This window comes from Phyllostomus discolor, chromosome 4 (genome assembly GCF_004126475.2).
Source record: "Phyllostomus discolor isolate MPI-MPIP mPhyDis1 chromosome 4, mPhyDis1.pri.v3, whole genome shotgun sequence".
Lineage (NCBI taxonomy): Eukaryota > Metazoa > Chordata > Mammalia > Chiroptera > Phyllostomidae > Phyllostomus > Phyllostomus discolor.
Genome location: NC_040906.2, coordinates 164,779,150 through 165,067,507, shown reverse-complemented (window position 1 = coordinate 165,067,507; position 288,358 = coordinate 164,779,150). Strand labels below are relative to the sequence as shown.

The 288,358-nt window shown below is 41.7% G+C and overlaps 3 protein-coding genes and 1 non-coding gene across 6 annotated transcripts; 2 read left to right on the top strand and 2 right to left on the bottom strand.

Moving 5' to 3' along the window:
• Positions 1 to 84,144: 84,144 nt before the first annotated feature.
• Positions 84,145 to 109,406, bottom strand: QRSL1 (glutaminyl-tRNA amidotransferase subunit QRSL1). Its single transcript, XM_028510770.2, has 11 exons — positions 109,266 to 109,406; positions 101,252 to 101,411; positions 100,835 to 100,933; positions 99,691 to 99,787; positions 96,995 to 97,171; positions 93,183 to 93,358; positions 92,981 to 93,093; positions 90,984 to 91,176; positions 90,357 to 90,474; positions 87,201 to 87,406; positions 84,145 to 84,676 (listed from the first exon to the last, which is right to left on the bottom strand). The coding sequence occupies exons 1-11, from the start codon at positions 109,287 to 109,289 to the stop codon at positions 84,456 to 84,458; spliced, it is 1,584 nt and encodes a 527-aa protein (XP_028366571.1). The 5' UTR covers positions 109,290 to 109,406; the 3' UTR covers positions 84,145 to 84,455.
• On the top strand, positions 105,405 to 105,531 carry LOC114495822. Its single transcript, XR_003684488.1, has one exon. It is a non-coding gene; the product is annotated as a small nucleolar RNA SNORA63 (small nucleolar RNA).
• A 77-nt stretch (positions 109,407 to 109,483) lies between the features above and the next one.
• Positions 109,484 to 152,655, top strand: RTN4IP1 (reticulon 4 interacting protein 1). 2 transcript variants are annotated; one of them, XM_028509254.2, is made up of 9 exons: positions 109,484 to 110,190; positions 116,721 to 116,872; positions 117,656 to 117,724; positions 118,611 to 118,735; positions 128,771 to 128,819; positions 135,889 to 136,025; positions 138,881 to 139,064; positions 142,609 to 142,701; positions 152,528 to 152,655. In XM_028509254.2, the coding sequence occupies exons 1-9, from the start codon at positions 109,896 to 109,898 to the stop codon at positions 152,633 to 152,635; spliced, it is 1,212 nt and encodes a 403-aa protein (XP_028365055.1). In that variant the 5' UTR covers positions 109,484 to 109,895; the 3' UTR covers positions 152,636 to 152,655. The 2 variants fall into 2 exon arrangements, with proteins under 2 accessions (XP_028365055.1, XP_028365054.1); XM_028509253.2 differs by lacking the exon at positions 152,528 to 152,655 and having other exon boundaries at positions 142,609 to 143,143.
• Positions 152,656 to 154,171: 1,516 nt separating this feature from the next.
• On the bottom strand, positions 154,172 to 262,177 carry CRYBG1 (crystallin beta-gamma domain containing 1). Of its 2 annotated transcripts, none has more exons than XM_028509694.2 (21): positions 262,044 to 262,177; positions 202,022 to 203,589; positions 195,138 to 197,493; positions 192,491 to 192,538; positions 192,276 to 192,394; positions 189,553 to 189,718; positions 187,209 to 187,348; positions 178,995 to 179,121; positions 176,201 to 176,236; positions 175,371 to 175,525; positions 174,491 to 174,617; positions 174,257 to 174,402; positions 170,421 to 170,547; positions 170,186 to 170,218; positions 169,160 to 169,272; positions 167,445 to 167,574; positions 163,282 to 163,421; positions 161,877 to 162,000; positions 161,306 to 161,464; positions 159,489 to 159,651; positions 154,172 to 155,761 (listed from the first exon to the last, which is right to left on the bottom strand). In XM_028509694.2, the coding sequence occupies exons 2-21, from the start codon at positions 202,696 to 202,698 to the stop codon at positions 155,673 to 155,675; spliced, it is 5,175 nt and encodes a 1,724-aa protein (XP_028365495.1). In that variant the 5' UTR covers positions 202,699 to 203,589; positions 262,044 to 262,177; the 3' UTR covers positions 154,172 to 155,672. The 2 variants fall into 2 exon arrangements, with proteins under 2 accessions (XP_028365495.1, XP_035880428.1); XM_036024535.1 differs by lacking the exon at positions 262,044 to 262,177 and adding an exon at positions 219,136 to 219,281.
• Positions 262,178 to 288,358: the final 26,181 nt, after the last annotated feature.

Genomic DNA, 288,358 nt, shown 5'->3' with positions numbered 1-288,358 from the left:
GAAAGCTTTGTGGGAATCCTTCGGTTTTGAATATCCATACTTACTTTAATCTTTTGTGGCAAAGGTGAGGCATGCTTATTGTAGAAAAATGTAAGATACTGAAAAGTACAGACATTTTTTGAAAAGTCAGAGGCAGTCCTCTGAATTTCACTGAGCTATCTTAAAAAGATCAAGTTCAAGTTAGAAGGTGCATAGGAACAACCAATGAGGCTGGAGTGAATTGGGAGACTCCCAAGGTATTTTTCAGTGGTCTCCGGGGTCCTCTATATTTTCTTTGATTTTCTGGAGGGGAAGGGGAAAAACATCCCCTCCCCCCCACCCAATGCTGCTAGATAGTTCGGAACCACGCGGGATGCTGGTCAGGCGTTGTCCAAGCCCAGTGAACATGCAGAAGCATTGCTGTGTTTGGCACGGCCTTGTTTTTTCCCTTGGATTGCTTCCTCACTAATGGAACAGATTGAGAGGGCTGGGCAATTTATCTGGAAAAAGAATTCATACTGCTAATGGTATAGAGATTGTGTGCCATTGGAAAGGCTGGGAGAGGAGGGTTTGTTCCCGAGCGTTTACCACAGTGATGAAATGCTATAGCGACAAGAGGTCACTGGGTATTTAACCCATACCAAATTTAGCAAGTGGAACAAGCCTCTAATTGGAGGCCTGGATTCCACATTAAAAACCATTCTCCACCCGATACCTTTTTAAGATACCGCTGTGGTATCTAAATTTCATGGATTTCACTCATTGCAGGTCCCCAAGCACCTAACCGTGAAGCCATGATACAGCACAGTTCCTGCTTCCATAAGCCCTGAGCAGAGGGGCGAAGTGGAGTAAGAGGCAGCGTCTCTCTTTCGGGCTCCCAGCCTCCCTAGTCTGGAACCTTGTAACTCCCTGTGGGTACCTTGGTCTCAGCCTCTTCCAATGACTGTCTTAGTGGGCTTCTGTTGTTACTGTCCCAGTGTGTGTCTGCTCTTCCAGTGAACAAGAACCCAGATATTTATCAGGGGGCCTGCCCCACCCACATTCTCAGTCAGTGAGGAGCTGGTGAAACTGACAGCCCTCTGACGGTGGGGTGAAGTAGATGAGCCACCCTTAAGCCACTTATTTATCCTATTTTGTGGCCACGTGATTGGTACAGAGATGAGCATACCACCCAGGCAGACCTATGAGAAACAGTGAAATTTTCGTGGGAGCTTCTGGAAAATAGGCTCTCATTTTCTCCTTTGTACCGGATACCTGAGAGGGTGCAGGGCTGAAGCTGCTACCATCTCCTTGCAGTCCCAGGAAGCTGGGATTAATTCTATCAATGCAATAGGCAGGTCTGAAAATCGGGGGTCAAAAAGCAAAAAAGTATGTTCTGGTGATACTATGTGAGCCCCAAAGCCAGCTATGCCTAGAGCCAGCCTTACTATGGAATTTTAACCCAGGCCTGTCACTAAATTCTCCTTTTACTTAAGCCAAAATTGTGACAAGTTTTCTTCCACTTACAGTCAGAAGATGGAAACACCCGAGAACCTCTAGTTTGGTCTCATTAACCCAAATCAAAATCTACTTTCAGGAACAGATCATCCATTCCAAAATGTGGATGGCTGATAATGCTTCAAAGTATGACTACTTCAAAAGAATTTTCAGTTAAAATGGTTTGGTTCTGCAGACAAAAACTGGAGAAGATGTGACCCTTGAAAAAAAGGGAATCCCGCTGGGTGAGACTTCCATTGATCAGGCTTTTCCTCTGACAGCACTAACTACTTCCCATGGTGGATGGAGACAGAGCTCAAACAGAAAGCGGAGGTCCTATTGAGCTGAGGAGTCAGAAGCTGGAGTTCAGGGTTTCCATAGCAACTGGAAATTGGGGAGGAGAGCATCCCAGAAAGGAGGGAGCCTCAGAGGGGAAGCTTCCAAATCCGTTTCAAATATCCTTCAAATCCTCAGCTGACTCCTGATCTTTGCATGGGCAAAGGGAGGCGCAGGGAAGACTCAAGGAACAGGGGAAGGCAGCAGCTGGAGGACTGGCGGAGCTGCTGCCTTGTGCTGGGAGATGGAGTTTAGAGTGCAATGTCTACCAAGTTAGAGCAGCATGGTAAACATTTAATACTTTCCACTGAGACCACAAAAGGGCACACCTTAAGAGTAAGGATTACTTCCCAGGACTAACAGCTATGCCCTGGGAATATAGGCAAAACCAACATAGATCTGCTCTATCAAAGCCTAGAACCAAGTCATCACAGCTATACTATTCAATATAGTAACCTCTAGGCACATGTGGCCTTTGAAACTCAATTAAAATTAAATAAAATTTAAAATGTAGTTTTCAAGCCACATTTCAAATGCTTGTAGTGGTAAATGGCTATTGTATTGAACTTAGGTTGTAGAACATGCCTATCACCATAGAAATGCTATTGGATAGGCTGCAAATAATTTAACTTAACTGCTTGCCAGAACACATCTCAACTTTCCTCTGAGGAAGATAGCAGAATCTAAAGCCTCCTTAATTTATTATCCATCAACCTGAGTATACAATAAAAAATTACTAAATGTGCAAAGAAGCAGGAAAATGCCACCCACAGTAAAGAGCAACAATAGTCAATAAATACATACCCAGATGTTAGAATTAACACAAACTTAATAACTATGATAAATATGTTGAGGAATCTATAGTAAAATATGCATATAGTAGGTGAAGGGATGGGAAATTTCAAGAGAGATATGAAAACCTTAAAAAAATGAAAATCCTAGAACTGAAAAATAAAATACCCAAAATTGAAAACTCATTGGTTAGGCATTAACAGCACAATGGACACAACATATGAAATTATCAGTGAACTTGAAGACAATGGGTATTATCCAAACATGGAGGAAAAAAAGATTAAAAAAAAAAAAGAACAGGGCCTCAGTAATCTGTCAGATAGCATCAAACAATCTAATATCCATGTAATTAGAGTTTCAGAAGGAGAGAAGAGAGAGCATGAAAAAGAAAAATTATTTGCAGAAATATTGGCTGGAAAATTTTCAAATTTTGTCAAAACCAGCAATATCAGCAAACCCTAAATAGCATAATTGCAGCCATTTAGATGTCTTTGACCCCAAACCCAGCCTCACCCACTTATGGACAAGATACAGGGAAACTTCTGTAAGTACAATAGGGCCTGAGTTGAGGAAACAAACATTCAGAAGCAGTACTGGTGCTGACAAAATTACAGAGCTTTCTTCTCAGAATTGTGTTTACTCCAGCAAAACTCTAGGGCACACTTTCCTACGTAATGGACATTCTCTCTCAGGCCATTTGCAATAGGTTCTTCATACATTTTGAAAGTACTGGGTGGATTTGACTACAGATGCAACTCAATTTGAGACAAATACTGTATTTAGATGGAGAATAACAAGGGGTTCTGAGAGCTAGAAAAATGGGGTGAAGGGTAATTTTCTCAACAAGGACCTGTGTTCTCTCCTTCCCTGTTCCTCTCTTCTCCACAAAGTTTTCATCGTAGGGTTGGCTCTCCCTTGGGTTTCAAAAGGCTGCTGGGGCACGGGCTATGTGTGTAGTCTTGTTGACATATACAGAGAAATAAAAGGCAAGAAAACTCCTCAAGGAAGGGATAGAAGTCCTTCACTTGGCCCAATTCAGCCAACTCAAGTTGTCTCTATTTTCAAAAATGCATTTATATTTGCTGGTAGCAATAAGATTTTATAACAGATATATGTAGGGTAACTTTAAACTTGAGTTCCTACCCAGGTTCCTTAAAAAGGCCTCTGATATCAGGGAGGTTCTGGAGTTACATATCTCGATAATTTTGGACTAAGTCTTCCACAGCAACAGTAAATTACATTTTTGTTTATTTTATATTACTAATGAGCAAACCAATAAGCCCATGAATTTGCTGTTGCAACTCTGTCTGAGGACCTGCACCAGGGGGCTCTCTCTAGTATAAGATGTTTCTCTAGCCCTTCATGGTGGGTCTGATAGGCAGCAAGGTCAGAGTTTGAGACGGTGTGTGAGCATTTTAGGTGATAGGTGATAATCAAATAGGGGCAATAATGGAGTCAATCACTCACAGCACTACCCAGAAAATATTGAGGGCTCTCACAACAAAATGTAAAACAATAAGAACAAAACAAAATGAAAGAGAACATTGAATTCAAAATTATGGGGAGAGTTTTGATCAAAAATATCCAAATGGCAATAACTTACATGGCTACTCTAAGTCATCCTGGTGCATAGTGAAACCAATTTGCTAAGCGTGTTTTCCAACGCAACTGGATTTGTGTTTCAGGTTGGCCTGTCCACTGTGGTGCATGATATGCTTCTGGGGAGTGAGAAAAACAATGACAAACACTAGTGATCTGCTTGTCAAGATGAGGTCACAGCTTGCATTCTAAGAATTAGTAATCAAGTCACAATGGAATTAAAAAGGCTTTTTCCTTTGGTGAAAGGGAAAATTGGTAAGTGCAGTTTCATCGTTTACATACCGACTTTTGTTTTACTTAACAATGCCTGCAGAATTTGTTTAGCTATCCAAGGTGCAACCAATGAATCCTGAAAGTTAGGTCTCACATCAATTATTTTATTAGTTGTGGGCATTGGTTACACTGGCATCCACGTGGTGATCTTACAGATACACCGTCTACCCTATAACTCCATTTATTGCCCTGCAAATGGTAAAGGCAAAGGGTGGATATCCAAGCAGAAGTGAAGTGGAAATAGAACAACACAGAGAAATTACTGGAAGACAATAGCAAGTACAAGGCTGAAAGATGCTGTGAAAGGCAGGTATGGAAAACCATCCAGAGAACACTGGCCCAAAGCAATCCTTGGTGGGAGAATTCTTTTCAAACTATGATGTTTAGCAGACCAGGAAATAAGGAGACAAAAGTAAAATCATGCCAGACTCAGCCAACAGCAGCTGGAACCCAAGAAACCCAAGAAACCCAAGAAACCCAAGAAACCATGGAGAAAATACTGCTGGTTAGGCATTGTCCTCTAGAGCCAGACCACACACAGAGGGTCACCATTGAAAATGAAGGACAATTGGAGTTGACATATGTGTATGTCTTTGAAAAGCAGGCATAATGCTTTCTGGGCACAGACACTTATTTTGAAATATTTCCAATGGCTACTCTTTTCACAAGCTGTGACCCAAACACACTCAAGCTGATGCCTCTCCTCTTCATCCCTGGCCACTTCTGCTACCTATGCTCACAACAGGGTTCTTGGTCCCTCAGACCTGCGGATGACTTCCCTCTCCTTGCCTGAACTGAAACCTATCTCTGTTGCTTCTTTTGCAGCTCTTTTAACTATTCTTCTAAACCCTACATACGCATGGTGAGCTGACGGAAACAGCCTGCTCCCTGCGCCCTGCTGCAGCACCCAAACTTCCTGGAGAAACGGCTGCTCCTCGGAGGTTCTGGTGGTGTCTCCATCCACTGGCCTCCCAGACATTCCCTCTCACTCCCCAGGGATTTTCCTTCTAGCTCACAATACTCCCGCCTCAATCAACCATCATTCTAGGAGATGTTACTGTACTCATGAATTACTTAGTCAATACTCTGGCCTTCTGAATCCCTTAATCTACTCCAGCACCTCCAGCACCCACTTTCCTGTCAGACCCTGCACCTTGTCATCTCTCAAACCTCCCACTCTGACTATAACTCTCTCTCTCATTCCATCTAGTCTAGTCTGCTTACTCACCTACCCTGTACCTCATCTGACTGAGACTCTTAGCCCCTTGGCACCTCTCCTTTTCCATATCCATCGATCTACTCTGTTTGCTTTGAAGCCATGTTAGATGCATGGTCCATTATATCAATCACTATCTTGCCAGTATTTCATACTTACTGGCCTATTTTGTTCTTTCAACACACTAGCCTGGGGGGAAAAACAATCCTGGAAGAACTCAACAATGTACCCTCTACTCACCTCCTCCTCGGCAGCAAAGGACTACTGGAGAACAAAATCCCTCCACTTAGCCAAGTCTTCCCCATCACCAGTGCCACTGACTCTCAAACCATCAGCTCTCAAACCACCCTCACCCCTGGGGGACCCCTCTGTTCTTGTGTCCACTCATGCTTCAGTCTTGCGAAACAAGCATTTTAAACTTTTTTCTCAGGACCTCAAATCCCCATCTCATCCCGCACTTGTGGCAGATGTCTTTGCTCCTGCTTCACAGAGGAAATAGAGGCCCTTGGGTGGGAATGACCTTACTTCCCGCCACCCGCACCTGTACCCATTCTTTGTTCTTTCCTTCTAACAAAACGGAAGTGATGTCCCTCCTCCCAGAGAGGTCATCTCTCTTCCTCTTGTCATGGATTCCAACCTTCTCAGAAAAAGTATGTTACCAATTATCCCCCCTTTCTGTCTTTGATTTGTTCCCCTCTTTTCATTGTTTTCTAAACATGCTCCGTCACTAGGGAAAGCTCTTGGGGGTGGGAAGAGAGGTGAGGGTTGTTATGTTGTGCTGATCCCTAGACCAGAAATGCCTCCCAGGTTCACTTTCACAATCGGGGCTATGAAGATCAGATGATCGAGTCTTGAATCAAATTTACCTGGCAAATGCCTCCAGTGAGACCACAGACCCACATGATCCACTGTCCCAGAATGTAAGATTCCAGTATACATACTCAGTTGTTGGCAGAATCCTCATGTTGGCTCCCTGAGGGTTATTTTGGCCAGAAGAGCTAAGTGGGATCTCCTGGTACAAGCAAGCCACCACCTCCTTGATAAATACCTCAGCCCAAATGTCAAACCGAAAGCAATGTTTTATTCCTGTCCTCAGTGAGTAACCTCAAAAGCATATATCTCCAGCTTCCCTCTTATTTTCTATTCTCTGCATTTCTTCCCCACACTAGTCTTCCTAGGATACTCTTCCCTCCCTCAGCCCTCCAGCGCCCTGCAGATCACGCCCCTGCCTATATCCTCCTGTTCCTCTCTCAGGCGCTTTCTGCTTTGTTGCCTTTGCAGAAACTTGACTCTGACCAGACACCTCCTTGGTCCCCATTTGCTTGAGGAGACACTGCTCATACTCATTAGTCAATGCTCATTATTAATAGACTTAACCTTGCCCTACAATTTAAAATAATATTTAAATCACAAAAGTCAGACGTGTTGGCTGTAAAGCACTACAATACAGGAGAATACAGACTATAAACTAACGCTCTTTTCCCTTTCCCTTCTCCAGAGGTAACCAGAGTTAAGTTTTCTAGTTATTCTCTCTCTCTTTCACACACACACACACACACACACACACACACACACACAATCTGATGTATGGCTTTGTACATCACATACAGAATAAGACTGTCTTTACTATTTTGTGACTTGCTTTTTTCATTCAATGGTACATCGTAGACCTCACATTACATCATGTAGATCCACCTGAGACATATTTTTAAATCGAACCTTCTATTTTGAGATAATGGTAGATTCACATGCAGTGGTAAGAAGTAATACAGACAGATCCCCTGTACCCTTTGCCCATTTTCCCCCATGGTAACATCTTAGAGAATTATAGTACAACAGCAAATTAGTATATTGGTATTGATACAATCCATTCATTTTATTCAGATGTTCCCAGCTTTATCTGTGCTAATTTGTGTGTGTGTTCTGTGCAGTTTTATCATGTGTGTAGTTCATGTAAATACCATCACAGTGAAGTTAGAGAGCAGTTCAGTAACCACGAGGACTTCTTGTGTTGCCCTTCTGCACTACACCTGCCTCCTTCTGGCTCCTCCCCCAACCCCCGACTCCTGATAACCCCTCATCCGTTCTCCAGTTTTATCCTTTGATCACTTCAGAAATGTTACAGTCACAGAATCATGTAGCTTATAACCTTTCAGAATTGTCTTTGTCATTCATCGTAACTCTTGGAGGATGTCAAGTTATTGCAAATACCAACTTTTTGTTGCTGAGTAGTAAGTAGTCTGTGATATGGATGTACCATTTGTTTAAATACTCAGCCATTGAAGGACATTGGATTGTTTCCAATATTGGGCTGTTATAAATAAAGTTGTTATGAATATTCATGTAAATTTTTTGTTAGAACATAAGCTTATATTTCTCTGGGATAAATGGCCAAGAGTATAATTGCTGGGTTGTATGGTAATTGCATGTTTAGGGAAAATGGGCATATTCAGATTCTTCAGATGCACGTGTAAACTAGTACAATATTTTAGGAGAGCAAATTGGCAGTGTTTATCATGTTTTAACAATGCATATAAATTTTAACACAATTTTGCTTTGGAACCTATCTTATAGAAATGTTTGCATATTTACTAAAAAGTATATGTACCAAGGAAGGCATTTATCTTACTATGGACAGAATGAAGAGCTCACCATCATGCATTGCAGCATTATTTGCACTAGAAAAAAAACATTTAAAACCACCAAAATGGCTATGCAATACTGCATGTTATGGCTATTTTTATTCTTTTTATTTTTTGGCATTGAGTTGCATGCAAATTATTACTTTGTTTAAATTTGAAACACCTTCTGTAAAAATTAGAATTTATTTTTTTCCACAAGATTTTTAATTATATTTCTTATTCTGGACCTAATTACCATGTTCTTTACACAAAACACATATACTAGTGGTTGGTTGTTTACTAATTTTTAGGCATTTTTATACAGCTGATATCATGGGTATTAACCCCCTTACCTGTTGGTCTTGACCTTTCAAAATAGAACTTTTAGATTTCTATGTAATCAAACCTGTCACATTTTCCTTTAAACCTTTTTATCTTATTTGGGGAGAGCTGTCCTACCTTCTATCCTGATTTTCTTCCTATTTTACTGAAATTATGTTGTATATTAGTTTGTAAGTTGCCTCAAATCCTTTTTGAAAGAGATAAGGGATACATAGATCCCATAAATAAAGTACTATATGAGACATGGAAAATAATTTTTATTTATTTATAACTGTCATGTTCCTTGGCAAATATAATACTTGCTGTGCCATATACATTTTAGAGTGGTGTCAGAAGGAGTAATAATTATTCTATAACTTTAAAGAATTATGAACACCTAAGGGAAAGGTCCTGTTTGCAGACATTGCTAATAATGTGTGTGCACGTTTTTCAAACTGCTCAAATTACATCCATGTGGATCAGCAGCATGACTCACACAGGCTCCTCTGAGAAGGACGGAGAATGAGAGGTCAGAATATTATTCTGTAAGAGGCTGTGTAGGCAAGGAAGGCATTTATCTCTCGGTGGACAGAGTGAGGAGCTCACCGTCCAGCCATTGTAATTGATCACAATTATGTTGCCTTATTGTGGGGTGCAAAATGAAGGAAAGTATTATTTGGCCCAAGATTAGCACAGATATTAGATAATTTAGTCAGATCCAAAATTTAAGTTGATTTAGCAACAAAAATGAAATCATTCAGAAGAACCAAAAATGAAACAAAGAAATGAAACTGAAGATTCATTCCACATGTTGTGGGTTGATGTTTCCTTGGAAGGAGTGGTTGAGAATTTTTGATCCTTACAGCAAGCACATATTAAAGTAATTTAACTAATTTAGACATGTTTGCCACTACCACAAAGAAAATAAATTATAGTGGCCTTTAGACGGATAGCTAAAAAGCCAATTCACCGAAAATGGAAGGATGTTGAAGGCACTCACATTATGTAATCGGTACAGTATGTCAGTCCTAGCGGTCTGGTTAACCAAATGAATGCACATTTAGTGAAATTCGATATAATTTTTTCCTAGAACTACCCCGCTCAATTACAGCAAAATAGGTTTTCCTGATCACAGGCTGCATAACTAGGAGACTGAGCATGGTTTCGGGGACAAAGATGCTTTTATTATATCCTCTGGTCTCCCGTGGCATGTGAGGGAAGACGTGTCAGCAAAGCTAACATGGCTCCTTTTTTCACTTCCTATATTGGGGTATCTACTTAAGGTTAAGTGATGGTGGAACTTGAACAAGCTTCTTTGCTCATTTTGTCAATGCTCTTCATTTTACAGAAGAAGAAAGAGAAGAATAAAAGCTATGACTTGTCTCAGGTTATGCATAACTTGTCTGAGTTCATGACAAAGCTTGGAGTAGACACCCAGACCAGCATTCTTTCCACTGTAGGAAACTGCATGCTCCAGAAGTTGAGGCTGGATGGGACCTCCGGCCTATTTCAGGTAACTCAGACACCTTCATAGTCTCTCATAGATATAAAGCTATGTTGAGTTAATTCCATTGAATGACTGGAGGATTAAAAGGGGGATCCAGAAACTAGGTCTCTGAACCTGAGGTTTGGGCTTTAGCATTTTTTTTTTTTCTTTTAAGAGTTGAGTTTGGTTCTTTGCTTCAGATGAATATTGAGACATGGTCATTCATTGTGGAGAAGCCAGGTCACCTGTCCCAGCTCTCCTTGCTTGCTTTCTTTTGCTAGTGCCTTTGTAATTTGAAAAATGCACACTGGGTTGAATGTTGGGGAACCTCTGATCTTTGGGGTAGGAGCATCACTAAGTAAGAGAAAGAGGTGCCTAAATGCTAACTGAACATCGAAATTTTTTAAATTGCAATTTTCTTTATGTATTTTGGAGCCTGTAATTTTCCCTAAGTCTCAGATAGTTTCTTAGGCCTCTGAGAAACTCACAGGGTTAGGCACTGTGCTTCTAGCATCTGTGGGATAAAGGACCTGGAAAGGAGTGATATCCTTGCCCTGTGACTTTCTTCCTCAGTTTCTACCACCCCTACCCCTCATCACACCCCCTCCCCAGGATTCTCTTGTTCAGGTGTGACTACACTGCAAGGGGATCCTGGAGGGACTCAGATTTGCTGCAAATGACAAATTAGGAAACTTGGAGTAAGACAGTCTCTTCTTATTCAAGGCCATTTAAAAATAAGTTAGCAAATCAGCCGGGATTTATTGTCACATCAAATTCCTTTTCCTTGCTCACCAGGTAGGCTCAGGCCAGCTTTCTTTATCCCCCTATTTTTATTAACATCATCCTTTAAGTGGCATGCTGTTGAAGGCAAGGCTTCAGGGAACATGTGGCATTTCTTTGGCTACTCAATATCCATTCCACCTTCCAAATGACACCTGATTTCTCCTTCCATGTATACAGTCTTTGAGGGGTATAAGTCCAGGGGCCTGCTCCTCACCATGGAAGCTCATGAAGAAACTAGATTCTACCTCTCTCACCTTGAGAGGTGACACATGGTATAAACACAACCAATTTGATAAGCTCCTCTAGAACTTCTAACCTTGGTCAAGTGACACAAGGACCTCAGGAACAGTTGTTAGGGATCCACACTGAGGAGACTGAATTGCCTGTTCCTGACCTTCTAGACCCTACTCTGTTCTTGCCCATCTCTACGCCTGGCCCTTTACTCTCCTACTAATTCTGTGAGTACCCAGATACCTTTCAACACATAATCACTTGATTATGTTAGTTTGAGCTGGTCTCTGTGGCTTGCAACCAAGGTCCTGGTATAAGATTTCTTTCTGGCTGGACCATCACAACAGATCCGCAGTGCTGTCTTGCAGTCTACCTCATCGGAAGTTTTCCAGAATTAGCCTAAATTAGTTCTGGGATCCACTGGTGACATAGCCCCAAAGGTCGGCTTTCTTTCAGCTGGTATGGATAGAAAATTTCCCTCTAGCTTTCTAGCCCTTACAGTTTCTTGTTATTAAAACAAACACAAACAAAACCCATCAGAACTCCACTTCCACAGCTGCTAGAAGTGTGAAGCCTTCATTTTCCTGCTTGGGATCCCAGCTCAGGAAGGAACCTCTCAGGCAAACTTATTGCATAGGTTTCTCTACTGCAGTAGCTAAAATGGAAAAGACTGGCAATGCTCAGTGTTTACAAGGATGTTGAACAACTACAAGTCAAACATACTTGTTGGTGGGAATGCAAAATGGTAAATCTCTTTAGAAATCTGTGTGACTGTATCTGGTAAAGCTAAATATATGTGTACCCTTTGACCTAACAGTCCCACCTTTAGGTATGTTTCCAAGAAAAATGAGTGCATGAGTTCAAAAACAAACAAACAAAAAACTTGTACAAGAATGTTCACAGCAGCTTTCTTCATAATAGTTAAAAACTGGAAACAACTCCAGTTCCATGAACAGGAAAGTGGATAAAGAAATCATAGTGTTATACTTCTGGTCAAGATGGCAGCCTAAGCAGACAGGGCTCACCTCTTCTCACAACTACATAAAAATTACAACTAAAATATAGAACAACCATCACTCAGGAATGTCAGAAATTGCACTGAATGGAAGTCTGACAACTACGGAATTAAAGAAAACACATCCATCCAGAATGGTAGAAAGGGCGCAGATGTGGAATGGACTGGGCCAATACCCACATGGATAAAAATATGGGAGGGATATCTTGGGAGTGAGGAGTCTGAGACCCATACCAGGCCCCCCAGTCCAAGATTCCAGTGCCAGGAAGATAAGTGCCTACAACTTCTGGCTGCAAAAACTGCCAAGGATTGAGTCAATGGAAGAAACTTCAGGAGCCCCAAGCAGTTCCTCTTAAAGAACCCACACATGGACTCACCTACTCAGACTGACTCCCTCTGAGCTCCAGCACCAGGACAGCAGCTTGAAAGGCACCAGTGGTATATAGGGAAAAACTGAAATGTCTGGCATCAAGACAAGCAGAGGCCATTTTCTGTTTGCTAAACCCTCCCCCAACAGAGCTGGTAAACTGGTGTATATCTGAGACTCCATCAACCTGGCTAAGAGCAATTTGACCCGACCTGCAGATCCCCAGAGGCACTGCCCCACCCAAATTATGGGCCCACCCAAGCTGCTTTTCCATAGGAATGGCTGGTCTTGGTTCCCAAATTCTATACAACAAACAACAGCTGGCTTCAATGAGACCTAGTGATAGCCAGATTAGATTCACAACCTGGCTTCAGTCTGGGAATCTCTAAACCTAGTACAAGTAGCACCCATCTCAGATTGCTTTACAGCTCAGGCAGGGTGCCCCAGGTAAAATGCAGGTGGAGGCTGACCTTGGCCTGCACCACCCTGAAAACCCCAGGGCCAGCACACCCAGTGGACAGCTACAGATCACATTGGAGCACCACCACCCTGTCCCTGTACAGCTGGTGCTGTGCACAGGAGGTTGGTGGTCAGTGGTCACAGCTAGTCTTTGCAGTGACTGGCCTGGGTAAATCCCTCCCATCCATCTGCCAACAGCAATCAAGGCTCAGTTACAAAAGGAGAATGTATTCAGCTCACACAAGGTGCACACTGAGTACCTAGCTTGGATGATAGGGGAGGCTGTGCCACTGCACCCTACAGGACACCTACTACATTAGGCCACACTACCAAGACACTGAGTCAAAGCAGCTCTACCTAATACATGGAAACAAACACAGGGAGGCTGCCAAAACGAAGAGACAAAGAAACATGGCCCAAATGAAAGAACAGATCAAAATTCCAGAAAAGAAGCTAAACAAAATGGAGATAAGCAATCTATCAGATGCAGAGTTCAAAATAAGGATGCTCAAGAAACTTAGTGAGGAGCTCAGTAGCATTAAAAAAGACCCCGTCAGAAATGAAGGATACACTAATTGAAATAATGAACAATTTACAGGGAAACAAGAATAGAGTGGATGAAGTCAAGAATCAAATCAATGATTTGGAACATAAGGAACCAAAAAACAACCACACAGAACAAGAAGAAGAAAAAAGAATCCAAGAAAATGAGAATAGTATAAGCAGCCTCTGGATAACTTTAAGAGTTCCAACACTCACATTAGAGGGGTGCCAGAAGGAGAAGAGAAAGATCAAGAAATTGAAAATCTATCTGAAAAAAAAAACAGTGAAAGAAAACTTCCCTAATTTGATGAAGGAAATAGACATGCAAGTCTAGGAAGCACAGAGAGTCACAATTATGATGGATACAAAGAGGCCCACTCTAAGATACATCATGATTAAAAGGCCAAGTTTAAAGATAAAGAGAGACTCTTAAAAGCAAGAGAAAACAAGTTAGTTACCAGGTGGTTGCCAGATGGGAGCGGGGACAGGAGAATGGGTGAAGAGGTGAGGGGAGTAAGAAGTACAAATAGGTAGGTACAGAATAGCCATGGGGATGTACAGTATAGGGAACTGAGTAGCCAAAGAACTTACACACATGACCCACGGACATGAACCATGGTGGGGGGATTACCTCAGGGAGTAGAGGGGGCGCTGGGTAGAGGGTGGCAAAGGAGGAAAAATCAGGACAACTGTAATAGCATAATCAATAAGCTATAATTAAAATAAATAAATAGCAGGTGGTAAAAAAAATCAATCATAGTGTCTTCACATAAGGGAATAATAGGCACCAACAGAAGAAAGCCAATGACTCGTACATGGAACAGCATATGTGGGCCTCACAAAATTATATTGAGCCAGAGAAGACAGGGATCCACATGACTCCATTTACATGAAGCTGGAGAACAGGCAGAACTAACCAATAGAAATCAGAACAGTGGCTATCTCTGGGGGAGTATTGACCAGGAAGCGGCACATGGAACCTTCTGGAGTTTGAGAATATGTTCAGTGTAGGTGGTAGTCACATGGGTATAAAAATTAACTAAGCTGCACACTTTAGACATGGATGCTTTATTGTGTGGATGCTATATACTTCAGTGAAAAGGATTTAGACAGATAAAATAAGAAAATGATTATATGGACATTAGCAGTTCTATAACTTAAATTTGCTTTGTTAATTCTGTACCCAGTCAAATTAGATTTATAACCTGATCCTATATATGATGTTGTGGAGGCTTTGGTAATCTTTTGGACTCTTCCCCTCCATTCTTTGTTTATATCAAGGCATTAGAAAACAAATGTGTTTCCCCTTGCAGGAGCATTTTAAAGTACAAAGGAAAACCATGGGGAGAAAGTAATGATTAACACAAAGGAATGATTGGCTTAATGGTGGGCTTTCAGGCATCAGTGGAGGAGGTATTTCAGGTCAAGGGAGGGTCAAGAGAAGCTCCCTTAGTATTCACACTGAATGGATAGAAATGAACAATAAACTTCTAACAGACATTCTGCTGATCTATTGGTTTGGCCAATAGCCTTTGGTGTTCTGCTCCTGTGATGGAAAAATCAGCCTACTTGTTTCCATAGACAAGAGGAAGGGTTTGTCTCCTGGGGCCAGTCTTTTCCTCCAAAGCTGGAGGAAGGGGGCGTTTCCTGGGCAGCTCTCCCTCCACATTGAGAATGAGACAGGAAGCAGGAAAAAGAGAGGCAGTTTCAGGGGACATTGAAGTGGCAGGTGAAGGCGGAAAAGCGCAGGAGGAAGTGAATATGGGGCTGCACCCATGGGGAACAGACAGAAGACACAGCAGAGACAAGGAGAAGGAAGGAGAGCTCAGAAGAAAGTAAAATGAAAACGGGAGAGTCAGAAACAAAGGCCACTGTGCAGTTGGCCCCCGCAGCCTGTGAGTTCCCTCGTCCCTCATGGAACAGTTGGGCAGGCTAAATGACGTCCTGGCTCCCCGCTTTCAGTCTCCAAGCTCTTCACTCTCTCACCCATGCCTGTAATAGCACAGTAGTTTACGTATAGCCTCATCTGATCCCACTATTCCCTACTTAAAATTGTTTAATAGCTCAACATTATCTCCTTAAAAAGTCCAAGCTCCTTAATGGGGCCTGCAGGGCCTTTCATGACTGGTCCCTGCTTGCTCCTCCAGACTCATCGATTTTGTGAAGAAAGATCAAATAATTAATGAATTTTTGTTATAATCCTATCATGGACTTTTACCGTTGAGATCCTCTTTGAGAACCCTAGGAGGGTTATCGGATGCATGTACACAACCCAGCTCCAGGAAAACACTGTGAGAGAATAACTGTCCATGCAACGGGGCCCTAGCAGCACTTGGTTCTTCTGGGCAGAACTACCTGCACCCTCACCTGTTGGGTAGGAGCAGGAAGTTGGGATTACCTAATTAAGATTTGAAGAAAGAGTAGACACCATCCCTCTAGGATCGTATCAAGGCTCTGACCTTGACATAGAAAGTCTCTCTTCTACTGCCCAAGTCCAGATCCATCTCACATACCACCTCCAGTATGAGCCTGCTCCAGCTCAGAATGAGGCTTTCTGGTATTTTGGCTGCGGCCCTGGTTTACAGAGAGGAGAACTAGGGACCACAAGCTGACAGTCATTGTGGTGGTAATATGAGAAGGTGGCCCAAGGAACAGCCTTCAGGGCCCCAGAGCAAACAGACTCAGTGTCTGCAAGCATCCATCAGTCAATCAGTAACATCAAGGGTCCAGCCTCCTGCAAGGATATAGAAGCAGACAGCTCTAGGAGGAGATAATAGACTGAAATTAAGTGAGAAGCCTTGTTTGTGTGGCCACCTGTCTAGGTGACCAGTTTGTTTAAGCAGAACTCTAATTTAGGTGCCTGAGGGACGAGGTAGGCAAGGACAAAGCAGGAAGCCAGGGCCCCAGCCTGGAGTAGGAACGTGAATCAGATCCCAGTCATGCAGACCATGTCAACCCCCAGGGAGAGCTCAGGGAAGGTGGAAATTCTGTGTTCAAGGCCCAGTGCACTCTGCATCAATGAACTATCAACAAATTATTGATTCCAGCCTGACCAGCTGCTCGTCACCCAGCTAGAGCTCAAAACTAGATCTGGCCGAGCTGGAAGGTGAAGAGGACTGTGAGGTGCAGCTGCTCTGGGTTGGGGGAGGCAGGGGCTCGCTCCACTTCCTCTGGGAACCTGCCCTGCCCTCCCCCCACCCCTCACAGTGACATTTGCTGGCATCTCGCCTCCCTTTGTCTATATGCTCCTACTGTAAATAAGCTTTGCAGCGTGTAGCAGAGGGCCTGACACACTCAGTACATGAGAATTAGGTTGGATCGAATTGCCTTTACCTCCTTGGCAGTGCAGGCCTTGGTGTGTGTCTCTAAACCAGCGCTTTTCCGTATTTCTTACATCACTGGTCAGGACCCCTCTTCCTGCATGTCTAGTAAAGGGTGGGAACGGGCACTCTCCATCCTTGCTGGGAAGTGACTGGGACCCGTAGGGAAACCGAAGACAGTACATGTACCCGGCACCATCTTCCTCTGGCATCTCAAGGTTCATCCTCAGCAAAAGTGATCCGTTCTTTCTTCCTTTCTGCCCCCAACATCAGTGGAAAAATTTGCTCTGGTTGCTATGGAGACCAGCCACTGACTTCAGAGTGCCTGTTTATTAAAGATGAAAGTAATGTATGCCTGGCTGATCTGAGCAGCTGTCAGAGAGAGACTCGGCTGTTAGTAAAGGAAGTCACTAATTTCAAGGCATGATCACTCACTTAAGAGAGAGATGGCCCCCCTTCCTCTTGTGCTCGAGTGGAGATGGGCAGTGAGGGTGAGGTCTGCCCCAGCAAGCATTTTTTGTTCAGGTTATTTTTGTGTATTAGCATGGGCACTGTACTTCTTTCCCCCCTCATTTCCTCCCGAAAATATATAGCCTTTCAGTGGTGTGATAGATTAATTCAGCTTTGTGGGCAGGTCCAGGAAACCCAAACCCTTATGACGTGGCTTCCTTTGGAAAATGTATTCTGGATTTCAAGCCACCTACTTACAAATGAGGTTATCTGTTTATTCATTCAACAGTCCCCACCAGGTGTGCGAGAGGGAAAGAGTGGTGTTGAGAGCCCCGGAGAGCGGAATTGATGTATGTTGTATGTGCTTTGACAGGTGGGAGAGAAGCAGGCACCTTCTGGAGGAGGCAGTAAATTACAAGAGGTGGCATCGCCAATCTCTCAGCCCAATGAGCTGTGTGATCTACAGAAAATGAGTCTGTTTGTGTTTTTTCTTTTTGTGCTTTTCATTTATTCAGTCATAAATTCTGGGAGAAAATTTAAATTCTGAGATTCATTATTTCATTTCACCAACTCTTATCCCGTGGGGGACATCTCAGTCCCCATGGCTGTGCCCTGAGATGAACAAGCCAACCGGGGAGGCACGTGGTTCGAGGGCGAGGCTGCCGGGAGCTGGCTCTCGGATCTGGAAAGAGAGATCTCACCCTTGGTCTCTCCTCACAGTCCAGCCAAGTCTCACCCTTTCTGACCTTAGTTTCCTCATCTGAAAATGAAGTTATGAGCAAGTGGGTCCTCCCCAGTTCTAAGTATTCTTTGGTTCTTGGTAGAGAGTATAAATGTGTGTTTCCATAAACAGAAAGGACTCCTAACCTTGGACAGCTAAGCAACTGTTAACCCTGGTCGAGGTCATTATTAACCAAATATGACCTGTGCCTCTGGTCCAAGATGTCTCAGGCCGAGGCAGGCACTCATTTACAGTCCCCCTGCCTCACTGTCCAGGCATTTACAAGGCAGTCTGAGACGGCCCCGCTTATTCTGAGCCTCCTAGTATTTGGAAGCAAAGATGGAGTGTGCAGCTAAGGAACTGAAGAGGACACAGTGGCCTCAGGACACAGTGCGTCAGGAACCTAGATTAGCTGAGACTCCAGAAAAGAGGCTTCTTGGCAGGCAGGCCCTGAGCCATCCCCCTGAAGCCTTTTATTTCTTCCTGTACCCTAGGCGGACAGCACTGCTGTCTCGTGTCATTGTAATGTCCTAGGTTTGTCCTGGAACCAATTGTCTCCAAAGGGCACGCACAGCTGTTACGTCTCATGTTTCACTAGAGGAAATTTGAGTCTAATTCGTGGAATGCTAGGGTAGGTCATAGCAACACTTTTATTTTAAAGCACATCTATTTTCTAAAAAAAATTATATGCCAAATGTACAAAACAGTAGGTAAAAGGGAAATAATAGTTATTTGTCCATCCATCCATTCATTTAACAATGATGGCGTAGGCACATGTGACAGAACTGTTCTAAGAACAAACCTGTCCTCAGAGAGGATACATATGTTTTTCTTTTCTTTTCTTTTTAAATCCTCACCCAAGGATATATTTGTTGATTTGAGAGAGAGGAAGGGGGGGAGAGAGAGAGAGAGAGAGAGAGAGAGAGAGGGAGGGAGAGAGAGAGAGCTCGACAGGCTGCCTCCTGTACTTGCCCCAACTGGCAATCGAACCCGGAACCTTTGGTGTATGGGACAATGCTCCAACCTACTGAGCCATCTGGCCAGGGCCATTTATTTTCTTATAACCAGATTTATTGAGGCATAGTTGCTATATAATAATTTGCTCATTTTAAGTGTACAGTTTGATGTGTTTAGACAAATGCGTAGGTTCATATACACTCCCCACTACAATTGAGATACAGAACATTTCCTTCACCCCAAAGAGTTTGCTTGACTGCTTCATAGTCAATCCCTTCCCCCTGATCCACAACCCCTGACAATCACCAGTCTGCTTTCTGTCACTGTGGTTTTGCCTTCTAGAGCATCTTATAAAGAGCATACCTTATAGTAGAGAATACAGCTAAAAAAATAAATAGGCATTTGCTTTCCCAAGTGAGGCAAGAGCTTTGAAATGGGACACAGAGACTATTTTATTGGAGCACATAGTGATATTAAGACGGGACTTCTGCAATCTGGAAGATTAATAGCAATTAATCAGCTGAAGAGGATTGAGAGTAGGGAGTGTTCCAAGCGGTAGGGATAGAATACAAAGGTCAAAAGGAGAGACCAGGGCTGTCGTGAACACCCCCAGAGATTCCCTAAGTGCCCCCTCAATGGTTCCTTGAGAAGGGGTTGTGTTATAGTATTTTCTGTAAGTCAGCCGGGCAACTGCTCTGTGAGCTGCCTATGGAGCAACCTGGCACCAAGGAATAGACAAGAGTCACACAAGGTAACTGTGTTGCTATTCATTTAGCTTTTATTAAATGCAGGTTCACTCAAGATGGAACATCAACACATATTAATTAGTATTCTACCCACACTCTAACAATCTAGGAGGAAGGTAACACACACAGCAGTCAATGACAGGTAATGAACCTGAGAGCCTCAGTGTCTCAGCCAACAGATCTGAGAGACAGCACGGTAGGAAAGGAAGCCATCACCACCTTGCAAGGAAAATCGCATGGCACAGTGAGCCCAGCAGCAAGACTCTGCCTTGCACAGTGCGAAGAACCAGTCTCATAGGTCAGTCTCCATCTAGTGCAGCAGAGCCTTCAGAGGCAGATGCCAAGAGAGAACATGGTGTGGAGCAGCACTCTGGTGCATGGGGCCCAACTGTCTCGGCAGTGGTCTGAAGTCTGCCTCAGTTATACCCTTGAGGGTGGGGCACTCCACCCTTCTGGGTCTCTAGCTAAGTGTCTTGGCACCCCTGATGGAGACTGGGGAATTTCCCCAGGAACATATCTGTGGGTGGTCCTGCTCTGCAGACATGTCCGTTCTGGTCACGTGTGCAGATGTCTTAGGCGGGCTTCCTTGCTAGATGTGTCTGAGGTTGAACCAAATTGTCATGGCTGATTAGCAGCCATCTTGGTTGACCCGAGTGACTTTATTTTGCTTTATATACTTTATCCTGTCTTGACTGGAGCAATGCCATTTTACCTGTCCTGCTCTCCACAAGTGCCAGGCAGAATCAAGGATGGAGTACGAGGGGGTAGGAGTGGCAAGTCAATAATCTGAGGAGATAAACTTGTTCAAACGCTGAAGGTCTTGATAAGCCTTGTTTGGCCCTTATTTGCAGAGTGGGGAGCCATTGAAAGGTCATATGCAGGAAAGATCTGAGGGGACCAGATCTGCGTTTTGGAAGGATCACTCTCCCTGCATGTGGGAAACACGGAGGGCAAGGCAGGGGGCAGAGCCCTGATTAAGAGGCTGGAGCTGGGTTCCAGCTAAGAAGTGCTAGCAAATTGGGCGAGGGTAGTGGCAGATGGTGGGAAGGAAGAGAAGTAGATAAATGTGAGAGAGATTTAGGAGGCAGAAGTAACAGGACTAAATAACTTTCAAGTGGAGAGAGTGAGAGAGAGAGGCATCAAGGAAGATTCCTTGGTTTCTAGCTTTTACCCCCTCTAGGAAGACGGTGGCATTCACTGAGATAGGTCGTACTGTTGGTGACCAGGAGGAGGAGTGGGCAGAGGAGACAATGGGTCCTGCTCTGGACACGTTGAGCGTGAAGGCATCGAGGAAGATGACGTCTGCAGATGGATGTGTGGATCTAGAGTCAGGTAAGAGATCTCCAGTGAGCTTACTCTTCTCCACTCACCGTAAACTTGCTTCTGGGCTCTTCCACAGAACTGACTGGCAGTAGACCAAAGCATTTATCCTGTCAAGTGGAACATTTTTTCCATATGAATAGAATTTGCTTTTTGTGTAGTTACATCTAGGGAGATTTGTTCCTGTGTTACAAACCTTTGAGAAGCTGGGAAAGTATTACTAACTTTCAGTGATATTTTCTCCCTTCCCCTTTCCTGGTACGACCCATCTATCAACACTTGAGTATCTCTTAGATGAGGAAACAAAAATGGAGTGAAGCAAAGCCAGTCCTGCCTGAGCTTTGGGATCTTAAATTGCCTGGGGGCCTGGATGTTATGTGTTCAATGAAGCTGATAGATTGTATTTGATTGCGTCAAGAAAACGAAGCCCACAGATGAGTTTCAATTAACAGAGACGATAAGTGGATTAAACAGTCCAAGAAAACCCTTTGCATTCCAGCCTCTTTTTCTCTTTCAAATTGAAGGAGGGTAACTAAGGAAACTCATTCCATTTTTGTTGTTTTGCAGAAACCTAATCCTAGGCGCTGCCACTAGGGCAATGAGGGGCTGGGCAGGGAAGAGCTAGTTGGAGGGAAAACTATATTGTCACTGAGGCCAAGAGAAGCCACAATCCTTTAAGAAATGAATAGAAATTCCAACTGAAAGAAAATGAATGTGAAGTATGTGGACAGTTTCATTCTTTTCACAAAATTCACAACCTAAAATGTAAAAGCCCATTCCTCTGTAGTTCCCTTAGAGGTGGGTGTGAGTGGACGGTGGGTTCCTAGTGCACAGGCCAGGCATGTCCTGGGTCCCTTTCCTTGCCACAGAGGAAAGCGAACCACAGATCCTCTGGTCCCAAAGGCAGGTACTGTTTCCTTTCATGTCAACAAGAAATCAGGCAACTGTGATTCCATCAGGTGTATGTTATTAATCATCTTATCAAAGTCTCAAGTGGGACCACTCCCAAGTGATCTGTGTTTTGAGAGTACACCTCCCCTATCCCTCCACAGCTAAGAGGATGCAGGAGGGCCACTCGATCACCTATATATACACCGAGAATTGTGAGCAGCCATCCTGCTTGCCTGAGATCTCCGGCATATTACACATTTGACTCTTTCTCTGCTCTTCTTTAGGCTGACAGTTACAGCCAGTTCGCATGTTGATCAGCTGTTTGGGCTATTTAAAAATATTTTTGCTCTTATAATAACGGAAGTCACATTCTAACTTGCTTTCATTGCTGCATTTTCTGAAGAGGTTATGTCAAAGGAAATTTAACACCCACTTTTCTCATTATTTGCTCATCAGCTTGCTTACTCATCAAAAGACCAACGCTATTTGATACTTCAGAAGATTATTTTCTCCGTTAGGTGATGTGTCAAGGGAAGGGGAGCTGGCCTCAGCGTCAGGTGACTGAGTTTTGTTCCCATTTCTACACTTGCCTCAATAAATGCCCTTGGGCCAGCCACTGAGCCTCTTCACACTGTGGTCTCTGGGGAGAAAACCTGTCAACTGCGTGAAGTGGATTTGAACCTTTCTGCCCTCCGGGATAAAAATAGGAGGGGGCAGGTGTCCAGGTGGCCCCACACTGATAGGAGGAGAATGACCACGAGACCTCAAAAATGTCCTTGAGCTGCAGACTCTGTGGAAGGGTTGAGCCATGCCAGTGCCCTCAGGCATTTGTCCAGCTGCCTGTGGGGTCAACGCTAGCACCCGAATTTTTCCAGAAAAAAAAAGAAGGAACTGCTTAACCTCCCAGTCCTTTATATTCTATCTGCTCCCTGTCCCCACACCTCCTCGGCTCCCCCTCCCATGACACTGACCACTGACTGTAACTACTTGTTCGATCTCTCACCTCCTGGACTGACAGCTGTCTGAGGGAGGGGATTGTGTCTGGCCAGGCCATGCCGGACAGACAGAAGTTATGTGAGAAACATTTGCTGAAGGGACAGATGGGTGAGTGCTGCCTGGCCTCCATGGAACATACTAGCTCTGTCACTGAGGTTGCCTCTTCCTGGCCAAGACGTGGTGGGATCTGACTGATCTCGTCTCCCTGCAGCCCACAGTGATGTGATCATGAAATCAGGTCTCAGACCAAGTGCTGGGACATGTAGTAATGAGTAAGGAGACCCCAAAATGCTCGAGCTGCTGGTTCTCTGTAAGCTCAGCAAAGTCCCAGGCCTCTGACCTTTCAGGGGCTCTGTCCACACTGTGTATGGAAGGTTCTCTTGGAAGTGAGAGGACAATATTCCGAAGACCAGATTTTCGTTATCATCAGGGCCCCAGAATTATTGAAATGTGTGGTTAAATACAGGACAGGTTCTGAGTCATGCCTCTGAAAGGTGACCTGTGAGGGGCTGACTAGAATGTACTCAGCCTACGTAAGAGTAGAGACGGTCCCTAATGTTTTAGTCATCACGCTTGTCTTGAACGCCATTAGGTTCAACAGTAGAAGCCCATTTTAAATGTCTTTTATGTTAATTAACAGATTGCTAATTTTGCCAACAGAAGCCATTTCTGTCATTCTTTGTGCTAATTAACCAAGCTTCTGTTATTGACTCAAAAAAATAATTAAAGCACTTGGGACAATCACCTGAGTAATTTTTTTAATGTGAACTATGGGAAGTCACAGAAGTAGCTCAGGCTTTTAAAGAGCAATTTAAAATGCCCATGAGGCTCTCCTCTCTGGAAATCTACAGAGCTTTCCTCCTCACATGTTCTTAGCAACCCTCAGGGGGATTTGGCCTGTTAGCTTCCTCAGGTGAACCTCAGCCTGGGGGTTGTAACTGGGAGTAACTTACCTTCTGGGTTCCCTTTCAACCTGCTTAGCTGTGTAGGTAATTTTGAGCCCGAGGGAAAGATATCAGATAGGTTCCAGGATGTTTTGATTCTGTTGACCAAGGAAGGTTCTTTATCTCCCTTCCTTTGTTTCTGAGAAATACTTATATCAAAGTCAGCTGAAAAGTCACCTGTGATGGCTTCCCTGGTCCTCACAAACTCCTCTCTGCTCCCACCTCCTCTAGCCTCTCCACTCTGGACATAGATGCCTGCGCTGCTGACCCGCTCCACAGTGGCCAGGAGCCTAAGCCGTGTTACAGGTGGAGGTCTCAAGTTATTCGTGCCACTACTGTTCCTTTGTGTTATTGTGGCTGCTGCATTTTATCAATGTTCTCCCCTACATGGACACGTGTAAGAGTGAGCCTCTCTCCTGGGTGTCTGCTTAGCAATCCAGTTCCCCACTGGAATATAGTGTTTTACTCTGGATTTCAGACAGTGTAGAGATCCTGTCTAGCTCCCATGTAGGACTAGAGCCACCCCAGTACAGTATATCCCATCACCTGGAACCATGCCATCCTGCTAGGCTGGCTTCCGCAAACCCCTTTGGGTACAATGCACAGTGGAAGCTGCCAACAGCTCCGGATATTGCCACCTGGCTACCCCTGGGACAATGAGCCCTGCTGACAAGAGGCTCCCCAGCCCTAATACTACCTGGTTATGGGTTCTTTTCTTTTCCCACCATCTGTGCCACCAAGTTTGCCCAGTGAATTAGGCTCTTAGTCTTACCGCAGCACAGGGTTAATTTTATATGCATCTTACTCTATGATAAACAAGTTATTCACATTATCTGTCATTTCCACTAATCCTGCCAGGGGAAACCCAAAGGAGCAACTTTAAGTGGTTATGCTTTGCCCCATCTAACCCCATCCCTAGGGCTGATTGGTTCAGGGTGGGTACCTAACCAACAGGCAGCCAATCAATGGGCTGTTTGGCAATTCATTTTATAACCTGGCACCGCGCACATAAACACAGAAAAGCTGGGTTAAACCCATTTCTTGGAAATTTAGACAGAGAAATCTTTTAAAAAAAGACTTGGTAGGATGTTTAGAAACAAAAAAGTAAGAGTTGAGGCTCCATGGGTCATAAGGATCCCAAATGACAAATAATGAAACGATGAGCAAGCAGAAGTGATGGAGAAGTGCTCCAAGGGAAAGAAGACGCTCAGAGGGGACTGAGCTAGTTCAGCGGCCATGGCCTGTAACGCCTGCCACAGCCTGGAGTCTCCCCAAAGCAGAGATCTCTCCAGACCCAGTGCTGTGAGCCTGCCGCTCTAATGCCTATTTCTGGCTGCCTATGGAAGATCCATTAACACTCCATGTTTAGTTAAAAAAAAATTCCCCCTCCTGAGCTAGCCTGCCTGAATCTGCTCCTCATGACTAGGAAGACACTCCCATTTGACTGTCTTTGCTCTGTGTGCAGAGGTGGTAGCATGTGTCTCTGCAGCTTTTTGCCCCTAATACAACACATTGTGAATAATGGGTTTTTGGTAAATGAATGAAATGCATTTTTTAAAGCTCAAGTGAACAGACAAGTCCACACATTTATTATCTTATATTGTAATGTCTTCAGTTTGATTCTCTCAAAGCTGAACGGAGTGGCCACATTTTTTAGCATTTCCTAAGCCTTATCCTAAGCCTTTTCTGTTTCATGAAATTAGAGACACATTGCTGATTTTTAAAAATATAAATCCTCAATCAGATTCAAAAATTTCCCTCAAGAAGGTAAATGCTCTTATTCCCATTTTCAATCCAGTTTGTTAAACTGATAAACACACACACACACACACACACACACACACACACAGAGGAGTTCATTACTTGGAGTCTTGGACAGTCCTCCATATCTTTAGTACCTGAGTTTGTGGCTCCAGTTGTCCAGTTCTCTAAAGTGCACTGGCACTGGTCTGGGACCATCTTCCTGCTTGCAAGTTATTTATCAATTCACTCTTTCGAAACTTTGAAAAAAGTTAATTCGATATAAGAAAGCAGTAACCTTTTCCCCCCAAAGATATATAAAAATTAGTTTGGTTATGAAGAGAACTTTTGAACTTGAGCTGTTGAAAATTATTTACCAAAAAACGAATGCATATTGATCCCCAAACACAATGGTCCCCGCTCCGGTGGCTGTGGGTCTGCGTTTCCCCACCATCCTGAGAGTGCCAATCACTTTCACTACACAAGGCCATCAGGAGAGGAAGGAGAGGGAGGGTTTGTTTGCGGTCAGCAAATGCTTATGGTAAAAGGCCAGATGGTAAATATTTCAGGTTTTGTGGGCCTCCCAGCCGCTGGCACAGCTACTGAGATCTGCTGGTATACCACAAAAGCAGCTGTAGGCAACACGTAAATCGGTGAGTACAGCTGTGTTCCAACAAAACTTTATGGTCACTAAAATTTGAATTCTATGTAAATTTCACATATCATAAAATATTCTTCTTTTGATTTATTTTTGGCCATGAGAAAATGGAAGAGCTATCCTTATCTTTCGAGCTGCACCAAAACAGGATGAGGACATGGATGCAGGGTCGAGGTCCCAGCCTCCTGACCCACCTGAGTGCTGGGGATTCAGGGTGTAGAATCGATGCCTTAGATAAATGTGGGAGCCCCAGGGTGGAAAAGACTGGGAACTCCCATCCAGGGTGAGTTCAGGGAAGATGGTGAGCCTCCTGGAAAAGCTTTGGGTCCCCAATGGCACAGGATCAGTGGAGCAGCGGTGGCCAAAGGAGGGGCTGAGCCAGCTCTGTGACAAGCACCCAGAGTGGTGAGAGCCAAGCAGTCAAAGCTCTGGAGCCCCCATTCAAGGGAGTGTGGTGAAGGCTGACCAGCAGCCAGGGTGTTATTGTAAAAGAAGGGTTGGGAAGAGCAACCTGCCCAGACCCATAACCAGAGGCCATGGGAGCACAGGGTCCCCTTGGCAGCGGCAGAGGCTGCTGCCCAAAGATGTGGTGGGATGAGGCTGTCCTCAGAGGAGCAGAAGCCTGCCTCCACTCCTTCAGGCTCCCTAGAGCTGGTCAGGGGACCGAAGAAGGGCTCCTCAACTACTTGTGCTCGAGGAACCGGGGGATTGCACACACAGCACACTCTCAGTTCCTTCAGTGCCAGAAATGAAACATGTAAGATTGAGTGTGTCTTCTTAGCAGCATCTGCCTTTCCTTAGGGAGTATTTTTATCCACACATGGAGGCATATTTAAAAGCCACACCCATCTCTTACCACAGAGCAAGGGAGGCTTCCCAGACCAGCTGCAGGATGGCTGACCACCCAACGGGCTGCGCCTTGTGTCTGTGACATGGCGTCACCTGGCAGTGGCAGGAAACTCAGCCAGCCCTGATATGCTGGGTGCTTCCCTTGGTGCAGTGACATCACCCCAGAGATAGGAGGCCAAACCACAAGCTCCCCATTCTGTAATTCAGCATCATAGACCTACCAGAGCTCTCAAGAGTAGGGCCATAGCCCCAGGGGGTTATCCCAGAATCCCCTCAAGGTACTGTTTAAATTCAGAGCCAGAATGAGCCCTGGAAATGATACAATCACCCACAATTGTCTGCCATTAATTCGCTTTGATGAGAAGCAACACTTTTGGTTTCTTTATGTCTCAATTTCTTTACCAGCTTTATTGGTGTTGTATCATATTTATTTGTTTAATTCTCCCAGTCCTGTCTTACCAGACTTTTTTCTACTGCTGAAATCCAGTCTGCAGAAAGTAAAAAGTTGTAGAGTGGATATGAACTTTATATAACCACCGTAATTTGGTATCTCAGGGGTGAAGAAAGTGCAAGTATTTATTTCCACAAAACTAAACTTATAGGTTCAAGATAACTTTGGTTTAAAACTCAGACTCCTGTGCAAAGTTAACTTCTGGATTGTCCCTTCTCCCTGGGCCACCTTATCCCTGAAAACCATCTAGTTCCTGTGCAGAAGGAGAGAGGCGTGCAGCACCAAAGCATTGGTGGGAGAAGTTTCTGGCTCAACACGATCCTCAGGCCTCCACTGGCATCCCCTCAGCTGGAACTCATCCTGTCTTGTTCTCATAGTCAGGGGGTTGGCACCTCCTCTTTGTGTCCCCAATCTTACCAAGGGCTCCAGTCAGCAGGCTCGCATATTTGCATTCTCCTGGTCCCAGTCTCAGTCTTCAAGCCTGCAGTGCTTGGCTGCCTGGGCACACTTGGCTGCTTTACCCTTGCTGAGGAGTAGAGGTCACTGAGTCATTCCTTCAGCCCCTTGCTCAGTCATTGCTGGTGCCATGCTAGATGGGGGCTGGTGGAGCCTCTGGGCCCACTCCCCAGGAAATGAAGCCTAGTGCCCTCTGTTCCTTGGTCCTTCCTGCCCAACATGGGGTGTTTATTGCTCTGCCTCCCCAGACTCCAGTGACAAGGCCATTGGTGAGGACAGGGTTTGGAGGCCTCTCAAAGACATCCATCAGCATCTGTTTTACTCTCTTCTCACAGGGCTCTCTCCTCAGGCACAGCGGGTCTTGGATTGCATGACTTCAAGTATAAAGATGTCAAATATCCCCCCAATTAATTTATAAATTTATAAAAATTCTAGGTGTATTTTTTTTTACAAATCATATATTTATTCTAAAATGTATAGGGAAAATAAGTTCCACAGATAGCTATTCTTGAAATGGAAGAATGAAAGGAGGGGAAATTACCTACAGACACTGAGACACCTACACAGTTGTTTTTAATGTGGCAGTGGAGTGGAACTGAAGCTCTAGGCAGCCCTGTGTTTAGATGTGCGCTTCATCCACCATAGAATTAGCACCACAGATCAACAGGGGAAGGATGGGTTCTTATGAAGATAATGGGAAAAGAGGCAGAGAAAGGATGGAGGAAAAGTTGGATCCCTATTGAACCCCACACACAAAGGAGATTTCCAACAGACTAGAGACCTAAATACTCAAGGTAAGACTGTAAAGTTAACAGAAGAAAAGCATTGTAACCTGGGACGGGGAAAAATTGCTTAAACCAGACTTCAAAAGTGCAAACCACAGGGTAAGAATGGTAGATCTGATTACATCAAAATGAAGGGTTTCCGTTAACAAGCGACACCACAATTGAGTTGAATCTGAGATAGATGGCAGATTGGGAAACAAGATTTACAGTGTCTAAAATTTACAATGACAAAGGATGGACATCTAAAATATACAAAGGACTTCTGAAATCCAACAAGAAAAGTTAGTACACCAAAAGAAAAATAGGTTAAATATATAAATAGACAACTTAAAAAAGAGGAAACTGAAAAGACTTACAAGGATATGAAAGAAACTGCTTGTTAGTAATCAGAGAAATGCAAATTAAAGCAATGATGAGAGATCACCTTACATTCTAAGGGCATGAGAGGCTGTAAGGCTTACAGCTATTAGCTTGGTAAGGTTAGAAAGCTGGACAATGCCAGCTGGATAGTGCTGGCAGGGATGTGCGGATAAAGATGCCTTTGGCTGCTGTTGAGAGCACAGGTTGAAGAATTAATTATCCAACCCCAGCTATTTAGATGAAGCATGTGAATGTCTTATGGCCCAGCCATTCCATTCACGGCACAGGTCCTTTAAAAATTCTCACACAGCTCCTTTAAAGGGACATGTAGAAGCAAGGGTTGATCGAGGACTTATGGGGCTTGAAATTTATGTAATTTGGAGAACCCTATTTAAGAAAAGGAGTACAAATTATGTACGTTACATTGGGTACAAAGCTTTGGATAGGACTTGTGTACGCAAGAAGCCATAAAGCTTAGGCTTTATCAGCCTCTGTGAATTTGTCTCTGTTCATGAAGTTCACTGCAATGTTGTTTGCATAGTAGAGAGTTGAAAGCTTCTAAGCCAACTTGGTTATCACACCTATTGAGTTCCTTGGAGTAAATAATGGATGATAATATATCAGCATTTTCTTTAATAGTAAAATATCCACCTAAACTTTTTAAAAAGTGTCATCTTCCAATAATGGGCATCTAGACTCCAAACCAGTTCAAACAATCTATTACTAAGGCCTCCAGGTGTAAGTACGCAAATGGATCCACAGAGATATCGTGAGGAAATCCCCAGGCCTCCAGCATGACAGGAACATTTAGTTGTACTAGAAGAGAATATTTTGCAATACTTCCATTTATTGATTTTTAGAAATGCCTTCTACCAAGGAGAGTGCTCGAGGCTCCATGACATTGCCTGCGTGGTACCAGAGTTTATTCTGCTCTGTAAACTGAAGGACTGGGATGTGGCCCTGGACAGCATGCTAGGCTTATCCGCCCCGGCAGCTTTCTTGGAAGGGCAGTGGAGCTGGAAGTACTGAGCTCACCTGTGAGGTAGAGAATAGAAAGAAGCTAGATGATTGTCGGCTTCTCCTAAGTGGAGCTGGATCAAGAGATGCTACTGTGAGGCCTCTGTGTGGTGATCAGGTCACAAGGGTGGAGCCCTTAAAAAAGAGGCCCAAGAAAGCTCCCTCACCACTCCTGCCATGTGAGGACACAATGAGAAGACAACAGTCTGTAGCCCGGAAGAGGGCCCTCCCCAGAACCCGACCATGCTGGCACCCTGACCTTGGAATTCCAGGCTCTGTGAACAATAATAGCATTTTTGCTGTTCATAGGTATACTTTGTTTTACTGTGCTTTGCATTATTGCACTTCACAAATGTGTTTTTTTATACACGGAAGGCAAGACCCACCGCCAGCAAAAAGATTACTACTCAACTTTATTGCAGTACTCACTTTGCCATGGTGGTCTGGAACTGAACATGCACCACTGCTGAGGTGTGCCTGTGTAAGCCACACAGTCTACAGTGTTTTGTTACAGCAGCCCAAATGGACTAAGAAACCACCCTAGAAAGAAGTGTCCATGAAGGCTACCTTTAGTGGACCTGGGTCAGCCATGTCCTGGGGCCAACAGGGGTTGTAATAGAGCATGTAACAGAGCTCCAAGGACGCTGCCCTGGCCATTCTGGATGGGATGCAGGACAGACACCCAGTGACATGAGAAAGGAAGTGCTTGGCTTGTGCTCAGGACAGATTGCCCACCCATGTTAAGGGAAGTTATGATGTACTGTGAATCAATGTTATGTGTGCGCGCGCGTGTGTGTGTTTAGCATCCAGGGTTCACCTCAAGCTCAGCGCACAAGGACAAAGACAACTCAGCAAATTCTAGCTGCTACCTGCTGGTGCAGCTGAGGCTTCTGGTCAGGAGCTCAGCCTGTAACAAAGGAGCAGCTGAGCAGAACTGGACTGAGTTACCACACCCTGGAGAAGGGCTGAATTCTGGCTTAGGCATTGAGGGCATGAACTGGCAACAGTGCACCTGGCATTTACCTATCAGATATGGAGAAGTGGGAAATCCCATGAGCCAGAGGGGAGGAGAGACATTCCGTGACCCCTTTGGGGAACTCCTGGCCATGGCTGTACAGCTCAACATGGTGGAAGAAGAACGTGGAGGAGACATTTGAGGTCAGGTTAGCAAGGGCTTTGAGTGCTTGTGGGCCACAGAGATGGGACAATGGGGAACAATGGAGCACTTTTTAAAGAAAAGAAAGAGGGAATTAAATGTTTTAGAACTGAAACTCAGGAGGTGGGAAGATAGAGACAGTGCAAGGGGAGAGAGGCCTATTGGAAACAGCAAGACCTATAATGAAAGTAGCTGCCAAAGTCCCTGGAAGAGATAATAAGGACCTGAGCTAGTGGTCCAAGGATGAAAGGGCCGGGTTTCCACCAAACCTGGTGTGGAAAAGATGAGAAAACAGGTAAGTATAATGGTCAGACAGAGCCATGGGGGCTGCGACAAGGCATAGTCAAGCACCTCACCAAGCATGGTGGTCGGGAACACTGTAAAGCGATGGCACAGGAGCTGTGCTCTGGAGAAGGGTTGAGTGAGTCAGGCAGGAGGGCTCAGCGGCAGGCATCCCAGGCAGGAGGAACAGCACGTGTCAAGACACTGAGGCCCAAGAGAACATGGGCCCTTTGGGGAACTGCGAGGGGTTTGCTGTGTGCGGCGGGTGCATGGGGTGTGAGGAGGGAATTTCGGTGGGGCTGGCTCACAGAGGGCTTGCACCCCCATGTTGAATGATTTACAGAGGGCACACAAGAGCCACTGAAGGTCGCAGCTGAAATAGGGGCTGGAGCTGACAACACAGGTTGGGGTGAGAGAGAGATCCGAGCATCACTGCAGTGAAGTGTACGGGTGAGGGACAAGATCTCCTCTGCTCTCAAGGTCCTTCCGGCTGGTCTAATGATCAAGTAGACATGAGACGGATTACCAAGAGGAAAAAACCACATTTGCTACAAACTTACGTATGGGAACCTCACACACGTGAGACAGTCAGAGACCCCATGTACAAGAGAAGTTCAGAGCCAGAAAGGGGGATTGAGGTAGACAGGGTCCAGCGGAAGTAAGGCCTGAGTGTGGTTGGTGGGGTGATAATATGGGTGTAATAATTTGTAGTTTTAATTTGAACATTTCACCTAAAATGGCATAAGGTGTGCTTCAGTACGATACTGTTATGCTACAGAATTCCATGCTTATGATTTTGTAATAAAAGATTTTGTAATAAAAAAGGGGCGTTATTTGTGCCGGACCCTGGATAAGACATCCTGAGTCAGAGATGACGTAATGCACCTTGAAGGCTTCAAAGAGTCCTTGTAGGATGAAGGGAAGAACAGAAGTTTAGTAAATAAAATTTCCCCTGCCATATAGGTGGTTCAAAAAGTTTATTGCTGATAATTTCTTATTATGGGCAAGGCCTCTAATTTAAGTTCTTCTAGGTAGTTAAAGGGAAGGGGGGTTTCTCTTTGAACCTGAAGCTAAAATTGCCTTTAGCTCAAAACAATCTGCATACCACAGAGGCAGTCTTGGCATGAATTGTCTGGACCCCCACGTAAGCAAACACTGGTCTAGAACAGCTGGCTGGGGTGGGGAGGGGGGCTGGGGGAGGGGAGGGAACCTACCAGATTTCTTCTCTCTGGGCTCTATTTTTTAAATCTATTTTATGTGGCAATTGATTTACTGGTACTTCCCCCCATCTAAATAATTATTGAATTTATGGATCTTGCTATTCTGAAATTAATCTGCTCTGTGGAGCAAATTGCGTGGGGAGAATAACCTTTAAACTGTTTCTGTCCTGACAGCCCCCACCCTCAGAGGGTCTCAGGATGTGCTGAACTTGACATGAACTAAGTCTCTGGTGGGGTTCTAAGCCAAGGCTGAGGAGGGCGGTGGCTCATGGGAGGAGCTCAGGGCTGTGCTGCTCCAACTAGGGCCGAGGCTCTCTGGGCTCTCAGAGGGCAAAGGTTCCCACAGGGGGCCAATTGTAGGAAAGCTTGAAAGTACAAGAAATGGGATGAATGAGGCTTGTTTCCAGCTGCTTCTACAGTGATGGTTGAAAAACAATTTTTCTAGCTCACAGTTGAAACTCAAACTCGCTGAAAGGGAAATAACCTTGGCATGGCTTTAGCAAATTTCACATAGATGCCGCATTCCACCAGCAGTTAGAATGCATGTGCTGGTTGGTTCCTTTCACACTGTAGGTTGCATTCTCTCTGGCAGCCCAACCTCACTTGGCAATAACACATTTGAAGAGAAATTGCTTCATCTGCAGGTTCTGTGACCCAGCCTTGCCAAAAAGAGAAATAAAATTAAAATAAGATTTGAACTTTTTAAAATGTTAAAATTGCTGGCTTGGTTTGGATTGGCTTTTCTCTAAGTATTGCTCTCACTCACCGTTCCACTGCCGAGGAACCCACGGTGACTGTCTGTCAGTGTTCGGATTCTCTTTGGTCTGCAAGGCTCTCCATAAGCTGTTTCTTCAATTTCGCCTCCCACTTCTGTGAACTTCTGCCATATATTCTAGCCCAGCCCATCACCTCACTGACGCCCCCAGACACTGGGCACGTGCTTGTTTCTATTTTTGCACTCTATTAGGATGCATTTTTTTGCAACCTAAGAGAATGTAAAATAGAATGCATTTCTACCCTTGCATTCAATTTTGCATTCTTGTTCATGCAGCTTTCCCCAGCTGCCTCCCTCCTTCTCCACCTGTCCAAATATGTCAAGATTCAGCTTTGGACCCAGCCCTTCCAAAACTGACCGTACTGGTGGCCCCCACATGTCTATGCCCCCCTTTTCCAGAGCAACGTGGCCTTCAAACCCATTCAAGGGTCTGGCTCTCTTCCACTCAATTTAGTGTTTCCTTCAATTATGAATGTAGGCAGCAAACCTCAGCAATATTAGCAGAACCTGGGACTCGACCCTAATAGCAGTCATGGACAATTTTATATCACATGTTAGTTGTTGCAGTTATTTTCAGTATAACTTCAATCACAGTATTGCAGCACTGTGATTTTCATGGTCTCTAGCACCTGTGCCTTCGTGGGTACCTTGCTTCATTAAGATCAAACTTCGCTACGGCATCAGTATAAAGATAGACACACACACACACACACACACACACACACACAAATAAACATTTTATCCAACATAAAATTCATGTTTTATTTGAATTTTAAAAATTCAAAACATTTTTAGGCTCCTTGCAATTATGTGGGCCCTTAAGCCCTGTGCCTACAGGGACTGTATAGGATAGGTCAGGTCTGACCTCAAATATCATTAATGTTCTCACTACTTCAAAGTGTTGGTAGTTGTCAGACCCACTGCTAGATCTCAGTATTTAATACATTAACTGATTTTTAAAATATGTTGACAGCTTTATTTCAATATAATTGACATATTAATACATAATCATATATATTTAATTTTTCTGCATTTAAAAATATATTCTGAGAGGGGTCCACAGGCTTACCCAGATGGCCAAAGGGTCCATGGCACAACACTGCTAAAAAGAAAGTGATGGCAGTAGCATTCCCTAGGAGTCAAAGTGGTTTTGGCATTTTTCCATCGAGACTCATATTGTAGTGCCAATCATGTTAGAAAATGGTTCTAGTCAACTCGGGATTTTAAATTATTTGTTTTTCCTGTGAATGATGCTTTGTGTTGTACTGTTTATGTAGATTGGATCTCCTCCTCCTAAAGGCTCTTGGAGGGCAGACAGTGTCCATTGGTATCCATTCCTTGTGCCCAGTAGCACTGGCACACCCCAGCCATGCGGTAGATGCCCACCAAAGGCTGGCTGAGTTGACTTTGCCTCTGCATGTGACTCGGAGGGAAGTGGCAAGAAAGGCAGGGTTGTCTCTTTTGTGACATCAGTCAGCAAGGTCCACAGGGGTTCGTTTTCCTTCATCTGATTTGCAAACTCAAAAGGCTTTTGAATTTCCCTAGACCAAAATGAGTTATAATTGAACAAAAGCTCATTGTTTAGGATCATGAATGTGGAAGCTGGACGCTAAGATGTGCAGAAAAAAATTCAAAATCTCACTTCAGGTAGGTAAGGAGAAAGAGGTCTTCCTTAGAACCAAAGCCAACACCCCTTTTTATATAGCTATGGATGGGATTCACAACTCCCCCAGGCCAAGACAAGAGTCCAGACCTACATACTTTGAAATGTCACACTCCAGCTAGAAAAGTGGGGGGGAGGGGGCAGGGTGGTTCTAGAAACTGTGGAAGAGGCTACACTTAAAACTGGCTAAAAAGGAAGCTCTCTCTGCCTGTCCTATATTCACCAACAGCAAGGTCCCAGTGATACACACCATCCACTCACACACTCTATCCCCACATTTAATCCTCACCAAGCCTGTAAAGTAGGAATCATATTCCCTACTTGGCAGATGGGAAAACAGGCCCAGAGAGGTTGAGAGTAAGGTGCAGACACACCCCCACTGTCTTCAGTGTGTATCTCTTAAGAGATTCATACTCCATATATTCCTACATAACAATAATACAATCAGCACACTGTTAACTCAGAAGGGTTAGCATTGTTGAAATGTTAATATTTAATATACAGTTCAAGTTCAAATTTCTGCAATTAATAAAGTCCTTTGTACATTTTTCTCCTGAGCCAGGATCATCAACAGTTGTACATGCCATTTAGTTGTCACCTCTCTCTTCATTCATCTAGAACAATTATTATTTTTCATAACAATGGCATTTTTAAAGAGTTCATGTTACCGAAGAAAAGTGGGGTTTGGCTGCCCACCACCAAACACAAGCATATTCTGAAGACCAAGTTTGGTGGGGAAGGAGAAAGGTCTTTATTAAGATGTTGCATAATTTGGGAGAACAGGAGACTCTGCAGCTACAGGCTCCTTTCTTCCACAAAGCACTCCCCAAGAGACTAAAACCCAAAACCATGCCTGGAAATGCTGCTCCATCCTTGTCTGTTCTTTGGAACACAAGGCTGCTAGGCAGACCGCTCTCTCTGGCTTCCGGCTCCCTGGAGTCTGTGATGGGCCAGCACCACATTCACCCCACTGCAGCTTTCCACGCCACCGGGCTCCTGCCAACCACTGCAGCTGGTTGTGCAAGGCCTCCTCCAGTGGCGTCCCTGCCTGGAGCCAGTGAGATCAGTCCTTGCAGTGTGGCTTTACCCCCACCCTGCTGCCTTGGGCATTTCCTGCCACCCTCCCTCACTCCAGGACCTGGGCAGGCACTGGTATCATTCAGGCTGTTTAATTTGTAGAATATCCTTATTTACTCTCCCCTTTTGGGTGTGCCTTATCATTTCCTCAGAATTAGTTAAAAGTTAAACAATTTTTGGCAGGAATATAGGTAATTCACTCCTGATTCAAAAAGAAGGTAACTCATATATATGTCCTTTAAAGTGTGGGGGGTGACACAGAATCTACGTTCTTGGGGTTATCTTGTTTATGAGTTCCCCAAATACTGCATACCAGCTTTGAGGATCCTGTGGTTTTTGTGTTTCTTGTCCAAATTGGTGAAGCTTCTTGTGTCAAGACAGACCCATATTTCTCCAGACCCTTAACAATCCTACACCATCCATACAGTGCCTGAATCTCACACTCAGGACCTGAGCTGGAGCTGCTGCCAGGGGACTGTCATGGGTGGAGGTGGCCAGGGGGTGGCAAATGCTTATGATATTGCCACATCCTTCCATATAAGCTTTCCAGGGATTTGGCAGAGGCTCAGCATGCGACCTCAAAGGCTCTCTTGACTCTGCCTTCTTTCTGCCTGGTAGCTCCCAGCCCCAGCCCCGAAAAGGCTGAACAAGAAAGGAAGCAAGTCAGGCACCATTACTACAGGTCCTGTAGGTGCAGGACAAATACTCCCAGAGTCAAGGCTCTGAGTGCAGAAACCCCAGCAAACCTGCGGATGGGAAAGAGCTTTAGTGATGACTGATGGGCTGCTTTTCAGATCAATCCTGTAGAATAATGCAAATAATGAGAGTAAATTCAGTTGCTTAAGTTTATTATTTCGTTTACCAACATTCCGGAGCTTTAGGCAAACTGCAAAAGAGCTAGTTTTATTCTTCGATATCTTCAAGTTTCCTGCTCTGGTCTCTGACAATTGTCCTCTGTCAGATTCCAAGGGCTCAAAATTATTCCTCTCAGAACTTAATTTCCATTTCTTTGTTCACAGTATGGTGTAAATAACTAACAACACTTTAAAGTGTTATTCTATGGAGAAGTTGGCATTTACCCAGTCTCCATAGCCAGTGGAAGAGATATAGCTTAAAGTGTTTTATGCCTATGAGATGGGAAAATATCTAAGTTTGTGTGTGAATCCCTCTAAAATTAATTTATTGTTCAATAAATATTACTCTGATGCCTGTTAAAGCAAAGCCTTAGGGAAATATAGAGATGGATGTAAAAGGACACAGGAAAAAAATCACGTAAATGGTAAAAATGTGGCATGGAGACTTAAATACACGTTTTGTCCGAGATTACCAAATATACCTTTGCCAATCAATTTATAAGTTACTCAAGTACTTAATGATTATTTTAAGACATGTCTTTCACTATACAAAGAACCCTGGGGAAATACTGGAGAAATGTAACTCAATCTGTGACTTGAATTTACAATCTAGCTTGGGTTGCAAAAATAATGTATGTGAAGCAATTCACCAGTGAGGCAAAACACATCAGAAATTAGGTATTAAACTGTGTGGTATAAAAAATAAGGGCTTTAGCAAAGAGGAAAGATAGGCCTTGGTAGACATTCTCACTGCTTCTGCTCATATACCACATATTGGCTTGGTTTTGTTTTTTGAGAAGAGTACTTTTTTTTTTCATGGTAGAAAGTACAAAGATTAATGTAACAAGCATTTGTGTTCGTATTTTCCAGAATTAACAAATGTTGGCAATTTTTAATTTTTGTTTCAGACATAGTTTTATATAGTGAGGACAAAAACTTTTTAGATAAAGTTGAGGTTCTTTGTTTCACTCCCTTTCCTCTCCCTCAAAGTCTTCTTTTGCTCTGCTTTGTACTTGTGGACCCTTCAGTGCCTATGGTATTTGTATGTCCATTTTCAGTGCTAAGTAATATTCCATTGTACGAACAGAACAATTTTATCCATTCTGCTATTAATGGACATGTGTTGCTTTCTTCTTCCTCCTCCCCTCCTCCTCCTCCTTCTTCTTCTTGCTATTGAAAATAATCCTGCTAAGATCATACTTGCACATGTCTTGGTGACCAAAAGAATGACCAAATACACTGATCCTCTTAGGTTTATACCTTGCAGTGAGACTGTTGTATCGCAGTGTGTGTATCTTTTCAGCTATAGCAGATATTGCCGGTTTCCTGAGGTGGTTGGACCTATTGTTCCACATCCTAGCTAACAGTCAGTGTTTTACATCTTTTACTATTTTAGTCCTTTGGTGGCTACATAGTGATGTCTTATGTGTACTTACTTGATGACCAATGAGGTTAAAGTGGCTTTTTTTTTTACATATTTTCTTTCTTTTTTTAAATGTAAGATTTCATTCTTTTTTTTTAAAGATTTTATTTATTTATTTTTAGAGAGGGAAGGGAGGGAGAAAGAGAGAGAGAGAGAGAAACATCAATGTGTGGTTGCTGGGGACTGTGGTCTGCAACCCAAGCATGTGCCCTGACTGGGAATCGAACCTGCGACACTTTGGTTCACAGCCCGCGCTCAATCCACTGAGCTACGCCAGCCAGGGCATTTTTTTACATATTTTCAAACATTTGAATTTCTGCTTTGTGAAGTGCCTACTCAAGAGTTTTGCCCATTTTTCTATTGTGTTTTCAGTTTTTACTTACTTATTTGTAGAACTTTATATAGCTTGGATACCAGCTTGTTGTTATATACCTCATAAATAATTTCTGCATCTCTATGGTAGGTTTTCTTAGTGGTGTCTTGATGAAGAGACAGTCCTAATTTTATGTTGTCCAACTAGTCAATATTTTCCTTTATAGTTAGTGCTTTACAATTTGTAATTAAGAAATCTTTGCCAACTCCAAAGATATAAAGTTATTCTCTTATGTTATCATCAAGAATCGTTATTGTTTTAATTTTCAAATTTAGATCTTCAATCCATGTGGAATTGATTTTTGTGTGTGGAGTGAGATGGGGTCAAGTTTCACTTTTGCCTACAAGTAGCTCAACTAACAGCATTTTTTAAAAAAGTGTCCACCCTTTTTGTACTCATCAGTGCCAACTTTGTCACAATCAACTGCCCATTCAAGTGTGCCTCTGCCTGGACACTGTCTCTTCTGTTCCCTTGGTTTATTTGTCCCTAGATCTTTGTCACATACTCTAGATTTGTCCCACCCAGAGCTAAAGAAGCTGGGGTATTTGTCCACCAACTCCAAATCTCACTGGCTGAAGATTGCTTCTGGGGTATTAATTCCATAACACTTCTGCACTGCTTCATACATAAGCCAAAACCAGTCCTATGCCCAGGGAAAGGATTTGTTTCCCCAATCACATGGCTGTTGGCAGCATATAGTTCCTTGTGGTTTCAGAGCTGAGAGCTTCAGTTTTTGGTTGGTTATTGGCCAGAAGCCACTCTTACCTCCTAGAACAGCATTCCCCAACTGCTTTGGCACCACAGACTGGTTTTGTGGAAGCCAAGGAAGGGGAGTGGAACTTGGGCAATCATTGGGAAATTTTTAACTTGAGAACTGCTATGTTTTGACAAATTGAAACAGAATCTCTCTAGCTGCTGACTATAAGGTTTAAAGTCTAGAAACAGGCCAGAGATAAGGATGACTTGGACCAGATTGCCCAAGTTTCCCAGAGTACAGACCAAAGACCTTACATGGCCACAAACTCTTCATGCACCCTAATCCCAACCCCTCTGGCCCACCCCATCCATCTCCCCTGTTCACACAACTCCAGCCACACTGGCTGCCTGGCTGTGCTCTGATCATGCTGAGGACATTCTTACCTCAGGGTCTTTGCACTTGTTTTTCCCTCTGATAGAATAGTCCTTATCTCAATAAACACATGGTTGACTCCCTGAGCTCCTGGTCTCTGCTTAAATGTCCCCTTTACTAGTAAAGCCTTCCTTTACCACTGTGCATACAGTAGCCCCCTTACTCCACTTCATTTCCCTCCAATGCAGTTACCACAGAATGTGACATATGGTGTATTTATTTATTACTTCTTGTCTCCCTAAAATAAGGACTTTGTCTATCTTATTCACTATTACATCCTCAAGACATAGCCTAGAACAGTGCTCTACGTGTAGGAGGTGCTCAATAATAATAATTGTTAAAGGAGTGAATGCTACACCCCAAAGAGGCTTTAGAGGTTATCTGGCCTGGTCTCAATTCACAGAAGGGACCAGTCTTCTGGACATTCGGTGGTAGTAGAGCTGGACAAAAACCCAAGTCTCTTTTCTGTCCCATTAATCTTCCTATTCTACTACTCTTTACTTATTCATGGAAGCTCAGTACTAAAAACTGATGACTAAAATAGTAGGGGATAGTACTGAATGTGTTCCTAAATGTTTTGCCAAATAAAACTATGCTGCTCTTTTAATCTAGTAACTTGTCCAAAGCAAAAGTCAACAGCGAATAAAAGGAGACGACACATGAATTATCATGACTGATGATGTGGCAGGTTGCTGATCAAGTGAGTCATTGTCCTGCCCCAGTGAACAGTGGCCTTAGTTGTCTGTGAAGGTAAATGAGTCTGGTAAAGAACTGGATTTGCCCCTTTGATGAGCAGTGAGGGAAGTGTCTGCTCAATGGCCCTATTCACTCTGTGCTTCACCTGAGTGATGGCTCCGTGAGCTGCTGTTACTAAGCTCAGTGTCTACCTTGCAAAGTGCAGAAAGGGAATCCCTTCTCTATGAAGTGACTTGGGATCCTTTTGCAGAGAGGTTGCATGTGGAGAAGAAGGCCCCTTTCCTCCCATCCTTTCCTCTGTCCCACCTCTTGCTGTCTTTTTTAGCAAACTCTGCATTGCTAAGACCATTTAATTAAGTGAAAACAACTCCCTAGGTCATTTCTTTTCTCACCTTGTTTTCATGTGCTTCTCTTTCTCTGTACTCTATTCAAATGTATTTTCTGTAATGGTTGGACACGGAGCTGAGATGCAAACTAAAGAGAATGGTATTATTTTATTTGCATATTTCCATAATGTCGTCAGCAATATGATGGATGGGGGTGGTAGAGGGATTTCAGATGTCAAATTTGCAGGTAGGATATGTGGGAAAGTTGTCTCTTTGCTAATTTAAAATAACTCATTGTAGCCCTGACTTGTGTCCCTCAAAGTGAAAAGTTACTATCTTGATTCCTGCTCAGGGCACATGCCTGGGTTGCAGGTTCGGTCCCCAGTGGAATGCTTATGAGAGGCAAGCCGTTGATGTTTCTCTCCCTTTTTCCTTCCCTTCCTCTCTCTCTAAAACTAAGTAAATAAAATCTTTAAAAAATAAAATAAAATAATTATTGTAAATACTCTGATGTACATATATGCACGTTAACGCTAATCTTCACTCTAGGGGTCATGGGTAGCATTCGAAGGAAACTAATCAGGAAACCACCATGTAGAAGTGGTTAAGCAAGCATTGTAAATATTATTATAGAAATCTATTCCAGAGGGTACGTCAGTTATCGTAACTGAAGAAAGACAGACTTTTGTTGTTGTTGTTGTTGTTGGCCTAAACAATCTCCAAGCTATGAATTTGGATAGAAGACACACTGGTTCCTGCTATCCTTGCACGGGAAGTGGACTTTTCTCGCAAGCCCATGAACCTTACACATTGGGGCAGTACCCCAGGTATAAGAAACCATCGGGCCCTGCCTCCTTCCACAAGCCCAACTGGCTGCTGTCAGAGTATTGGGGTGATTCCTTCTTCTCAAGTAAGGTGCTTCTTAGCATCTGAACGTGGGGACTTGAACAGGGTTAAACGAAGGGTTCGATCATGGGTTTCGTGTTTGCTTGCTGATAAAGTTTCCTATGTGTGGCAGAAATTGTCCTAACACTAGCTTCATTGTAACTAACTGTCTGGGGGTGAGGTGGTGCAGGACAAGGACACCGAGGCGCCACCTGCTCCTGAACCCAGGTGTTCACCGCAGGAACCGATCTTTGCTGAGTGATCCAATTTGGTTACTGAATGGCTCGGGTCAATCTGTAACCCACGTCTTCAGCCATGTTTTATTACTGTTCTTGCTGAAGATACAAATATATAAATAAAGAAATAAAATGTATAAATAGATTTGAGTAGCTAGTGGAGGATGGCAAGAGGTCAGTCTTCCCCTCAAATTTGTCTTTTGATCTACTGAAGGATTTTGACTTTCCAGACTTCTGTTGCCTTTCATTTCCCTTATCTGGGAACATTATGGGTACAAAATGGTGAGACTTGAATTTTCTAAAGTAATAACTGATTTTGAATAAAGAATTCTCTCAATGGTAAATGAAAGTCAGGCCTGGGGAATCCAGGACAAAGAATCAAAGTATTTTTTTCAATTGTGATTTTTGGCATAGAGACCATTGGTACCTGAGGCCAGGATGGGGCTACAGAGGAAGATGAAACAAATCTTTTTTTAATCCTTGCCCCAAAATATGTTTATTAATTTTAGAGAGAAGGAGGACAGGAGGGAGAGAAACACTGATGTGAGAGAGAGACATCAATTGGTTTCCTCCCATACACGCACCAACTGGGGATCAAACCAACAACCTTTTGGTGTGTGGGACAATGCTCCAACCAACAGAACCATCCAGCCAGGGTAGGACGAACCTTAAACCAGTGCATCATCTCAGAAAATGTTCCTGCTGGCCCACGTGCCTCCTGAGTAGAGTGGCTAAGGCATCCTTCCATACAAATGGTTTGGGCCGATGATGGAAAATTCACAGAAGATAAGTGATGACCTTTTAGGGGAGGTCAGGTTTCTAAGAGCCAGATACAGATAGGACTGAGGAAGGTAATTTCCATGCAGAGTGACTGGAATATTTTTATTGATCCACATGATTCTCAAATGGAGAGCTGTCATCTTTTCCCTTATATTACTGTGGGTGGGCCTCCCCTAAAACATGCACTCAGAGTCCAGTGTGGGGTTACGCCCCAGCAGCAGTCTCTTCTGGCCTGGTAAGTGCATGGAGGGGGAGGCAGTCACAGGCAGGCTTTGTTTTTGACTTTTTCAGTTTGAAACATTCAGGAGCAGAGGAGTGTACACGAAGAAAACATAATTACATGTTAACTTTAAAGATGGAATATACCATGTAATCAAATTCTATAACTTGCCAGGAAGGAAGTTATTCATGTTGACCTAATTTGATTTCTGATCTACCTACCATTGTTAAGAATAAAAATGTTGGTGGTTGACTTTTTAATTCAATGTTATTATTGGAAAACAACTTTTAAATGGCAATATATTACAAAATGGAACATGTTTTGCTCCAATTATATATTTTACAATTAACTGATAATTGTGGATTGCGGGTGGCCACTTAGTAGGTAATTTTAAGTCTCTTTGAAAAGAAAACCTACATGATCAGTATTTTTGTCTTTGTTTAATTTTTTTAGTCCAATATTCTTATCATTATTCATCACTGTTTTTTTACCTTCCTGTTTTCATGCACTGACTCAACCTAATTTGTATCTAAATTTCTGGTTAGATGAAACATTACTTCATAAAACCTTTCTGGTTCATTTTATTTTAGGTTTTAAGATAATAAAAAGAGATCAGAAGAATCTTAGTAATCATTCAATCCAGTTCTCTCACTTCAAAGGAGAAGAAACTGGGGTTGAGAAAAATGAGGTAGCTTATTCCAGGTTGCGTAGCAGGTTAGTGGCAAACATGGATTTAGAGCCCAAATCTCATGACTCCTGGGCCAGGGCCCCTTGGCCTATGCCACACTGCCCCCAATTTCCCTGTCCATTCCGTGTTCCCATGTTTTAAAATTCTGACTTTCCCCCTTTGAATAAATGTTTCTTTCTTTCTTTCTCTCTCTCTTTCTTTCTTTCTTTCTCTCTTTCTCTCTCTCTTTCTTTCTTTCTTTCTTTCTTTCTTTCTTTCTTTCTTTCTTTCTTTCTTTCTTCCTTTCTTTCTTTCTTTCTTTCTTTCTTCCTTTCCTTTCCTTCCTTCCTTCCTTCTTCCTTCCTTCCTTCCTTCCTTCCTTCCTTCCTTCCTTCCTTCCTTCCTTCCAGAGAGGGAGAGAACATTGATGTGAGAGAGAAACATTGACTGGTTGCCTCTCACACATGCTCCTACCAGGGACCAAACCAGCAACCCAGGCATGTGTCCTGTCCACGAATCAAGCCTGCAACCTTTCACTTTGTGGAATGATGCCCAACCGAGCCACACCAATCAGGGAGACATTTTTAACATTTTTCTTTCAAGATAGAATTTTCCTCATCTCTACTCCTTGTCTTTTTTCCTCTCCACATATCTTGTGGGATCTTTGGGAAGAATTTTAAAAAGAATTTTATTTCATTTTAGTTTTTTGGGTATACCTAATAAAAACCAAGGGAGGAAGATAGCCAACACAAGCAGTATCTGTCTGTCTTCTGTGTGCTGTAGTTTGAGGAATCTGAAAGATACAAAGGTTTTAAGATCAGGTACAAGCTCTCAGGTTGGAAGACAGAATACTCAGGATCTTGAGGACAGAGTAGAGAATAAATCAGACTAAGGGTGTGATAGAGGTGATGTCAAGGAAGAGAAACGAGAGAGAGAGAGAAGGGAACTGGCTACATATCCAAGGAGGACTCTCTGTGGACTTATGGAAAACTTGGCAATGTCCTTCAGACTCTATGTGGTTGGTTGCATGATTGGCTAATGGTAGGAATCTCTTTTTTTGGTAATAGGCTCTATATGTACAGTTATGTGCCTAATTAAAGAGTTACATTGAAAACTTGGGCATATTGACAAGTTAGGGTTTTAATACTCTGCTATTTAGAATTCTGCCCCACCCCAGCTAATCTGGGCATTCCTAAAGCAGTTCTTATTATCAATGTGCCAAGCTGACCCACAGGGCATCTGCTTCAGAAGGGTTCAGAACTACATAGAATGCACAACTGGAGCGATGCTAGGGGTATTTCTTCTTCTTTTTTTCAATTCACCCCTACCAGCTGACTTCCAGGCCATTTTACCTTGTATGAACATAATATAGTGTAAAGACTCTAGATTTTGGCATTAGATCCAAATTCTAATCTCAACTCATTACTTCTTAATTGAAGAAAAAGTTTAACTGCCCAAGTCTCATTGTCTCATTTCTAAAACGACAATAACAATATATACTTGGTAGGACTGTTGTTATGATTAAGTAACATAGGCAACACACTTGGAACAGTGCTTGGCATGTGACCTTTATTTTTCTGGCACTACCGAGGAAAGGAGGGAGGGAGATGATTCTGGGGAAAAAAGAACAGAAGTGTCTTTATCTTTGAATGGAGGAGAGCTGGGAATTGGTAGGGATGGCTGGTAGAAATAATGAGTTGGCCAAGAAGAAGAATGGATGGAGAGAAGAAAAGGATGGGAAATAAAGAAGAACAATGTGGAGAAAATAGGCAAGATCCTCGGAAAGAAGAGCAAGACATGGCCATGAGCAGTAATAGAAGAAGTTTCCCAGAGCCCACCTCTACTGACAGTGTGGTCTTGGGCCCAGTAGCATTGGCCTTGCCTGGGAATTTGTTAGACATGCAGAGTCTCATGCCCCTCCCCAGACCTTCTGAATCAGAACTGATACTTTTGTAAGATCCCCAGGTGATTCCTATATCCATTAAATCTGTTGATGTCATTTTTATCTGCTGGGGGTTGAGCAGATTCAAATCCACTGGAAGGCACTGGGGTTTTGTGATATCTCTGAAGTTATCAGGGAGACTTCCCAACTAAATGACAGGGGTTTAGGATGTGTCAGTCTCCTTGGCTCTCTGATTTGGACAGAGGTTCTTCAAGCCAGAGCCAGCCTGGAGGCTCCGAGGGATTCTTAGAATCTCTTGACTGGATCTAATGTAACAGGTGTGGAAGAACTGGGAAGTGGTGTGGGTAACGTTTTTCTGAGGAAAAAGGATTGCCCTGTAGGCACGTCTGGTAACCAGAGAGGCACCCTACCTGAGAGATATCCCGCCATCTGCCCCTTCATTTCCTGTTGACTTCCTTGACTCTGAACAATGAAAGCAACTTTTGTCTGTGCCCGGCATTCAGGGTCTTTACCACCAGTTCATGAGAAAGAACCCTGGACTAATGACCTCGGAATGGCCTTTCACTTTCTTGTACCTTGTTCCCTTATATGTAATAAAGGCTTAACATTATGATGTTAGGTGCCCAGCAGTTTCCAGTGCAGCGGGGACAACAACTGTGGCCTGCTGGTGACTCTTCAGACCAGACTACACTCCTAAGTTAGCGGCCAGGCAGGTGATGAAAATGAGAGAAGTTTCAGGGTATAAATTAAGAAAGTGTTCAGTCTGAGGTCAACGGGAGAACACTTGCCCCATCAAAACAGAGGCAGTCTCCACTCAGTCCCGTATTGTCCAGGCCCAGGGTGATCAGACGTTTATGTTCATTTTTTGACTTTAAAGGCAGTTAGTGAATTCTTTTAAGGAAAAATAAAACCTTGCTTCTCATATGAAACACATCTGAGGGCTAGATGCAACCCACAGGCTGCCAGTGTGTGACCTCCTTCCTAAGTCATTTAAAAGAGAAAAATAAACATTTTAATTCAACTGGAAACAGGCAGATGAGACAAAGACTCTTGGTTTGCTGCTTGCCCCGGTATGGCAGGTCCTAGGAGGGTGGAGATGCTTATTTACCCTTTCGGATGGACATGCTTGGAAATGAAATATGGTTGCCATACTATATAGTTGGCAAACAAATACAAAACTACAAAACAGTCAATAAGTCGTATATTATATGATGAAAAGAGCCTATCATAAGTAGTTCATTAATTATTGTCAGCCTCTTGTCGTGTGCTGATACACGAGTAATGTAGGTTCCCAGTATCGATTGCATTCAAGCCAGGATTCCTTTGAAGCTGTCACCTGAAGGACACTGTGGCCACAGAGGTCCACCTCAAGTTACTGCCTTTTGCAAAGTGATAATGGAGTGTACAGCCAGGTGTAATTTAAGCGTATCTTTCTACAGGCGGTGGGTGGTTATGGCTGCATTGCTGTAGCTGTATTGCTTTCAGCTTTAATGGGAATCTTTATTGAAACAGAAACCTAATTCCATTTAGGTTAATAATATGCCCACTCAATCTTCTATTCCAGAACCAGCCTGATCTTTAAACTTTCTTAGGGGAGACTGGTGGTTATTCGTCATTGCAGGTGGCTATCTCATCAGATAAAGCAGGATTAGGAAAGACTTACATTTTCACTCTGAGATACTTTGATTGCTTTTTTCCATAGTGCAAGTGCAGTAACTCTCTTATCTGTGTATGCAGCGGTGCTAAAATCATGGTGTAGGACCATGGTAGTTGGCATTTGTCTCTGAGATGGACCAACCTGAAGTTCAAGAAAGGCATGAGCTTGTATTCACATGTTGAACCAAGATGATGGTAATTCATCCCAATTCTGGTCTTTTAATCTGGGCTCCCTACCCTGTGTAATTAATGGGTATGGAAATAACTTACGGTGGCTGAAAGGGGGTTTTGGGAATATGACAACCTGGATGCAATTTTCATCTTTCCCACTCCCAAACCCAAACTTCTTCCTCTTCAGCACCAAACAGTGGCTAACTCCTATGAGTGGTTGCGTAGAGGCCGTGGGCTCTGCTGGGTCCCGATCATAGAGGAATTGTGGGCTGGGCAAGCGCCTAGAGAAAAACGTCAAAGGCCAGGAGTAAGAATGAAAGGCAGCAAGTCCTGGGAATCTTCTGAGTTTTAGTTTGGGGGACTAAGATTTCTTCATTGTCCGCTATCTGTGGGACTCCCACTTTTTGGGGACTCATAAGCAACAGCACCCCAAAACTTAAAGAGCCCACACAGAAAAATATACCATTTAAAAGGAGCCCACAACCAGAAAGAGGATAATTGCTTAGAAAAAGCAAAACACATTCCCAGCAAAATGAAGCTCTAACAGGAGTGTCTGAGTGGGGGATGGCAGGGATAGGAGTTTAAATAAAAAATAGCAAATGTTGGTGGTAGAAAGAGAGAGAGAAAGAAACAAGATTCCCAAGGTCCGAAGACGTCAAGACAGAGAGAAAGTAAGATTATTCTAAAGCCTTCATCTTATTGGAGTGAGGAGGAATCAGAAGGCTGCTGAAGCACCTCTGTGAAGAAACAATGCACATTAGTGAGATAACAGTATCTTGTTTACAGGGAAAACATTTACAGATAGAAAGACCTATATAAAACACAGTTAGGTTCTTAGGTCACCTCTCTTACCTTACACAAGATGAGTGGCCGTCTATGGCCTCCTAACATAAGGCTTTTTGAGAGGTTGAACCAGAGGGATTCTTGACTCAAGGACGCCAGGCACACTGAGACAGGTTTACCACATTAATAATGGGGATTAGGAAGAATATTAGCAACAAAGAACTGGGACTCCTGGGCTCTGATCTTCAGTGCTTCACCTCCCAGAATGCTAGCAGCATGCCTGTTCATCCCAGGAAGGGAATTAGAGATTTCCTCTCTGTGGAACTGATCAGCTCAGGGGAGAAGACCTCAAGATATTGACAGGTAGAAATCCCCAATGAAACAGGTGCTATTGGGAAGCCCACCAATCAACAGATTCTACCCACACCCACTGAATTCCACATCCACTAAACTTCCATTTAGTGTGTCACTCTTACATATGAGTAGACAACAAAGGATCAGCAGACACATGAGAAAATCTAAAAATCTAACATGGTTTTGAGGAACAAAAGAGAAAAAGTATAGACAGCAAGAGGAAACTTAAAAATCCATCAGTGTCCCCAGATAGAAAAGTGAAGACATCATATTCAAGAAATGAAAGAAGTAGTTAGAAAAAAAACACTTAGAGAACAATTCAGAGACATCTTCAAGATCAAAAATAGGCTAGCATAAAGGAAAATTACAAGAGAAGAGTTGAAAGAAGTGTTGTCGAATTTAGCAAATAAAAATACAGTACTCCTGGTCCTGTATTTGAATCTGAACTTTTGATAACACATTATTTTTTAGTATGAATATGTTCCATGCAATTCTTGTCTGAAATTAAATTTTACCTGTATTTTATCTAGTAACTACAGTTGTAAGACAAAGTGGATGAAATGTCCAAGAATACAAATTGAGAGAGAGGAAGAAAATCGAGGAAGTGCAATATCTCCTTATCTGAATGAAAAGCAGTTCCAGAAAGGGAGAACAGAGAAAACAGAGGGAATGATTCATCAACGAGATTTCCCAGAACTGATTTAGAGAGTCTGTCCCAGAGATAAGCACAAAGAATAAAAAGTCTCCCACAAAGCACGTCATTAGGAAATGGCACAGCACTGGGGACAACACTGAGAGAGCAAGCCATAATACAGAGAATCAGGAATGAGAATGGTGAAATTTTCTGTAGATCAGTGGAGCAATGTCTTCTAAATTCTCAGAGAAATTTTATTTCTAGTTTAGAATTCTATACCCAGCTAAACAGACCACCAAATCTAAAGGTAGAATAAAAAACTTTTTCCAGACCTTTAAGATCTTAACAGACTTAACTTTCATGTACCTGGCTCACAAAGCTATTGGAGGACGTGCTCCATCAAAATGTGAGCATGAACCAAGAAAAAAGATGAAGACCCCAGGAAGGAGAAGCAGGAAACATCTCAGATGATGGTAGGGGGATCTTAGGACAAGAGCTGTGCAACAGGCCTAGAGAATGATCAGTTCTAATTGGACCAGAACAAAATGCTCCAGATCAAATAAATACTTGCCAAAGAGCAATGTTATAGAATACTTGATGTTTGAAAGTACTGAGATGAAATTTTAATTCTGTCAAAGACTTTGGGTATGCATTAGTAATTGGTACATGGGAAAATTAAGAAAGTGAAAAAAGTATTAACACAAGATAAAACTAAAAGTTGTACAAGAAGAAAATTTAATTGTAGTTCATTTCATAACTTAGTGGGAATATTTTTCACATAAGCATAAAAATATAAACTAAGTATTAATCAACCAATAGTTATGTGCATAGGGAAGAGTGTGTAAGCATGCCTATGTGTGGGCAGACGAAGGGTTGGTGTGTGTGTTACAGAGTTTGTGTGAGTAAAAAGCTAAATTCCATAACACAACAGTTGAACGTCTCCACATGATAATCAAAAACTAAATACCAAGAAATAGATGCATAAGCATTGTATTTAAAATAGAAAAGCAAATACCAGTCATACAGATATAACAGTTGTTAGTGGTTGTCTTCTAGAGAGTGTGAATTGAGGGACATGTAGGGGCAAGGCAAGGGCTACATTTTTCATTATAAGTGTATGGAACTATTTAACCTTTTTAAAGCTACTTTGATAAAAATAAAATTAAAAAATTTTAATTTAGCCCTGGCTGGCGTAGTTCAGGGATGAGTGCAGGCTGTGAACCAAGCATCGCAGATTTGATTCCCAGTCAGGACACATGCCTGGGTGCAGGCCAATGGCCCCCAGCAAACCGCACATTGATGTTTCTCTCTCTCTCTTTCTCCCTCCCTCCCTCTCTAAAAAATAAATAAATAAAATCTTAAAATTATTTTTTAATTTATCAAATTTTATTTTACAAGAAATCTAGCAATATATTCAAAGGACAGCATCCTTGGCTATGCAGGATATATCCTAGGAATTCAAAGGTGAGTCAAAATCAGGAAATCTATCATAATCTATTATATGAACAAACTGAATTTTATTTTATTTTAATTTTTTAAGATTATATTTATTTTTAGAGAGGGGAGGGGAATAAGAAGGAGAGAGAAACATCAATGTGTGGTTGTCTCTCAAGCACCTCCTACTGGGCACTTGGTCTGCAACCCAAGCATGTGCCCTGACTGGGAATTGAAACTGGTTAGCCCTTTGGTTTGCAGTCTGGTGCTCAATCCACTGAGCCACACCAGCCAGGGCAACAAACTGAATTTTTAAATGATCATATCAATAAAAATATTGTTTATAAAATTTAACAGACATTCCTAATAAAATTTCAAAGTAATTACACTCTCAAAAGAGGATGATTTATATAAATTATGAATAGATTAGACTACAAAATAAGAGTAAATGTTATCCTAAATGGCGAAGGAAAAAGTAGGAGATTATATCTTGAGAGGTAGCAGCTTTCATATTGTAAAGAAACTTGTTTCTATGAAGTTAAGAAATTTAAGCTATCTTCCTGTAGTCTCCAAAATGTGAAGGACCACCTGCATTAGAAGCACTTGTTTTAGGGTCCCTGGGAGTCTACATTTTAAACAAAAGCCTCAGGTAATTCTTGGATTAATTTTGAGAATCATTACTTAGGCCAACAGAGGTTCCAAAGGGTTCAAGTTGAGAAGCAAGACAATCAGATTTTCAAAGACCTCCTCCTTCCTGTTCTTTCCCTGACCCTCCCTGGGCCCCACCCATCTCTCTGTCATTACACTGAGGACCACGAGGGTTGTTACCCCAAGTTACCCACGCCATTTCCTATGGACAAGTTGGGCCATGTGGCCATTCAATGCTGGAAACGTTCACTGGAAGTGGCCTTGGTTCCTGGAGCATCGTGCTTTATCTGATTCACAGTGAACAGCAAGGTAACATCTTCCTGGGACAGGAATATGAATGCTGTGTCTTGGTCTGAAAATCTGAAGTGGTTTATCTTGGTTTTGAAAGTTTTTTTTTAATTTCATAATAACAAAGCTTAAAATAGTTCTCAGAGGTAGTCCGTGCCATTTTTACAAATGCTGTAGGAAGTAACCAGGGCAGAGGAATGTACTCAGGGTGGGTCTCAGAGGCCAGGCCAAATTCGGAATTCAGTGACACCAATGTAGGGAGATGGATGGGCTATCCCTAGAGGACCAGGGGAGAAACAGAGCCGCAGAGAGCCCTACGGCATCTCAGGAACGAATGGCAACAACAATCACAAACTGTCTTTTTGATAAGGCCGTCCTCGGACAGCAAAGGAAATGACCCAGGTGACTAGAATCTTTCCCTAGCCCTGGGAGACTTTCTGAACAGAATCCCTGGCTCTGAAACTTTTGCACGCATCAGAACACCTGGAGGGCTTGTTAAAGAGGTTGCTGAGCCCCATCCCAGAGTTTCTGATTCAGCAGACCTGGGTGCAGCTTGAGATTTGGATTTCTAATAAGCTCCAAGTTGCCACTGCAGCTGCTGCTGCTCTGGGGACCACACTTCCAGAACTACTGCCCTGTCATAAGCAAAGAACATCCACTCAGCAACTTTTTTTTTTTTTGCTTGGGCAATGGCCTTATGCCTGCCTGTGCTGAAGGAGAAACCTAGGGGTGCTGATGGGTTGTATGCTGGGGTCATACTTAGAAGTCTGCAGAGCTATATTAAAATTCTCCTCTTGAGGCCAAGGAACAGACTTGGGCCTACTTGGCCAGATAACTATGCACCTGGTTATATCAATTGATCCACAAACATTTGATCAGTGACTATCATAATTATAGCTACCATTTATTGTGTGCTATTATTGCCAGACAGGGGCCTGACCCTGAGTGGGTCTTCCTAGAACCAGCTATAGTGTGTGGGTTCTTGACTTGGTGTAGGGAAGATTTCACAACATGGACCCAGGTGACTATGAGGGTACGTTTCTTCAGGCCGGGGAGAGTGAAACAAGGAATGACTTGGCATAGAGGAAGCACCAGGACAGCTAAGACGGCACCAGGAGGGCTGCCTTAGCTCACTGGGAAGTCAGAGAAAAGGGGACTCTGGGGACAGGTTCAGGGTTTAGCCTGGGGCAAACTGCCAGCTGCCCACTGCCTTAGAGTTTAGGGGATGGTACCTGCGAAAAGAAGTGGAAGAAGAAGGGAATGGCACACACTCCAGGCTACTCCCCAGAGGGAGAATTTGGCTGGGTCCTTTGTCTTAAGGCTTTCATCTACCTTTCTCTCTTGCAATCGCGAATCTTAAGGGAGTTCTTAGGGGAGGATTCCAGCAGAATACTCATCAGGTCTCCAGGCGGGCCCTTTCAGGGTCATGGTCTCTGTAGATTGGTCAGTGACAGGGCAGGGGTCTGTAGTTGTTGCAGTGGGATGAGGCACCACCCACCTGGTTTTGCTGCTTTTCTGGACCTGGAGTTGAAATACAACTGAGGCCTAGAGGTTGTCTCCAGGGAGGAAAGGCAGGGAGGGGGGTGGGGTGGCTGTCGGGTGGGAGAAGAGGTTACTCTGGGAGTGAGGTCCTTGTTTTCCCAGTTTTGCCCCCTGGCTTCTGCACTCCTAACCATCTGCACCTGGCTGTCAGTTGCTTGGCCATTGTGATAGCTATCTGTCTCAGTTTCCCTATTCCACTCGCAGGGGAATTTTCCTGGCTTCTTACTATCCTTCTCATTCTCTGTGTGCCAGGTACCTCATAAATATTTAAACTTCACGGCAGCCCTACAACTTCCTCCACACTGACCTTGCCAGATACATCCTACCCCAGGGCCTTGGTGGAGCCTGGCCCCTCTGCCTGGAATGTGCTGCCCCCATACAGCTCCCTCCTACTCTCACACCATCTTGTCAGACAGGCCTTCCCTGGCTGCCACCTCTAGAATTTCAGCCTCCACTCCTGTCCCAAACCCTCTATTCCCACCTTTGGGGTTTTAGTTTTTCTCCTGAGCACTTATCATTAACGTTCCATATGTTTGCTTGTTTCGTTGATTATCTGTTTCCCTCATTAGCAGCTAAGCACAAAGCAGGGATCAAACCTAGAACTATCTGGGACGTAGTAATAGTCACACTTACCGGTAAAATGAACGCATGGTGCTTTCAGAGATGCAAGCCTTACTTTTCAGGGACCTGCAGAATTTGGTCTGAATTCGAGAATTTGAGATGATTAGAATCCATCAGTGAAAAAGCATTCACATCTGGCATTATGGGATTGGTGCTGTTTAAATGTGAGGGAAGAAAATGAGTGGAAATTAAAACAAATAGAGGGTGGGAGCTGGGATTGGGGGAAGGAACAGACTGGGCTGAGGAGAAGCCCGGGCAGTGACATCCCTGTTCTCGGCCCTGGGGGCGGTCATCCCTCCAGTCTCCTGCCAACGTTGGTTGTGAATGGGAGAGTGTGTCCCCCTGGCTCTACCCGGGGCAGGGGATAACTACTGCTGTTAGCCAGTGTGGAAAACCCTGCCCCACCCAGTGGCTGGACTGCAGAGTTGGTTTCTAGAATGACAAAGAAGGGTTAATTGAAGAGTAGCTTTTAAATAGTCAGATCAGCTGACACTGGAGGAAATTGGAACTAGGTTTTCATCCAGAAGTAGCAGCTGGCACAGCAGCATGGCCACACGGAAGATGCAGAGTTCAAGAGCAGTTGGCACGAGCCAGCAACAAGGTAGACTCTGGGCAGAAGGAGGGCTCGAGTCCTGCAATTTCCTGCAGAAGCAGACTCAGTCAGATTTGGGGCACCATCTGATAGGGTCCATGCCACACAGAAAATATTGATCATTTCCTCTTTCGGCACCTGTTTCTAACGGACAGGATGCAGTGTTGACTATTTTGTGACAATCTACGAGTATAAATTCAGTTCCTTAATCAGCTCCAGGGACAGTCCACTTGCCCTGGCCAGCGTGGCTTGTCTCAGATTTGAACATGGAAAAAAACACGCAAGTGCTTGAACAGTTGAGTTCACAATGCACACAAGCAGGTGCTTGAGTCATGCTTCACAGCATAGCATTCAAGTGAAGAAAGAGGAAAAAATATAAAATAATTTTAAAGCCAATGAACAGACTTCACCCACAGTGATCAATTGACCCACAATTAGATTCAATTCAATGTAGTCCCATAAACAGTTATTGTAGAAATCAACTTCAAGTGAAAAAGCCTTTTTAAAATAAAACCGAAGTGCGATAGTGATGATCGGGCCCCCATTATTTAAAGTCCTCCAACCATAGAGCAGATAATTTGGCCAAGCTGCCTCCATGAGGATGGCGCTGAAAGCCTGCAGTGGGCTGCAGAGTAAAGGCTGGAAGTGACTGCAGTCCCGGTGCAAAGACGCAGTGGGCTGAGTGGAGCCAACGGGAGTAGCTGTCAGGCTATGGACTTGGTCTGGGGTAGTGCAACTGTCATTGGAGGTTGTTTAATGAAGAGCCCAAGGCCACAGATGTGTGGGACATGCAAGAGTTAAACCAGTCTCTTTACTATACCCTTCAATAGGCTTCTGTGCACTGGGAATCTGCGAGAGGACCGCAGCACGGAGTGTTTCTCAAATATTAGACTCTAGGAACCTTTTTTCAAAGAACCCACATTAGAAAAAGACCACTCTAAGCTCATTATCCCTCAGCACCTTTGTTGGGAAAAAGGCTATGAGCTAAGCATGAGAGTTTATAAGCAGGTTCTAGTGGATCAGAAGGGAAAGGTTAGGTTGCCACTGTTTTAGTGAATTCTTGGAACGCGTTGGAAGCTTTCTCAGGACCCCAGACCTGACTCGGACAAAACCAGAGAGTGACTTCCCTCCAGACAGGAGAACTCAGGGTGGGTCTTTCTTGATTTGCTGTCACACTGCACAGCTTCAAACTGCACCGCCCTTTGGAGTCAAGTTGTTTTTTTTAAAAGGCTGTTTGCAACTCACTGAATTGATTTTATTAATCTCTAAAGGGTTGCGATTTGCAGTTTAAAAAATGCAAATTTCTATCTAAACTCTAGCATATTAAAAGTTTTATACCTCTTGCACTAAAGAATTCCATGTTCATCACCTCACGGGGTAAGAAGGAGCTGGAAAGGCCACAGAGCCAGGCTTACCCTTCCGGGAAGGTGGCACCTACTACCTTCATCGTGCAATACAAGATCTTGACAAGGCCCCTGCTTTTGGAAAACAACCAGGAGAATTGTGCTTGAAACTGTTGTTCAGAGGGTGCTTTCAAATATTAAATGCAATTCCATGTTCTACTCTTATTCTGTAAACAATGCAAAGCTATTCTGTAAAAAACACACGGCTAGTTGTTTTAAGTGAGATTGCCAGTGAGTGCCCAGATAACGGATGGGGACGATTGCACCTCGGTCTGCACCGTGCTGGTGGCTCCCAGGCCATCCCAGGGCAGGCGGCCTAACCTACAGACATGCTTTCTTTCCTTCATCTCACCAATGGAGTCTTAATTTGGGTCTCTGACACCCAGCCAGGGCTCAGTATCTGAGGGAGAGCCAACCTAATGAACCAGACTGAACTCAGGACCCCAGTCCCACGGTGCCTTGGGAAAGGTATGAAATAATAGTTTTTGAAAGATCCTCTTGATACTGTTCTGCCATGTCAGAAAGGCCTAAGCCTCCAGGCCAGCCAGAGCTTCCATCCCCGCACTGTGGGAGACCAAGTGCGCCTCTGGCCATTTTTTTTTCCTTCAGCTAACAATTGAATGTGATATTTTGCAAAGCACTGTGGTTTTTCAAGCTTTAATTAGTAGGCGTCTAGAAAATATTTGTGTTTAGTTTCTTTTTTCCACTCTCTTTCTTCTGCTCTTGATTTGCTTGATTTTCTTCTCAGTGATTTGGCGGCGAGTTCACCATTATTGTCCCCTGGAGTAATACCTGAAGTATAAAATACAATCTTGTTGTTTGGAAAAGTAAAAGAAAAATAGGAGTGCTGACAATGGGGTCTGAGGAACAGCAGGAAAGAAGTGAACCGTAGTCCAGACACAATGGCAAATGATTCACTGTAATTACAAGACTGAGAAAAAGTGGATTTTACCATGCTGAATCAATTTAACTGTTCAAATGGTTACTGCTCCCCTGGTGTTTTAAAAAGATATGAAATACAAGAAGATAGAATCACATATACTTAAAAGAGTTTTCAGAAACCATTATATCCAGCTGTGACTGGTGTGGTTCAGTTGGTTGGGCATTGTCCCACAAAGCAAAAGGTCGCTGGTTTGATTCCCAGTCAGGGCACATGCCTGGGCTGCGAGTTCGGTCCCTGGTTGGGGTATGTGTGAGAGGCAACCGATTGATCTATCTCTCTTACGTGGATGTTTCTCTCCCTCTCTCCCTCCCTTCCTCTCTCCCTAAAAATAAATAAATAAAATTTTTTAAAAGCCATTATATCCACAAAGTCTGTTTTGTTTTTGCCCAATGTTATGAATCCCAACTTAACAATTTTATTGCCTGAAGCAGTGAGACCATAGAGATATTCGAAAGGGGACTCTGTCACTGACTCACTGTGTGACCTTGGGCAAGTCACTTCCCCTCGCTGAGTCTCCATTTCCTCCTATTTAAATGCAGATCACTCAAAATTGTACTTAGCATTTCGGGTTGTCATCAAGATTTAATGAAGTGGTGTGTGGAAGACACTTCTAAAAAGTCTGTCATGTGGTGAATGCCTAATGAATTTTGTTATGAAACTCTACATTAATAGAGTTACTGCAAGTAAACCAAGCTTCAGTCATTGGCAGAGTTCCATGAAAGCCATGGAAGAGAAGTCCTGTCGGCCTGTAGCTCCATCTACCAAGAACAGCAGGTTTCAACGAGGAGCAATTTGCCCTTCAGGGACACTTTCAATGTCCGGAGACATTTTTGGCCATCACAGTACTGTGTGTGTGGGGGGGGCGGTGCAGAGCTACTGGCATGTAGTGGGCTGAGACCAGAGACACTGCTTAACGCCCTGCAGCGCACGGGACAACCCACACAACAAAGGGTTATCTGGCCCCAAATGCCAATCATGCCAAGGTTTAAAAAAAAAAAACCTGATCTAGCACAGCTCCTTTAACGTTTTAGGTCCAGGAGCTATACATTCCTTTATGGCTAAAAAAAAAAAAAAAAAAAAAAAAAAGTTGTAAATTGTCTCAAGAGAAAAAAAGAAAGCTCTTAGTTGCCATTGGCTAAGAGTGGGAGCGGAATTGGAAAATGCAGATTTTAGCCTGGTAATTAATGCTGGAGACAGAACCCTGGTATTTAGCTATGACTGCTCTAAGCTTTCAATATCAAGGTGAGTTGGTGGGAGCCCAGAAGCCCATGGGGAGAGTTAGACCAATAAGAGCATGGACTCACTTTGAAGAATTTAGTTTGGTGGCCAGAGAAAATTTTGATGTTCACCTGGGTCCTGAGATTAAAGTGCAGGCATGATGAATCTAAGGGGAGTATCTTAACCAATAATTCCTTAGACCTATATTTTTTAAAGATTTTCTATTTATTTTTAGAGAGAGGGCAAGAGAGTGAGAAAGAAAGGGAGAGAAACATCAATGTGTGGTTGCCTCACATGCCCCCTACTGGGGACCTGGTTTCCAACCCAGGCATGTGTCCTGACTGGGAATCAAACCAGCAGCCCTTTGCTTTTCAGGCCAGTGCTCAATCCACTGAGCCACAGCAGCTGGGGCTCCTTAGACCTACTTTAAAGTAAATATAAATCCAGGTGTGTCCTTGCTCTGATTCAAACAAATACACTAAATGGTGTGTGACTCTGCCAGATTTGCACAAATCGACTCAAAGACTTTCTAGATTATTGTTGACAATAGCCCTCAAAAGGAAAATGTATCTTCATGTTTTGATTATATCCAATGTTCGATTTGTGATCAAACATAATAAGAGGAAGCAGAGACAGGAGCTGAGAAATAAGTGGGCATTTGCCCAATGTTATGGATCCTAACTTATCAATTTTATTGTCCAGAGCAATGAGACACATCACTGTGTGTGGGTCTGACCATCTTCCCTAGTTATCTCCCCAGAAGCAGTGGACAGTGGACAGTGGACTGTTCTGTGTCTATGAGGTGCAAGCCTATGTACTTCAGAGACACTCCTTGCTCTTGTCTAGCAAAGAGGAGACCAGGCAGCAGCAGAACCTCTTGGGTGCAGGTTGGCAGATGCGGCAGGACCAGCAGGATGTCAGGCTACAGTGGCATTTGCATGAGTTGGGATGATCCCAGGGCTAGTGACAGGGAGGGGGGCAGACAGCTTGTCTGACCAGAAAAGCAGAGGCAAAAGCCTCTGTGAAATGGCACATGACCTTCCCATGTTAGACTTGGGAGGTCAGTCACCACAAGAACTGCCGTTGGGGCTTATTCCTTTTTATGAAAACCTCTGGAAATTTTTCTCACATTTAAATTTCTGTTGGAGCTTAACCAAATGTATAACTTCTCTAACAGCAACAAAGTTGAAAACAGTTCAAAAGGGTACAAAAATTGAACAGGCCTCTTGGTTTGGGGAGGGGTGACACTGACCTTGCCACCTGACGGACAGGTGTGGACTTACAAAATGGTGTTCCAGAACAGCTACCGAAAGTGAATAAAGATGACCTTGTCGTCCCATTTGAATGCTAGGCCTTTGTTAGGAGCGCCAAAGAGTTTGATTACACAGTCAACTTTGTAGCAAGAAGGAAGTTTGAGTAATCTTAATAACGTTGCTAGAAGTGCGTGCAATAAAACACTTCCAAGCTAGAATGCTCCTCAGAGCACCGACACTGTTGGCCATAGAAGGAAATGTCTGCAAGCAGATGACTTTACAATGAGCATTACAGTTTGAAGAGCTCCCTAACTGACCTGATGTGATCATGGTCTCTACAAAACACTTACCTTCCGAGAGGTGCTGGTGGAACCTGGAGGTCTGTCCGTCAGAAGGAAGTCTCTCTGACACTCACGTGAGTGAGAAAGGCAGCGCAGAATAATGCATGGTGGCACAAGAGCACGGGACCTGGCTCCCAAAGACCAGGCACCCGAAGACTGGGCCAGCTTCCTGTTTCCTGCCCTGTGACCCCAGCCTTTCTTCAGCCCTTTGGAGTTCAGCCCCGTCGGTGAAATGAAGATGGATGCTGGCATCTGTTGCGTACCCACTGGGCTGTGAACGTTTGAGAAAGCTCCTCGAATTGTTGACTGAACAGCCAGTGTCTTACTGCTCTTGTCAAAAGTTAATGAGAGTTAGAATCAAATTGTATCCTATTAAGGAAATATGTTTATAACCAGATTACTTCCTGAGAACTTCGTGTTCCCTGGCATGGTCTTTCATGTCTCTTCTAATGTAAAATTCGTGAGGAAACCTATGTTTCACAGAGTAGAAAATTGCATAGCCAGTAAATAGATTTTAACATGTCTTATTTTATGGCCATCTCTTTGGTCATCTAGATGTGGTCTTTGGTAGGGGCTCTTAGTCAGATATTTCTTTATTGCAGGGGACAGAGTTAGTTCAAATAACAAAGCACAAACACAAAAGCCAAAACCCAGCAGGCTCTCTATGTGCATCCCAATTGAAGCAGAGCCACTACTCATCCAACGGGTTTGGAAACCCAGAATCAGAGTGGGCTGTTTCTTTTTTTTCAATGGCTTTGTGGCTTAGTCTTCTCTTATACATGCCACAAACCCACCCACCACAAAACTGACACCCCCCAGTCTACACGGCCTTATTGGTTCAACCCAGGGACAACAATTTCTGTGTCTCTTAGTTTAATCTCTCCTTCTTCCTTCTTCTTGCCTGGAGTGTGGATGCAATGCTCTTCTCTCCACATCAGCTTCCTTTTTAGCAAAGCTCAGAGTGCATATTACCAATGCTATAGAATGACAAGAGAATTTGGAAATGTACTTTTTTATAGAACCACCTTTGGGCAAGTTACTTAACCACATTGTGCCTCAGTTTCCTCATCTGAAAAATGGGGATAATAATATTTATTCTCAACCATAGTTCCTGGTCCATGATGCTCAACATCAGCCATTATCATTAATTTTAAGAAGTTAATATATGAAACTGACCAAAACCAGGCTGAGGATTGCACAATCCAAGCACTGTGTCAAGTTCTAAAATAAGGTGTAGCAAACACTGAGTTCGTCAGGTATGTTTTCAGAGAAGATGACTTAAAGGAAGTGATTGTAATGACTTTGATTTTTAATGACTACATAACAAACCATACCAGAACGTAGTGGTTTAAAACAACAATTATTTACTTATTTGCATTCTGTGATTTGGCCCAAGCTTGGCAGAAATGGCCTGTCTCTGCTCCACACGGCCTCCTTGCCTATCTGCCTGGCACATCAGGTGGGCTGAGCAGGTGTCATTTTCTCTCTCCATGGCCTTCCCAGGTGGCCAGCCTGGGCTTCCCATCATGGTGGTGGCCTCAAAGGGTTTACAGTGTGCCCAGTTTCCCCGAAATGCAAAAGCAGAAGCTTCCAGATCTTAGTACCTGAGCTTAGACTTTGCAGAATGTCATTGCCTCCATGTTTTATCAAAGAAGTCACAGGTCAGCTCAGATTCCAGGGGAGGGGGACTGCACAGGGCAATACTGTCAGGAGGTGTGGTTCACTGGGGCTGCAGAGGAAAGAGACTGTGACAGGGAGGAACACAGAAGCTTAGGTGCAGGAGACAGTAAATGCAAAAAACAAAGCAAACAAAAAACCCAGGGTAGGCCGTGATGAGAACGAGAATTACGAAAGAGACTGGCCTGAAGGGTAGGAATAGAATCTGAGGATTGATTTGGGTCTCAGTTCTACTGGATCATCTATGCTGATTCAGAGGTTCAAACTGGGAAATAACAGTCCTCCTCATCCCACCTCCACCTCCAAGTATCCCTGGCAGCTGTCATCTTTGGGGAATTTGAATAATTTCTTCCTCCCAACCCCAAGTCAAATCCACTCAAGCCCAGCGGAAGGTTTTAAGTCCTGCGCACAGGCCAGCAGAGCCCGACAGCGACAAAGGCCCTGGGTGGGGCCTCCAGTGAGACACTCACTCACCATGAGTAGTTTTCCTCTCCATTTTCCCTTTTATTTCTCTCTTTTCTAAGGCAGATTTATTTCTCTGTTTTCTTACTTTTCTGTGGGCTGATTATCTTCTATGAGGGTGGTAATTTCCCCAAAGAACCAACTCTTGAGTTTGGTTGGTCCTGGGTATTTTGGGGGGATCTTCTTTCTGCCTGCATGGCTGGGGGTGTGGTGGGGTTGGTAAGAGAGTCTGAGGGTGGTGTCAGGTGACTTCGATGGCAGTCAGTGTGGTTGTTTAGCTGGGACTTGAAATTTATACACCTGTGTTTCTCTTGCCTGCCCCCGAAACAGAGCTCCCACCCTCCTTCTAAAGTGGCCTCTCTTCCCGAGGGGCCTGGTGCAGCCCGGCAAGGTGTTCCCACCACAGAGAAGGCACCAGCATTTGTACTGGGTGGGGGCCTGCCCTGAGGTTACAGCTGAGAGGTCAAGGCCTCTTCCACTCACCGAGGCTGCCTCTTCCTTAGCCCCTTCTCTCCATCTGCCCTCGTCTCCACCTCCCCACTCTGTTCCCGCCACTTAGCTCTTCGGAGATTAGACCCCATCTCCCCCTTTCTTCATTCTGGTCTCCAGACTTCTTTACGGTGCCTTCAAAATGTGAGATTTTAAGAAAATGCACTCAAGTTTATTTTGAAGTAGCATTAATCTCAGGGTTCATGAATTTTGACATCACACCTAACTAGAATGTTAATTCATTCTTGGCTACGTCCCCAGTGTCTGGCACAGAACCTGACTCAGAGCAGGAACCCAAGTCCCAGGCATTGAATCATGCGTGAATAGCACCCTGCAAAAAGTCACATTCTCCTTAGGATTTTGTATTTTGCTTCCCAAGAAGAGCCCTTTGGACTCTTCTCCTATCACAGACTGTATCCAGGGAAAACAAGAGATGAGCTTCTTAGAAACAGCTTCTGTCAACAGTTGGTCTCCCTCCTGCCCCCTCCTCTGCCTGAGGGGTGAGGCTGTAAACAGCTTTCATCAGAAAACAGGCACTTGGAAAAGAGAAAACCAATTAGGAAGCTGTGAAGTGACTCGGGAGAGCATTATCTGAGGGCCAGGAGGGAGAACACAGGCATATTGGACAGGAACATTTAAGATGTAACCTTTTGGAAAGCAGCGTTGATTGTAAACAGTCAGAGTCTAAGTCAAATCTTTCATTAGTAACTGAACATTTTCCATGTATCTTCTTGTGCTTTGTAGGATTGCGGGACGGAGGGGACTGATCAAGGGGAACATCTAGATAATTCCTCAGGGCAATGTTTGATGTGATATACTTTTGCCTTGTATATGAATAGGCTTGGGCTGCCATTAAAAAATAACCACAGACTGAGTGGCTCATGCAACAGAAATATTTTCTCAGTTCTGGGCTGGAGATCAAGATGCAGGCAGGGTTGGGCTCTTCCATGGCCTCTGTCCTTGGCCTTGCAGTGGAACCTTCTCACTGTGTCCTCACATGGCTGCCCTTCTGTGTGCCCCTGGTATCTTTTTTCAGGACACCAGTCATATTGGATTAGGTCCTGTCCACATTCAACTTTTAATTACCTCTTTAAAGGTCCTGTCATCAAATACAGTCTTATCCTAAGGTACGAGGGGTTGTGACTTCAACATCCAAATTTTGGAGGGACACATTTCAGCCTATAACACCTTGTTTGCTAGTGGAGGTGAAAAGTAACAGAATATGTCACCCCAAAATATACCACTTTGGCATAAGCATTATTTTGAGTTAAAGGCACTGAAAAACAGCATATGTGAGAAAGGCACGCTCCTTATGTGAGAAAAGACCTCTCCTTTTCTTCTTGAAAGCAGGAGATAAAACTCCCATGTCAAAGGCACCTTTTCTATACCAGGAGGAAATAATATTCTTATTACCAAAGATGGGGGGGGAGTTGAGGCTGAGAGAAATTTTGTAAACAGACCTTGTTGAAATAACCCTTATCCTCCTTTACTCTCCTCAAGCATTCCAGCTACTTTTCCATAATTACTACTTTTTGTTCAATCTACTATATAAGCACTTAGGCCCAACTGCTTTTTGTAATTTCATTTTCCTGCGAAGGCTCCTATGTACACGTAGGAATAATAAATAAAATTTTATGCTTTTCTTCTGTTAATCTATCTTATATCAACTTAATACTCATTCCCAGTTGGAGACTATAAGAGCATAGAAGAAAAATTTTGCTTTCCCTACAGAGGCTTGCTAAATACTTTTTGTTAGATGAAAAACAACATCCTTTCTCCATTACCCACACTTTCCGCCTGTTCCTAAGACTGTTGCAACAGAAAAAGGGGGTAAACAGAGAAGAGGGGGCTCCAAGCGGTAATGTGTGAATATTTATGCCAGGCCAGGGGTCCTTGGCCTTGTCTCTGCTTTGCCTCAGTTGACTTTGAGATCCTTGGCCTCTTTCATTGCTCTGTTTGTCAGAGCAAAAGGAATTAGATTTCAGAGTCATTTGTTGGGAGGTGCAAGAAAACAATTACTTAATTATGAACCATCATTACAGAAGTCCTGTAGGTTTACTCCTGTGGAAACCCCATGGGAGGTTACATTACAATATTTTCTTTTGAGTGTAGGACAAGGAATTGACTTGCTAGGTACAGTTTCTCTACAAGTCTTGGGATGCATAACATTTATAGTCTTTTGTCTTGAGGAGTGTCTTGTGTAGCATTGGAAGCCAGAGCTGTGAATAAAGGAGAGGCTAGAGGAAGTTCTCGAGGGATCCTGCCAGCCTGCTGTGTCAGGACAGGCTGGGTTACTCTGCTGTGGCCCCCACTGCCCAGCCGGCTCCCCCCAGGATGACCTCCCGCAGAAAGGCTATCCCCATTGACATGCAGAAATCAGACAACAGGCTTTGTTTTTCAAAGAAAAGAGATCACAGTGGGGAGCTGGAATTAAAACTCAGATCATTTATGCCCCGACCAATGTGGCTCAGTTGGTTGGGCATTGTCCTCAAAGTGAAAAGTCGCCAGTTTGCTTCCTGGTCAGGGCACATGCCTGGGTTACAGGTTCGGTCCCCAGATGGGGTGAGTAAACAAGGGGCAATGGATCAATATTTCTCTCTCACGTTGATGTTTTTTTCTCTCTTTCTCCCTCCCTCTCTTTCTGAAAATAAATAAAATCTTTAACAAAACTCAGATAATTTTAAAAGGATAGAATATAACACTATTTTTGTTAGTTTCCCCCTATATTTTAGATATATATATATATATACATATATATATATAACTTTTTTTAATGTGCACAGGATTATACAATAGCCTAGAAAAATATACATTAAAGTAACAAATCATCAGCATTTTCTCTGGATGGTAGTATTTCAGATTTCTTCTTTTATTCACCCATGTTTTCTAACTTTTCTACAGAGAGACTGATTTTCTTGAGTAATAATAGAAATTTGTTTTTTTCAAGGATGGGAGCATTTTCAGTTTATTGTAGTCTCCCATTTTCTCCAGCAGCACTTGATAGGATAGAAATATTACCTTTGCTTAATGAGTTTGCTCATTAGTGATATAGATTAGAAATTCAATGCACTATCTGTGTCTCAGATGGGAGTGACGAGAAGAAATGACTTTGGCACAGCTCTGGAAGATGGACTTCTGGCGTTGCTGTGGTTACAGGAACACTCGATTTCACTTCCAGGTTATAGCTAGACTTTCTCATTTCTTGAAAGGAAGGAATTTTCTGCTGGTTTAAAAACTGATCAAATCTTACCAAACCAATATACTTTATTAGAAATGCAATTGTCTCTACTTTCTTTCTTTATGAGAATAAAAAAATGGCATCAGGGAGAAATGATAGAGTATGTTTTTGCTTTCAGTACATCAAGAACTACTAAAATAATTTTGTTTTGGAATCATTTTATTTATAATTAAACATTATATGACTGAGTCTTACATTTTCTTTCCAGACCACTTAAATAATTTTGTCTTCAAATAATAGCAAATGGAATTATTTAGATAATTGATGCAATTATTTAATAATGAACATATAAATATATTAAGATTTATTTATTGAGGTATTTCTCTTGTGCTTTTAAGAACCATGGAAGTTTTTCATGGAAAAGGATACATCCAAAAATGTTGCAGGGAGTGTGTGTATGATTTTCTCTGAAATACTTAACTTTTATAAAGGACAGTTATATATATATGTCTAAAAATAAGAAAAAAGCTTAAAGTTTAAAATATCTTAAAGAATAAATTTACAACCTGTTCCTTAAAGCTTCATTTTAACCTATATTTTATACATTTGCTTCCACAAGAACTTGCCAAGCTTATCCTGCAGAAGTTTGCAAAATTTATTCTTGTTACCACGGTGTTTGATTCTCCCCCCCCCCGCACATAATTTGATTCTTTTTCCTACATAGGAATGTATAATTTTCCCAAAGTCCATTGGAAAAGTAACATTGATAGAACTGTGTTTTAAAACCTATTTTCTAGTCCAGAGCAATTTCTAATTACACTCTGCAAAAACAGTTTTGATTCCACAAAAATTTTAAACATGGGTTTATTAATGTGTCAAGGACTCCGTGAAAATGTTATACTTTTCAGTGAGAAGCATAATGAAGACCAAAATACACCAATATGCCCCCAAATGTCCTGTTGACACATGGAGCTTATAGAGAAGGATGAGTTCACCCTCACAGAGGAAACTGAGGCCCTGAGTACAAGCTAGGACCTCCTTCAGTTTTTGTAGACTCAGTTCCTTAAAAACTTCTTTATTGCTGGCTTCCTGGGCTCCTATCTTAAGATTCAGAGTAAATGCAGTAAGTTCTACATAGTCTGGCTTCAGTGCAAGCAAGCTTCATTGACCAAAACAACTCATGGGAAGCGGCAATGAGTCCTAGAAAAGCATTGTAAGTTTAAATAATGATGCGTGGAATGTCAAGGAGTACCAAATGTCCTTCACAAAAATTCTGGTCAACTCCTGTGAAGATTAAAAAATATTTATACATTTTGCCCTGATAGGTTTTGGTCAGTTGGTTGGGTGTTGTCACCAGTTTGATTCCTGGTCCAGGCACATGCCTGGATTGTGGGTTTGGATTTCGGGGTCAGGGCACATAGGGGACGCAACCCACTGATTTTTTTTCTCTTCTCACTCATTGGTGTTTCTCTCCTCTTTTCCCCTCCCTCTAAAAATAAATAAATAAGTTCTTTAAAAAGTATTTATACATTTCAACTTATAATGTATAGTTATTTTTGTCTGCAGCTTTTATTCTTTCTTTTTTAATTAAAAAAAAAAAAACTGCCTACCTTCAGAACAACTGTGCAGAACATTGTAAAGGGCCCGAAGTCCATTCCCAGGTGATCCCACATATGCTATTTCACTCTTTGGCTTGTACATTCTTGCTAACACTAAACATTAGCCTATACCACCAGTATTTGGAGCAGGGATTGAAATATTTTCAACAAATATAAATTTAAATGCTGCCATGTGAGTTCTGGTTAAATGTGTCAACTGAACAATGACTTTACTGTCATTCCACCTAGAAATAACTGTTAGATAATAGTAGAAGATACAAAGGCATAAAAAACACAAAAACAAAGAGAATAGAAAAAATAATGAGGTAGCATAAAAAAATACTGTATTTTTTGGACCCTAACACTCACCTAGGTTTTAGAGGAAAACAGGTAAAAAAATTTGAGCAAAAAATATGGTGAAATATTTAATAACATAAATAACATATTATTTCACCAATGTAAATGTAAACAGAACTCAACAGCAGTATTAACAACAACCATTATTGCCCCAAATTTGGGGGGGGTGAGTCTTATAGTCTGAAAAATGTGGTAGAAACTGGAAGTACTTGCACTACATAGTTTAGGGCAGAGTTTCTCAACCCCAGTCCTGCTGATGTTTTGAACCAAATAATTTTTTGTTGTATAGGTCTGTCCTGTGCATTGTAAGATATTTAGCCACATCTTTGGCTTCTACCCATAAGATGCCACTAGTACCCCCTCCCCAGTTGTAACACCAGAAAATGTCTCCAGTAATTGTCAAATATCTCCCTGGGGGGGCAAGCAAAATTGTCCCTGAGATTTGCCCCAGGGACAAAACTGCCCCAGCGGTTGAGAAACGCTGATTGAGGGAATGAAAAAAATATAAAAGTATCTCTAGAGACAGTCTAGAAGCAGGCTTATTTTGGCCAGAGAACCCCACCAAGGCCAAGGAAGTAGAGGCACAGGCAGAAAACAGGATTAGCTGAAAATCTGTGTAAGAGGAAGGTTCGCCCCAACGTATCCCATCTGCTGGGGACTCCTTCTTTGGAGAGGCCAGGTCTGGGAGACTCCCAGCGTGGAGACGTCAGGTACAGTGGAGGGTGAGGTTCCACACTGAATGTGGGTGTCATGTGAAAATCTAAGTAGCATGTGGGATTGTGGGCCCTTGCTCAACTCAGCTCTAAGCACACTGGTATCCAGGTATATATTTTCCAGGTAGGACACTGGAGGAGTCTTCTGATAAAAAACTGATCCAGCCACAAAACAAAAAAAAGATCAATTGTTATCCAGCGTTAGTGAATGGACGTGGCCAGATCACCCCAAACCCTCAAGTAAAGTCGATCAGTCAACAATGTCTGCACCCCTCCACTCTGACAGGGTTCCATAATGATGTTTCAGAGGTCTGGTCATCATTAGTCCTCATAATGTTTAGACCTCCCTCTTTCTCCAGTGTAGTCACCCAAGTAAATGGCCATGGGATTCCTGTGGGGAGGGACCAGGAAATCAAATACTTGCTGTGCCTTCCTGGGCCCCTAGCCTCTCTCAGCTGATGGGTTCTGGCTCAGTTCTGGAAAATGGGAAAAGCATCCTGATTTTTCATTGGGGTAACTGCCTTTATTCTCTGTTCTCGATTTCTTTGGTCTATACCTTTTTTGGCTACTCGTGTGTTTGCCCCTAGAACACTACATTTATTAATGATCTCCATGACTCTGTGTAGGTCAGACCACTTGGCTGCCACTCCAACCTTACTGCTCATTACAGTGATTACATCCACTTGCCCTCTGCTAGCTGATTTAAGTACTACTACTTGGCCTCTCTGGGGCGGGGTTTGGAGGTGGAAGGGAGGAGTTGTCGTATCGTTCTCATTGCTGTCAGTGAGCCTAGTTTTGTGAAGACAGAAAGCCATCTCTGGTCTATGTAGAGGAGCTGCCACTGAATTCCTAGCGCTTCTGTTGCCCCTCTCACCCCCACATTGCTCTTGCTTTGGTAAATCATGTGTGCTCTGAACCCTCCTATAGAGCACGGTCATCTAGGCCTTACGTAGTATATCTACTCTACCAATGCTCACTCCTCTGAGTCTTTAATCTCCTCTTCCACTGCCTGCCTGGGCACTTCTGGCATTTCAACCTCACTTAGTGTGTAATATTGCTTCTCCCTTGCCGTCTCCTTGGGACCCTCCTAACTGCATGCTTACATCAGTGCCTGGGTGGTAAGTTCTGTATTCCAAGACAGTGCCCCAATAAACCCTTCCTTATCCAAACTAATGTTTTGCCTGCTTTGCTCTAATAGCCTCTGAATTCCGCCCTATGGATTCTCTCCTGGCTCCTGCCAGTATCTGTGGGGCTGGGTCCTCCCGTTCCTTTGCTGTGTGCTCCTTAGCTGAGTTATGTTGTGACTTAAATCTAGCCAGGCCAGGAGGCTGGGGCAGATCTGAGGAGGCACATCCTAGTTTGTACGGGAGTGGCCTCTGTACTGTTTTCGAGAAGAGGGGAGTACTAGTCCATAATAGGGAGGGATCCACCAGTTCTGCAGGTGCCTCAATCAGATGTCCTCATTCCATCGTCAGGCTCCTGTTCTTTTTTCACCGGGCCCCTGACCTTGGCATAGCAAACCTGCCTAGTCCGAGAGATTCACTTTTTTTGGAGCTCTGCTACCTTTATGATCAGAAGCATTCTCTGTATCTCTGCTGTAGGAGATATGCTACCCAGGAAGCCTTCCAGCTGTCACATTTTCACACTTTTTAAAGTCAATTAATCATTTTTAGTTATTCATTATCTCTTTCCAAAGCATTGAGTTTAGCAATAGCCACCTTCACTGTCCTTCTAGTAACTATTCCCCCCACGTAGCTCCAATGCCTGAAACAACACACCAGCGAGTGTGTCTGCCACCACGTGAAAGTTTAACGACTGCACTCTTGCCTTGTGTGGTCTGGGCTCCCCCTTCCACCAACAACGGGGTTCTGCCAACCAGATGGCAGATGATCCAGATCCAAAACTCTCATTTGAGCATCTGCTTTCTCAGACCATTTCTTGTATCACCTGCCCCAGGTTGTATTCCTCAGCAGGAGATGCAAAGACAGAGATGGGCAGGCAGGAGATTTATCGAAGTACTCTCTGCATCCATATCGGTGGGAGGGAAGAAAAGCAAGGAAGCAGGATTGGGCAGAGAGAGAATCAGACCGTGAGAAAAGCCTTAGTGGACCTCACAGGGAGCTTGAAAGCTGGGATGGCCTTTGAGAATTGTCCAAGTTGCAGTGAGGGCCTCTTGCCCCCACGTTGAACAGTCATTGATTGACAGCTGCTCTGGGAAGGGGTCTTGAGCATGGGTGAAGCATCTCTCAAAAGCTGAGTTAATTCCAGAGCAGGTTGCCAGCAGAGAGGCCTCTTCCAACAACAGGGGGAGAAATTCTGTACTGAAGAGGGGGCTGGGTGGCTCATCACAGCATTCGCTGCAGCTTACTTTTGTAATAATGTAAACACTAAATTTTGGTCTAACCAAAAATCATGCTATAGTGATAGAGGAAATGTGTGTGCTTTTTGTGTATGTGTGTACAAGGTTGAGGAATGTGAGAAGGGAAATCCTCTCTTTACATGATAGGAAATCAACAGATTAGATCTTAAATTTTGTTTCAAAAATGAAAACAAAAAATCTACAGTGAAATCGGCTGCACATAGGTGGTGTAATTTATTCAGGTGTTCCTATCTTCTGTGTGTTAAGGTTGCTGCTTTATCTACCCGCCAAAATAATGTTATGTTTCTAGAAAATTTTTTTCCAAGATTTTATTAATGATAAAGAAAGACATTTTACATCTAGTTTCTAAAGTTTTGTTTTGCTGGACAGGAAGTTAAACCACAATTTCAGTGTTAGAATTTCAGGCAAATTCAGGCAATTTTGATGGCATAGAAGATAGGAAGAGTTAAACAAATGTGTCAAATTTAGAAGGGATTAGTTGCCACTCTCTTAACAAGGAGTGATAATGGGTGATTGGAAAGTCTTCGACGTCTATCCCAGTGCTTCCACAGCTCCAGGTCCCACAGTTGGCCTCCAGGCTCAGTGGAGCAGATGTGACTATCCCCATTTGATGGATGAGAAAATTAAGGCTCAGAGGGGCTGTGTTTTATGGATGAAATCTGTATATAAAGACTGAACAATACATTTAATAATCAATAGATTTACCTTATGTTTCAATTGGTTGTCTTGAATTTTAAAACAACTGCTGACAAAAAGAGAGTGTTATATGTTAAATTGTATTACATGACAGATTTTTTTCTACCCAGGGGTTTTCTAGGGTAGTCTTTCACAGATAAACTTCTAGAATAATTTCTTCAGCCTGCAAGAGCATGGTTATCAACACCCAGAAAACCTCACTCTACCTTTTAAAGGATCTAAATGGTCTGAGCTGTCAAACAACAAAAGGAGGAATTAGTAACTCCATACCTATGGGCAAGTGAAACATGACAATTTGTGCAGGAGATCGCTGGGTGTAAGTTCAGAAGCTGTGAAGCGAGACAAGTGTCTGGGCGGGCAGAGGAGGCTCCTGAGGTGCAGCTCAGGTGTGACAGTGCAGGCTCGTCGCAGTGTGGTCATCCCAGTGGAATACACACTTGGGGTGCTGGTGAGGGCATTGAGGATGGTCTTAGTTCCACTGTATGAGCGCTCTTCTAGGTAGGATTCTCTGAACTCATTCCACTGCTCATCATTTAGCCCACTTATACATGTATTTTTACATTGTAGGATGACTGCAGACCACTTTGGCCCTTCACTTTTGCTATAAGTCTAAGCACCTCCTTTAAAGAAAGTCTTCTGAAAGAAAATAGAATTCCATCTGAACAAGTACCTACTAAGTGCATTAATATCAGGTCCTCTTTGCTTACTGAACACTTACTAAGCAGGTTGCCAAATTCTAACCTTCTAGACAACAGTTCACTGCGCTGTAGCCCGAAATGACTGCCCAGAGGCCTTTCTGAGTGCTTATACAAGAATTGAAAATAACTTGGGATGGGGTGGGAGGTAGGGGAGGTTCAGTCTTTTTACACTTTAGGTTTTAGTTTTTATGATAAATTATTTGGTTTATTTCCATTATAGTTAGTTAATGTGCAAAAGTGAATGTTACAGAAGAGTCATCAGTGGAATGAGTCTCGCCCCTGCCCCAGAGCTGCCCGCTCGTCTCTCTGGAGGAAACCGATTTCCTGTGCCCCCTCCCGGCGGCGCTTCCTACACGCACAAGCCGGTACATAGACTCTACCCAAGTGGTGGCTTGCTACGTGCTTCTTACACACACACTTCTGCAACCCACGTGAGGACAGAACAGAACTATAAATTTCTTTCCCAATGGCTAAATAGTATTAAATGGATATACCACAATGGATTTAACTATTATAGGGCATTTAGGTTGTTTCCAATCTTTTATTGGAAAATCTTTTATTTATCTGCTATTATAAGGAATGCTGGAATGTAGTTTTCTTTTATATTTATATCTTTGCTACACTTGGAATTTATTGTGGAGTCAGAAGTGAATAGCAATACAATTTTTTTCTAAGTGGCTACCTAGTCCCAACATATCTATTGACTAATTTGTCTCTAACTATTGACTTGAAATGCCTCCTTTTTTATAGATGTTGGAATAAGTTTCTGGAATTTGTTTTATTTATATCTATTGTATGCCCTTGCCCTGAATGTCTGTTCAAACATTTTAATTACTATAACCTGTAATCTGTTTTCATATCTTATCGGGCTATTCACCTTACTATTCATTTTCAAAATTTTCCTTGCCTTTATTGCTTCTTTATTTTTTTCATAAAACCTATGGAAAATAGTTCCAGATTACCCATTTCCCCCCAAGTTTCAAGTGACTTCTGAGGACTTGGAATATGGCTGTTACTAGTGAGCTAAATTTTCAGTTTTATATATATTTTACTAAAATTTAAATAGTTACATGTAGCTACTATGTTGAACTGGGAAGTTCTAAAAGATTTTTATTAGTAAATAGAAAGATTATTGATTTCTGAACACAAATTTTTGTACCCAGCCACCTTACACTTTTATTATTTAGAATAATTTTTCAGTTATCCTCTTGGGTTTTACAAGAATAAAAAATATAATATAAAAATGATAATTTTATCACTTTCCTTCCAGTTAATAAAACATCTATTCATTTTTGTCTTTAGTTTTATGGCAACAGTGGTACATTGACAATTTCATGATTTTTATTAATTCATCATTCAGAAACATTAATTGTCTTCTAAATATTAGGTCTTAGAGGATACAGAATAATTGAGACACTGTGTTGCCTTCAAGAGTCTGTAGAATGTGGATAAGACTACCTTACAGAGAAGTATCACACAGTATATTAACCCCCCTGCTAGAAATATACAAGAGTTTTGAGGGTGGTAGTGGCATCAACGTACTTCAAGTTGGAGGTGTCTGCAGGCAAGGGAAGACTTTTAGAAAGAGGGTGCTTGGGCCAAGTCTTAAAAAATGAGATAGAATTAATCAGATGAAAGATGGAGGAGGACATATGGATTTCAGACTAAGAAGATAGTAACATCTATAAAGTAAATATTTTAGGGTTTTTTTTACTTTTTAAAAGTGTTTGTTTTTTAGATATGGTTGTAGACATTTGATCAAATATTTATATAACATATTGATCAGGCATACTTTGAAACTACATTTACATTTGGAAAGTGTGATGGTCTTATTAAAAAATGCATGATAAAAATAAAAGTGTTATTTTTGACAAATGTTTAAGTTGCCTGCCTATAATGGTGGCAGTACAATTTAGCTGGTAGACTAACTAATTTCAAAGTCAATTCCAGTTACAAAATTAATTTTATAGTAGTCCCAGTTTCTTTGCTAGTTATTATTTTATACTGGTAATTCATTAGGTCTTAAAATATATAGCCCTTTCTTAGTGGATGTTCTCATACACCAGGAGGTTTTATGTTCTATACAGAGCCAAAGGGATAAACTTAAATTTCCTCTGAACCTCTTAGCTAGACTGTTTCTTCCAGAAATGTTGAAATTCTAATTCATCATCATTAAGCAAAATCATCATCATCATCCTCTGTATTGAAACTCTTTGATACATAATGCTAATCTCTCTCTTTCTCTAATCTGGATATGATCATGATAGCTCCCGTATTATAAAAGCTCTAGGTCAGGACAAGACCTTGCCAAACAATCAATGTATCAAATTTTATATACACCCACTTTGTTCATATTAATTGCTCGTAGTTTATACCAATTTACATTTTGCTGAGGCTTAATGTTCAGGGTATTTGGAGAATGGGCACAACATGAATGTCAAACATTTTGGAAATTCCCACTAAACAGAAGCACAAACGGCCATGCAATAGATTGAAAATGGTAAATATGTATCAAATTTTGGTGAATTAATTTCACATTTCTTTAGAGTAATCTTTTTATCTGTGTTGAAGGTTTTGCCCTGTAATGAAAACTGTTTTTCCCCCTCTGTAAATCATTACCTATTCAATGTAACCTACATAAATGTTTCTTTTCCTTTTTATGGAAATGCTAAGTTTCCAGACCTTTTACTTTCGAACACTGGAGCACTTCTGGAACACTCAGCTTTAACACACCAATGGTGAGCTTGCCCTAAAATGTAGTTACAGTTGGCATGCATATGAGAAGAGTGAATGAAGATGTAAGTGTGAAATCACTTCAGGCCCAATTTCTTCAGGCTCTACCTGAAACCCTCCTTGTATCTCCCACTCAAGAAAGCAGACCAGCGAGTTAAGAGGAGGACAGTGACTGGTGTATTGGTTGGGGAGAGGCTGTTATGCTTCATTAAGTTTCTACGGAACTTTTCAATGGCCTAAAACACAGGTGGCAAACACAAGGCCCGAGAGCCGAATCCAGCCCTCCACCTTGTTTTATCCTGCCTGGCACCTTGTTTCTACCTGTCAGCAGCACCAAGCTCCTTGCCCTTCGTTAAGGAGTAGTTACATTTATAGAATCCTAAAATTATATTCGGCCCTTTGAAGTCAACTGTGAGGCTGATGTGGCTCCTGGTGAAAACGAGATTGACACCCCTGGTAAAACAACAAAAGTTTTTTAAAGTTTTATTTCTTGCTCATGCTACTTATCCACTGGGTGGACAGAGGAGCTCTGTGAACCAAGTCACTTAGGGACTCTGGCTGCTGGAGCAGGCAGCTGAAGGGTACCAAGCCAGCAAACTCTGTCCCAGACCCGATGCTCCACTCACAATGCACATGGCCACACCTAACAGTAAGAGGGTCTGAAAGTGGAGAGAACTGGAAATACTTGACAGATGACACTAAGGATTACCACGACTGTATTGAAAATGTGTTGATGGAGCAGTTTTGGCAAGAGCAGAGGTGACCTGTGCAGAAAGAAAAAACAACATGAACGGTGCTAGATCACAGCGCTGGCTATTCCATGATTGTTTGCACTTCTCCCTAAAACTGTTTCCAGTCCAGTCCAGTCCAATCCAATCCAATCCAATCCAGTCCAGTCTAATCCAATACAATCCAGTGCAATCCAATGCAATCCAATGCAATCCAGTCCAATCCAATCCAGTCCAGTCCAGTGCAATCCAATCCAATCCAATCCAATCCAATCCAATCCAATCCAATGCAATCCAATCCAATGCAATCCAATGCAATCCAGTCTAATAAGCATTCAATAAAAGCCTGAGAGTGTGAGGTACCTGGTTATGCAAATGTGGATAGAAGCAAAACTGTAGGTATCACAATCTCTTTTGAATTCTGTACACAGGCTACTTTGGAGACCACCTTAAGAAATATTAACAAAGCTTTGACAATGAGCCCAAATCAGACCTAACTCTACATATGTGTTTCAATGATAATAATGGTGTGGGCAGGAACTGAGTTAGTTAGTTTTCTTTTCTAAAGATTAGATCTCTTCTTCATACCATTTATTAAAATATACTGATAGATACATTTGACACATGACACTAAAGGCAAAAGCCACAAAAGCAAAAATAGCTACATTAGACTTCATCAAAATAAAAGATGTAACTGTTTCTAAGAAAACCATCAAGAAAGTGAAAAGGCAACTCACAGAATGGGGGAAACTATTTGCAAATCATATACCTCATGAGGGACTTATATCCCAAGTGTGTGTGTGTGTGTGTATTTTTTTAAGATTTTATTATTTACTTTTAGAGAGAGGGGAAAAGAGGGGGAAGGAGAGGAGGAAACATTGGTTGGCTGCCTCACATATGCGCCCAGCTGAGCTCTGGGTGAAACTGAACTGGTGACCTTTCGCTTTGTGGGGTGATGCCCAACCGACTGAGCCACACAAGTCAGGGCTCCAACATATATTTTTAAAAACCTCTTCTACTCAACAATAAAGACAACCCGATTTAAAAATGAGCAAAAGATTTGATAGACATTTCTCCAAAAATATATATGTATATATAATTATCCACTAAGCACATGAAAATATAATATTGTATTACTGGTCAATAGAGAAATGCAAATCAAAGCCACAATGAGATGCCACTTCATACTCACTAATATGGTTATAACAAAAAAGACAGACAATAACAGGAGTTGGCAAGGATGTGGAGAAATTGGAATTCTCATACATTGCTCGAAGGAATGTAAAATGGCATAGCCATGTTGGCAAACAGTTTGGCAGTTCCTCAAAAATGTAAACACAGAGGTTCCATATGAGCCATCTATTTCATACCTAGGTATATGTCCAAGCAAAATAAAAACACATTCCTGCAAATAGTTGTACATGAACGTTCATAGCAGCAATACTCATTCCAGAAATGAAAACAATGCAAATGTGTATCAACTGATGAATCACAGACAAAATATGATTTATCTACACACGGGAATATTATTCAGCCATAAAAGGCAATGAGATGCTGATACATACTTCTTCAACATGGATGAACCTCGAAAACATGCTAAGGGAAAGAAGCCACACACAAAAAGTCACATACTATATGATTCCATTTCTATGAAATGTCCAGAAAAGAGGCGTTCATAGAGACAAAAAGTTAATGAGTTATGTCAGGGGCTGGGAGGAGAGTGGAATGGGAAATTACTGCTAATGGGTGTGGGGTTTCTTTGCAGAATACCAAAAAAGGCTCTGGAATCTAGTGGTGATGGTTGCACAACTGTGTGAAGTAAGTTTTATTAATAAAAATTTCTGACACAAATGTTATTGACAAAATATGTTTATCTACATATGTACATATACATACATACATCTAGATGAAGTAACAAGTGACTTTTCATATGTGTGCGTGGACTTTTCTGTTGTTCCCCCCACGCCTCAGTCTGAGAACATGTATTGTGTGTGTAACTTGAAAGAGAAAACCTCTTACAATTAGTTCAAATCAAGTTCATAAGCTTGCATTTCTTTAGTAATCTTTTGAGTGGCCCAGTGCTGATTACATTCATATGAAATTCTAGAATAAGCAACACTAAATTGTGTTGGGGGAAAAATCAAGAGAAGGGCTGCCCCCAGACGGGTGGAGCAGCAACTGACTAGCAAAGGGCACGCGGCAATATTCTGGGGCGGTGGAGATTGCGGTGATGGTCTGCATGTTGGTAGCTGTGTGGTCACACAGCTGCACACGTTTGTCAACACTCAGGAAGTGTACACTTGAGATTTGTGCATTTCATTACATATGTTTTACATTAAAATGCATAACAAATATTGAACTCAATAAATATGCTTAAGTATTCAGGGCAAAGTACACTTTGAAACATATATTCTAAAAATAAGGTGGATTAATGGATGAATACAGGTAATGGAGGGATAGATATATAATATGGTAAAATGTCAGTGGTAGAATATTAATAGTTGGTTATGTGGGTATGCACTGATTTATATTTTAAATTTTTCATAATAAAACATGGGGAAAGAAGGGACCCAATATGACTATTTCACCATCTATCCTTCTGACCTCCAAACTCCATCTTACCTGTCTCTTTTCCTACTGCCTGTTAGGTATTTCCAACTGATTGTGGAACTCATCTCCAGCCCATACAAATCATTTTTGCTTTCTTTGTTTTTGTTAAGGGTAACACTATTCTCCTATTGGTAAATGTTTCTCAGGATAAAAGTCATGTTTCTTCCCTTCTTTCAAGCCCTCTAACCCAATGAAGCTTCAAATTCTCCCAATTTTCACTTTATACTATTTTACTTCTTTTCCCTTTAGCTCCACCTTAATTCTGCACCAATTACCTGCATCCTAGTGGCCATTTCTATGGAAAAATAGACTGGTCTAGCTAAGAAAATAATTTCCATAATTATTTGATGCTCTATATCTTTTTACATGCTTGCTCTAGAATGGTTTCTGATAGAATATTGTATTGGGTTGGCCAAAACATCTGTTCAGGTTTTTCCGTAAAATAAAAGACACATTTTTCATTTTCACCAATAGCTTCATTGATTTGGCTATTTTGAGTAATTTGGCTGTCTTCTGTGTGGTGTAATGTTGATTATTCTCAATTAATGTCTCAATTAACTTCAACTGGTCTCCCTGACTATGGAGCATCATCCAGTGAGAAATCTCCAGCACAAACTTCACAAACCACTTGGACACATTTGATCAGTCACAGCACCTTCTCCATACACTGCAGAAATCTCTTTTCATGTTTCCAGTTGCATTTTTACCTTTCTTGAAATAATAAAGAATGATATGCTGCAAATGTTGTGCATTTTCTTCTATATTCAATATTAAAATGGCTACACAAAAATTCCCGAATTTTGATTGTTTTTTAAATGCACGCTGATATGACAGCTATCACAATACAACCTGACAAAATTGTTCTGAATGAAGTTAAAGACAACTAACCACTACTGGAGCCGTTTTTTTTTTTTAAAAAAAAACAAACCTTACTTTTTGGCCAACCCAATATTAGAATCTCCTTGGTTATCATCTTAAAATTCTTGAATTCTAGTGTCAGTTCTTTCAGCTTGCCTGTTAATGACTTGCAACCAGTTTGGGATGATTTAGATGCATTCACCCCTATCAGAGATGACAGACAAGAACTCTATACTGTGACCGGCCTCTTTAAGAACTGGTCCTGCTAAATGAACTATGCTAAAATTGTCAGTTATCATCGTGGCAGATACCTAACACCAATTCTATCATGTTATTCTGCAGTCTAGTTTGCAACTGATTTATCTTGGAAGATTCACCAGGGAGTGAAATTGCTTACCATCAGATGCCCCATGGTTATTTCGTTAACCTTATTTTCCCTGACGGCTATACTAGCTGGCCACTGGGAATATCAGTCTTAAAATTTGCCCATGCTAAAATAATTGCAGCTAAGATGTTGTAACTTGGGGCCTAAATGATCTGTGTATCTATATACTGAAGTGGAATTCAGTTTTACGATGAACTGGTCTCTGTCGAAAGCATTTTCCCCAAGAAACATATTTTGGGAGGCATTCTTAAAAGAACATGTTGGTCTCGCTCCTGATTTGAATGGCAGAGTAGAGGGGCCTTTTGAAGACCTCCAGGTCTTTGAACCCTGTGTTAGCCAGTTCTTTAACATGGAAATTGCTTTAAAAATATGCAATCCATTAGTTCTTCCAGATATGTTAAACTTTATCCTCAGAGGAAGCCAGGTCATGAGGGAGCTATATAAACCATCCCTAGCCTAAGTGTTCAGTAAATTGCAATTTGGTCTTATACTATTAGTTACCATGTATCTATAAAAAAATAACTTAAATTCATAACTGTATACATTTATTTACAGCTCCAAATTATTGAGTGCTTATTCTGTCAGGTATCCTCCTAGGTACAATCAGTGCATCATTTAAATTTAATCCTCCCAACCGTCCCTTGGAGTGGACATTATCTCCGTTTTACAGCTCAGCATGCTGAAACTCAGACAGGACACACAGCTCAGGAAGGTCAGTGATAGGATTCAAACCCAGGTCTATCTGATTTTTAAATCTGATGGCCTCACCCACTAGGAAAGCTACTGAGAAAGATAACACACTATACAGCCTTAAGCATCTGTATAAATGCCTTGAGTAACATTTTTAATCTTATCCTGGTTTTATCCTCTCTCCCTACTTTGATCACTTCACTGAGTTTCCTCAACTATTTACTTTTATACCATTGTAATAACAAACTTTTAATAAACTCCCTAAGATCCTTTTGGACTTATATTCCATTAAGGTATAAAGAAAAATAAAAAGCTCCTCTGAAATCTTGCAATTTTTTACTTGTATTTAATGTTGGCTGGGTTTTTCTTGTGTTATTTGCCTTCACGAAAATTTCAGGTTTATGTTTAGTGTACACACTGCTTACGCTGTGAAATGACTGAGGAAAGCCTTGCATTTTAAACTGTCCTCTGGTGCTTCCACACACATTTTATCCCAGGCTCGCACAGCCAACACACATTTAACCTTGGTGTGCACCATCAGATGATTGAGGAAAGGGAAATTAAAAAATAGAGTGAAATGTTTGTCATAAAAGCCATCGGGAAAATTCCATTAGTCCGCTCCCTTGCTCTGGGCGGAGCAGGGTGTGACACAGTTTGCAGAATTCCCGACAGTCTACTCACTGGTGTCCTGCAACCAGCTCTCATTACTGTCCTTCAGATTCTGTTCTAAAATCCTGAAAGGTGTTTGTCTACATTAGAAGGTATAGGCGATTTCCTAATATGAGTCACCAGTCTTTGTAATTTCTAGAAGCTCTTCTGTACAAGGCCCTCTGTGTTCCTGATGAGCTGGTGTCAACAGGCCATTCAAAGAAAACATTCTACCTCCCAGGTTTCAAGTGATTTTCTAGGTCACGCTGAGTGCGGGCCAACAGGGAACACCTGTTCGCCCACTGCTTGCTCCCTTGGCTCTCTTTTGTGGCGTCAGGGTGCTTAGTCATCACGTTTTCTCACTCGAGCAATGCTTTCGTCCACTCCAGCTTTTCCTTAGTTGTGCTGTGTGTTACCAAGGAACTCATCTTCTGTTGGTAGCCAGCCCCCTTTGCCTTTCAGAAGGGCTCTGCTCTAGCAGCCCCGCTGCTAACAGTTTCTGCGTTTAATTAGCTGAGACGCAGAAACCATTTCCCCCTTAAATTCCCAGGCAGTGATTTGGCAAAATGAGATCTGCTAGAGTTAGCGTAAAGGTGGAGGAGAAAGAAAAACAAATTAGGGACTGTTTCATGCTCGTTGGGTATTATTATGTGAGAACAATCAATGTGTTTCACTTCCCTGTTTCCAGATAGTGCAGTTCAAGTAGAGATACAGGAATGAGAGCTGTAACAATAAGAAAAATTACATAAATGGTCTTAGAAAATTTGTAATTTCAAATTATACGCACGTAAAAGAAAAAGACTGGGGCAAAGATTTTATTTGCTTGGTTTTTACATCACACTACCTCCTTCAACCAAGGTGGTTTATAAAGCACCGTATTTTTGGACTATAAGACGCACCCCCTCCAAATTTGGGAGGAATAATAGTTGTTAATGCTGCTGTTGAGTTCTGTTTACATTTACATTAGTGAAATATTATGTTATTTATGTTATTATTTTACCACGTTTTTTGCTCCAAATTTTTTTCCCTATTTTCCTCTAAAATCTAGGTGCATCTTATGGTCCAAAAAATACGGTAATACTATTCTGTCTCATGAATTTCTCCCTTTCAGGGATTCAGTCAAACTTTATGAGGGCCTGCACAGGAAGTTTTTATGTGAAGTTTTCTGATTGAGTATTTGGGAGTGGGAGAATCCCAGTGAGGAGAGAAAACATTAACGAAAACTAACAGGCAGGTTAAATTCCTCGCATGCAACACTCCAGTGGTTCCACCTCTCATATTTTTCTGTGTACTTCCTACATAGAAAAAATTTTTGCTTGCTGAACAAAGTGAATTTGTTAAATAATAATTCAGCTTCCTACTTAGACTTCTCAACAATATGTACGTGCCAGTTAGGATGCCTGGTCAACATGTGATGACAGCGGTGTTCTCGTGAAGACAGAGAAGTCAACGATGAAACTTTACAGGGAGTAGTATGATACTCATCTGACTTGTGTTTTTTTAGAATTTTGAATAAGGTGGCTATTAAAAGTCACTTTGGGCTCAAGGGGCCCAAATAAAGAGAATTTATAAAGAAAGTCAAGAGGGTAAGGGAATCATACAGAGAATCCGGGGTCAGGGAGGCCCCAGGCTTCCTCTCTTTGGCATCTACACCAAATCATCTATAAGTTTCTCCTGCTGTATTACTTGTGTACAGTAGTCCCCACTTATCTGTGGTTTTGCCTTCTGTCATTTTAGTTAACGGTAGTCCAAAAATATTAGGTGGAAAATTGTAGAAATAAACAATTCATACATTTTAAAGTGTGTGCAGTTCTGAGTAGCATGATGAAATCTTGAGCCATCCACATCTGACCAGGTGGGGGCAGAAGGCATCTCTTTGTCCAGCATATTTACGCTGTGTCCACCACCTGCCCGTTAGTTAGTTAGTAGCCCTTTTGGTTATCTGAGTGACTGGCATGGTGTCACAGTGCCTGTGTCCAGGTAAGGCTTATTTCACTTAATAATGCTGCATTTGCATAACTTTTATCATAGTATATTATAATCATTCTATTTTATTATTCATTTTTGTTGTTCATCTTTTACTGTGCCTAATTTATAAGGAAAAAACCCTATTGTGTATGTAGGGCTTGGAACTATCTATGGTTTCAGTCACCTACTGGGGGTCTTGAAATATACTTCCCTCAGAAAAGGGGAGACTACTATATGTTGAAACTTTCGCACTAAAATCATGTTTCATAAGCCACCAAGTTTTAAGTCTAGTATGGTCTGTTAGGTTATAACCAATGTTTCTATGACATCAATGAGCTCAACTGCAATCGGTTAATGAGAATGAATTTAGTGTAACACAGAGTTGTTTTGGTTCCTTAGCACAGGGCTCTGGACTAGCAGAAGTAAAATTTTCGCAAGTAACCTTTCACATGAAAGTTCTCCATCAGTGCACACCTATTTTTAGAGAAATAAAAGGAGTGCCTGCACCTGGGACTCCTCCCCAGCAAAGCACACTCCCAGGCGTGCATGGCTCTGGGCCCCGGCAAGTCACACTTCCTCCAGTGAGCAGAGCTGCTCTGACACCTGCTTTGCTCAGCAAAGACTAATATTCCTTTGATTGTTTTTGTGCAACTGGCCACATCCCCGAAGGCAGCCTCTGTCATGTGTTGAGTTGCCTGTTCAGATTATCTCTGGAGGTCCCAATTATTGTTTTTGTTAATGTTTTGGTTACAAGGTGTAAGTTTTGAGATGTTTATCCTTAAACTTATTTTTACTCTAGCTTGTTTTTTTAAAAAAATTAAAATATAGTTAATGTAAAATATTATATTAGTTTCAGGTGTCCAACATAGTTATTCAACAATTAATATATCTAATAAAGCTGTTTTTATTTTTTAAAATTTTATTTCATTTATGCTATTACAATTGCCCCAGTTTTTTCCCCTTTGCTCCCCCCAACCCCCTCTGTTGTCCACGGCCATGGGTCATGCATGTATGTTCTTTGGCTACTTTATTCCCTATGCTGTACTTTATATCTCCATGACTATTCTGTAAATACAAATTTGTACTTCTTAATCCCTTCACCTTTTTTGCCTATCCCTCTGACCCCCTCCCATCTGGCAACAATCAAAACATTCTCTGTAGCTATGATTCTGTTTCTATTTTGCTTATTTTGCTTTTTAGATTCAATTATTGATAGATAAATATTTATTGCAATTTTTATTGTTCATATTTTTGATCATCTTCTTAAAGATGATCCTGGAACATTTCAATAATACTGGTTTGGTGGTGAACTCCTTTAGCTTTTTCTTGTCTGGGAAGCTCTTTATCTGCCCTTTGATTCTAAATGATAGCTTTGCTGGGTAATCTTGGTTGTAGGTCCTTGCTTGTCATCACTTTGAATATTTCTTGCCAGTCCCTTTTAACCTGCAAAGTTTCTTTTGAGAAATCGGCTGACAGTCTTATGGATGCTCCATTGTAGGTAACTAACTGCTTTTCTCTTGCTGCTTTTAAGATTCTCTGCCTTTAACCTTTTGCATTTTAATTATGGTGTAGCTTAGTTTCAGCCTCTTTGGGCTTGTCTTGTTTAGTTGTGTTCTTTTTGGTGAACATTTTTGCAAAATGCATCGTTTTTCAGGAACATGTGTCTTGTGCTATTGCAGAAATCCTGTACTTGGTGCTTAGCAGATGCTTAATAAATGCTGGCAAGTTATTTATAATTAACTATACCACAAGAATTTTAAAAAGTGATTCCAAGGAATGATTATGTTGACAATGAACCAAGTTACAAGAACTTAGCAATATCACTTGACTTTTCTAGAATATAAAATCTTTAAGTCATTTTAATTTGCATGATATATTCATCACTACTGTTTTAGAGAAACAGAAGTTAACTTTTCATTTTCAAAGACTGATGAACAATCATCCATTGTTTCTTGAAGTTGAATAACAGGAAATTGTACTTGTTTTTCAAACCATTTGGCAATTGTAAGAAGCTGCTGGTCACAAAATGCACGTCCAATAAACTGTAGTCCTATTGGCAACCCTTGGTTTGAGAGGGCCATAGGGACACTCACTGCTGGCAATCCTGAGTGAAGGAAAGAAACCCATTAGTTGATTAATTCTCCATCCTAAGAAGCTGAGACCCCTTCCACTTTCCAGTGCTAGTAGGTCCATGACAGAAAAAGGTTTAAAAAACTACAAAAATTATATGATATACATGCTTCTGTACCTTCCTTTGTTAAGTGTATGTTGAAAATCACTGTTATCAGGAATGGCTTCCTTCCTTTTTATAGCTGCATACTATTTCATTATGTGGGTTTACCATAACTTGTCCAACCATTCTTCTACCGTTGGGCATTTAGGCTATTTTCAGTACTTAGCCACTTCACACTATGCCCTAGTGAATCACCTTGTTTTTTGGTATTCTTGAAAGTTTCTCAGACAAAGAGGATGGCTTCATCAAAGGATAAATAAATATGTAATTAGATAATGCCAAATTCCCCTCCAAAATAGTTATATCATTTTGAACTCCCATCAGCAAAATGAGTTGTTTTTCTTTTTTACAGCCTTGCCAATAGAGTGTAAATGTTGAACTTATGAATTTCTCTAATTTGTTAGATAAAAATAGTAGCTCATGGCAGTTTTTTAAAAGATTTTATTTATTTATTTATTAGGGAGGGAGCAAAAGAGAGAGTGTAACATCAATGTGTGGTTGCTTCTCATGTGGCCCCCACTGGGGACCTGGCCTGCAACCCAGGAATGAGCCCTGACTGGGAATCGAACCTGCGATGCTTTGGTTTGTAGCCTGCGCTCAATCCACTGAGCTATGCCAGCCAGGGCTGCTCATGGCAGTTTTAATTCCTGGTTTGGGGCAGGAAATGTATAAGGTCTTGGGACATACTATGATGCCATAAAATAAGGGAGTTTTCCAGAATTAATGGGTACAGGTCTAAAGGACACATGCAATCTGAAGGGGCTTCTGTTGACTAAACCTGGGACAATTTGGTCCCCTAAAACAATAATGATAGCAATTGCTTATAATACATTGAATTCAAAAAGGAAAGCTATTATTTAGAGAAGACTGCTAACTAATATGTATAGAAGGAATGATATAAAAAGCAGCATATTATAATTCTCTAGGTGATAATTCAGGCAAGAAGCATCAATGGATGCTAACACTGGGTTCAAGTTTATTGGGGAATAAATATTCGCATGGTCTCAACTTATAGCTTATAACTGATAAAAGGAAAAACCGTGACATTACAAGGAGAACATCTGCAGTTACTTCCTAACCAAGGGTTCAACTTAATTTCCAAAAGTGGAACAAATTAGTGTTACTGTTTTGTGATAGGAAGGTATGCAGTATTTCTGTCATACATGTTTAACTCCACTCAATCACAAGGAAGCAACCTGACAATCCAGACTATGGGTGGGACATCCTACAGGACAAGTGAACTACACTCTTCCAGAAAGTCAATGTCACTAAAACAAAAACCTTAAAAGGTGTGTGTGTGTGGGGGGGGGTTCTGATCAGAAACTAAGCAGGCCAGAAGAAAGTAGCGCACTTAAGTAGAAATGTCAAATGTCAAAGAAATGTCAAAACAGAATCCTGTATGTAGTAAAAACAATCTTTAAAAATGAAAAGCAAGCAAGCAAAGAGAATTAGTTGCCAGCAGACCTACCATGAAGGAATGGCTAAGGGAATTTCTTTGAGCAGAAAGGATATAATAAAACAAAGAATCCTGATGCGTCAGGAAGAGAGAAACACAGTAAGCAAAAGTAGAGGTGAGTACAATAGACCTTCCATTTCCTCTTGAGTGGTCTACATTAAGTTTGATGATTGGAATAAAAATTATAATACAGTCTGATGCAGTTCTAAGAAAACATAGAGAACTGGGGGTATTCAAAAAGATATTATAAAATATATACATATCAGGGGAAAAACAACTTATAAAAGATATTTTTGGTATAATTGAGAATTTAAATTCAGAAAATTTATTGAAATTAAAAATGGGAACATTTAAATGTGGACTATATTTGTCAAATTGCTGTATTTATATTAGTTTTCTGAGGTGTGATCAAGGAATTGTCATTATATAGGAGAATGTATTTTTAAAAGATTCATGATAAAGGTGAAGTGTCATGATGTTGAAACTTTCAAATTTTCAGCTAAAAAACAGTGAGTGTGGGTGTGCATATATATGTGTGCACATGTGTGCATATGTGTGTGTATGTGCAGAGAAAGATGGAGAGAGAAAAAAGGAATAAAGGAAACAGCAAATGAGACAAAATGTTAAAAGGGATGAATCCAGGCAAAGGGCATACAGGTATTCATTATACTACTTTTCAACTTTTCTATAGGCTTGAAAAATTTTTAAATAAAAGTTAAAAAATATGCTGCTTAGTGGACTGATTCTGAATACATGTGTGTGGTGAGTACAAGTATGTGGGGGCCTACCACACACACTGACACATGGGCACACACTTTTCTAAGCATTCCAGAAGGACCAGCAATTGCCTTTAGGAAACGATCTAGCTAGAACCTAAGTTGAAGACCAGGGTGACTACCTAAGAATGTGAAGACCAGAATGGTCTGGAGGAATCCTCACCTGCCATGTTTACAGCCTGGGTGAAAATGTCATCCTGGGCACTTCGGGTTCTGTTGTCCTCTTTGATGAACTCCACGTACGGCACCGCCTCACTCAGAGTGGTGGGAGTGAGCAAGACATCCACTCCGGAGTTAAAAACGTTCACAAAATCATTAGCAATGAGTCGTCTCACTTTCTGTGCTCTGACGAAGTAATTCTCATAGTTTCTGTGGGAAAAAAAACAGGTGCTATTTTAAGGGCTTTTTATTATTTATTTGAACAATTCTCATACATAAGGCTTGTTAAAGACTCACTGGGTTCTCAGCCTTCATGAGCAGGCACCATGCAGATACCTCATGACACATAAAAATGACTTTTCTTCAACTGCAATGTTATTCAAAATTTATAGATCTGGAATTTAATCAATCAGAACTCACTACTTGATGCAATTCTGAATATATAATTACAAAATATTAACACTTCCAGGGACACCATTAAACCAGAACATTCATTTTCAGGTGAGGAATGCCAAGTATAGTAAGTAAATGATTTTGCAAAGGTTATAGAAACTGGCGGTGGATAGAGGAAGGACTAGACCTGGGCCCCTGGAGGCTCATTCCAATCCTCTTTCTATTATAATGTCTTATTTCATCTATACTATAACTAGTTATTATAAGGATTCTGAAGTTTTGCAAAATTCTAACATGCCATCGGAATTAGACACTAGGAAACAGGCTCTGGAAACAACAAACAGCAAGTGCTGTCGAGGATGCGGAGAAAGGGGAGCCCTTTTCCACTGCCGGTGGGAATGCAGGCTGGTGCAGCCACTGTGGAAAGCAGTATGGAGACACCTGAAAAAATTAAAAATGGACCTGCCTTTCATCTCAGTGATCCCTCTTCTGGGATTATATTTGAAGGGACCCAGAAGACTAATTTGAAAGAACATAACCACCCCTATGTTTATTGCAGTGTTATTTACAATTGCCAAGCAAGATATGGAAGCAGCCCAAGTGCCCATCAGTAAATGAGTGGATAAAACAACTATGGGACATTTACATAAAGGAATACTACTCCACCATAAAAAAGAAAAAAATTTTACCCTCTGTGACAGTATGGATGGGTCTGAAGCACATTATGCTGAGTGAAACAAGCCAGTCAGAGAAAGAAAAATACTAAATGGTTTCATTCGTATGTGGAATCTAATGAACAAACTGAACTAACAAGGAAAATAGAGACAGACTCATAGATGGAGAGCAGAATGACAGCTATTGGATGTGGGGAGGTCAGTGGGTAGAGGAACTGAGCAAAAAGGAAAAAGGACTCATGGACATGGGCAACAGTGTGGTGATTGCTGGGGGGAGAGGGGTATAAGGGAACTAAATGGTAATGGGGAAAAATACAACAAAGATTTAAAAAGAAAAAGATAAAAAAAGAAAGTGGGGAAGTATGCTGTTTTTGCAACCCTGTGTTTATGGACAGGCATGGCCCAGGATGGAAACATGTAATTCAAGAAAAGATACTTTACTGAAAAGATTAATGAATTAGCCATAGGTGTTACTATAAGTCAATCATGCAAAGAAAGAGAAAAATAAAATGCTCTTTCAATCCTCCTGAAGCTACTAATGAAGGCTAGCAAAAGTACTATCTATTCTAACTTCAATTTCCTCATGGGTAAAAATGAATGTCACAACTCCAGTCTTACTGTGGACCAAATATAATAAATTAAAAATGTGGATTCTTTTTTACCCTAAAAGAATACTACAGAAATAAGAGATGTCCTTACTATCATTTGACCACAGATTCTAAATATAGAGATGAATGCAGGCATCACCTGTAATTGAAACAGTAATAAAAGTTGATGGCTTAAATAATAACAGAGTTTCCCAAACCTGAATTTTATAAAAGAACAAATACTTCTATTTTTCTTTCTTTAAAAAAATATTTTATTTATTTATTTATAGAGAGAGGGGAAGGGAGGGAGAAGGAGAGGGAGAGAAACATCAGTGTGTGGTTACCTCTCACGCAACCCTTACTGGGTACCTGGCCCGCAACCCAGGCATGTGCCCTGACTAGGAATGGAACTTGCCACCCTTTGCCTTGCAGGCTGGGACTCAATCCACTGAGCCACACCAGCCAGGGTCAAATACTTCTATTTTCTATTAAATTTCTTCCTCCTTTAAACATGGTTCAAAAGCAGTACTTGTGCTTCCATCAATGGTGCAGTAATAGGAATGGGACTTACCCTGCCATATGAAACACCTAGAAAACAAGACAAAATGAAACCACTACTTTCAGGCCTTAGACAACAGGCTTTCAGGAGAGGGAGCGCTGAGAGAAGGGAAGCAAGTGAAGCCCTTCAGCTGACCGCTGCAGACCAATGCCTAGGGGCAGTTTTCAGGCCTCAGCCTTGAGAGGAGGAATCTAAACAGAGTTTAGGGGTGAGGGGAGGGGGTCCTCAGTTAAAGAGAACTAGATCAGAAGTTCAAGGCCACAATTTGCCAGTGCAGAGTATTGAATGGGAGAAAGTAGCACATGGACCTCGAGGGTTTGCTTGAGTGTGGTGAGAACATTTTAGATCCACTCCCTCAGCATCTTTCAAGTATACAATACAGTATTGTTAACTGCAGTAACTATGTTGTACATTAGATCCCAGAACTTATGCGTCTTTATCACTGGAAATCTGTACCTTTGACCAATATCTCCCTGTTCCCCCCAGCTCTGGCAACCATAGTTTGCTAGTTAGAACTCTTTCTGGGAGCAAACAGACAGACAGACAGACAGACACACACACACACACACACACGTGTGTATAAATAAAAATAAAAGGGAAAACTAAGTTGATTTACTAAATTTTTCAATGTAAGCTCCTACTTAAGGCTCTAACAGCAATAAGCCAATGTGGCAATAATGGAGGACACTTAATGAGGCCAAAGCCCTTCAGGGCTTCCTACTTCGTCTGTATTAATCATTTAAATAGAACATCAATTATTTTTTGTTTGTTTCTGAATAATCAGGAACCAAAGTACCATAAATAGACCTTAAATTATGATTTCTAATTCAAGTCATAGGATTTTGCTTCTTTAGCAAATATCTAAAGTTTAGCAGCTCACAGGACCTGCTACTACTTTACCACTGAGTTTTTAAGAAAGCGGAAAATTCCTAAACTAATTGTCTTACTCTTTTAATAAGAAAAAGTTTCCTGAGAGAATTCTTCCTCTCACCACATCATTAAAGCCTTCTCGCCTGGTTGCGGCATACATGGCTTCAGTAGACACGTTAATGTCACACCTGTGACCTGAAAACAAAAAAAGAGATCAACGTTACTTGAAAAGGAAGTTTGGCTGAAAAGCACACTTAGATTCACATTTCTGACCAATGCTCAAATTGTGGGAGACTGCCTTTACTTCTTTATTTTCCTTGTGACAGACTGACCAGTCAGGAGTCAAGGAGAGAGAAGAAAACAACCAAGAGGGAAACATCATTTGTTCATTCCTTCATCTGTTCGTTCGTTTGTTCATTCATTGAAATGTTTACTGAGCATTTACTATGTGCTAAGCACTATATTAGACACAGAATACAAAGATAAGCTACTGTCCCTTCAAGATATTTGGTCTAGAAAGCTGAACCAAACAGAGGCATCAGTGATGAATAGTGTAAGTATAATGCTAAAATAACAAAAGATTCACTGACTTACTTCTTTAAATCATTATTATTATCTTGGGTAATCATTTTTTCCCCACTAATAAGGGAATCTTTAAAATGTTGAGACAACTACCTTAAAAATCCAAAACATACCCATCTTACCATATTCTAGCCCGTCAAATCTTGCCATGTTCGACGCCACTTCTGACGTACACAACACGTGGTAGCAGACAATCGAATACCTGGTGTGGGGCAGGGACACTTCGATTACTTTGGCCCCCTCGGACTCAAAGAGTTTAGCAGCTTTGGACCAAAGAGATTGTACTTCACTTGATAATTCTGGTACATGGTATTCCTTATTGGAAAAAGTTAAAAAAACAGGGGTTAGAATATCTGTATAGACAACTTACAAAAAATTGTACTCCAGGACCTTTGGCAATACATTAGCAAATGTGATTAAGCTGCCAGGAGGTTGCCAGGAAGACTGAACCAATTTCAGAGTGTTCACGGCATGACAAACACCGTACTAGGTACGGGCTGGACGTAACAGTGTTACAGACTTGGTTCAGGAAATTATACGGGGTCTGGCACAAATAACGCCCCTTTTTTTATTACAACATCATAAGCATGCAATTCTGTAACATAACAATACCACACTCAAGCACACCATATGACATTTTAGGTGAAATGTTCAAATTAAAACTATAAATTATTACACCCATATTATTACCCTACAACCACACTCAAGCATGCCTTGCTTCTGCCAGACCCTGTATTTGTTAAATGTTCACTATATACCAGGTTCTCTGCTGGACGCTTTTTCGAAGGTTTTCTACTTTAATGCTTTTAACAATCCTATGATGTAGGCATTATCTTTCATTTATTAATGCAAAATATTGAGAGTAGAGAAGTAAAGTGACTTTACTAATATTACATAGCAGGGAAGTAGAGGATCTAGGATTCCAAAGTAGGTCTGTGGTCTGTTTCTACAACCTATGCTCTAAATTCTTAAAAGAAGACACAGCTATTACCTTAATAGATTTTAAAGAAAGTAGTATTTCTCTAAAGCAATAGTTTCAACTGAGGGCAATTATATGCTCTTCCTCTTAACCAGGGGACACTGATAGCGTGTGCAGACATTTCTGGTTGTGGGGGCGTGGTGTGGTGGGGCTGCTACCTCTAGGGGTAGAGGCAGTGATGCTGCTGAACATCTGACAATGTATAGGACAGTCTCCTACAACAAAAAATTACCCGAAAAATTACTGCCAAGCTTAAAATTAAAAAAAAAAAGTAAAGGTCAGTAATTTAATATATTTACTTTCATGTATGAATTACTCATTTGCTACTGTAATAAAGGTAATAGTAATACTAATCATAATAATAATATCGGTGACATTTATTGATCCTTTACTATGCAAAATACATCTCAGAGCTATGCCTTTTACAGCAAGGATTAATGAACTATGGCCCATCAGTCAGATGTGACTTGACAGCTATTTTTGAAAATAAAGTTTTATTAGAACACAGCCACACTCTTTTGTTTACATATGGTCTATGGCTGTTTCACAATGCTGTGGCAGAGTTAAGTAGTTATGACAAAGCCTGCATGGCCCACAAAGCCTAAAATATTTAGTAACTGAACCTTTACAGAAGACTCTTACAGACCCTTGTTTAGCATGACTGTCTAATTATTTTTATTGAGTTGTAACTGATATACCATACAATGTTATTATACTAGTTCCAGGTGTACAACATGATTCAATACTTGTATGTGTTAAGAAATGATGAACACAGTAAGTCTAGTTAACATCTGTCACACTAGTTTTTTCTTGTGAGAACTTTTAAGATCTACTCTCTTAGCTACTTTCAAATATGTGGTACAGTATTATTAACTAGAGTCACCATGCTGTACAACACATGCTACATGCCCATGATGATTATCTAATTCAAACCTCAGCACTCTCTGAAATCAACACTGTTATTATCCCCATTTTACAGATTGGAAATTGAGCTTAGAGAGATTAAACCACATGCTCAGGTCACACAGCTAATAGAAGTGGCAAAGCAGGGATTCAAACCCAACCAGTCTGTTTCCCAAATCGATGCTCTGTATTTGACTTGACAGTATTTTTTGTAAAGTAGTGAAAGGGAAGAGCTACCTTTGGAATTCCTATGCAGAGTTTGCTCACATCCGTCAGGTTGGGCAGCGTAAGTGGTTTAACAGGATCTTGTACAGTGGTCGAGTCTCTGCAGTCATGCCCAGCCAGTACACCTGTAAAGAAAAAATACTTGTGAGTGACAGACACATTGTTTTACAGCAAAACTAAAATATTTTAAAACTGCATGGAATCATATAAATACCCAACACAACTGCGGCATCATCCACGCATCTGGTTAAGATTCCAGGCACATCCATTGAATTCACCAGGGGAATGAGACCATGACGAGAGACTAGGCCGTAGCTTGGTTTTAAACCGACCACCCCACAGTGGGCAGCTGGGTTTCTGGTCGATCCTCCTGTATCGGATCCTAAAGCCCTGAAATTTAAATGGAATTTTCTTTAAAAGAATGATATCATCTCTAATTACATTTAGAATCTACCTTTTTAAATGAATATCTTTAAAATGTATTTTCCCCTGATTATGCAAAAGTAAAACATACTCATCTCAGAGAATTCTTAAGATATAGAAAAGGGTAAGAGGTAACAAAATATCCCACCATCCTGAGGCAAACACTGTTAACATTTGGCATTTAACATCCAGTCTTTTTTAAAACGCATTTCTCTTTCATAGTTCAGGTTGTTGTATAAGCACACGTTTCAATTTCTTTTTGGCTTATTATGAGCCTTTTATTATGTCATTAAAATTACTGAAAATTTGAAATATGTATTATACTCTATCAAATATTTTAAAGTACATTCTCTTATCAATATACATACAAATCTTATACCTTCCTTAAATGGCAATTTTATATTCTGCTTTTACCAACTAAGCACACCCTTCCCAGAAATTCAGATATGGACCTTATGCTATCCAATTTTGAATCACGGATAGAAATGTATTTTAATTTACTTAAACATCATGTTGTTGCCAACTAGGATAATACTGCATAACAAATTACTTTGTAATAAACACCTTTAAACATAAATCTTTGCCCATATGTCTGCTTATTTTTTAGGTTAGCTTCTAAGCAGCAGAGTTAATGGCCAAAGAGTCTGCCTATTATTATAAGTTCTTAATATACATTGTCAAATTACTCATCAAAAAGGTTATGTCAATTTATATTCCCAACTAAAGTCAATCAGATTGTGTTTAATGTTTCATTATGTTTCACTGAGTATTAGCAGTTCTTAAATATGGTTAAAGTGATAACTAAAAAACTTTGTTAGTGTGTATTTTAAAACAATTTTCACATTAATTTGTATTTGCATTTGCATTACCCACTATGAAGTATCTGTTCATTGCTTTGTCCAGTTACCCACTGAGTATATATTTTTCTTTAAAAAAAACAAAACAAACAAACAAAAACCACCACCAAAACTAACCTTGAGAACATGATGCTACGTGAAATAAGTCAATAACAAAAACTGCCCAATTTCACTTACACTAGACACTTAGAGCAGTGACATTTATAGGGACAGAAAGTAGAAGAGTGATTGCCAGGAGCTTTTGGCAGGGCCGGAGGGGGGCAGGCAAATGGGAAGCTGCTGTTTAATAAGCACAGAGTTTTGGTATTGCCAATGAAAAAGTTCTGGAGATTTGCTGCACAACAGTGTGAATGTAGTTAATACTACTGAACTGTATACTTAGAAATGGTTAAGATGGCCTTGGCCGGTGTAACTCGGTTGGGCGTTGTCCTGCAAAGCAAAAGGTGGTCGGCTTGAATCCCAGTCAGGGCGTCTGCCTGGGTTGTGGCTCTCTTCCCTGGTCTGGGTGCTTACAAGAGGCAACCAGTCGATGGTTCTCTCTCACATCCATATTTCTCTCCCTTTCTTTCTCCCTCCTTTCTCCTCTCTGTCAAATCAATCAATAAAAATCTTTATTTTAAGAAGATATTTAATTAAAAAAAAAAGTTAAGATGGCCCTGGCTGGTATGGCTGCCCACGTGGCTCAGTTGGTTGGCGCATTGTCTGGAACACCAAAAGGCTGGGGTTTCGATTCCTGGTCATGGTGTACACAGGAGGCAACCAACTGATGCTTCTCTCTCTCTCTCTCTCAAATCAATAAACATGTATACTTTTAAAATGGTTAAGAAGGTAAATTATGTTATGTATGTTTTACAACTAAAAATTAAAAACATTTAAAAAACTGTTTCAGAAAAAAGGTTTTTCTGATTAGAAAGGTGCACATGCTTACTACAAAAGTTAAAATATTCTATGACTGTATAATATTTATAAAGTAAAATTTCTCTCATAATTACTACCCCCATAAAAATCTAGTGATTAATTTTGATATACATTCATCCAGACATTTCGATGCAACTAACATACAAGGTGGGACAAAAGTAGGTTTATAGTTGTTCATATGGAAAATAATATAATAATTAATAAATAATAAAACAAGAAAATCTGTTTTGTGTATTCACAACTTTAAACTTATTTTTCCCCACCCTGTATATACATATACAATTATTACTTTTAATAAAAATAAGGGCATACTACACATACTATTTTGCAACTTGTTTTCCACTTAACGGTGTATCTGGGACATCTTTCCACGCCATTAGTGCTGTAGTTCATTCTTTTTAGTGGTGCAGAGTATTCCAAGAATTTTCCCATTTTAGTGGTGCAGAGTATTCCAAGAATTTTCCCATTTTAGTGGTGCAGAGTATTCCAAGAATTTTCCCATTTTCCCAACTGTTCTAGAAGGACTGAATCAAAAGGTGGGTGGCGGGGAACAAAGCAGAACACTTGACGGTTGGGGACCCACTCAGTCTGGAGTTGCTCTGGGCCTGTGCTGCTCCTGACTGCACCCAGAGGAAGCTCTGGCTTGGACAAGGCTCCTACCAGTCACGTGGCCCTTGTGTTGTACAGAAAATGCAAATCAGATTGCCTTTCTTACTAAGCCCATCTGAGCCACAAAATCAGACTGTTGCTTTTACAGTTTCTAAAAGGATACATTTTCTTATTAGGACTCACTGATGGCTATGTACAAGTAAACCTTACATTTCCATAGGAATTACGTGTCAAAATGCCATCTTCTCAAAGCCCATGCAGAAAGATGAGCACTACGTGGGGTGATGCAGATAGGAAAGAGCACCTAATCTGGCAGTCCTAACTTACCGGAACTCTCATTAATATTAATGCAGCACTACAAAACCTCACAGAGATGAAATGGTTTTACTTGTTAACAAGATTTCAGGGAAACAAAAAAAAATCTGTAGAGTCTAAACCTCCGTAGCTTTAAAAATCATAAATAATTTATTGCCTGCAATGCCACAAAAAGAGTTTACTTTCAGTGGATAATTAAGAAAAGATAAATGTAATAACAGCAGTATTTATTTACTCTTCTGTAGGCGGTTAAGAAATCCTTTACAAATGGGACTGCAGACATGAAGCATGATTGATGCTTTTCAAAATATAAAGTATGACAGTTTACAAATCAGCTCTCCAGAAACTTGAAAAACCTTTACTTACTGATACACATTTTTAGTTGCTGATTGTGAAAACACTATTTTAAATATCCTATTGATACATATTAGGAACACCTTTTCTTTTTTCTTTTTCTTTTTGACTAAAGTCAGAATTAGCTGAAGGGTAAACCACAGCTAACAATTTAACTCAGTAGCATTCAGCTAAAGCCATGGTACTGTTAGTCTCTAAATATTTGTACAATCAGTAAGCAGACACCCAAATAAATTATTTAAAAAATGAAATTCAATGAAGTCCACTTATGTTGACTGGTTTATTCTGCAGACCCAGAAATCTTGGTTTTTAAGAGAACAGGAAGACTTTAAATGTTATCTTAAGGCTTATCTATAAAATGCACATAAGTGTATAGCCGAGTGTATTCTTAAGATAAAATTTTGATATACCAGTGAACACAAATGACTCACTAAAAAGAAACAAAAGTTCACACCAAGGTGTGAACTTATCTATTGTTGGATTTTGCCTATAGTTTATGACCATTTGTATTAGGCTGGGTTTCGAAGCACAGATGGATGAAACATCTTACGCAAAGCATGTGAACGCCGATACCGCTGCTGCACTCCCTCCTGAGCTTCCTCCCGTTATAAGCCAATTTGAATCCTCAGTCTCACCATGGGGCTTCTGCTTTCTCTTTTCTCTGTACTGTTTTGAATAACTCCACGGGTTTTTAACTGGTCCGAATATACCATCTGTGCTCCCAGACCTGAGATGAAGAAGTGAAACAATATACTTAATGAAGCTTTCGTTTTATGTGAAAATTTCATCTCCTGATTATTTGCTTCTGACACTGTATAATCCACTGTAAATTGAGTTGGAATAGGTAGAAAACCTGCTTAGATGTAGCTTTCTTTAATTAGATGGGTGAGGAGGTGGAAGGTGGAGAGTAAGAGCATTTATGATAGAAAGTAGAGAAAACTAGTCTGCTGAGAAATGAAGGTTTTTATCCCAACTGATCACCTAATTCAGCTTAAGATGATTTTCTTTGTAAATTAAGGACTTCTAGTTGAAGACTGTCACAAACATTTGAACAGTTAATAGTAAAAGGTCTTTTGAAGGAATCTCTCTTTTAATCAGAAGTTTTAAGAAAAGCATGGTAAGTGGAACGCTAATAACATATTAAAACTTTGAAATAATTTCAATCTTATAGAAAAATTACAAAAATAAAAATAGTATACAAAGCACTTGCACCCTTTACCCAGATTTGCTTATTGTTAACATCCTACCTCATCTGTTGTATCATTTGTGTGTTCACACACTGTTTTATTTTTCTCCTGAACCATTTACGGGTACATTATATTGTCATGGCCCTTTACCCCTAAACACTCCAGTATGTGTTCAGTATGTATTTCCTAAGGCTAAGGGTAATCTCTTACACAGTCCAAGTACAGTTATCAATCTCAGTGAATTTAATATAAATAGGAAATGTTTACTTAATGTAATGCACATAACCCAATCTTGTCAGCTGATCCAATAATGTCCTTTATAGCGCTTTATGCCCTCTCAGGTCTAGAGTCAAGTACTGCATTTAGTTATCATTGTCTCTTAAGCCTCTTTTTTTTTCACTTTTTAAATCATTCACCAGCCAATGAACATTGAGTTACTTCTGGCTTTCAGCAATTTTAATAAAACCTCAGTAAGTATTGCACTGAAAGGCCCTAGCCAGTTCTGTTGTGTAAACATGCGTCTTCATCTCTTGGGCAAATACCAGGGACTGAGACTGTTGGGTCATATGGTAGGTGTATGTTTATCTTTAGAAGTCACTGCCGAACTATTTTCCAAAGTGGCTATTCCATTTTGAATTCCCTACCAGCACGGTATAAGAAACCCAATCACTCTGCATCCTTCTCAGCACTTGATACTGTCATCTTTGAAGCCACTTTAATAGGTGCATCTTATTGTGCTTTTAATTTGCATTTCCCTAATGATTAATGCCAAGCATTTTTATGTGTATATTTGCCAACTGTATATCTTCTTTAATGAAATGTCTGCTTACATATTTCACCCATTAAAAAAAACTAAACTGTTTCCTGGCCAGGTGGCTCAGTTGTTTGGAGTGTCATCCCATGCACCCAGGGTTGTGGGTTTGATCCCTGGTTGGGGCGCATATGGGAGGCAACCAATCAATGGTTCTCTCTCACAGTGATGTTTCTGTCTCTCTCTTACTCTCTACCCTCTTCCTCTCTCTCTAAAATCAATAAATATATCCTTGGGTAAGGATAAAAAAAATGAGTTGTCTTCTTATTCCTAAGTTGGGAAAGGTTCTGTATATACTGGGTATCAGTTCTTTCTCAGATACATGTGTTGCAAATATTTTCTCTCAGTCTGTAGCTTGTTATTCTATTTTTAAACAGTGTATTTCAAAATACAGAAGTTACTAATTTTAACGAAGTACAATCTATCAATTTTTCATTTTACAAACTGTACTTTATATGTCCTAAGAAATCTTTACCTAACTTAAGGTCACAAAGATTTTCTCCTGTTTTCTTCTGTAAATTTTAGGTTTTATGTTTTTTAGCCTCTTTTAATCTGGAACATTTTCATGGCCTTTCTTTGTTTCTTGAAATTGACATTTAATAGAAGCGTTCTCCTTTCAGATTTGTCTTTTGTTTTCTTGTTATTACTTTAGGTTATACAGCCTCCACTGGAAAATCGCACAGATGATGGTGTGTTCCTCTCCGGGACCCCATCTGGAGGTACACAGTGTTCACTTCACCCTCACTGATGACACTCATTTTGATCAGCTATTCAAGGCAATGTCCACAGAACCTATGTTTGAGTTTACATCCATGGATTAATCCATTCAACATGTATTTACTAAGTGCCAAGGCAATGAAAAGACAAGCCAGAGATTTGGAGAAAATATTTGCAAATCATCTGTATGGTAATGGACTTGAACCCAGGATATATAAAAGAACTCTTACAACTTAATAAGACAAACCACCCAATTAAAAAAATGGGTGGAAGGCAAAAGATTTGAATAGGTTCTTTAGACATACAGGTGACAAATATGTGATGTTTAACATTATTAGTTATCAGGAAAATATAAACTAAAACTAAAACAAGATATGACCATATAGTTATTAGACAGCAGAACAGAATCTCACAGAGGGACTGAGAAACTGGCATTAGAATCTTAAAAAAATCATCCAACTACTTTTCTACAGAATGAAATTAAAGACACAGATGAAAGATACAAGGAAAGAGAATTCCAATTTTACTTACCCCATGGCAAACTCATCTAAGTTTGTTTTCCCCATGAGCAGAGCTCCCTGGTCTAACAACTTCTGAACTACTGTGGCATTATAAGGTGGTATGTAACCTAAAGAAAAATTCAGTTATTTTTATTATAGGAAACAGTGAACATGTAAATTGTATTAAAGAAATAAGATTTTACTCTTCAATTAAGCAATTTGTATTAACACATGCTAATTATTCCTAATTTGACTAGTAGGTTGTACTTTATTCCAAAAGTTAATCTTTTGTACTGATAACTGCTATGTTTTCCTAAGACAGGCTATATATTCACTATTTTATAATCTAAAAGCATTGATTTTAACAGTTAATATTGCAAAATACTGTATTACAGTCAGAGAGGTACCCAGTTCATTTGAAACTAATCACAAATCCTGTTTCTGCTCATTGTACTTGACTTTTTCTTCTCAGATGAAGCTATAACACAGTAATCTCTATCCATTTCCAGTCAGAAGTCCATTTTTATTGACTTATACTTAATAAATTTTCTCTATCTAGTGTATATTCCAAAACAATGAAAAGCAGTGCCCCTGTCTGAGGAGCCTGAGGCACACCCCTCAGAACACTGCTCTTAGTCTGCAGTATTCCAAATAACCCTTTCCCATCTCATTTTCTTCCTGGGATCCAAACATCTTGATAAACATGGTTCCTTTTTGATTTACTAAACTGTAAAGAATAAAACCAAGCAATACAATACTCAACTCAGGGAAGTATAACAACGCAAGAGGCAGAGGAGTCAGAAAATGAAAAGCAGGACAGCAGACGCTAACGAACCCTCACTCTGTCCTCCAGAGAGGGGTGATGACAGCCACCTCGTCCTTACTCCCGTATCATCAGTGAGTGGGAGTTAGAGGGACTTAGTGTGTTGGTGGTGATCTGCTGAGTCTAAAGCTTCCCAAATAAGACCCACCCACTAAGCTGGCTTACCTCTAGAGGATAATTTTGCATTCTGAAAGAGCAAACAGAGAAAAGGTAATGTTCCACTCTAAGCATCTCCTTTGCTGATATAATTAGTCTGAGAATATCTTGGTGCTTTAGTATCTTATCTTTAATTGAAACTGAAAGAATTCTTATTTTTATAAGACTATTGATGCTGTGAGCAGTTAAAATTTACCTTTCAGCATGTTTGACGCACAGGTGGTCTCAATGCCAGATGTACTGAAGTTGTCTTTTACCGCGACTGGAATCCCATCTAACTCCCCCAGTGAGTGACCTGTGTTAAAAGGCCAAAAGAACAGAAGATGTATTTAGTTCAAGATATAATAACACATTAATACTAGTTGTTATAATAACTAGAGGTTCTTGGTAAGACACTTCTTCAGAAATAAAATCCATGTTAAAAATTATTGCAGTTGGACACCATAAAGCATCATATGTCAAATCGCCTCATTTTCATTATACCTCATGGCAAGTTCTTTAAATAAGGGAATGTCTAATGTGAAAAGATTTACTTGCTAAATGGAGACTGCTACATTCAATTAACCTCTTTCTCTAAGGATATAACAATTAAGTATAATTCAAAGTAATTTACCTTTCTTATACCTTTCCTCTGATTCTTCAGCTTGCCTTAAGGCCACCTCCTCTGATACAGTAATGTACGCATTTAGAAACTTGGTCTTCTTGATAAGGGCGAGACATTTTTGACAGAGTTCAGTTGGAGTAATTTGGCCTTGTTTCAGTGCAGCAGAAACCTGTAATATATACAATTCAAAAAACCCTTTGCTGAGTCAGCACTAGTTTCAAATATTACACCGAGGTAGGCAAACAGAGTGGTTAAGAATAAGATTTTGAAGTAAGGCTTGGATTCAAAACCAAAAGAACCTATCAACTCTACACTTAGTGCAGTGAGCCAGGGTAACAACTCCATCAGCTTGAGGATGGGTTGGAGGATACAGTCATAGGCCAAGCTGAGCAACTTTGTTTCTGAGTCAGGCTTGAATACACGAGAGCAATGGTTTAGGCAGACCGCCCTGGCCAGGGGACGGACAGGTCCAGCATGGGCGAAGGTAGACTGTGTGCACAGAGAGCAGCTTAGCTGCAACACAGGCAGTCAGTAAAGAGGAGAAATGAACTAGACAAGGCAATACAGGATTTTATGGCTCTGAATAAATACTCTTTATTAAATAGATCTTTATGTCTATTGTAGAATTCAAGCAAAAGCCATTACACATTGAGAGAAATGCTTAGAAAATATGGATTCAAAGGCAAACAAACTTTTCTGAAATCCTGTCTTTGCTGTATAATGAAGACTGGTAAAGAAAGCATTAAAATAAACTGTACTCAAGTGACCAGAACCTGTATAATAATAGTAAGTGAAGCCCGAGGTGAAGTGATAATTATTTAATACTTCCTATAGTAGCAGTCACTATGTATACTTACCAGGTAAGATAAAGGAATGACAAAGAGTCAAAGATGATACCAAATCTTTGGGGATGATATGAAAAAGTAGTTGGATAAGATGGGAGCTCAGAGATGAGGGGGATGGGAAAGAATCTTTATTGACTATTTATCAAGAGCCAGGCACTGTTGTTGGCTTTACATGCATTATAATTTCACTTAACCCTTAAAACACCACAGAAGTTAGGTATTATTAACTTCATTTTAGAGAAGGAAAAACTGAAAATCAGAGAGGTTAAGGGATTTGTCCAAAGTCACACAAATAGTAAAGGGCAGAGATAATTTTTTAACATAAGCTCCTTCGCCATTTCTGTTTGCACTAGTGGAAGCTTAATTTGTCCTTTAAGTTGGCTCTATTTTCACATGTCCTAAATACATCAAGCAACAGGAGTTTGCATTTGGAGGAAAATCTGCAAATGATCTGCTCTCAGCTGTTGAATAAATCATCAAAGCAGTAGTGTACTTAGGGCTGAGGGTTTTATATGAGACAGGCTATGGGAATAGGCCACCGAGAGGGCCTAATGCTGATGGACAAGAGGAGGAAGGGACTGCCATGCAGAGATCAGGGGAGTGACACAGGCATGGGAAGAAGCAGCAGGGCTTGACTTAAAGGAGGTAAGCTAGTGACAAAAAGAGAGATTTCTGTTCAATGGTTGGTAGGAAATGTGAACTCTGAGAAGAGCTGGAGAGAAATAAAAAAGAGAGCAGTGTACTCTAGCACTATAAACATGGAGTGAGAAGAAGGGAGAAAGTGGTAGGCTGGGTACAAGAGAGTCAGAAGAATCAAACACTCAAAGCTAGAGACAGGGAGCTATATAGGCAGGCCTATCCCGTGGCAAAGTTGTAAAAATTAGGGAAATTATGTCTGCCACTTCCTCTCCTTCTTTGCCCCAACTACCCTAATGCCCAGTATCCCTAAGCCACTTTCTGACTAGTCAGCTAGTATGAGAATAAGAGGAAAGGAGTGACAGCTGAAGGAAGTGAGATTGCCTAGAAGCACTCACTTGACATGGTGCTAATCTTCGTTAGGGCCATTTTTAGGAAATCCAGATTTGAGAAAATCAGCAAGGGAACTGGAGAGGAGAAATGAAAACAAAGATGCTAATGAGCTAGAATGGACTGAGCATAAGGAATATGAGATATAAATAGTTCAGCTCTCCTAAGACAAAACTAAAGATGTCATATCTGAATACAGGATGAAATAAAATATTGGGTTGGCCAAAAATCCATTATATTTTTTCCATAAAATAAAAGAGACATTTTTCATTTTCACCAATAACTATCGATTTGGATATTTTGACTATGTCAGCCATCTCCCACTATTGGCTTCTAGTTGGTAGATGCCAAGGGTGCTGCTAAACATCTTCCAATGCATAAGACAGCCCCACAGCAAAGAATTATTTGGCCAAAATGTCAGTAGTACCAAGAAACTTCACAGACCACTTTTGACATGTTCGATCAGTCACAGCACCTTCTCCATGCACTGCACAAGTCTTTTTTGAGTTTCAGTTGCGTTTTTACCTTAATTGAAATAATAATGCATAAATAGCCAAAAATGTTGCATGTTTTCTTCCATCTTCAATAATAAAATGGCTGCACAAAAATTTACCAATTTTGATTATTTTTTTTTAAATGCATGTTGATACATGCATACAATACAGCTGTCATGATACAATCTAACAAAATTGTGTGGAATGAAGATGAAGACAACTAAGCACTAGTAGGGCTATTGTACAGAAAAAAATGTAATGGATTTTTTTGCCAACCCAATATAAAACTTTCTGTTAAAAAAACGAATTCTCTCTGGTACTTCTTTCCTCTAAAGGAAACTAGGCTTTTCCTTGAGGCCATTGCTTCTCCTGCAACTTTCTCAAGGGATGGCTGTTTCAGCTCCTACTTACCACGTACCAGAGTCCAGAGGAGCAAAGAATGTGCAGGCCGACATCCTCCTATGTCCTCATGCCTTTCTCTTCCTTCTACTGTCAACACCCCAGCTCACCTGAAGCACAGGCCTTGGAGGTGATTATAGTCCCCTCATTGATGTAGCACAGTACTACACCAAGTCTCCCTACTACTCCTTTTCATTCATTGAAGATTTCAGCAGCATAGCTTTACTATGGCTCCTGTTGCTATTTTTGACTAATTCAAACTCAAGTCATATGCACTGACACCTGGCCTTCCAGTTCTTGACTGCACTTCACATGAAGCTTTTCCTTCACCTCACCTGTGACCAACTCACATGGTCACAGCTGACTACATCATTACCGGTATCTGTCTTACCTCCGAACCTCAATTCTGGTTATCCCACAGTTCCTGTCCCTTAAGCTCATTTACTCTATGTCCCCCATAGTTAGCAAGAAAATGGAAACCTCGGTTCTAAAACAGGAAGGAAACAGATTCTGCCAACAACCAGTGAGGACCCTGAGACTTAAGATGAAACCACAGTCCTGGCTGACACTTTGGTTTCAGTCTTGGGAGACTCTAAGCAGAGACCCCAGCTACTTCCTTCCTGGACTCCTGACCCACATCCTGACCCACAAAACTGAGATGTTAAGATTGTGTGTGTATGTGTGTGTAAGACTGTGTTAATTTTAGCTGAAAAGTTTATAGTACTGGGGGTGTCCAGCCTGCAGCTCATGGGCTATGTGCATCTCAGGATGGCTATGCGACCCAACACAAAATTGTAAATTTACTTAAAACATCATGAGATTGTATTTGTGACTACATGTTGCAGTGTATTTAATGTGTGGCCCAAGACAATTCTTCCTCCAGTGTGGCCCAGAGATGCCAAAAGGCTGGACACCCCTGGATACAAATTATGCAGCAATAAAAAGTACTAACATACTTTCTTGGAAAACTTAAGAAATCTTCCTCAGGAAACCACTCTTCTTGAAACCAAGGGCAAAGAAAATTATAAATACATATAACCTAGTAATTTTGTCCCTGTAACAAAATTAGTGTTAATAATAGCATTTAATCCTAAGTATTATCCTAGATGCTTTATATTTCATTTACTCTTTACATCTTCACTAAGGGGCTGGTATTATTATTTCTATTTTCAAGATAAATTAATAAAGTTTCAGCTTAAAATCACATAGCTAGAAAACGGCAGAGCTGGGATTCAACCAAAGCCTGATCTTGTTTCCAGAGCCCGTGCTTTGGACCACTATACTCCACAATTCTCTACTCAGGGGTGATGGCATTTACTCCTCCTTAACAAAGTGGAGAACATTTTATTAACTTTACAAAGAGCATGTTGGAGAACTGTCTTTAAAGAAAGGTTTTGCATGCAGGTACTGTTACGATACAACTGAAGTGTTTTATTGTTGTTCCCCATGCTTAAAACAATTGATGCATAACTATCTCTGTCTAGCACAATTTCATAACAAGACAGAGATACTTGGTCTCAAACATTTGTAAAAAAAAATAATAAAAAAATAAATAAATAAAGGTTTTGCCTTGACCAGTGTGGCTCAGTTGGTTGGGTGTCATCCCACAAACCGAAAGGCCTCCAGCTCAATTCCTGGTCGGGCTACATGCCTGGAGTGCAGGTTTGGCCCTGGGTGGGCTTGTAAGAGAGGCAACCGATTGATGTTTCTCTCTCATATCAATGTTTATCTCCCTCTCTCTCTAAAAATAAGTAAACAAAACCTTTAAAAAGATGTCTGGATAAATGCTCAAAGTATAGAAGAGCCCTTGAAAGCTGGGTGTGCAGTTGACTGGTACTGTCTTTAACAAGCTCATTTAACATTCATGCTACTGTCTCCACTGTTCCAAAAAGCAGCATGCCAAGGTCACCAGCAACCTGCACCTTCCTAAATCCAGTAGTTACTGCTCAGTTCAGCACAGCACTCTACGTAAGAGATTACTCTCTCTTTGAAGCACTTCTTGGTGTATTTCAGGACACCAAGCCCTCCTGGTTTTCCTCTTGCCTTACTGGACATTCCCTCAAGTGTCTTTTGCTGGTTCTCCCTAATGCTGACCTCTAAATGTTGGAAAGTTTTAGACCTTCTACTCAACTTCCCAGGTGATCTCATCTAGTCATGTATCTTTAATTATCTTCTATACACTGGATAATTTATAGCCTCATACCTAGCCTCTTTCTTGATCTCCATACTCCTACATCCACCTGCTTAACTGACATCTTTACTTGGACTACCTAGAAAGCATATCAAAATTACCATGTCCAGAAGAGAAATTTTGATAACCATCTAATCTCAAACATGTTCCCATTAGTCTCTCCAATCTTGGTAAATGTTACCCTTTTCCCAATTGCCCAGGACCAAAACTGAAGCATCTTCCTTAATTCTTCTCCTTCCCTTAAACTCTGTATCCCAATCTGTTGGTAAGCCCTAAATTAAAAAGCAATATCCACTTCACATTACTTCTACTCCCACCACCATATTCATGCTGCACTCATCTGCCAATGCAAGAGCCTTCTAATTGGTCTTCATTCTGCCTCACTTGCTTTCCTATAGGCCATAATCTTTAACAGTAGCCTGAGGAGCTTTTTACATTTTAAACAAGATAATGTCCACTAACTCATAGCTTTTCAGAGTGAAACCCATACTTCTTACTGTGGCCTAAAAGGTTCTCCATGATCTGGCTCCTGCTAATCTCTCTAACCTCATCTCCACCCCTCTGGGTATGTTGGATTTCTTGCTATACCTTGAACATGTCAATCCTGCTCTTGCTTCAGAGTATTTGCACTTACTGTTTTCTCTGCCTGAAACACTGTTCTCCCAGATCCTCCCAGGGCTCACACTTCATATCCTTTGGGGCTCTATTAAATATCACCCATTCAGTCAGAGAAACCTTCCCTGACCAGTACCCCAACTCCTAGCCAAAACATCCACCTCCCTCAATTAGTCCTCACACTATAGCCTGCTTAATCTCTCTTCATAGTACTTAATACTACATGAAATTGTATTATTTACTTAAAAAAGCTTATTTAATGCCTGAAATCCCACAATAGTGTAGGTATCACGAGGGCAGGAGCTTCTGTCTGTCTTTAACGCTAATCCTCAGGGTCTGCAACACAGAGGTGTTCAACAAAACTAGCTGAATGAATGAATAACTGAGTTATTTAAAATCTGGAATCAACTTTCCAACAGAACAATAATGAAATGTGAGGCTAGATCCCTATCCCCCCCACCCCAAGAAGCGCACTGGATTAATAATATTGGCCTGGTGTCTGGTTCCTGGAAACAGTGTGGTCGTGTCAAAAAAAGGAAGGTAGAAGTAGACTCCTCCCCTTCCTCAATGCACCTGGGTGAAATTCACAAATAGGAGTTTTACCTCCTATTTGGCACTATAACTCTTTTTAGTTCTTTCTCCCAAGGATTCCTCCACTTAGGTTTCCCAAATTGCCTCAAAAACTCAATTTCTAGCCCTTCCCTTTAATTTCCTCTCCAGCAAATGTTTCCTTTCTTCAACTGATTATCTCAACTAGAGTGTGATGAAAGAGAGTAATTTGACTGAACTATTATCATTTACAACAATGAATGAATAAATCTTTCAGCCTTCCAGGCATCTTTACATATTTAAAATAGAATGTGTACCAAATTATTCTCTAATTGGTAGAATTTGGGGCAATGATACAATGATATGGAGAAAATACAGTATGGACATAAGATATATTCTGGGTTCGGAATACAACCACAAAATAATGTTTTGCACATATCAACAAACAAATAATTGTTAGAGTGATTAAGTGAAAGCAATCATGCCAAGGCAACCTCCTCACTACCCGTGGGTCAGTTCCCCTGAAAGTTGTTTCTCATGATGGCTCACTCAATAACATGAGGAAGAGGTGGCACAAAAAAAAAGACGGAGCTGAAGGGAAAAAGAATAGAAAAAGAAAATACCATGTTTTTTCAGTTGTATTTCATTTTAAGACAAGTCTTCAGTTCTTTGAAAAAAGAACAAATAGAATTCCTTACTGACAGTAAAGGCCAGATGTAATTAAAATGGTAAAACAACAATTATTTGGGGAAAGAACTGTTTATTATTTAAAGGTAGTGGACTTCAAAAGTTCTCAAAATTAATAGCTTTCTAAAAGGTTGCCAGGTGGGGGAAAAGACTCTCCAGGGGAATATAGAAGGCAGGGTAGGTCCTCAGCCTCTACTTAATGGGAGAATCACCTGGAGCCTTGGTTAAACCATATACTCTGGGCCCTCCCACACAGGTCTGCTTCAATGGGACACAGCTTAATTTCAACAAGGGCCAGAGGTGATTCTGAGAGCAGTGGGCCTGCAGACAGTTATAAAAGTTGAGAGATCGAGGCCAGGAAGCACGGAGACGTGAGTTAAAAACCCTAATAGCAGCGCTAAAGCGAGAGAACAGATTCCAGACATAATTTCAAGACAGAGTTAACAGGGGTTAGTGATTTATTGGATATTATAGTTGAAGAATAATCTAAGAGCAAGTAGGATAACAGATGTCCCATTAACAAGAGACCATTAAGAATTGAGAAGTCAGATTTTGTTTTGTTTTAAGATGAAGGTTAGGGGGTAAGAGGTGGTCCTGTTAAAATGATGAAGTTAACTTTGGTTAAATTGAGTTTGAAGTGCTTATGGGACATTTGGAAGAGATGTCCAGAAGAAATTCACAAACATAGCCTAGAATTACAAAATGACGTCAGGAAAGTGAGACGAGTGTAAAAGATTCATTGGTATCTTAGTGATAGTTGAATCTTAGAAAATTAGTATTTTAGGGGGGAGAGGCGGGGCCAAAATCATTAATTTGGTTTTTGCAAGAGACAAAGTGGCTGGGCTCCTTACAAATGCATTAAATGAGTGTCGAGAATAGAAGAGAGGCGGAAGGGAATCAGCACAATCCCTCTTATATGACAGAGCCCCTCGAGGAGCATCGCGGCCTGAACCAGCCTGAGTAAACGTAATTGAGAAGCCGGTGTACACTTCCGCCCTACAGCTCCGCGGTACAGAAGTCTCCCCTGCTGAGGTTGTAACTCCAGAACCGGTATGAGCAACACAACCTAAAGAACCACAGGTCAAAACCCCAAACAGTTCCAGGGAAGAAGGCGACCAGGCTGACCGAGTTAGGTGGTCAGGCTCGGGGACTCCAAGTCCACTGACTCCGCGAATCTTTCCGACCTCCCTGGGCCCTCCGCAGCTAATTTCACTCACTTCTCGGAGGGTCCAACCCAGCATGGTCCTGGTGTCCAGCCTGCCACTACTGGGGCCAGGTGACAAGAAGGAAAAAAAAAAAGGTCAAGCTGCTACCGGTACGACATGGGCGCAGCCATCTTTGCTTGTCACTGAACCTTTCAGCACGGAGTACTTCCATTGGTCGGGTTGCAGCCCCAGGAAATGATCTTTGCATGCGATTGGCTGGCGCTGCAAGGCGAGACCCGCGGCGACGGAGAGCTGGTGGAAAGGGGATTCCAGACTAGGGTCGCGGCGCGGAGCCGGTACCCTCTGGTTGTCTGTGGTGTCGGGATCCTGAGCGGAGCCAGTTGGTCCCTTTTGGTGCTCCTGGGACAGAGCACAATTTTAGGGGTTTTGATTTTGGTTTCGTTTTCAAGGGAAGGGGGTGTAAGCGGGGAGGAGAATGGACAGAATACGGATTGGAACGTTAATTGGAGCATTTCAGATGTGAGGAGCCACCTAATTCCATATTCTTCTAATTTCATCTGCTCCTTTATGTTACCTTTATTTCTGAATTCTCAATTTTGAAATCGGTGTGTGTGTTTGGCAGAATCTGGCCGATTTCAGGGGTGACAGTTTAATCCTATCCAAGTGCAATTTAATTAGGGCATGCAATTCAACCACGTGTTTACGATGGAATTTCTGAATTGTGTACTTAGAAGAAAAGCATGTACTACGGTTTGCTTCTGGAGAAACCAAGCTATACAAAAGCCTTCAGTTAGAAGGATTAGTACTACTTCTCCAAGGAACACTGTTATGCCTGCTTGGGTGATAGATAAATATGGGAAGAATGAAGTGCTTCGCTTTACTCGAGACATGATGTTACCTATCATACACTATCCAAATGAAGTCATTATCAAAGTTCACGCTGCAAGTGTAAATCCTATAGATGTTAATATGAGAAGTAAGTTGGAAAGAAATCCCTCGTTATATATTTTTTTCTTCAGAGAATTTCATCTGGGATCAGTTTTCAAAGATAAATTGTTATTTGACTACACTTGTTTGGTTAACACAAAGGAATTGTTTAGGTTTTTGACAGTACCTCGGCAGATATTTCCAAAAGTGTTGAAATTACAATACCCAGGGTATACTTTAATTTTTTACAAAATATAAGGTTGAATTGCTCTTACGCTTCCTTAAAATGTTAATTGGGACCTGAGGTGAATTTGTGGTATTCTGAGGTCCATCACAGGTTTTAAAGGTATGGTTGTTTTCACAAAAGTTTAGAACTTGTATTTTTAAAAATTTAAAAAAAGATTTTATTTTTTATTTTTCGAAAGAGGGGAAGGGAGGAAGAGAGGGAGAGAAACGTGTGAGACACACATCAATATGTCCAGACATACGTTGATCTGTTGCCTCTGCACTCCTCCAACTGGGCACCTGGTTTGCAACCCAGGCATGTGCCGTGACTGGGAATTGAACCAGCAACCTCTTGGTTTGCACGCCAGTGCTCAATCCATTGAGCCACACCAACCAGGGCAGAATTTGTATTTTTATAATAATCGTTTGTTCTCTCACTGTTCACAGCTTTCTTTATTGGTCCAGTGGACAAATCAGAACTGGATGCCTGAATATGGACACAGTACTTTCTTCCTTTCTGCTGTTGTGTTCTGTCACAGCAGTTAAAATACACTTTTTCTGTAACACTAAGTGGGAATAATGCTATCTTAATTTCTTTTGGGATATAATGAAAAAGACTGAAGAGCACCATGATTCCTTAATATATACTATGCAATTACTAGTGCTGAAAAAATTGATTACTATCTGTGAATGGCTTTCACTTTGGAAAATGAGAAAAATATTGCTTATGGGAACTCATTTATGTCTTCTGAAAAAGTCAAAAACATTTGGGATGATTGGTCAGTTAACCTAAGTGTTCTAAGTAAACTTCCATGTGAGTTTTAACTTAATCATGTATCTGTGTTTTGAAGGCCTGTGTGTACATCGACAGTTCTGCTCATCAGATTACCTCAACAGTTGTACAGGGTGGGGCAAATGTAGGTTCACAGTTGTGAGTACATGAAACACAGAGTTCATTCTTATATTATTTATTAACCATTGTATTCCGTATGAACAACTCTAAACCTACTTTTACCCCACCCTGTGTGTGAACTATCTGTGATGAACCAAATTTATTTATATACCTAATAACAAAATTAAGGTTAATGATAGAATGAGTCATTTTAGTGGAATTTATAGAGAAATAGTAAAGAAAGTGTTGAGACTTTGACTTTTGATTTATTCCTCTTTGTTTTCCAGGAGTTGTATGATAGATTAGAATACCAACTCTCAAACTTTTTGGTCTTAAGATCTTATTATATGCTTAATAATTATTAGGCTTTTGTTTATGTGAGTTATAGCTATGAGTATATCCACCTTGTTAGAAATTAGAATAGTAATGTTAGACCGCTTATTAATTCATTTAAAAATGGAGTAAAATCCTTTTGTGTTAACATTACAAAATTAAATCAAGTTAAAATATAAAATGCAAAAATAATGACTGAGAGACAACTACATATGTGAAGCACTGAAAACAGATCGTAGTTGACAGAGCATGGGTAGGATCTACCCTCAAAGTGCTTACAGTGATAAATGATTGTATTTTTCAAATTAAGCAAAAAAATTAGTGCTGAGTCATATTGTTTTACACTTGTACATATTTCTTTTCTTTCTAGTTTAATAAGATAGCTGGATCTTCATATATATTTCTGTATTCAGTCTGTTGCAGTGTTATTTGAAGTGAGGAAAACCAGCTTCACATAGGTAGTTAGAAAAGAGAGGACCTTTTAAAGACTCCTCAAAAAGATTTGGGGACATAGAACATGAAGAACAGCTGGATTAGGGACTTTTCCAGTTTCACTGTCTTTAGTTCTTTTCACTCCAATTTTTAATGCTGCTATTTTTATCTTACCGAATATATCTGGTAGCCACTAGCTGTCCCAATAGAGTAGCCACTAGCCACATGTGGCTATTGAGCAATTGAAATATGGCTAGTTAAATTGTAATGTGCAGTTAGTGTAAAATACACATTGAATTTAAAAGACAGTGAGAAAAAAGAATGTAAAATTCTCCTTAATAATTTTATATTGATTATATAGTGATCTGATTGTATTTTGGATATATTAAATAAAATATTAAAAATGAATTGCACTTGTTTCTTTTTACTCTTTAGTGGCCACTGGAAAATTTTAAATTACATATGTGGCTTGCATTATGTTTCTTTTGGACAGTGCTGGTCTAGACAATGTGACGAGTAACTCTGAGGAGAACGGGTTTGGGGGAAATTGGACTCCTAATGTGTGTGTAACTAGGAGGCTCAATTAAGAAGGAAATGTAATGGTTTGCTATGAATGCCTCATGAAATCAACATTTCTATAGCATGTTCTCAAATACCATAGTTTAGGTTAACACTGTTTCATTATAAAGTTGAGGAGATATACTAGAAACTTAGCCCTTGTTTATATCAATTAGCCTATGGGAAAATTGGTTTTATTATACATCATTTTGCTTAAAGTTGCAGAATATATTCATGATTTGAAGTGAGGACTTACTGTATTCTTTTTGTTTGCTTTGATGTAGTAATTGCTACTTAGTTTGTTGTTTTCTATTTACATTGGGCAGGAAGATAATTTAGTTTTTATAGGATGTGTCTCTTTAAGTGGTTGCTTTATATCCAATGATCAGTGTTTATACCCAGGTATCAATGAGTATAAACTCCGAAGGTAGAGCGTGTGTTTTGTCAACTACTGCTTGTTTCAGTACTTCACATATGTAGTTGTCATGCACCCATTATTTTATGGCATTTTATATTTTTATTCTAATTTAAGATTGCAAACTAAAATTAGCCGTATTTTATCCATGAGTAGTTTTTACGTTTGTCTTCATTTAGATCTGTTAACTTTCATTTCTTTCATTGCACATGCATAGTTGGAATTATGTACATTTCAATTTTAGTAGAATGGTGGATCTGGACTTTCTTTGCTGCTATTTAATAGTAAAATACTGTAACACACTTAACCTTCATATAGTATTCTTAAAACATCTTAGTTTCTTATGATATGACTGGGTAATGTTATTTGCAAGTTACCCTCTTCACTCCCTGTTCGTGGATTCTCTTTTGAGAACGTGTGATTGTTGTTGCAGAAGATACCTGAAATGGTAGCTTGGGGGGAAATAAATAATGAGTAGAAAAGATTGTAAACTGTAGGAAGTAATTTCCCTTGATGAGAAAGCAAGGGCATGGCTACTTTATTTTGAAAGATAAAGTAGGCTGTGTTGGTCGCGATGGCCACTATTGTTAGACAGAAAATCATATGTTATATAAATGGCTAAAGAAATTATTTTATTAAAAACTTTTATTTTCATCCCCCATCCCTTTGGCAATGATCAACTTGTTCTCTATATCTCTGGGTCTGTTTCTATTTTGTTTATTCATTTGTTTTGTTCAATTCCACAAGTACATGAAATTGTACAGTATTTGTCTTTCTCTGTCTGACTTAGCATAATACCCTCTAGGTCCGTTCATATTGTCACAAATGGCAAGATTTCATTCTTTTTTATTGTTGAATAATATTTCATTGTGTGTGTATGTATGTGTGTGTATATGTATATGTATGTGTGTGTGTGTGTATATATATGTTGCTTCCATATCTTGGTTATTACTAGTAATGTGCAATGAACATAGAATAATTCTAAAATTAAAAAAATACAGCTGATGACATACCAATGGTTCAGTTTCTTTCGATGGGATTAAAGTCTTTGAAATCGATGCCCGATTTTTGACTTTCCAAGTCATTTCAAGTCTGACTCAGTCAAACTGGCCAACTCACACAACAGGATAAAGTTCCTAAGGACCCCCATTCATCTGCGTCATCAAGCAGGTTCTCAGTTACTAACTACCAGCTGCATTTTGTATTTGGGGCCAGTTTAGCTTGAACCAGTGAGCCAGGGCTAATCAATTGATAACAGTATATCAGAATGACCAAGAAAACTTTATAAACAGCCTTGCCCTTCAGGTCTGTACCTCAGAAAGGACGGAAGCCTTTTTGCAGCTCTGAAACAGCAACTAAAATTTTATATGGGTAACTGCCCATTTCTCGTGCTCAACCCACATAGGAATTTCAGGGAATAATTGTTTAATTGTGTTTTAATTGTGGGACTGGAATGTAAGACAGGAAGAGTAAAACATGACTTTTGTATTACATGTGAAAAAAATTTTTTCTTGCCCTGATAGAGTGTATCCCTAACCAGTTAGGTGGCAAATGTGTAATACTGGCATGATGACAATCAGCTTAGATTTTGGGGGACTATCCCAACTTCCAAACACTTTCTCCTCTGTGTCTTGATTTTTTAAATTAGAAAAACAACTTCTAAGAAAAAAAAAACTTCTGTGAGTACCCACTTGTCAGCATCTCAGTGTGTCTTCTGTATTCTCTCCTGCCATGTGGACTGTCCCTGTTCCGCCTGCAGCCGTCTTTCCACTTAAGCTCCAGACTCCGTCTGCTCTCAGCTACCGGGGAGCATTGTTTAGCGGTTCTCTCCTGCGTCTTCAGTCTTTTCCTCTCTGTGGGTCATTTCCATTGGCATACAGACCAGCTGTGATTTCTTCCGTCTTAAAGTGGGGGAAAAACACTCAAAAATCCTCTCTCCATTTCAGTTGCCCCCTCTGCTTCTCTGCTCTCCTTTATAGCAAGACTATTTGAAAGAGTTGAATGTTCTCACTGTCTCCAATCGCTCACTTCCCATTTTCTGTCATTCCATGCCACAGCAACTGCTATCAAGGTCACCAAAGATCTCTGTTGTTGGACCCAGTCTTTTGTTTTGGGTTTTTGATGGTGGTGTTTTTTTGTTTGTTTGTTTTTGTTTTTTAATGGCTCATTGGCAGCTTTTGACTTTATTTGAAAAAGTGTCTTGCTCCTCGGCAGCATTTGACTCCTTTAACCCTCTTCATTTGACTTGCTGGGCACCTGCCTCTTCACAGGCTAAGCCTTCTCAGGCTCCTTTGCTGGTTTCTCCTCATTCTTAGGATCTAATGCCCCTGAGAGTGGGTGGGGGAAATGGGACTACAGACTGGTTTAGTGGTTTGGGAACATAAATTGTGGTACAGGACACTAGAAAGGTAAGCAGGGTGCTAATCTTGGAGAAGTTCACGTAGCAGAAATGTTCTCAGAAAGATGTCAAACAGAAGAGACAATTACAGATAATTTTGTGTCTTGGAAAAGCCGTTTTATAATTTGAAGTTGTGTAATAAACTATTTTGGGTTGTTGCACATAGAGTAGCCAATTTATTTGAACCAAAAATATGATCAGAAGAATGTTTTCAGCTCTACTTAGCTGATATTTATGTAAATATTCTTAAAATAGAAGGATATGTATAATAAAGCAATTAACCTGAGTTAACATATCAGAACAGGTGCGGTCAAGTGATTCTTTATCAGAGCAGAATCAATCTATGCACTTAATTCAAAGACATCCTAGAAACCTTTTTTGGGAGCTGGGGACTGTTACTTATAGGCTGTGTCAGTGTCAAATATAACTCTGCCTCATTTACTGGTTTATTAACTTCAAACACCTTTAACACTTACCTTCTCCACCAGACTGGGCACCAAATGACATTGTTATTTGAAAAGTTTATGAATGAATAACTTAAACTATCTTCAAAAAACAAAGTAAAACTATAAAAATACTGAATGTTCTGAGGACAGTTTCAAAATTGGAATTTAAACATTTTGAGCAATGGTAGCTTCAGTTTAGTAAGTGATTATAATTTCCAAGTAATTTTCTTTGAAAGGAACAGCATTCATTGTTTTTATGCTTTCCTGTGTGATGGTACAAAAAATGTTATAAGGTTGATTACTTTATAATTTATATCTTGAGGATCTAGAATTGTACCTGGCCCATAATCCTGTAGTAGTTTTTATTTTATTCATTTATTTATTTAAAAAAAATCTTATTTATGCCCTGGCAAGCATGGCTTAGTTGGTTGGGCCCTGCTCCACAAGACAAAGGGTCATGGGTTCGATTCCCACTTAGGGCTCATGCTTGGGTTGCGCGTGGGCCTGGTCCCTGCTGGGTGCATGTGCAGGAGGCAACTGATCGATGTTTCACACATTGATGTTTCTTTACTTCTCTTCCTCCCTTCCCCTCTCTCTGAAATAAGTAAATAAAATCTTAAAATAATTTTTAAAATTTATTTTATTTTTAGAAAAAGGGAGAGGGAGAAAGAGGAGAGAAACATCCATCAGTTGCCTCATATGCATCACAACTGAGGACTGACCCCCAACTCAGGCACATGCCCTAATGGGGAACCGAACCAGCACACCTTTGCTTTGCAGGATGATGCCCAACCAACTGAGCTGCACGGGTCAGGGCCCTGTAATAGTTGTTAAATCATTCCATTCTTTTGGAGGAAACAGATGAAACTGTATTTTATAGGTGGTTATGGAGCTACAGCTTTAAATATGAAACGTGACCCTTTGCATATTAAAACCAGAGGAGACGAATTTCCCCTGACTCTGGGTCGGGATGTCTCCGGTGTGGTGATGGAATGTGGACTTGACGTGACGTACTTCAAGCCCGGAGATGAGGTGAGTTGTGAAATGCCAGTATTCCTTTTCTAAATACGCAAATTTCATATTGCTGCTGCTTTTAGAAGTATATTCCTTGTCATTGACCTCTTTCTAACAAATATAGTACTGCACTTTGGCTGGAACTCTCATTTTCTTGGTTCTGTTCTTGGTTCTGTCAGAATAGCTTGACTATACACAAGTGTTCTAAATCTAGTGCTTAAGAATTGCAAGACTTTAAAGTGTGTGTGAAAGATTGGGAATATCTTTCTTGAAAGAGTCTTTAACTGACCATTTCTACCTTATGGGCTAGATGGTTTTAAAATAGCTGGTTTGGAATAATCACATGTCACTTGTCACTTGGATTTTTTTCACCAGGAAAATAAAATGAGTTCATAATAATAGCTAACACTGTGATGGTTGATTTTCATGAAATAACTCTTAATCTCTATGAAGTAAGTACAGTTAGGCCCAGTTTCCAGATGAGGAAGGCAAACTATACAGACGTCCCAGAGCTACTAAGTGGTAGAGCCAGGATTCAAACCCCAGACACTGTGCTCCCACTGCTATTCTAAGTATGTTGTCAGCAGGATCTCCTGGCATCTGCTTCCAGTGTGGCTCGACTTCATAAATCCAGAATCATACTAAGTAGTACATTTATATCATGTGACAGTAACTTTTGGTTGATGTATTGCTGACTTGTTCTTTTTTCACAGGGTGGGGAATGTATTGGGAATTCTCTCATGCTTAGCTTTGGTTAAAAAAGATCTGTTTCTAATGAAGTTGTGTGTGTGTGTGTTTCAGGTTTGGGCTGCAGTTCCTCCTTGGAAACAGGGCACTCTCTCAGAGTTTGTTGTTGTCAGTGGGAATGAGGTAACTCACCAATTCTGTGTTGAAATGCCATTAGAAAGTATAAACAAAGATGACAAATATCTCTGAAATAATTGTGATTTTTTTCTCAGATCAGGCTCATGTTTAAGCTAAGATAAAGAGTAGAAATTTTTGAAAGCTTAAAAAAATAATTTGATGTCATTTAATAACACCGCCTGCCAAAGTGGTATCCTTGTTTTGTGGAGCAGGGATTTGGAGTGAGATCTAGAAACCTGCTTGTTTCTTGGTTTTGCCCAGTGTAAACAGTGGAAACCAAATACTCCAAATGGAACGTACCGATTAATTATAACCAGAAGTGTGGAAGTATCAGCTGTTTCAAATCACTTTAGAAACAGGAGTCTAATTAAATACAGTCAAGAGGTCTGACAATTTGAATGGAGGGAAAGAAGTTAACATTGAGGAATTTGTCCACCGAAAGGAGGATGGGGAGGGAAGAAGGGGTTTTACTGAGATTAGAGAGTCTGGAAAGATCACCTTCCAGTATGTGGGAGTAAAGGAAACAGCTGACCTAAAAATGAAACTAGAATGTGTTTGTGAGTGCTCAAGGAGTATTTGGATTTGTTTCTGGGTATAGTCAGAACTAATGAGATTATTGAGTGTGGTCTTTGTGAATTAAGTAGCTATGTCTGATTCATGTAGCCTAATAAAACATTACTGGACCTCTGACCCCGGGAGAGCAGGTTGAGTCACTTGTAGAATATCCCTAAGGGATAATCTTAAAGTAGGGCATGTAATAAATACTGAACTGGCAGAATGTTATAGACTTATCTATGAAAATGGCTGGACTCCTATGAAGGTAAATGTACTTAATTGTGTTCATAGGTTTTGTAAGTCATTGCTTATTTTTGACTGTTGTCTTCAAATCTAGGTCTCTCACAAGCCCAGATCACTCACTCATACTCAAGCTGCCTCTTTGCCATATGTGGCCCTCACAGCCTGGTCTGCCATAAATAAGGTTGGCGGCCTGAATGACAAAAACTGTGCAGGAAAACGGTGAGTATCAATGGTGGTATCTACACCTTCTCTCTCTTTCTTCTGTAAGGTCTTTGCCATAGATTACCAGAAGCGGTAAAACTAGGATCATTTACATGATCAGAGTTGTGCTGACATTTAAAACAATTTCCAAAGAACTCATTTGTATCATTTTGCACTTTCTTAACCTCATTCTATGGATTCTTAGTCCAATCAAATGCAGATTTAAAAATTGAAATGTGTAGATGGACTTGAGGAGTCTGAACCTTCCAAAATGATGCAAAATTTTATGTGGCTCTCTGGAAGGAAGCTCCTAGCTTTTATCAGATTCCTAAAAAGATTAAGAATCTCTTTAATCTTTAAGAATCCCACTACATAGTTTCTAATGAATGATGTCAAGTCTGAATGATGTCAAGGTGCGGTCGTTTTTTCCCTACCTCTACTAGGCGTTGCTCTCGTAGTTACAGATTTCTCTGAAAACCAAGTATAAAGGGACTGCAGATCACTGCTGAATGATCTTGAGGTCTCTTCGGCTCCATGCTTGTTGTTCTTTAGGTTAGTTCTGGTGCTTCAAGGCCTTGAATATATGCTTTTTTGAGTTAGCAACAACACAGTGAGAAGAAATGTCTTGATGGACTCGAGTTCATATTCAGATTCTGCTGCTTTCTAGGTGGCTAGCCCATTCAGTTGCTTCTCTTCTGTGAGTTTTGTTTTCAATGAGATAGTACAAGCAAAACTAGTGGCATGGGTTGTGGCACATGGGAGGTACTCAATAAATGGTGGCTCCTATTACTAGCTGTGAGATTATATTCCTTGTATTTTAGAAAGTTGGTGTCATAGGGAAAACTGATGATTTTTTTTTGGTGAGAAAACCAGGTGCTAAGAACAGTTTAATGATCGTGATGAGGGAGAGAGCTATAGGTCAAATTTTAATAAATTACAATAACTTGGTTTTTTATTGCTAAGGATTATGCAGGTAAAATAACTAAAGTCTGTGTCATTTTATACTCCTGTTGTTATGAAATATCGTACCTTACATTTAATGTGTTGAGTTATAGAGCAGTGCATTTAATGAAAGCTTAATAGCTGTGTTTCTGAAAGCAGTGTGAAGGCTATTCATCTAATGAGGTGCTACCCTTTATCGTAGATTTCAAAGCAAATATTTATTCTAAAGGTCAACACTGTTTATTTTTTAAGCTTTGAGGCTTATCTTTCTTGAAGTTGCCACTTTGGTCAAACACTTTGTTTAAATTAAATTAGTTTGACCACATAGATTTTTCTAATGACTCAAAAACCTTATTCAAGACTTTTAGAACTTTATTATTCTTGTAGGCTCTGCATTAGCATTGATGCTTCATTGTTTTGTTTTTCCATAGAAACATTAGACTTTCTGTGCCTGCATGACTGTGTGTAGTTAGAGGTCTGCCATTCCTTCTGCCAGTTCAGGGCACTTCAGCCATTCTCGCTCACTCGCTTGCTCTCTCTCTCTTTTTTTTGTACCCTGAAGAAAACAATTTAGAAGCAAGTCTATCTAGTTGTTTCTTCTCAGATACATAGATGTGTGCCCCATTTTATTGTTGGTTTATTGGGTGATTTTTAGGCACTGTGTTATCTTTTATTTAAGCAATAATGGTTTGGAACTGGGGAACTTGTGTTCTAGTTTCCACTCTGCTACTAACTGATCAGGTGATCACATGCACACTATTTATAGTCTCTTTGTAGTTTCCTCCAAGGTACTGAGTGTAGGATAGTGTTGGTTGTCAGAAGAGCTTTGAGAAATGGAAAATCTCATATCTTGTAAGGCGATTATATATTATGTTGATTTGGTCCGTTCATTGATGTGGCCACATGCTAACCAAACTGCAGCGACTTTGTTGTGAAGAGCCTCACTAGCTCACATCACAGATGCCTGCCACAGTCCTGCGCGCATGGTGGCCTTAGGACGCCTTTGTTCCCACTGGCACTGAGGCAGACCTTGGCCCTTGGTGCTCTAAGAAATTTCAGTTTACTGGAACTACTACATGTAGGTGGTAATGATGGTCTACCCTTCCAACTGCTTACTTGTGAGAATCATAGGAGAGAGGCAAGTAGCTTAAAATACTGTGCAAAATACTTTTATGTGAGCAAATTACTAGTATAGTGGGATTTTATTATACATAAACTCAGAGTTTCCAGTGTCCAAAGTGGCTTTTTTCAGTTTGACTATTTAATGTGATTGGTGGAGCATATTTTGGCTTCTCTAATCAATAATTATTCTCTTTCTATTAGTGATTGGCATTAAGGCACTCTTTAGTCTACAAAGCAGGTCAGTGTTTGTTAATAAGGACTTAAGTTCTGTTTTTCTAACCAGTTAATTAAAAAAAAAACGAGCAGTGATAAAAACACCCATCAGCACTTTAGAAGATTTTATAGGATTTTTTAATAACAAAACGTGTTTTGAAATTAAGACAAAGCTTCTAAGAGTTCGATGGTGTTTTACCTTTTCCTTTTTGTCACATAATTAATTTTTGCAACAAACTGAGCATCAGTGAGCCAAGGGAATAATTTAATATTGATGTTATATAAAATGTCATTTCGCCCACACTTTGGTATCACTAGGAAATGTCAGATCAAATCGTTTCCTTCTTACCTGTCCATCCATAGTTTCTGCATGATTTATTCAGCAGGAACACATAGATAACTTGGGGGTCTCAAAGTGAATAGAAGTTTATTTAAAAGTGGTTACACCAGATACATTTTTTAAAGCAGTTGATTTGATGGTTATATTTATTAGCTGTGTCATGGTCCACCTTGAATATTTCATGCTTTGCCTGAAATTCATCTCTCGCTGGGGAAGTTGTACTTGACTCTGTTAGACAGACGTATTAGAAAATGTTAGAAATTGAAGCATAAAATAAATTTTACTTTTAAATTGTGTGTACTTGAAACTCAGTGCAGTCAATTTAGGAATGCTTTTCATTGTTTCCTTTTTTGAGATCAGGCTTTATGACAGTAAACTTTTGTCAAATAACAGTAAATTAGATAACTGATTAATTCTGTTTATACAATTAGAAAAGCTTAAACTTAAAAACATTGGCATTACTCCATCTTTCCCCAATTTGCTTATTTCGGCAATTATAATAGCTTCCTTTTTTCAGATGCCTTTGCCTGCCTGTTCGTCACCCAACCACCCACCTGTGTCTCCTCCACCCCGCTACCCCTGTAGACTTTGGGTTTTCATTTGCACTTGACCAGGTTGTTTGATTAGAGGGGTAATGTGGAGGAGAAAGAAACCACTGCATTTTACTTACTTGAAGAACTGGGGGTTGGGAAGAGGATGGAGGCTTTGGCTTGGCTAGTGTGATGCAAACGAATGTTACCTCATCTGGGCCTGTTTTCCTAGGAGCTCCTAGAAGACTCGGTTAAAGAAATGAGTGGAACGCCCTTTCCTGGCAATTTGTGTTTTACGGGTTAGTTTTCTAGGTGACAGGGTAACTGTCTTGTGAAGCTTAGAAGTCCTTTACTCTTCAGTGCACTGAAATTAGCTCCCAGCCTTACCACTCAGCTGCAGCTGTTGTCACGGGGTCATGGCTGACTAAGTTGCCCTCCCAATGATTTTTCAGTTCTTTAAATTTGAACTCTCTGAAGTATCTGGCACTGGTGACCACGCCTTTAACACTCACTTTCCCATGGTTTCAGGGACACCAGACTCCTTTAGCTTTCCTCTTGCCTTTTTACCAATTCTCATTATTTCTAAAGTGACCCCCTTTAAAGTTACTCTTCCCAGTGCCCTACTCCATCACTCCTCTGTGTTAGCCCAGGTCATCTCATCTTCTCCCAGTTTCTGTATATTTTAGTAACTGGCAGATGTGTGTTTATGTTTCTGACCCCCAACCTCTCTACTCATATCCCCTTTGCATCTGAAACTACTTGTGCAAAACAAGACTGACTTTCCACCCTGACTGCTACGTAGATTCCTCATGTCAGCTAACTATGATTTACCTTAAGCCGAAATCTGGTAATTGTTCCCCCAGCCCGCTCCTTCTCATTCCGCTGTGCAACTCCTTATTGTTCATGTCATGTATAGTTTAGGATCGTTGTCAAATTTGGAAACATATCTTCAAGGTTTCCTTACTATACAGATTGCAAGGCATTTGAAGTTTTCTCCTGCAGCGAATAAGCCTAAATACCTTTGCATTTTAATCGACAACCCTCATTAACTCCTTTGTTGTTGATGTCTTCCCTACAGTGGTGTCAGATGACAAAAGTCACATAATTTAGTAACCAGTGTGATGTTCTTTGCTGAAGGGAAAACAGTCTGTGAATTGGGGAGTGCAGCAACTCACAAGCATTGGAGCACTCTTCCCAAGGGCTTTTGGACAAGAGCAGGTTTTATAGAATGTTAGAAAAGGCAACATGGAAACAGGGCATGATTGGCTAGGAGGTCAGTGATTTTCTTATGAGGCTAAGGGGTCCTGTTTTCTAGGGTAAGGTAAGCTAGTGAAAGCTGAGTTGGAGAATTGTGGCTGGACAGTGAGGCGTTTCCTGTAAATGCAGGCTGACTTAGGTTTAGAGTTTTGACGTGGGCTGGGCCACTGGGGCGGCACCATTTTGTGAGTCCTGGTGTGTGAATTAACTTGATCAGTGGTGTATTGTAGGTTTTTATATGCCTTTTAACTGGGAGAATTTTCTCCAGTGTAGCTTGTGGTTTTGTACATCTCAGACTTTAACTGTGTTTCTTCTCCATCACTCTCATAATCCAGTGCTAGATTCAGTGATACTCAACCTTATCCCAGTAACACTTCATGATGCTTTATTGTGTTGTCCTTTGTTATAGGGGCCCAGGCCAAGAGCTTCAAAGAATAGTAGGAAAAGGGGAGCCCCAGCAGTATATTTGTGTGACATATTAGTGGAAAGCAGGAATATTCCTAGAAGCCATTGTGGGGGAGGCAGAAACTTTACCATTCTGTGTTCTTCTGGCTGATGTAGTAATCAAATCGACATAAGACAGATTAACAAGAGAAAATAAGCAAATTTAATTATATGTGCATGTATGGGAACACCACATGCACGAGAGGGTCAGAGACCCCATGTGCACAAGAGGGTCAGGGAGAAGAAGTTAAAAGGAGATGTAGGTGGCAGTCTGAGCTAGGGATGAGGCGAGGTGCCTGGGGGCTCAGAAGGGAGGGAGGTCATTCAGATGTTTAGTAGTTAGAAGTTTACCCTGCCTCACAGATAGGTCATACAAAGTTATTTCTGGTGATACCATTTTGGGCAAGATCCCTAATTTAAGTTCTTTAAGGGGGAGATAAACAATTCCCTTAAGCCCACAGTGTCTTGGTTGCTTTCAGCTCAAACTAATCTACAGGCCAAAGGGACACACCTTAAGGAAGCCTGTTCTGAACCTTTACCGCATCCTTGTACCGGGGCAGCCTGTAACAATTCTACTCAGAAAGCACAGTGGACACATCAGCGATTCCCACCGACGCAAAGCAAATGCACTCTGAAATCAGCTTCCCTTCAGCTAGTCAATCTAGTGTCACTGAGAAGGGGGGGTATAGTGGAGTCTAGGAGTGGGAAGAGACAATGCTCGACAGATTGTGGTTGGTGGAGGAGGAAAAATAATTTTCACTCTGCCCTTCTGAGTTTTCTGCTGAGAGCCCTGAAATAAAAGATGAACAGGAGAAAACCAAATAGAAGTTTATTAGCATGTATATCTGGGGAAAAGTTTCCTTCAGCTGAAAATACTCAGTGTGCCAGGGTATCGTATTTTGAGGTCCCATGTCCTGAACCCCATCAGCTCTGTGGTTAATCCTTCTGTGACCACACTCCTTCCGTCTCTCATCCACCCTGTTGCTGCCATCCTAAATGATCCTTCCTTCTCTCTCTCTGCCTTCTGCCCGCCCTGCACCAGACTGAAGGACCGGTTCCCACTGCCTGTCTCATCTGGGGGGATGTGTTCCCAGTACCCTGGGATGAAGTTCTGCGTGCATTTCCCACAGCGCCATTGTTACACTGTGCCTGAGGGTCCTGGTCCAGTACAGGTTAACTGAACCTTTTCAAACAGCTACCCTGGGCTCTTTGCCAAGATGTATAAATAGCTTTGTTTTCATGGGAAAATGTGTTTTAAGTTCTGAACAACCAATCCACACATGAACTGTTCTATAAATTGGGGAATGTCGACATGAATTCCTGAGGCGTAAAAGAAGGACACACAAGTCTGGCTGTTTGTGGTCGTGTTTGGCCGATTTGTTTGTAGCTGCGCTCCACTGATGCAGATGGAGTTTGCCACTCACCTCAGGGGTGGACTGTTCACTCATTTTCCGCACCCCCCCCCCATTCAGAAGTAGTGTTGGAAACTGAAAACAGATTATACATTTTCAACATCATCCTCATTTTTTAAAGACCAATTGTTTCTACTGATGGAAGAGCTAGCCCTATTTAACTCATCTTCCTTTCTGAGCCATTAGGACTTAACAAAGAACACTCGACTCTTATGATGTGGCTGTTTCCCCCCCCCCCCCGTACGTGTGTGGTCCGAGGGGAATTATGCAGGTCATTTTACTTCTAAGTTGGAAAGGTGGAGAAACTAAACATACGCCTAAATGAGAATGAAAATGCCAGTTCCTTTTTCACAGACTCCTAGAGCGTATGTTCCTGGTCATTATTTCATAGGTGATGAGTCTGAGTCTTGGATACCCTGGAGCCCAGTGGGAGAGTTGGGGCTAGAACGCAGGTTTCTAGGTGCCTAGCACTGGCATTGAGACTTCTGAGGCTAAGCCAGAATATAGAAATTAGAAAGATGATTCCCTGCTTCTGGATCTCTTGCTATTTTGTAATATATTTTAGATATTTTTTATTTGTAAGGCAATTAGGGCATTAAGACCCTTGCCTCATAAGATCATAATACTGAAAAATGTGATGGTAGAGGATGTGGATGCCTAAGTGCTAAATAAAAAGTGATTCAGTCAGAAAAAAAGCCAACATTGCTTTAATACCTTAACATATTTTAGGGAGAATTCATATAATTCATGGGCAGGAATGACATAAAATTAAATTTTAAGGTTTAAGAGTACATAAACAGTATAATAATTTATTCATACTTTTCACCCATACTCTATATAACCACAGTGTCATAATTCCCACTGACTTCAAAAGAAGCTCGATTTGTGCACTTACGAAGTAAGACAGAAATGTGATAAAAAATCCTGGTAATTTTGAATTATAGTGCTTTTTGCAAATAAATTATTTCCTGTGCATTTGCTTTATGTAAACCAATAAGCAATAGAGCACAGCTTTCTTTAAACTAATAGACTTCTACTTAATGAGGTTTGAGTATGTTGTTACCGTTAGAGCAACTGGGTAGAAAGTATTCCTGCTGTACAGCACATAAGTGAAGGGCCGCTGGGGGTGAGCACAGCAGTGTTTTCCCTTTGTAGTGAAAGTGCTTTGAAGAGTACAAAACAAGAATAGTTAGTTCAGCCACAGGACTTCAAACCCGAGAGAACCAACTGACTTAGTGCCGGCTTGGAAATTTATTTTGCCTGCTGTCCCTTTGTGGGACTTTCTTTGTTGGAAGCAAAGTACAGGCCCTGGCTGAACCTGCACAAAACATGGAATTTGCAGGGCCAGAGAATGGTGTGTCCCCAGGGTTTTTTTTTTTTTAGGAGCTTTGAGTAATGGTGTGTGGCAACTTCAGCGAGCTTGCTCCTTGCCTGTTTTGTAGTAGGGCTCCATCAAGCGGCAACACTGGGAACTGAAGCTGCTGTTGTAGCACTCCCTCTTCTGCCACGCACGGCTGAGAAACATTTTTGCCTTTTTAGAGGAATGAGGCTGCTTTGGATCAAGAGTTATAGGGAAGCGATGAAATGACAGTAATGAGGTCGAAGACATGTCTGGCAATTGGATCCTTAAGCAACCATTACGTTTGTCATCCTCTTAAATCCAGCATTCTCAGATGGAGAATTAAAAGTCAATTTAAAGCCCTTTGCTTTCCTTGAAAAAAACTTGAATGAATGCAGTCTTTCAAAAAGTCAGGTGATTTCCTCATTTGTGCTAATAGTAATTGTGGCCTTTCCTGTAGGATATAGTGCTGATTTGGCTGATGGTTACAGTCAAGAAACTTTGACCAGATACCTGCCACATCCATACCCAGGGTGGTATGCCCAGTGATGGGCATTATACGAGTCTGTGCCCTCAAAGCCTTGCAGAATAGCTTAGGAGACGAGAAGGAGTGAAAATGAACAATGTGACAAATCCCAAATGCAGGGGCATGGATGTCAGGTGCAGGGCTGTTGCAAGGGCATTTATTGTGCAAGAAGACTGGGACTTGAGCCTTCAGGGGAAGGGAGACCTCAGTGTGAAGGCATAAGAGCTGAGGAGTGGGCCAGCATGCGTGGGACATGGGGATGAGAAGGGCCTGAGGGTCTGTTCAGGAAATAGTGAGAGGGGTTAGAGTTGAGATGAAGATTAGATTGTGAAGAACTTAAATGAGAGTTTGACTGGTTACCCTTCTATAAGAATGGGCTACAGTAAGACAGTAAATACGGAAGAATTCATCTTTGGGTGTATATGAGGCAGTTTTAATGCTTTTTCCCTTCACTTAGGAAGTACTAAGCAATTAAGTGTGTGAACTGAAGGATTTTGGAGGAGTTGATCTTTAAAGTTTCTTCTGTTTACACTGTATAATTTTGTGAAATTAAACGTAACTCTTCTAGAAGGAAAGCTTTGCAAGGAGACTTTTAAAATTATGTTTAATGATGTTAATTTCAGAGGGAACAATTGGTTCAGAAACTTCACTAGCAATTTTTAAGATCTAAAGAGTGACAATCAGCCTTTCATGATTGGGGTAAGAGAGAAAAAAATGAAATGAAACTGCGGTTAAGACTGTAGGCAGAATACCTTTCCAAGCTCTGGTGTACTTGCTAGAGACAGGTGACAAAGTTCTCTGTACTTTATAGCAGCCAAGTCAAAAGAGTAACCCACAACTAGCAGTTATACAATCTGTAGTGACAAATAGGTGTAGCCATGCTGCTATTTGTCTCAGAAAAAAATGTTTTTCTGTATGTGCTCATAATAAAGAGAATTCTCTCAACAATCTTTCTTAGCTAAAGTATCCAGTAGCAAACGGTCACCATAATGTCCCTCAGCCTATACTGGTAGCATAACACCAAATGCAGTTCTGTACAAGCAGTGGTCTGGGGACCTGAGACTGGGCACCCTAAGGCAGGCAACTCACTGGAGCTCTGGCATAAGTCAAGAATAAAATTTAGTGAGAGCACGTTGAGCAGTGACTCTTGAGATTCTGTTTTGGGTCACACGTGCCTTTGGGAAATTGGTAATAGGCCTGGGCCCCTCTCCTGGCCAGTGCACACATGCATAATCACACCAGATTTTGTGTGTTATTTCAGTCTGTTCACGGTGTCACAGAGTTCACCCCTCATGCCTCTCACCCTCACGCCTCCATACACTTCCTGATGTGCACCCTTGGGCTAGAGTTGTGGGAGGGCTGCAGCAGTGAAACACGGTAAAAACCTGGAGTGCAGCAAGGATGTTCGAGCAGATAAAACAGAGTCATCTGGTTTAAGAGGCACCAACGTTGAGGCTGAGATTGATTTCCAATTATGAAAGTCGATGAGCTTGACGGGACAAGTATTAACAAAAGATGTTTATTGCTCTTTGGCAGGAATGTGGTCAGGAATGTGATTTTTCTTAGAGAGCAACTAAATCTACTTTAACGTGTTAAAAAGGATCCCAGAGTGCACTATTACAGAGAAAAATGTGAGGCAGGTGTTACCAAGAACCGTCTGAGCTTCTTTAAAAAATACAGTGTTGGTATTTTTGGCATTTGGTATTCTTAGTAGAGTTCATAGAATGTCTTAACTTTAAGCACTTACAGCTTATTGGTGAATTTAAAATAAAAATCATTGTGTAATAGAATCTTGGGAAGCTGAATGATTTTATTTGCTTTTGGGATTGTTTATCTTTGAGCCAGTTGCATGTTGAAAACATCTTGTTTATGTTGGCTTAAGCTATACTGGCTTAATATTTTCATTAATTGTTTCTTTTGCATTGCAGTGTTTTGATCTTGGGTGCTTCAGGTGGCGTTGGTACTTTTGCCATACAGGTAAACAGTTTCTTTCCTTTAATTTTGAAAAGTGATTTACCCATGCAGTTCCAGGGCTTCTTGTTGTAGCAGAAGTAATTACATAAATGTAAAAATAATAAGACTGGTGGTGGTGGTGGTGATGATGATAGCTTAAGACTTATTTTGAGCCGCATGTTATATGCTAACACTTTATGAACATTAGCTATTTAACCCTGCTAATTTTTTTTGAGATAACATTGGTTAATAACACACTAAGTTTCAGGTGTGCAACATTATAATTTAGTGCCTATGTGCACTGTAGTGTGCTCACCACCGAAAGTCTAGTTTCCATCCATCACCATGTATCTGGCCCTGTTGACCCATCTCACCCTCCTGCCCCTTCCCTTCTGGGCATCACTGTTCTGTTGTCCCCGTCTGTGAGTTTGCTCTGGTTTGGTTCTTTTTTGTTTGATATTGCACATGTGAGTGAAACAATACAGTTTTTGTCCTTTTTTGTCTGACTTGTTTCACTTAGCAAAATACCTTCAAGATCCATTCATGTTGTTACAAGTGGCAGTATTTTGTCATTTTTTATGGCTGAGTAGTATTGCATGGTACATATATGCAAATTCAATGTATATTTTTATTCTGTTGTTTGTTTTTGTTATTTTTGTTACTGAGTTGTGTGAGTTCTTTATATAGTTTGGATATTAACTTTATTTTTAATCCTCACCTGAAGATATGTTTATTGATTTGGGGAGCAGAGGGAGACGGGGGGAGAGAGAGAGACAGAGAAACAGTGACGGGAGAGAGAAGCATTGATTGGTTCCCTCCTGTATGCCCCCTGACCAGGAACTGACGCCACAACACAGGATGTGCCCTGACGGGAAATTGAACCCACAGCCTTTTTAGGTGTATGGGATGATGCTCCAACCAACTGAGCCACTGGCCAGGGTGGTTATTAACTTACCAGAAATAAAATTTGCAAATATTTCTCCCATTCAGTTACTCGCTTTTTTTTGTTTTATTGATAGTTTTCATTGCTGTGCAGAAGCTTTGTTATTTGATGTAGTCCCATTTGTTTATATTTGTTTTTGTTTCCCTTGTCATTAGAGTCAAATCCACAAAAATATCACTAAGATCAGTGTCCAGAAGCTTAACACCTATGTTTTCTTCTACGTATTTTATGGTTTCAGGACTTTATATTTAAGTCTTTACTCCACCTTTGAGCTAATTTTTGTGTACGGTGTAAGATAGTGGTCTAATTATATTATTTTGCATGGGGCTGTCCAGTTTTCTCAGCACCATTTATTGAAGAGGCTTTTCTTTCTCCATTGTACAAGCATATTTTTGGCTCCTTTGTCGTACATTAGTTGTCCACACATGTGTGGGTTGATTTTTGGGCTCTCAGTTCTGTTCCATTGGTCTGTGTGTTTGTTTTTCTGCTGGTACCTTACTGTTTTGTTTGTTTTTAATTACTATAGCTTTGTTGTATAGTTTGCAACTGGGGGGTCTGATACCTCCAGGTTTGTTCTTTTCCTCAGGATTGCTTTGGCTTTTAGGGGTCTGTTGTGGTTCCACACAAATGGTAGGATTTTTTGTTCTATTTCTGTGGAAAATGCCACTGGGATTTTGATAAGGGTTGCATGGAATGGTAGATTGCTTTAGAGAATATGGAGCTTTAACAATGTTAATTCTAATCCATGAGATGGACTATCTCTCTATTTATCTGTGCCATCTTCAGTTTCTTTAAAAAAATAAGGCAGTTTTTGATCTTGTTAATAGAAAGATTATTATATTAATAAATTTGTAAATTAACATAAATTTTTTTTAAAGCTGAGGGAAAGGTAAGTTTAGTAAGTTCACTGTAATTTCAGCTTCCTCTTCTAAGAAGCAAATTTTCTAATGAGAAGGAAGCGTTCATCTTTCCAGTGGTTAACATACGCGTTTCTTTGTGGACATCCTGTATAGGAAATCCACATGGGGATCTTCTATGTGAAAGGCTTTGGGGAGGAAGATCATGGGTAGTGCAGATGGGTGGGAGTTTGCATTTGGTAGAAATTGGTAAGTTGATTCTAAAATGTATATAGAGGGTCACAGCCAAATACTGTAATGTTGACAGTATTCTCCTAAAGTGATCTACAAATTCAATATAATCCTATCAAAATGGCGGCTGTTTATTTTGCATAAATGGATAAACTGATCCTGAAATGTATATGAAATTGCAAGGGACCCCAAAATTGCCAATCTTGAAAAAGGACAAAATGGAAGACACATCTTGATTTTAAAACTGGCTACAAAAGTACTCTAATCAAAACAATGTAGTACTGGCATAAGGATAGACATACAGATCAGTAGAATAGAATTGAACATCCAGAAATAAATCAATACCTGTGTGGTTAATTGATTTTTTATTGAGGTGGCAAGGCCATTAAAAGGGGGAAACAGTAGTCTTTTCAATGAATGGCACTGGGATAACCACATGCAAAAGAATGAACCCCTTTCTCACATCATATTTGAAAACTAACAAACTGGGTCAAAGATCTATTGTAAGAGCCCAAACCATAAAACTCTTAAAAGAAGACATAGGAATAAATCATCATGGATTTGGCAACAGAATCTTAAATATGATACCAAAAGCACAAGCAGTGAAAGAAAAAAATAGATAATTGAACTTCATTAGAATTAATTTTTGTACATCAAGGGACATTATCAAGAAAGTAAAAAGACAATACACAAAACAGAAGCAAATATTTGAAATTGTTTCTCTAAATAGGGTATAGTATCGAGAATATGTGCAGACCTCTTACAACTCAACAACAAAAAGACAGCCCAATTAAATAATTAGAAAGGACTGGAATAGACATTTCCTTAAAGGAATGCAAATGGCCAGTAAGCCCATGGAAAGGTGTTCAAAGTCACTGGTCATTAGGGAAGTGCAGATGAGAGCTGCAGTGAGGTATCACTTCACACATACTAGAGTGGCTTTTAAGAAAAACAGAAAATAGCCCTGGCTGGTGTAGCTCAGTGGATTGAGCACGGGCTGTGAACCGAAGTGTCGCAGATTCGATTCCCAGTCAGGGTACATGCCTGGGTTGCAGGCCATGACCCCCAGCAACCACACATTAATGTTTCTCTCTCTCTCTCTTTCTCCCTCCCTTCCCTCTCTAAAAATAAATAAATAAAATCTTTAAAAAAAAAAGAAAAACAGAAAATAAGGTTGACAAGGATGTAGAGAAATTGAAATTTGTGTATTGCTAGTGGTAATGTCAAATGGTGCAGCTGCTATGGAAAACAGTTTCGCAGTTTTTTAAAAATGTTAAACATAAAATTAACATATGACCTGGAAATTCCATTCCTAAGTATATACCTAAAAGAAATGAAAATACATATTCAAACAAAAACTTGCACACAGGTGTTCATAGCAGCATCAACATTCATAATAGCCAAAAGTGGAAGCGCCTCTAGTGTCTATCATCTGATGAATGGATGCACAAAATGTGTGTGCACCGTAGCATATTATTCAGCCATAAAAAGGGATGAAGTTCTGATGCGTGATACAACATGGATAAACCTTCAAAACATTTTGCCAAGTGAAAGAATCGAGACACAAAAGGTCACATTTTGTATGATTCTATTTATATCATATCCAGAAGAGGCAAATCTATTGAGACAGGAAGCAGATCAGTGGTTGCCAGGGGCTGGGGGAGGAGGGAATGGGGAGTGACTACTTGATAGGCATGGGTTTATTTTGGGGGTGAAGAAGATGTTCTGGAAATAGACAGTGTTGCTGGTTGCCACAGCATTGTCAGTGTGCAAAAAGCCACTGAATTATACACTTTAAAATTGTTAAAATGATGAATTTTGTATTGTGTGAATTATACCTCAAAACAGCAAAATCAAACAGTGCCCTGAGCCCCCAGGAATAGGACGGCACCTAATGGCCCTTACTGTGGTGGGCAGCTGTTCACTGGCTGGCTCCTGGGGACAGGGGCTTGATGGAGTCTCCCTTACTTAGTATGAGGTAAGAGGCCCCTTCCCCAATATGGGCTACTGCGCACACTCAGAGGCTCCGCCACATTGCTTTCCAGGAGGGAGAATTGGAGTCCTATGCTCCTCCCCATACCCTGCTTCAGACCTCTTGAGGACCCAGATAGTGCTGGAGTTTCCAGTCCATCTGCTCCCTGAATTGGGGAAGTGGGGAGCACTCCTAGGAGATGCATACTTTGACTTCTTTTTAATTCACCATTAGAAACTGCTATGGTCTGAATATTTGTGTCCCTCCAAAATTCATATGTTGAAGCTTTAATGCCCAATGTGATGGCTTTAGGAAGCAGGACCTTTGGGAGGTGATTAGGTCATGCAGGCAGAGCCTTCATGAATGAGATGAACACCCTTATATGTAAAAGGGGCCCAGCAGAGCCCCCTAGCCCCTTCACCAGGTGAGGACATAGAGCAGGTGCTGCCCGTGAAGCAGGAAGAAGACTCTCTGCAGAAAGCACCCTTGCTGATGCCTTGATCTCAGATGTTAAGCCTCCAGAATTACGAGAAATATACTTCTGTTGTTTATAAGCCACCCAGTCTGTGGAATGTTTTTATAGAAGCCTAAACAGGCGAAGACAGATACCCAGTGCCTAGTCCAGAGGTTGTTAGTAAATGTGGGTTAATGAAGAAGTAAATGGAAGAAAGAAAAAGGGGGGTAGAGTGGGAGGAAAAGAGAAATGTCAAAAACCCTGTTGGATAGAGTTTAAATTCGTACAGCCACATAGGAAAATCATTATATTCATTGCCTGAATCTGAATATAAGTTGCCTTATGACTTGTTAGTTCATTTTGTTCATTAGATATCACATATGAGTGAAATCATATGGTATTTGTCTTTCTCTGACTGGCTTATATCATTAGGCATATTGCTCTCCAGGTCCGTCCATGGTATCGCAAAGGGTAAGAGTTCCTTCTTTTTCACTGCAGAGGAGCATTCCATTGTCCAAGGTACCACAGATTTTTCATCTGCCCATCCACTGATGGATACTTGCGCTGTTTCCAAATCTTGGTGATTGTAAATAATGCTGCAGTGAACATAGGGGTGAATATATTCTTTTGAATTAGTGTTTTGGGTTTCTTTGGATAAATTCCCAGAAATGGAATTGCTGGGTCCAAAGGCAGGTACATATTTAATTTTTTGAGGTAGCTCCATACTGCTTTCCACCAACATTACACAAGGGTTCCCTTTACTCTACATCCTGGCCACACTGGCCATTTGTGGATTTATTGATGATGGCCATTCTGACAGGCATGAGATGATATCTCACTGTGGTTTTAATTTGCATTCCTCTGATGATTAGTGATGCCGAGCATCTTTTCATGTGTCTGTTGGTCATCTGCATGTCCTCTTTGGAAAAGTGTCCAGTCAAGCCCTTTGACCATTTTTTACAATGAACTAATAAACAATATAAAGACAAACTCACAGAGAGCAAGCTGACAGCTGCCGGTGGTGGGAGAGAGAAGGGATTTGGGTTGGGGGTCCTGGAGGGATTGAGCAGAAAAGAAAAAAAAGAGAAAAAGCTCATAGACATGGACTACAGTGCAGTGATTGCCAGGGGGAGGGGAGTGGGGAAAGGGGAGGAGGGAGGATAAATGGTGATGGAAGGAGACTTGACTGGGGGTGGTGAACACACAGTACAGTGTACAGAGGATGTGTTATGGAACTGTGCGCCTGACACCTGTATGATTTTGTTAACCAGTGTCACCCCAGTAAATTCAATGAAAAGGAAAAATAATTGCCCTATGGCAACCCACAATTCCACTCTTAGAGATACACGCTGTAGATATGAATATACATGCGTACTCACCAAAAGATGTTATCAGAGTTAATACATATATTATCCCTAACTGGAAACAACTCAGTGTCCACCAACAGTAAAATAGATAAGTAAATTGTGATACAGTTTACATTGGAATGTTGCACAGTCATGAAAACAAAGTACAGTCCCTCACAATGAAGTAGATGAATCTCATAAGCAGAATATTAGTGAGAGAAGTCAGATTCAAAAGAATACAACTGAATGACATTCAGGAATAGGTGAAACTGAATAATAGTGTTTAAGGATGCCTACCTAGATAGCAGGGCTTAAAAAAAGGACTTATGAAAGTCCTGTTAGTGGTTATTACAAAACACAGGTCTATTCTGTTCCCGTGAACCTTTGCATCTTGCATTAAGGAAGCTCAGGAAATCGACACTCTGGGCAGGGTGGAGGAAACAGCTGGTCTCTATGACCTGTAACTATCAGCACAAGCATTTCTTGGTGAACTTCAAGTAACTGTTCTCAAATTAGGCTGATAATGGCCCATTTTAATTCTGTGAAATTGTCATAGAAAAGAATTATGGCAATTTTGGAGCAGGATGCTTTCTGGATCCTTAATCCCGAATAATTTACTTTTTCTTAAATTTGAATCTAATTACTCCTTCTTTTTTAAAAAATATAAGATATTCTCATTTTATATTTTGGGAACTACATAGTTGGGTTTTTTTTACTTCAAAGGTAATCCATTTTTGAAAATAAATGGCTACATTTTCTTCATTTCCTTTTAAAAGCACCTTTTCATTTATTACCTATTACTGAGAGCTGATTGCTTTGGCGTAACTGTCTGACTGAAGACTATACTAACTTATTGGAGATACAAATGAAAAAATGTTGCATTTTTATGTTCTGAATATGTTTGAAATTGTTGTTTTCTAAGGACATGTGATTGGGTAGGGGGCACTTACCTTTGGCATCATTAAAAGCACTAACATTGAGGCTCCCAGCTCCTGTCTTTTCTAATGCTGGCGAGGCATCGAGCGCTTCTCTAGTGGGAGTGGTTATAACTTCGTGACAACACAACTGGCTGTCTCGTCCAGGGAAAGTGAGATCTATTTCTTGGAATTTTTAAGTGAGCCAAAGTCGAGTCATTTTTACTAATCTCTGACAGATGGCTTCCTGTAGTTCTTGTTAAGACAAAGCACGCAGAGTTCTCTAGAGATCAGGCTGATATGTGTACATGTGGTACCAGCTATTTAAAAAAATTCAGTCCATTTTCTACTTTCCCCTCCTCACCGTTTTTGACAGGTGATGAAAGCATGGGATGCTCATGTGACAGCAGTTTGCTCTCAGGATGCCAGTGAACTTGTAAAGAAGCTTGGGGCGGATGACGTAATTGATTACAAATCGGGAAATGTGGAAGAGCAGTTAAAATCTTTGAAACCGTATGTATCAGAACAGTGTCACACGGGGAAGGTGGGGGTGGGACATTGCTAATGCAAGCCTGGGGTGGTTTGGCGCTGCTCTGCTGTGGTCATGCGGGGATCTAGAGAAACACGCCATTTCATTTGAAGTTGTTTAGGTTGGTTTTAATTCCAGATGTCAGTACTGCGCAGTAACACAATGAGATAGGTGCTGACGGAGATATTTTGCTTATGTGGTCTTTTGCCAGTTTTTAAGTTAACTTCTATTGTTGGTTTGTAACAGGTCTGAAGGCAAAATTGGAAGTGTTTTCCTTTTGGTGGCGTCTGTCACCACAGGAAGAACTTAGAGCAGCACATGAAAATTTACAATTAGCAGTAAACACTCTTAGTGTTTTGGCTTAGTGAGGGCTTCACAGAAACAAAGGCAACTTGAGTATTGGTAGTGGGAGTGCTGGGAAGGTTCTGGTGCATTTCAGCACCAAGCTGTGGTTTTGCCTAATGTACCAACAGGAGCAAATTTAGGGGTTCTCTCAGGCCCCCGTCGACCTGACTATGGCTGAAAGAGAGGGTGGTGCTTACTGATCTGGTCTTCATCGGGCCAGGACAAAGCTGAAGCTGAGAGCATAATCTAGGACAGTGATTTTGACCCTTTTTCATCTCATGGCCCACATAAACTAAATACTAAAATTTTGCAGTACACCAAAAATGTATTATGTTTTTTGCTGATCTGACAAAAAATAGGTGTAATTTTGATTCATTCACAGCAGATGCCTATTGTTGTGTTGGCTGTTGTCATTTTTTCATTTGACAATCTAAGGGAAAAGAGTCAGTGCCCCTGACTCAATAGTCAGGTATTGCGTGTTTTAAAATTCTCGCAGCACACCAGTGTGCCTGCCGTGGCATACTGGCTGAAAATTGCTGATCTGGGAGTATTTGGAAAACTGTTACTGCTTTTTCAAAGGCTTTTCTCTTTTTGATTACATTTCAGAAATCAGTTGTTCTTACCCACTTTGTGTAGGAGTATATTTTCATGACTTCTAGATAGTGGTAGTTTTGGTTGATCTCATACCTTCTGCTGCCTGTAGGAATAGCAGTAAGAGGTTGAGGTCAAGGCCAACCCACGCCCCTCTGTCTACCCTAAGTTTTACCCATGTCTGGAGTAGGTCACCAGGGAACAGAGAACCTGACAACGGCTGCAGCACTCAGACTAGCCTCCCACGCCTGCGCTGCAGTTCACTCCTCCGCTCCCCTGGCGAGTGGCCTCACTCCTTCGGCGTGCTCTGTTCCAGTAGGGGGACCTCACTAGCTCACAGATGCAGGCCATTACTTTTTTTTTTTTTTTTGATGGCTTCAGTTAAAATCGATCTTTGTAACTTCTACCTAGAGTTTGGCCTCTGAATCCACCTAGAATAAATCTGTTCCTCCTAAATCACAGTTTTTTGGATTTGAATCTTAGAATCTTATAGCAGGAAAGGGCTCTGAAATTCTTAAGTCCTACTATGTCACATTACAGCTGAGAAAGTCAGCGGTAGAGGGTTTGTAGGTTTTGCGTGCTCAAGGTCATGCCATTGAACCCTTGGTGGGGTGTCCACACAGCTTGGAGAGCTGTGTCCACAGCCTGGTCTCTGGACCTCTCTTCCAGACGGTGCCTGTTCTGTTGTACCAGGTTGCCCTTAAAATCTGAGAACGGGGTAGAAAATTAAAAGCAGAAACTTTAGAAACTTAAACTCATAAAATGAATTTTTTATTTTTTCTAATGGAAAGAATAGTCTTCTAGTAAGGCCGTTCTCCTGCACGCATATCCTTCCATTGTTATTTGCCCTTCTTCCGTTTAGTCTCATGAAAGACTCAGTAGCCACAAAGGTGGTCAGAGCTGGTTTCAGGAGCTTTGATGGTTGACTTAATCCAGATGAACTTAGAAGAGAAAATAGATTTACCAAAAAGGAATTTACCTATCAATTTGTTTAATTTATAAGCATGTATTTTCTAAATAGATCGTTGCTTCTGTTTTAAAAAGCATTTTAAAAGCTTCATTGAATTTTTTCTCCTTTAGGGAGAATGTAGTGATTATAGGAGTTTTAGATTAGATTTAAGGAGTTGAATACCTGTCACTTCCTGTGGATTCTGTTATGACTGGGTTTTCTTGGCAGTTAGAGCAGAACTGAAGACTGAGAGCAGGCTACTGATTTCTCTTTATACGTTGTCTTGATGCCATGCATGAAACAAACAAACAAACAAACAAAAAACTAGAAGTTTCTCGATGAAGAGGATGCTTCTATAAGCAGTTCTGAACTGTTAGAGAGATTAAAAGAAAATAATTCTTGGGGGTGAAAACCTTATATACTTGTCAGTCCAGTATTTGTGTGCACTGAAGACTATTCTGACTTGTATTGAATGGATAGCTTTGCAGTTTCCCATAAAGCTTGAGTCAGGGCTTCTCAACCTTGGCAACCTTAGTTTCTAAAATGCTGACTTTTGGGGCTGGGTTGTTTTTGTTGTGAGATGCGGTTCTGTGCACTGTAGGGTGGATGTTTGTCGTCATCCCTGGCCTCAGGATGCTAGTGGCCTCTTCTCATTGCCTTCTACAGTCGTGACAACTAAACATGTCTCCAGACATTACCTGATATGTCCCCTGGAAAATGCAATTTTATGACCAAAAAGTCAGTCACATTTGACTTATCTTGGAGAAAAGCCAGAGCCCCCATGAGCAGGTGTGCCCCCTGCTGGATGGCCCAGCAGAGCTTAGTTGGTGAGCTGTCACTGAAAGAGACCCTGTGGCTGTGGCTGACTGGTGATGGGAGTGAAGGGGTGGGGGTGGGGTTGGAGCCCTGGGTGGAGATCAGCAAGGATATTTTGATTTGATTCTTTCTCTCCAGGTTTGATTTTATCCTTGATAATGTTGGTGGAGCCACTGAAACATGGGCCCTGAATTTACTCAAGAAATGGTCCGGAGCCACATATGTGACTTTAGTGACTCCTTTTCTCCTGAACATGGACCGACTGGGCATCGCAGACGGCATGCTGCAGACAGGCGTCACCGTGGGCTCTAAGACATTAAAGGTAGGGACTAGAGTCTTGGTTGGTGAGAGCAAGCAGGTGCCTCACACTTCTGGAAATTGGTTTCCTTCTCGCCAGTGTCTTTCAGGTTGGGGGCCACAAGCATGCACTACCAACCAGCATGGGCTCTGGAGTCACTCAGGGGTTCAAATTCTGGCCTCATTTGGTAGTTGTGTAATCCCTTGCAGGTCAAAGTCACTAAACCCCAATGTCTTTCCCTGTAAAATGGGGCTGATAGGATATCCACCTCACTTCACGTTGTAAGGATTAAATGAAGGAAATCCATGTGAAGAACTTGGCACAATGTGTAGTACATAACAAACCCCTATTAAACATTAGCCTTTCTCATTGTCGTCTGATACATCTGCTTTTTTCTTGCCTGTACCCAATGGCCTTCTCTCTTCACCAGTGGTAACACGTGTAGTCTCATACAGGAAGGTGAAAACTTTAAGACAATGCGCAGCTGAGTGTTTCTGTGTTGTTAGGATTGGAATATGCCAGTGCTTCCCAGACCGGGGCCTTCAGACCTGTAGAAGTCTGTGGGCAATTTTTGAATTTCAGAAACTTGAAGGAAATTGTATCCTTACTTGAGTGAGACTACAGAGACTAGTAGTACCCTTATGCTTTTTCTGGGATTGTGTTGACCTGTCCTTACACTGCTTATCCCACGTGCATCGGAAACTCTAGCTATCGATGGTGTTCTGGGAGTTCCTGAGACTCCTTAGTCAGCCTGACTATGAACAGGGCCACCTTTACCAGAACCGTGAGGCGCTCCGACACCCCAGCCGAGCACACCCAGTGTGTGGTGGACCCTGGAGACTGGCGTAGATTGGGGCTGGCCTTCATTACAGGACTGATGAAGCAGGCAGAGGCTCATAATTTTATGGTGTACACTGTTGGTAATTATAGATCATTGGCTTAAAATCTGAATTAGTGATAAAATGGAGTAAGTGACACAAAAAATGAAAGTAAACTCTATTCAATTAACTAGACAAAATGCTTTAGACCCGGGGAAAAGGCAGTAGAAAACCCTTTACAGTGAGAAGTTGTGGGTCAGTGTGTCGAGCCTGCCACCACTGACCCATAGTTGTGAGACAACTAGCTTGATAATTATCTTTTTTTTATTCTAGGAATTAATTGGGGAACTTTTGGGGAGTTAAATTTAGGACTTTGGTCTCTCAAATTCTGTGTACGAACTAAGCACTTAGCGGTAGTGAAGAAGAGTTAGGATAGAGGAGGGCACTACTGTTCTCAGGGCCACGCGGGGCAGCAGAGGCGACCACACAGCGCTGTGCTCCGGGCTGCCTTATTTTCAGGATCCACACGGCAGCCAGGAACAGGGCCCACAGGGTGTTCTGTGGCAGAAAAAGGAACCTTAAACTGTCCTTTGTCTCTTCTTTCCCTTTTCACAAAATTCAGGCTTTCCAAGAGCTTTAAAATATAAGTTTAAGTGTTCTGTAAGATTTTCCAGTTTGTACTCCAGTGAGACCACTTAGAGGGGAACCGTCGGAGCTCTCCTCGGAGAGTGTAACAGGCACAGCTCTCTTCATTCGCCCTCCCCCCACCTGAAAGATGATCGTGGTAATCTCATGTGAAAACCTTTTAAGTAGTTTCTGATGTCTTTCTGAGAATGTGCACAGTTAAAACCTTATTGTAGTGCTCCAGGCTCTCATGCCTGCTCCGGCTCTCTCTCTCCTGTAATGGCCTGAAAAAAATACACAGATCCCTTAGAGAAAAATATAAAAATTCTGTTATTGCAGACCAAAAGTTTCACTTTACAGAGCAACTGCTGTAAAGAAATATAGATGTGGTGGTTGTGATTATTATTGTTCCGTCTTTAAAAACCTAAACGATTACGAGAATGTCCTAATTGCAGTTTATAAGGCGAAATTTTAGCAGGAAGTACATGAGCAGGTCTGTGATTGTAATTAACTGGGCCTCCTCTAAGCTTGGGATAGTCTCAGTGCTTCAGACTGTATTGTTGGTTGGTTGGTTTTTTTTTTTGCTTTTCTTTTTTTAGTTACCCAGGCCAGTGTTTTCCAACCTCTTTCATGCTCTGACACACATAGAAAACGGTAGTATTATTGAGGGTGCTCTGGGTCAAGAGGAAACTACCTGCCAACCAGGCTTTGCCTTGCCTTTGCCTTGCCTTACCCCGGGGGCTGATGGGAGTCCAGGTCTCAACATGCCTGTTCTAGAGTAAGCTTGGTTCTGTTTGCACCTGTGGCCTTGGGATAATTACTGATGGTGACCCCTTTAATTTTCACAATTGTTCCAGGTCAGACAATAAACTACAGGGCCACTCAGCCGAACCAGTAAGTGATTCTTGGCACGCCATTGCAAAGCTCTGCCTAGACAATAGCTTGGTTTAGTCTTTTATTCTAGTCTTAAACTCTGATTTGATATTGTCCCAACCCATCCTCAGTAAGCGTTACAGTTAGCTCCAGATAAATATTTATGCATACTTTTCACGTGTCAGGTGCTTTACATACCTTCTCATGCAATCCTTCTAGCAACCCTGTGCGCTAGCTGTGGTACCACCATCCTGCAGGCCAGGAAACAGGCTGAAAGAAGCAGCGTGACCTAAATAACACGGCTCTAGAGTACCTGAGCTCGAGCAACGAGCAACGGGGGAGTTCCCTTGCACCTGCTGGCTTCGAGCCATCACAGTAGCTTATGTCATGCTGAGGGCGGAGAGGGGGAGCTCAGGGAGCAGAAGGCTGTGCTGTCCCGGCAGTTGCGGGCAGGTGCAGGGAGGAAGGCAGCATGGTCCTGGCTGCCTCTGGAAAGCTCGCACCTGACGAAATGTGTTTGGTCAGGTCGTTAAGGTGTTGTGGAGAAACTAGTAATAATAAATAATAAGAATTCAAAGTAGGTATGGCAGTGGAGTGGTCATGAACCACCTTGTTCTAAGATTTTTGCTTACTTTCCCCTGGGGACATTTTGTCCCCTAATAAGTTAGGTGGCTTCGGATTTGCTGTAATGATAGGGAAAGACCCAGCCCTGATACATAAACAATTCTATACTTTGTTTTGCCTTTAAAACTCACTACTATCAGAGCCAGAAAAAAATTGTGATTGGATTTGTCTAATGTCATATTTTGGTGCCTTATTGCCCCCCGAAGAATTCTTGAATTAGGTAAAAAGCTGTTTTCTGGTGCCTCTGGGCTTTCTTCAAACTTTTGTAGAGAAGGCCTGGGGGCCTCAGCCCTGACCCCTCCCAGGGAAGTTGAGAGGGTATGGATATCCAGACTGTCATTTTAAGGAGAGCGTCCGGTGCCTGCTTGCTTGTCAGTCACAAACTGGTGAAGAAGCCTGAGTTCACGTGGGTGTTTCTCGGTTCACTCACTCACTAAACATTTGTGCAGCACCCACTCCCCATCAGCCACTGTGCTGCAGTGCTGGGCCCGCAACGCATCGTAGCAGCAGCGGTGGGGAATCAGTTTGTCTGTCCTAGTCACCCAGAAACTACTTCTGTCTGAATTGGCATTTAGTCAGGTGATTTCCTTTCCTATATGTGACATGCCTTTTTTTCTTTTTCTTTGTAGCATTTCTGGCAAGGAGTCCATTATCGCTGGGCCTTTTTCATGGCCAGTGGTGCATACCTAGATGACATTGCACAACTGGTGGACAAGGGAAAGGTAAGTGCAGCCTGTTGTATTGCTAGAGGGTTCCTTGTCATGTCGGTGACCTGCCCAGCAAGCCTGGTCAGTGGGGATTCTGCAGAGGTAGGCTCAGGCATCATACATGCTGCCTCACATGGCCAAATTTAAGTGCTTCACTTTTGTTTCTGTCTTCGTGGGAATCATAGGCATAGACTGCTGCGTCTGAAAAGAGCTTACACCGTCCAGTGTAACCCTGTTCGTTTGTAGATGACGAGGCAGGCCCAGAGAGGTTATGTGATTTTTCCCATGGACAGTTTGCTGGTGGTCAGCAGAGCTGGGATCTACAGCTGGGTTGCTTATATTTTGGTGACAGTCCTGGAAAGAAGGCCCCTTGAAGGCAGCCTGCACAGAGGTGGGGGCATGCTTGTGAGTTTACAATAAGACTGTCCCCGGAGCTTCTTCAGTCCGCAGACGACACTGCTCTGGAGGTGAGCAGATTTCCAAGTGGGCAAGGAGACCAAACACTGTGGAATCTAAACTCCACCAGAACTGGACTAGAAGTCAGGGCCCGGGTCCTCTGGTCCCTTATAAAATCAAGGGTGTAATAAAATCAAGGGCCAATAAGTGGTCTGCCGGAGAGGGTCAAAGGGCAGGACATGAGTGAGGATGGGTGGAGACTTTGCCGGGACACCTGGTTGGTTTTCTGACTCCTCCTGTCTGGCCTGCAGTGGGCGTTGTGGGGGAGGATGGCAGCTTATAGTCCGGTCATATAGTGTCTTGTGTGGGAAGGCCTGTCAGGGCTGTTGAGGGTTTAAAGGCTCCTTGGCTACTCCCCATTTATTTGGGTTCTTACTTGTTCTTAATGGCCCCTCTATTCCATCTCTGGAGGATAACCCAGAAGGAGAGCTCATATTTTTGTGCTGATCTTTATGACTTTATTGAGAAATTATATGGAATTACAGGGTGGAGAACCCTGTCCACCCAGAGGGTTGCATTAGGGTGTAGATAAATCCTGCTCATTTCACAGAAAGAAAACAGGCTCAAAGAGATAACGGGACACGCTCTGTGCAGGCTGGGACCAGAGCTGCACTCCTGACTCCCGGTCCTGGGCTACTGCTGCTTCTCCAGCCACATTCTTAGTGCTTAAGACACATCTTGGACTTCACCTTACATTGTCTTTTCCTCATCATGTTACAATGAGCAGGGACAGGAATGGAGCAGGGCCAGCATTACCACCGCCTGATCCATGCTAAGTCACTTGCAAAGAATGTTTTGAGATGGGCTTGCTTCCGCTGGCACCTGCCCTTGCTGGCCCATTTCATCTTTCCATTTCAGTTTTGGAATGGAACATTTTTTAGGAACTACTGCTTTTTGTGCATTTAGTTGTTGTTGTTTTTTTAATTTTATTATAGCCAAGCAACTAACTATATGATAGTAAAGACCTACTACCCTTTTCCAGATTTGTTGGTTCCAAATTTGCATGCCTTTCCTCAGACTTCTGAGTCCTGATGTGTACTGGGTAGGCAGGACTCGGCCTTATGACTCTGTAGGTGCCTCTTTGTAGGATTCTTCCCACATCCCCACATGGGATGCTTACTTTATTTCTAGGAGGAATGGAACAAACTGTTGTCACATCACTTGGCCCACAGATCTACACAGTGCTCATGTGGTTGGAGCCCCATTATTAGGGAGGTCCCTGTTCTGCGGAAGCCCCCACACAATCCTGCTTGTCCTGATACCGGCCGCAGGCTGCTGATGTGCTTACCACTGCTGTTTTGTATTCAAAATACTGTCTCTTTCTCTCTACCTGGAAACTGTTATTTAGAAAACAGAGAAGAGAGGCAACTTGTGTATATGTACCTATTGAAATTGGCCAATAACTGAGAGGATGGCTAAAAAAGGACACGGTAGAAATAAAGATGCCCTTGAAGTATGCTGGAACGAAGGGGAATGAAGAAATGTTCTTTCAGCCTTCTCCTGACAAGGGCTGTTTGCGCTTGGGAGTAACTTCTGACAGGGAAGGGCTGTGGGACTGTGGAAGTTGACATGTGACGTCGGATGTCACGATGAGGTCATCTTCCTGTGGTGCATCCTGCTGCTTTGTGGGTGCAACAGGTCATTGCCTGCCTGCACCTGGAAACTGGAAAGGATCAAGTGACAGGTCTACTTACAGGTCGTGTGGTTCCTAAAGACTGTGAACGTGGACAAGGCATTGCATTATTCCGTGCTTCGGCTGAGTGATGATAACTCTCATTAGCAGGTATCTGATACAGGAGCTATAGTTGTTTTTTGAAACTGGAAGCCATGAACCAAAAGAGCCTACTCTTTTAAATTACTTTAAGTTTTTAAATAGATACACATTTACAAAGTTCAACATTTAAAAGGTAGGAAAATAATTTCAAGAAATCTTCCTCTGATTGCTGTCCCCCAGTCACCGAGGCTCTCCCTGTCAGGCACAGCCAGTGCTACCGGTTTCCTGGGTGCTCCCGAGGTGTCCTGTGAGTGCGAGTGCGCAGGCTGGGACAGAGTGGTCGGTCGTGAGCGCACTGAGTGTGACGGGCTGCTGCCGAAATCGTGCCTTGTGCCTGCAGTTTATTGCCATGTTTTGCTAACACCATAAACATTTCCTGTTTTTATACTATTTAGCAATTGTTGGGAGTGGGAGGGCCATAGCAAATAGTATATTTGGGCCAAACATATGACATTGGCTAGTACAGTCAGAGATTAAAAATGGGAAAAGCTAGCACATATCTAGTTTACTGTCCTCACCTCCCTCTACTCCCCATCCTGCCACCGTGTCACATTGGGAGATCGAGATCCTAAGGGATTAAATCCTATGTTCAAGGTCACAGAGCTAGGCAGGGACCAGGTCTCATGACCTCAGGGATAGTTCCTTCTACTACCCTTTGCCGCCTTTAAGATTGGGACAATAACAGTTAAAAAGTAAATCTCTCATTGAATCTTCATTGTTTTTTTTTTTTTTTAAATGCTTGCTTAGTTATCCAGACACTAGCTAGGTGGAGTTTGAATTCTGTCTACAAAATCTTCCTGCATTTCTCAGGATCTTCCAGAACTGAGAGAAGGTGGTGAGGCAGAGTCTTTACACTAGTCAACCACTGATGAAAATGACTATGCTTTGAGGGAAAATACACATATTTACCTTTGTATGCATGTATTAGTTTCCTATTGCTGCTGTTACAAATTACTGTAAGTGTTGTGGCTTAAAACAATACACTTGCTGTCTGACAGCTGTGGAGGTCAGAAGTCCAAACTGGGTCCGCAGGACTGCATTCCCTGGAGGCAGGCTGGGGTGGGGGTGCGTTTCCTTCTCCAGCTTCTAGACAGAGGCTGCCTTGTTTCCTTGGCTCATGGCCTTATATCACTCGGACCTCTGCTTCCGTGATCACAGTTCCCTCTATCTGACTAATCCTCCTGCCCCCCCCCCCCGCTCCGTATAACGACCCCCATGATTACGTTGTGGCCACCAGCTATGATCTGCAGAGACCCTTTTGCAAAATAAGTTATCATATTCCCAGATTGTGGGGATTAGGCTGTGGGCATCTCTGGGGCTGCTACTCTGGCTACCACAAGCATGAAATACCTCAAAAGATACGAAAGAAGTTTGAAATATTGGTTACCTTTGAGGAGGGGAAGTAGATGGCTGGGGATTGAGTGTGGGAGGGAGATTTGACTCTGTTCCCTTTCATCCTTCTGAGTATGTTTCTTTGCACACATTCCTCGTGTCATTCTTAAAGACCTTTGATATGATGTATTTCATGTCCACAGGTCTGCTGGACACTCCAGGTGACCAGCCAAGCTTCCTGGTTGAGCAGTGACATAGATATCTCTTTATTTTAGCCAACATCCGAATTGTTTCTCTGTACTAATTTGAATTTAATTCAAAACATGTACTGAGGGCCACTAGCACTCTGTTTTGCCCCAGAGGTTGTGGAGAGCTGTGGCGACGAGGCTGAGCTGCCCCACGAGTGGCACTGCACACGAGCACGCTCTACGGCAAGGCGGTAGCGTTCTCGCCCTGTGCCATGTGGCTGTGGGAACTTGAAGTGCGGCTGGTGCAACTGAGGGACTGAATTTTCCTTTCATTTATCAATACTCTTGATTAATGTAAAATCAAATTAATTAGTAGTGGCTAGATGTTACCATATTAGACAGCATAGCTTTAAAGAAAAATACTAAGTTCTGAGTCATGTGATTTCCCAGACCCCTGTTGGGACAGCCAGGCCCTAGTTTAAGCAGTGAATTACTTTCTTAAACTGTAGACTCCTTATTTGCAGCTGGATTTTCTTGTCCGTAGAAAGAAAGTCGTGATTAGGGATCGAATCCTCGGCCCACTTAAGAGGGTTATCTTGCCAGATAGGGCTGGTACCTCATGGATCTCAAGGCTTGGTGCCACAGACGTTTTTCTGATGCTACTGAAATTGTTTCTGTGGGGAGATGTAGGTGGAGTTTCTTTTCCTAGCTTCTGGCTGGAAGGAGTGCCTTTTTTCAGGGGAACCCAGGGACAAGTCCTGGATACTTTCCAAAATGGACACATGTACTCCCTTGGACAGTATCTCCACCCCCACCCCCGTATCTCACCACCTATCTTCCAGGTCTGTTTTCTGTCCAGGGCAGGGAGTTCCAGAAATAACAAATCCAAACAAAATTTGCCCCTTTTTTTTGTCTTATTTAGAGCTTCTTAGTTTGTCCCCTTTATCCCGACCCTGGAAATAGTGAACCTATTTCAGAGGTCAGTGCCCTCCTATTCAAGAAGCAGTGCTGGAACTCTGGTCCTGTTGCCCCTGCCCTGGGTCCCCGGTGTCGGTCCACAGGCCTGTGGACTTGGACACATGCCAGGAGCCCTCAGGTCACCCTTGGTGTCTGTCATTCGTCTGACTCTCCTCACACACCCCGCCCTCGGAGATCTGTGGTTTCCAAGCCTGGTGGAGGTAGATATGGAGGCTGGAGGGCCTGGGAGGAGGTGGACAGACCGGGACTGAGCTTCCCTGCCCACATGCACTGGCCATGCAGTTGGGAGTCCTAGACCCTAACTGGCTCCTCTGCTGGTGGCTCTGACCTTGCACTTAGCACTTAACCACTTGCAGTTTGTTTTCCCAATCTATCTAATAGGCTCACTTAGTATTTAGATGCTTTTTACATTGTACTATTCTGTAATCCTCTCTTAGAAAATGGGAATTGAGGGGAAGCCTCTCTGCCTTCTGCCCGCCTGTCTGGATGATGTCCTTGCCCCACCAGCTTGGCCGTGCTCTGTGTGAAAGGATTTTTCTTTCCTCTGCCCTCAAGGAGGGCAGAGCGAGTTTTGCCTGGGAGGCAAAGAGGCTTGCCCAGAGGCATCCGCGCTCCCAGGCCACACGCAAGAGGCTGAGGTTCCCACTGTCCCTGTCTTCTTAGAAGGGATGTCAGGCAACAAGTGCCAAACCTGGGGCTTGGCTTTCCACAGCCTCTGTTCTGGAAGATAAGGCGCAGTCAGGAGGCCCCAAATTTGGGCCCAAGGCTGGAATGAGCACCGCTGCCACCAGTGTCTGTCTCCTGGTCAGCCTTGAGCCCCGTGAGCAGCGGGAGGTGTGGTGTGGAGCCCACCCACTTTATAACAGGGCTCCCTGCACAGGGTCAGTGTCCTCACATAGATGTCCCCGCCTCACTGGGAGTCACCTTTCTTTCCCCTCTCTGGGTTTTTCCCGATCCTTTGTCCGTAACAAACAAGCGTTGTGGGTCTGACGCGAGGCTGCGCGCAGACACTGCCTCATTATCCAGTTAATCTCCGTTTGCTGTCACAGGTTCAGCCAACGTTGGCATTTGCCTGCCTGGTAATAGAAAGCCCTTTTTTCATTGTCCCTTATGGGAAGAGCTGAATGACTCATTATGCCACAGTCAGCCTTCTGGGGTTCTTCGCCACAATAGGCCTGGCCGGCCAGATTAAAGGGCACAGTCACTGCGGGCTGCCTGTGTCATCAGTTCTGGACCCGGGGCTCCCGTCAGAGTTCCGAAGCGAACATAGCTAAATGAGCTGGGCAGTTCACTCTGCAGTTGAGCAGGTGATCCAGGGGGCCTTTGTGGCCTCTGGTGACACTGCTGTTGGTTTTGTGACACTGCTGTCCAGTGCTTGATGACAAGTTGACGTTATTGCCTCCTTTCTTCCCTTGACTTGTCTCAGGTGTTTGGTCCGTGTACCTGCTTTGGATTAGTGCCTAGCACTTGGCACACGGTCAATCTTTGTGGAACGGATAAATGTGTGTGTGATATGAGTCAGGGACCCTAAGAATAGGGCAGGAGGCTACAGTGATTCCCACAGTAGTGTGCAGAAAACTCACCTGGGAAGCTTAGTAAATGTACTGCCTACACCTCATCCCTAGAGGTTCTGATTTAGATCTAACCAGGGGCCAGGCATTCCGTATTTTAAGCATGCAGTCGGGTGATTCCTTTTCAGGTGATCAGCATCCAGCATCCAGAAAACAATGTCCCAGGAACTTTAAAGAGAATGGTGGGTTTAGGAGGTTTCATGCAGGACATGCAGGACACAACTTGAATGCATCCCATTCTTTTATCAGAAAAGGCAAATAGGCTTTGTCTCACAAGCCAGCTCAAATCTGTTCACAGTGGCTGAGGAAGATTCTGAGGTCATCCTCAGCTTGCTAGGGAGGACCATGATTACTCATCAGGGTCACCTCCATAGGTGGATGGGGTGGCATCTGTACCACCCGCCGCCTCGGTTGCCTGGACACAGGGCTAACAGACCAAATCCTCAGCTAACATGGCCCCTTAGCATGAGGCTGGCCAAGATACAGGCTGTGATGGGTCATTACAACCCTGGGCTGCCTTTCTTCCTGCCTTGAGGTTTTAGGGGTAGATGTGGAAAGCTGCTGGTGATACATGAAAGGCTCAATAAGCAGTAGTGGGTGCGCAGACTCTGGTACTTAGTTGAATCTGCCTTATCATTTGGCAGTTCTGTGACGGGCAACTTACTTAACTCTGTGCCTTAATTTCTTCATCTGTGAAACAGGAATAGTACCTACCTCATAAGGTGGTGGTCGGGATTGAAGGAGGCAGACTATATATGCGCACTCAGAAGAGTGGCTGTCACAGTGAGGACAACACATACCAGCTGTTACTTTTATTACGCGTGTATTGTGATTTGTGGGTACAAAGGAATTCTCAGCTCTTTGATGAAGGGACCTCTTGGAGTCTGAGGTGCTCTTCCTGTGCCTGAGCTGTAAAATTCACACAAGAGAAAGGTGCGTCAGGGTATCTGAATGCCACAAGAACACCTCTTCCCCTTTCTTGTGAAAGGAAAAGGCTCAGAAAACATGCATTGGTTGGCTTGTGCCTTCTGACAACTTCTCCCTGCCCTTGGGGCTGTGGGGCTCGTCCGCTGTGGACATTGATGTTGCTCGAAGCTTTGAAAAGGCAGAGTGCGGCATGGGGGGAGGGTGCCCAACTGGGACCTAGTTGTGGAAAGAGGCATTTGGCAAGCACTAATGAATAATAAGGTAAGAATGGCATCACACATTTGTGAACTGGCCGAGTTGGCTTTCTGTAAACTCTGACCAACAGCTCCACTGTTCAGCAGAGTCTCCCAGGGCGCCTCCGGCCTGGGCAGGTGCTCCTCCAGCCCGAGGGGCCCACGTGTGACTTGCTGCCCAGTTCTCTTACTGGTTTTCATGTAAGTGACATTAAAAAAAGGGTTTTTTTTATTAACCATTTCTTTTATTTTTCTGTATTTATTTTTAAAATATTTTTTCATTTTTCAATTCTGGTTGGCATATAATACTATATTCGTTTCAAGTGTACAACATAGTGGTTAAACATATATAACTTATGAAGTGACCGCCCAATATTCCCAGCACCCATCTGACACCATGCATAGCACTCCAGTGTTGTTGACTAGATTTCCTGTGCAAGTACCTTACTTTCTTTCTAGTAACTGCCAATTTGTACACGTTACTCTCTTCCCCTTTTCGCCTCGCCTCCCAACCCCATCCCACCTAGTGACCATCAGTTTCGTTCTCTGTGTCTTTGAGTTTGTTTCTCTTTTGTGTATTCGTTTTTAGATTCCACACAAAAGTGACATCGTATGGTATTTGTCTTTCATAATACCTTCTAGTTCCATCTGCGCTGTCACAAGGGCAGGATTTCATTCTGTTTTGTGGCAGAGTCATCTTCCCTTGTATGTATGCACTTCAGCTTTAGCCAGTTGTCTACTGATGGACACTTTGGTTGCTTCCATGTCTTGGCTGTTGTAGATAATGCTGAGAACGTAGGAATGCACATACCTTTTCGAATTAGTGTTTTGGTTGTCTTCAGGTAAATACCCAGAAGTGGAATTTGCTGGGTTATATGATAGCTCAGTTTTTAATTTTTTGAGGAACCTCCATCCCGTTTTCCACAGTGGCTGCACCGATGTACAGTCCCATCAGCGGCGCACGGGGGTCCCTTTTCCCTGTGCCCTCACCAGCATTTGTTGGTGTTGCTTTCCTGGTGACGGCCATTCTGACAGGTGTGAGGTGACATCCCACTGTGGTTTAACTCGCATTTCTGTGATGATCAGTGACATCGAGCGTCTTTTCATCTGCCTATTGGCCATCTGTTGTCCTCTTTGGAGAAATATGTTTGAGTCCTCTGCCCATTTTTTAATCAGATTGTTTGGTTTTGGGGGTGTTGAGCTGTATGAGTTCCTTATTTATTTTGAATATTAACCCCTTATCAGATGTATCATTGGTGAATATCTTCTCACATTCAGTGGGTTGTTTTTTTGTTTTGTTGATGGTTTCTGTTGCTGTGCAAAATCTTTCTAGTTTGGTGCGGTCCCGTTTGTTTTCCTTTTGTTTCTTTTGCTCAAGGAGATATATCCAAAAAATACTGCTAAGAGCGATGTTTTTTTCCCAGGGGTTTTATGATTTTTGGTCTTACATTTAAATCTCTACTCCATTTCGGGTTTAGTCTTATATATAAGAAAGTGGTCTCATTTCATTTGGGGGTGGGGTATGTATCTGTCCAGTTTTCCCAACACCATTTATTGAAGACACTGTCTTTACCCATTGTATGTTCTTTCTTCCTTTGTCATAGATTATAAGGGATATTTATTAAGTTCCTGCCACATGCCTAGCATTGTTCTGGGTGTTGTTGAGGATACAAAAGAGGTGGCCTATACCACAGACACTCTAAGCTCTGGCTAAGTAGGTATCCAAACATTTAACAATGTTTGGATAAACAGAAAAAAACCTGTCCTCATTCTGTGCACTGCCTGTGCACTGCCTGTGCACCGGGCTGCATGCAGTAAGAACCAGGGATGCCTGCTTTGGTGTTTACCATACACAGCAGAGGGGGTGAGATGTGTACTCAGCTGTAACAAGCAGTGTGTGACGAGGCCCACGTGGGTCTGGCAGCAGTTCAGAGAGAGAACACGCAAACCGGGAGGTCAGGAAGGGTAGCTTGAGACCTGGTCAGGAAGGGTGGTAGAATTCACAGAGGAGAGGCGCAAACACACCACCTTCACATACTGACAAGCAGGCTTTTGGTGAAGCGTGCAGTCCTCATGAGGGCTGAGGCTGGGCTGGTGGCGGTGTTTGAATGCGGGTTTGGGAGCCCGAGAAGGGTTCTGAGTGGGAGAGTGGTGCAAGCAGCGTAGAGCAGGAGTTGGCTGGAGCAGCGGTGCAGTGGGGCTGCCAGTCACTGAGTCTTGGCAGGGGGAGGGGAGAGGGGGCATTGAGCTCCCAACTTGGGTGCACGTGGAACCCCAGAGAGGCGGGGTTTGTCGTAGTGAAGAAGCCAATTACAGAGTTATCTGCCTTGCTTTGATGTAGGTTTTCTCATCTACCAGTTAACCTCTCCTTGTGTTTTACAGATTCAGCCAGTTATTGAAAAAACCTTCCCTTTTTCTAAAGTTCCAGAAGCCTTTCTGAAGGTGGAAGGAGGACACGCACGAGGAAAGACTGTAATTAATGTCATTTAAATAAATATTCAGTTTGGTGACTATTGGCTCTTTTATTTGGTGAGCGCCAAAAAACTTTTTGCCAGTAATTTCCTGTCTTCTAAACTGAGCACACGGGTCGGTTTCATAGCCAGAGCGCCACCCTCTGCCCCGCCCACAGCACTTCCTGACTGCACAGCCCTGCGCTCCGGGTTGCCCAGAGGTCTGTGCTGTGTGCCAGGCACAGGGGACACACAGGGAAAACGTGATGTGGAAATAGCCACACTTGGACTTGTCTGTAAATCAGTGAAAACTGCATATTGCTTTTTTCAAGCTGTTCTTTCACACCAGATTAGCAGACTGTTGTGACACCTCTGTGCTAATGGCTAAAACTGATTTCCTTGTCACAGTGTTAGTGAGGTGCTAAGATTTTGGGGGGAACGGGTGGGTGGCAGCATGAAGAGCTCACTGAAGCCAGTTCATCCTTAGAGCCATTGGTGAGCACGCGAGTATCTGGCCCAGGCTTCCCGGGACTTTTATTCCTCTGCTCGGCTGGGAATGTGACAGCCCTCGGGGTTCTGCATCTCTCAGGGTCAAATACGAAAATCTGGCTGGTGGTTTGGTGGTTTGCTCTCTTAGAAATTGGACAGTGATGCTAACGTTTCTGACTTTTTTAAACCCTTACATTTTGTATAAGGGCTCCTTCAACCAGTGAAACATGCTTCGTTGAGGACTTTTCCATGGAAATTACCACCACTCCATTGGGGCCCAGAGTTCTCCACTTTTGACCTTAATGTCTGCATTTAGATATTTCATCCATAACCCTGCTGAGGGCTTTTTTTTAAAGAGTGTATTTATATATTTTTAGGGAGAAGGGAAGGGAGGGAGAAGAGGGAGAGAAATATGTATTGGTCGCCTTCCACACCCCCAAACCGGGGACCTGGCCTGCACCCAGACGTGTGCCCTGACCAGGAGTCAAACTGGTGCCTTTGGTGTGCAGGGCAACACCCAGCCCGCCGAGCCACACCAGCCAGGGCCCGCTGTGGCTTCTGAACCCCTTGTCTGCCCTTCACTCATGGGCGGGGAGTGCTTATCTCCCGTTGTGCTCATCGACACCGCACCGCAGATGCTTGGTTTGGCTTCTGAGTAACTTTCTACTGGGTCTGTTCCTGTTAGACACACATTTAGTCGTGTCTTGGATGAGGGCTTTTCTCTGGAATTGCTGTTCTCACCACTACAAATTTTTCCCAAAAGAAAGACTATGCTTTTGGTTGTAAACAGCCACTTGGACTCCCACCCGAACAGTTTCCGCTCCTTTTCCTCGCGGGCCCCCTCCCAGGCGGGGGTAGTGTGGGGCAGAACCAAACCAGGCCTCACTCGCCCTGGTGTGCGCACTTGCACCGCTGAGCCTGGAAAGAAGGGCGTCAGCGGACCTCTCCCTGCCGTTACTCCAGCACCCCTGAAGCGTGCCTTGTCCTAACCAGTCAGACATCTGTTTCCAGTCTGCTGGCCGACTCTGCTTGAAGTGTTACGGGGGCTACTGAAAGGACTTTATCAATACATTTAACCAGAGTCAAGTTTATTGAAGAGCTTCATCCAACAGAGGGCACTGTCGAATGGTCGCCCCACCACACGGTGATGAGCTGCACATCCAAGAACAAGACAGACACATCAGCTGCTGCTGGACATGTACAAACGTTATTTTAAAACTGAAGATACTACTCTGATGACCATATTGCTTACCACAGCCTCAAGAGAGGATCGACATTTTAGAATTGGAAACACTGGAACAGATAAAAAGGAAATAACGTTTGTTCTTCATGTGACAAGAGCACCAGCATTTAGTGACAAGGACAACTAGATCAGAACTGAAAGAGGAAGAGTGTTTTCAAGGACTGTTTTAGCAGTTTTGCCCAAAAAAGAGTGCGCACTGGTTGAATAGCACCGAATGATCTGGGCAGCATGCTGTCAGCAGTTAAACGTTTTGTTTTCATTGAAATGCTTGCTGGGTTGTAGGGTTTTCAGAGTTCTAAGATTTGACCAACAAGCATCACTCACAGCCTCCTTCCCTTCACTTTCAGAAGAGCATTGCTGCTTCTCCTCCTGAGCCTTCCCCACTCTGGTCTCAGCTACCCAGAGTGAGCGACCACTGAGGCCGCCAGACCCTGAGCCCCGAGGCTGTCCCCAGAGCATGGCTGTGGAAGTTTCCAGGCAAGGGAGCCCCAGGCAGACCTCCTGCATAGTGCACAGGAAATTGGGCTGAGAGACCTGAGTTTAGCAAAGGATTGCATAAGACTGCTTTAGAACTAGTTACAGATGAGTGAGGATGGGCTAATAAATTAGGTCATGATGATGCTGTTCCAGTAGCATTTGCAAGAAAAGCATGAAACATTCTTGGGACATTCTGGGGCACCCCATGGGTGAGTTAAAATAATTCAAATCCTGCTATTAAGTGTAAGCAGACATGGACATGAAATTTTAAATCTACTAATAATTAATATTAACAAGTTTTTTTGTTTATACTCATTCAGTTCCATAAAATATGCCTGAATATAATTCCCCAGTTTGCTATACAGCATCATTAATGATTCAGAAAACAGAAGGTCAAGGACCAAAACTATAGGCCTAATATATAATTTCTTCTCGGGTGCTAAACAGTTTCTACCTTACAAACTTAAGCTTTTATACTTCCCTTTAAAGTGTAAGGGATTTGTAGGTCCACAAAGTCAGAAAATTTGTTCCTGTTCTCTCCCACTATCTTTGGAAATCATTTAAAATGTATGTAGTCTTAAAGTCTTGAGATATTTTTTCAAACCACCCAAAAGCTGCTAATGAGGCAACCTGCTGAAGCAGCTGCTGAAAGGAAATGAAAGGCAAGACATGAAGGAAGAACAGGTCAGGCCATCGGTTTAGAACTGCTAGAGCCTTCTGATGAGGCGAGACGACCGTCCCGGCCGGATGGTCCGGCCGCCGTGTGGTTCGGAGTGTAGAGCTGCTGAGGGTGTGCACCCGCTTTCCTCTCGGTTCTTCCAGAGCTGCCAGTCCTCCAAAGACGCTCCTCCTGCGTCCTCCCTCGGGTTCACAGGACCATGGCCTCCCACACTTGGGTTAACTTCTCTTTGCTGGCGGTGTTGAGGATAATGTGATTTTGATCATACTGTGCACCCCCTGAAAAGGAAAAGGAAGATGATAAAAGGAAACGTGCCACAGTGAAGGGGCTGCAGCAGACGGAGTTTATCCCAATGCAGGTGGAGTTTATTCCAACGCCAGTACAACTGAAGTGAAAGTAAACAAGATGCCTCAAGGAGACAAGGCGGGCAGGGGGAACCCCGAAATGCACCTGGGTCTGAGAGGGTCAATCGCCGTGGGTAAACGTGCAAAGATCCCGTGACAAGGGCATAAGCAACTCCACGAGGAATTTCCTGCTTGCTGGGGCTCCTTTTCCTACTCAAGTCTTAATACCTAGTCCCCAGCCCTTCTTAAGATGTCTGAAATTGTGGGGGACAGGGAAGAATGTCAAGAATGAAAAAGGAGCAAAGAGACTGGAACATACTCAGGGATGAGATCGTGGATCTGAGATACCAGTGAGGAAAGAAGCAGGCAGACCTGGCAGTAGTGGAGTGGCTGTCAGGTGGAGCAGGTTTTGCACCAACAATGAAAATGGCTCCACCAGGTAAGAGGGGAGGTCTGAACCACACCCCGACATGCAGGCTTTGGGGTATCAAAATCCGTAGCGTTTCGGATGCTGGGTCCCGCTGGTAGGGTCTCTGTAAACTCCCTTTCACCAGAAAGCTTGTAAGGGTAGTTTCCAAGGGTGCCTAGTAGATCGTTCAGATACTTGAGTGTTAAAAACAGCCTCAAGGCTTTCTTTCAGTGGAGGAGCATTAACAAAAGGGTTACCCGAGTATTTCTGCCAGTTGGAACAAACATCCTTTCAGAGGGATACTTGGTTCTTTTTTAGTTTTAATCGACCCCCCTCTGCCCAGGATGTTTACTGATGAGAGTCAGAGAGGAAAAGAGAGACACACGAATGGCTGCCCTCCCATACACGCTCCAACTGGGGATGGAACCTACAACCTAGGTACGTGCCTTGACTGGGAATCAAACCAACCCACGAATTTTGGTATACTGTACAACGCTCCAACCAACTGAGCCACCCGGCCAGGGCAAATACCTTATCCTTTTCTAGCATTAGCCTCTGCACCAAAGACTCCATCAAAATAAAAGTCTATTCATCTGGTTTCAGGGTCAGTGTGACTGGTATGGAAATCATACTGCAGCCTCAAGGTAAGAAGAATTAAACATCATTCTCTTTTTAGAAAGTACCTAGAAGATCTGATAACTTAGACCACAGATCTTGGTAGGTGGGGAAAGAAATCCTCTCCTATCCAGTAGTCCTCTAGTATGAGTTTGGCTTACAGTCCTCAATAATCTGGAGTCCACACAGCTGGGTGTAGGACAGAATGCAGGGGCAGTGTACCCTGGGCCTTGTTGGTATAAGTTTGCAGTGGAAATGGGAAAGTTACCAACGCCTGGAAACCCCGCTGTGTCCATTGAGACACACACACTCCACTGAGGTTTCAGGAAGTGTTTTTATCTTAGGGTCACAATGTCTTTTTCATTCTTCAAGATTATAGTACATATTTTAATTTATTTATTGTGTATATTACAGCTTAATTCTAATTAACATCATGAAGATTAGAAAGTTATTGAGAAATAATCTGATTTATTCTTCTGCCCTTGGGGAGAATTAAAATCATCCCAGACATCTGATGTTTTTGTACGCATGGCTTCCTATCCAGTGCACCAAAGGGAAGGAGTGTGGTTGTATCTCCTCTGCACAGCGTGTGGGGTATGTGGCCCTACTCGCTCCTGTCCACAAGGTGGCACCGTTCTCCCGCATCCTGAGACAAATTTACAGCCAGTTTAACAAGCCACTACATCAGCTACCATACTAGATACACTGCGAGTTCACAAACATACAGACATTATCTTTACTCAAGAGACATTTGACTAATTTCAGCACATCTTAGGAAGGGACTTTGGGACTTTAGCCCTAAGGAGGAACCTCCTGGAGTTCCATAGTACCCGCCAGAGTCAAAACTAGAAGCCAGGTATCCGTACTCCTGGCCAGCTGTTAATATAGCAAGTGGGAAGAAGTCCTGCAGGCCTGGCACGTCTAGACAGTAAGCTTTCTGAAGCCAAGGTAGTATCCCTTTTTCCCCACTTTGAGCCTTTCGCATAGGGGGTGCCTGATACATACATGTTGGAAAAATGAAAGAACTGCTCTAAGAAATTAGCTCATAGGGATTGCTCTGACCTTAACCCCAGACAGCAGAAACTGACCACATTTGTAAGAAAAAAAATTCACATTTCCAGTGGCTTCTCTGGAAGTTTTGAAACTGTCTTGTATAGACGGAGAAGCTCCAATTTACACTTTGATGAAAACAAGGGTAAAGAAAGGTCTGGCGCAGAGATTCTTGACCAGTTTGAACCTCAGGTTGATCATCTGCAGGCTCTACAAATGGCAGATCTTGGGCCTGATGTAACGTGAAGAAGGTATATTATACTCGTTTTCCAAATGTTACATTTATGTTCCTGTATCTTGGCATTTCATCCTGCCTGTTGTACACTGTGTAGTTTGTGCTCCCTAAGTGAAGTACTCTCTCTTTACCTCATACACCGAGTTCGCCTCTGAGCCCCTTTCCAGCTTCTCAGGTTCTTTGCAAATTCTTATCCCATCCTTTGTGGGTGGGCCACTCGATCCACCTGGAGGTCACCCACAGCGACGGCCCCTCCTGCTCCCCAGGCAGTCACCAAAGCCCCTGATTGACATGTTCAGGCTTATTCTCCGACATGCATAAAAGATACTTTAAAACCAAGTAGCAGCTGTTTCTTTACCCCTTTATCAATGTTTAATGACAGCTTTGGCCAAGAGCCCCGATTAAAGTAAAATTAAGCCAACTCTCTAGCAGCTTTTAAAAATGAAGTATGTGAAATAGTAAGGCTATGTCATAACCATTTCACTAAATTTATAAACATAATCATGTTGGCTTTCCTCATAGGAAACAGAAAGTCTCCATTAATAATTTAAAACAAAATTACCCCATATGACGTGAATAAAACACATGTCTTCATTTGCTTATCTGTCAACAGCAACAACAGTTAAGTGTATTCCTATATCTATGTTAGAAAGTTTTGCTTTGTTTTAGGTTGTTTTTAAATTATCAGTGGGACTCCTGGCAGTAAAGAGAACTTGTTAGAAATGCAGATTCTCAGGCCCCGCCCCAGAATCTACTGTATCAGGAACTCTGAGGGTGGGGCCTAGCTGTCTGTGTTTCTGTAAGTCTTCCAGGTGATTCTCCTGCAGATACAGTTTGGGAAATACTGTCCTAAAAGTATCTGTTCTTCTCAAGCACCATCAGTTTGCTGTGGATTTTCAGCGAGCACGTGATCAGTTGGATTCCTCTTGGTTGTGCTATTTAATTCCTCTTAGATCTTGGGTCTTTCCAGTGAAAGGCCACAGGCACAGACATGAGAATCATCGACTATCCTAAGTGAGATCGCAGCCTTTTCACGTGCGGTTTTTAGGCTCACACTGGCACAATAAAATAAAAGGTTTGAAGACCTCCCAGGTCCAGATTCCACCTCAGCGCTTACAGCCAGGTGGATTAACCCCTGTGAGCCTCATATTTGGGGCTGTAAGGAGGGGAAGGGAGGGGTAACAGGCCTCTTGTGGCTGCTGTGAGGATCACATGAGAGCGAAGAGTGTGTATGGAGCACAGCGGCTGACACACAGCAAGGGATCTTACTACTCATGATAGTAGGCTCGCATTTTCAGAAGTAAAGACTAGGTTTTTAGTTAAAGAAAGAAAATAAAGGAGAGGATCCTTACCTTTGACATCTAAAACTAAATTTGGCTTCAACTTGCTGTAGATCCTGCCGTCCGACTTCATGCTCCAGAACTGACTGTCGGCGTTCTGGTCAAGCGCCAGGCCCAGCTTGGAGCCCGAGGTGACGAGGCTCCCCACGATGGTCAGGCAGCAGTCTTCCGCTATCTGGTGGTGCGAGAGACACGGCATTTAAGTACCACTGTGGTCCGTTCCCTGTGAAACTAATTTTTAAAGTCATCCCAGACAGAGCCCAGCTTCCTTTGTGAGGCATGAGGCATTTCGGCTTTTAGCCAGGGTGACCAGACCAGACAGCAGATATTTATGCCCTTCGGTTCCAATGACACGAGTGATGGGGAGTTCTCTGTCACTGTCCACTGGAAGAGACCTCTGCCTTTTGTGAGCCTCCATCTGACTAGTAAGAAGCCCAAGAACATCCAAACTGCCTATCAGGATACTTTTCCCTCCTAGAAATGACTGATTGTAAGGCCAGGTCTGTCGCTAAATCTCCCTGAGCTGACCACCTCTGCTTGGCCCGAGCCTTCAGGAATGCGGCCGAGTCTCTAATTTCAAAAGCTGCTGACATGGCTGAACGGACATGTTGTCATTTTAAAGCTTGAAAGTCCACTTATTCATTTCTCTCGTCTTTCCTTCATGATAAATGTCAAGTTGTCTGAAAAGGCATGCCCTCCAACAATAAAGGACACACAGATGCAGTAAAGTGTGTTTGCACGCAAAAGTTTTATGGGGCCTCTGAAGCGAGCCTTCCATTCCCATGCAGACGAGGTGCGGCAGGCGCGTGTGCACGGGACCTCGCACGTGTGTGTGTGCTGTTCCACACAGAGATAAAAGGGCTGGGATAGCCCAGGACACGCTCCCTTTTCTCACTGGCCTATTGAATTCAAAGTTGTTAAAAACATCACTGAAATATTTGTTAGAAATAATTGATGAAAGGCTCCATTTTCTTGAATTGTTTAAGATCACTGAGAGGCAGACATGGGCTTTTTTACGCTTCTCTCTCACAGCCCTTGCTGTTTTCTCTGTGCAAGTCTAAACAGCACCTCGGCTTCCTGGCAGGGTGGTGCGCCCTCAGGCACAGCAGACCCAGGGAACAGCAGGCCTCTCCCAGGCTCCCAGCCTTCTGCTGACTCACAGGACATGGAGTGTAGGGAAAAACCCGAGCAAGCAGTCAAGCCCATAAAATCAAGAAGTTAAAACGAGTATCTACAACAGAAGCGGGAGGTCCTCCCATAAAATCTTACCGCATTCAGCCCTTAAATGTGTGCTCCCGCAGGAGCAATGCAAGGGGGATAGGGGGCATTTTCCATTTCACAAGGTGACAGTCAGGAAATGGACTGTGGCTCACACAGGATGGCCCCTCCTCACCCTTCATTCTAGTCTGAGGTCCTCCAAAGTGCGAGCAAACCCAGGACCATTCGTGTCGGTAATGTCGGGGCTTATAGTCAATTTCCATACCTAGTCGAAATTACTAAATAATGTTCTATTACTCTATAAAAATCAAGTATAGGAGGGTGGGAGGGGGGACTGGATTGGGAGTAAAAAGGAGAAAACTGTATTTGAACAATGATTAAAATAAAATTTAAAAATATATATTTAAAAAAATCAAGTATAGATATAAACATTCTGTCTTGGATCAGTGTTAGATTTACCTCTCATTTTATGTTAATAGACTGGTTCTATAAGAGCTAAGGAGTATTTTTATGAAAAACCTAATTTATTTCTGAAAGTGCTCCAGGAATCATGAAGTAGCATGAACATGAAAGATGCTGTCACAGACCTTTGTCTGACCCTAAAAGCTCACCCTGCATTTGATGCATCCTTCTTGATAAATCCAAATCTGATCATCAGCACCCACGTCCTCCATGACCTGTATTCTGAGAAGCTTCAGATCCTCCAAGTTTCCATTGGTTGACATGAATAACCCTGTTGCTTTGTTTCGAAGTCGGAAGTAAATTCGTTTCTAGAAGACAAAAACCCCAGCGATGACCACGTGTAAGCTGTGCCGTTGGGAGCACTGAACAAGCATCCGTAGCAGGGGCAGGATCCAGAGTGAGGGTGGGTTAGGGGTAATTAATATGCCCTTGACTCACAGGCTTTAGGAAGATTCTGATGAAATGTCAAACAAGTGCCTGGGGCAGGGAGCCTGCCCATGGACAACCCGGTCTTGGGACATGCCATGTTTTGATGTCAGGCATGATAGCATTTCTGGAAGCAGTCATGACCTCCTAGCACTCTCCAGAAACGGCCCAAACTCAGAAATGCAGGGTGGTGAAGGGAGAGACAAATTTCAAACTTGAAATTAAAATGTTGAGTTACATTTAAAAAAAATTCAGACGATGATCTGTTGGAAGCATGGAGAAGAAAAAAAGTACCTGATTAAAAGGTCGTAGAGAACCTATTTGGCGACAGCCACTGAACTCGTACCAGTTAGGTACTTCCGCTGGTGACAGCAGGAACTGCCGACCCCTGTAGCTGGCATACTCATAAGTCACCCATCTGTAAAAGGAAGCAGATAACCACAAGTAAGCGGCACTATCCATTTGACAACGAGCCCCAATTACACTTTTAGAAAGATTCCAATTTTTAGACTGAGCTTTATACTTGAAATACACATGGGATGGGGGGCTGCCTTTTTTCCTAAAACACTGAAGGTGCCCATTTCTTGACAAATAGCACATTCTTGGTACATATGTATGCCAAGAAGATCCGTTCTTGAAGAGAAACAGGTAAGTTTTTCCTGCATTAAGGCAATGAAATGGAGGTAATGTGTTAGCGGGGTAGCCCGGTGTTCCCGTGAGCTGTTCACACAGCATTTCCAGTTGTCAAGACGGATCTTGTATTTAAATAGCTTGTGTTGGTCAAGTTCTTAGTGTGTGGCATGTGGTAAGTACTATTGTGAGGGTTAGCTAAATAAAAACAACCCAAAGTTTTGTTTAAGATGAGAGTAATCTTCCTCAATCCAGAAAACTGCTACAGGTACTTCGGGTCTCCCAGAGATGCCACCTTCCCCCACGAGAGGAAGTATGAACCCCACGCGTGCAAGCAACCAACAGCCCCCCTCTGGCTGAGGTGTTACGTCAGGGGAGAAGGTTCTTGACTTTTAATTCTGGAATTCTAAAATTAAAACCTGCTGAAAAAAATCACCAATAATTCTAGCACCTAAATAATCATTTTCTAAACAGCTATGGTCCACTCAATATTCGATGTATACAGCTAGACTATACGTATTGTTTTTAAGTGAAAGAAAAATACTTTCTTAAAAACATTTATTACATTGACAGTCCTTACTTGTTTTTACATCTTACTTAATTTCACAATTACTCCAAGTTGTGCAGAATCTCCCTGTACTGACCTTTAATTACTGTGCACAGCGTCTGCTGGTCACTCCTGGTTGAGGAGAGTCTCAGCCCTTACTCCAAAATCAAAGGGCTTGGTCTTTCAAAGGGAAAAGAAAAAGGAGCTCTCTCTCTCTTACTTGCTAAAAAGGTGCTCCATAAATTTGTAGCGCACCACTGTGCCTCTCAGTCCCCTCGGAACTCTGAGAGGCGTCAAAGACACAGTCCTCGCCCTGATAAAGGCAGAGTCCAGAGGGAAATGCGGTAGGCACCTCGTATGGGGCGGAGAGCGCACTATGAAGGTGCCTAATCATTAACCCTACAGAAAGCGGGGGTTGTATGCCACTTTGTTTGAGGTAATGTAGGAGAGGAAGAAAGACAACCCAACTTAATTCTTAAAGTCAACTCTTTCATTGAACAGACAAGTAGAAAACTCACTCACATGCCACCTAGCACCTGAATGGAGCGGATCTGCGTGTTGAATCCTAGGGATCGGAGGTTCACTGTTTCTGAGCTAAGTTCCATCTTTTTTCCTTTGAAGTCTTCTCTTTCGAAAAGAATAATGGTCGGCTCAGACAATTCCTGTTTAGGAACAAAAATAATGTCCTATTACTCAGCTTTGATAGTACTGCAGTTTGAACTTAGGCAAAAATCATCTTGTTATGAGGACAGAGCATGAGACCTGGCCAGACAGGCCCGGCCTGCATCAGCTCCCTTCCCAGGAAGTCTGGGGGTTGGCTCATTCCAAAGCCAGGAAGAGGAAGGCAGGAGGAGCTGGAGGTCTCCCTGCTGCATAGAAAGGCAGGTGAGTGTAAACAGTGTTATGCAGGGTAGGGGATATCCCAGGCACAAAGGACAGGTACCTATGTCTGGAATATCAACATGTCTAATGGATTTCTTGTCAGTCCTGCCATTTTCTGGTGGGATAAGGAGGGGCTGGGACCGGAGAGCTATGGACACATATGGGAAGGGTCCGAGAGCTAAACACTGCAGGCTTTGGGGCCGAGTGTTTAATCGTCAGTGGGCAGTGGTTCTGCGCACTGATGCTCCCAAACCTTCCTGGAGCAGTATTGTTAGGAGGAGAGAAAAATACAAGATGTTCAATCTGTCATTTATTTTCAAATCATAACCTTATGGGTCATGACCTTATGACCCTAGACAAAGTGCTAATGATAACAATCCTGAAATCACAAATGATGCATCAAAAATTCCCTACCTGCTTAAAGTTCTGTGGTGCAGGTGTGGGACTTACTGCTTCATTTGTGTTATTGTGCCCTGACTTGAGGATTCTGTTAACCAGTAAACAGAGCAGATTGGTGTGCAGAGGGGGTTTGTGTGGTATCTGTAAGCTACTGAATCTGACCACTTCATTTCACGTTTCACGGCTGCTACTTTCACATCTCCAGAAAGGTCAACATTGTCATTATTTGAACAGTCAGGAAAGGATGCGATAAAGCCAACTCATATATATTACTTCTGCCTTTAAAACTAAAATCAACAACAGTGAACCCTACAATCAACTACATAGGTTTAAAGCTTTTTATGAGAGATCAGCCAGCGAAAACTATTCCTAAAACTGCCCACTCAGACGAACATCCGAACATCATCTCGCATTTTTGTTCTAATGACTGTTGCTTTGACCGCATCCAAGTCAAAGACTTCTGTCCTAGAAGGGGCACTCTGTCTGGATTAGCACATGCATGGCAAACCGGGAGACGTCTTTGATGGCAAATCTCTAAAACAACAAAGTATTAGATTTTAAAACTATATGGAATTTCTGCAAATCAATAACAACAAAAGATACAAGAAACTAGAAAATAAAGAGCTGAGCAAAGGGCATCAACAAGCAATTCACTGAACGGAAAACCCAAATGACTAATAAGTACATGAGATACCAACCTCTCTGACAGTGAAACACAAATTAACAATGAAATGATCCTCTCTACCCAAGTCCTTTGAAAGTTAGAAAGTCAGAATACTCAGTAATGGTGATGAGGTGGGAAACGAGCCTGCATGCACTGCCAGCAAGAATCTGAAGTGGCAGAGTTTGGCAGCGCTCAGTGAAGCTGCACATTCATGCTCACATCCTAGCAAATCCACCCGTTACTGTGTATGCCCAAGAGACTCCCTCACGGGCCCACAGGGACACACAGAAGAGAAGGAAGTAAAACATGTGATGGAATACTTGCACCAGTTAGAATCAAAAACTAGACGTACATACAGCACAATGGACAGCTCTTAAAACATTTAATATAAGTACGAATTTATGTTTATAACACAATGAGAACTGCAGCATAATACTGTACATAAATTAAAAGCCTATACACAGATTTTTTGAAAACATACATTTTGTAAGGATATCCAATCTGTGTCCCACACATTAGAATTGATGTCTGTAAAGGGGAGAGGAATGGAAATAGGGATCAGGTATGGAATGGAAAAAAACAGGGGAGGGGCCTTGGACTGACACCATGATGGCTGTATGCCATGACTGAGTCAAAACTGCACCTGAAGCCCTGGGTGGTGTGGCTTAGTTGGTTGGAGCATCGTCCCATACACTGAAAGGTCGCAGGTTCGATTCCTGGTCAGGGCATATACTTAGGTTGTGCGTTCGATCCCCGGTGAGGGTGCATATAGGAGGCAATCGATATCTCTTTTTCTCTCCCTTTCTCTAGAATCAGTTAAAATATCCTTGGGTGCATATTATTTAAAACTGCACCCAAAGCCCAAGAAAACAGCAAACAAAAACAATTTATATGTTGAAGAGGTAAAAGGAGACAAAAAAGTTACAGAACGGAAAGTTCTGAGTTCCAGCCAAGATGGAGGCATAGGTAGGAACACTTTGTTTCCTTGCACAAGCAAAAGAAGGATTAACAACCAATCTAAAATCAACAAACAACCAGAAGTGCTAGAAAATCAAACTGCATGGAACTCGGACAATCAAGGTGTTAAAGAAACATTCACATAGACTGGTAGGAGAACAGGAGGGGCGAAGATGGGCAGCTGAGCGGAGAGGACGCCTGGAAAGGCAGCGGACTGCATGGGTGAGGCAAGGCTGGCTGAATGGGAAAGTTAAAACCTAAAGCTAGCTGTAAGCGACTGCAAGGGCTGCCATCGTGGGAAAAGCCCCCAGTCTCACACAAGGGAGTCCGATGGAAAGCGGGGCTAGAGCAGAGCTAGTGAGCTGTGTTGTTCCGTCCTTGGCCCCTCCCCCAGAGTGCCACAACACAGCAAGGAAGGCTGCCCCGCCCTGGTGAATACGTAAGACTCCCTCCCCTTACAACCTAACAGGTGCGTCAAAACAAAGAAATATGGCCCAAATGAAAGAACAGATCAAAACTCCAGAAAAAGAGCTAAGTGACAAGGAAATAGACAACCTGTCTGATGCAGAGTTCAAAACCCTGGTAATCAGGATGCTCACAGAACTGATTGAGCTTGGTTACAAAACGAAGGAACAAATGAAGGCTACCCTATGTGAAATAAAGGAAAATATACAGGGAACCAACAGGCGAGGGAAGGAAACCGGGACTCAAATCAATGATTTGGAACAAAAGGAAGAAATAAACATCCAACCAGAACAGAGTGAAGAAACAAGAATTCAAAACAATGAGGAGAGGCTTAGGGAACTCTAGGACAACTTGAAACACTCTAACATCAAAAATATAGGGGTGCCAGAGGGGGAAGAGCAAGAAGTTGAAAACTTATTTGAACAAACAATGAAAACTCTCCCAATCTGGCAAAGAAATAGACTTCCAGGAAGTCCAGGAAGCCCAGAGAGTCCCAAAGGAATTGGACCCAAAGAGGAACACACCAAGGAACATCAAAATTAAGTTGCCCAAGATTAAAGATAAAGAGCAAATCTTAAAAGCAGCGAGAGGAAAGGAGACAGTTACCAACAAAGGAGTACCCATCAGACTGTCAGCTGATTTCTCAAAAGAAACCTTGCAGGCAAGAAGGGGCTGGAAAGAAGTATTCAAAGTCATGAAAGGCAAAGACCTGATTCCCAGATAAGGTCAAGTTAAAGGAGTTCATCATCACCAAGCCCTTATTATATGAAATGTTAAAGGGACTTAATCTAAGAAAAAAAAGATCAAAAGTAGGAACAGTAAAGTGACAACAAACTCACCACTATCAACAACTGAACCTAAAAAAATGAAAACAATAAGCAAACAACTAGAACAGGAACAGAATCACAGAAATGGAGATCACATGGAGGGTTATCAGCGGGGGGAGAGGGGGAACGATGGGGGAAGGTACAGAGAATAACAAGCATAATTGGTAGGTACAAAATAGACAGGGAGGTTGGGAATAGTATAGGAAATGGAGAAGTGAAAGAACTTAGATGTACAACCCATGGACATGAACTAAGAGGGGGATATGCTGGAGGGTTGGGGGTGCAGGGAAGAGGGAGGATAGAGGGGGAAAAATTGGGAAAATTGTAATAGCATAATCAATAAAATATACTTAAAATAGAAAGTTCTACTGCAACTATTTTTTCTGCCTCTGACTTTAAGCTCGAGTAGGTCCACCTGCTGGTTTCTTTCTCCGATCATCAGCTCTGAGCCATGCATCTCCATGACGCTATATTCACACGGACATACTTACAACATCTATAAAACGAAGACACTTCACAGTTGTTCCAGGCAAACATCCCATTGCAGAGAGACATGGATAGTGGCCTTCTTCCAGCACATACTGGTTACCAGAGAAATTTTCTCCATCATATGCAACCCAGCTACAGTAGGAAAAACCACATACACGTGTACAGCATGCAATTTGAGTATTTCTGTTCAAGAAGTCTGATTGTTGGAGGTACCCTTCTATAAAATAACAATGCTTGTGGCTAACAGTATTCTTTCTTCAAAAATATCTGGACATATTTTCTGCATTCAATCATGCAGCAAACAATTACTCATAAGTTAGTTGTTAGCCTTGCTTTTGGAAAATAAAGCCCCTCTCCATGAAACAATTTATGCCTTTACCTCCCCACCTTCTGGCCTTTCTCACTCCGCTCGCTCCTGGGCACCACGTCCGCCCAGCCAGTGCAGTGTTGTCAGGCCCTGGAGCCTCTCTGAACAATCCTTCAACCCTCCCGGCTAAGTCAGTCTCCCAGGTCTGCGGATTTCTGCCCAAACTGCCCCTCACATTCCTTTATCCTCGTTTCCTGCACCTCTCTCTGCACTGAGTCAGAGGTCAAATACACCCGTGACTGAAGTCACTCAGCCTCTCAGGGCTTCAGCACTATTGATAAAACGTTGATTTACCATGCTTGCCTAGAAGAGTTGGGCTTTTTAAAAAATCCAAAAAATGCTTATTGAGGACTGATAGTGTGTCAGATATTTTTCCATTGGTGGGGATAGAACAGGGGTCAAAACGAAGTCCCTGCTATCGTGAAGTTTACACTCTAAGTGAACTGAGACAGACAACAAATGAACAAAAAATGTGTCTGGTGGTAGTGGATGAGGCAGGGGAGGTGACAAAGAGGAGCCTGGATGGAAGGGAGGTGTGTACTCACTCACACACGGTGAAGCTTTACCATTAATCCGCATTGGAATGCAAAGGCCCATGCTCTGCACTTCATCGTGCTAAGTGACAAGGTGGTGCAGTTTAGACCATAAAGAACCACATGAACAATGGCACTATTACTGCTATTATCATTGGACTAAATTCCTCATTGCCTCTGGCACGGGTGGCTCCAAGGGTTTCCTGACCAAGTTCTTCCTGACTTTGGGCTCTCCCCTCTCTCCAGCTTTTATAAAACCACTGTTTTCGGGACAGCACTTGGGGCTAGCTGCCTTTCCCGTGTGTTTCCTGTGGCATCCATCTGAACTCATGTGCTCAAGGGTGCCTTCATGACCAGACCCCACCCTCCCGAACCCATTTCCCTCTCCCAACCAGAGAGGGTGGAATGTTCCCCGATCAGTACACACGCCAAGTCCCCTGCAGCCACGTGCTCACCTATCGTGCAGAATGTCTATTCTACTTCTCTCTCCTCTCTACCTGAAGAAAAGCTACCTTGGGACATGCCTTGGAGATTATTCAGAGTCCGTTATGGGCGATGGGATAGGCCTAGCGAGTAGAGAACCTGGTCCCAATCCCACAAGATGATCTTTAACTTCTCCAACCCACACTGATTGCCTTGTGTGATGTCCAGCACTCAGCTGCCGCAAAGTACATTGTAGTACTTCCATGGTCTCGTATTCCTGGGTGGGTTCATGTAGGACCAAGCACCTGAAGGTACTGCTAAATGCTTGCTGATGTGTGAATTCTCTCCCACCCCCGCCAGTGATTAGGTTCTGCCAGGCCGCTGTTTTGCTTACCTGCCTCCCAAAACTCTGCAAGACTTGGTAGTAAATGAATCATCAATTTGACTTGTTGTTTCTTCAAAACTTTGACTCTGACCTTGAAACTGGGGTTCCGAAAACAAGTGAATCTTTGAAAAAGTAAACAAAAATACATAAAATTATTTTGCAAACATATCAATGCAATCAGCATTGGAAATGATGACCCAAATATGACCAGTTAACCCTTATAACAGTAGAGTGATACAAACTTTATAAATCCTTTCATTTTCTATTTCTCCATTAATGATCAGTTAGAAATACTTGGGCTGCACCACTCACGACTGTTTACTGTAATTCACAGACATCAAAGGACAACCCAACAATAGAGGCCCATTCTAGGGAGTGGCCTGCCCTAATGCACCTGAGGCATTTCAAAGCTTCACTGTGGCCAGCAAAATGGCCCGTCAGTTCTAACACTGACAAGAAACTGTATTTGGGAAGCAGTACAGTCAGTCCCCTCCCTCTCCATGGAAGATACTTGCTGACGTATTAGAATCTTGTGTCTGCCAGTAAAAGGAGGCTACGCTGGGGTTTGTGCCTGTGATTATGGCTGTCTGAACACCTCCATTAAAGAGCCCAAGTAACAAATGCAACTCTTCAGCTGATGAAGACCGTCAGCGTTCAGAGGATTGAGTGAGAGATCGGAGAAAACACTCGTCTAATGCAAATACAGTAAATATGAAAACCCGTTTTACTGTGTATCACAGTAACTGTGTGGTGTTTGAAATATTAATCTTAGTGTATTCATGTAAACTCTGATTCAATATAATGAGATACAATTCAACATTATATAATGAAAGCATTTTATAAGAAGTATTTAGATACAGGTGGATGCTATCAAGCATTAAGAAATTTAAATCGAATTTAAAAATACAGTTATGTTTTCAGGCATAAAAATGGGTATAGTAACAAAATGTCCCAAATGTCTGAAGTTTTACATGAAACTTCAGCTTTTCAATGGATAGCCCCTACTTATTAAAAAATAGGATTTTTTTAAGTTACCTGATTTCGTCTCCTTGGGCCCGTGAAAGCATCCTAAGAAGTTTTGAAGGGAAGAGAAAAGAAAATGAGTAGAGCAGTCTACCTTAAGAAACATTTCTCTCCCAGACTACCAATTACTGTTAAAAATAGTATCAGCATAGCATCTATAGTGTTAGGTATTACACAAACCAGAATCACACATTAAGGAAATCTAGAATCCGGTTAAACATTTTCATACAAAAATATAACTCCTTACCAAACATATGGGCTGAACAGAAGAGATCTTACAATTTTTCCCTCCCCAGTCCTCGAAACTGGTGTAAATGCCTTTGTCTAGTATATACTGCTCTCCTGTGAAGTCAGGGTTTTCATAGGCTACCCACCTACAGAAAGGAAAGAAAACAAAAACTCTGATTTGTTATGGTGTCTAGTTTACATACACAATAAAGCTACCACACACCTTTGAGTAACTATGTGTCATACAGAAACCTTCATTTGTTTTACTAATCAGCAGCCTTAATAACTTTCCTGATTCTCCATTACTCTTTTAGGGGCAGAGAGATTTGTCTGGAATATTTGGCTATATGGACTTTTTGGTGTTCTCACTTATCCAGTCCTGTACCTTGAGGGAGCTCCAATGGGGCTGTGTCTGTATTTCTTTCTAATTCTATTCTAAGGAGACAATTTGGACTTCCAAGAAGTAGCGGTCAAAGTTCTTTTAATAGGCAAGTGAGATTTCTTTTTGTTATCAACATTAAGATTTTTTTCCCAGAAATGTACAGGGTGTGGCAAAAGTAGGCTTACAGTTGTGAGTGCATGAAACACAGAGTTTCTCCTCATGTTATTATTTATTAATTGCTGTAACACTTTCCATACAAACAACTGCAAACCTACTTTTGCTCCACCCTGTATTACAGGAAGCTATGTCTCTATTGCTCAACAAACCACACTAGGAAAAAGAAGTTGACAAATATTTAAAAACAAAACTACAGCTTAGTAACTAAAATTTTGTTTTAAACAGGATTTCCAACATGACACAGCTATGTAATAAGCAAAATTGAACAAATGCTCAGAAACACTAAATCCAACTAGCTTTGGAATGTTATCCTTTATCTTTTAAGTGGTCTACACTAAGAGAGGGGAATCAACAAAACCAACTTACTGGATGCTATTTCCTACCCAGAGATAAAATCTTCGAGAGGAAGAAAGTTTTTCAGTTCTGTTACATTCAAGTGTCTCCTCTTCAGGCAATTCACCGCTTAAGGGAATACCTATATGCTAGTACACATACTAAGAACTTTCCAGATGCTTCCACATCTATTATCGCATTAATGATGGGCTCTAGGGATGTACTGGTTTTTCCATTTTACAAAAGGGTGAACATAAAGACACAGAAAAGTTAATTCATTTATTCATTCAGTAAACAATGACTGGCCATTTACCATGTGCTAGGAACTAAACTGGCACCAGATGTGCAAAGAAGAAAAAGACAAAATCCTTGCCCTCAGAACCTTCCAGTTGAGTAACGAGCATCACGTGGAACTACCTGTTGGTGTTTGTGCTGCCTGGGAAGTGACCTGTCTGAGGTAACACAGCCACTTAGTGGCCAGGGATGATGGAGCCCAGCACTGAGTCTCCTGAGGCTCACCAGGTTCCCTTTGCTTCATGACCCGAATGGCTACTTGCCCTAGAAAGTTTCCTTTCCAGCTATACTTCAAACAGGCCCCACACTTCATAATGAGAACACATTATGATTTGAGTATCTAAAGGGCTTGACTTAAACAAAAACCCACAGAACAAGACTCTGAAAAAAGTTGTTTTTTTTTCTGACTTTGAGCATACTAAGAAAGAATGAACCAAACTAAATGCTTTGTTACTGGGAAGATTAAAGTCATTAAAATAATTTTTCTTTGACACTATTAAAAAGGAACAGGTGTGCATTTCTCCCTCAGTCTTGGCACAGCTCCACCTTCCTGTCCCACAGGGCCTGGCTCAGGGCTGGCTCCCAAGTCTTCCCTGAGTTCCCGCTGGCAATCAGTCTCCCTGCTGTGGGTTCCCAAAGCACTTAATCCCTATGTCTTTTGTAGCAATAATTATGTTTCATATAAATACTGTAACTTCTTTGAGGACATAATACAATGCTGTGCACACACACCTCAATAAATACTTGTCAAATGACCAATGAAGTGCGAGGAAGCAGGTGGCCCTGGCACACACAGAAGCCTCCCACAACCACAAAACTGAAAAGGAAGTGGTGTGCGTACACACACTCCCTTCAACGTCCCCCAAACCCAAACTCCACTGCTACAACCAGAAAAAAGCCAACGCCAGGAAACGCTACTAGAAATGACTAAAAATAGAAGAAACATGTAAAAGCAACATTATTTAAAGGCAAGTGACTTCAAATGAAGAAGGGCTGGATAAAACAGAAAGATGGGCTCCGGTACCCACTGCTCCCACTCTGACAGCACGGTCTACATAGACGCCCCAGGGCAGCTCGCCCCGCCCTGCGCTTCCTCCTCCAGGGGGCGGGGCTCTGACTAACTGAACCAACACACCTGGGAGCATCAAAATGTACAAGCGTTTGCCCACACAGGCCTAGTCACTGAATTTTCCTTGTAAATAATTATCTTTAAAGGCGATCTGAAAGTCACAGATGACTCCTGCCATCCCAGTCCTTTTACCCACTGCAGACTCTCAAATGTTAGGGCTCCAGAACAGGACCCCGCAGAAAGCATTTGCTGCCAACACTGGAAGGCCCAGAAGTCCCTGATTCATGCCACCAAGGTGGGGCCACAAGCAACAACTACACAAGAATTGGGTGAACGTGACTCACAGGTCAGGCATACCACGTTGTAGACACATCTCGAACTTCCAGGGCGCGTGTGGAAGGCCCCGTGAAACACAAAAGCATTGAGGTTAGAATGACTCAAACGGCCTGTGTCAATACTCCTGACATAAAAAAACCTAACATCAGGCACTTTCAACAGAATCAGGGTCAAATGATTTCATATAAGAATACTGTTGTTCTTAATATATTGTAACTGACATCATCCTGGATCGTAAGAATAATTGTAGAACTCCTTTTAATAGACATTTATAGACTTGCTTGTGTGTGTGTGGCTATCCAGTATTTGTGCCCATTCTTTCTGATGTTCTTTGAGAACTGCTCACCCCAACTATATATAGGCGCCTTCAGGACTGAACCTGTATCCCGGCTGCAGCGATGACCACGTAACACAGCCAGGGCCAGCTCCCTGGCTGTCGTGGCTGATTTGGGCAGGCGCACCCAACTCAAGGCCACAGAATGAGAGTCACACCTGGAACTCTTGTGGGAATGAGAAGCTCTCCTCACTGGAAGGAGTAAGGTGGAAGAACTGAGGCCAGGTGATGCGCCACCGGCCACCAGATGGAAAGGGCCTGCCTGATGTGAGGCCAATGTAGAAAAAGCCCAGGCGAGGGACAGAGAACACAGACAGAGGCCAAGTTCTGAAGACAGAGTCTGAGCCCCAGGACCCAGCCACCACTGAAGCAAAATCTTCTCTAGGACATTGTAATTATGTAGGCCAATAAATGCCATTTTTGTCACTTGCATCCCAAAGAGGCTTGACTAATCATGCTTCAATAAAAACTTACCTTAGCATTAATAAAGCATCCAATTGCTAACTCCAGGTACACTGAAACAACTATTTTTATGTCAAAAGAAGAGTGAATAAATACAATGGGGCAGGTGTAGGTAGGGCCAGAGGAAAATGGGACGGGACTTGGTCCCAACCACAGGCTTCTAATGTCAAATCACTATTATTATTTCATTTCCACCATAAGAAACTTGACACCTTTCCATACAAAGGGAAGTAGATCTGTACAGAATTCCATCATAAAACCCCAAAGCCTACACCAATGTTACCTTACACATGAAAAAAGATTATATGAAAAAGAGTTTAAAAAGCGGTTTATGGAAATATTGTGGCAATTGGTATTAAATGACTGATTTCGTGTTTAGTTTAATTCTCTGTGTCAGAGTAGGTATAAGTGTGGCACAAGCCAAGGTAAAATTCATCTTTAAAATCCTGACTGGGTCATGCCACTTACACTCCACTCAGCACATTAATGGACTGTGTCTTCACTCCGTATCCGGTCTCCTTTAAATTGGCAACAATTCCTAATATGTCAATACTGGAACCTTTGGATCCTAAGTTCTTCTCACTGTACATTATCATGTGAGCATTGGAAAAATCCTGTTGGAAAAAAAAATCAAAATTCAAAGGCTAGCCACTTATTTTCCCCAAACACCAAGTATTAGCCATTAGCTTCTCTTCAACTTACACCTAATATAGGTCGCAAAGACTGGAGGTCCCCGCTGTAACCGCCCCAGTCTTTCCAGTCCTTGTACTCTCCTTCTTCAAGCAAATACTGATGGCCGGCGAATCCAGGCTTTTCATAGGCAACCCAGCTGCAGCAGAAAAGACAGGAAGGAGTAGTAGTTCTCATAGAGTTAAAATGTTCCCAGTGTAGACATCAGTGTCACTGACAAATACAAATAGTTATAGAGCTAGAAATGGACTCCTGCATTAAGACTATCGCACTTTTTCTCTACAAGAGACTGGGCCCCAAGGCCTAGAGTGGGGCCCCCGGGGAGCAGAATGGTCCCAAGGAAACAATCTAAGAAACACGCATCCATGTTCTATAAAGGAGGCCGGGGGAGTGTATGTGTGTGCGCATGCACGTGTGTTTGTTTAATAAGAACTGACTCCGAAGGACATCACCAAATAAAACTGGATGTTTTTCAAACAGTAATCAAAATCTGTACTTTTGGCTATTTACAAGGCCACTTGGAAGTGTACACTTTCAAAGGAAATGTATGAGATATATAAAGTACAAAATACGATCATAATAAATAAAAAGCAAACTAACAGTTTAATAGTTTGGACCAAAACATCAGTACACAAGATTGCAGATCTGATCAATCTGGATGGGCCAACATATCAGCCTTGCTCACCCCAGAGCAGCAGCTCACACGGCTGACAAGCCCAGGTCGCAACTGGCTGAGAAAAAACATGTTTGAAATTCTTTGCTGTGCAATCTGGATGGTCCCGGGAGGGGGGAGGGGAGGGATGGGGCGGGGCGGGGGAGGGGAACGTTGTGTGACTTGGTCGCAGAGGGAGAAGCGCAATCCCGACAGGCCCGGGTGGGCGGGGGTACTCACATGCCGCGGAGCACCTTCAAGGACCCCACCGAGGCGAGTGGCGCAGGCTCGTCAGCAGTCTCTGCCGTTTCACTCCCTTCCGCGATAAAACTACACATTTCCATTTCTAATTCCATACATTTTCCCTCAAAGAAAGGCTTTTCATAAATAACTACCTGTAATAGAAATGAGATACACCAGTAATTTCTAAGGAGCTAAATATCACCATAGCTAAGCGTTAAACCAGTCATTTTAACAGCACGAAGTCCTGGAACACAAATTAAAATGTTCTCATCGTGGTTTTGAAAATTAACTAAATAACAGTCTTACAATTTTAAAACTCAGAATTCTTTTTCCTGATATGCTAGAGCCCAAAGCTCAGGTGCAAAAGACAGTTATTAATAATTGGTGTTTGTTTCAACGTCTACAACTGATATTTAGAACTTTGCTTAGGCCAAACTACAGAACCAGAAGATTCTAAGTTGTTCTAAAAACGGGGAAACGACAGATCATACTCTGCCTTGGATGTGGGAAGCAGAAAGAGCATTTGTGGAGCAGGGAGCACTTGTCCTGGAAGTTCTTTCCTGGCTGGCTGGCGAGCCTTGACACGCCCTGCCGTGAGCAAGCACAACTACAAATTACAGATGTGGTCCAACCGTGAGCCCGAGAGCCAGGCTGCGTGTGCTGTGGGTGACGACCAGAAGACTTCCGGCCGGAAGACGGCACGTGCAAGTTGGGACAACTCCCTTTGCCTGCAGTTTTGTGCCATGAGAGTGTGCTATAAAAACCACACAAGCATTCTCTTTATGGAGATGGACTGGGAGTAAAATTTAAAATATATATAATTTTACCTTTGGATCTGAAGGGAATTCAACTTTACGGCCACCCTGAAAAGAAAATAACACAGTAAGAAAAACGGCTTGTCACTGATACATTACCTTTTTATGTTACACGTGGCCGTCCAGGGTAAGCCACAGACCCTCACAGTGAGATTACATTCGGGGTGTTTGAATTTACGTTGACACAGCTCTGAAATTGCCAACAAGGCTGATGAAGACGTGAGAAAGACAGTCTAGAGCAGAGCCTCATAGAAGTGGTGTATAAGCTGCATCTACATGTTAGCTGTGTTTTTAGACCCAATAAGTTTTAGTTGTTGTTGTTTTTTATTTAACTTTATTATATTTTCTTTCCTTCACTGTTTATTCCCCCTATATCCTCTTCCATCTCCACCCACCCCCTACCCCCAGCAGTTACTACACTGTTGTCCATGAGTTCTTTCTCTTTGTTCCCTCCTTTGCTCAATCCCTCCATCCCCCACCCCTCTCTGCCCCCTCCTGGAGCTATCATCCTGCTCTCCATCTATGGGTCTGTCTCTATTTTGCTTGGTAGTTCAGTTTGTTCATTAGGTTCCACCTATGAGCGAAATCACATTTTTTTAAAACTGAGCAAATTTCTCAAAGCAAAATGACTATGTTTCACTTCTCTTAAAAAGCAGTCCTAAGATCTGACATCTCTGGATGCAAATTCTCACAGGCAGCAGCCTTCACCTCCCAAACTTACTAACTCTCCCCTGTGCCCATCCTCCAGCTGGACACGGCTTGGGTCTGCCTTTCTCCACCCTCCCACAGTTCAACTCCCAGCCAGGCTCTCTTTGCTGCCTGGCCCTGGAGGCATTTGATTTTGCAACCCACGGCTTACAAATCTGCTGGAGTTCACCCAAGTTCACAATGTGATCTGGAGGACTCTTGAAATAATTAAACTGTTAGGTAAAATTTGAAACATCCCAAATGATGGATCTACTGTGCTTGTTACGCTTTTATAATAAAAACTTTTTTAATTCCTCAAAACTCACTAAAAACAAAACATATAAAAGGTATCATGTAGAAATATTAAACAGGGTAAGAGGTCAGAAGAATGTTTTTCACCAATATGTATTTAGCAGCTTTTTAAGAAGTACAGCAGAAGATGCTCAAATGAACTGTAATTAGAAAGGAATGTGGTTGATCTTGTCAACAAACCTGAGCTTTTACAACCAAGTAAGTGCCCTTTTCAAAAGTAATCTGACTTGAATGCCATACATTTCACAGTTTTGTAAATTATCACTAAAAACTGCCTTCTAAACCAGGGTGAATGCTCTGATACAGTCACAAAACCAACAAAACTTTGTTCTTGGAAAGTAGATGTAGTTTTAGAAAAAAAGCCCAAAATCACGTGCAGTGAGACCAGTAAACACTCAGGAGAGTAAGCCACAAGCTTTGGGGGAAGGGTAAAATTAAGATAAAAAGTTATCTTCCTGAATTTCTAATGTATTCAAACTGACTCAGAAGACAACCACAAAGTGGAATTTCAGAAACATTTGAAAGGAGAACTCCCTCGCGTCTCGCGTGCTTGGGGAGTGCCTACCACATTGTAGCACCCACTGCGTTCCACACGGGGCCAGGTGGTTGCAGCCTGGATCCTCCCGAGGCTCAGAGTCTCACACAAGAACCAGACAGAGGACAAGGCGCAACACAGGGAGGGGTAGGGCAGAGGAAGCACGGGGTCCTTTCCAAGGCACATGCTTGGGAAGACAACATTCATTTAGACATCCAGCCCAGTGCCCCCAGAGCTGCCCCCCAGCCCAGCCTCCTGTCACTACAACTGGGCTGGTCCACAGCATGCCCTGCATTTTCCCAGCCCTGCCTGGCTCATGCAGTGGATTCTATGACAGATATCTCCACTTAAAGTCACCCATCTAAGGCCCTGGCCAGGTGGCTCAGTTAGTTGGGGCATCGTCCCATACAGCAAAGGGTTGCAGGTTCAACCCCTGTGCAGGGGAAACCAATCAATGTTTCTTTCTCACATTGATGTTTCTCTCTTTCTTTCTCCCTCTCTCCCTTCTCTTCTCTCTCTAAAATAAAAAAAAAAAAAAAAAACATATCCCAAGTGAGGATTTAAAAGATAAATAAATTTTAAAAAATAGCCCTGGCAGGTGAGGCTCGGTTGGAGCATCATCTTGTGAACCAAAAGGTTGTGGGTTCCATCCCTTGGAGGTGGGTTCGGTCACCGGTCAGGGGTGTAAGAGAGGAAATGGATCAACGTCTCAGTCGATGCTTCTCTCTCACATCCATGTCTTTGTCTCTCTCTCCTCCTTCTCCCTCCCTCCCTTCCTTCCCCTCTCTCTAAAATCAACAAGCATGTCCTCAGGTGAGGATAAAAAAAATAAAAGATAAAAATAAAATTAAATCACTCATCTAAGACCCAACTTGATTCATCCTCTTAAGTATCCCCTACTCTGTCACATCTCCCACAAGCTGGACTTTATCTGTCCTTTCTCCTCCTTTTCCATAAAGGTTTAACTCTTCGCTGTCTGTACTCCCTAAACCTGCTGTGGGCTTAAGTAAGCTCTGTGCCGGCATCTGGGGCCCTGCGAGGCCAAGAATGCCTTGAAGACAAAGGACATGGGCCTCTCTACATTTTTCCAACTGTAGCATCTAGCAAGTTATCCTTTCTATTATTTCTATCTAACACTAAGTTCTATCTAATACATATTTGTTTTTAAAAGTCTACTTTATTGCTTCTGACTCACATCCTATGACCTATTGATGTCAGGCTGGCAAACAAAAAAAATCACTGACTCTGAGAACAGTTACATTTCACTTTTACCATTTTCAGAGGCCGCATGGATCCAATGAATGCGACGTCCGTGTTCCAGAAGGACAAGTCAGGGTACTCGCCAGGTTCCAGGATAAAGGGGACACCCTGAAACCCAGGCTCTTCATAAACCAGCCATCTAAGCACCAAGGAGGAAAGAAACAGAGACAGTTCGTCGTTATTTTGGTGGTGCACAGGACCCACTGATGGGCAAGGAAAAGAATAGGGAGGATGTGGACGGACCTGGACGGTGTACAGTTACACGCAGAGCAATGTTAGACATTGAGGCGGAATAAACCCTTATATGTGCCTGTTCTTAAGAGTCTTCGCTTGTCGCTGTGGCTGCTTTTGTCCCCTTATTTTAATGATCATGAATTGCTTCAAAGTGTAAACATCTCTATTACTCCCAAGTGATAAAAGCGCAGCTGACCCTCAAGCAACTGCAGTTACCTCGTTGCTCTGTGTGTCCGTAGAGAGGCCCTGGCTGGGAAATCTGAGGCTGTGTTTTAAAAGGCAACATTTCATTTGTAACCAAAGAATAGATGCCCCATTTACTCATTTGTCACATTGTCAAAAATTAACAACAGCTAACATCCACCTACAGCTGGATAAGGAACGCCGCACAGAATTCCCTCTAACCCTCACAACAAAGCGATACGGAAGGAACACCGTTGTCCCCATTTTACAGAGGAGGTCAGGTAAACTGCCCGAGGCCACGCAGCTGTAAACTCCAGAGGCAGGGCTGATCCCGCTGACTCCAGACCCGGGCTGGAGTCACTTTCGGATGGCAGTTTCTCTCATTCCAGGGAGTGCATGTAATCTCCCCTGTTCACTGAGTAATCCATCTCCCGATGACTCAGGATCACCACTGTGAGCATGACAATGCACAGTGCTGTCCTCGAGGGCTCTTGAAGGTCGTGAGGCTACTTACTCCCAGAATGCAAAGCTTTGTGAGCTCTTGGATTTTCATGGCTTTTCAATATCACACTTTTATTAGGCGTGTCAGCTGTAACTTCTGCGTCAGGGGCCCAGCAGCCCTCCCCTCCCACAATGTGCTAGAAACCAGGAAACCAGGAAATCACGTCTGTTAGAACTGTTTGTAAAGACAGGACACAGTCTTATCAGTTTTCTGCTTCCTGGGAGGGTTCTGGGAAGGTCAGGTGGCTGGAGAAGTGATTTTTATATGAGGGCTATTACATTCCTCTCCATAAATGAACTCAGAATTCTCCGCGATCACTCCCGCTCTCCAGCTCTTGCCAGTGTCCTGGCCGGGCCCTCTACTGTGTTCCCGGAACACTAGGCCAAAAGCGGGGTGCTGGAAATGAGGTCACTCACCAGCAGATGGGTCTGATTCTCCCTGCTCTTTGCTTTTCTCTTGCTCCCAATTTTGGCCCAAAGGCCCATTTTTTTTTTTTTTTTTGGTGATAGTTTTTGTTAAGGATTCCCTAATTATACAGGGATTTACAATCAAAATCCTACTGAAAACTAGTCCACACACACACGCAAACTTGACAGGCTGGGTGTGGTGTACGTGTGGAGGATCAAAATGCTTCCAGTGTCGGAAGTCGGGGCGACTGTTACAGTGGCAGCGAGGGGACAACCAGAAGGAGGCATGTGAGGGGGTTCTGGGGTCCTGGTTGTGTTCTCTTTCTTGATCTGGGTGATGGTTACACTTTGAAAATTCACTCAGCTTATACACTTATGATGTACAAATGTTACAGACACTTCAACAAAAAAATCAACCCCAGGGAAAAAAGAGGCTTATCTTATACTACCACTGCCACTCCCCTGAACCACACGAAAACAGGAGCCAAAGGAGTGGGGTCCTGTAGCCCTCCTTGACGTTTCAGCACAACAATGAAGGGTGCATTAGATGTATTTCAGAACCCGGTGCTCTCCACACGCTTCACGCCCGAGGTAAACAGCGGCAGTTCGTCATCAGCAGTGCTAGTCAGCTAACAAGCCCAGGGCCTCGAAGTCTGACTCCTCACAAGTGAATGGGCTCAGGTTTTCATAACCACAATGGATGGCTCATACACAAGTGACTCCGAGGCTTTGAAATGATGCTGACCCAAGTACCAGCTCATTAAGCCTTTCTTTCCTTTTATAGTTTGAGTTCAGAGGGGATTTATTCACCCAACGCTAATCGCTTCACTGCCCTGGAAGCATGTGACTCTGTCACCTAACACCGACAGAAGCAAATCACTGGGGTGAAGAGGGACGTGCTGACAGACAGCATGAACTGACACACTCGGAAAGGCCGCTCTCCTGAGACCGCTCCTCGGGGAGTGAGCACTGAGGGCCTCCCGGGAGCCACACGTCTGAATGTCGGGTGGACTCTGGAGTTTGCAAACTCATTTACAGAGTGTGATTCATTTTTCCTAAATTCTACTCCAACAAGATAGTGATTCATTTTTCCTGAATTCTCTTCCAACAAGATGCATTATTCATGAGGCCCTCAGGAGTGGGGAAACTATCTCCGGGCAGTGTTACTCAGTTTCTAAAGGTGCTCTTTTATTGTCCTATGTAGTTAGGTAATGGGTTTTTGCCTATATTATGAATATGCAGTACAACTATAAAGTATGGGCTTCTTAAAAAAAAACTAACAAATGTATGCATGCAAATAAATATTGTTGAAGTAACAACAATGTCCATTTATACATTTATTTTTTCTATTCTTGTTCAAGTACAGTTGTCTCCATGTTCCCACCACCACTTCCCCCCGCCCCACCCACCCCACCTCCCACCCTCAATCCTACCTCCCTTTGGCTTGGTCCCTGGGTCCTTTGTACATGTTCCTTGACAACACTTTCCCTTCATCTATTTTTTTAAATAAACATATGAAGTTACTGCTTTAGAAATGCCCTTTAAGTCACAGGAAAAAAACTCGTCTTATCTTGTTCACTAGCTCTTAAACCAAAAACAGAATTTCCAGCTGGACCCCAAGTGTTATTCTCCAGACGTGGCTACAGTGAATGTTGGCTATTTACAGAAACCAACAGGGGACTCGAAAGTTTACATATGAATGTGCCAACTTTGAGGTTGTTCAAAAGAAGGTGGCCTATGAAGTTCAAAGGGAAAAATGTACTTTACAATGGAGAGGTGAGGGAGGCACCACATTTACCAAGCATTCCAGCTTGGTATCGTGGGTGGGGAGCTGGCCAGCACGTGCCACCTTTGTGATGTAACACGGATACTGTATTTTGTCATGTGTAATGTGCACTTTTGCCCAAATATTTGAGGGGAAAATAGGGATGCGCATTATACATGGTTATAATGATTACATACCACGGGTATATTACTGGGTATGACAATCCCATGTATAATGTGCACAGAAATGCAGGTGTGCATTATATATACATGGCAAAAAGTGGTCTGTGGCCATAGCTTCATGAAGTATCCTTTGCAAAACCATTCACCCTGTGTCTGATCATACATCTAGACCCAGCCCCTGAAACATAGAAAATTCAGGCAATAGAGGAACAAGTTTGTTGGGAACTGCCCTGCCTGATTTTAGGAGCTGTAACCCCCGCCAATGCTAAGGCTGAGGGAGAGACCTTGGACCATAAGCCACCAAGGAGACACAAGCTTATCTCCCTGGCAGGAGCACTGCTTCTGATCCTTTTACTTCATCCATAACTGGTTCCCAATGCTTGGTTGGTTAGCCAATGATGGGTAAGATTCCCCAAGGGGGGAATGACCAAAGGCAGGCATGACCACGTGGGAGGCCCCCAAGGAAGGACTTTGGGGGCTGTAGCAAAAGGGGGTGATGGGTCCTCACCCTTCGCCTTTGACAGAACCTGAGTCCTCACTGTCTGCGAGAAATCTCCGAATCTCTTGGCTGCCTTACTTCCCTTGCTCCACCTAAGCCTGAAACAATGACAGAGGGTGGTGCAGCCCTATGCTGGAAAGGCGGGGGGGGGGGGTTCCCCGGGCAATCAGGCCTAAGAAAGAATAAGTAAAATCCTGTGAAACCTGCTTTGTTTAGAATGTTCTCAGTTAAATGGTGAGGGTCCAAACAAGAAGTTAGTTTGTTCCTCAAAGTGTTACAGCTCTTTAGCTATCTGACCCTGACTCAGAATAGGCCCTCAGAGTTCTTTGTTATCTATTGTTTGATCCTCACTGCCTGGCAATGATTAATGAGCTTTACCTGAATTCTTGTGTAAATAAACCCAATAAAAGCCTATGAGGAACAGGCTCCTGGCCCTTCTTCTTTGAAAGATTGGCCACCTTTCCTCCCAAAGCAGATCATGTCTTGGTAGACTTATTCTCATCTGTGGTGGTTGAGGGGGCCCTATGGGCAGAGCCCCCCCGCCACAAGTTAAGTGATATCATGAGGAAATAGAGACGAACCCGGAGTGTGGCACATTCTCTAAGACAGCTGACCCGAATGCCTTGAAATGCCAGCGTCACGGGAAACAAAGAAGGGGGTCTTTCAGAGAGTAAGAGACTTAAAGAGACAACAGAGTACGTTTATATGAACTTTGGCTCTTGATTACTAAATAATATCCATAAGAGACATTCCTGCGACAACCGGGAAAATTTGGTTATGGGCTACAGATGAAATATCATCACCAACGCATTGTTCGTCTTATTTGATGTGACGAAGACAGTTATGCAGGAGAATGTCATCACAAAGAGATGCAGGGTGCAGTATGTGGGGATAAAGGGTCATGGCATCTGCAACAATGGCAGATTATTAATTTTTTAAATACCTACCCCAGGACATTTTTTTCATTACTTTTAGAGAGAGAGGAAAAGACAGAGAGTGAAACACTGATGTGAAACATCAACTGGTTGCCTACCACACGCATCCAGACTGCGGATCACACCTACAACCTAGGCATGTGCCCTGATGGAGAGTCACACCCACAGCCTTGCGGTTATGAGTTGATGCTCCAACCAATGGAGCCACACCGGTCAGGGCACATGCCTAGGTTGTAGCCACCAAAATATTAATTATTAAATCTAAGTGGAGGGTATATAGATGTTCACTGAACTGTTTCTACTTTTGTTATGTCTGAAAACTTTCATAGTAAGAAGCTGGGCTCTGATATGGTACACTCCACAAGGAAATATAAACAGTGAATATTATATAGTAACAAAAAGAAAAGACAAATATCCTCATCGATATGGGTAATCTTGGAAACAATGCAGGGAAAAAGGAACAAGCAACAGGGAACTTTGAAAATATTTTTATAAAATTCAAAAGCAAGGACAACTAAAATATTATAGGGACAGACGCTATAGGGCCACTCTGTAAAATAAAGGCTTAAGAAGAACACAAAATTCCAGAGAGTGGTTACATACATGGGGAGGGGTCTGGAGGATGGGACCGGGGTGGGCTGCACAGGGTGCTGCGGCCGCATGGGCAACGGTGAGGGCCTGAGTCGGGTGGTGGGCACACAAGGGTTTGTTTCATCACTAGGCTCCATAATTCATATATACATGTACATTCTTCTATATGATCAATTACTTCATAATAAAATAGATAAAACATATTTGGCTACTAAAAAAAACTGTCCCTTGACTTCAGAAAACCTGTATTCTAGTAACTGTTCTGCTAACAACTAATCCTAACGTTGAGGAAATGACCAAAGCCTGTCTTCCTTGGTTAAACAGATGCTCTTTATGCTTCCTTTGAAGTTTTAAAATTCTTTGTTTCTTATGAGAAATATACCCCCCAAAAGATGTACCCTTGCCTCTGTACATCTTTCCTATGCTCAACAGAATAGGAAAGAAAACTGTATCTTGAAATTATTCCTTTCCCTAAGTAAAAATCTGACAAGTCACACCCTTGTTTTGCATAAATCTCCTAATGGAATTGCTGAAAACGCCTCCCATAGCAAAGAGCTCTCTGACACCAGATCGGGGGGACTGGTGCTCGGATGGAGGCAAAATGAGCTCGGGTACTTATTGTCAGTGACTTCTCCTGACCCATCAGGATTCCCCTTCAAGATCTGTAAAAGCACTAATGACCTGGTCCCATTGCTGACCAAGCAAGTTCACTGTGCCCAAACTTTGAACTGACATCCAAGATAGCTCTCTCATCTCCTAGAGGCAGCAGCAGTGAACAGCCAGGAAGAAGAGGCTTGTGCTGTGAAGCCCATCACAAACGAAAGCTATGACAAGTGTGTGACCACCACCCATGAGACAAGTTAAACTTACCCTCAAGGTAAGAAATGTTAAATGAAGCTCATTAGGCTCCACACAGCCCAAGCCTGAGTCAGGACACCTTCCGCTTATTGAAATTAAAACATTATGGCAGATGCCTAGTTCATTTTTTTCTAAGGAAAGTCATATTTCTCAACACTCATACTTTAAATCTCACTGATGGCAAAAGAATTAAAGGCAGTAAGAGATGAGGACATTTTTTCTTTTGTTTAGATTCCTCCTTTTCTTTCCAACCACTAAATATAAAACTGCCCGCGGCTCTGTTCTTTACACTCACTCCCTTTGACATCTCACCCAGCTCACGGTTTAAAGCCTTCTCCACGCTGACACCTCCTAAATTTATGCCTCCAGCCTCCCTCCGGAACTCCAGTCTCAGGGGCCCAGTCTCTTCCCTGCCCTCTGACTTCAATGTCCAGCTGGCACGTCTGACTTCACTTCTCTAAGACTGACCTCTGGAATTGCCCTCTTCCTCCTAGCCTGCTCCTCCAAGTCTTCTTGAACCTCTATTGATATTTGATTGCAGAGTTTTTGACATATAGAAGAGACAGTAACAGTTGGGTTAGTTGGGGGGAGGGGCTCTTTCAAACATCAACCAAAAGAACACATTTAATGAACTAAAAAGGTGACCCCCTTGAATAAACGTTGTGACTTACGTTCATGTTTCAAGATTCCAACAAAGGCCGGGGGCCCAAACCCTAGACGTTTCTCAGCTACTCACACCTCACGTACAGCCTGTCACAGGTGGTGTCAGTTCCACCTTCAGAATGTACCAGAATCTGATTGTTTCTCACCAGCACCGTCGCACTGTCTGAGCCACCAAACCCTCTCGCCTATGTAACTACAACCACCTCCTAACTGGTTCTTTGCTTCCTCCCTTGCCTCATCACAGTTTATTTTCTACAGCAGTTAGAGTGACCTTTCTAAAACACATGTTAGATCACACTCCTTCACGATTACCCATGCCACTCTGAGAAATCCAAAATCCTTCCCAAAGCCTAGAAGGCCTGACAGGACCTGAGGCCTCTTGCCCACCAACTTCCTCCCAGCTGATTCAACTCCAGCCATTGCACCTCCTACCTGCTCCCCACACAGGCACACGCCCAGTAGGGCTCTGCAAATGCTGTGCTCCCTGCCTGGGCCACCCCCTGCCCCTCCTCCCTCAGACATCCCCAGGGCATTCCTCCAGGTGTTACGCCATTCAGACCTTCCCCTGACCACCCTGTATAAAAGAGCGCTACCACTGTCCCTCTTTATAATTTATGTTCCTTGTAGCACTTACCATCTGATACATTACGTATGCATTGTCCTATGCATATCCCACTAATAAATATTTTTGTGCATTCTCTGAATACATGAGTATTTATAGGTTATACATTACCACTGAATGTATATTATGAATTTATTAGAAAACATGCAAAAAAATCTTAAAAGGAGACGATTTGAAATAAAATATAAAGGAACATTAGCATCCAGGTTTCTTTTCCCCACATCTACATGGACACCTTTCACACGTCGTGTGCTGCGCACTCCACGTTAGAGTCACCGATCTTCTGTGCGGCAGCCTGCCCTTTCTGTCCTCACTTCTGCCCCACCTGAGATAGTCCCATTTCCTTCAAAACACTCCTGCAGTTTCCTGTGATTTGTGAAGTCAGCATCCTAGGGGCTTTGGACAGCATTGTGTGCAAATGTTAAAGGAAGTACCACGTGTATTGGCCTCTCTCCCGCCTGAAACACCAGGGGCACATGCTAAGAATTACCCTTTGAATTACTCAGCTTTGAATGAGTCAGGCTCCCCCGTGATAAGGAAATCCCTACATTAAACATGCATTTTCCCCCTGCACTTCCTGCAAGACATTGTTACTGTTTGTCAGAGCTGTACAAAAGAATCAGCATGCTATGTGCCTCAGTAAAAAGAAAAATACCAACCCTCTAGTCAATAACTTCTTAAGAACAAACAGATCAGAGACAGAACATTTTAAGTCTTCTTTCCAGTGCAACACCTGCCCAAAAAAGCTTCATTAAAAGTGTGTTTAAAGTAAAACAAACACTTACGTGCCCCAGTGCACTTTCATGGAAGATGTCTTCTGCATTATCCCAAACCCCTGCATTTCTTCAGTGTCATCAAAGTAGGAGTTCAGGACTCCTAGCCCTTCTGGCTCCGTAAATAAGTCAATATGACTAACTCTGTAATCCTGAAAAAGAAACACATATATACACACACAATAATAATCACACCATTTATGTAACTCTACAGTGAGCTCAGCTTTTCAAACAACTAACATAAGCTTTACCTACACACAGAGCAGCAGTCATTTCGTCCCTTTCCTGTTTTCACCCACAACGGAATGATACGTGCTCTTTTGAGGAAGACACACTGTTTTCATCGTGTGTCTGAGTTTTACTTTCAAGCAAAGATCACCAAAAATGTATTTCGTTAGAGTTCTGGAACATATTTATTTCTTTCATCCTCACTGAATGACTGCTTGGCTTTCCTCGGTGACAGGAGTTTCAGTCACTTGTTCTGATGGGTCCACCCAGCCCCGAGAATCTGGTCTGCAGGGTGGCTGTGTCAGGAGTCGTCCTGGGCTGTGGTTCTGTGCCCGGAAGTCCCCTGTGGAAACTCTCCCCACTATGACTGAACCTCTGTGATGTTGGTTTGGTCTAAGTTAGTGCAAAAGCACAGTTAGGGTGATTACAAATCTCTGCACTTTGATTGCTGTTCCGTGCCCTGCATGTCCAACATGGTCTACCAAACATTCTTCAAAGGCCTCTCCTGGCTGAGGGCCTAGGTGCTAATCAAATCTTTTCTAATATTTGATTGCTGAGTTAGGTGAACTAATGTACAGAAGAAACAATAGCACTTGAATATTAGTTCAGGGGAGGCTCTCTCAAACATTACCAAAAGAAGCAAATTCAATCAACTTCTTAAAAATATACATGGCGACTTATGTTTGTGTTTCAAAAAAGCCATAAACACAATATGTAAAAATGATAACAATAATTTATGATATATCAGGAGCCATAAAAGTGTTCCTACCTTTTAATATGACACCCTTCAGAAAATCACCCCAAGGAAATAAATCAGAAATGTATAAATTATTCTCTGCGCAAAAATGTTCATGGAGTGTTATTTGAAAGAGTAAAAAACTAGAAGCAACCTTAAGTTCCACAGAAAGTAGAAAGAAAAATAAATAATAGTACTTCATTGCAATGGAAACCCCAAAGGATGTAGTGACATGAAAAGCATTCATTTGCCTGCTATTCTCAGGCAAAACGGAGGCCTCTTTACCAATACACTTCGTTTCCCTTCCCCACCTTTCTGAATACACCTATTCTGATACCTCCCCCCAGCTGCAAATCAATGAGGGATGTTACTGATGGCAGTGTGATCTTCAGAAAAATGGTATGGAAAGAGGAAAAGGACTGAAAACTAAAGTGTTAGGTGGAAAAAAAGGAAAACAGCATCATGCCTGTACTTAGATTACAATTACACAAAAATACAGATTAGATTATGACTAAGACACAGAATTCAGAAAAGTTCATGATGGTGGGATTTGGATGATATTTTAAAACACGGCTGCATTACCAATATTATTTGAGCAATAAATAAAAACTGCAGGCAGATTATTCCACTAACTCTGACATTTTAAAAAGAGCTTTCTCATGTCTTACTCAGGGTTATCACATCACGCACTTACTTAAAAACTCTCACTCATCCTTAGTCTTTCTTGGTTTAGAACATCCCCTTTCTCCCTACTGCATCCCAATATCCATCCCTACTATACACAAAAGTGCATTTTAACTTTCCACTTGGAAAACACCCTTAACTATATTTTTTAAAGGTTAAGAATTGTCAAATCCCAACAGCCACAAAGAAAGACTCTGATACGAAAAGGAACCAAGGAAATTTTACCCAATCCTTAAAGTTGCTTCCAATACCTAGTTTTTAAAACCCATAAAACTCCAAATTGAATTATCAACTGAATTATTTTTGGAATATTTATTTTTCCAAAATAGAACTCCTATGAGCCACTTGAGGCAATCAGAACTCAACCAAAAAAACTAAATTAAAAATAAAAGAAAAATCTGTTCATTCAGAACTCATCAAAACCAGGTTATTACATGACATACATTGGAGAACTGGATGGGAGTGGGGGCCAGGAGTGAGAAATTAACCTTCAAGATTTATTGTGGAAAAAATAACTAATAAAATGGTTTTTTTCTAATTCATTTAAAGTGTACAGCTACTTTAATTATAGAAAGTAAATCCATAAACATCAATCAATTTCTTTCCCCAATGACTTATTTCATAAAATGAACTTTTCTCTCCTGGCATTCAATAACTAAATATATTAGGTGGGTAGATGGACGGACCCTGGATTTCCCCATGACCTACCTTGACTACATGTCTCAATGAACCAATCACCACAGGCTTAGCAGATTCTTCCTCCTCTTTTCTTTCCAAAATATCTTCTGTCCCCCAGAGAGCAGTAAGTTCCAATTCTCCTTCTTCTAAGGGGATGGAATGCCCCTCAAAATTTGGTTTCTCGTACAAAATCCAACTAAGCATAAAACACAGCACAATTGTTAGCCAGTTCTGGTGAGAAAGGTTTAGCTTACTCAAATATTCTGGCTAATAGCCACTATATATACACACGTACACACACACACCATATATTATGGCCAACTCTCTAACAATGAAAGTGTATAATCTCTCCATAAAACTAAAATTTACTAAAATTTGGACTCTCACAGTTCCAAAATTATATCAGGATCTTAGAGAACTTTTCACTATCAGTATTAATGTTACAGAGGTACTAATGTCAGTAGAATTGCCAGTCAGTAGAGACTTGTAAATAGTAATACATTTTTGGGAATGCCCTGCCTGGTTTCAGAAGCTGTAACCCCCACCAAGGCTAAGGCTGAGGGAGAGACCTTGGACCATAAGCCACCAAGGAGACACAAGCTTATCTCCCTGGCAGGAGTACTGCTTCTGATTCTTTTACTTCATCCATAACTGGCCCCCAATGCTTGGTTGGTTAGCCAATGACAGGTAAGATTCCCCAAGGGGGGGAATGACCTAAGGCAGGCATGACCACGTGGGAGGCCCCCAAGGAAGGACTTTAGGGGCTACAGCAAAAGGGGCTGATGGACCCTCACCCCTCGACTTTGACAAAGCCTGAGTCCTCACTGTCTGTGAGAAATCTCCTAATCTATTGGCTGCCTTACTTCCCTTGCTCCACCTAAGCCTGAAACAATGACAGAGGGTGGTGCAGCCCTGTGCTGGAAATGGCGGTTCCGGGGCCATCAGGCCTAAGAAAGAATAAGTAAAATCCTGTGAAACCTGCTTTGTTTAGAACGCTCCCAATGAAATGATAAGGGTCCAAACAAGAAGTTTGTTCCTCAAAGTTTTATAGCTCTTTAGCTATCTGACTCTGACTCAAAATAGGCCCTCAGAGTTCTTTGTTATCTATTGTTTGATCCTTACTGCCTGGCAATGATTAATGAGCTTTACCTGAATTCTTGTGTAAAGAAACCCAATAAAAGCACACTGAGGAACAGGCTCCTGGACCTTCTCCTTTGAGAGATCGGCCACCTTTCCTCCCCAAGCAGATCATGTCTTGGTAGACTTATTCTCATCTGTGGCAGCCAGGGGGGCCCTGTGGGCAGAGCCCCCCCACAATACATCAGCTAAATTGACTTTTACTGTAATTCCTTCTCTTTATATGTGTAGAAATCACTTCTCTTAGAAGGATTTAAACTTACTATTTCTAGTCATGCATGTTAATAGAAAGCATTTTTAAAATATCCTTCACAACAATATCCAAACATTGAAGAAAAACTTCATGTCAACACAGGCATGGGCAAAAGTAGGTTTACATTTGTTTGTATGAAAAAATAATAAATAATAATACAAGAATCAACTCTATTTTGTGTACTCACAACTGTAAGCCTGCTTTGTCAAACCCTATATATAACAGTGCTGTTCATAAATACTTACACTTCCAAGAAAAGAGAAAAGACAACAAAAATTGCAAAAAAAAAAGAAGCACTATTTTATTAAAAAAAATTTTTAAGCCCTGGCTGGCATAGCTCAGTGGATTGAGTGCGGGCTGCGAACCAAAGTATCGCAGGTTCAATTCCCAGTCAGGGTACATGCCTGGGTTGCAGGCCATGACCCCCAGCAACCGCACATTGATGTTTCTCTCTCTCTCTCTTTCTCCCTCCCTTCCCTCTCTAAAAAATAAATAAATAAAACCTTTAAAAAAATGTTTAAACAAAAACTCTTAGTGTTATTTTTAGTCCTCAAATTTAAGAACAAAAGCTAATTGAATTTTCCTAATGAAAATATTGACTATATAGGAAAATCCAATAAAATACCTAAAACCTTATAAGAAAGATGCTGCATATTTAATCAAATGGAGACCGAAAGAAAAGCTTAGTAATTTTTTAAAACACAAATATCTAGGGCCCTATCTCTTTATTTCAAACAAGTTTATAAATTGGTACCAAAGATAAGTATTCATGCCACATAAGTAATCTTTTTTACTGCTTTTCTTAATTCTACTTCCTGTGTATGCTCTAGAAGCAATTAAGCTGGTAAAATGATTTTTTACCAATGTCTTTACTAGCTGTTATCAAAAAGTTGGAAAGTAACTTTTAACTTAGTCTTTCACTACACCTTTATTTTAAAAGTTAGCAAAATGTCTTTTGCTAATGTCTTTCTCATATGGAATTTAAAAAATTCTACCACTGTAACTAGTACAATTCTTATCAGCCTTATTGAAAATTCAGAAACCAAAAGTATATTATGGACTCCAATGTTCACTAGTCCAGACCAATGTTATGTGGGTTATATGGGAAGAGAAACCCACGCTGCTCCACTTTTCTGATTTTTCTAGCAAAGAACACGTATCACCCCTATAATCAGAAACATGACTAAAAACCATATTTTATTTCTCTGTTATGAATTCCTTTTATTACTCATTGTGACTAGTATTTTCTGCCCTTTACAGTAAAAAGGGAATAATTTTAAATAAGGAATAAGAACCAAAAAGGTAATTAAAAATGTAAAACATAGAGACCCCGTGAGTCGGGAATTGGAAGCGCCATCCTCACCATCCTCGGACGACTTTCAGGAGGACCACGGGCGAGAGGCTCCACGAGCTGCAGTCCTCGGCATCGCTGAAGACCTCGATACACTCCTCGGAGACATCCGGCTGACTGTAGATTACTACCTGCCAGGGAAGGAGGGGAAGGAGAGCGAGGGCATTTCTTATCGTGCCTCATCAAACCAAAATAAAATCTAGACTAGAAACAGGAAATAATCTTACCTTTCCAGGTCGGGGATTGATTTTACTTTGGACACCTCCTCTAAGCATCTGTAATCAGATGAACAAAAACGCAACAAGTAATTAAACTTTGCATAACAGTCCTCTTTTCTCCTCCCGTGACCCTTTGAGTAAGATCATATTCACCTCACAGTTTATCAGTTTTGAATCTAGTCTACCTTTATCTATGCCAAAATTGTATTAAAACTCTCTGAGTCTATATTATTAAGAGCTTCCCCTACCCAAGTGAATTTGCCATTCCAATTTCTCCACATTTAAATGCCTGGGCCAGTTTCACCAATTTAGAAAATGTAGGACTCGAGGGTCAGCCCTGTGTTTTACCTGAATTTACAGAGTAAGACCTCAGCAGATTATAACTCAAATAATCTCGGTATCATCTCAAAGAGAGAGAACTACAATGTATTAATCACTTATCTAGAATGAGCTGAATTAATTTTATGTATTCATATATACACACCTTATTCGAATCTATAAATAGTTTTTTCATAGTAACATCTACCATCACATAATAACTACTAGTCTAAATAAAAGCCTGTTTATGGATTATTTCACAATATACATTGCACACAGTATATTTAATCACTCCCTTTTTGATAGATGAAATATGTTTTTATATAGCTACAAAACTAATCATTTTCAAGGCCATGTGACAAGACCAGTAAAACCAGAAATACATCACTATAAAAATAGTAATTATACATGTAAAAATATTATAAAACACTGACTACTTTCAATGCTGACCAGGATGACTATTTTAAGGACTGCCTTTGATCTGATGTGCAGAATGGAGTATGCCCGAAAGACCAGAGGAAGGCCTCAGTAGAGCATTATTAGAAGTCACAATGGCATTTACTTATTTATATGTACACATTAGAAGTACAGAAGCTGAAGCAAAAGCCTACAATTTAAAAGAAAATTGGGTAATACATGGAAGATAGAATAGTTAATATAATCAACAAAGCCCAAAACCTAAAGGAAAACAAAGGAGGTGGAGAGCACTTTGTTCCTCCTCTTCACCCCTTTGGCCTGGTTTTTCAAGGGATTCCACAGGGAAACTGTATACTCTGTTGTCATGCTCACCAGAGTGTTGTCAAATAGCAGAAGCAATCCAAGGATAATCAGAAAGGGAGAGTGAGGCCGTGATGAATGGGAAGTGGACCAGTGGAAATTTTGTGCTTGTCAGAAATACTTAACAGCTTTATGATTTCTGAGAGCTACAGACTGATCGTGTAGGTGGTCACATGCAGTAGCAGTTCCCAAAGTGTAGTCCAAGGACCCACGGAGGGTTCCCAAGGTACTTTCAAAACTATTTTCATAAGAAGAGGAGGGTATTTACCTTTTTCACTCTTGTCACCTCACAGTATACAGTGGAATTTTCCAGAGGGTCCATGACATCATTGCCATGATGGCTAATGAAATGTACACTTGTGTGTTCTTGAGTTTTATATTTTTGTTAGTGTTCATTTCTAATACAATAAATTCTGACAGGCATAACCTATGTGAACAAAAGCCCTTTGGAGTCTTCAATAATTTTTAAACACAAAATCATCCTGAGATCAAAAATTTGAAAACTTTTGAAAAGATGGATCTGAACCTCTACTGGAAACCCAACTATGTTTTTTTGAAAGAGCTTCCGGAAGTATCTTCTATGATAGGCCGGTAGCAAAGCCAACACAACAAACTGAAACACGTCCTAATGCCATATGCACAGGAGGAAGGGGGCAAGGTGTCTTCCGCTTGGGCGAACTCTTTTGAATGCTGGTCTGCACAGGGCAGATGGCCTGTTCACAGGGTGGGCCACAGGAGCAGAGAGGCCCACCACGTGTTTGGGCTAATGGCACTGGCCTCTAAACCTTGTAGCCTGTTTTCCTCTCTCATTGCCCTCTCTCAACTTGAGTGTCCAGCTTGGTAACAGAAAAGCACAAATTCACATCAAAAACTGAATAAAGGAAACCATGTCAGTGGTCAGATAGAAGAAAATGCAGAAATCATCATTGTTGCTCAAAATCATTTCTTGCTGCCCTGTGTACAATTTTAAATGAAAGATCTAATGTGAACCAAAATTTTTTACTCCTCCCAGGCTTTGCAGGAGAAAACACTTCCCTGATGAAAACTAATTCCAAATAAAGAGAAAATTCTTTCTCCAATGCATAACATATACATTTCTTGCTACTTATGGAAAGGAATAGTGAACCTCACAGCACAAGAAAAGGGATTAGGAATAAGTAGGGGCTTTTTCAAATAAGGAAGCTGCTTCACAAATCTTCGAAATTGTATCTATAGTACTTAGCATTTTTATGCAAAACTAGGTAAGAAAAAACATCTTGTCTGTCTCTGAATCTCAAGGTACTTTATCTATACCTTTTATAATATGGCATATAAATTCACAAGTACCTTAAAATATCGGTAAGTCATTTTCCCTGCTGGACTATGAATACCTTGAGAACAGAATCTAACTTTTTCTTGGACCTTAGCAGGACCCTTGTACATAGGTTTCCAAGTATGTGGTCAATGACTAAAAAAAGGACAAGCATAACCATTTCTAAGAGAATAACATGCATTGCTCATCACCCCTCTCTCCTCTCACTGTATAAACACCCCAAAGAAATGATCACATGTTGCTACTTACTGTTGGATCTGATAATGACATTCCAGGGAAAGAAAGGTTTGAGTCAAACCTTCTGGACTTGAAAAGACCCATGAAGTCGGTGTCACTGTTCCCATAGTTCGGCAAGCTTGATGTAAGAGTGCTTTCAACGTGGTTCGCTTTTTCCGGATCTTCACTGTTCTTCAGTTTTGAAAACTCAGAAAACTTAGTTTCTGGCAAGTGTAGGTTGCTTCGTGAATCCAGGTCTTTTTGGGTTTCCTCTTTCTGCAGGTATTTTTCCATGTAGCTTGGACTTTTCAAACCTGAATGAGATGCATTTGACGAGTCGAAATTGAAGACCTTTAGGAAGCTGTTGGGCGGAAGGTGTGGCTGTTCTCTATCTGCAGTGCAGGGTGGGGCACCCTCGGCGACGGGCTGTGACGCAGAAGACCGAGAAAGAGAAGTGTTCTGAGAAGAGCTGAAAGTTGTGGTCATGGTACTGACTGATGTTACCGAGGGAGAAAAGATTTTGTCTTGTGGTAAAGAAGACAGCATGCTTGAGAAAAGTGCACTTTTTTCTAGCCTGGATCTCTTCACTCCGCCATTTGTGACATCCCTGTTCTCTTTGTCATTTATTTCTGGAGTCGCCAGAGGGGTATCTTTCCCATTAGTGTGAGCCTGTGAGGACTTGAAGAGGATACTCTGCTCGGTGGACGTACGTTTGGGCCTCAGTGTGGATTTTGTGTCTAGATTCTGCATCAGCTGTAAGGCTGGTGACATTTCTGGCTGGCTACCCTTCTTCTTCCCCAAACCAAAGGTAAACACGTTGGGATCAAACACCTTTTCCAAATTGTCCTCATGAATAGGAGGCATGAAAAAGTGAGGGGTAGGAGAGTTTGGCACTCTGGCTTTCTTTTTTTTCTGAGGCACACAAACTGTGCTGTCCATGTTTTTGATAATTTCAGTGAATTTTTCCATATCTGAAGAAGAATCAAATACACTATCATCACTACCAGCAGAAACGTTCAAGACACAGGCAGGGCTGCTCTGGCCATTCACAACATTTTGATCTGGCCTTTGAGGAGTCTCTAAATGATCTCTGCTGGCAGGGGAGTGAGTGGGACTGGAACCAACCACCAGGGGTGTTCTGTTCTCCTGACTTGGAACCTGGATAGACAGAGTTTTCTCTGATTCCAGCGGCATGACTGGTGGGCCAGATTTTGCTACGTGTTCCTCTTCGCAATGAATGTGTTTGGGTGGTGTGCTCTTATTGCCCAGGACTTCCTCTTTCTGGGGAGCACAGCTTGCAACGGAAACCACTTCAAGTTCATTATTGTGACAACTTGGCAACTGCACTTCTCTAACTTCAGTGCTATCGGAGATGATGTGGGAGCTCACATCCTGGGTGCTCTCCACGGGAAGAACAAAGGACCTGACCTGGACGAGGACCTTGGACGGGCTCTCAATTCCCACAACTTCTGGGCTGTGCTCTGTGGACAAAGGAGGGGTTGCTTCTCCCTCTCCTCCAAGTGTGGAGGGGGGCATTTTCTCATGATCTGGAAGAGACTCAGGCAAAACACCTCCACTATGGTTTTCTGACACTTTTAGATCAGTGCATGGGAAGTTGCTGATGGGAGCTGCAGCACATGTGTCTTTGGGAACAGCCACAGGAACGGGCACAGGCAGTGAGCAAGGCTGCTTACATGACTCAGCGGGGGGCTGTGAGTCAGAAGGTGTATCCTGTGGCCTTGGTGCAGCTGCTGGTGAATCTCTGGCATCAAGAATGGCAGGAATGTCTTGTGCTGTTTCAGTCATATTCTCAAGGACAAGTCTTTTGCTGTCAGCAGCCTTTGAGTCGCCCTCTCCTAAGAGCTTGTGGTCCTGGACAGAAATCAGAGCAGCAGCCTCTGGTTCAGATGGGCAGCCAGCATCTATGTGAACATCTGCCTGGTCACCCTGTTTAAGCTCAGAACGAGCAGCTGGATCCTGAGTAGGCTCACCTTCCATGCCTCTTATCCCGGGGCTGCCGGTAGCTGGGAGCATCTCCTCTTCAGGGAGAATAACTTTGGTTTCTGCAGAGGTTTCCTTCCCCACGACACCATTCTGGTGACGATTTGGCATTACTTTTTTTTCAGGTTGGTCCATCTCCTTGCCTTTTTTGGCTAAATTCAGCTTCGCCCTCCCGACAAATGTCTTGTTAGAGGCAAGGGTGCTCCTTGTGCCTCGAATATCAGTGTGTCTTGGGCTACTATTTGCCCGTTTGTTTTCGAATAAGGAGATTTTGGTGGCAGTGTTTCCTTTGTGAACAGGCTGGCTGAATGGATTATGCTCATTTCCCAAACTGTCAAGATTCTTGGGGTTTTTAAAATTTAGTTCCACGTGTTTGGGCTTGGCAGGGCTGCAAGAAAAAAGCAATATGACAAAGTTACTGACCTAGTTTGAAAAAGTGAACATACCAATTTATTACAAAACCCATAAAAAGCCAACATCTTTCTGAGATGTAACTTTGTAAAATATGAAACTATTTTAAACAATCCTAAATACACTATTAACTATTTTTAATCGATGTTTTTGCCTTCCATGAGGGATGAGAAAATTACGTAACTAGGAAAGTCTAGAGGTAGGAGGTTACCAAGTTTCTCAAGTGCCTAGTAGGTTCACACAGTGCTTGACACTAGAGTTAGAAAATATTTTAGGGTCTGAAGAACATTAGAACAAATTTAAATATTTAACATGCTTCCAGATTTTAAATATGTAAGTGATTTCTCTAAACATAAACTGTAATTTTTATTTTGCCATAGCTTTTTTTACATCATCTCAAAATGCTAGATTATAAAAAATATTTATTTATTATTTACTCTTGGGATATTGTATTTCCTTCATCCACCCCCCATAAAATTTTTCTCTGATTATATAAGTATGCTCACTACAGAAAATTTGGAAAATATAAAGATGAAAAATCACTCATGATCCTCCACTCAAATATAATATCTCTGTTAACAATGTAGTGCATATGTAGCCTTTTTATATGCAGTTAAATATTTTCAATAGCATTAAGATCATTCTATTCATAGAATTTGGTATCTTGCCCTTAAAAATAAGATTGCTTAACCCTATATTTAACAGAAAAATCATCTGAAAAGTTTTCTTAATGTCTGCATAAGAGCCCATCATTTGAACATACCATAGTTCACTCATCAATTACTCAACTGTTGGTTTTGTCACCATTTCTTGGGCAGAGGGTCTCCCCTCCCACTCTTGTGTCTTGGGTATAATTGCCCCCAGTGGTAATCATAGGTCTCCAAATGTACACATTCTTTCTTTCTGATAAACAAAACGTTCTCCGTTTGACATTAGCAGGCTCTGGTCCTGGCTTTTACGCTAACTATATGTGTGCACTTGGTCAAGTCACTTTAGCTCTCTGAACTCTACCTTCCCTATCTGTAAACAAAAAAAAACTAGAGAGTTTAGAACAGAGTTGGTTCCCCCTCCCCTAAATGCCCCCTCCCCTAAATGCCCCCCCCCTCCAGTTATGGCTGAAGTAACCGTTGGAATTCCCTTCAAGGGTTGCAGTTGTGGACAGTGGAGACTGAGGCATGGGGCTCTTGGCCAGCCACCCTCCTTTCAATAAGAATCACTCTTACTCATGTGTTTTACACATCACTTGTGCATATGCTTTCCTAGAAGAACGGTCTCCAAAGCTAAAAAACAAACAAAACCCAAAATGTCCAAACCATTGGTCTAGTGGTTTATAAAATGGAGGAGACAGTAAACACTAAAATTCACTGATTTCCAAACACTTGAGACACACTTCTATGTCTTGCCCAATGGACAATTTTATACTTTCCCTTTTAAGATGAGAAAGTTGAGGCTTAGAGAAGGTAAATCATTTGCCTGAGGTCACAAGGCTAGTGAGTGAGGGCAGAGCCATGATTTGAACCAGGTATTCTGTTTCTGATCCGTGCTCTGGACCGCTCTCCTGTTCTGCTTCCCCAGAGACCGTCCCACAAGACACGCCTCAGTGACCTCCTCTGGCTCTTTCCAGCTTTATGACTCAAGGACTCAAGGACGATTTATCACGACATCTATAAGATAAAGTAATCACACTTAATGAGGCCACCACGATAATGAGAGCACAAGGGGAGAAGTGCTGTCTCCCGCATGGACTCCCCACCCTTCCAGAAGGTTGGGCCTCAGCAGCCTTTTGGAGGAATGGGCAGTATGACCTTCGGGGGGACATCTTATCCCTCTGGATAAAATGAGAAAACTTGAGAAGTCCTTCCCACGTGAAGCATTAAGAATTTAGATTTTCATTATTTAAAACTTTACTTCAATACTAAATTTGATACAGTCTTATTCATTTCTCCCAGGCATTGCTTTCCTCAATATCTCCACAAGGTATCTAGGCTCCCACACTGTGGACCCATATATTCAATTTAAAAGCAAATTAACTTATCAGCATTTCCTTAAAGATAAAATGTTAAAACCAGGGAGATGATTAGAAGTAGAATGCTTACAAATGCTATCAGTTAATGAGGGAGGGATATTCACATACCAGGGACCATACTTTTAACAAATCCTCACTATCATCTCTAAGAACAGTCAAACATCAAAGTGCATCTTTTGATGTAAGTGGAAAACGCTATAGGTTAGCCAACAAGCTGCCTTAAAGACAGGAAAATCTGCACATTAAAGATTTACACCAAGCTCAAAATGTATTTTACAACCAAACTTTCCTGCTATTAACTTCTTGCTACCAAGAGTCACTACAATTACCTAGCTCAAAGTGATTAAAAGACTCCTATAATTCCTGTTGTAATGCCTTCATGATAATGTGAGAGGGGAAAATAATGGAGTCTAAAAAGCTATGGCTATAATATGAGAGGAAAATTCTCCTTATTTTAAATACATCATTTTAGGAATCTCAACATTCAGTTGTAGAGAACTGAAGACAATTTTTCTAACAGCTTCAAGTAACATGATGCTGCGTAGTCATTATTTTTGAGGAAATATAGAGTTTAACTCTAAAACTTCAGATTCAAATTTTTAAAAAATAATCTGAATAACATCTTTTCTTAAAAGGCAATAGAAGAAAATTAAAGGGTTTGAAAAACCCCATCAAACAGAAAAGAACTAGGAAGAATGATTAATTCTCCATTTCAGTAGTTTGCCAATTCACTAAGTGTGAGGCCCTGTGGAAAACAAAAATAAATTGTGCCTGGCAAAGGAAAAACTTGAGATAGAAAGTAGTTAGTGCTGAGAAAGACACTTGGTTTAGTTCTATTGCCGATATCAGCACATGAAGAGTTTCATTGTGAGATCTGCTTCCCTAGGTTTGTCTGCCCTGTCCCTTAACAGGTAACATTTCTGGTTTTTCCACTGGTGTATTTCTTTTGGAGACAGGGGAGCTAAAGAGTCCTTAACCAGGTACACTGGAACATTTCTCTAAGGTTCACACTTAGGTCTGAATGTTGGCACACTGGCCTCCTCCAAATAATGGGCATCATTTACTCAGGTTATTTATTTCTCTAATGCTGCCCTTGTAGAATAAACAGCTGACTATATTGAAGGTCTCCAGGACTGAAGCTAGTGAGGTAGCTCAAGTTATTCACTGAACAGATTTTCCCCTCATGTGTTTACCAAACAGAGCTTCTACTTTAAAGCTTACTTATTCAAGAAGTCAAATAGAATGGACCATTGGGTTTAAGAATGGTAATGTTGTGAAAATACCAGTTCTTTCAATACATGTGTGAATGCAGGAAAAACTTCAGTAGTTTAGATACCGGTACTCATTTTTCACCAGTGCTGATGGGAGATAGAGGAGTGAGAGGGTGGGAAGGGGGCAGATCAGGAGAGTTTCCTAGTACCTCCCTATCTGGTCCACCAGTACCATTCACATCATCAAAGCACAAGTCCTCCAACCGGGATTTTCTTCTTCCTTTTACACACCCCGGCCTTTATGGACAGCAATATCCACTGGCAGTTTAATCAGATATCACTGCATACTGTTATTCGACTTGCCAGCATCTCATGTTCCAGACTGGGACATGAACTCTTCCAGGGTAAGACAGTGAATCACACTTGTGACTTCCCCCTTTAGTTCATAGCACAGTACCACGCACCAAAGGTACTCAGTAAACATCTGAAAATCAATCAACTTAACAGCAAGTAGTCAGTCTGTTGTTGAGTTGGATTCTTCTAACATGTCTTTTCCCTCAGCAAGTGGCTTCCCGGTAAAAAATGCTAACTTTTCTTTTCTTTTCTTTTTTCTTTCTTTTGTTGCTGTTTTTTTCCTTTTCTTTTCTTTTTTCCCCCTATTTTGACCTTTCTTCATTTCAATAATTGAATATTAGCTTTCAACTTGGAGGCAAAAGTATTACCAGACTCCCTAACAGTATAAAGGGGAAGAAGCAACCAAGATACTTGTGTAAGAGTTTGTTTTTTTATGCTTAGGCAAATAATGCACTAAGTTCCATAAAAGGTTCTGTAAGTACTTTAAACTCACACACGTCAAGGCTATTGGGACAGACTGAACACATTAGTGCTCGCTCCGTGTTTTCAAATTCACCGCATGCGCTTTTTAAGAACGTTCTATCCAAGAACACCAGTGTGCATTTGTAATAAAGAACAGAATTAGCTTATGATGTCAGGCTACCTAGTCCTCTCTATCGCTTATGTTAACAGAGCCCCAACAGGGATCTCATTCTTACATGCATTTAATTAAATCTTACATGAAACCGGAAATAACAACCAACTATGGCCCCGAATGTGTCATCTTCACAAACGTTCAAAGCAGCACAGAAGGAAAAGTTCGGTGCCCGGCAGTTCTTCCACGAGCACAAAGACCCCGCGCCTCTCCGACCCGCCGCCCAGCACGTGTGCCGCGCGCGCGCGCGCGTGCCCGCACCAGTTCCGCAGCTACTTACAGGGTTACTTTGGTGGTCACCGTCGACCTGTCCACCCCGAAGTGGTTCCTGGGCTTCGAGCCGTCCGCGTCGGCAACTCCGGACCATCTGCCCAGCTCTTTGCCCCGACTTCCTTCTCCCCGGCTGTCGAAGTGGTTGGGGAGCGGTCCCCGCTTGTGCTCCGGCTTGATCTCGGGCAGCAGAGAGCTGCTCTTGACCGTGAGCTCGCGGGGGACGACCCGGGACGCCTCCTCCCCGTTCTCCGCCGCCGCAGCCTTGGCGGCGGGGCTGGAGTCGGGCGCCGGGGACCTCTTGGGCGGGGACTCCTTGGCAGGAGTCCTTGGGCCTGCAGCCGGCGGGATGGGCACAGCTTCGGAGATGCGGCTCTTGCCCCTCTTTTTGGTGGGGGACGTGGCCGGCAGAGGCTGTTTGCTGCGGTCCGACTCCCCTCGGGGCTGCCCTTTGGATCCGGGGCCGGTCTTGGACTCCGGACTCGCGTCCCGGGCAGCTCGCGGAGATTTCACTTTCTTTTCCGCAGAGCCGTTCTCCGTGGCGGCGTTTGGCGCCACCTCGTAGTCGAACACCGCGTCGTCTCGCGCCGCACTGTCTGGCGGGGCCGTGTCCGAGCCCGGCGAGTCGCCGGATTTCTGCGACTTCCTCCGCCGCCCCGATCTGCGGCCGCCGGCCCTCTTATCCATGTCGTCGTGGTCGCTGCAATCGTCTGCCCCGGGAGTAATGACCACCGGCTCGTCCACCTGCGCCACCTCAGTCTTACTCAAGAAGATGTCCAAAGTTAACACTTTGGCTGGATGGGCACGCTCGCCCGGCCGGCACTCTAGTCCTCTGGGCCCGGCTCTGTCGTTCGCTTGTGCGGAGCCGGCCCAGGTCTCTGAGCCCTCGGCAGAAGGCTCACCTGGCGGAGCAACTGCGTTCCCTGGGGACTGGCCTTGCGTGTCTTGGGGGCCCAGAGAGCCTCCTTCGGCACCGCTCTCAGGTCTCTCCCCAGTAGGTGACCCCAGCACACCCCCTGCACCCTGGGCTGGCTCCCGTTCTGGAGCAGCGCAGAACGAAGCGTCCTCCCCGGGAATGCGGGCTAGCGTCTCTGCGTTCTCTTGCCTGGGGCAACTCTCCAGTGAGGAATGCAGCTGCTTGGCAGCGGCGATGGCATCTGGGAAGGGCTCTCCAGCTGAGGCCACAGGTTCTAGTTGCGGTGATTCACTTTCACGGCACAGTTGCACAGCCGCCGCTGCATTGCTGCTCGAGCAAGGTGACAGCTCGGCGACAGGGCGGGCTACTTGGACACAGGTATCGGAGGGCTCGCCTTCTGGCTCCTGGGGCTTCTCCTGGGGGAAGCCGTCCTGGCGCTCGTCGGTTTGCTCTGGTTGGCTGCCCTGAGATTTCTTCTTCTCATCTTCTCTTTCAGGGAGTTGGGGGGAGGTTACATCTTTGGGAGAGGCTGGTTTGGCATTTGAGCGGGTGGGACTCTCTAACCCGTTTCTGGTGTTCCTTCTCCTTCCTGCCGTGAACAGATTGCCAAGTTTCCCCAAAACTGGCTTCCTTTTGTTCTCTTCTGGTGGTTGTGCTCTGGACTGAAAAATAAAACAGAATTGGGGAGAGAAAATATAAGAATCGGTGTTATTTTCTTCCTCTTTAGTAGTAAGTACATTATGGAACTACAAACCAAAATGATAATGGGCTGGGGTTTCTAAATGAAAATGAAATATGAGTTTTTACATTCATCCCAACAAAAACTGATCTCACTTTAAAATTTTTCCCTTAAAGCCATCTATGTTTGGTGCTACTTAGAATAACATCTACTTTAAGTATTCTTGCATTTCGAAGGAAAATTCCCAAGGTCCAAACACTCACACATACAAAGTAAAAAATTCCCAGGTCTCTCTAGCTCTCGCTTTTTACCTCCTTCCTCAGTAAAAATGCAATGCTTAATACCTCAGACAGCCATGCTTGAGTATAGGGCAGCAGTACGCGCTCGCGCGCGCGCGCGCGCGCGCACACACACACACACACACACACACACACATCTTATGGCAGAATTTTTCATGAAACACCGATGTGTTTTTTTCTTTTTGAGGTAACGAAGACGAGGAAAAGCAGTACTGGCAGTGTTCACCTTTAGCACACTAAGAAGCCACCTGGGTTCGACACAATTGCCAAAGAAAATAAGAAAACGGGGATTGGAGCACCTGAGCCCGCCTTTGGCCAAACCTGCAGTTCACGGTGGGCCGGGCCTGCGCTCTTCCAATGGGAGTAGCACGCGGGCATTCAAACGCCCGCTGATCCCCAAATGTAACCGACCCGACTACTTTGCAAGTCACGCTGTGGGCTTTTTCCCGCGAAAAATTCCCAGGGTGTCGATACGGCAGTACACGGAAAAAGGAGGGCAAAAGTCGAGGGCGACAGCCGGCACATCCCCGCCGGGAGCCCCGGAGCGCAGGTGGACCGTAAAGTGCAGGGCTCTGCCGGTGCAGACCTCAGCCCACCGGACTCCCGGCGCACAGGGGGAGCCCCAGAACCCCACCCACCCAAAGGAGAGGGCCAGTAATAATACACACCGGTCCCTGTAAGAAGAAAAACCTGTTTCTCTTACATAGCCTAGGGCAAAACGGTCAGAACCTAGTGCCTGCGCCGGAAACCTGGAATGCTCTCAAACCAGATCAATAAAAGCCAACCAACCAATGGGCGCAGCGGCGGGTCGGGGTTTGCTGGGCTCTGGGAGTGAGTGGGCGGACAGGGAGGGGATGAAGAATTGCAGCAAGAGCAGCGAGCCCAGCCCTGGGTCCTAGCGGTGGGAAGTATATTCCTGGTAAGGACCGCGCTGAAACCCAAACCAGACACGTGGTTCCAGTAAGAATTTACCTCTTCCACTTCAAAACCAGGAGCTAACTTGAGCCCCACCTTTTCTGGAACATTCACCGGAGCTTTTACAATACTGACTGTTTAGAGGGAGATTCCTCAATCACTCCTTAAAGTCTCTGTGTTTCGTTTGAGTTATATGCAGCCAGTGAACTTTGGACATGGTGGGAAATAAGGAAGACTGTAAGGCAAAGCATGGAACTAACAAACATTCATTGAGGCGGTCTTGACACTGCGACTTCATGATCCTGCCACAGCCTAGTGAGGTACTGTTAGCCCATAGAGGTGAGGAAAGCGAAGCTTCGAAAGGGAAGAGACTTGAAGTGTGTTGGGGATGGAGGTGGGGGCAATACAGTCAGAATTCAAATCCAAATCCTCAGCTTCCAGCGCTGCTCCTTCCACTCCACCACAGGGACACCTTTCAGAGGATGTGGTGGTGCAGCGAGCACCTCCAAGATGGCAGGCCACACGGAGAACAGGGTCCCGAGGAAGCGCTCACCAAACAGATCTACTGACGAACTCCATTCTTCTGGTGCGAGAAGCTCCTGGTGGGAGCTTTGGAACTAGACAGCTGGGCATGAGGAAATGGACTGAAGTTGCAGCCACTGGGAGGTCTTGTGACTGAGAGGATGCACTTCCAAAATCTAACCAGAGCTTGATGAATAATGCAATCCTTCAATGGTTATATAAATAATATAGGAATAATTCACCGTCTTGTTAAAAATGCATTAATATATTTCAACTTCCTAAGAAATATATTTGGGTTCTACTATAAGCCAAAGGTGTTGTGTGATTTTAAACATAACATTTTAATTTATGCCTACAGAACCCTCTTTATTCAGCAGAGACTTGCTAAGTGATTTATATAGAGTTTCATCCAATCCTCCTAACAGCCCTTAAGGTAGGCAGTCTTTTTAGGCTCATTTGCTTATCCCTGCCCAAGGTCCCACAACAAATTGTCTTTCTAACTCTGGAGATGGAGTTCTTTGTCCCTGCTGCCTGAACAGGCCTTCCAACATACCCTGAAGAGGTAGCCAGAAGAAATTGGTTTGAGTCTATTGGCTCCAGTTCAAAAGAAAACAACTAAGCGTATGTGTTATTCTGTCCTGCCAGTGATGTAGCAATCCACTTTTCCCACACAACTGAGAGATGCCTGATCAGCAGTCCTCTCTGCTCAGTACAGGCATTTTTTTTCAATGTTGGCTATCACTGCACTTTACAAAACCAGTTGCTCTTGGGAACTCAGCTTTATAAACTACCTAACTCCTCTCTATGCCCACTCCTCCCCTCGCCCTGGGCCAAGGGGCTATCAGTTTATCACCTGCCAAGCTGCTCTGTCTATTGAACTTGCTAGAATTGCAGAATTTTGTTTATACACAAATGTTCACAGTAGCTTCATTCATAAGAGTAAACACTGGAAACAACTTCTATGTCCACCAGCTTGTGAATGGATAAACAGTAGTGCACCCATACAACAGGATGTTACTGAGCAACAAAAAGGATGGAACTTCTGAAATGCAACAACATGGATAAGTCTCAAAAGTGTTATACAGTACTCAGTAAAAGAAGCCAGACTCAAAGGTGACATACTGTAGGGCTCCATTTATATGAGGTTCTAGACAATGCAGGTCTAATCTGTAATCATGGAAAGTAGATCAGTGCTTGCCTGAGGGCAGGGTGTGGGTAGAGGTGTGACTGGAAAGAGGCGGGCGGGAACTTTGGGGAGTGATGGCAGAGTTCTCTATCTTGATCGTGGTGATTACACTCACTACATATCTTTCCACACTCATCAACCTGTCCACTTAAAATGGGTACAATTTTTATATATAAATTATATCTTAATAAAGTTAATTTGAAAACAAAACTTTTCCTTGGGAAATAAAGAGCAGAAATACACTTCACATGGCAAAAGTGCATAGTTCATAGTTCTTAGTCAATAACTCAAATCACATCAAAGGCTAGTCCTCGTTCATAGGAGAATGCAGTCTTCCCCCAAAGGCCTGGGTCCCTGAGATCTCCAGCATTAAATCTCTACGCAGGATCCTCTTAGCAATGCTTAGCCAGGAATTGTTTCTTTCCAGTGTCCAATGAAGAAGAATGAATGACAGAACAAAAATCCCGATGGCCTGGGAGTTGTCCAGATAGGCAGTAAGCCCTTCCTTAAGTAGGAGATTTTGCCCTTGGAGTCCTAAACCCAGGATAGGAGTCCACGGACTCAACACCTTCTCCCTCCCTTGACAATAACCTGTTAGGAAGGGGAGTTTTTCCCAAAGGGTCCATGAGGGCCCATCAGTCTTCTTCCTGCTCCACCAATCTCCTCCCCAGACTCCCCTCTGGGGATGGGCAGGGTCCTGAGGGTTCTCAGACTACAGCAGAACCAGGCAATCCCAGGACTTACTCTGAAGTTATCTTTTTACCGTGTACTTTCTGCCTACCTTCCTTAATGCAGATTGCCCTCCCCACTCTGTGCAACCTCCTGTCACCCACGTCCTGTTGGGATGAGTGCAGTCCACAACAGGGCTATTTGGGGAATGGACCATGGGCTATAAGTGGGGATCTGTTTTAGAGAGCTCTTTTTGGCTCCTATTAAACGTGGTTCATTACAGGACGTGTATAAGCACCTATGACAAGACCATATTCCAGGCAGGGTGTGGAGGCCCGGGCACCACTGGCTGCAGTGCTGTTTTGTGATTCTCAGCTTTCTTGGGGTGGCCACACCTGTCATCAGTAGCTGGCACTAGTATTGTTATATACATTTGTATAATTCCAGAGATCTCTGCTACCTCCTCGACCACTGGGCAGCAAAAAAATCAGGAAATATAGGATAAATTGTTAATATTCCAAAATGTCTAGGCCTACAGGCAAAATAGTACGCTTACAGCATTCCCTCCCCTCCCCCCCTTCCAGGTTACCTACTGGAGTCATTGCTTTAAATTTTGAAGTATTTCACATAAAATCATATTTGGAGGTTGAAGAAAACTACATTGAGCATATTATTTGAAAATATAACTAACATATTGTTTAAAAGTAAGTCATTCACATGTTTAACCACCTTTTCAATGCACAGTGGAATATAAGCCACTCAAGAGCAGGAAAAATGCCCTGCCTGCTTCCCACACCTAGCACAAGGACCTAAAACAAGACATAAGGTATTTGCTGTTATTAAAGAAGCAGTAACATTCATCCTCTCTTCCAAAGGGAGTTACTAAACTCTTGGAGATGACTATGACCATGGTTAGGTCTCAACAAAACAAAAAGAGAATGGAAGTCTTTTCTGCACAAGACTTAGCGTGCTCAAGAATTTACAGTTCTATTTGGCCTGAGTGAAGATTCTGCATGGTGATGCAGTTGCTGGCTCACAAGTTTTGAAGACTTCTGGTTTACTGCTATCTCCCGATCTGAATCTGATTTGAGAAAGCAGATCAAGATATCTCTACATGTCCTATGCCTTCTGCTAAAATGTGGTCATCAATGTATTGTACAAAAGTAACTTTCTTTTAAAAAATTAAGATTCTCCAAGAAGCTACTTTGTTGGTTTCTGAAAGATCTTAACTTCTAGAGTTCAGCCATGATGAAGAATGAATGAGTTCAGTCTGCAGTATTGCAAATGATGTGAATGGCCATGCTGCCTTTCTAATACTTCATGTTCACAATGTATGTGTGTTTGCATTAGCAAGGACAACTTTTTTCTGTACAGATGTTTAAAAAATAGCTTCAGGTATATGGCTTCAAAAATATAGGGATTTAAGCTACTTCACCCTTCAAATTTAAAAAAAATACATTTTATCTATTTACTTTTAGACAGGGGGAAGGGAAGCAGAAAGGGAGGGAGAGAAACATGGATGTGTGAGAGAAACACTGATTGGCTGCCTCCTACAACCTGAATCTGGGACCTGGCCTGCAACCCAGGCATGTACCCTGACCTGGAATTGAACAGGCAAACTTTTGCTTTGTGAGATGACACCCAATCCACTGAGCCACACTGATCAGGGCCACCCTTCAACTTTTAAAAGTAAAAATAAACATTAGAAAATTCTATTCAATAAAAGCAAGAAGTACTTTCAATAAAGAACACATAAGTGACAAGAAATGAACAAAGGTAGGGTGTAGGGAAGGGGAAGGGGAGACCAAAAGTGAAATACTTCAAAGCTGGATAAAAAATTTCATGTAGAGTTAGGTTGCAAGAAACCTTCATGTAGAGTTAGGTTGCAAAAAGCAAGAAAGACTTTCACAAGAAGTCATCATTCTTTCGTTACAATTTCCAGGATATCCATGCTGAAGACTTTTAGAATAAAAATTAAAATTACACTTTCCCATGATAAGTGTATAGCAGAATATCGTCTCAGTCTCAGAACCCTCAGACAGATGAAGTTAAATTTAATGGAGAAACTGGATGGGTCCCTGATACTACAGACTTAGGTTTGGAATTGGCATTTAAAACGATCTACTCTCCTTGCCATGTCTCCATTTTGGGTTTTCCTTTTTGGTGCTGCTTGTGCTCATATGCATGCCCCCCTCTAAAAACATACATGACACACACACACAAGGTGAAGGAGAATTGTTCACCTAAGTATACCTTGACCTATTACACACTAAAACTTTTTGTTTTAACTTCTTAAGTAAATATTTTCTTCTTATATGTTATACAGTTCCTTTTCTTGGCGTATACTCAATATAATTTAGCTATTTCTTAATGATTTTGGAGACAGACTATGGACCGTTTCTGCTATTCCATTTCTGCTATAACCGTGATTTCTTCCAGGACTGTTACAATAAGTGAAGACTAAGGCTTGCACTGTAAGACCCATGGACTATAACACTATTTAGTAGTAGGGAGGCCTCTTATGCAAAGAAATATGGAATTACTATATGGTTCTTTGAAAAGATAAACAAGATTGACAAATGTTTAATGAGACTCATCAAGAAAAAAAAGAGAGAGGACCCAAACAAATAAAATGAGAAATGAAAGAGGAGAAGTAACAACTGACACCAAAGAAATACAAAAGATTGTAAGAGAATATTTTGAACAACTATATGCTAACAAATTGGACAATCTGGATGAAATGGATAAATTCCTAGAAACATATGATCTTTCAAAACTGAATCAGGAAGAATCAGATAATCTGAATAGAGATTACAACTAATGAAATTGAAGCAGTAGTGAAAAAACTCCAAACAAACAAAAGTCCTGGACCAGATGGCCTCACAGGGGAATTTAACCAACATTCAATGAGAAGTGACACCTATCCTTCTCAAACTATTCCAAAAAATTCAAGAAGAGAAAAAGCTTCCAAGTTCTTTTCATTAGACCAGCATTATCCTAATTCCAAAACCAGACAGACATTAAAAGAATGTTAGAGACCAATACCCTTGATTGAATATAGATGTTAAAATCAACAAAATGTTAGCAAACCAGATCCAGAGGATACACAAATAAGCTCATACACCAAGATCAAGTGGAATTTTTTCCAGGGATGCAAGGTTGGTACAGTATTTGCAAATCAATAAACATGATATACCATGTAAACAAAATGAAGGATGAAGATCAGATAATCATATCAATAGATTCAGAAAAGGCATTTGATAAAATCCAGCACCCATTTATGATAAACTCTCAGCAAAGTGGGAATAGAGGAAACATATTTTAACATAATAAAGGCCATATATGAAAAACTCCCAGGCTACATTCTATTCAATGGGAAAAATAAAAAGTCTTTCCCTTAACATCAGGAACAAGATAGGGATGTCTGCTTTCACCAGTCTTATCCATAATAGTACTGAAAGTTTCAGCCACAGCAATTAGACAAGAAAAAGAAGTAAAAGACATTTAAATTGTAATGGGAGAAGTAAAACTATCATTATTTGCAGGTAACATGATACTCTATATAGAAAACCCTAAAGACTCCACCAAAAAACTACTATAACTGATAAGTGAATTCACTAAAATAGAAGGATACAAAATTAATATTCAGAAATCAGCAGCATTTTTATGCACCAGTAATCACCTATCAGAAAGAGAACTAGGAAAAATTCTCATTTACAATTGCATAAAAAAAAATAAGATACCTAAGAATAAATTCACCCAAGAAGTAAAAGACTTATACTCAGAAAATTAGAAGATACTGAAGAAAAAAATTAAGGAAGGTGCAATACGTGGAATATATTGTGTTCAGGGATAGAAAGAATTAACATCATTAAAATGTCCAGACTACCAAAAGCAATCTATAGAGTCAACACATTTCCTATTAAAATATCAATGGCATATTTCACAGAACTAGAACAAATATTCCAAATATGCATATGGAACCACAAAAGATTCTGAGTGGCCTAAGCAATCTTGAGAAAAAAGGACAAAGTTGAAGGTATCATACTACCTGATATCAAAGTATACTGCAAGGCCATAGTAATCAAAACAGCATAGTATCAGCATAAAAACATATAGTGTTGGGAACTGCCCTGCCTGGTTTCAGAAGCTGTAACTCCCACCATGGCTAAAACTGAGTGAGAGAACTTGGGACCATAAGCCACTAAGGAGACAAAGCTTATCTCCCTCACAGGGGTGCCGCCTCTGCTCCTTTTACTTCACCCTGCCTGGACCCCAATGCTTGGTCGGTTAGCCAATGACGGGTAAGATTCCTCAAGGACGGAACCACCTAAGACAGGCATGATCACAGAGGGCCCCAGGGAAGGACTTGGAGGCTACAGAAAAAGGGGGTGATGGACCCTCACCCCTCAGCTTTGACATAGTCTGAGTCCTCATTCTGTCTGCAAGAAGTCTCCTAATCTCTTGGCTGCTTTACTTCCCCTGCCTGACTTAAGCCTGAAACAATGCAGGTGGTGGGTGCTGCCCTATGCTGGAAAGGGCAGGTTCCCTAGGGCGATCAGGCCTAACAAAGAATACATAAAATCCTATGAAACCTACTATGATAATACCCTTAATTTAATTAATAAGGGACCAAGCAGGAAATGAGTTTGTTCCCCAAAGTTTTATGGCCCTTTAGCTATCTGACCTTGACTCAAAATAGGCCCTCAGAGTTCTTTGAATATTATCTGTTGTTTAATCATTTCTGCCTGACAATGATGGATGAGCTTTATTTCTGTGCAAATTTAGTCCAATAAAAGCCTGTCAAGGCAAGGGTCGGGGCGCTCTCCCCATGAGAGAGTGGCCATGCCATCCCTTTTCCTCCACAGGACTCAGTAGTCCATGTGAATTTGTCTCATATCTCATTCATAATGCCAGGGACACTGCGGGCCAGAGTCCACATCAATATAGATTAATGAAACAAAATAGAGAGCCAGAAGTAAATATATGCCCTTATGGTCAGTTAATATTTGACAAAGAAGGCAAGAATATACAATGGGGTAATGACAGTCTATTCAGTAAGTGGTGTTGGGAAAATTGGACAGATATGTGCAAAAAAATGAAACTAGACCACCCCCTTACACCATACACAAGAATAAACTCAAAATAAATTAAAGACTTAAATGTTAGACTTGAAATCATAAAAATTCTAGAATAAAACAAAGACAGTAAAATCTCAGACATTTCTCATAGCAATATTTTTTTCTGATATATCTTTTTAGGCAAGGGAAACAAAAAAACATATGGGGCTATATGAAACTAAAATGTTTTTGCACTGCAAGGGAACCCATTAACAAAATGAAAAGACAACCCACTGAATGGAAGAACATATTTACCAATGATACATCTGATAAGGGGTCAATATTCAAGATTTATTAAAAAATTACAAAACTCAACACCATATAAACAAACAATCCAATTTAAAAATGGGCAAAGGAAAAAAATAAATTAAAAAATAATAAAAATGGGCAAAGGACCTGAATAGACACTTCTCCAAAGAGGACATACAAATGTCTGATATGCATATGAAAAGATGCTCAGTGTCACTAATCATCAGAGGATTGAGAAATAAAACCACAATGAGATATCATCTTACACCTGTCAGGATGGCTATTCTCAATAAATCCACAAATGACAGGTGTTAGGGGGGATGTGAAGAAAGAGAACCCTTGTGCACTGTTGGTGGGAATGCAGATTGGTGCAGCCCCTGTGAAAAACAATATGGAGTTTTCTCAAAAAAATTAAAAATGGAACTGCCTTATAACCCAGTGATTCCACTTCTGGGGATTTATCCAAAGAAACCCAAAACACTAGATTCTAAAGAATATATGAACCCCTGTGTTCACCGCAGTGTTATTTACAATAGCCAAGATTTGAAAGCAGCCCAAGTGCCCGTTAGTAGATGAGTGGGTAAAAAAGCTGTGGTACATTTACACAATGGAATACTATTTGGCCATAAAAAGAAGGAAATCTTACCTTTTGTAACAGCATGGATAGACATAGAGGGTATTGGGCTAAGTGAAATAAGCCAGTCAGAGAAGGACAGATACCATATGATTTCACTCATATGTGGAATTTGATGAACAAAATAAATGAACAAACAAAACAGAAACAGATTCATAAGATAGAGAACAGACAGACAGTTGTCAGAGGGGAAGGGGTTTATGGGGCTGGGTGAAAAAGGTGAAGGCATTAAGCAAAAAAACCCCCAAAACAACAACTACCTCATTCATGGACACAGACAACAGCACGGTAATTACCAGGGGGAAGGAGCGGGTGGGAGCAGGTGGAAGAGGGTGAATGGGGGATAAATAGTGACCGAAGGAACCTAGGCTGTGGGTGGTGAGTGCATAATGCCACATGCAGATGGTGTATTGCAGAATTGTACACTTGAAACCTCTACAAGGTCATTGAACAGTATAACTCCAATACATTCCATTAAAAAGTACGGCAGAAAATAGTGGATTTATTTCAAGAAAAATGGAACAATCTTTATCTTTTCAATTAATATATGCTTCCCCAAAACATCTCAGTTCTCTGTAATTTTCTACTGAGAGTGATTGACTTCCTTGTAATATTTTTCAAAGCAGAATGCCTGCCTTCCTGAAGAGAATGCAGGAATGCTGCTAAATAGGGATCAAAACGTTTATCCTCTCAAAAATTTTTCCTCTGTCGTAGAGTATTGAGAAATTCACATGAAATGATATATGTAGATATGCTTTGAAAATCACAAAAGGCCCCAAGACAGTGATGGTTGGCATAATTAATAGCCTGATATTTTGCTGATGTTTCAAAGCCCAAGTAAATAACTCATAAGGTTAATTTATAATTCTCAGTTGTTGAGGTAAAGATGAAAATAACTCTATTAGACATAGTTTTAAAAGAGCTCTGTCTGCAGAACTTGGCATGTCATTGCTTGCGAGCACTCACCTTCAATGTGTCAGGACTGGAAGAAAGGAAACAAACAAAAGTCTACCTTTTAAAACACTTCCCCCCCAAGTCACAATGTATGGAAGATACACAGCTGGGCAGTGGGAACCCCCCTGGACCACCCTACAGGACACAGCACTCTACTTTCCATAATCTTACCCTCCTCTTTTCTTTTTCTTCTCAGTACTTACCAGTTCCTGAACTATCTTTCCTATTTGTTGGTATGCTTTATTGTCTGTCGTTCCTTCCAGAATGTCAGCTCCATGACAAGAATGTCGTCTTGTTCACCACTGTGTCCCTGCCCCCTCCCCAGTGCATGGTACCGTGGGGCACAGCAACCCATGTATTTCAGGAGCCTTTGCTCTCTCGCCCAACGACAGCGAGAGCCAGACAGCAGCGTGAAGGGAACCAGCCAATGGCTTGGGGGCTTGGGTTATTTCTGAAGTCCGCCGTGAACAAGTCTCAGATAGGAACAAAGGCCTGCCTCTAACTTTCTCAAGTGATCCCCCCAACATCCAGTTTCTGAAACACTCATCCTCTGGGTTGTTTTGAGGATCAAATGATATGTTTGTGAAACACCTAGCACAGTATCTGGGGAAGAGACAGAGAATGAAAAACGAAATCTGAAAAGAAAAGAAAAGAACTACATATCCATTCTTGAAAGTCAGAATATATGTAAACCAGTATAATGAAGAACATAGAAATTATTCTTTATTTATCCATCCCCAAACACCTCTATTACTATGTTTTTCTTTCTGGGTGTTTTTGGATGGCATCGTGTAAGGTCGCACTTTATATATGCTGTTCGGTATATTGTTCTTTCACTGAAGCCATGCCAATAACTATATTTTTATAATAGCATTTTAATCACAGCGTTGAATTCCATTATGTTAATGTAGCACAATTCCTACAGTTGTTCCTTTATGTTTTTTTCAATGCATTGCAGGCTGCAGGGAACATATTTGTAGCTTATCTCTGCACACATCCCTAATTACTTGCATAGGATACATTCCTAATTAGTAATCAAGGAAGGAAAAGGGAAACCACCATGAGGTATTTTTATATATTCACCAGATTGGAAAATAATTAAAAAGGACAGTAATACCAAGTAGTAGAGAGGATGTGGAGCAACAGAACTGCCACACACAGGAGATCGGAGTGTGGATCGGCAGCGTCTAGCAGGATAAAGACGTCCTGTGAGCAAGCAACCCCTCTGCTCGGTGCGCTCCCTAGAACAACGGTTCTCAACATTTCGGTTTCAGAACCCCTGGACACCCTTAAAACGTGGGGACCTCAAGAGCCTTTGTTTATGTAGGTTACATCCACCAACAGAGATCAGGTTACAAATTAAAACTGAGCAATGTTTAAAGTTCAGCGATACTCAGGACCCATTCTATTTATTAACCATCAGAGTGAGACATCACTGCCTGTCACGTTGTCTCTGGCTCTCTGCTGTACGCTTGTGAGAGCATGAGAGCGAAAGGCAAATAATATCTCAGCGTTACTATGGAAATAGTTTCGACGTACGGACACCTCGGGAAGACCTCAGGAAGCCCCAGGGTTCCCAGACTTTACTTTGAGAACCGCCGCCCTCCAGAAGCTCATAGACACCGTTCCAGAGCACGTGCGCAAGAACGTTCATAGCAGTGTTGCTTGTAACAGCCCCCAGCAAGAAACAGACCCCGGCCGGTCAAGAGTAAGATAAATAAATTAACTGCAGTGATTCATGAAATAGGATACAGAATAGAAGAAATGAGGGGACTTCAGTCACACACAATTGACAGATGAATTTTATGAATATAAAGTTGATCAAAAGAATCCAGACACAAATGAGAGCATGGCATATAATTCCATTGATATGAAATCAAAGGACAGGAAAACTGATCTGCAGTGTCGTGGGATATATTTACAGGTGGCAACTGGATAAAGATGCAGAAGGGCAACGATGACAGCAGTTTAGACAGTGCTTCTCTCTTGTGGTGCAGAGGCTCTTTAAATCTGTAATGTTTTATCCACCATGGATGTTTTTCATTAACTGTTATTTTTTAAAATATTACAATAAAATCTCAATTATTTATCCTGATTTCGGAGGTGTTTGGTGCCCCCTTAATGTTTGCGCCTGAGGTGAATGCCCATTCCCCTCACCCTTGTGCTGGTCCTGGTGATGAGGGAGCACAGGGACGTGTGATCAGAAAGGGACTCCAGGACACTTATGAACAGCCACCTGCTGTTTGTTGACCTGTGTCTAGTTATCCAGATGTTGCTTTATAATTACTCATTATATCTTACTCATATATTTACATGTTATACCCTTTCCTATGCATGCTGTATTTTACATAAAGCACTGCTTTGCTTTCTAATGGCATAAGCACATCTTCTAGACTTACTGGCTTTTTATTTTTACTCTTCTGTGACTTATTTCAGCTAACAATTCTTAAGAACCTACCACATGCCAGGGACCTCATAACAGTCCTGAAAGGTGATAACTGTCATCCTCATCTCACATTTCATGAAACTGCAGTGTGAAAAGTAATTTAAGTGATTTGCCTAAGGTTACATATAGCAGGTGGAACCAGAAGATGCACATTCCTCTCTGGTCCTTTTGGCTGCATTCCACCTCCCCACCCCCCGTCTCTCTCTCTCTCTCTCTCTCTCTCTCACACACACACACACACACACACACACACACATACACACATGCAATCAGGGAGAAAGCAGGTAGAACAATACCAGAAGGAGCCCAGATGCAAACAGTGTTGCTAAGGAGGGCAGGAAGGAGGAGGAGCTGGTACAAGGACGGGAAACAGGGTGGTGTAAACCCTGGAGTTGGGCTGGGAGGGGCAGCTCCAAGGAAGCCCAGAGAACTTCATGGGAACCATCCAGCTGGGGAGAAACTCACCCTTCAGCTCACTGGGGTCTATACAGTTATGGGTTTCCATTCAGTGTCTAATATCTTTTTCCACTCCCTGCATCTTCTGGCCCTCCCACCCCCTTCCTTCCTGCCCACAGGAAGGCCCACTTGGTTTCCCTCCCATGGAATTTGTTGCAAGTCTTCACTCTTCCATTAGACTGACCTGGAGGTGTTGGGACTGCATGTGCTCTGCAGATGGGGAGTCTGAGAAAGTTGCTGCTCCTTCAGTTTTGCAAAGTAAAGCATTTCATCACCTTTCACCACTCTGTTCCTGGCAGGCAGCACGAGCCCCGAATGCCTTCTCTCTGCCTCAGCTTGCATGTTGGATTGCATTTTGCAAACACTGTTCCTGTACAGGCTTGAGGCAGACAAGCCTGTGCACCCAGGTTGAGCCTGCCCTAGTTCTGACTATGCCTGGAGACACAGGTTCCTGCCCACTTCAACATCTGAATGAAAATTAAGATGTCGTCTCACTGGCCACCACGCTGTTAGTACCTTCAATGCCTTCCCTGCACCTTAACCTCATATTGCAGGGAACTCGAGGGTGAAACAAGCCTCCAAATTATCAGCCTGACTAATATACCTCTTCCTGCAGCTCTACCCACTTTGCTCCAAGCTTAAACAAGCGTAAATACCAAGGCACATAGGCTACGGTTCAATTAATCTGCTTAGTACATTTCTTAGATATTTATAATTAAGACTTAATAAAATGATTGACCCCAAAATCATAAATTTCACTTAGAAAACTTAAAATGCAGCCCTGGCTGGCGTAACTCAGTGCATTGAGCGCGGGCTGCGAACCAAAGCATTGAAGGTTCAATTCCCAGTCAGGGCACATGCCTGGGTTGCAGGCCATGGCCCCCAGCAACCGCACATTGATGTTTCTCTCTCTCTCCCTTTCTCCCCCCCTTCTCTCTCTAAAAATAAATAAATAAAATCTTTAAAAAAATTACTCTTAAAAAATTAAAAAAAAACTTAAAATGCCTTTTTGAAGGTTCATAGTCATGATGCTCTTAAACTCAGATGTTCCCTTTTTAAAAATTTGCCAAATCATTTTAAAAAGGCATTTCTTGTAACAAGTTGTTAAATCTGCAAAGATTAGGAGTTCATATCTTAGTGTAAAACTCTAAGGTATTTGACAGTGTAGTTATGAAGCCACTGTGTCTAAAAGAGCAAAGAATGGGGGAAGTGCCGAGTATTGACAAAGAAAACAGTGGTGACCGGGCTAAGCTCTTTTTTGGGGCTTTCTGTTTCTGCCTCCATGATCAAAAGAATGAGCAAAGTTGAACGGACTTCCATAAACTTCTTTTTCTTAAAGGTTTACAAGATTGGTTTTTCCTCATAACTTATTTTAAGCCATAGCATTTTTCGAATGATAGGGTTATAAGAAGCTGGATCTCCCCCATAAATTTCTGTGTCCTAATAAAAAAATCTTGTTTGGGGAAAGTATGTGCCATACATAATAACTTGTTATGGGGACAACGCCCACTGGAGAACACATGTGAAAGATAACCTACATTTTAGAAGAATGTGTAATAGAGTTCTACCTTCTCTTACCATGAAGAGAAATAAAGATCATTCCTTACTGTCAACACAGTGTTTCCCAAGTAGTGTCTTCCAAGGGGCTGGACATCAGTTGCCCTTGACTTTTGGAAAAGGGGTGGGGAGAAAAGATTATTTTTTTTTAACTGGGGGTTAGGAAGGATTAACTAAGCTCTTTATAGCACACTCAACAACGGTTGTCAGACTAGCTGATGGAACTAGCTCAACTATATTTAACAAGACTAGCTTGTCAAAGTTTATCTGCAATATTTTAAAGATCACATACTGGGTATTTTCATTTCTACTTCAAGCAAAGGGCCCCCAGGGTACTCAGCCTCCCATTATACTCCTTCTACTCACAACTGCTTACAATTTTTAAACCCAGAGAATATGCCAGCTCTAGACAATATACACATTGTGAAGTTAATTGATGTCATTAATAATAATAATACAACGTAAGTTCAAAACAAAGTCTCAGTCAATGAAGAGATCACAAAAGTTCAGTTCGTTTCTTACCATGGTGTTGCTTCTTTTTTGCTTCCTAGAGAAACACCCAGAGAAAATGAGGAGTCCAAGGTAGCTGGGCAGGCATTACCAGCATCAGCCGTTCTCAGAGTAGCCCCGTCTAGCTTCCTTCCAGCCTCCCCAGTTTAACTCAGCAGCTCCCCTCGCAGCACGGCTGCTGGAGGCTGAGCTGAATGACAGATCCTGTTTATGACGTCAAAAGCACTCTTAACAAGGGTGTGTTTGATTCAAGACTTAAAAGGGTTAAAGAGGTGTGCCCCGTTTTGGGCGTGACACTGAACCAAAGCTGCTGAAAAGGCAACAGAGAAAGTTTGGAAAAAGTTGCCGTGTATGCATTAAATTACATGGAAAACCCAATGCCAGGAGACAGAAAATAGCGTGAGAAGAATATTTTAGTTTTAATTTTCTTTTTCTGGTGAAAAAGGTCAACTTTTGTAGTGCTGAGTTTTTGCCATGTCTGTTTTAATTTCAGCTTTTATATACTTATGCTTTTTAAAAAGATACATCATATCCCATAAGCCATATACCATGTACTATGACATTGCAAAAAATGTAAGTAAGCATGCAACATAATAAAAAAGGCAAAAATTATGTTCACTTTATTAAAACCCAAATATTTGACACCAATATTCAACAGTAAATATAATTTAGTAATTACCATAACATTTGTTCTAGGAGTTTCTAGTTTATATAAGTCTTATTAAAGTTTTTCAGTATTTGGTAACAAGTTTCATTCTTCAACAAAATAGTCACACTGCTATTAGGCCTGTTAATTACTGAAGTCTATATCATTAGGTGATAGAAATCAGAAAAAATGTTCTCCTGTTTTTCCATCATGACCACCAGGATTAGAAATACAGGTTCAGCACCTACTGGCTCGTGTCGATGTACAAATTTGCATTACTGATGATGGTGAGTATATATGTGAGGAGCTTTTTTTTTATAATCTTAATTTTAGTTTAAGTTACAGTAAAGAGCATATAACAAAATTTACCATCTTAATCATTTTTAGGCATCCAGTTCAGTAGTGTTTTGATGCCGGCCTTGTGCCACTGCTCTAACCTCTTCATCCCGCAAACTGAAACTGTACCTAGAGCACAACAACCCCTCCCTCGCCCTCCCGGCCCTGACGGCCACCGTCTCCTTTCGCTCTCTGAGAGTTGAACTACGTCAGGTACCACACAAACAACGTTGGTCTTTTTGTGACTAGCTCATTTCACTACGCTCAATGTCTCGAGGTTTGTTCATGTTGTAGCATAAGACAGGGTTTCCTCCTGTTTCAGGTTAGATAATATTCCCTTGTACGTGTCTATACCACATCTTGTTTATTCATTCATCTATTGGTGAACATTTGGCTTGTTTTCAGGCCTTGTCTGTTATGAATAATGCTGCAGTGGACGTGGGTATGCAAATATCTGTTTAAGACCCTGACTTCAATTCTTTTAGCTATTGCCCCAGAAGTGGGGATGCTGGATCAAATAGTAATTTATCCTTAAATTGGGGGGGAAGCTTCATACTGTTTTCCAGAGTGGCTGCACATTTTACATTCCCATCAATAGTGCTCAGTGGTGCCAGTTCCTCCCCATCTTCACTGGCACTGGCTACTTGTAGTTTTTTGGTGTTGGCCATCCTAATGGGTGTGAGGTGGTATCTCACTGTGGTTTTCATTCACATTTCTGTAATAACTCGTGAGGTTGAGCATCTTTTCATATGCTTGTATTTGTAGCTCTTCTTTGGAGAAATGTCAGTTCAAGTCCTTTGCCCATTTTAAAACTCAGGTTATTTGTTTCTTTTGTTTTAGAATAAGAGAGCTATTCTTAAGAAAAGTAGTAATAACTAGATAACTACACCTATTTTAAAAATATATTACAAAGTTCTCTGGGCTTGGCAAGAAACAATTCACTTTCTCCTGGTCTAAACTTACCAATAATTTCCTCTGAAATTGTTTATATGAAAAGATAAAATTTGGATACATTGAGAGTTAAAATCTCCTAAAGTAAGAAAAAAGGTTACCTTAAATAATCACTTAAAATATTAAAAGGGGCCCTATCTAGTGCAGATCAGTGGTTTGAGTGCTAGCCTGTGAACTAGAGTCGTTAGTTCGATTCCCAATCAGGGCACATGCCTAGGGTGCGAGTCTGGGCCCCATTATGGGACACACAAGAGACAAACACACATCGATGTTTCTCTCCCTCTCTTCCTCCCTCCCTTCCCCCCTCTCTAAAAATAAATAAATAAAATTAAAAAAAAATAAAATATTAAAAGGTGCATTTATGAAAAGACTCAATGGTCATTTACCAAGCATAACTGTACTGGCAGAAGGTCTCACCCATGGTTACACAAGGGCTCTCGTAATTCATTCATTCATTTGGCAGCATTAATTGGTTGCCAGATTTATGTCAGTTTCTGCAGATTCAGGGATTGAAAGACACAGTCTCTGCCATCAAGGAACTCACAGTGTGAAGTAAAGGGGAAGGAAGGAGGATGGATGTGCGAAGACAGTGCATGGTGATGTCACTGTTCAGAGGTATGTGTAGGATGCAGGGGGCATGTGATGATCGCTACCATTTCTGGCCAGCCTGGGCAGAAAAGCAGTGCTTTACTGAAGGGGCAGCATTTGAATTAACACTTAAAATGCACATATCCTGGCACTGGGCTTCTTCTTTCTTTGTTTTTTCTTTCTAAAGAATTATTAAGCTGATAGCTTAATATCAGCTATCTGCTGGTAGCAGATACAGCCTTATAATCTAGTATTAATCAATTCTGTGGCAATCAGTTATATTGAAAACATTTAGTACTGTGGTTATACATATACTTGACAACATAACCTCAAAATAAGAATTCTTCTACTGATCCAACCTGGTACCTACAACATAGTTACTATGTGAGGAATAAAGACTATAGGGTTTAGTTTGACTTCCAGAAGCTTATAGACTTGTCTATAAAACAACCGATATACAGACAGGTGTGTAATTTGCTAAAATGTGTAGAGGAGACACCTGTAATGCTTTAAGAGTTCAAAGAGTAAAAGGCCAGTGAGGGTGTGCCAGAAGACTGCGGGAAGGACAAAGGACAAGCCTTGGGAGATAGATTTAATGAGACAAGAGTGGAGGAATGGCATTCCAGATGAGGGGAAGAGCCGGAAGAAAGGCCACAAAGGGACAACAGGCACAGGTAGCTCACTGGAGTGACAGAGTTACAGGACATGATGCCAGTCAGTGGAGCAAGTAAGTGGAAGGCTGAGTAAGAAAGACTAATCTAGTTTGGGGAGGGCCTTGCGAGGCAAGTTGGGAAGCCCGGGTGTGGTGCTGTGGGAACAGGTCGCTGAGCAGGGAAGTGACACGGTGTAAGCAGAGGTGGAGGGAGGCGAGCATGGCAGCCTCTGGTGGGCCCACTGGACAGGAACCTGAAGTCAGCAGTTCAGATGCGAAGGGCTAAGGGGCCTGAAGTGACCCCCAGTTGTGGAAACAGAGAAGGGAAGAAAGGACTGAGGGAAGCAGACACTACTTTCAGAATGCTGAATCCAGAGACCCTCACCGTGTAGTCTCAAGGCCTATGCGAACGCTGGGGGACCACCATGGGAGGGTGGGGAGTCTGGCCTGGGACCTACTGAACTCAGGGGACAGTTAATGTTTCCAAGCGGGAATGTCCACAAACCACGTAAAGTTGACCTAGAACCCATTTTCATTCTCAAAGCTCTACATTTACATTTTATCAAAACTCTAACTCAGTCACATATCATACCACGTCTTAGTGAGAAAAATAGAAGTGACAGTTTATTACTGGCATTGTTGGCTCTGTTATAGGGCAAGAAGTGCTATTATTTCCTGTAAAAGACACATTTATCTGTTGTCGGCTCCCATCAGCACTCTCCAGGTTTTGGGCAGGAGTCAGCCCTTTTGCCTGCAGCCTCTCCACAGGCGGGTCGTGCCAGGCCACCTGTGCAGTAAGAAGGTCATTAGTAAGCCCAAGTACTAACTACTCTGACTTGTGGGCATTTCATCATTTTGTTAACATAAAATATTTTTTTAAAAGGTTACATTTTTGTGATGATCATAATAAATGAAATAAAAATACCAAGCCTGTAGTTTTGTTTTTAAACAAATCAGTGAAATGCTCTCTCAAGTGGAGACTTCATTAAATTAACATCGGACAGAGATGAGAGGAAGAGCTGTCAGTTTTATGTATTTTTCAGGCTCACTCGAGGTCTCAGTAGCAGTGGGCAGTGGAGGCTCCACAACCCCTACAAGTGGAGGCTTGTACAAGAAAGAAGCCAAGTGCCAGAGATCCTGAATTCCAGGCCCAGCAGTCTCAGCCTCTCCTCTCCAGGGGAGCCTGGTCCTACTGCTTGGGGCTGGTTGCATCTGAGATACCACTATTTCTGGAGCAAAGGGAGGCTGAAGGCATTGCCCAGTCCTTTCTGCTAGCTGGGTGGTATTTTTTGTTGTGTCTTTTATATCTAAAAGCCTTTTACACTGAAAAAAAAAAGGCACACAGTTTCATTAGTATACATCATTTTTAAAAGTGCAATCTGAAAAATGGTTATGTGTTCTGCTCACCACCAGCATCAGGACTTTTCCCAGGGTGGGGGGAAGGCATGAGAATCGGCACACCTTCTCCTGCCTACCCCACAGCCATAGTCCCCAGGAGTCACTTCAGCTTCGAGGACTTTCACCTCACACTCATTCCTTCTTCTACCCGTGTGAATCTATGTTCCGGACCAGGAAGGCAGGGATGGGTGAAAAAGTCCTGCCTCAACTCCATGGCTGGGTCTCTGCAGAGCAGAGAGGTGGGGCTCGATGCAAGAGAAAGCTGGCTGCCAGCCCCTGACTTTCCTCCCACATCTGCCGGCCCTGCCCTTCCATATCACATTGGAAAAAATTCATGCAAACATACCTCAGCTACTAGTCACCAACAAGTGCATCTAAATAAGTAGAGATCATGTGTTCACAGGGCCCAACAAATCTTCCCAGTGCAAATATTCAGTATTTGATCTTAAAAATTTTCCAAAAGGAACCATCTTTCAATTGCCATCCTTTATTGTTTGTCATGTACTCCATCTACTGTTACTTTAGGTTTGGACTCGTTCTCCTTTTGTAACCCCCCTGGTGAGATGTTCCCCTCATAAACCCAGCTACAGAGTATTCTTTCTGTCCTTCATCCCTCAGTGAGCTGCAGCCCAGGCACAAACCTGGCTTGAAGATGGTTGGGTCATGGCTGATGCTGCCCCAAAGCTCACGCCCTTATAGGAGAAACGGGGGAAGGAGGGCTTCCGCTGGCTGTGTGGAGGCAGCCTCACACCACCCCAGCTTCGTGGACAGACAGGGTGGGGCAAAGGTAAGTTTATGGTTGTGAGTACGCAAAACACAATGTATTCTTGTATTATTATTTTTTAATTATTCTATTATTTTTCTTATGAAAAGCTGTAAATCTACTTTTCCCCCGCCCTATATTCGCACAAAAAGCTGGGTAGACTTCTGAGAGGCAAGTGACAATTATAATATGAGCTCCTTAGACTGAGGACTCCTTTCGGCGGACTTCCCTTGCCCTGCTGGAGGCTCTAGCCTCTCCACAGGAGACAAAAACCCTCCCGCAGTGCTTCGCCTGCTCCGCAGGCTGCGTGATCTTCAGACAGACATTTAGCCTGTTTCCCCGTCTGTTAACTAACAAACTCAACCCTGTCACCTACACAGGAATATTTTCTGTTCCTGATTCTAGATAGAATAAAATGGTCTAAAACTAACTCTAAACAACAGACTGCAATAAACTAAAATGATTTGCAACAATTATTGTTTTCATTTTCCATCTACCACCCCCAAAATGATGGAGGGATTATATCTTCTTGCATAGACATTATTTAAAGACTTTACATTTAAAATAGAAATTAATTTGAAGTTTTTCTTACTATTTTGATGCAATTTTAGGTCTTGTAAGACAATCAAATAAAAAACATTCTATTAAGACTATTGTCCCAAATATCTTTGTGGTAGGAAGAATTCTTGGGTGGCTCTCAAATCCCTTTCCCCTGGGGTACCTGCCCTGTGCATCCCCTCCCTGCATGGGGGCAGGGCCTGTGAACAGGAAGGACAGCCCTCCCACAGCTAGGTCCATTACAAGGCAAAGCTGAAGGGATTTTTGCAGATGTAATTAAGGTCCATAATGGGCTGACTTTGAGTTACTCAAAAGGGAGATTATCCTTTGTCAGGTAGGCCTGACCCAATCAGGTGAGCCCTTTAAAAGAGGTCTAGAGGTCAGAGACTTGAAGCATCAAAGAGTCTCTCCTGATGGCCTCAAAGGAGCAAGTTGCCACGAGTTCTGTGGCGGCAAGGAAATGGATTCTGCCAAAAAGCACATGAACCTGGAAGAGGGCCAAGCCTCAGATAAAAGTGCAGCCCCAGTCAGTACTTCACTGCGGACTGTGAGACCCCGAGCAGAGGACCCAGCTAAGCTGTGTTCAGACTCCTGACCCATGGAAACTCATGATAGACGTATGTTCTCCTTTCAGCTGCTCAAATTGTAATAATTTGTTGTGCTCAGCAACAGAAAAGTAGTTTAATATTCAATGACTATTGGCCACTTTCTAAGCACTGAGGACTTTGCCATAGATGTTTTAAAAGTATAAGGATTAATGCATCTATTTGAGGGCCTTTCATCTACTGGGGACCATAATATAGGCACCTAAGTGAGGACAAAATAAAGCAGCATGTATCCTTATTAGTCAAAGGAATTCTCAAGAACGTGAAGGAAGAGAACAATCAGGGAAGGCTTTGTGAAAGGGGTGGCACAAGCTAGGATTTGAGTCATTTTGCCAGGTAAAAATGGGACGTATCAATATTCCAGGCAAAAGGAAGTGCATGAGCAGAGCGGAGATGAAGTGCTGTGTCTCCAACGAGGTGCCAGGGCAGCACTGGCTGAGCCACACGCTTCCATGGGGGTGGCTGAGACTCCACGTGGTGGTCAACGGGCCGCCGTGGAAAGGCTCAGGAGAAGCAGGTCTGTGTGTTAGCTAAGGTAGCAAGCATTGGGCGCTCCTTCTGGACTAAAAGGGTGGCTGCCTTCTTGGTACCGAAGAGGACAAGGGGAGATCCTTTGCTTTCTCCCAGCTGTTCAGATGTTGGTACTATCTCCTCTGCTTCCTGCTTGCTGTTCAGTAAACACTAGGGTTTCTTTTTTCCTACGATATCCCAGGTGCCTTGTTTACTGACAGAAAGGAAATTTCCACTCTTTGCAACAGAGCACTAACTGCGCCCATTTCTGCAGGCAGTGGAGGGGTGACACACAGCGGCACAACCCATACATCTCTACCGCTCTGCTCCGTTCAGGAGAGCCGTGCCATGCCTGGGAACCTGACCGTGGTAAAAAGAAGATAATAATCTCAAAATCTCCTGTGATTTTTAGTGGATAGAGCTCTGAACTAAAACCAAGTGACTACATAACTGCTTGAGGTAGTAGTGCTTTGGGGAAACCAGGAAGGAGGGACTGGATTCCAGGGATGGGCTGACTTGTGGCCAGAGGAAGGGAGGAGAGGTGAGAGAGGGCGTGGCCACAGGGAAAAGGATGGGGGAGGGGCAACTTTGGCTTTGCCTAGAACATGGAATGAACCTTCCCTCTTTTTATTTGCATGTTAAAGGACAGAAGCCCTCACACAGCTAGAAATCTTGGGGATAGCAGATATTTCCATTATATTTTTATAAGTTTCAACCATAACGGTTAACTATGTACCATACATTTTGCTAAGTAAGCACTTTATATACCTAATCACATTGAATCTAAACAGGTACTTATTATTATCCCTCTGTTTAAATGAGGAAGCCAGTTCCTCATGAGAACGAAGGTAACTTGTTTAAGGTCATGGAATAAAGCATCAGTGTCCAGATTCAAACCCGGGGCTGCTGGACTCCAAATCACATATTCCTGAATACCCCCTGTGTGTCAGCTTCCACTCCCCTGCTCTGCCATAAACCACTCTGCTTCTTGGAGCCTCCTCTGTTTCCTTTCTCACAACCTTCTTGCTCATCGTTCTCCTATCGGTCTTCTTTGTTGTCCCCACCTCCACTGCCAATGTAATTCTGCCGTGTCTTGGGGCACCCAGCCACCTCTTGAGAGTTGCTCTCTCAGTCCATTCCTATGCCATGGATATCACATCACATTCACTGTGAAGTGACTCAGCCTTCTAGGACACGTTAGGGGACATGGCTGAGGCCACACAGGAAAAGGCAAGGCTAGTTACTGATAAAGCTAGTTTGTACATTGGGTCCCGCAAAGTAGAGGCTGCCCCAGGGGCCTTGCCCATGCCACAGATCAGAACCTGTGTCAGCCTGCTCTTATGGGAAACCTGTCCAGGAAACCTAACATACGCCAATCAGAATCCTCCAACTCAGCTGCAGCTGGCTTACCTTACTCTAGAAAACAGGACCTGCCAGGCTTATCAGGAAATCCCCAGCTTCCTAGCCAATCCTGCCTTCCTTCCATAGTGCCTCTTCCAACACTCTGGAGAACTCGCTCGTGCCCAGAATCCCCGTGGAAGAGTGCTCCACTGATGGTGAGGCTTGTACTCCTCCAATCTGTGAACTGTTTTCCTTTAATAAAGGACTTCAAACTGGTTACTAAACTGTGTTATTTTTGTTATTTGATGGTGCTACCTAGGGACCCTTTTGCCCTGGCCATACTGAATTGTGAGCCTTTTAAAACTATAAGTCAGACCACATTTTCCCTTTGCTTAAAATCCTCCCATGGCTTCCATTACATTGAGAAAGAAATGCAAAGATCTTACCATGGCCCCCAGCCCCTGCGTGAGCTGGCCCCTGCCTGCCTCTCTGCTGGTCTCGGCCTCATTCCCTTCCTCCCTGCCCGTGGTCTTTACCACCTGCCCAGGGCCTCTGTGCATGCTGCTCTTTCTTCTGCAGCATCCTTCCCCCAGACAGCCACATGAGTCCCCTTCAGTTAATTCAAGCCCCCTCAGAGAGGCTTTCTGGGACTGCACATCCCACCTAAAACAGCAAGCCCACACCATTTCCTCTCCCTCTGCTGGTGCTGTTTCTCCCCGCCTGCCCCAGCACCTATCACTAGCTAACAACATAACATGTATCTATTTGATTTGGTGTCAGTCTCCCTGTTAGAATGTAAGCTCCTCCAGACCAGGGACTTCAGCAGTCTATTTCACCCTAAAAACCCAGAGCCTAGAAGAGCTGGCTCATAATAGGCACCTCACACTTATGATACAAACTGCAGTGACATTAGCTGAATGAATGAATGAATGAATGAATGCATTTCACAGATTCATTCTGAAGTGAAAGGCTCAAAGTCTGGCCTGTCCTGTACGCAAGTGCCTGACTGGGGGAGAAGGCATGTCAGGCAGGTCCTGTGAGAAAGTACAGGAAGAGTGGGGTGATTTGATTAGCGTCTGATGTGTGTAGGACACAGAGAACCCCTGAAAGTTGTGCCCTACTCCAGGGCAGAAATAGATGTGAAGGACAAGGAGGAGAGCAGTACCAGGACCGGCAGACGCAGGGACACGGGGCTGAGAGGACACCCATAGGAGCTGAGTGGCACCGCCAGCCCGCAGCAGCCTCGCAGCGAAGGACCCCAGAGAATCAGTGCCCACTGCACCTCGCTCCCTCTGATTTCCTTCTAGGACACCCTTCGACTGACCCTTCGGAAAGCCAGAAGGCCAAAGCAAGACACAACAGGGTGGAGAAGGGTGGGAGAGAGACCCAGAAGGTCAAATGGACGGTCTCCAGCAGAAAAGACAAAGGACCTTGTAGGGCATCAGTAAGCTGAGCCTCTGCTTCTTGCTGTGTTGAAGGAGATGCAGATGACATCAGGCAAAGGAGGAGTTGGAAGCCTCATTACCTGCAAGACCAGCACAGAGTCCTGCAGACCTATGAGTCATGATTTCATTCTACTGGCTGCTGAGTACAATTACCAGCTGGAAACGTTTTGTAATTATTCTCTTCATACACTTAGTTTGTCAAAGGAACAGAGTTCTTTCATCTAGGCTAAACTTGCACCTCCATTGTAGCAGCCGCATATCTTGTAATACCCGAACCCTCTTGACAGCTGCAGGCAGCAGGGAGCAGTCCTAGCCCGGCTTTACACACCCCTTAAGACATGGCGATCGGCTCTGCAATGAGATCTTTCCCGACATCACAACACTGAGAACACAGATTTTCTAGCAGTAAAAAAAGAAAAAGAGCGATGATTCCCTACCTCACTCTACACACAAAGTATAACTAAAAACAAAATATAACAGCAAAAACTATAAAATTCTTAGGAGAAAACATATGTGTAAATCTTGGCAACTTTGAATTTGGCAATGGTTTCTTATAACATGTAAAGTACAAGCAACCAAAAAATAGGTAAGTTGGACTTTATCAAAAGTAAAAACTTTCGTGCCTCTGAAAACACTATCAGGAAAGTGAAAAGACAACCCATAGATTGGGAGAAAGTATTTGCAAATTATGCATCTGGTAGGGGCCTGGTATCCAGAACTCTAATAATTCAACAATAAAATTACAAATAACCCAACATAAAAATGGGCAAAGGACTTATTTCTCAAAAAAAGATATACAAATGGCCAGCAAGCACACAAACATATTCAACATCATTAGTCTTTAGGGAAATGCAAACCAAAGTCACAAGACACAGCATACTCCACACCCACCTGGGGGGACTCCTCAAAACAGTGGCAGCACTGTTGGCCACGACACGGAGAAGTGAGGACACTTAAACATTGCTGGTGGGATTGCAACAAGTGTAGCCACTTTGCACAACAGTGTGCTAGTTTCTCAAAATGTTAAACATAGAGTTACCATGTGGCTCAGCGTTTTCACTCTTAGGTATATGTCCAAGAGGATTGAAAACATGTGTCCACACCAAAGCTTGCACACGAATGTTCACGCCAGCATTATTCATAATAACCGAAAAGTGGAAACAGCCCACTGCTGACTGACTGATGAGTGGATAAACTAAATGCGGCACGTCCATACCAGGGAACAAAGGAATGTTTTTTGGCAATAGAAAGGAATGAAGCACTGATACACGCTACCCCACAGAAGAACCTTGAAAACATTATGCAAAATGAAAGAAGCCAGACACAAAAGACCACATACTGTATGCTTCTATTTATATCATATGCCCAGAATGGGCAAATCTACCGAGACAGAAAGTAGGTTCCTGGTCTCCTGGACTGGGAAAGAGAGAGGATGAGGAGGGCCTGCGGGGTTTCTTTTAGCAGTAATGGGAACGTTCTGGAACTGGATGGTGGTGATGGCAGTATGACCTTGGAAATGTACTAAAAGCTACCAAGCCACTGTCTAATTTAAAAGAGTATATTTTATCATTTGTGAATAATTTCTCAATGTTTAAAAATGGATGATGAACAGTAATGAAGTGAGACTCTTTCAACTCCCCTTATGGCACCAGCCCAAGGAAGTTAAAGTAATAAAAAATCTGAAAATACAAGAAAAAGAGTTATGGGGCCCTGGGACAATGCTGAGATCAAATATATTAAGGTACCCTGTGAGTTTTTTCACGGTTGTTTTAGTGGCCTTTGCAGAAAAGGAAACGGAAAGAAGGGAAGGTGGGAGTTAAGGCCCCTGAGTGCCTCCTGTGAACCCGGAGCTTCAGCAGAGCCTGAGGGCTCCACCCGGGGGAGGGGAGGGACGCATTCAGCACAGGCCTCACATGCGTGAAGGGCCTCAGGTGCAGACTTGCACGGTGTTTCTAAATGACATTCAAGACACTGGTATACTTGAAACAACAGCAGGAATCTTTGTACCATATAAAACTACACCTCATGAAATATAAACTATAAGATAAATCCTTACTTAGTATAAGTCCTTATGTTACAAATTACAGAATCTATTGCAGTATATTTGTGTGAGCTAAGAACATTAGTTTATTAAAAGTAAACATTTAGAACATACCATTATTTTTACAACCCTGTTTTTGGCATTTGTTCTTTCTTGTTGTTCTAATATATTAGAACTTTCTAAAATGGAAATGATCTGGGCCTGTCTTAATTTCTAAGAAGCCCTGATTATATTGGATCCCCACAACCACCCTAAGAGGTAAATATTATTGTCCCATTTTAGAAATTAGAAAAGCGAGGCTCAGCAAGACTAAATTAATTAACCTTTCTCACGAAGTTACTAAGTGACGTATAACTCACGGTGCCACTTTTAGGTGGTAAGGATGACAAAGGGTACAAATGTAGGTTTATCTCCACTTAATGCACCACAGTAACCCCTATGCCCGGGGTCCCAGGTCCCATGTGGAGTCTTTGGGTACAGTCCTGCTTGCAGCCAGGCTGTGGCAGAAGTACTCATATCCTGCGGAACGCTTCCCCAAGACTCTGCTGCTCATGCAAATGCATCAGGACTGCTTTGAAACAGAAGGTACAACTGAGAAACTTCAATGAAGGCCTGCATTTGATCAGGAATACAGAAATATCTTTGCAGACCATCTCTACCTCCTTTAAAGAGAGGACCACCCATTGAATAGAGCAGAAATGCTGCTTCAGCTTGCTTGCTAAGCTAGAGCAGGGCTTAATGTCTTCATGCTGGACAGATTTTACAGGATCTGGAGTTCTGGAAGTAAAGAGACTCTGTCTCCGGCGAGCATTGTGGAGGGAGGAGTGTAAAAAAGGAACAGACAGGGCCAAATGCCACCAGATGCATGCCACATGAATACAAAAGCCCAAATGCATTTTCCTCATTTTCCAGGGGAAGAAACTAGTGCTAAGTGTAACTTTGCCGCCGTCACATGGCAGGTAGAGCTGGCTAGAAGTCATTCCAGGTTTGCCTGACTCCTGAGAGGATGCCCCTCCCCCTACCATAGCCTATGAAGCAACACGTACCATGGTCAGGAGCTCATGTGGGCTTTGCTATACCAGTTCAAATCCCACCTCTGACACTTACTAGTGAGGAACCTTGGGCAAGGTGAGAGACCCTTATTCTTCAGTGTTCTCACATGGAAAGATAAGAATAATAATTATATCTGCCTCATAGGGTTTGATAAGGATTAAACAGAGCTTCTGGGTTGGTAAACATGTGGAGGTGCTGGGAGAGAGAAGAAAGCGTGGAAGCTTCATGCTCTTCCCCAAACCTTGCCCTGTGCATCTCTTCCATCTGGCTGTTCCTGACTTACATCCCTTTATAGTAAGCTGATAATCTAACTGGCCCTAAATTGGGGAAAAGCTGCAAAGAATAAATTATCGTTGGAATCAGAGTACGTGAAAATAAAGGACTCCACTTTTAATGCCTGGAAGAATATTCGAGAGCTCAGCCCTTGGGAGGATTCTAACTTCCTCCAAAGATAAAATCCAAAATGCAGAAGTCCTTAAGGCTAAGGAACTTGACTGTGCTAACTGTCTTTTCTAAAAAATGTTATCATCAACTGGGATTTCCACTGCATACCCCTATGCAGTGGGAAGAGAATTCCAGACCTGCAGAAGCCTGCATATGAGTCACTGGATGGCAGATAATGTTTATAAAAAGTCAAATGCAGGTCTTCGTACTTCTCAAGTCTTCCATCTGCAAATGAAAATAACACTGACCAAATATATGTCATGCCTTTCAATAAAACTGTGAATCTGCTAAAAAATGTTTTTAAGGACTAAACAATGACAATGAGAACAGTGCCCGGCATGTAGTAAATGCTATGCTATGTAAGAATGTGCTATTATTGTTTTCTGTAGTTTCTCCTAGTCAACACAGTAGAAGATAATGACCAGGGATTATAAAAGTATCTCTATATATACATATGTGATAAGATGTTAAAATGGAATGCTTTCTGCTCAGCTTCAGCCATGCCTGAACACCTGAGAGCAAACCCGTAGGCACCAAATCCCCGCACATTCCGAAGTGAGGTGCCAGACCACGTATGCAAGGACTTCCCGGGCAGGGTCTCAAGGCCAGGGTAAGAAACCCTGAAGTGAAAAGGCTGTGAAAGAGGTATCATTTGGAGAAAGCAGCTGGAAGTGGAATTTTTCTTCCCCACTCTCACTTCCCCCATGGAAGAAAGAGCACAGGGTCTTCCCCTTTCTCATGCTTATGAGGGGCATTTATTTAGGGGGACAAATGGAGAGCTTCATGTGTGTCCCTAGGAGGTTGGGTGACATAGAAGACATGTTTCTGACTCATGCTTGAGACATCTAAAGGCAAAGACTGAGATTATTGGACTAAGGCAAAGAGACAGAGGAAGGCATTGGTACTTCAAGTGATGGTGAAGGCCAGAGCATGGGAGAGAAAACCATGAAACAGACGTGGACCCAGCTGGAGAGAGCCAGCCTGGAGCAGTCTTAAAAGACCCCAGCTGAGAAGGGGGCAGTGGCAGAGCAGGGACAATGGGACTCTAAAAGGGTGGGTGTGGGTGAACTCAATGCCTAAGGGCTGAGGGTCAAGTTATGAACAGTCAGCCCAAGGCACTGGCCGTCCTGGAAATTACCTGCATGTTCACTGGAATGAAATTTAGAGTTTTAATTACTGCATTCAACTAGACATTTTACTCCCTGAAGTAAAGCTTTTTACATTCTAAGAGTTTGTGATAAATCCAGGGGATGGAAAATAAATAGTCCATAGCATGTGTTTGAAGGGAGAGCGATGGCAAACAATAAGGCTGATTTCTGTTTCACATGTTGAATTCCACCCATTCCAAGTAATGCCACTCATGTAAGGAACCGCCCTCAATACAAAAAGTCAGCCTGGGTAGGGGTGTCAGCGTGAGGGGATGAGCTGGGCACGAGGAATGCACAAATGATAATAGAAATACTTTCTAGATTATAGGGAAAGTGTCTGTACATGTTATGGCCCCTCATATGCTGCCCCCTTGCTCTTTGAAAATGAGAGGAAGAGAATGAACGTGAAATCATAGACTATGTGTAAGACATCATGAAGGATATGCATGTTTAATTGGTGGAAATGATATTTGATTAAAGTATATGCTCTTGATGTGAAGGCCCACGAGAGTTGTGTTCATTCATTCATTCAAACGTTTATTGAGCAGCAATCTTATCTAGGCAAGGTTTCTTTTGGCTTGTGTTTATGTCTAATTTGAGGTGCATGCTGATTAGAAAAAGCCTCTCTTAACAATAAGCTGGGAAAGGCATGATTCCAAAGTAAAGCTGTCATCGGTATTCAAAGTAGGAAGCGTGTGGAACGTACATGTGTTCTGTAGAAATGGTATGTTTGGGCAGAAAATACACTTTCCCTTGGTTTGTGCTCTGCCAAACAGCATCTGCCCTTAGCAGATGCAGGAGAAGCACAGCCCAAACCTTCCGGCCTTGCCCCACATGCTAATTACTTTCAGCACAAGATTTTAGAATTCAGTGTGTGACCCAGTTTATAGATTGTCACTGGTCTCAGCCAAAACTTCAGCTGAACTGGCTTGGTTGGGGTACAAACAACTGGAATTAAGGTGTAGAAGAAGAAATAAGACAGATCTAATTTTCTTGACATCCAAGACAATGCATACATACACACTCATTATTTTCTTCCTCATTTTTGTGTGCCCTCATTATTGGGGTGCTCTTTCATGGTGCACATACCTAACCCAGATGGCAGCATGTGAGGGGGTGGCCTGGGATCTTGTCAACCTCAGGGAGCAGAAGTGGGGACCACTGATGTCCCTCCACAGGGTGTCTCACATGGCAGACAGCTACCTCCCTGCTCAGGGCACAGTCCTGGCACGGGTGCTGCTGCTGGGCTCCCAGCCAGAGAGAACAGCGGGGCCCTCCCCCTTTGCGTAGGGACAGACGACAATGCTGCAGAGTTTCCCTTGCCCTAAGGGGAGGGAACTGGGGCCGAGGTACACCCCTTTCAAAGGGACCCCTGCCCCACTCTGGATCAGATGAAGAGAAAATGAAAGACCCTTTTCATGGCTTGAGATCCAAAACTTTCATGCCTGCTTCTGATGAGCCCCATAAAAAATGGATCTTTCTCAGATGAGGAACAGAGAGACATCAGAAAAACCCTGGCAGAAAAACATCGGCCAGAAGGGCAAGAGTCTGAAGGGAGAGTGGGGGTGACAAAAGACCCGATGGCCACATCCCTCCCTGTCTTTTCACTTTGCTGGTTATTGGGTCATACCTCTGATCTCTGGGGATGTCTGAGAGTGAGATGCTTTGCTAGGAGTTTTCTAAAACTCAAATGAAGCTCAATTTGAGACACTCTGAGGCAATTCAGTAACTATTAGTCGAAGACCAACCTCAATATTTTATCTAAAATAAAGTAGCCTCCATAGGACTAACTTAGAAACCATGACTCACTGCTTCAGCTGAACTTGACATTTTAGTTCCTCGAACTACAGCAGACTGCCCCTCACAAACACCCTCTGAATGAATATTCACTGTCTACTGAAAACACAGAGCGAGCCTAAGATCCACTCCTTTCATTCACTTCTGCCTCTAAACCCTTTTCTTCCTGGACTTCAGTTCACTTAGCACATTCCTCCTTGAAGGAAAGCGTGTTCCCCGTGCAGACAAAACATAATCGTGTTTAGTAAAACACAAGTATGATGAAACAATGATCAGAGCGATGTCATTTTTTCGGCTTTTGGAGAAATTTCAAAAAACATTTCAAAAGTGGCTGAGCTGAAGAAGAAGATGTATTGTCCACACTGTTGTACCTCCAGCTCTACATGCCAGGGTGTTGTCTTGTCAGATAATATTACTACTTTATCAAATATAGTAAATTTCACTAATGTACTTGTGGGGGTGGTGTTCTCAGTGCTTAATATGTAATCAACTCCCTTCATCCCTATAACCTGATGAGGCAGATGAGTTAACTGAAGCACAGAAATGTTTAGCCCGAATTCATACAGCTACCAAGCGGCAGAGCTTGGATTTGAACCTAAGCTGATGTGACTCCAGAATGTACGTTTTTAACCAATCACCACACTATGTCTCAGTGTTTTCAAAAGTGCTTGTTGTTTTACATAGGAGATTGGCCTCACTTCATGTCTGTCATGGACAGTCCCTAAAAAATTCACAGAAGGAATGTTATCTATTAAATCCCATCTACAAGCTAATTCATTTTTAATGGTAATTTACAGATCTGGGAAAATGTAATTTCATATACTGAATGACCTAATAATGTTAATTCATGATCAGCATTTTAAAAAATCCCCTTGTTAAGTTTCCCACGAATATTAATCATAGATAAATCCATAGCCACATCATTCGGTGCTGTCGTAGCCAGCAGGAAACTCAACCAGGGAGTCTGACTCAAAATGTATTTGAAATCCATTTTATGAAATGCTCTTTTGGTGTTAGATCCAACCCACATAATTACAGAATATTAGAGCTGAAAGGGGCCTTGGAGTTTATAGAATTTAAGCTCCTTAAATGAGGCTGTCCAAGGACACGTGAGTTGTCCCTGGTCCTAGAGTCATGCAGTGGAAGGACTGTCATGAGAACCAGCTCACAGACTCCCAGGTCCCAATGCCCTTCTCCACTTTACCGTGCTGCCTGCCCTGTCCCACGTGACGTTTTATATGAAAGAGTAACACGCTTTCATTGCCTAAGGCTAAAGACACTTCCCTATGCTCTGTACAGACAAGTTTAATATTATTATATTCCACCTGTTGAATTTTGGAAATATACCTGATCTACTTGAAATACGAGTTAGGTGGTGTTTACCGTTTCTTCATTTAGAGAAGCAGACAGGTAAACATCATAAAATGCTAGCAGGAGATGAAATAGAAGTGTGGCAAGTGAAAAAGGTTATTACTTTTCATCCTATTCACATGGATACTTATTTCCTAGCATTCTCTTCTATTTCATCTCCATGGAAATTGGTGATGTCTCTGAAAACCATAGAAAATACAAGCTTTGTGAAAGAGAAAACATGTCTCTTTTCAAAATATTAGCTCCTCGGCCTCATGTCTGGTCCATGAGCTCAAGACCTCTGCAGTCTGCCTGCTCTCAGTTCCTCTGCCAGAACACCTGGACTTAACCTTTGTTCCTTCCAAATCACAGACTTTGTCCTATTATCTGCATCTCAGGAAACTTCAGCACTACCCATTGACTCCAGGATAAAGCCCAAAGTTTCGAAGCCCTAAACAGACTGCCAGTCTGTTTATATACATCCTTCAAGCACATTTGCCTTCTCATACCTATAGTACACTGATTTCATATTTGCTGTTCTGTTTCATTTTAATTTTTCCATGTATATTTCTTTTGCCTTTTCATCCATTTCATAAGTTCCTTTAGAGCAAGGAACATTTTTTTACACTAAAAATATTTCCTATGTGCCTTAAACACATAAAAGAACTAAGTAAATATCACTAGCTAATTATTTAATTGCCTTTCCATTATCTTCCCCTTTTGCCAATATTTTTCTTGAAGAGTTAGCAGTTAAAATATCTGGGGTGATTTTATTCTAAGAATCTAAAAGCTATGAAAAGTATCTTTAGGTAGAGCCTTTTACCTATGATTCATGGTTAAATTCAAAGATAACCTGTTAAAGCGTTTATTAATAGTTTAAGATAACTAAGAAAATAAGAACAGATAAATTCAATCCTTTTTTGTTTTGTTTTAAAAATTGACTCATTTGCCACAACATTGATGGTTAAAGGGGAACAAAAATATAAGAACAAGAATATTAGTGGAGTCTCACATATCATATATTTAAATATTTCAAAGATATAAATCAAGCTGATAAACTATTAAAGTACATTTTCATTTCTTGACTTGAAAAATATACTTCAAGATGACCTCAGATTTGCCTCTTTCTCTTCCCTCCCCATCTCCTTTCGGCACTACAAGTGGCTTCCCATGTCTGCAAGCAGAGTTCTAGGCTTGCACATTCAATTCGGAACACACTCCCTGCCACCTCACAAGCTTGGGAATATCCACCCTGGGAGCAGAGCCTGCCTCAGAGGGACAAAGAAGAGGTCATTTTTAAATGGGGTCACTCTTGCCCAGGACTAAGGACTTACTGAATCTACATTTTTTTTTACTTCTTAAATAAATTCAATCAGAATTTTTAGCTTCATTCAGAATAATGAATAAAAAGTAAAACCTTTATGACTTGAAAAAATCAGTTAAATTGTTAAAAGGAGTTTCATCTTTTTAAATATATATAAAAACACATAAAAGAAAAAACATATAGTACCATTATAAACATTTTCAAGTTTCTATACACTATAACTAGTCCTGGTAACACATCAACATTTTACTAGCAAGATGGTTTATATTAAAAACACATTGGCAAAAATCCAAGATGGCAGCAGAGTAGGCGGAAGCTACATTAACCTCTTCCCAGGACCAAACTGGAATTACAACTAAATTATAGAAATATCATCCTAAATAACTAGCTGGAGAGAAACCTTATAACCAAGGACTTATGGAAGAAACCACATCACCACATTGAGACTGGTAAGGAAGTGTGGAGGCACGAGAGGGTGGGCTGGGCTCCCACAGGTAGCAGATTAAGTTCTGGAGGGATATTTCAGTGGCTAGGGGGTTCCCACAAAGAAGTATGAGGTCTAATCCCCGAGCCAGGCTCCTAACCTGGAATACCGAACCTAGGAAATATGCTCATATAACATGTGGCTGTGAAAAGCATCAGGGTTTCTGTCCAACAGGGAGAGATGGCTAGAGACACAGACACCCTCCCAAAGGGACAATGCACAAAACCTCATTTGTAACCACTTACCCTGGGCTCTGGCAGAGGGAAGATAAAGTGAATGAGAACCTCATGAGGAGAGTCAGGGGTTAGTGGATCAGGGGAGAGAGCTGAAGGGTCAGCCACTAGGATCTCTCTGCTCAGTCATTGTCCATCCCGCAGTAGTCATCTTTCTCAGGCAGTTACTCCCCACCATGTGACATCAGCCTAGCCCCACCCACAGGAATCCTTGCCCCACCCTGTTGAGCTTAAGCCCTGCTGAAGAGTACACCTGGAGGGTCTTTCAGAGATTTAGCCTGCAAGTGGAGGTGGATCCCTAGGAGCTTTGACACTTCAGCTGACTCTCCTCCAGGTACTGGTGCTGGTAAAAAACCAGCCCCATTATTTCTTCACATAAAAACACCCAACAGAGGGAGCCACAAGCTGTGGATTGCTGAGAGCTCCAAACAGGTTGCCCAGGGCTAGTGACAGGCAGTGTCTGACATAGGTCTTCACCAGAGTTTTTGCAGACCTACCTAATACATAGAAACAAACAGTAAAAGGCAGCCAAAATGGGGAGACAAAGAAACAGGAGAAATGAAAGAACAAGAGAGTTCTCCAGAAGAAGAGCTAAATAAAATGGAGGCAAGCAATTGATCAGATATGGAGTTCAAAGTAATGATTATAAGGATGCTCAACAGTATGAAAAAAGATATAAGAACAATAAAAAAGGACCAGTCATAAAAATAAGGCAATATCTGAAATAAATAGTAGACCGGAAGGAATAAACAATTGGTTAGATAAAGCAAGAATAAAATCAGTGATTTGGAAGACAAGGTAGAAAAAATATACAATTAGAGCAGCAAAAAAAATTTTTTTAATGATAGTTTAAAGGATCTTTGGGACAACATGAAGCATTACAACATTTGCATCATAGGGATACCAAAAAGAGAAGAGAGAGAGCAAGAGATCCAGAACCTATTTGAAGAAATACTGACTGAAAATGTCCCCAGTCTGGTGAAAAAAAAAAAAAGACACACAAGTCCAGCAAGTGCAGAGTCTCAAACAAGATGGACCCAAAGAGGTCCACACCAAAACACATCATAATTAAAATCACAAAACCTAAAGACAAGGAAAGAATCTTAAAGACAACAAGAGAAAATCAATTAGTTACCTAAAAGGGAGCTCTAATTAAACAATCACTTGCTTTCTCAACAGAAACTGTTCAGGCCAGAAGGGATTGACATGAAATATTCAAAGTGATGAAAATCAAGGACCTACAAGCAAGGCTACTTTATTTAGCAAGTCTATCATTTAAAACTGAAGGAAAAATAAATAGCTTCCCGGAGAAGAAAAAGCTAAAGGAGTTTGTTATCACCAAACCAATAATGCAACAAATACTAAAGGGTTTGCTGAAGAAGAATGAGAAGGAGGAGGAGGAGGAGGGAAGAAGAAGAAGAAGAAACAGAAGAAGAAGAAGAAGGAGGAGGAGGAGGGGGAGAGGAGGGGGAAGAGAAGGAGACAATGACAGAGGAAAATAGTTAAAAATAAAATGGCAATAAATATATGTATTTTTCAATGACCACTTTAAAAGTAAATGTTTTAAATGCTTTAATAAAAACACATATGGTAGCTGAATGGATAAGAAAACAAAACCCATATATATGCTGTCTTCAAGAGACCCATTTCAGAACAAAAGATATACACAGACTAAAAGTAAAAGGATGGAAAAAGATATTCTACACAATGGAAAGGGAAAAAAAGTTGGGGTAGCAATACTTCTGACAAAGTAGACTTTAAAGCTAAGGCTAGGAAGAGACAAAGAGGGACGCTACATAATGATAAAGAGAACAATCCAAAAAGAGTATATAACCCTAGTAAACATTTACACACCCAACATAGGAACACCTAAATATGTGAAGCAAATCTTGATGGACTTAAAGGGAGAGGTGGATAGAAATACAGTCATAGCCCTGGCTGGTGTGGCTCAGTAGATTGAGCTCTGGCCTGCAAACCAAAGGGTTGCTGGTTCAATCTTCAGTCAGGGTACATGTCTGGGTTGTGGGCCAGGTCCCCAGTAGGGGGCACGTGACAGGCAACCACACACTGATGTTGCTCCTCCTCTTTTTCTTTCTCCCTTCCCCTTTCTCTAAAAATAAATAAATAGAATCCTAAAAAAAAAAAAAAAGAAATACAGTCATAGTCAGGGATTTTAACACCCCATTGACTTCAGTGGATAGATCTGCCAGTCAGGAAATCAACAAGGAGACAGTGGCCTTAAATCACACACTAGATCAAATTGATTTAATTGACATCTTCAGAGCACTTCGCCCCAAAGCAGCAGAATATACATTCTTTTCAAGTGCACATGGAGCAGTTTCTAGAATAGATCTAATGTTAGGACATAAAACGAGTCTCAATAAACTTAAGATTGCGACCACATCAAGCATCTTCTCTGACCATAATGCTATGAAACTAGAAATCAATCACAAGATGAAAACTGAAAAAATACACAAAGACATGGAAGTTAAATAACATATTATTAAACAATGAATGGGTCAATAACAAGATCAAGGAAAAAATCAAAAGATACACTGAAACAAATGAAACTGAGAACACAATATAAACCCTGTGGGACATTGGGAAAGCAATCCTAAGAGGGAAATTCATAGCATTACAGGCCTATCTCAATAATCAAGAGAAAGCTCAAATAAACAATCTAACTTCTCTCTTAAAGGAACTTGAAAGAGCAACAAACAAAGCCCAAAGTGAGTAGAAAGATAAAAATAATAAAGATCAGAACAGAGAAAAGTGAAATAGTCTAAAAAATGATACAAAAGATTAATGAATACAAAGAGCTGGTTCTTTGAAAACTTAAACAATTCACAAACCTTTAACCAGACTCATCAAGAAAAAAAGAGAGAGGACCCAAATATATAAAGTCAGAAATGAAAGAGGAGAAATAATAACTAACATCAAAGAAATGTAAAGGATTGTAAGAAAATATTTTGAACAACTATATGCCAACAAATCGGACAATCTGGACAAAGTAGGTAAATTCCTAGAAATGTACAGTCTTCCAGAACTAAATCAGGAAGAAGCAAAGAATCTGAGCAAACAGGTTTACACTCAGTGAAAATGAAGCAGTGACCACAAAACTACCAACAAACAAAAGCCCTGGACTGGATGACTTCACAGGTGAACTTTACCAAACATTCCAAGAAGAACTAACACCTCTCCTTCTCAAACTATTCCAAAAATTCAAGAGGGAGGAAGCCTCCCATGCTAATTTTATGAGGCCAGCATTATCCCAATTTCAAAACCAGATAACGATACACCAAAAAAAGACAATTATAGGCCAATATCCCTGATAAATATAGATGCTATAGAATGTATAGCTAAATCTATCCCTGATAAATATAAATCCTCAACAAAATATTAGCCAACTGAATACACCAATACATCAAAAAGATCTTATACCATGATCAAGTGGGATGTATTCCGGGGGTGTAAGGTTGGTACAACATTCGCAAATCAATAAACATGATACATCACATAAACAAGATGAAGGATAAAAAGCACATGATTACATCAACAGATGCAGAAAAAACACTTGATAAAATCTAGCACCATTTATAATAAAAACTCTCAGCAAAGTGGGAATAAAGGGAACATACCTAAATATAAAAAAGTTCATGTATGAGAAACCCACTGCCAGCATCATGCTCAATGGGCAAAACCTACAAGTGTTCCCTTTAAAACTGGGAACAAAACAGAGATATCTGCTTTCACCTCTCTTATTCAACATAGCATTGGAAGTCCTAGCCATACCACTCAGACAAGGAGAAGAAATAAAAGGCATCCAAACTGGAAAAAAAGGAAGGAGAATTGTCATTATTCATAGATAATACAGGGAACCCTAAAGATTCCACTGAGAAAATACTAGAACTGATAAATGATTTCAGTAAAGTAGGACACAAAATTAACATCTGGAAATCAGTTGCATTTTAATATACCAATAATGAACTAACAGAAAGGGAAATTAAGAAAACAATCCCATTCACAATTGCTTCAAAAAGAATAAAATACCTAGGAGTAAATTTAATCAAGAATATAAAAGATCTGTATTCAGAAAATTATAAGACACTGAAGAAAGAAACTGAGGAAGATACAAATAAATGGAGATCCAAATACTGTGTTCATGCATAGGAAGAACTAACATCATTAAAATGTCCATACTGCCCAAAGCAATCTATAGATCCAATGCAATTCCTATCAAGACACTGATGACATATTTCACAGAACTAGTACAAATATTCCAAATATTTATATGGAGTCACGAAAGACCTCAAATAGCAACAGCAATCTTCAGAAAAAAAAAAACAAAGTTGGAGGAATCATGCTACCTAAAATCAAACTATAGTATAAGGCCATAGTAATCAAAACCATATGGTACTGACATAAAAACAGACACATAGATTAATGGAACAGAATAGAGACCCCAGAAATAAACCCACATCCTTATTGTCAATGAATTTTGACAGGAGGCAAGCACATAAAATGGGCTAAAGACAGTTTATTCAATAAACAGTGTTGGAAAAGTTGGACAGACAAATGCAGAAAAATGAAGGTTGACCACCTTATTACACCACACACACAAAAAATCTCAAATGGATTAAAGGATTAAATGTTAGACTCAAAACCATAAACATCCTGGAAGAAAACATAGGAAGAAAAATATCAAACATTTCTCATAACATTATTTTTTCTGATATATCTCCTCAGACAAAGGAAACAAAGGAAAAATAAACAAATGGGACTACATCAAACTAAAGTGTTTTTGCACAGCAAAGGAAACCATCAACAAAATAAAAAGACAATGAACAGAATGGGAGAACATATTCGCTGATACATCTGATGAGGGGTTAATATCCAAAATTTGTAAAGAACTTACAAAACTCAGCCCTTGCTGGTGTGACTCAGTGGACTGAACACTGGCCTGCAAACGAAAAGGTCACTGGTTCAATTCCCAATCACGGCACATGCCTGGGTTGTGGGCCAGGTCCCCAGTTGGGGGTACACAAGAGGCAACCACACATTGATGTTTTTCTCCCACTTTTTCTCCCTCCCATTCCCTCTGTCTAGAAATAAATAAATAAAACCTTTTAAAAAATAACTTACAAAACTCAACACTAAGAAAACAAATAATCAAATTTAAAAATGGGCAAAGAACCTGAATAGACACTTCTCCAAAGAGGACATAGAGACAGCCAATTGACATATGAAAAGACGTTCAGTGTCATTTATCATCAGAGAAATGCAAATTAAAACCACAATGAGATGTCACCTAGGACCTGTCCAAATGGCTATCATTAATAAATCAACAAACAAGTGCTGGTGAGAATGTGGAGAAAGGGGAACCCTTATGCACTGTTGGTGGGAATGCTGATTGGTAAAGCCACTGTGGAAAGCAGTATGGAGTTACCTCAAAAAATTAAAAATGGAACTGCTTTTTTTTATAACCCAGTGATTCCACTTCTGGGAATTTATCCAAAGAAACCCAAAACACTAAATCAAAAGAGCATAAGCACCCCTATGTTCATTACAGAATTATTTACAAAGGCCAAGATATGGAAACAGTCCAAGTGTCCATCAGGAGATGAGTGGATAAAAGAACTATGGGACATTTGCACGATGGAATTCTACTTAGCCATAAAAAAGAAGAAAATTTTACTCTTTGAGACAGTATGGGTGGACCTGGAGGATATATGCTAAGTGAAATAAGCCAGTCAGAGAAAGAAAAATACCCTATGATTTTTCACTCTTAGGTGGAATCTAATGAACAAACTGAACTAATAAGTGAAAAAGAGACAGACTCATAAATAAAGAGGAGGCTGACAACTCTGGGCCTGGTTTACGGGGTGGAGGGATTGAGAAAAATGGAAAAGGACTCTGGACACAGACAACAGTGTGGTGATTGTGGGGTTGAGGGTAGGGGAGAAATGGAAGAGCCTATAAGGTGGATAAATGGTGGTAATGGAAAAAATACAATAAAAAATAAACTGTTAAAAAACACATTGTAAAGGTGTAACATTAAAACTGACAGCGTCAGAATGTATATTTTTTAAAAAGACAACAAATATATTGCTTCTGTTACTTAATGAACAGCAAGACAGTTTCTTTTGTCTTTTTGTTTTGTGTGTTTTTTTTCTTTCAAATTTTCAATCCTTGCTCAAGTTAGCTTCTGAGTCATGGTTAGTTTGACAAATGTAATCACATCCTCCATCTTTTCTAAGTAAGCAGTGCTCTTCTTAAACAGATATAATCATATGTAAACTCCTCATGAATTTGATCCCTTAGTGAATAAGTAAATACGTGTTTATCTCAGTTTATGTAGGAGAAGCCTATTTCCTGCTTGGTGCAGAAGATGACAACAGAGCAACCTGAGTTTTAAAGTTACATGTCCAGAAAAGTCACCTTATGTAGCACAAAAATGAAAAAAAAAAACGTCAAGAAAAAAGACCCAATCTTATTCTGATAATTTTAAGTTAGAATTCAGAGTAATTAAGGAACCCAAGAAAGGAATAGCACAACAGAGGTTGTCTAGGTCAGCAATTAACAATGTTCCTGGAGTATTATATAACAATAGTTACATAAATACTATTTATGACATTCTCTCCACTGTATGTATCACTCTCTTTCTTTTTCCTGTTTTTCTCTGTTTTTAAGAATTCACTTCTGCTGTATCCATGATCTGATCCTTTCTCTCAGCTCTCTTCTTTCTTACCTGTGCCTTAAATCCTCGGGGGACGGGCACTCTTGCTGGATACGTAATTCTTTCCCTGGCACTTCCCTGCTCTGGAATGACTTTCTTGACAGTTTTACATAAACTTCTAAAGATACAAAGTCCATCATTGTGATATAAGCCTAATAAATCCATGCTTTTCATTTTTCATTTTCTCTTAACATAATCTTCACATAGTTCCAATCACAAAAGAGACAACAAATATGAAACTAGTTGGTCACATTTAGAAGTTTCTAAAGTATCAAATCATTATTTTGAAAACTGTTGAATAATGGGGGGGGGGCAATTAATCCTGTCTCTGTTATGAACTATTTTTAGAGTAACAAAGTAGTTGATGTGGGAAAGTTGTTCTAACAGAAAAATCCCAGGCCATAAATGAAATGAGTTCATGCATCCAGGCAGCAGGCATCCAGGCCGCTAACACAGGTGAAAGGCTTTATAAGGATGGGTCAAGGTGGGAACATCAATCTTCACATCATAAAAGAGAGAGACCATATACAATGTGTAATGTCGGCAATAGTACAAAGTGTAAATATGTATAAAGCACCATCTTGTGAAATATTTTTTGCCAAAATAATCTAATCAAGATTAAATTATCAGGTTTTTAATTGCTGGTTATACTGAGGATGGAGGAAAGTGTTAAGTGTCACCATGAAGATAAAACCAAAGTCAGAAAGCAGAAAATTCTACAGAAAAGTGACCTAATTTCTTCAACAAATAAATGGCAACAAAAATAAGAGGGAATAGGAACTTACAGATTAAAGGAGGCTTACAAGACACACTAACCAAATGTGCAGATTTGGTTTTGATGCCAATTCCAATGAACCAACTGTAAAAATACATTTAGAAATCAAAGAAATTAGAATACAGGATATTTGATAAAATTAAGTAGTTATCAATGATTTATTTAGTGTGATAATGGCATTCTTTTTTTTTTTTAGTTTATTAGCTATACATAGTGATGTTTTTATGGGAAAAAAATGATATGCCTAGGATTCACTTTTTTTAGTTTAGTAGATTTTGAATTTTAGAAAAGTTTTAGATTTACAGAAATATTGAGAAAACAATTAAGAAATTTTCCATACATGCCACATTCAGTTTTCCTTATTATTTAACATCTTACATTACAATGAATGAATGCATATTGATACATTATCATCAACTGAAGTGCATATTTTATTCAGCTTCACATTAACTAATACTCCTTTGTCCCAGGATCCCTCCAGGATACTACGTGACATTTAGTGTCATGCCTCCTTAGACTCCTCTTGGCTGTGAGCATTTCTTAGACTTTCACCAGTTGGATGACCTTCACAGTTTTGAGAAGTACGGATCAGATATTTTGTAAAATGAGCCTCTATTGAAATTTTCCTTGTGTTCTCATGACTTGACAGGGATTATGGATTTTAGGGAAGAAGAGCACAGAAGCCAATGTGATTTTCATGACAGTATATTATTACATCAAGGCTACACACTATCAACATGATTTATGGGTGTTGATGTTGACCTTGGTAGTGTTTGTCAAATATCTCCACTGTAAAGTTACTCTTTTATCCTCTTCCCACACTGTACTTTTTGGAAGGAAGTCATTATGTAGAGCTCATACTTAAGGAGTAGGGGTGTTATGCTCCTCTCTCCTTAAGGGTGCATATATATATATAAATTATTTGGAATTCTTCTGCATAGGAGATTTGTTTCTCTGTTTATCTATTCAATCATTTATTTGTTTCTCTGTTTATCTATTCAATCATTTATTTCTGTCGATGTGGACTCAAGGATATTTATTTTATACATGCTTCTTTATTTACATTGCAGTGCAAATTGTCCTAGTTTTGGCTATCGGGAGCTATTTCAGTCAGCCCCCAGATCCTTTGGCATATCTCCATCATTGTGTTTTTTTGTGTGTTTGGCATTTTTTTCTATATGGCACTACAAGACACTCCAGGCTCATCTTGTAACATTTTGCACTCCAGTCCTAAAAGCAGCCATTTTCCAAATAGCCCTGATTCATTTTATTGGAAAATGGTATTGGAAACCAAGGTCTAGTTTCCAGGTATCCTCATTCCTGCTGGGCTGTCATTGCTTCTAGGTCTCCTCAACTGATAAAGCAAGGACATATAACTATGTGGTGTGTATACAAATATGTCTGAATATTTCTGTATGTAGCCATCTGTATCTATATTAAGTTAAACATGAGTTCATACTGAAGTTGGGACTGGCTTTTAATCCAGCTAAAAAGTGAAAGAGCAGAGGATGAACAGAGGAAATACGACTGCACAGAAGTTGGTAATTGTTGAAATGGAATGACGTGTAAGTGTGAACAGGGATGGTGCGGTGGTCCATTACTCTACTTTTGTGCATTATGCTATTATTTATGCATATGTTACAAATATTTTAAGCGTAAGACAGTTAGGGTTAGAGAGGATACCTTTGGACTCATTTCAAGCCCATAACTCCTTCTTTACACATTTGAACATTGTTAGCTGACTTCCGAACATAGAGCTAATTGAAACACTGAATTTTTTAAAGATTTTTTGAAAGTATGCAGTGAAAAAGTAAAAAAATAAAGGGGCAGGTAATGAGGAGGAAACTTCTAGAAAAAAACTATTAAGAATAACGCAGAAGTGATAATTTACTGTAATAGCAGATAGAACATATACTTTAATGAGCTCTGAGAACATAACTATATGTCCATAAAAAAGCTGTAATCCATAATAATCATGCTTCATCAAGAAGAAGCTAAATAATGTTTAGCATATTCTACTTTTAAAAAAATAGAAAAATAAATAAACATGTATTTAGATAGCCTTTTTAATTCAAACCAGTAACATTTTTAAAGTTTCTCACCTACATGGGAGTCATTAATTCATCTATAAAATTCAGTTGCCTAACAACTCACTTTCCAAAGTTCCAGACAACAAAGTACTACAATTCAATTGTAGACATTCAGTCCTCCGAAATATTTTTAAGTGATTTATATTTCCACAGAAACATATACTTAGTGTTCATGAGATTCTCTGATTTAACTTAAAACTAATTCAACAAAAATCAATTCTTATTCTAATTAATCTTTGAAGAAAAATATTACTTAAAAGATTTTTTTTCAAATTCACTTCTCACTAAAAGAGTAAAGCAGGTATCAGTTTACATTTGCAAAATTTTTCATAGCATACTGTGATCTTTTTCCTTCCTTGCAAAAGAGAAGTTAAAGCCATACTGATATGCCTAGTGTTCAGAGAGTAAATGTTTTTCTTAAAAATATCCTGAATCAGTGAACTTTTTACTGGTCAGCCCACTCTGTTGAAAATAAATGTTTTGAGAATTACTGTTACACTTCTCTCCCTAAACCAGACCAAAGATAAGGGACAGGGGGCGAAAGAGGCTTTTTGTTTTTGTTTTTGTTTTTTTTTTTGTCTATTCCATGATCCATTTCTATTTATTCTATTCTTTTTGTCAATGACATGCAAATAAATAGGACTCTTTTTCTTTTATGAGTGTCTGGCAGAAAGAGTGCTTAATAGGGCTTTAACACGCTTTGGCAAGGCGGGAGGCCGGGAGAATGGAAGTAGCCCAGAGGCCGCCTCCTCACTCCCAGGAGGACCCACACACTGCTTGTCACCTGGCTGTTAGTGTACAGACTCCTTGAAAGAATAACCTGCATTAAGAGATTGTGTCACGCACTCTTTCGGAAGACTCTTCTTGGGGTATGATGTTCCAGAAATTAACCCCTAGGTACTTCTTTACCCATCTGGTGCAGAAAGGCTTCTGGGTTGGTATGAACAATTATAGTAAAGAGTAAAATAGATATAATCTTGTGGAAATGTAAATAGTAAAGAAGACCCACATGTTGATGGGTCTTCTCTTTGTTTTCAGAGCTCTTTGTTCTGCCATTCCTGGTGCTAGAATACTTCCTTTAAGGACAGGATTAGTCTGAATTTTGCTTTTAGATTTACTGGAAACATTCTGTAAGGGGAGGCCAAATTGCAAGTTCAGCCCTGCTCCTTGAAGACTCACTTATCCTTCAGACTTAAGAGACGGCCTCAGAGAGCTAAGGTCGGGTAACTTCTGTCTAGAGACTAGAAATCACGGGATGCATCTCCCTTCTATTTTACCATGCCATCCTCCCCCTTTCTCTGTAGTTCCTCTCATCCAGCCTCCAACCTTGCCAACAGAGAGCAGTCTCCTTTCATGTAGAAAACCACAGGGGTGAGACTGAAATACTGCCAGAAGAACCCAAACATGTATTCAGGTCATTCGCATTTGGCCATGTCAATAATATAACCTAGTGATTCAGCAGTGCAGGAAACCCAGGTTCAGGCAGAGAGTCAGGAACTCCAGGATTCTTTATTGAGCCCAGCAGTACACGGCTTGGAGTCTGGGCACCAACACCCTTGCTTTTTCCCTGTTTGCAAAACAGAGATAATGATACCTACTCAGGGGCTTATGCTTGCGCTAATTAATAATTACACAGTGCTAAATATAAAGACGCTTCATGGTATAGGCAGGTAATATGTCCCTTTAGGAGTGACACATATTAATTATTCTGTGAGAGCCCAGTTAAACTGTAGATCATTCTGAGGAAGGTGGTCTAAGTAGACCCACACTGTTTCATTTTTATAATTATACACTTGCTTTTTGGATTCCCTATCTAGATTCATCTTTTTAATATTGCAGAATTATTATTTTTTTATTTAATTCCTTACCTATGGACAGCTTTTAGTCAGTTCAGTTCCCCTGGGTGTGTGTTCCAGGGCATTGTGTTTGCCAGGCTGTTGCTGGGCAGGCCGGAAGGAGTGGCTGCACCAACACCCGGGAAAGAGCTCCCTGTCCTTGAGGAACAGTCCAGAACTTGGCCTCACAGCATGAGTGCCCAGCAGAGGTGCTGCCCCTTCCCCACCGATGAAAGGGACAGCTTACCATCTCTATACAGGGAGGCTCCGTGGGCCTGGAGGTGGAGCTGCCTAAGCTGTTTGTTATAAAACTGGTTCCTAACCCAAAATACTGACTTTCTGTTGTGTAAACAATTTTTTTTCTTTTAATGCCATTAATTGGGACAGTGGATGGGAGTCATGGCACAGGAGAACAAGCAGGTTTGGGGATTGGCTGCCTAGGCAACATTGCAGGCATGGCTAATCCCATCACTTATGAAACTATAGAATAGAGCAGCAATGTTCTGTACTTACTGTGTCAAATTGAAATGAATAAGTCAAACCAAATTTAAAAAAATTGAACTGCTGAATACCTACTAAATACTAAGTAATCATTGAGAAATAAAATGGTTAAGGAAATTAAGTTGAAAGTAAAAGGTACAGAGAAACATTCATTTGTTCAACACACATTTATTGAGCACCTACTATGTGGCAGACACTGTACTAGGAATGGTGATACCGCAGCGAAGATACAAAAATCTCTATTTCATGGAGTTTACAGTGTAGGGGAGAAAGACAAACAATAAACAAAGAAGCAGTAAAATATATAGTAATATGTACCATGCAGCTAATTCATGCAGTTTCAGATGATAGTGACTGAGTGGCCTTTCTGCAGAGGTGACTTAAAGCTAAGATGTGAAGGACAAGAAAGAATCAGTCCCATGAGGACTGCGGAACAGCAGTCCAGGCCAGTAAACAGGTAGTGCAAAATTCTCGAGGCAAGAAAGAGTTGGCATGTTTAAGTAACTGCTCTGGTGTGGCTGAGGCAGAGCAGGGGCAGGTGGTGAGGTAGGTAGGGGCCAGCTCACAAAGGGCCTTAAACCCATGTAAAAACTAGATGTTTTTCTTGTGTGATGGGAAGCCATTGGAGAGGTACAAGCAGAGAAGTAGTAGCATCTGATTTAGGTTTTAAAGATGGTTCTATGCAGAAAGAACTGTAGGGGTAAGAATACAAACGAGGCAGACCATTAGGGGACTATCACAGTACGGCAGTTCTAACCTTAAACAGTCCTGGGATAACTACTTGCTCATTATTGGGAAAACTAATGGCAAATGATCATTTTGTGTGCGTCATTTTATGTGCCACATCTTCATGTCTGCTGGGAGAGTAAAATAATATCCCAAGAGCAAGAACAAGAGAGTCATGGCCGAACAGGACTTTGCCCACATCTGGATGGTAGACTTAAGGTGCTTGTTAACTCATCCTGTCCTTATCTACACCCTTCAGTTTCCTGTTGAATTCCTGCCTTTCTTTTGTCAGTGGTTACTCCAAAACTCGCTCTTAACAGTTGTCCATTCTCTCCCAGACCCATTTTTTGGTTAGTACTGTATTTCTTTCTCTACAAAGAAAAGTAAAACTCTTTGGTGTGAATTCCTTCTTGTGTCAATTTCACATTCTGGCACTTTCTCTTCGTATGAGAATATGTGTCTCTCCTCTTCTCCAAAACCATGGTCCACCTGTGCTCAATATCTGCCTGTGAACCAGTTTTTACTCCCAAATGGTTCCCCCTTATGAAGCATTCTAGATTCTCCTCGCTCGTCTTTCCTACTTCGGAAACTGCCTCGTTTGTCCCGTCTTAACGAGCAGCACCTCCCTCTGTGGAAGTCTCTGCCTCTCCCCTAGCCTGCATCCCGTCTCCGGTTCCCAGTGCCCACCTTTCTCCACTCCCACAACCTTCAGGAACTGTACAAATTCAACATCTTTCTTTTTGTCAAATCCAGTATCCTCGTCAACTTACCTACTTGCTAGTTTCCTCTTTTATTTCTTACCTTTTACTTGTGTGAATTATGTCTTTTTAAGTTTAATCATTTGTTATAAGTCTCCCGTCGGGCACTGAGTACATGTGGGTGACTCTCAGGTATGTATGATTGTGTAAGGCCTCCCCCTGGCATTCTCCTCTAAACTCACTACAGGTCTACCATCCCTAGGAAAGCCATTGGGACTAGAAGTATTTTAAAAGTAAGAAGCTTCAGATTTTGGAAAGGTAATGGGCACATATACCATAATGTATTCATAGTTCTACAGCAAGTATGTATAATGCACTCTGAGAGAGATAATTAAAGAGAGTAAATTGCCTCATGAAAGTTCAGGTCAGGTTTTGTTGTCAAATGAGTTTTGATGTCAATTTACAAGAAAGAAAAAAGGAAAGAAGAAAGGAAGGAAGGAAGGAAAGAAAAGAAAAACCTGTGACGTTTTCAGATTCTGCTCGGTTCTGATACGATCTCAAATCTATTTCACCACACTGCTCTCTCTGTTCATCTGAAACTTTCCCCCTGGTTTTCAAGTTACTACTTCAAAGTCAACATTTTCTAAAAAGAACAAATCAGTTTTCCTTGCAAGAAGTCTCTTTTTCTGAAAAATTTCATTTGTCATCAGGAACATCATTTTTCTAGCCTACTAAATTAAAAATGTTAAAGTATTTTCATTCCATTTACTTTGCCTCTAAATGTACTCTATAATCAGAACTGTGGCTTCAGCCCATTCAACAGCCTCTACCTTAAAACAAGCCCGTACTGTTCTAATCACCCTTTTGGTAATTCTGAGACTCCGATCTCCATCTGCACCCAGAGCTTTCTATTTCCTTATACCCCGCCCACCTTCCATCACACCAGGATTATCAGTGCCACAACCTTTGAAATGTTTCATTCATCATAAATGCTTCTTTGCTCAAGACCTCACAATTTCTCTGTCTGTATTTGAAAATTGAATCCCACCTTACATTTATTCCTTAAAGAAATTCTACTTCCTAAGGCTCCTTTCTGTTCCATTCTTTCTAACTAAACGCAATCCACTTTGGTTAATTTCTCCCCTTGAGTTCACCCATCACCTTGATTCTGATGCCTTTCTTAATTACAAGCTAGAACAACATAAAATCAAAAGTAACTGATACACTGTATCTTTTTTAGTCTCAACTAAAATTATTTAATAGTTTGTCGTTTCTTTTAGGCTTGTTTTCGGGTCACACAAGTTGGTACTTGTGTGGCTGAGTTAGTCAGTGTACGGCCAACAAGCCCGCTTTCATTGCCTTCTATTTTTGCTGAAAGAAAAACTCCCAAGGTACCTCATTAGCAAACATGAAATGAAAAAATAAACAGCACATATACCAAACATAAGGAACAAAGGATAAGCCACTGGCAGAATGTTAGCATTAAAATTGCAGAAGCACTAGGGACCTAATGAGCTCTGAATAAATGCTGAGCACATGGGTATCTGAATTCCTTCCATTATTTTGTGCACTTTGACCTTCTAGTACTTCCTTTTATCCTGTAATCTACCTACTCATTCCTTCAATACTATTGATGCTTCAAAATATGTGATGTTCCATTTAGTACTTTGGATGACAGTCAATAAATATTTACTCACAACCTTGAAAATATCTGCTGTTTCAAATATTTGCTCCTTAAAAAAATGAAGGTGGAAAAGACAACTCACTGCAAGATCTGCTAGCAAAATAGGAAAGTCAGAATATCAGCTTATTGATATTCTGACCACCACCCCCCAATAATTCCAACTTGATTATCATTCCATTCAGTACCTTTATAAATGACCAGAGGAAGTGGACCAAGAATATCCTCATCAGATTTATGGATGAAAGCAGATGTTCAAGGTTGCTAATGCTCAGAAAAATATGAATTAAATTTCAACACAATTCATGAATGTGAAGAGTGGTTCTACAAACTAAAGGAAATTCAATAGGGACAAGCAGCTCATTCAGGTTAACTACAAGGTGTACTGGACAAGTTGGCTAGGCAAAAAGAAAGAGAAGAGCCTGCTGCAGGGTGGGGGTCACATACAAATGATAAGTTAATGAGAGCCAAGTGCTAAAGTTTATTTTTTAAAGGCATTATGACAATAAGATTAATTAATTAAAGTGTTACATAAAATTATAGATGTTAGAGGTGAAAGAACGTTATATGAAATCTCGTCTGGATACTTTCACGATTTTTTCAGCAGTAAAACATTTTTTTCAAAGGAAATTGTACACAGTTCAGCCATAAGCAGAAAACAGAAACAAGTGAGCTTCTCTAAGTGACTACATGGCATGAAGCTTACGAGCCTGAACTCCTGCTTCATCCAGCTTCCCACTCATCCCTTCCCCCCTGCTGCAGCCTCAGAGGACCCCGTGGGCTCCACAGTACCTAGCAGGAGCTACCTTCACTGTCACTTACTTTGTTAGTTAAGCTCTAACCATACACAAAAACAAATAAACAAACCAAAAAAGAAAAAACAACCCCAAACCCTGTTTAACACTCAGAAAAAAGGTAAGTGAATATATTCACAAGTAGTGCCCAGAACACTTTCAAATATATGAGACTAAAATGGCATTAGCCCTGCATAATAGTACTAGAAATTGATTCATTCACAGCAATGTACCTCATTCTCAAACATTCTTAAAGAGACACTGGACAAATCAGTGACTCAGAAGGATTCCCTCAGCAAGGATTTACCTCAAAATCCCGATCATGGAACCTGTTTCTGGAGTTTTCATTTCTGTTCCGGGAGTCAGGACACCTATTCCGAGGGTCAACACTCCTGCTACGGTTGTTGGCACAGCTGTGACACCTGCCACAGCCACACCTGCAGCAGGTTTGACCCCCCATCAAGGTTCTGAGTTGGACAAGTCTTCCAATTTTCCTCAAGAGAGAATGATCAATACCGCAGAAGAAACGGAATGTCCAGAGCTACATACACAGCCAGATACAGTTCCAATGGGCTCAAATGTCCTCAGAGTGTGGCCAGGGGCCTTTGCTATTGGCAGAAAAAAGGATCCCCAAAGAGGGATTTCACCAAAGCCAATAGTCTATTATAATTTTTAAAAATCCTTCATCAATTCAAAGGAAGACGAGCCCCTAATTTTTCATCCCTCCAGCTGACATGACGATGTGATCCTCTCTTGAGGTCCTCAGGAAAACAAATGAGCATCACTGGCCAGAGACTCCTCTTTATTATGGGGATGAAGTCACAAGAGCTTTAATTTCCCCCTGTACCGCATTAGCTGGTAGGAATTCAGCTTGGAATATAAGGATGTCCAAGAACAATAACAGTAATTAGTACTTCTATAGAGCTTTGTAGATGCTCTGAGCTTTACTACCATAAGTGATCCCTTCCAGCAAGACAGGCGTGTTGGTCATAATGGTCACCGCTTGAGTACTCCTGAAAGAAGTGGATCTCTCTTGACTGGAGCTAGAAACAGACTCCCACAGGACTTCATTTAAATGTTTTCAGTCCTGGACGCTTTGAATCTGAGATTGTTGTAAATATTTTTAATAGTAAGTGCAAGAAATTTATTTGAAAGAAGGGACTGAAAGATATGCAGGAATAGAACTGGGGTGAGTGAGAGGCAAGGGCATGCTGGTTACTCTTCTGAGCCCTTCATTTAACCCCATTGTATGAGTGACCAAAATGGTGATTCCCAAAGTCCCTCTCCTGCTCCCCGCCCACCTCCTCTGATACTCCTCCCTAGTGAAGGCAGAGCAGCATTTCGGTTTTCTATTACTTAACAGTCCCCACCCCTCCCCCCCACAACCACACAGCAAATTTACCCCTGCTTGAATACCAGAACACTAAGTCATTCAAAAAGAAAAAGAGTACAGAGAAGATTATAAGTCCCATAGAAAACCACATTTTTTATCAATTCTGAATACCAATGGTTATCACTTTATCACAATATCTTCAACTAGACAAACAACCCAACAAAAAAATGAGCAAAATACATGAAAAGATAATTCACTGAAGAAATACAAATGGCCAATAAACATAAAAAAAGAGTTCAACCCCACTCTTACTTAAAGAACTGCAAATCTGACCCTGGCTGGCATAGCTCAGTGGATTGAGCGCAGGCTGCTAACCAAAGCATTGCAGGTTCGATTCCTACTCAGGGCACATGCCTGGGTTGCAGGCCACAGCCCCCAGCAACCTCACATTGATGTTTCTCTCTCTCTTTCTCCCTCCCTTCCCTCTCTAAAAATAAATAATAAATAAATAAAATCTTAAAAAAAAAAGAACTACAAATTTAACAAGTGACATACCAAAAGATTGGCAAAATGAAAAATATTGATTACGCACAACACGCATTAAAGTGGTAGAAAAATAGGCACATTCATTCAATGTGTTTGCGAACTTAGGTTGATTAAAAAATTTTTGTGGTAGCACTCAGCCCTCTAGCACTGAGAAGTAAATGTGCTTTTGATTTAGTTTTGATTCAGTTAATTCAATTTCTAGGGAAATTATCACACAGAAATACTGACCCCCCAGAAAACACCCTACAAAGAGAGCATTGTTTATAAAAGAAAGTGGAAACAACTTAAATGTCCATAAAGATTGGTAAAAAAAAAACAAGTTGGAGAATTACATGCAGCATATGGTCCCGTTGGTAGCATTAGTGGACTTGTTTATACAGAGGGACAGAGTCTGAAAGGACAGATACCAAACTAGTTACCTCCGAGGGTGAAGAGAAAATTTGTCTTTATTTTGTATGTTTCAGTACTGTTGGAAGTTTTTGCAGCAAGCAAATGACATTTGGAAGAAAAGTTAATAAATGTATTACTACACTCTTTAAAAAACTCTTAAAACCCAACTAAAGACAAAGCCTTCTAGTTTGGGTTAATACAGAAAATTAACTGGCTGATATTTATTTATTTGTTTATTTATACATATGTAAATAAACAGCACCCACAGTCACTACCTCAAAGAAAGACAACACATATGCTTGGGGTGGAAAGAAAAATAAATCACTCTTTGATTTCCTGCTACATCTGGTGATGATGGTACCTCAGTCCCCTATATGCTCATTTCCCCCTGACCATCACAGGCAATGAATTGTTGGTTTTCCATGTATTCTTTCACAGTTTCTTAATGCATTTACAAGTATATATCTATATATTCTAATACTCTACTTTTACACAAAATGTACTATGCTATACCTACTGCTGTCTATCCTGATCTTTTCCCCCTGACTATATAGTCTTTTAGGTCGATACTGATAGAACATAGAGAGAGAGTTCTGCCATGCAGATGGTCTGGAAAGGGCTGAAAAATTGCAGCTTGGTGGTAGACCTACCTAAGAGGATAGGACAGGTCCTGGGCAGGAGGGACGGTGGGGTGGGGGACAGTGGGGAGTGTGTGTAGCATTTTGTGAAATTATGGCAAGATTGGACTAATGATTGTGGTGGAGATTTGCAAAAAGATAGGTCCAAGAGCTCAGCAGTCTCTAATCACCATGCCAGTAATTTAAGATAAAGTACCAATAGGAAGGTGGAATGAATGGATGACACTAGTAAGTCCATTAAGGAATTCACTATTGGGAGGGTCCAACCTTAGCTAGTAAATGACACGTCAGCCTCAGGGCTAGGGCTGGGCGTTAGACTTCAGGATTTAGAAGGTCCTACTTCTTGAATGATGCTGTTACAACTGTCCTTGGTGAGTTTAGCAGCCTGGGTGGCTTGAGACAAAATATGCAGCTCAGCGATCAGTGTTCACATCCTGTGTCCTCGCCAGCCCAGCAGCGGAGAAGACACAGCACCGTGCCCCGTGGATGAGGCAGGGCTGGGGTGGGGTGTGAACGAGTCTGAGGCCTCTAAAGCACTTCATGTTTTGAACTTGGTCTGATCTAGGAAATGGGGTAAGGCTGTGAACTGGGCATTCAGAGAAAAATCAGTGGGCGCATGTGGAGTAAGAGCTACAGAGAGAGAAAAAAGGGGAAATAATGAAAGTGGGAAGCAGTGGCACATCACCGCTGCAGGTGGCCAACCACCCAGGAAACCTGGGAAATTAAAGTGTTACGAAATGTTTTTTCCTCTCTGCTACCTCAACAAATGCTTGCCAGGTTGAATTGTTATTCTCATTGACTAAACTAGAATAACCACGCAGGAAACTAGGAAGCGCTCCCCTTGACAATTACGAGGTTAACTGGGTGACAAAAAAGCTGTCAGAAGTGATTGTGGTAGCAACATCTCTGGGATGGTTGACACTAAAGTGGATACCTGTCTGTGTTGGATGATTTGGGAGCATTTCACTCTCGGGAGGGAAACTAGAGAGTCACACATGTCTCCTGAATGGTGGGGCAGAGAAGCTTGAAGAAGAAGCAAAATCTGGACAACTGACTTCACAAGGAGCAACACTGACTTGGCAAGATTTCTTCTTCTCTATAGATTACAGTTACATTTGTTTTTGAAGGTTTTTTTTTTTTTTTTTGGTGGTGGGGAGGCTTATTTTTCCTTTTAGAAATACACACACACACACACACTTGTACATATGAACACTCACACACACTTGTAGGCAATAGGGAACAGAGCCTTCATCCAGGTCATCAGGAATGAAAGAATCCAAATGGTTAAAGCAAAACTGTTTTGCTTGAACTAATAAAATAATTGCTATACCTGCTTATTCTATTTTAACTTCTCAAGCTTGTTTCCAGAATGATTAAAACATGATAATTTCCCTTCTAATCACTTGTCACATAATATTTTCTAGATCAGAATAAATTTTTAGACCTGAAGGGGAATTTTTATACTAGAAATTATTGAAATGCGCATGAAGGTGATTGCCTTTTTGAAGATGCTAATTTTAATTAGCAATACATTGTTCACTATTCTTGTTCTAGTTTTGAAAGAAATACTTTAGTTAATAAAGTATCGTTTATTATTTCATGTCGTAGAAATACTTCTATGTACTGGAATTAGGATATTTTTACTTACAAAATAATTTAAGCCATAAATATAAATATAAGTACATGTATGGAAATAAACATAGCAAAAACACATAGAATCTATAATGTTAATCCTCTCATATGTAAAGAAATAATTACTCAACATGTTTGTCATCACATAGGATATATGTATTTGTTTCTTTTAATGATATAATTTCTTCTTGCTTTTCTATCATGTGGAAAAATGGTTTGTTAGAAATACAAATATTTTACAGAAACATATCTTCTACTCTAAAACTAAATACTTTATGTAGCCATTTAAAGGACAAATTGTTTTATATAAAATAAATATGAAATCCCTGGTGATCTTTTTGCCTCTAAGATTTAAATTCTAGTAATATTGCTTTGATTTATAGTTACACTTTTTCCCTAGTTGATGCATATATGCATTTGAGAGGCAACACTGTCTTTGTCATTATAAGTCCATATTTTTGTTTATCCAAGCAGGTATGGTAAATGTGTTACTTTAATTGAAGGATTCAATATAGTACAGTCGGCTTTAAGGAATGTCTGGGGAATTTTAATAGCGTGTTAAACAAATAAACAAATATACTAACACAGAATGTACAGAACAAATATAGAGTGTGAATAAATTCTGGTTTTCCAGGGAAAGGCAAATTGCTTAACTTCAATGCAAATAAAAATTTTGAACATTCATCTGAAAAAATAGATATGACTTAGAGGGCTAGATGAACTCAGGAATCTTAAGAAGAATTTATGGCCTTCTACGTGGGAAAGATGCAAAGGGTGTTCCTGCTGTAACTACCTAGTAAATCTGCTAAACCTCACAGGAAACGATGGGCTCATTGCGGAGAGTGGACCAAGAGAAGGGCACTTTAGAAGATATGGGCGGTACCCTAGCACTCACAGCAGGTTCAAACTACCCAGAATCTAAGTGGAGTTAACTTTTGTTTCCCAGTAACACCGGCCAGGCTGGTGGGGGGGGGGGGGAGTCTCGCACTTCCAGGAATGGTCCACTTATCCTCTCAGCCAGGATCTCAGCAGACATGGAGGTGAGAACACATCAGTAGGGAAGAGAAGGTCTGTTCCACTGCCTCGTCCCTTCTCCCAGTCCCAGCAGAATGTTCAGATGAGAATGATCTAGAGCCAGAGGCCAGACAGCAGGAGCGTGAAAGAGGGGTGATGGGGGAGAAGGGGAGCAGAGAGAGGAGCAATGAGACTGAGGCATCAGGCAGATCCAGAAGTGGACCTCGGAGCCAGTCCTTCCTGTTGTGGTAATTGACTGTCTCTGAGCGGGAGGGGGAGTACAGGCAGTGAGTACAGCTGTGCTTGGCTGACCCATGTCAGGTGACACCTGGAGACACTGTAGCCAGAATGACATCCTGCCTCTGCTTGCTCCCTTCAAGTTCCTGCCCTACTTTTACCTGCTCTGGCTGCATCCTACACTGGGCTCCCAGTTTATTGGTTTCTGGCTCCAAGGCTGTGCTTTTCCCCCTGGGTACCAGCTGGCCTCCTTCCCCCTGCCAGTCCTCGCAGGACTGACTCTCTGGCTTGGCCATGGGCCTCTCCTGTGAGGCACTCAGTGGCCAGGGCTCCTTGACTGCCCCCTGGGAGAGTGAGCCAGGGTGAAGAGACTGTGTCCAGACAGGATGTCAGCAGCGTGACGAAGACACAGCTATTGCTGGACTGCAAACTAAGGGAGGGGGCACTGTAGACCCTTGACTGCCATCTCTCTTGAGGAATTTATTTTGGCCCCAACTCTAAATACTGCCATCAATTGTTACCTGGACTTCAGTAAACATTATAGGATACTTAATGGCATGTTACTTACAGAATTATTTTTATGTTAAGTTATTAAAGGACAAATGTGGGAAACAGCTGGAAACTAACGAGGGACAGTGACTCGATTTACCAGGTTTTGTTCCCAGTTACAAACTGTTTCTTAGAAAGAAAAAAGAACAAAATGCAATTTGAAAGTAGGTATAAATTACAGTAAGCCAGGTTATTTAATTGTTCTTAATTTAAATTTGAATTTTTATTTTGACATTTTACAAACTTTAATTTTATATTTCGGGTACTCTGACTGATGTCAGACTATTCTGAGTTGGGAAGCATTCTCTGTTAAACTTCCCTACCCACTTTGATCATGTTCTAATAAAATACACAACACGAGCTAATAATCTCATCATGTCCTTCTTTCTTAACTACTTTCTAGCAGTTTGGGGAGAACTCTTCTTTTAAAGCAATATAGTTGAGTAAGAACTTTCTGTGCAAACATCTAGATATTAAGAAGTAACTACTGATATAATAACAACTCTAAATGCCTGATAACAGGAAGTAGTAAAAATGCTTTTCAGCCCTGGCCGGGTGGCTCAGTTCATTGGAGCATCATCCCATGCACCAGAAAAAAAAAGGCTACATGTTCAATCCCTGGTTGGCATGCACACGGGAAGCAGACGATCAATGTTTCTTTCTCTCTCCCTTTCTCCCTCTCTCTAAAAAATCAATAAAAACCATACATTCAAATGAGGATTTTTAAAAAATAACTAAAATTTAAAAAAAAATACTTTTCATGGGAAAGAACCACTAGTTCCAACAATTGATGTCATCTTACTTTGTAAAGCTTCAAATTAAAGCACAGCCTGTGCAGAAAGGAAGAGGCAGCTGTGACAATGGGGAAGAACACCTAAGGCAGCAAAGAGCAAAGGTGCACACTTATCCCTTGAGACTCCTTATTTCTTATCACGGCACCTTGATACATGATATGCTTTTTACCATCTACTATTTTACCATTCTTTTTGTGTTTTTCAAGCAGAGGAGTTGCTTTACAGTGTTTTAATTCATTAAAGTGTTTATTCCTAGCAGTCAAATATTGGAAATAACACATTACCTTTTTAAGCAATCCAGCCTCCGTAGGTAAGGGGGCAGCCACCTCGTTGGCGGTCTGAGAGAACTGGGATTCCCCGCTGTGCAGTGTGGACTCCTGGTATTCCAGAGCCACCTGTCCTCCATCCACCACCAGAGCTCTGGAAAGAGTGGAAACAGTTATGTCAACAACCTGTCAAGAATGCTGGAAAGTCATGAAACCCAAAGGCATATTTCTTCGTATGTACAGCTGACCCTTGAACAATACAGTTGAACTTGCAGTTCAAGTTGAACTTGAATATGCAGATTTTTTCCAATACAGTCACCCTTCTGTACACATTGGTTTTGCATCCATGGATTCAACCAACCACCAACCAAAAACAATAATTTCAATCAGCAGCTGGGAGTCCGTGGATGTAGAGAACCAATTGTATGCATTGTTTTATGCTATTTTATATAAGGGACCTGATTATCCATGGATTTTGGTATCCAAGGGGGGTCCTGGAACCAATCCTGCATGGATACCAAGGGCCAACTGTACTTAAGTTTTGGGGGGCAGTGTCAAAAGTTATATGCGAATTTTTGACTGCATAACCCTTGTGTTGTTCAAGGGTCAACTATATTTCCAATCAACCAAAATAACGAATCATTCCTCAAAACCTACGAAGGGTTATAGATAATTTGGTACTCTCATAACACATTTATAAATGAATCTTGATGACTTCGCCATGTGGCTAACAAAATTTTTTAAATTTGATTTTTTTTAAATAAAATTCTTTTAAACCCTATGCAGAAAACAAATTAGGGACAGGTAGGTAAATAGCTAGATAGATTTTGGAATGAAAGCAGTCCAATTTCATTTTATGATGTCTTGGTTGTTCTGTCATTGATCTTGTGAAAAAAATTGTTAAGTTTCCCGAAAATTGAAAATAAAGTGAAAATTAAATCTCAGTTAGGGAGAAATTTAGGCAATGCCATGAAAAGGGAACTGTTCCCAGAATTATAATATTTATTAGACTTACAAAAAAATGAAAACCAGTCAAGTCACAGAGTTCTAGCACTTGGATGGTTGCTTACCCAAAAGTCATTTCCTTTATCCAAACCCCCAGCCTTGCCTCCATGCTCCACGCCCCACACTTTCTTCACTGATGACCCTGATTTTGTTCAGCTGTCCATCCTCCATGTGCCTCAGAGGAAGAAGCTTCTGGCCCGAGAGTCAGTTGTGATCAAACTAATCCAGGTGTCCTCTATCCTCGCTAGCAACTGATTTAGACCTATACCCAATTGACTGAGGTCTCCCTGATCCTCTAGAGTGTTTGTCCTTTGCCCTATTTATCTGGTGCAATTCAGCCAACAGGATGTGGGGAAGTCTGCTGAAGGAGCCAGTGGAAGGCCTTTCTTTGGGAAGAAGGACTACAGAAAGCAGCACTTCTTCCCTGTTGGCCTGGGTCCTGCCAGCATGTGATAAAGGTGACAGCTACCTCGGGACCATGAGTGGCATTGCCTTAAGGAGAACAGATGGAGGACAGAGCAAGGCAGAAATACGAGAGCAACTTGAGTCTTTAAATATATTGCTGAGCAATTGAATTAACTAATCCTAGACCTGCCTAGCTCTGAAGGTCTTGTTATGTTTCATAATAAATGCCCCATTTGTTAAGTCATTTTGAGTTGGATGTTCTCTGTTATCTGCAACTGAGCATCCTAACTAATACAAGGGTTGGTATACTTCTTAAGTATGTTATTAAGGCTGGGGATAAAAATACTGGAGCAAGATATGGGCTTTGAATGAAGAATGCTAATGAAGTAGAAAAAGAACTAAAAAATCCAGGGCTTTCATATTTCACAGAAGAAATGCAAGATTCTGTGGAATTTCTACAATATGCCAATGATAAAAAGATAACTACGGTGAAATACTAACACTAGTATTAGTATTAGTATTAATACTAAAATTAGTAACACTAATACTAATACTAGCAGCAGTATCTCCCTGCTGCTGTACATAAATCAATAGGGTAATGTCAGCTAGAGAGAGATGTGTGGCATAATTTGGAGAACTTGAGTGTGTACATCTTTGTTTTGGAAAACATTCTCTGAATTATAGAAAATGTGAAGATGTATTAGCAGCAAAAATTTCTTTTTGTCTTCCTTCAATTACCATAAAAGTAATATTTGTATAGAGTGAAGGTAATTCAGTCAGTATCAAAGGGAACTGAAATGAAAAATAACTTCTTTAGCCACATTACAATTTCATTCTGCATGGCTAACTACTCTGAACAGTTTCCTCTTGTGAGGAAACATTTTATGCCACACGTAAGCCAGTTTGAATCAGTATGTATGAAGGGAGAGAAAAACGCCCTCAGAAAAATTTAGATAACCACTGAAAAAGTAGACAAGGCATTATAGCCTTAACATGGATACATCAAAACCTATTTTTATTATAGTAATTGTTCCACTGACCCTGCACCACAGGGCTCACCTGTCCTCTGCTCACACATGAGCCAAGAAGGGCTGCAAGCAAGAAAAAGGACCAGTAAGACTTGAAAACTGATTCCAACCACTTCAGTCTTATAAATTGTAGAAGTAAACCAGAAGTTCATAGGAAGTCTGCCACTTTTAATGTTTGTTCTCTCTGGGGAAAAATACGTGTGCCCATTGAATGAACTGAGGGAGCGCAGAGATAAACACAACTATGCGTGTTGTTGCAGGTGGGCACCCACATGGAGTTCAATCTTCCTGCTGGATACTTACGTACTGGTGCTGTGTGATTAAAAGCTGTCAAAGGTGTGCTTTCTATACATTTTGCTTGTGATCCAGTCCCTGCCTATAGTATAGGATCCTTTTTGCCTGCACGTAACAAAGGCCAATTCATAAAAGCTTCATCAAAAATGAACTTCATGACTGTGTATAAAACAGGAGGGGTGAATGGAGTTGGTTTAATCCATTTATTCAGTTGCTGCTGAATCAGTGGCTGTGGCAATTCCGGTCATCACCTACGGGTCTGATAGTTCCAGAAGATGAGAAGATGATCTCTTCCTGTGCACCTGGCTTAGTGGTGAGGTCTTCCCAGAAGCCACCTGGCTGACCTCTCTGCATGTTTCATCCCTATACCAAACCGGTCACTGCACTGACCCCCTCAAGGCTGGGGCCTCAAAGGCATCACTGTGCAGAGTGGGCACCTGAACAAATGGGTCATTTGGGGAAAAAGTTGTAGGGGAGGGAGTGGAAATGAACGCTCATGTGTGTTACATCACCTCCCTAACCTCGTCTTGAAACATGTTTGCCACACTTACTAGACTGTTGGTAGAAGTAGAGCAGATAACATATGATTGAATTTGAGTTATCAAAGGAGAAACATTCATGATTTTAGCCTCATAGCATGTTGGACCCAGGGAACCTGCTTGCCCTCCTGATTTGGGGGATCAACTAACAAGGCAGCATGCTATCCAAGGGTCAGTTTTATGTGTTTGGGGTCATGATGAAAGGTAGGTTTCTTGCCTCAACCACCAGAAAAAGGGGAAGACTATTACAGATTGTCCAGGGAAGGTCCTTGCTTCACCCATAATTCTGAAACAGGAAATGCTGAGCTGTGGTACAGCCAAGAACCTCTGACCTCCCTCTGAGGGGAGGAGGAGCTGGAGGTGTTGGCTGACTTCCCTTTCCTCCTGACCCACATCCAGGCCCTACAGCTGGGCACCTGGCCACAGGAGCCATTATGTCAAAGTCTGTTCCAGGATTTGGTTGGGAGGTAAAGAAAGGCCACAGGAGGGCTAAGGGGGCTTCACAAGCAGATCCTGACTTCAGCACAGCTTCCCACCCGAGCCCCGAGGCCCGGAGAGATGCTCAGGCCAGCTGAGGGCCATCGTCTAGTTCCTCTCTCGTGTCAGATGCAGAACTGCTCACAGCAAACGTATTGCACGGATTTGTCTCCCGAAGCACAATCTTCACAGAGTGTTACATGGAAATCACAGACCTGGAATCTGCCAGAGGGTCTCTGGGCCCTACGTTAACCTTTTAAACAACTTCCAGCTTTCATTTTTTCAGAAAGTGTGTTTAGATCTCCTACTATGTGCTAAACGTCAGAGGACACAGCGGAGAGCAACCCCACTCCCTGCTCTCAAGGACATTAGGCCTCTTAGGCATAGAGGCCCATCGAGAGGGCAGCGGCATCTTCATTCTAAATAATGGTTCCACGTGGAGCTAGACACGGAGCAGTCTCCCTAGCCTGCAGACCAACCCAACCTTTGTAAGTGTTCGCTGACAGGAAAGGCCCACTGGAAAGTTCGTTTTGTTTATTCCAAAGAGCAAATGTTAGTTTAGCTCCCGATGAGTGAGAGGGGATAGGTGGTCCCTAGCAAGGCTAAGCTTGGCTGCCTGGTGAGAAATTTAAGATTTGAAAATGGAAGTACAGTTTCTTTTGTGAATAGTTACTACTGGTCTTCTATTAAGGACATCACCTATTGGGCTAACAAAAAATAAGACAGAATAAAATAAAATCCCCCAAACACTGCCTACTGGTCTGGAGTTTCAGTAGAGGATAGTTTATTAATTTGCTAATTACAACCTGTACTTTTTTTCATTTGAGCACAGAGGGTACATTGCCAGAAGTGAAAGGGCTTCAGTGTTTGGTACTTTATTTGACTCAGACTCCTAACTAAGTGGAATATTGGCCACCTCGCTCCACTACAGTCTATGTTTCTTTTTCATTTTTAAAAACCAGATTGCCTTTCTCCCTGGAGATGAAGTTGGTAGAAAATTAATAATGGCAAGATTGTTTGCTCTTTCTAAGTTAAAAAGAGCCATTTCCAAACAAATCCAAGCTTTGTGGGGCTGAAGCTTACATAATTTGGGTGGCTCTCTCTAAGAAAAAGAAAACTAAATAAATACCTTGCTTTTTCAGTATTTACAGCACAAAGGCCTCTTTGCAGCCTTGGGAGTGGCCCTTGAAGTTTCAGTCTCCTTTGCTTCCTATCCACCCGCTGGGGTTTCCTATTTTGGTCTACTCCATCCCGTGGTCCCTCCCACACTGTTATATCTAGGGCTCAAGATAAAGCAAGTGAGATGGGTGTTCCTATCTAACGGTCCTTGCTTCGGAGGTATTGTACAGTAAAAGACTGAAGCGAGATACCCAAGGAAAGGTTCAGGGCTACCTATTGGGTGTAAATTGAGGCTGCACTGCCACCTATTGTCCGCTCAAACGATTATTAGCGTGTTTGAATAGTTGGAGCTGTGATTTGAAATTTGCCACAAGATGCCTTCATCTGCACTGAATTATTCCCTCAAGAGAACTGAAGAGATTGCATACCAAAGACACGCTTCTGAGTTAAGGCAGTGGCTGTAAGACTCCATAAGTTTCCTGGCCACAAAGAAGGGAGAAAACCTTATTCACTAACAAACAGCATTGATTGTGCAAGCAGAATTTCTTTGTTGCAACTATTAAACAGTAAAGAGCCACCATTGACTGAGCAACTTCTATGCTGCTAACATTGGACCCTGCATAAAATTACAGATATATACCATGAAATAAATCCAGGCCTGCAGAGGCCCCTAGTGATGACCTGGTGCCGATCTGCAGAGACGTGGGCTCTGAGAAACCAAGAGACTGACAAGCTGAGGGCCTGCTGGTTACCCATGTGGGTGGAGTGAGAAGCCAGGCTCACAAAGAGGCATCCGATGACAGTGTGACAACAGAGCCATGTAAATCTCTCCTGTCTCCAGGGGCAGAACTGCCCCCCCCCAGATCTATTTCCCTTGAAAAATCAAGGATTTCCAATTTATAGAATGGTATTTTTTTTCAGAAGCAATGTTGTATTCAAATTTATATTTTTCTCAGCTGAATAAGAAATGAACTATGGCAATTGTGTACCTATGTATTTCAGAGTCATACCAAACTGGCCATTAGCTATGCAATCTTGGGCTAATTAACTTCTCTAAGTCTCAGTTTCCTTTATCTGCAAAAGGGGGATTATGATCAGATTGCCATGAGAATTCAGTCAGGTGATACTCTTAAAATGCTTAACCTAGCACTGGCACGCAGTATAGTGCTCAATAAGTATCAGCTGTTTTAAGTATGCATGTATACAGATGCCAGCTGACATTTCCTAGATAGTAACTTGCTAGATACCCTGTGTCTGACTAGGGAATTTATCAAGCTCAATTACAAAGTGATATCGAAATGAGAACGTCTGAGTCAGAAGATACCTAGAGATGATCCAGTGACCCAGCATCTCCTACAGGTGAGCTCACTGAGGCCCAGGACATTCGCTGTTCAAAGTCACAGGGCTAATTAAGGGCAGAGTAGGCGGTAAAAACCCCACCTCATTCCCAGTTCCGAGACTAATTTCAAATTCTCGGTAGATGAGTTTCATAATTAGAAAATACCCAGTTAGATGGAGAAATACATAAAATTCCTTATGCTCAATCAAGTTTAAAAAATTCAAAACATCTTTATAATTTTACCTGTGTAAGGAATACTACATCATTAATACAAGGATTTAGCAGCTGCAAATGGTATAGAAGTTTTCAATGCAGAAAATCTGCCATCTAGTGGTTGTATAAGAGCATCAATCCTTTTTAGTAGTGGTGTTTTTGTGAAAAATAACACTCTGGTGCCACTGGCCTCCACTCCTGGCTGCCTCCATCTTCCCCAGCCTCCTTATTTTTTTTTTAAGCAAGAAATGTATTTACTGTCATTCATTGCCTAGTGGACTGGCAGATGCCACTAACAAATGGTAAAAAATTCTTCTACAGCTCATGTTTCCATAAAAACAATTTTCCAGTTACCATTTCAGAAGTGGAATAGAAACCCCACTAAAAATGACCAAAAAATTCCGTATCCGTCTAACCGCAGTGCGGTGTGCGTCTAATCTGGATGGTTTAAGCAGCGGCGCAGGCTGGAGGCCGTCTCCCAGCGAGCTGTGTGTGGCAGAAACGTCCAGCGACCCGCCCGCCGAATAGCAAACCGCCTCTCCGGCAAAGGCTGAGCCTCTGTCACCACGATTCCACTGTGTGAAATCAAAGCTTGGAGTGCCCCGGATTCTGTGAAAATTAACCAAGGTCTCTTAGGACGAATAACGTGTAGATTTTAGCTGTTAATCACAGCACATGACTCACAAACCATGAGGCCCACCCAGAACAAGGTGTGGCTTTGTTAGCGCTGGTCCTAGAGGGAGGAAGGATCTCATTCTGGGCAAGAGAAAAGAGAACCGGGGACTAGCAAGACTCAGGGAATCACCACCCGGAACCCTGGGAGAACTGGGGAGCTAAGGTCCATGGGAGTCTCGTGTTCTGGGCATGACTGCGCACGCACCCACTTGGGGCAGTTTACAGTCACGCATTTTTTCAGCATTCTTTATAACATTCAAGTTGGATGAGTTTAGTTTTCAGTCAGCAAAATATAAGAGAAGTTTTCTTGATTGCTGGTATTTTCCTTTTAAGGCTACTCAAATTCCTATCATCTAATAGCAGAGAAGAGAGAATATAGCTTTTCTTTTGGTGGCATATGTATTCACCAAAAAAAAAAAAAGACTGGCTGTTATCTTAGCTCATAGATAACACATTAATAATGCAACAGAGGGTATTTTACATTGCTCTCCTTCGCAACACAAAGCAAAGCTGTGGTGAGTATACTGCCATGGAGCAGGCAAGGAGCAGGTTGACAGGCAGAATACGGTACAGGTGCGAGGGTAGAGAAGCGCCAACTCGGAGCCCTCTCGCTTCTATAACCCCACCTCTGATCACTGACCAAGTGGCTCTTTGTCATCACATCCCAGCTTGCTTTGCATAAGAAGCCTTTGTTGGACATGCTGCAGGGAAGCCCAGTAGGGTGTTAGCCACCTTACTTGATACAGATGGTCCCTGACTTACGATGGTTTATGGTTTTCACCTTTACAATGGTGCAAAAGTGAAAAGTATTCAGTAGAAACTGCACTTTGAATTTTGCATATTGATCTTTTCCTGGCTAGTGATAGGCAATATGAGCCTCAGCTCCCAGATCCTGAGTGCAAATAACTGATACTCTACGGTGCATTTATTATATTAGATGATTTTGCCCAACTGTAGGTTCATGTAAGTGTTCAGAGCACATATAAGGTAGGCCAGCCTAAGCTAAGATGTTCAATAGGGTATATGCATTAAATGCATTTCTGACTTAGAGTATTTTCAACTTACAATCAGCTTACCCGGTTGTAACCCCATGGTAAGTCAAGGAGCACCTGTATTCTATGGGTACTGAAAAGAGACCTTTCTCTCATCCTTAAGTACTAAAAAAGTTTTCTTATTTTCACCTGTTATCTTTCAGACAATGTGGACTGTGTACCTGATCATGAATCAATTTTAGTAGTTATGTAGAACTTTATGAATGTACATTTCTATAAAGAATTGCCTCTCTGGCCTTATCACACTATTATTCCTTTGGTTTTCTGATCTTTCCCTATTTACACCTATTAATTGGATGCAAATGACTGTAAATCCTTTGGAGGAAAAAGTGATGGGGTGTTGGTTATAAATGTGAAATGTGTTGCTTCCAGCTCCCCAGTATAACATCCTGGTTATCTTTGTCCATTCCAACTACTACTGCCCTATTTCCAAACCTTACTACCCCTTCCATTTAGAGTTTTCCAGCCCTCTAGAGTTTTCCAGTCTCTCCTGCACCCTTTGACCCATGCCAACATTACAAATAGAACAATGTCCCTCATGTACTCTCCAGCTTGAAAACCATTCAATGTTCAGCACCGTCTATAGAACTAAGTCCTAATTCACAGTCTCCTATTGAAGCTCCTCCACCTTCTGAACCTGGTCTACCTTTTCAAACACAGTTCCCTTACACACACTTTGTTACAGCAGGTGTGCTGTATTTTAGCTTCATTATAATCACTGGTGACCCTTTCTCTCATCTCCGAGACTAGGGTCCTTAAGGGGTTCATGTGTATGATTCCCTCTATTTCAGCCACAGCATATAACCACATCTGTCACATCACAGATGTTCAGGAGGGTTTGCTGGGTGAGTGGCTGCAAAGTTCCTTCTGCAAAGATGGTCTGACTCATGCCTACAGCAGCTGCTGTGGGCCTGCTGCTGTTTATGACTGTTTCAAATAACTTCAATATAAAGCTTTGGTTCAAAATGCCTCTTCCTAATCACGATCGTTGCATGCTAGGCTGGCCTGTCCATCGTCATTTTCTAGATGGCTATGGTGATGTCACACACTTTGAAGTTACTTTATAGCAACTTTAATGTGCACCATCTGCTTTCCTTGTCTCCTTTTGCCCCACCTTGGCTCACCAGTCCAAACTGACTGTGCTGCCAACAACCATCAGTAAAAGCCTGTGAGACTCTGGGGTCCCTAAGAACCTGCCACCGAACTTGTCTGCCTTTGTTAGTTCCTTCTAGGCACTCAAAGTATTAGCTTCCTCACCGCTGAGCTTTGATCATGCTGCATGCCTGTAAATACTGCTTCATGGCATTTCAAGATGCAGTGAAACTTCCAGAGAAATTATATAATTATTTCTTGTATCAAATTTTTTAGCACGTATTATATTTGCTGAACTTATAAATACCTACTTTCCTTACAAATCAAATAGTCTCAAATTTCTCAGAGCTATAATTCACAGATTTAATGGCCCTACTTAATATATTCTTACCTTATGGTGGTCTGTAAATCTTACAAACCTAGAAGTGAACATTGACTCTTTAAACATTACTTGTGAGACATCCAAAACATTCCCACACATAATATATGGTGCTGATAGTAAATGCCCATGATGATAATGTGAAACTAGAGAAATTATTTTTAAATACGAGAGTCTTTATTGTTTTCACTTTGTCAAGATAATTCTTATGAAAACTTGTTTTTATAGCAGTTTTCATAACTGTCAATTTCATCATGTTTGACTTGCTCAATTTCCAAATACCTGGCAGTGGTTCAATGATTAATGTAAAATGCTCAGTAATTAGTACATAATTGTCTGAATCAGATCTTTAAAGGGCCTCCCCCACCCACCTGCACCAGGTGGGTAAATTCCACAAGGGACCAGAGTTGCTTAAGGGCCTCTTAGATACATCCTTTAGTAGTGACTAGAATTATCATCATGTACTTAATGAATAAATTCAATTAGTGTTTTTAATTGATGCTAATGTTACAAAAGAAAACTCTAATTAAAAATCATTTCTAACAAAATGTAATCTTTATTAACCAATGTCATCCCAATAAACTCAATTAAAAAAGAGAATAATGCAGAACATACTACAGACACATCAGGAATATAGGTTTTTTGACTGAAGACAATGAAAAGGTTATGAAGCTGAATCTGAGAATAGACTGTTAGTTATCATCTCAGCTCTTATCAGCTGAAATCCCCTAAGGTGTGTGAGGCAAAAAGAGATGATCACTGTGTCTCCATTCTCCATCTAGCTTAATAAAGTTGTCCTAGCAGGGATGTTAGTCACAAGCTCCAAATGTCAGCTTCAAATGCCCTATGGGGGCGGGGTGGGGGCCACTCCAACACCACTTTACCTCCTTCTCCCCTCTCTCCAAACTGAGCCTTTCAATTGTGGTCGGGAGATTTGTTTGTCCTTCCCTCATGCACATCGTGCTTCACTATTTCTATATCTCTGCTTGGGCTTCCTATTCATTCTTTCCCCTTTCCTCTTTGGAATCTCTGGCTATCAAATTCTATCCTTCAACTTCAAAATTCACTCCCTCCAGGGCTTCACTGCTTGTGGTGAATCTTGTGTTTTTACCCCTTGGCGATTTAGTTTATACTAAAGGAAATTCCAATTTACAACAGGACCATGTGCCAAAACTTTTTTATGATGAAAAAAAAAAATGGAAAGGAGAAGAATGCCAACATGAATCACAGAATAATATTTCAATATTATTTCAACTTAAGAAGGCAATAAACCAGTCTCAAATATAGTATTGCTTTTTCTCAAATATAGATTATTCTCTGTTTGGAATAAGAATTTTTGAGAAAGAGCAGCTTCAATTAGAAAGAAATGATGGCTAGAAAAATTTTCAGAGCTGACAAAGAGGCTTTTCAGGGCTTTGCTGTTACCAGACCTAGATGATTGTTTTTTTCTAATCTCACATCAAAACACATGGTTTTCCCTTTCCTTCAAACACACTTATCCCCCTACCTGTGCCCTTGGGCTGTACAACCATCAATGAGGGATCATAAGTTATTGCGGCATGAAAAGAGACACAGGGGATGGAAAGAAAAAGAAGAGGAAGGGCAGTGAGGGAAAGGGGAAATTGTTTCTTTGGCCAAGACTAAAAAGGAAAAGGAGAGGAAAGTATTAAAAAAAAAAGGCGGGGGATGTGCTTAGGAGGGCAGAGAATTCCCACGTGTGGAAATCACGGAGCTGAGGAAGGAGAGGAGAGGCAGAAGAAAAGAGGCAGCTTGCACCCAGTTCTCCAAGGAAACTCCAAGGCCCCACAGCTCCCCAGGCTGAGCAGAGCCTCCAGGCCCGTGGACCTGCATTCGTGCCCTTCAGCTCTTCACACCTACAGGACTCAAGGGCATGCAAATATCAGGTGAGTGACAGTAACTGGTCTTGAGCTTTTAGGTTGAAAGTTAGGAAAGACCATTTTTCTAAGTCGAAACCAGTTAAATATGACAATTTCTTATGGTTTAACCTAGTTTTATTCATGAAGGGTTCGTATTAGATCTTCTGGGAATATATATCATTTCTCAATTCAGTTACAGGCTTTTGGGGAGTTATCATCTTCTATCCCTATAATCTGAACTCAGTATAAAATAAATGCTTTTCCTTGGTCAGGGATGATATAAAACAAGTTTTTTCTTGTGGCACTGATTGAGAACCTGGGCTGTCAGCACTGAGAGTTGAATCACTAAACCACAGTGCGTTCTGTTCCAAGAAAATATTTATTTTGTTTAACAGGATTTTAAATTAGGGAGTGTTATCTCAACAGGTAGGATGAAGATTTGTGAGTCAATAAGATCTACGTACACAGATCTTTATTTTTGTATTCAAGATGAAGGTAGAAAGTTTCACAATGTTTCACTGTATTACTGTTATTGTTTCGCTGCATAGGCACAGCAAACACAAAGAAGTTTATTCATTTTTTTTACTCAAAATATCTTCATTTGGCTTTTGTAATAAAAGATGTTTTAATATTGCCAATACTTCAAAAAGGAAAGGAACTTGGTTTTATAAATCAGATAATAGGACACATCAAAATGCTTCTAAAAATGAGCAATTCATAAAATCCAACAGTAGAAATACGGTTATTAAAATTTTCATTTAGCATATTGTTAAAATGGAAGAAAATGGCTATTGGCATTTTCCCACCTTCAGTAACTGCTGTTTACTAAAAAGAATCAAAATAATGTTATTAGCAAAATTAATTTTCTAATCTATCATCTCTTCTTGTTTCCCTTTAAAATGATAGAATCTTAGGGTTCCTTCCATTTAAGAACTAATCAAAATGAATTTTTTTCTCTTGTTACCAAATTTAGCAGTTACAGCTCATCATTAGACTTCAAATATGAGAAAACCATATACTTGCAATTACTATTAATTTATATAAAATATTCTTGAAAACAGAAAAGATGTATCATGAAAATGTTACATAATCATTCCAATGAATCACTCATTGTATCCTTTCACTTCCCCATCAAATAGTTCGTGTGCATTACTGAGAGAAAAGGAAGATTTTTGTCAACCTAATTAAACATTGGATCCCCCACTTAAAAGGCAAGCAAGGTAGAGAGAAACCAAAACACATTGGAGCTTACTATTTATCTGGTTACAGAGCCAGCCATAGGTGAAGGGGTGAAATCTGACAGTAACCCTCGTCTCCCCTCCCCTGTGGCTTTCTCTGCATTTTCTCTCTTTGCCTCCTCACTGCAGATCCCAGGGTTTTCTTGTGGTTCCATACCCATGGTTGGACAGAAAGGTGATCTAATAAAAGTAAATAATATGAAAGACCTATTCACTTACTGCATGTGCTGGGATGAACAGTGGCCCCCAAAATTCACATTCACCTGGAACCTCAGAATGTGACCTTATTTGAAAATGGGTCTGTGCAGAGATCATTAGTTAAATTAAGGTGAAGTCATAATGGACTCAGGTGGGCACTAATACGTGACTGCTGTCCTTACAAGAAGAGGGAAGTGGACACAGAGGCAATGATATACAGGGACTCGGGGGAAGAAGTCCATGTGATGCCGGAGGCAGACATGGTGGGATGCAGCTGCTAGCCTAGGAACTCGAGGGCTGCTCCCCACAACCAGAGGGCAGGAGGGAGAGACCAGGTCCTGCCTGGAGCCCGCAGAGGAAGCATGGCCCTGTCAACACCCCGGTTTCCCGTGTCTGGCCTCTGGGACTGTGAGGGATACGTTTCTGTTGCTTGTAAGCTATCCCATTTGTGGTAATTTGCTAGGGCTGAACTGAAAGCATTAAAAAAAAAATTCTAGGAGAGGGCAATGTTTACTGCAAAGAGAAGAAATAACAGGTATGTCTGGCATTAATAAAAACCCAGAGAAGAGATTTTTTAGAGAAGTGGGCCTTCTGAGTTCCTTTCAAATGCAACTCGGCATGTGCCAGCCTCCCTGCCAGAGGTGGGGGCCTGACTGGGCAGAGTGGAGCCCTTTACTAAACATTCTGGAGGGAAGAAAAGAAATAAAAAGAATGCATGCACTTTGGCATCCAGGGCCCTTCAAAGACACCAGAAGCCCTGAAGTGAAAAATGCTGCCCCAGTTAACAAGAAACCCTGACATAAAACCAAGAGCAACAGGAGTACTAAGAGGGAATCTCTGAGTTCGAGAGAACTGCTTATCCCTATACAAGGCTCTTTCAAATCCAAGCAAAGTTATACCACACATCAAAATTAATTCCAGGTGGCTGAAAGAATTAAATGCAAAAATATCAAATCACAAAGTTTAGAAAGCACAATATAGTATGTTAGGAGATGATATAGGACACAAAACAACTTCCTAAGAATAATAATAAAGGAAATAAAAAAGAAAAATACTGGTAATTTTACTAAGCAAAACTTTAAATTTCTTATACTTTGTTAAATGGTAATAACAAGCCAAAAAGTATATTTTCAGCAAAAATATCCAACAATTGGTGAAGAGTCACACTGGGTAAAGAAACCATACAAATGTATAAGACAAATACTAGCCAACCCAGGAAAATAGAAGAAAGAAAAAGTTAATGAAGATATTTTTCCACACTCAGTACTAATCAAAACAAGCAAATTAAAGTAACAATAGATAAAAAAATTAAATTAATAATTCACAGTGCTTTTACATACTGCTGGGAGACATACTAATTGCTATAGCCTTTTAGTAAGTAATTTATTAGTACTTACAATAAGACTTAAAAATGTTAATATATCTATACCCTGTGATTCTACTTCTAGGGAACATTTATAGAGCAATAACTAAAGAAGCAAAGCTTTACTTACAAAAATGTTTATGGCAGTGTTATTTATGATTACATTTGCAAAGAACTCAACCAATTCAGGTAATTAAGTAAATTATGGACTATCTATATTATGAAATGCCTTTAAGTCACAGAGGTAAAGCCTATGATATAATAACAGGTTGAAAAGTAGAATAAAAAAATTATGTATCAAATATGTTAAATAGCCAAGAACAGACAGAAAGAAAATACACAAAAATCTTAAGAGTGGTCACCTCTGGCTAATTGGATTATAAGTAATTTACATTCTCTTCTGTATTTTCCACAACTGTTATACATTCTCCTATAATAAGAACAGTATTTAATTAAAAAGTTTTAAAACTGCTAATAGGCTCCTTGGGGAAGTCTAAATTAGGATTTTGAGTGGCAGTAGCAGAAAGTAAAACCCAGGTGATAGAACAGACCTTTTTACATCATCTAATAAAATATTAATGCACACATTCTACCTGCCAGTCTCAATTTCTTTTTCCCAATTCCTTAGGCCAATAATTCCCAACCTAGGTTCTGGGACGCCCCAGGTTATTGTCAATTATCTCACGGGAGTCACTTTTTTTTTCTTGGCTAGCTTCCAAGACACCATTTGTTTTTAAAATTTGTAAGGAAAAAAACATACTTGCAGGGAACTTCACCCTGTTTAAGGCGACCAACATCTGTTTTGATGTTTGTCAGAGAATTAAAAAGGAATCTTGGAAAGGTTCAAGATTCTTGCCACCGTGGTGGCAGCTAGATTGAGATGGAAACAGGAGAGCGAAGAATAATTCTGTTTGCTTTCCTCTTATGCACAACTTCACAATCATTTATTCTGCTCCAGCAGAGGTCAGGGTGCAAATAACTGAAGGGTTTCCGGGTCCATTTATTGTGTCTTTTCTCAGGGCTCTGTATCTTTTGGTCCTCATATAGCTTTGGCTTCTTTTTTGTAATCTACACACATTTCATAGAACAAATCAGTAAATGCATAAAATGGAACTGGTAGGGATTTGCAAGTAAACCTTTTATTTTTCACCCTGATTCTGGATAAAATCTTCCGGTTTAGTATTCTATAGCTTTCTTTTGGATCAGGAACAGGCAGGCCACGGCAATATAGGCCACATCTGGCCCACTGCCTGCTTCTATAAAGTTTTATTGGAACCACCACACAGTCCCTGTAGCATTGAAGTGTCTCCGGCTGCTTTTGAGCCACAGTGGTGGAACTGAGCAGCTGCAATGCAGACTGGATGGCTGCCTCAGATACCCGCTGTCCAGCCCAAACAGATGGCATGTGCTGACCCCTGTTGTAGGTCATAGACTCCTACAAGCTTGCTTGGCAGAGTATCTTCTTTTAGCATTTGTATCACCTTCATTGACGGGGAATAAGCACTCTTAAAACCCTAATAAATATTAACAGATAATTATAATGCAACATAAGCTCAAGTTTATCCAAGTGCGGATAAATTCAAAAACAGGAAAAATTCACTTGTAGTCCTAGATGTAGGTCCAAATGTGAATTATTCTCCTATCTACTTCATCTTCAGGACTGTTGTGGTTCTCCTCCAAGATGTCCCCTGTGACCCTCTCCCCCAGGTATCTATGCCTGTGTGTAGTTCCCTTGCACACACACAGGTAACATTCTCCCAATTCCAAGATGAGGTCACAAGCCTGTGGCTGCTCTTTCACCACTCGCTCCAGAGAAAGGCAGCTTCTGTGTCATCCTATGGAGACGCCCACACGGCAAGGGACTAGGACCTCCAGCCAATAACCAGGGAGGAGCTGAGGGCTCCTGAGGAGAATAATGGGAATGAGCTTGGAAATGAATCCTCCAGCCCCAGGCAACCTTTCGAAAGGCTGCTGCCCTGGCGGACAGCTTGACTGCTGCCTGTGAGAGACCCTGAGCAGCAACCACCCAGCTAAGCTGCTCCTGAGCTCCTGACCTGCCCAAATTGGGAGACGATAAAGGTGTGCTGTTTTAAGTCCCCAACTGCAGGGGTATTTTAGAAATAAATACACTTATCTCTGCTACCACTTACATATCCCAGTTTCTAGCTGTTAAGAGTCAGCTGCACAAAGACTGTCAGCCACAAAGTGTGGTCTTAGAAGTGAAGCATGACTGAGACCCGGCTCAGGCCACATGATAAATGTCACGGGCTGCAAACAAACTGGAGGCTTTCCTGCAGACTGTAAAAGCTCCAGGTCCATGCCAGCCATTAAAGCAGTTCTTCCACTCTGTGGCTACAATGACGTGTGCCAAAAATTGAAACGACTGAGATACTGTGTGGGCCCCCAAAGCAAGACAACGTTCACACCAGGAGGACTGAAAACCCACCAGAATGTGTCAACAGCCAGACCCCCAACGTGTCGGGGGAACAGAGCTCAAACGTCTTAGACCAGTGTAGGCTTCCAAGCAGCTTTCAGCCCCCCTTCTACTTTTACCAGAAGAAGTGAGTGATACCACAAATACTTACATTTCTGTAGCACTCTGTAATTTGAAAAGTGATGTTTTTATGTGTATTATATCTTTAATCCTCACAACAACCTGACTCATAGGTTTAAAGTAAGAGTCACCTTATTTTTTGTAAAAGGAGAAAGAGAATATTGGTATAAAATTAGAAAACTAGCATCTAATTATTTCTGAGAAGTATTGGGATGTTTCAAAGAGAATATGTAATGCCTGGCAGTTTAAGGGCCTCATTACTAGGATTCCACGTGAGAACTCCCCATTTTCCCCACTGGTTCAGTACCCAGAGTACACTCACCGGAATAACTTCTGTGTTTGTACTGGAGGGTGACATTCCTGACCCACAGTTGTTCAAGCCCTCCAATAACCTGATAATTACCCTGAGGACATACTCAGTCCTTACAGGGCGGGTGCTGTGTGTCCTTCCTCTCTGTGCCCCCACAGCTTGTCTTACAGTGAATTTACATTGAAGTCACTCAGCATCCCATAAAGGGAAGGAGGGAGGAAAACAGGAAGGGGATAAAGAGGTTTGCAGTACAAAATGGTTTTCTTCAGACTACAAGACCTATTGTCTTACAAAGCATATTTTAAAAAGCTGTATAGTTTCTCTTGCTGAACTTCCTTCTGTTTAACATTTCTGTGGTGACCAAAATCAGGCAGGAATCATTCATGGAAGAATAAAGCAGGGGAGAAAAGGTCCTATTTGAATTAATGGTGACTCATCTCCTAAGGAATCTAGGTTATGAGGTACAATTAAGAGACTATATTTATTGGAATATTTCAGTCTCAAAGAGCTTCAGGAGACAAGAGGCATCTAGAAGACAGCAGTGGTTTTGCCACGCTGAAGTTAATATTCTGGTCCAAGACGAATATAATTGCTATTTATAGTGATGTTACCTATAAAACAGGGCCCGGCCCACAAGCACTTGTAATCTAATTGATGCGTAAACAAACAATGTAAAGAAACCCCTCTGTGTCAACACAGCCCGTGGGTGGCAAACTCAGCATGTCGTCTCACCCAGTGAATGCTGTGAGTCCAGAGCGGCCCCACACCAGGTCTCGGCCCTGACAGGATTCCCAGAAAGCCGGCCAAACCTCGGGACAGTGGGTGCTGCAGGGTGCAGACGTATTCTGAGTGAGCCTGGGCACCTTCACGGGACAAGCCCGATGACCAAACATTTAAAATGTTCAAAACCAAAAATACAACAAACCACAAAGCAATGTGGTCATTTCCACATAGACCTTCCCTCTTCCTGGTATAATATTCCCACCTGTATGCAGGATATATTAAGTCAGTAACATAGAACCCAATGCCATGTTCAGGTTGGTGTATTTGTTTAATAGAAACAAGAAATTTTTGTGCCCACATGGGTTTATAATCTCTGCATCTTACAGTCTCTCTCGGGCATAGTTCCCAAGGTGGTTTGGAATCTGAATGTTTTTGCTTAGAAAGCCTATGTGAAGAAAGTATCTGAACGGGATGAAAGATTCAAGTGTCCACCTAAGAATATGCTCATATATCACTTAGGAAGGTTGTGGGTCATTTAGACAGAGGTATTCCAAAGTAGGGATTGAGACACTGAATGGGAGGGCTAGATGGACACATTTTTAGGAGGCTGTGGTAACTAGTCTCCAGAGACCGCCCCAAGGATTGTCCCATCTAGGTATTGCATTGCTTCTCACATCAAGGGGTGGACTTTTTTCCCCTTCTGAGCTGCCTTGTGAAAGGTGCAGCTCCCCTGGGGGACAAGCCACATGGAGAGGAGTTGCGGGGGGAACCCTGGAACCTAACCAACAGCTAGAACTGAAGCCCTGGATGTATGGCCACAATAGAACTGCCCCCACCAGCTCCCAGCTGTTTTAGCTGAGTTGTCAGGCATGTAGCTAAAAGGGCCATCACAGAAGGACCAGCCTCAGCAGACATCACATAGAGCAGAGACACGCTGATCCCACATGCACCATTCAATTTCCAATCGTTGAAAGCAATACAATTATTGTTACTGTGGGTCACCAAATTTGGGCATGGATGTTGTACAGCAATAGACAATCAAAACAGGCTAACGTCAGATAGTCTTCTGCTATAATCACTTTTCAAAAAAATGTCACAGTTGGTCATTTTTTTTACCTGAAATCATCCAGAGAAAACTTAGTTGTTCTAAGAATTTATTAGGAAAAACCTGGAGTCTGAGTAGGTGCACTATAGAAAGGATAGAAAAATCCATGTTTCTATGATACATACATTTCAATATTTTTACCTTATTTTAAGTGAATAGAGCAGTAGGGCAGGCCAAACAGAGAATCAGCCATGGTAAGCACTTCAGATAATTGCAGTTTAAATATTAATAACTACCTTTCATTGGGTGATCACTATATCCCAACCACTGTGCTAAGTGCTTTACATCTATTATCTCATTTAATCCTTACTACAAACCTTTGAGATAGGTGTTACTACCACATTTTATTCAGATGAGGAGACTGATGCTCCAGGAGATTAAACAATTTGCCTAACACAAACATCACACAGCTAGGAAGTTGTGGAGCTGCGATTTGAACTCAGCCGGCCTAACTCAAAAGCCATTTAACTATCTAATGTATTATACAGCCTCTACTTTAACAGTAAAATAGTTTCATTATTCAGATACTTTTATGTTCAGAAAGGAATGTGTCCCACAGTAATCAGAGCTGCAAATAGAAGCCATATTTTGGACTGAAATAGGTGACTCAAAATATTTTATATGCAATTTGACATGCTTGTATATCATAACTATGATATTTGGTCAGATTTATGCTATATAATTCTGGCAGGGGATAGAAAATGTCCCAGTCCAGAATAAGGGCAGAGTCTTTTTGCTAGTTGTTATTTCAACCAAGGGACAATGGAGGCACAACCATCTGACTCCACTGATTTATTCAGACCAGCCCTCCCATGAATTTCAGCATTTAAGTCACTCTCTGCTTTAGCTGACCCTGCCCACCACACCTATTTTCTCGCTTCTTTCAAAAACACACACTTGCCCTCACACAAATACATGTCATCCATTCATTATTCAGAGAAGACCCCAATCAGCAAATCTATAGATGGCAATATATGCTCCCCAGAGCCAGAAAATGGAAGGGAATAAAAAGAACATTTTTTTGTCAAAGGGTAAAGTTTTCAGGTTATCAATGCTGTCAGCCGTACAAAATAGGTGTTTTTTTTTTTTTTAATTTCAAAAAGTCTAAAACACTGTAAAAGTCCCCCAAGAGAGTTGTTCTAAAACCAAGTGAATGGCTAGTTTTGGTTGTTTCTAGAACCTCAATGAGCAACTTCACAAAAGATCAAGGGAAAGGATACTCTTACCTGTCTGATAAGAAGTTGGAGAAGAAGCCACCACACCTCAGGACACTGTATCTGTTACATCCACAAAGAAACCCACAGCCTCTCAGATTTGCCAAATTGTACTCGAATTTAGGATGATGCTTTGATGTGTGCAAAGGACAGTGATCTGAAAGGCTGATATACTTGCTGCATGCCAGACATTTGTGTGTCATTGCGTCTTTAAAGTGATAGGAGAATCTGATTTGGTATCAGAGGACCTTACTTAAAATACTATCTCTGCCACATCTAGTATCTCCTTGGCCAAGACGCTTAATCTGACTTTCAGATTCTTCACCTATAAAATAAGGATGATGATATGACATGCCACCAAGTTGTTATAAGATTTAGATGATATGGTATTTGTGAAAGCACTTTATCCTCCTGATGATGCACCCCAAGTTGCAGAGGACATGGTGGAAGAACTTGGGGAGAGTTCAAACAGCATGGAGAGAAAGCTCTGATGACGAAGGATGACCTGAGGGGCTGGGTTTCTGTTGGTGACTAAGGCTGACAGGTGGCTGGGGCCTGACAGGGTTGGTAGTAATTGGTCTCTTTAGGAGAGACAGGTAATCAGACCTCACTGCAGCCTCCTTTGGGGTTGGTCATCTAGGTTTCCTGCAGTGGGGCTGGGGGCAGGAGGACAGGGAATGCTGCATGCTCCCTGCACGCTGTTAAAATGTGCTTAATGAGTGAAAGAATAGAAATGATTCTGGCATTTCACTGGAGTAGAATGGTCATGTGAGTCTGTGTCATCATTAGAGTTTTACTAAAATGTGCATTGTTAACTTTTGTATTTTTATTTGGAAGTTCAGGAAAAGCCAGTTGATTGATTAATTATCCTTCAAAGAGGGTACCAAGTAGGAGGAAAAAAAACATATTTTATTGTGCTTGTACTTTGTGTTCCTAGAACAGTTGTTTGGACAAGGAATTTTATAAACCAAATATTATTTATAGCTTGCTAGCTAAAGGAAGTAAAGTTATATTGCAAAGTGGAGAATCCTTTGTAATACAAATGGTCCTGGATCACCTTGTTTCTATAGTTTTGCTTTTGATATGTTAGATTATCTTAAATCATATCTCATGGGAGGGAGGTGGAGGAAGGAGGTGGAGGAGGGAGAGAAAGGAGGAGAAAGAAGGGAGAAGAAGAAAGTTAAAGTGATGTAACCTCCCAGTTTTTTACAAACAGCACCACCATAGTTCAGACGCAAAGACTCACTAGAGCCACACTTAGTATTAGATCACTGTAGTGCTTCTGTGCATCTCTCATATTGATGAATAGGCATGCATGCTGTTTCTGTTACAGAGCTTTACACGAAAATTGCTCAATACATAAAACATTTTTCCTACAGAATTAATCCCAAAAAGATAAAGGAAGAAGTTGAATGAACTATGACTGGGATACACCTTAGCAAAATCTATTTGTTATGGAAATGTCTTGCTCATAAAGACAATCAACTACAGCACTTACTTTGACGAGTCTAGCTCCTTTTAGGCTGTAGGTGAAATCAAGACCCTCTACTATTTCAGTCCAGTCTGTGATTCTCCAAGATCAGTTCATTATTTTCCACAGATCCAGGGATCATTAAGAGTTCAATAAGTTTTCCCCACACACCAAGAATTACAGTAGGGCAGCAAAATACCAACTGGTGGCATTGTGGTCTCCAAGAGTTTGTTGAACTTGTCCATAGGAACAACTTTGAGAGTATGCTAGTCACCATTCACCTTGGAAGGCCTTTAAAAAGTACCTACCTGCTTTCCCCCTCCTTCACCATTCATTTCAACACCACTACACAGACATGAAGCTCCTGAAAAGGGTGATCCCGTGAGTCACATTATTTTTAGAAACTTAGTCCCCACCCTGTTGATAGCATTTTCACATCTTTATCTACCTGTTGAATCAGTCCCACTCCTTGAAAAGAACCGCTCGAAGGCAAGGACCATCTTTCGTCATCTGCAGCAGTCCACATAGTAAACATTATGGAAGAGACAGTAAACGAAGGTGTGTATGAATTCTCCCAAGTTAGAGTGATGGAAGGATTGAAAATATGTGCTTTCTGTTCTTGAAAAAATGAAACAAAAATCTATCTACTAGATTCCTGACAATGCTTCCACCTAAAGAGCTTTATTTGCCAATGTTGCCCAGATAATATTTAACATACTTTTTAAACAGGGACTCGGGATTCTAAGCTTCCACATTACATTTTTTTAAAAAGGGAGAGTGTGATGGAGAAAAAATGGAATAGGTCAGATTAGCCACAAAAAGGGAGCACAATTCTCTGGAAAAAGGAAAATTATTTTTTAAAAACTACTACTATTCTAGCTCTGGCTAATGTGAGTCAGTGGATTGAGTGCTGGCCTGTGAACCGAAAGGTCGCCAGTTTGACTCCTGGTCCAGACACATGGCTCGGTTGCAGGCCAGGTTCCTGCAAGAGGCATGCAAGAGGCAAACACTGATGTTTCTCTTGCACATCAGTGTTTCCCTACCTCTCTTTCCCTTCCCCTATCTCTGAAAATAAATAAATAAAATCTTTTAAAAAACACTACTACAATTTTGAATTCATAAAAATACAGTTTGCAACACTAGTAAGAATAATGTTGACAGGACAGCAAATGAAGGGCCAAATCATGAAGATATTTATATGACTCTACCTAACTTTTTAAAAAAGATATTATTTATTTATTTTTAGACAGAAGGTGCGGAGAGAGAAAGAGAGGGAGAAAAACATCAACGTGTGGTTGCCTCTTGCTCACCCCCTACTGGGGACCTGGCCCACAAGTCAGGCATGTGTTGTGACTGAGAATCAAACTGGTGGCCCTTTGGTTCACAGGCCAGCACTCAATCCACTGGGTATACCAGCCAGTACTCTACCTAACTTTTTAAAAATATTAAATATGAAATACCAATTTTCTAAAGCCATGAAAATAGGGATACACTTAGAAATAGGAGAAATAGCCCTGGCTGGCGTAGCTCAGTGGATTGAGAGCAGGCTGCGAACCAAAGTGTCGCAGGTTCGATTCCCAGTCAGGACACATGCCTGGGTTGCAGGCCATAACCCCCAGCAACCGCACATTGATGTTTCTCTCTCTCTCTCTATCTCTCTCCCTTACCTCTTAAAAATAAATAAATAAAATCTTTAAAAAAAAAAGAAATAGGAGAAATAGGTATTATACTAAAATTTAAAAGTCATATAGTTTTTAAAAAATTTAGTTATTATAATTCATGTTCTAGAAGTAGACATTAATTATATAATCAGGGTGATATTAAAAATATTTAACAACCAATGAGATGCCAACTAATTAAAATAAGCAATCAATCCAAAAGGAAGTTGAACAGTATATTTTATTGGTGGGCATCTGCTATACATCAGTTTTACACATAATGGAATAATCTACTGCCATCAACCTTTTCTTTGAGAAATAATTAGTGGAAAATTCTACTAATAGAATTTTCACTTGGAAAATTCTCATAATACATTTTAAGTGAAAGGTGAAGGGCCTTTTAATATATGCATATATTCATAGAGAATAATTCTATTTCCCTCCAAAAAAATACAACATAACATGCATAGGGGGGAAAGCTTAAAAAAAAACCCTACCAAAATGTTGAAAATAATTCAACAACTATCTCTGAAGAATGGGAATTTCTTCTTTTCATCTCTCTGCATTTATAAAATTAAAAAATAAGTACATGTTATTTTTAATGGGAAAATATAATGTAAAAGAGTGGAAATAAAAAGATCTGTCATTAGGGCTTCCAATACATCCCTACCAAAAACAAGAGAGTCTATATTATACTCCAAAGTCCTTATTGTCTTCTTTTGATTACCAAACTTGTAAAATGCATCATTTACACGTGCTGCCTGCATTTCCTCAGCTTCTACTCACATCTTAACTCCTCACTGACCAGTTTCTGGCACTATCACTCCATGAAAACCCAACTCTCAAGTGTTTCCAATGATCCCTTCATCACTATATTCAAGTCTTTGCTCAGTCTTCATTCTTCTTGAACTCACTGCAATTTTTTTACTTCATTCTCAGAATTCTTTCCTCCCATGGCTCCCACGATGCTGTGAGTCCTAGCTTATGGTCTGCTTTTGCTGATAATTAGGCTTTTCAGTTTCTTGCCCTGCTTCTACTTCCCATCTCCAAACTGGGCTCCTCAAGGCTCTCTGGCCTCCTCTTCTTCACCCTCTTCTCCCTGATGTGTTTAGCCCAGCCTCGGTACCGCCTCACCCTGAAATATCCCCTCTGAGAAGGAAGTGTGGAGAGATGAACAGTAAACAGGGAAATAGGGGGTGGACTTATTAGATGCCATTCAGCCATTCTGTTGTTCATCAAACCTCTTTTGAGATCTTCTGGTGCCAGGAAATATATTAGGCACTAAAGATTCAAAAACAAGGCTCCTGCCCTCAAGAGTTTACCAACTGAGTTTCAGCCAAGATGGAGGTGTAGGTAGATATGCTTTGTTTCCTCATACAACCAAAAGAAGGATAACAACCAATTTAAAAACAAAAAACAACCAGAACTGCCAGAAAATCAAACTGTATGGAAATCCAACAACCAAGGAATTAAGAAACATTCATGCAGACTGGTAGGAGGGCATAGATGGAAGCTGGAGAGGAACGTGACAAGGCACTGGCTGGCAGACAGGCAGCCCCACATTTGCTTGCAGTTAAGTGGACAAGCAGATAAGCTGGAAGGAACAACTGGGGAACGAACAAACCATAAAACCCAAGGATCCAGCAAGAGGAAATAAAGCCTCATAATCTCTGGTTGTAAAACCCTGTGGGGGTTGCAGTGGTGGGAGAAACTCCCAGTCTCATAGGAGAGTCCATTGGAGGGACCCACTGGATCCTAGAATGTACACAAGCCCACCCACCCAGGAACAAGCACAGGAAAAGGCACAAAATCCACTAGTAGGAAGTGAGGGAAAGTGGGGCAAGAGCCAAGTAACCTAGCAAGTGGCATTGTTCCCTCCCTGACCTCTCACCCATATACACCACAACACAGCAAATTGGGTTGCCCCATCCTGGTGAATACCTAAGGCTCTGCCCCTTATAGCATAACAAGTGTGCCCAAAGAAACATGGCCTAAATGAAAGAACAGATCAAAACTCCTGGAAAAGAACTAAGCAATGAGGAGGTAGCTAACTTATCAGATGCAGCGTTCAAAACAGTGGTAATGAGGATGCTCACAGAAATAATTGAGTATGGTCACAAAATAAAGGAAGAAATGAAGGCTGTAAAAAGTGAAACAAAGGCAAATATACAGGGAACCAACAGCGAAGGAAAGGAAACTGGGACTCAAATCAATGATTTTGAGAAGAAGGAAGAAATAAATATCCAACCAGAATAAAATTAAGAACAAGAATTCAAAACAATGAGGAGAAGCTGAGGAACCTCTGGGACAACTTTAAACATTCCAACATCTGATTCATAGGGGTGCCAGAAGGAAAAGAGGAAGAGAGAGAAATTGCAAACTTATTTGAAACATGATGAAGAAGAACTTCCCCAATCTGGCAAAGGAAATAGACTTCCAGGAAGTCCAAGAAGCTTAGAGAGTCGCAAACAGGTTGGATCAAAGAAGAAACACACCAAGACACATCATAATTACATTACCCAAGATTAAAGATAAGGAGAGAATATTAAAAGCAGAAAGAGAAAAGGAGACAGTTACCTACAAAAGAGTTCCCATAAAACTATGAGCTAACTTCTCAAAAGAAACCTTGCAGGCAAGAAGGGACTGGAAAGAAATATTCAAAGTCAAGAAAGGCAAGGACCTGTGTCCAAGACAACTGTACCCAGGAAAGCTATCATTTAGAATGGAAGGGCAGATAAAGTGCTTCCTAGATAAGGTCAAGATAAAGGAGTTTGTCATCACCAAGCCCGTATTATAAGAAATGTTAAAAGGACTTATCTAAGAAAAGAATATGATAAAAAACTATGAACATTAAACTCACAAGTTGTGAGTTTATTGTGGCTAACAATAAACTCACAACTATCAACAACTGAACTTAAAAATAAAACAAAAACAAACTAAGCAAACAACTAGAACAGAAACAGAATCACAGAAATGGAGATCACATGGAGGGTCATCAGTGGGAA

What these genes read in the sequence shown, in the direction of transcription:
- CRYBG1 (XM_036024535.1), bottom strand. An exon ending in TTGAAGGTGCTCCGCGGCAT is followed by an intron (nt 174,618 to 175,370) that starts GTGAGTACCCCC and finishes TTTCTGCTGCAG; the next exon opens with CTGGGTTGCCTATGAAAAGC. An exon ending in GTCTTCGTTTTATAGATGTT is followed by an intron (nt 163,422 to 167,444) that starts GTAAGTATGTCC and finishes GTTCCTAAACAG; the next exon opens with GAATTGTCTGAGCCGACCAT.
- RTN4IP1 (XM_028509253.2), top strand. Translation starts at nt 109,896, where the DNA reads ATGCAATTCAACCACGTGTTTACGATGGAATTTCTGAATTGTGTACTT. An exon ending in TATAGATGTTAATATGAGAA is followed by an intron (nt 110,191 to 116,720) that starts GTAAGTTGGAAA and finishes TGTATTTTATAG; the next exon opens with GTGGTTATGGAGCTACAGCT. An exon ending in TTGTTGTCAGTGGGAATGAG is followed by an intron (nt 117,725 to 118,610) that starts GTAACTCACCAA and finishes CTTCAAATCTAG; the next exon opens with GTCTCTCACAAGCCCAGATC.
- QRSL1 (XM_028510770.2), bottom strand. Translation starts at nt 109,289, where the DNA reads ATGCTGGGTTGGACCCTCCGAGAA. An exon ending in TTAGATGAGTTTGCCATGGG is followed by an intron (nt 97,172 to 99,690) that starts GTAAGTAAAATT and finishes TCTTCATCTCAG; the next exon opens with GTCTGGGAGCACAGATGGTA. An exon ending in AACTTTTTCTTATTAAAAGA is followed by an intron (nt 87,407 to 90,356) that starts GTAAGACAATTA and finishes TTTTTCCCACAG; the next exon opens with AAACTATGAGAATTACTTCG.